The sequence below is a fragment of the Kogia breviceps genome, chromosome 6 (genome assembly GCF_026419965.1).
Source record: "Kogia breviceps isolate mKogBre1 chromosome 6, mKogBre1 haplotype 1, whole genome shotgun sequence".
NCBI lineage: Eukaryota > Metazoa > Chordata > Mammalia > Artiodactyla > Physeteridae > Kogia > Kogia breviceps.
Genome location: NC_081315.1, coordinates 94,257,808 through 94,546,165, shown reverse-complemented (window position 1 = coordinate 94,546,165; position 288,358 = coordinate 94,257,808). Strand labels below are relative to the sequence as shown.

At 36.3% G+C, this 288,358-nt stretch overlaps 1 pseudogene; it reads right to left on the bottom strand.

Moving 5' to 3' along the window:
* Positions 1 to 37,230: 37,230 nt before the first annotated feature.
* On the bottom strand, positions 37,231 to 38,001 carry LOC131758187 (nucleolar protein 56 pseudogene; annotated as a pseudogene).
* Positions 38,002 to 288,358: the final 250,357 nt, after the last annotated feature.

Here is a 288,358-nt window from a genome sequence, read left to right as displayed (position 1 = left end):
AAAATGAAATAGAAAAGAAGCAAAACATTAAAAAAATCAACCAACCAACAGTCTTCCCCCACCCCCAACAAATTATTAAAATGAAAAGAAAAAGAAAGGAAAAGAAAATATTCCAGTACATCATAGAAGATAATGAAAAATCATTACATGGAAAACTATGTTTCTATTAGGTTGTGATATATAATGTAAATGACTCCATACCTATCACCCTGAACTGTGTCTTTGCCCTGCTCAAAACTCCTTTCCCTGATCAGCCCACATAAAACAACATTCTCCCCAGCCCAACCTGCTGATACTCCGTATTGCACTAAACCTCCTTTAGTACTTTTTATTCTTTTTAAAGTGTGAAATATAACACAGTTAATGAATCATGGATAAAACATAATGCATGATATAATAAATAATTATAAAGCAAAGCATATGGAACCACCCCAGGAAATTTTTCATATAACTCTTATTACCATCTGACTTCTGCATTTTCTTTCTTTCTTTTTTTTTTTGCTGTTGTTCTCTTTCCTCCCTTCTTACTGTGAAATCCATGAAAGCACTTTTACTGTTTCAGGCATTGCTATATGCCCAATACAGAGAATGGAATTAGGTGGGCACTCAATAATTTTTTTGTGTGGAATAAATCAATAAATTTATTATTTTTCAAATGAATACTATTTTGTTAGGAATTAAAATAATACAGATATATCACAGTAGCTTTTGTCTAATGTTGCAATTTCCAGTGTGAGGGGTCTTTATTAGTCAGGTCTCAACCAAAGAAGCATAATCAGGAGATTACTTAGAGAGATGGATAGATAGATAGACAGATAGAGAGATAGATAGATAAATAGAGAGGGAGGAAGATAGAAATATAGAGAGATTTATTATACCATAGTGGGGAAACTGGCTAAGCAAGTCCAAAATTTGTAGGACAAGCAGAAGAGAAGATCATGGCCATGCTAGAACCTACAGGCATGAGCTGAAACTGTAGTCTGTTCACAGGCAGTCAGGTAAGGAAGATGCAGAGAGGGGAGATCAGTTATAAATTCGATAGCTGTTTGAAGTCTCATTCACCAGGAAAAGCCCAGTCCCTTTTAAGGACTTGCCTGATTAGGTCAGCGCCCCCCCCCCCCCGCCGCAAACATGATCATTTTAGCTTAAAGTCAACTGATTTGGAGACATTAGCTACATCTACAAAATCCCTTCATAGCAGTCACTAGTGCTTGATTGAATAACTGGGAGAGGGTGTGCATAGGCTGCAAAATGCCCACTGGCTCTCCATTCCATCCTGGTAGTTTAGTTAACCTGGCCAAGTCAAGGCATCACGAGCCCATCACAGGGTCTGAAAGTTTTAATAAATGAAAACATTAGTAATAACTATTTTATATCAATATGATAATGTCTCATTGAGGGTCTCCTGTTTATGAGAGCTGAGTCTACCCTGACAATATTTGCCCAGAGTACAGAAGAATCTCTCAGCCTGGCTTCCTATGAAGCAATTGCAAAGATGCATTGCTACTTTGGTCTAATCGTTAAAGAGTGGAAATGAATGAAGAGTAGATTTTCAGGTCTCAAGCTATATTTCAAGGTGCCAAGACTACAGGGTTCAAAGAGAGACAACTGACCATTCTAAACAAGATTGATACTTTTTATTGGTAACCGGAGCACTTCAAAATCATTCATAGTATCAAATGTTTTCACAGTTTGGTGACAAAGTATCTTGAACTTGACATCGGTGGAACCCATTTAAAACAAATAGAGTTTAAGTCACATCTCATGAACATTTTATTCTTGGTCTTTCTTCTGATATTGCTATCACAGTGACAACTAATGTCAATTAAAATCTGACAGGACATTTAAATGCCAAGTATATCCTTTTCAGGTTAAATTTCCATAATGTCTTGGTTGCTGAATTATGTAGTGTACTTGAACTAATTTTCTGAAAGCTAAGCAATGCTAACCTACCCAAGATAACTTGCAGGCAGTTGTTCAATTGAAGAGAAACCCAAAGATTGCATGTAATGATGGTTTCTTTTAAAATATGATGGCTTAAGGAAGTTAGAACAGAATGAAATTTCCTTCCTTGCTCAGTAACTTAAGAGTATTCTCTTCCCTCAGTGACACAAATCAGGAGAAATTTGGTCATAAGAATCACCTAAGTGAGAGAAAAGTTGAAAATCAGCGAGTACGTGTAAAACTAGTCGGATTTTGTGGCTACCCCTACAGGGTAGAAAGAAGCAAGAAAGACTCTAAAGTGTGGTTATTTAGAGTATGACTTTCAGAGGAATTCTTTTATTACCGAACTCCTATTCACCTAGCTTTCAGCTGAAAATGTCATTATTTTCAAAGGAGAACATAATATTGCTTGCTTATTCTTTATCAGCAGAGATCTTGAGGGCTACTATGCATTCTATTACATAGCCAGGGATCCATGCCTAGAAGGCACTTAGAATGCTTAGAGTTAATTGATTACAAGCTTTCAAGCACATATATTTTCTTTGCAGAAAGGTGATTTTTTTTTGCACTGCTTGGGAAATATAAGCTAGGTTTTCAGGTTCAGAATGCGAAATTTAAAGCTAAGTTAGTAGTTTTTTATTTTTATTTTTGAATGAGAATAGAGTAAAACATGTCAGGAGTATTGGAAATGATTGATCTTGAAATCTGAATAATGTGAGATCGAGAATAGATATATTCTTTTCTTTTTAACATGGGTTTAATTATAAGTAACTTTATAATTTTTTTTTTTTTTTTTTTTTTTTTTTTTTTGCGCTACGCGGGCCTCTCACTGTTGTGGCCTCTCCCATTGCAGAGCACAGGCTCCCGACGCACAGGCTTAGCGGCCATGGCTCACGGGCCCAGCCGCTCCGCGGCATGTGGGATCTCCCCGGACCGGGGCACGAACTCGTGTCCCCTGCATCGGCAGGAGGACTCGCAACCACTGCGCCACCGGGGAAGCCTGTAACTTTATAATTTTATTTGTGCAAAAAGATGTATGAAACAGCCATTGACTTAACCTAAATATCCACTCTTTTAAAAAGTCCTATTTACTTGAGAAATAGCAGTGGTATACAAACATAAAAGTAGTGAAAGAATATAATGCACTAATATTAAAAATACTGGGACTTCTCTGGTGGCGCAGTGATTAAGAATCCGCCTGCCAATTCAGGGGACACGAGTTTGATCTCTACTCCGGGAAGATCCCACATGCCACGGAGCCACTAAGCCCGTGTGCCACAGCTACTGAGCCTGCGCTCTAGAAGCCTGCGAGCCACAACTACTGAAGCCAATGCACCTAGAGCCCGTGCTCCGCAACAAGAGAAGCCACCACAAGGACAAGCCTGCGCAACTCAACAAAGAGTAGCCCCCGCTCGCCACAACTACAGAAAGCCTGCACGCAGTAACGAAGACCCAATGCAGTCAAATAAATAAATGCTTTCATTGAAAAAAAAATACTGAAAATAACCACTCTGACTCATAACATACTGCCTTTCCCCATCAGCAGCTCTTTTTTTAAAAAAAAATTTTATTTATTTAGGCTGTGTTGGGTCTTCATTTCTGTGCAAGGGCTTTCTCTAGTTGCGGCGAGCGAGGGCCACTCTTCATCACTATGCGCGGGCCTCTCACTGTCACAGCCTCTTCTGTTGTGGAGCACAAGCTCCAGAAGCGTAGGCTCAGTAGTTGTGGCTCCTGGGCCTAGTTGCTCCGTGGCATGTGGGATCTTCCCAGACCAGGGCTCGAACCAGTGTGCCCTGTATTGGCAGGCAGATTCTCAATCACTGTGCCACCAGGGAAACCCCCAGTAGCTCTTTAATATTTTAAATTTATGCTTATAAAAATGAAAAGTAATATTGAAAACTGTGATTATCACTAAGTTTTTGGATTCTTTTTAATTAAAGCAGTTTCACAATTTTCCTTGAGGGAAAAAAAATAGCAGAGGTGCAGAAAATAACAAAGTCTGTGTAATAGCTTCCTAATAGCTGAATTATTCTTAAATATCTTCTATGAATATCTTTTCATCTCCCCCTCCCCCTACCTTTTTTTCTGGAAAAGTAGGCCTATGGGATCTAGGAAACCGATAAGACAATCAATGATTGATAACAATGAAGTAGACTCTCAGTTATCTCCTAGACCATTTATTTTCTTCCTTGCTAGTTTATCTCTTTTGTGTTTGAGTAGTTCAAGAGTGGATTAAGATTTTGTACTTCATAAAGGTCTCTGTCTTTTAAAATTCTTTTTGCTTACAGCTTTAGAGCATTGAGTCATTTTTTTTTTTTTTTTTTTTAAAGCAAGCTTTGGGCTAGTAATGTAAAGAGGACCATTTTATGGCATTTTATTTTGTCCCTTTGAAGAGTTCCTGCAAATGAAAACAACTCCAGTAAGTCATCGTAACAAAATCAAGAGTTTGTTTACCAAGGAAAAGTCCAGCAGTTTGGTGGAAGAGTCTTCATAGGGTGGCAGTGATTACCCTATGAATTTTCCACAGTCCAATGTCTGGTACTCCCACACTGCAGTCTTGAAAACTTGAGTTGTCAGTTCCCCAATGGTGGATTTATCTGTAGGTACAGATTTACATTAACTATGTCCAAGGACTGATACACAATGACAGAATCCTGTGAAACTCTATACTGAACATATTTTCTTCCTGAAGGTTGGCCCACAGGGGAAGCCAAGTTAAAAAAAGAAGTTTGCTGTTGAATACAGACTCAAGATTAAGCATATATTGTGACTGAAGTGTCGTCATCAGGCACAGATTACCAGAACATTCAGAGTCAATTGACCACAACTGCTTACATCCATGGTCACAATGGGAATTTTCTTGCCCAGGGAGAGGGAGAGTCAATTTCCAGCATCCTTTTGTAGTTGGATGGGAACTGCCAAACTTGCTCTTTGACATTGCTTTTTCTAGGGATCAACAATGATCAATAGCCATCCTCATTGACCACTGCCTTTAAATGTCTGTGTATTTAGTCAGATTATTATAAGGCATGGCTGGCTTAGAAGCCATACCATCTCTTGAAGATAACTTGCCTCTCTGCTCTACTCCACTTGTATATGCCTTTTCAATTTTACAAGAAAACTTTTGCAACAAAAAAGACAAATTTTCCACAAATGTGGGAGGCCCACCTCTCTCATGGTATACTTGATTTCCTCACTAGTTTTCCACTTTGAATTACTGAGATATAGTGATACAGATTGGAGGCTTTTGGATTTGTGCTTCCCTTCATTCATGAGTTTAGTTATTACATCAATTATTTCCATGCTTTTTTCTCTCTTGGTAGTCAACCGTTTAGGTGAGTGCCTTGAAGTTCCTACAATTTTTTGCTGATTATTTGTGTCTCAGAAACTTGTATAAAGAGCTTCAAAAAAATATAGAAAATATCAGAAAGATCTGCTGCCTTAGAACTTCCAATGTTAATGTAAAGATATTTCTAACCCCCACTAAGAAAATGAATTTGTTAACTATTTCTTCTTTTTAAAACATATTAAAACATACTAGATTTCATCATTATGCAAGTAAATCAGTTTAAAATTATCATGGTATTCTTTTAAAAATATATCTTTTTATATATATTCTTTATATATTGAATGTAATTGTGAGCGTGAAGTTGGGGAGATAATTTAAACAAAGTATTTTTATCTGAATTGTGGGATAACCTCTCATCTTTTGGTTAATGATTACTTCTAGGAAGGCTCTCATAGCTATTTGAACAGCAATGAGAGTGATGTTTTTCACGGAAGACAGTTGGCCAGAGACATTATACATTGTGAGATATGGAAGTTATTTTCATTCATTTATTTACTCATTTATTGAATATATATTGAGTGTCTCATCTGTACCAGGTACTATGCTAGATTCTAGAGCTACACTTTCTGATATGGGAGCTGCTATCTACATGTGACTATCCAGCACTTGAAATGTGGTAGTGTGATGAAGAAAATAAAGTTTAAATTTTATTTAATTTTAATTAATAAAAATAAAAATACTTGAAGCAGTATAAAATTTTTAATTGATTGTATGTTGAAATCACAATGTTTTGGATATATTAGTTTAACTATATTACTGAAATAATTTTATCTGACTTATTTTACATTTTTCATGTGGCTACAGGAATATTGAAAACCCATGACTCATTATATTTCTATTGAACAGTGCTGTGGTGGAGTTTCCGTGGTGAATAAAATAGATATGGTCATCACTATCATGAAACTTTATGTTTTATTATAAACATTAAATATGGAAGATTCCTTTTGATTACAATTTTAGCAATGAAAATTGCACCAAAAATGAGTAGCTGATGAAATAAATTGAGTTAACAGTAAATACAGAATGTTTGAATGCTGTTCTAAAAAAAATCCTATAACAACCTAAGAGATCTTAAATGTGTAGATGAATGAGGTTTTACTATTTCATGTAGTTCTATTGTAACCCATTTTATGATGGCATATTAGCCAGATTTTTGATTCTGGACAGATAGTCCATTACTTTATAGAAATGTTCATTTACTTATTATAATAATTCTGTGAGGTGAGTATTAATTCTATTTTACAAAAGAAAAAAGATATCCTTTGAGTGACTTTTCAACTTTTAAAAACTTATGCAAAAATGATGAAACGATTAAGGATGCAAACTCATATTTCTCATTTCAAACTTCAAATCTGTCTTTTCTACCAAGGATCAGGTTCCTTGAAATTGAAGAAGAGGCCTTTGCAGTGTTATTTTCAGAAAAAAATACTCTGCTTGCAGCTCTGGTTCGGGGCATTCACACAGCAAAGGAAAAAATTTTGGCTTTTCCCAGTAAAAGAGTTCAACTTCCTCCATTCTGGGATTGTTGGTTATCATAACCAGTTAGCCACAGTCAGTCCTCTCCTAATAGGAGTTTTCTCATTTTCCTTTCTCTTGCTCAAAAGCCCCTGCTACAAGCTGCATTAAGTACAGTACTAGGTACTCTTAGGTTTAGATACTAGAAGAAATAAATTAATGGAAGCATTTTTCCCAGTATGATCTGACATTGTCTCTTGGAAAAGCATGTAAACCAAGGAACTGAGTCATAATTTCCAGCATGCTGATAGTGCAGATGCAGATGGCCTCATGAAAGCAGACTCCTTCAATCCAGATCAGCAAAACAAAATTCAATAACCTGATACTAAAATAAGTGATGGTGAAGGTGGTCAAAAGGCACAAACTTCCAGTTATAAGATAAATGTATCCTTAAAAAAATAAATAAAAGCATAAACTAAGTGATTCTACTTAATTCTTAGACGACTTTCTTAAAAGCATTTTCTAATCCTAATTTTAAATTTCTAATATCGATTCCTCAATTTAAAGCCTGTACTTGTATAAACTAAAATTAAATCCTTGAGAATTCAGAAAAAACATTTTAAGAAAGATCTTAATATAAACTTTAATATAAACTAAAAGCAAATCATCAGAATGATGTAAAATAATGTTCTGGAAAAGAAAATAATGTCATATATTTATTAGTCTAACAAACTCTTTAAAACAATAGTTAATTATTATGAAAATTCCCCATATTAGGCACCTTTATCTTTCATAGCTGTATTGTTATTTTTGTAGATTCAACAAGAAGCTATCCTCCTTTTCACCAGGACATACTTGAATAAATCAGTGTTGTAAACTAGACCTTGCCACAAATCGTATTTATTTATTTATTTGTTTGTTTATTTATTTATAAGAAGTCCTTTACTGAGGAACAGGTACTATTCTTCCCACGTGGTCAAACAGAGCAAAACATCAAATTAATGATATAGAATTGGACAAATCAATTAACAAAGTTATATGTGCATTAGGGAAGACGAACACAATTATAGGTCACAATTATAGCTAAAAAGGCAGAAACAAAACCTCTTCCACCCTAAGATACACTAACAATGAATGGTGTCACCCTGCCTCATTTCCTCACTAAAGTAGAGGAACCAATGAACATTTCCTGTAATTGGCTAATCCCCTAACAAAATCATTATTCCTGATTTTGCAGTATTAATGTTGGATTTTATGGTGCAAATTTTGTAAAACCATTTTCTTTTTCAAATACTTTTATTTCTGAGGCTTCTTTTTACAAAGAAAGAAAAAAGCAAGGCTTATCAAAGTCCACGAGTTGAGATAAATCATAAAAACAAATTTCTGTTCTAGTTTGGGTTTGTGGATTAGTCTCACTGGAGGAAAAAGTGGATATTTTCACAACCATGTTAAAAGAAGATAGGCATTTCACATATGACAAAGATAAGGAAAAGGACCTTTTTTACCTTCCTAAAGAAAGGCTTTTCAATCCAACACCGGATTAACATCAGACAGGTAAATACAGTTGCATTTTTAAATTGCATCCATCTTTCATTAATGAAAAAACTACTTTATATGTAAAACTGAATCACTTTGTTGTACAATTGAAACAGAACATTGTTAATCAACTGTACTCCAATATCAAATAAAAATTTTAAAACTTAAGAAAATTAAAAAAAAAATTTTTAAAAGCAAAACAAACAAAAAAAAAGAAAAAAAAACCTGTTTCTCATTGGTCTTAATATGGGGACACTACAGATAACCATCAGAAAACAGCCATGTGACATAAACGTGTCCAACATCATCACTATCTCTGAGCATAGATCTTTTTTTTTTTTTTTTTTTTTTTTTTTTTTTGCGGTACGCGGGCCTCTCACTGTTGTGGCCTCTCCCGTTGCGGAGCACAGGCTCCAGACGCGCAGGCTCAGTGGCCATGGCTCACGGGCCCAGCTGCTCCACGGCATGTGGGATCTTCCCAGACCGGGGAACGAACCTGTGTCCCCTGCCTCGGCAGGCGGACTCTCAACCACTGCGCCACCAGGGAAGCCCTGAGCATAGATCTTAATGTGTCTTTCTGATCTATTGTTGCACTCAAACCCTTTTATTAAACATAGTGAGTTGCAACTAATTCAATAAGTTAAAATCCTTTTCATGTAGTAGAGATGAATGAAAGATACAATGTTTTTCAGGCTATTTTATGATTGTATATAGCAAATACAGAAACATATCAAAGTTTGCCTGGTTTTCAGCTGGAATGTTTTGTTTTTTTTTTTTAGAATGCAACGTAAGGAATCTCAGATAACCACTTTCATGTGGTTCCCCAAGGTGAAACATTTTTAGTGTTTTGCCCCTTTAGAGGTGTGATTGGAAGTTTCTTACCTAGTTAAGACTCTTTATTATTAACGGTAAGAGATAGCGATTGTTCTGCCCAATTGCGGATATTTGTGGTGAGTTAGAAAAGATATGTGGAGGACATCAAATCTCTGTGTTGCTTTTTTACAGTGTAAATAGCAATGCAATGTAGTTTCTTTTCAATGATAGAGATGGTTTTCTTTTTATATTATCGTATTAATCAAATTTAAAAATACACATATGTGAATCAATAAAAGCTTCAAGTGAATGTCACATTTCTGAAAGGCTTTAAAGGACATGGAGGGAGACTACATAGCAGTGGGACCAGAATGCCTAAGGGGTAGAACAAGAAGAAAACAAAAAGGAGCACTTTCTAGAAATTTACATTTATAAACAACCATGACTCAGAAACCCAAATAAAAATAATGATTAATAAACTTTCCAATTTTAAAAATGCAAATTGTTCTCAAATTTTAGTGAAATATAAATATAGAAAATACTTTCATTCCAGTTCAATGTTACTACTGCCAAATATCCAATTAACTATCCAAATTAACTTGAAAGCTAATTAAGAAGAATAGTAATATTGCTTATATATTTTCAGGAAATATTCCAGATTTTCCTCTCCAGTCTGGGACTCCACGTTTCTTTACAGTCATTCATTCTTTTTCTCTTTCTCACAATCATTCCAAAATATTTTTAGGGTGGCTACTACCTGCTAGTCACTGTTTTGGGTGCTAAAGTAGAGTCGGACAGGAGAGAAGAGGTCAATGTTTTCTTGGAGTTTGCCTTCCAGTGAAGGAATGAGAAAATAGCAATGATGGCTTCAGTTATTGATAAATATTATACAAAATAACAAAGTACCAGAAACTGAGTGGCTTAAACAACAGAAACGTGCTGTCACAGTTCTGGAGGATAGAAGTCCCAGATCAAGGTATTGGCAGCTTTGCAGGGGACGTGGGTTCTATCCCTGGTCAGGGAAATAAGATCTCGCATGCTGCGGGGCAACTAAGCCCGGGCGCTGCAACTACTGAGCGTGCATGCTCTGGAGCCCGCATCGCAACTAGAGAGAACGCTGCGCACTGCAACTACTGAGCTCGCGCGCCTCAGTTAGAGCCCGCATGCCACAAGCTACAGACCCCACATGCCCTGGAGCCCATGCACCACAACTAGAGAAGAGAAAACCCGCACGCCACAAGTAGAAAGAAGCCTGTGCACTGCAATGAAGAGTCTGTGAGCTGCAACGAAAAGATCCCGCATGCCTCAACAAAGATCCCACGTGCTGCAAGTAAGGCCCAACGCAGCCAAAAATAAAAAAATAAAATAAATAAATCTTTAAAATAAAGAAAAAGGTGTTGTCAGCTTTGATTCCATCTCTTTTCCATGATTCTTCCCTAGCTTCTGATAGTTTGCTGGCAATCTTTGGTATCCCTTGGCCTGTAGAAGCATCACCCCAATTTTGATCTTCACATATTGTTCTCCCATGTGTGCAGTTTCTCCATCCAAATTTCCCCTTTTTCGACACCATTCATACTGTATTAGGACCCTCTTTAATTACCTCTTTTTTTTTTTTTTTTTTTTTTTTTTTGCGGTATGCGGGCCTCTCACTGTTGTGGCCTCTCCCGTTGCGGAGCACAGGCTCCGGACGCACAGGCTCAGCGGCCATGGCTCACGGGCTTAGTTGCTCCGCGGCATGTGGGATCTTCCCGGACCGGGGCACGAACCCGTGTCTCCTGCATCGGCAGGCGGATTCTCAACCACTGCGCCACCAGGGAAGCCCTACCTCTTTTTAACTTGATTGCCACTGTAAATGCCCTATCTCCAAATACAGACATGCATCTTATTTGAAGGCCACAATTTAAGCCATAATAATCATTTATTAGACATGTTGTAGACAATTTGGGCAGGATCACATTGGCCATGTCTTGAGAAATGACAAGGGGCAATAAGAGATATGAAGGAGTCAGAGCTTTCCTTGAAGAGCATATATCAAGTGCAAAGGCCCTCAGACCAGAACAGACTAGTAGTGTGAGAAGTGGGGTGCTCTGCCTGGAGTATCAGAGCAAAGGTGAGTAGTGTATAAAAAGATCAGAGTAGGCAGGGCCCAGATTATAGGGCTCTCTGGAGGTAATTGGGAAGAGTTTGGAGTTATCCTGATTTCAAGAGTCACAGCTAGACAGTTTTAAAGAGGGATCTGAAATATATTTTAAAAGACCACTCTGGCTGACATTTTTCTTTCCGTGAAGGCCATCTAATCATTTCAACTCTTTGTGATTTCTCTTTTTCTCAACACCTAGATCAATAATTTCCTTTCACTCCATGGATGTGTTAGCAGAAGTAGAGGGATCAAACACTGTTGGGTGCAGTATTTACTCAGCTGTCGTCTTTATAAAGGATCCTTCTTTCAAAGCATGAGGCTAATTGATTGCTACACTTAGTATTATTTCATTCGATATTCAGTCCTCCCTTGGTATCACTGGGGATTGGTTCCAGGACCCCCATGAATACCAAAATCTGTGGACTCTCAGGTCCTTTATTTTAAAAGGCATAGAGGGTCAACCCTCCCTATCTCTGGGTTATGTATCCACAGTACAGCTTCAAGCCACCACAGTACAGTTTCAATCTGCAATTTGTTGAATCTGCAGATGCAGACCCCATGGATATGGATGGCCAGTTGTACATTCAAAAAGCTTAGAGGTTATAGTCTTCATGGATTTCTTTTTCTTTTTTTGTCAAACCCAGAAGTGAAAGCTCATCCTTCTAGGTCCAGGCTAAACCTTACCTCCTCTTCAATGCTTCCCTCAAGAGCTCCATGTCAGCTCTATTGCTTCCTCCATTGTTCAAACCTGAATTTTCACACTTTTCATATTTTATTGTAACTATTTGTTATTTCCTGTACCAGACAGTCTGTGAGGTCCTTTAGTTCAAGAAATTTTTTGCTCTTAAAAGTTTTCATCTTTTTATAAGCAGCATGTTGCATAATCCCTTCCAACAGGGAGAAACTAAAGGCATTTTGATGAATACAACACATTCCTTAGTACTATTCTCTAAAAGAACTTTCCCACCAACCAAAAAAGTTAAAGATACTCCAAAACAATGAGATTTTAATAAACTTGTAGTGCTTTCATCATATCCACTTTAGACTTTTATGGTTGAATTGTTCTCATTCCAAAAGTGACTTGCTTTTGTTGAATCTGGGCCTTGTAGTTAGTACTAACTGGAAACAATTCTGCAGTGAGCGTATCTCTGATTTTATGCCTGTAACAGCTTTCACTAGAGAATTTCCTTCCCTTCATCTCCCAATGGCCAAGTGAGACAATATTCATTATTAAATTATTCGTTAATGACTTTTTCAGATCTTCTCTTTATTTACTTTTTATTTTATTTTATTTTTTATTTTTTTGCGGTACGCGGGCCTCTCTCTGTTGTGGCCTTTCCCGTTGCGGAGCACAGGCTCTGGACGTGCAGGCTCAGCGGCCATGGCTCATGGGCCCAGCCGCTCCACAGCATGTGGGATCTTCCCGGACCGGGGCACAAACCAGCGTCCCCTGCATCGGCAGGCAGACTCTCAACCACTGCGCCACCAGGGAAGCCCAGATCTTCTGTTTATTATGTGTGTTGAATTTCAAGTTTGTGATTGTAAACACGTAAACCTGTAAAACTTGGAAATTGCAGCGCATGCACTAAGACAAAAAGGATGCAATTGTGTTTTAAGTGCCCTTTCTGTTACTATGTTGCTCTTTGGGGTATGTTGACATGTATAAGGGTGACTCTCTGGTGACAGATGATTCCAGCGGTGATAATTTTGCCTATGAATCACATGGACTTTGCATGCTTTGCAGATCATATATCCCAGTCTTTCATAACTCTTTTTATATCCATAGAGCTGTATTTAATGTAAAAAAAATACAGTGACTTGTTAGTGATGACTTAAATGAAGATGAAGATTAATTTATCCCAAATTCATTTAGTTTCTATAGTGTACTAAGCACAAGAAGGGCAGCAATAAATACTCTGGTGGCCAGATCATCCAGGTTTGCTGGGACAGTCCCAGTTTTAGCACAGAAAGTCCTGTACCCTGCGGACATCCTCAGTACGAGTCAAATTAATTATCCTGCATCTGACAGACTTGTATTTAATTATAAAGATTAAATTTTAATCCTATTTTGTGTCTTTTTTCATTTTTTTCCCCAAAACAGATAGTATTTAGAAGAAAATCAAACAAAATATTTCTAAAATATGTAGGAAGAAAATAAGGATGAGGGTTATTTAGACGAAATTCGCTTAGTGAAATGAATGCTGTGATGTCTCATACCTTTCCTTGAAGAGGGTAGTAAGTCTGTCACTGTTATCAGACGATTGACTCATTGCACCTTGTGTACTACTGTATATAAAATAGATAACCAACAAGGACCTACTGTATAGCACAGGGAACTCTACTCAGTATTTTGTAATAATCTATAAGGGAAAAGAATCTGAAAAAAATATATAACTGAATCATTTTGCTGTACACCTGAAACTAACACAACATTGTAAATCCACAGTTCTTCAATTAAAAAGAAAAAAAGAGGACAAAAAATACAGGGCAGTCCTGGGCACTCTGTAATGGTGGCTTTAGAACACCTCTACCCTCAATGCTCCTTTTCCCAATTTTTTGAGGAACATCAGCTCTTCTTTCAAGAGGACACTATAAGTCTAAATCCCAGTTCTGTCTCCCACATCTCTGTGACCTTCACCAAGGTTCTGTTTTTCTTTCTAAAACTTGTTTTCTGAACTATTAAAAGTGGGGAGAGGGGCTTCCCTGGTGGCGCAGTGGTTGAGAATCCGCCTGCCGATGCAGGGGACACGGGTTCGTGCCCCGGTCCGGGAAGATCCCACATGCCGCGGAGCGGCTGGGCCCGTGAGCCATGGCCGCCGAGCCTGGGCGTCCGGAGCCTGTGCTCCGCAATGGGAGAGGCCACAACAGTGAGAGGCCCGCAAAAAAAAAAAAAAAAAGAAAAAGTGGGGAGATAGGTGCTTACAGTATTTAAAGATTTACTGTGAGCTTTAAATGGCATAACATTTCCAAGAGCATCTGTATCTAGACAAAAGTAGGTATTCAATAAATGTAAATATTATCATAGGGCCCAACCCAAGTGCTGCCTTGTTTTTGTGGCCTTTCCTAAAACCTTGGTAAATTCCCTTCACTTCCTCTCTCCCCTGTCCATGAGCTATTATGTCAATTCAGTACTTTATTATGCTGACTTATTTACTACACTTATTGATTTTTATTTCTGCTGCTTCTAAAGTATGCAAGCTTCTTGCCAATAGCGACTGATATTTCTGATGCTTAAAGCAATGTCAGGTATGTAGTACAGATTCAACACATTTTTGGCAACTTCTAATGGATGAAGAAGTGGTGAGAATGCAGATGGCAGAGAGTCACCCAGGAAGTGAGGAATTGAATATCTGAGAAAATAATTTTAAATTGAGTAATTAATCACTTTTTACCCAAACTTGCTTCTCTTTATGCATGATGCACATCAATTCATGCTGCCTTTTTACTTCAGTGCTCACTCACTGGCTACAAGAAAAAGTCCATAATCTTCACCATTTGAGACATTCCTCAAAGATTCCATGCCATGCTATCCGTGTCACAATGTCCCTTCACTTGGTGATTCCTCCATATGAAACATTTCGTTTTCTCCGTTTCCACACTGCCAGCCTCTATTCCTTCTTCATCTAACTAAAGCTTAGCAATTCTTCAAAACTCACTTTCAGTAGGCTTTTCCAACCTACTCCAACCTTACCTCCCAAAGCCTGAATATATTTCTTATGTATTCCATTGTATATCATGTAACATTCTTCCATTCCCTCTATCTCTCTATCTTATATTTGTCAGTTTTCCCTTGAGAGTGAAAGCGTATTCATGGAAGGGACTGTGACTCTCTCTATATTATTCCTTAGCCAGTGCCTGGTATATAACAGGTACAGAAATGATTTTTGAATGAAGGCCTTTGAATCTGAAATTGATAGCAATAATGTGCCTTATACTCTATTTCAAAGGAACTATATCCCTCCCAGGTTGTGCAGATTGAATTGTTACACTATAGCTATTGCTTTCTAGGGAGCTAGAGCAAGGTTGTACAACAGAGTTTATTGACTACACATTTAAAGTTTGTTTTCTAGCAGTACACTAGGGTTATACTGATTATGCCCATCCTTTCGATTAGATGTCAACTACTGTCATCTTATGATTCAAAGTTCCACAGGATAGCTCTCACCTGAGGCCAAGTACACTGTCTGATTAACAGAAATGTCCCCTTCCAAGGCACTAATTCAGTGATGGGAAGATGCTTAAAAACCAGGTGAGAGTTCTCTACTTCCCTCTCACTTAAGTTTAAGTTATACTTTCTTCAATTAAGGTCAAACCTTCAACCTGTGAATTATGGGTATTCCTCTTTTATACAGAATTATTGCCTATAGACCTAAGTAAAGAGAGCACTAGACTTAGAGAAAGGTAACTGTGGTTGAGCTGTGCTCTGTCTGGGATGAGTATTTGATCAGGGGAATGCTGATTAACCTCTTTATCCATTTCCTTTTCTGGAAAGGAGAGGTAAGAATTCCCATCTCAGAGTATTGCTGAAGGAATGAAATAATAATAATACATATAAAACAGAATATGTATTTTCTCCATTTCTGGGATATAAGTTATTCCTGAGGAGATTTTTTTTTTCCAGTTTACCACCAAAACCTTCTTTTGGATAGAAAATATAAACTCTTGAGCACATTTTTGTGCTTATTTCTTGAAGAAACTGAGCTTGTTTCTTGTGGTTTTAACTTTCTGGCTATTTTGTTTGTCATTTGCCGTTTTATGTTTATAACTAAATACTAACACTTTCTGATCTGGTCACACATAAAGGTAAAGGGCTTCATTCTCTAGTATCTCAAAGCCAATGGTGACTCAGACAATAAAACATGCTCACACCATTGTGATAGTCAAGCAACAGGTGACTGGCTACGTGAGAAACAAAACCTGAGGTTGTATGGTTCAAAGACACCTCTTCCACTGTTAGAACAAAGTTGAAGGAAATAAAAATCTTGAAAGATAACTGAAATAGTGCCAGACTATATGAAAAAATTGACCAGCACACATAGGAGTTGCATTGTTAGAACTACACAGCAACTATGGGATGTAGAGAAAAATAAGACAGACTTTCTAAATTCAGAAAGATATATTGAGACAATAAACAGCAATTTCAAGTATTATTAATATTCTCTGACCATAATGAAACCAAAGATACAAACGATGTGGGTAATAATAATAATGATAACAGAAATCAGTATATAATTAGCTACCATGAATGAACATTATGGAAAATGTAAGAAGAGGAAGAAGAAATTGCTTTCCTCTGGTGTGAGTAAATGGTTATCACCTGGCTTGGGCCTAGCACAATCCTAGACTTCTCTAGGAAGATGATCTCAGATTACCTGTCACAACACTATTTCCATGGACGTCATAGAGTTAAGATGAATGAGGAATGATGTATTCTAGAGGCTGTCATTTTTGTTTACTTGATATGGTACTGGATTTGGCCCAGGGGTAGCTTTGAGTTGTAATGGGAATAACAAAAAAGACAGGTGGGAAACCAAGGCACTGACCTCTCTAGGTCAAGGTGAATCCTACACACTGAGATTCATCCCTTACAAGCACTCACTTCCTTTGGGTGAGCTGGGTGTAGTGGGGTGAGGTAATAAGCTGTGTATGTGTAGCTGCTGAATCTCCCAAGGAGATAAAAAGTGCTCAATTGCTTGTCCTGTATTCTTCTTGAAAGCTCAGTAAATATGCTTGTGAATTAAAAGCCCATTGTGTCTCATGAGTGCTATTGCTGGCATGAAGCTGGTGGTGTTATGGTGAGGTTTTATGACCAACGTGGATCTGCAGATCTTCAGAAGAAGATGGCAGAATATCCCGTAGGTACAGTAGTATGAATTTTATACCATAAGATTGTGAGGGTAGAGATGCATAAGCATGCTGGAGAAAGAGCTTGGCTGGAGTGGAATGGTCATGAAATTGTATCGCAGCTATCCAAATGGGAAAATGTCAGGTACAGGAGAGGGAGGAGGTTGAAGGAGTGGGTGGAGGACGGGATGTGTGTGGGAGAGTATAGAAAGAGGGCCAAGCATGACAGAGCCTTGAAGGTGTATGATGAGTTTGATGAATGATATAAGAAAATTGATTGTGTTTAAATGGCAAAGCCTTTTGGTTGGAAGATTTGGGTTTCTATTCTGAGATCATTAAGTGGGATTTTTTTTCTGGTTATCTTTTGATATCGTGTGTAAATAAAAATGTCTTTTTTCCTCTATGATCTCTAGATTTCAACTTGAGTGACTCTTCAGTTTCTCAGGTATGGATAAATCAAGAGAAATTAGCGAGGATTTTTATCTTCGTTCTTTAATCCAGAAATGGCAATTTTATGCAATACTAGGATTTCACTCAAAATATCCTCTTTCACTTGAATGTCTATAACTCCTAACTTTTTAATTATTTATGAAGTATTGAAGGTTAAAGAAAGGTTCTAAGATTCTAACAAATGATTGAAAGTAAGGGAAACTCTGGGTTATGAGTGGAGTTTATCCCAGTGACTACCAAACACATGCTTATAAATCATTAGAAACTGCTTCTCTGAGTTTTCTTCTTTGATGATAAATAGATGTGTTATTCATCTTGCTATAGCTACTCTAACATTTGGACTAGTTCCCACAAATATTTTGGTCCATGGGGACATGAAGCAGAAGCAAGATTTTGGCCCATCATCCATAATTAATTAGCTGTCTTTTGGAGGAAGTTCTTTCAACTCTCTGGGATTCTTTTTGTGGTAGAATAAACCCTTATAGTGAGATAATGGATGAAAAAGCCCAGATTGCCTCGGCAAGGATAATATATAAATACAATGCCTTTAGAACAATAGTTATATCACATTCCATCTTAAAATAAGATAAATTCCACACTTTTTTTTTTTTTTTTTTTTTTTGTGGTACGCGGGACTTTCACTGTTGTGGCCTCTCCCGTTGCAGGGCGCAGGCTCCGGACGTGCAGGCTCAGCCACCGTGGCTCACGGGCCCAGCCGCTCCGCGGCACGTGGGATCCTCCCGGACCGGGGCGCGAACCCGCATCCCCCGCATCGGCAGGCGGACTCTCACCCGCTGTGCCACCGCGGAAGCCCCAATTACACAATTTTATCCAGTGATCTACACACATGCAAACACACACGTATATTATTTTGACTAATTCAGTTTGATTTTTTTAATATTAAATATACTAATTGGTTGATTTTTAAATTTTTTTACATTGTATCTTTAAAAAAATATAAACTTTTTTCTTCTTTCCTGTATATGAATTAGAGGCTTTTCTCCAGGGAAACTGACAAATAGTTTAGCTGTAGATATTCAAGGCAATCGTTTTCAACTTGAGACATGAGGTTGGTTTAGTAATCTGCATATAGATTTTGAGCTGGTATTTGTTACATGTGTATGTCTTTTGTTGTAACAACCTAATAAAAATTGTAATAGGGCATTATGTGATGGCATGACTTTAAGAAATTATGAAATTTATGATCAATCTGAATTTTAATTTTTATACTAACATCTTATTTTTATACCAATATTTTAAATTATAATTTGTTTATATCTTTATTATAATCAGGAGAAGATGCTTTCTCTCAAGGCTTGTCAGTTTAAGCAAATGCTTACTTGGCTTGTGTCTAGAATAAGGGTCCTGAGGTCCCTTTCCAATCTCTGCATGTGGGGTGTTCTAGCCCATTCTCAGCTTTTCTAACTATCACTGAATGTAAAGATTTCTGGCAGCTTGTTGGGGATTATGTAACTAGAAAGTGAATACTGTGGACCTAGGCATGATTCAGGGTAAATCAGTTGTGTACATTTGTTTAATTGCTTCAAAGACAGGACAAACTGTGAATTGGATGGATTTTTGTAAGAACCAGGCTATGTAACAGGAGGCTAGTATTTCTTGCTCAGGACAAATAAATTACAATATTAAAATAATTATTTTAATATCTGTGAAAGGACAGGGACAAGGTACTGCTTGACTGTAAGAAAATAAGCTTATGAAAGGATTATTTTAAAAATATGAATAGAAGTCATAAATAAAGACTTAAAGCAACTATTGATTGTCCAGAGGTCCAGCATAACCTCATTTAGGGTCAGGATTTTTAAACAAGAAAATAGGAAAAAATCAAATCAACTTATATTCAGGTTTTAACTATCTAATGTGTGCCTAGGTAGCATAATTCCAGATTTTTATATCCTTGTATTTGGGGAGATGAAGGGAGAATACATTATTTGGTTTTGATATTCCTCAGCTGACAATTCTGCAGGTAGTTTACCACTTTTCATTTCAACATTTGCGCTGTTTGGGGTGAACAGAATTAAAAATATTTCTTGAAGACATATGGAGAGTAGGTGTGAAATAATTCTCACTCTTTTAGCATATTTCTTGACAGATTCTCAGATTGGTCAAGAAATGGTAACAATTTTGAGGGAACTGAGAAGTATGTAACGTGGAGGTGACGCATGCCCTAGAGATGGTTCAGGAAAGCCCAAGAATTGTATGAGCTTCTCTTTAAATAACTCGAATTGCTGTCAAAAGAGTTTGACTGAAGAGAATGATTAGAAGTAGATGGTTTTAGGCCAATTTACATTCAGCTAAAAAAAAGTTTCCCATCATGAATTAATGCAAATATTAAGAAGCTGAAAGTAGAGGATGAGTTTTTCAAAAACAGAATTTGGTAAAAACGTTTGCCTCTGATGTGATGAGCATCTCTAATGTAACACAGTGCAATACAATATCTTACTCAGAAAAATAGATTGTTTTGGCCTCTGCTTCTCCTACTGTCACCTTTGTTGTGCATCTGAGACTGTGGCTTAAAAAGACAGAAGGCAGAAAAAAGCATTTCCACCCAACAGAATGTTCTGCTGTTAGATATTTTTAAAAATCTGCCTTTCTTTTTCATGAACTCTCAAATATTTATCTGGAGCTAAATTATATGGAAGTAACAGGAGGCAGTTTTTACAAGTATATGGGATATATTTTCTCATCAAATCTATAAATATTTTGAAATGAGAGCTTTCTCTGAAGAGTTTTATAACACTTTTTTCTTTGGGACCATCTTTGGTAAAATATAAGACAGCTGTAGATTGGTAATTTTGCAGATAAAATGGCTGCAGATTGGTAAAAATAAAAAGTGGAAAAAGTGAACCATTTTCAAAAGGACTTTTTTGTTGTTTTCCTTCTTGCTGCTGGGTGGGTATTGTCACTGATTTGGTGGGAAAACCTTTGCACTCTTAGGTGATACATCCCTCCTTCTGGTGATCCATGTCTGTGAGACTAAATTTTTTGCCCACCAGTTCCTGTAACCAACCCAGTTTCAAAAATAAAAAATTGTGTTCTTCCTAGTAGCTTTGTATTAGTAGCTTGGAGTAAACTGTATCGTAGACTCATAGGATTAAACACAGCTGGACAATCTAGATTATTTTACTTATTTTTAGTGAAGAGGAGAGAGGGTGGGCAAGTGCCAGGCACATGTACTTTTCAGGTTCAGGGATATGGAAGGGGTTAGCAAAGGACACATTGATAGAGTGTGTATAAGGTTGACTAACAGTAAAGGAAAACAGAATCTGCTTTTACATGAGCTTAATAAATTGTTAGAGAAATAGATCAAGTGTGTACACAAAATAAAAGAAGCTCCTAAATTGTAGCTTTCTTTGTGACTTTTACCAGAAAAAGTGACCTGTTATGTAAGATGTCATAGGAACTCATTAAGCTGGAATTTACCTTGGATTTCAAATTAATTTTTTTTCCTTTGCCTTGGTTTTCCCATTGAGATAATGGGTGAAATTTTTGTTTAAACTCCCTTTGTATCTTAATAATTGGTACTGAATGTGTTTGGACTCCTAACCTGTCCCAGAATTATGGCTCTGGGATGAGAAAGATGAGTAGTAAAGAAAGGAAGGCTAGTGATTAGAAAGAACTTCTTTTTCACTCCTAAAAAATTTCCCCTTTATCTCTAATAGCTTATTCTTGAGTAGTATTCTACCTGATACATGTAGGTTAACAATAACAACTGTGTACCTTATGATAAATAGTCTTATTCCAATCTTCAAATCCTAATCCATTGCTTTGATTTTTTTTTTTTTTTTTTGTGGTACGCGGGCCTCTCACTGTTGTGACCTCTCCCGTTGTGGAGCACAGGCTCCGGACGCGCAGGCCCAGTGGCCACAGCTCACGGGCCCAGCCGCTCCGTGGCATGCGGGACCCTCCCGGACCGGGGCACGAACCCGTGACCCCTGCATCGGCAGGCGGACTCTCAACCACTGCGCCACCAGGGAAGCCCCATTCCTTTGATTTTTTTTGATTGAAACTTATTTTTTTCAAATAATGACAATTTAAAATTATTTTAATTCAAATAAAAAGTGTCAATCATTCAATAATTTGCTATCCAGAAATAAACATAATTTACATTAAAGTGAATATCTTTCTTCTTGGCTTTAATTTAGACAATTTTTTTTTTCAAACTGTGGCTTCTAACTTATTAAGGATGATACTAAATTAAATTTGTGGGCAACCCTATTAAAACAATGAAATAGGGCTTCCCTGGTGGCGCAGTGGTTGAGGATCCGCCTGCCGATGCAGGAGACACGGGTTCGTGCCCCGGTCCGGGAAGATCCCGCATGCCGCGGAGCAACTAAGTCCGTGAGCCATGGCCGCTAGGCCTGCGCGTCCGGAGCCTGTGCTCCGCAAAGGGAGAGGCCACAACAGTGAGAGGCCCGCATACCGCAAAAAAAAAAAAAAAAAAAAAAAAAAAACAATGAAATAGAACAGAAAATTCATTGCATATAACATGGGTACATGTATTAATGACAATTTTGTTTTCATTGCTTGTGTGTGTGTTTGTATATACATATTTGTGTGTGTACTGCTTGATGTACATTTTATTTCTTCCTGTAGTGAATAAATAGTCAAATAGATTTGTAAGCTAATGACTTAGACAATGATTGGAAGTCAATCTGAATCTGAAAGAGCAGAACTGGAGACTATTGTAAATAATTAGAGTTGAACATTTCTCATGCTAGATAGCCTCTTCAGATAAGCATTTGAAACTTGAGATGGGTAATGAAAATGGGATGTACTACAAGAGAAGAGACTGCCTTTAAAACAGGTGAGATGGGGCATGATCTGAAATGTATGATTTTAGCATGCTCTTCCCTGCCAAGAATCCTCTCCTGGAGGATGGCACAATGAAATTCACTCTAAGTTTTATTCCCTTTTTAAAACCTTATGAAATGCACAAACTTCCTGGCTAGGCCACATTTAAAGTTTGTAGCAGTCATCTATGTCCCTGCTTGAGCCATTTCACCTGCCTGGGACTCAGGTTTTCCTTAATGAAACCAAGGTGTTGGGTGAGATAATCTCAAAATTCCCTTCCGATCTTAATATTATACCATTTATATGTGGGGTGACCAAGGGAACAGAAAAAGAGATTTTGATAGGCATAAAGTGGTAGAAAGTTGGAAGTGAAAACACACGTGTAGCTGGGAAGATATTGGAGCTCAGAGTTCAAAATGGGTTTACAAATTCAAAAATTTTCTAAGGACTGATTGAAGAGAAGGGAATTACAAACTAACACTACTTATTATTTGCTAGTTGCGAGATGCCATACTTCGCTCTTCGATATATTTTTCATCCAATCCCCACAATAATTTCTATAGTGTAGATCCTATTAGCCTTGTATCTGGGATACAAGGTAACTCAGTGATTAATTAATAGAATCAGAAACCAAATCTAGTTTTGTCTGTTATAAATCCCTTACTTTTCACTGGTATACTCTGCCAAGTAGGTTTTTGAAACCTAATTAGGATTAAATTTTATATTGTTGAAAATCTGTGCTGATAGTGTCAATATTCAGATTTTTAAAGCTTGTGCTGTACAATGGGAATATGCAATGACTAGTATAATATGAAGCACAGAGCGTACGGAGACGAAAAATATGGGGTTGAACATCAATTGCCTCTTCTACCAGGGAGAGCTGTTTCAAGCTGTATAAACCCCTGAAGTATAGTTTCTTTATCTTTGAAAGACATTAAAAACATTTCTAATAATCTGTTCTGTGTGCCTCAGGATTGTAAGTAGGATAAAACAAATGAGTCTACTTGAAAACATTTTGTAAATTATAAAGCAGTGAATAAATGAATAACATATTACCTAATTTATCCTTGGATTTACTCATTGCCTGAACAGGAGAGGGACTTTGTAAAATGATGCTGTATAAACTATTAAGTTTTTTAATTATAAATTTTGCATCTACATAAAGAAATAATGAACACAATATTAATTATTAAAATTGAAAAACCACTACATCACAAACATCCAAGTGAGAAACATGGGTCTGAGAAGAGTTGCCTAATCGGAGGTACTCCGAAGTTAAAAGTACAGACACAATAAGAAACAGTACCCCCTGAAATGGGAAGACTGAGGTCAGATGACTTGGATGGCTGATGGCAGAGGAAATTTCATAAAAGACAAGAAAGATAAAAGATCACCGAACCAAAGCAAGAGCTGTTTATTCTCAAAGATGAAGTGTGATGGCATTTTGAGTACGAAAGATGTGGTTGTTGTTATATGAAAAAAAAAAATCCATAAAGGCATTTAAGCCAACAGTGATGTTGTAGGACAAGAGTGAAACAAGTTCGCGAGTTTTACTGTAAGAAGTTGGGAAAAGAAAATCAATGTTTTCTTTATCAAGTGCTGGTTCCCCCTCCTTTGAATTCTGTGTGAAGTTCTGGTCATATGTATAAACTCTTCCCAGGGTTGTAAGAAAGAGATCAGGCTTCAAGCACCTGTGCTTGGGAAAAGTTGGGCAAGTTTCAGCTTTTTCACACTCAAAATGAACCTCGCCTTGACTAGACTGAATTTTAAAAATCAAATTTCCAGGGCTAAATTAGGCCACATTCAGTAACTTTGAAAATAAGATTTACAATGTGAAAAACCATGAAGTGTTTAAGAAGTTTTGATGTAAAATGCTTCGGAAATTAAAAACTGGTGTTCCTAAGCAAGTGGAAAGATGACTTTATTTATATTTTAATAGTTAAGGAAAAAATATTCATTGATAAGTACTTGATTTACTTAGGAGCATGGCACTGGCCATAATTCAGCTAAAGCCTTACTGAAATGCCATGGCATTTTATCAAAGGCACAGTAGCAGACCAGAAGAAAAGATTTCAAAAAGGCATTGATTTCAAAGAATAGTTTTAATAACTACTATAATCCTCCTCAATTATTAGTATAATTGTAATAATATTTTAAAGTAGCTCATTTATTGAATATATTCTGTATATATAATTTTCCAAAAAATGCTTTCTATATACTAATTCTCTATCAAAACAACACTGATAATTTGATATTACAATTGTTTTACAAATAAGAGACTTGAGCCTGGATCCAGGAGGAGTGTTGTGGTTTGCTCAGTTACACAACTGGATTCTGGAAATGTCCAATCAAAACTTCTTTATGTCTAAAGATTACTTTTTCCTTCCTCTTCACCACCTCCTCTTCCTGGTCCCCTTCCTTTCCCTCCCCCTTAACCCTCTCCTCACCCCCTCCTACTCTCCCTTCCCCTCCTCCTTCGCCTTCTTCTTCTTCTTCTTCTTAATCTGCTTTCAGAGGCAGAAACCCATGGCCTCATAAAGAAAGGAGCAATCAGACAGTATGTGGAAAAGGCCAAGGGTTGAGAGACAGGAACCCCAAACATTAGCTTGGCTTCTTTTCTTCAGCTAACATTTAACTTGGGCAAGTTATGTAGTTGTTCTTTAAGAGTGACAATTTAACATGATAGCCTCTGCCTCTGAGCAGTGCAAGTGCATAGTTCTGAGGAAAGCTCATCTGAATCATCACATGAAAAAACTTACATTTTTGAAATAGGTCTTAGGGATGAAAATAATGGTCCTGATTTTCAAGCCTTAAAGTTAAAACAGTACAGAACTTCTGGTTCCAGGTTGATGACAGATAATAAAAACTGACAACTGTCCAGAATTAAATACAATGCTTAGAAATTATGCATAAAATGAACGTAACTTTTTAAAAAGTGTACATCAAACATTTATTACCAACAATCCTCTCAACTCCAAAATGGGCACATGAATTAAAAATAAAAATTCAATGCGCTACTCAGTAAGGCATTCTAGTAATTTCCATAAAAATGGACAAACTTTGTTAAAAATTGATCAAGCTTTCAAAAGATTTGGCTACAGATATTTATAATACATATATTTAAAACTATATGATAATTGATACAGTTGAATAGGATTTGAGGAAATGACAAATGATTCCAGAAAACACTCCTGTAAGCTTTCACAATCGGAAGCAAGTGACAAAAATGAGCTAACCACGTGTACTAACAGGGGAACTAGCTTTCTAATGAAGGTCTAAAAATATCTGTGAAAAATATGCTTATAAGAGAGTTGGTAGGTTTCATTCAAAATTTATAAGAGGCTCAAGTTTAAGAAGCTTAACAAATCAATTAAATATTACCTGAGCTAGATAGAAGGGAAGAAAGAAGCAAAGGAGGGAAAGAAGGAAAATAAAAAGAAGGAAGGAAGGGTAGAGAGAAAGAGAGAGATGAAAAAAAAGAAGAAAAACTCTTCAAGTGCCAAAAACCAAGAGAGAAATGAAAACCAGAGCACCTAGGACTTGAGCTCAAACCACAGATGCTTCTGGGGTGGAGATAGGTGTGTGGGGCTATTTGCCTCTTTCTCCAATAGTCTCGCTTTTAATGTCCACTTGGAGAATCAGGAAACTAAGTCAAAGACTTGAACCAGGAAAGGGGATGAAACCAAAATCTTTAAATGTCTGCACTTTCAGTAAAATGTAGGCTAAAAATCTACACTCCAGCTGATGAAAAACAACAGCTAAAACCAATACAAGTTTTAAAAAATTCTATGTTTCTCTGCTTTGTCAGTCAAATTTTAAAAAGTCTAATTTGAGAATTGGAAAGGCAAAGTTTATATCTCTTTTAAATTTGTGGTTTGATTTGGTATTACTTGCATGTTTTAAAAATTCTCATAACAAGGAGAGAAAACAGAGAAAGAGAAAGAGAGAGAGAGAGAGAGAAGCCAGCTAGCCTTCTCAAAGCAGTGAAACTTGAAACTTGTGGGAAGCCATCAGAAGTAAATAAATGTACAATTTCTCTTGTCAGGCATTCCCACACTTGAACAACAAGGGATTCTCAGTCTCAAGAGCTTAATACAATAGAAATACATCCAGAAAGAGAATATAGTAATATAATAAGCATGCTCACAATTATAAAAGGAGGCGTTGAAACCCCAACATAAAAAGGATACAATGAATAAAACATAGGATCTGAAAAATACTGAACTAGACCTTACACAAATAAAAAATAATCACAATTTAAAATTTTTTAAAATGACATAGTTGAAGAGGATTAGTGAAACTGAAGTAGATATGAGGTAGTTATATAAAATGAAAAATATAAAAAGATGGAAAATGTAGAAGACTAAAAGCCAAGGAGTGAAGACTTAGAGAATGTAACATATTTCTAATAGGTCTGGAGGGAGATATTATACTTAGAATATATTTTAGTCGGAAATGGTAAAGAACATCATGGTTGAGAATTTTCCAGAGCTAACAAAACACAGGTATTCTTCATTTTGACAATGAGTCCTGAGCAGAACTGATTAAAATAGTCCATTCCTAGACACAAAAATTTGATCCTGCAAACCACCAAAGTCAGTGAAAACATTTTAAAAGCAACCATAAAGAAAATGCAGTCTAAAGGCAGAAATTTCCTGACCATAACATAACAAATGCTTTTAACTAGAAATAAATAACAAAATAAACCACTTAGTTTAAGCATATGATATAGTATGAGGTAGGTTAAAAAAAAAAAAGATGTACATAACTGCATATAAATGCAATGAAAGATGTGGGAATTGGTGGGGGTATCATGAAAAAAGTATGTACAAACTATAACAGACTCTTGAAATCTTACAATTGTAAAGTTAATTTCAAAGAGCAGGAAGGTAGTACAAGTTTAAGAAAAAGTATATAATATTAACTTCCTCATTTGGTTACCTGGTAGGCAAGTTGCACAAATGGAACTATGATTTATACTGAATTTCCCCTTTTCTTTCAACATGGAGAGAGAGAGAGAGAGAGAGAGATCAATCCAAAAGAGGTTAGAGGACAGAAATATAGAAATTTGGGCTTGTGTCATGCCTTAGAGAACTGTCTTCTTCCTCTCTTATAGGAGGCCAAATGGAGTGAATATATGGCTGATTTTCTCCTGGGAGCAAATCTATTTCACAGATCACCTATGAAGGTCTGGCTCTGCGAATGACTATAGATGCCATCTCACTATTTCTCTAGCCTAATGAGATATCAGGCCAATACCTGAATCCTAGTAGGGTAAATATTCTTATGCCCCGATTTGATATAGCCAGGCAATTTGATTGTGGTTGAAATGTATTCATTTATTTGGGTGATCTAGACTAGTGTTTCTCAACCATGAGTGATTTTTTCCCCCAGGAGAAATTTCTGGTTGCTAAGATTATAGCGAGTTGCTTCTGGAATCTAGTGGGTTGAGGCCAGGGATACTGCTAATCATCCTACAATACACAGGACAGTTCCTCACAATGAAGAATTATTTGGTCCCAAATGTACATATGCCAAGGTTGAAAAAACTGTGACATAACTATAGTCTTTTATATATATAATATATGAAAAAATCTCTATTTCATGTAAGGAAGATCAAAAATCAGAGTATCAATTTATCAGCTCCTATTTTTTTTTAACATCTTTATTGGAGTATAATTGCTTTACAATGGTGTGTTAGTTTCTACTTTACAACAAAGTGAATCAGCTATACATATACATATGTTCCCATATCTCTTCCCTCTTGTGTCTCCCTCTCTCCCACCCTCCCAATCCCACCCCTCTAGGTAGTCACACAGCACCGAGCTGATCTCCCTGTGCTGTGCGGCTGCTTCCCACTAGCTATCTATTTTATGTTTGGTAGTATGTCTGTGTCCATGCCACTCTCTCACTTTGTCCCAGCTTACCCTTCCCCCTCCCCATATCCTCAAGTCCATTCTCTAGTAGGTCTGTGTCTTTATTCCCGTCTTACCCCTAGGTTCTTCATGACCTTTTTTTTTTTTTTTTTCCCTTGGATTCCATATATATGTGTTAGCATACGGTATTTGTTTTTTTTCTTTCTGACTTACTTCACTCTGTATGACAGACTCTAGGTCCATCCACCTCACTATAAATAACTCAATTTCATTTCTTTTTATGGCTAATATTCCATTGTATATATGTGCCACATCTTCTTTATCCATTCATCTGTTTATGGACACTTAGGTTGCTTCCACGTCCGGGCTATTATAAATAGTATCAGCTCCTATTTTGTTGTAAAATAGTTAAGTGATTATACACTGGAACTGAACCTTTTTCCTCCCCTGCTCTAATCCCTACCACAGAGAACACATGATCTATCATTTATTTTTCCTTTGTTTTGCTCTGTTTATTTTGAACTGTCAATTTTTACATACTCCCTATGCTTGACTCCTGGCAGCACTCCCTCTCACAGGTGTGCTGGTCCCATATATTACTAATTGAATCATCAAAGGCAGGACAGACATTAATCAGTGGAGTGAAGGCTCTGCATGGTGAATGTGAACTTTCATTTCTTCAGGTTTCCTCCCGAAAGTTCTCCCATCTTATTTCACTCATTCAAGCAGCCACAGTCATGGGAGAATGGGAGAGACATCAAACAGGCCATGCCTGCTCCTCTGGTTTTCACTTCCTACTCTTTTACTTACTGCTTCATCAAGTGGCTTGACATGTCTCACTGGGGGTTCTGATTTGGTTGGCAGTGTAACCCTTCAGTTCATTTATGAATGGTGAACTTGTTATTCAGTATTAATGTTTCTTATGATCAACCTTGACTTGTAAAGTTGGGTGGATTATTAAGCCAGAAGTCTGGTTTGAAATGAAATGGCAGTGTTCTACTTTGAAATTCTTGACTTCCTTTGTGTTACTGAGAACCTGGAAAGTATTGATTTGGAAATTATCTTCTTTGTTTTAATGTTGTAAAAATGTATATAGTTCAAGTAGTTGATTCAACTAGTTGAAGTCAACATCTATGAAACATTCTGGAAGTTATATCTGAAAAGTAGGGAAGACTTGGATAATCATATTCATGTCCAAATAATTACATAAACACAGCTCATGCTTCTATCATATAGAAAGTCACAGCCAAAAAATAACCAGACTTGAGAATTGGATTTTCATCTTTGGAGGAGGGAATATATTGAAAGAGGAACAAGATATGGGCTTTGGAGTCAGACGATGTTGACTTCAAATCATATCTCTGCCACTACCTCTATCTCTAGAATCTAAGGAAGGCTATTTAACTTCTCTGAGCTTCAGGTTCTGCATCTGTAAATCAGAGAGGGTAACTCCAAACTCATAGTGTTGCAAGGACTACAGTGTTACAAGGATTACAGTATACTTATCTACTGCTATAATATTCATATATACACACATGCATGTATATGTGTGTATATGTATAAATATGTACATAATATAAACACATTTGTATACACATGTATGTATATGTAAGTAATAAGCCATATCTCAGACTTGGACCTATTTACAGATAAGGATTTGTTAATATTGGGTTGATCAAAAAGATCGATCGGGGGCTTCCCTGGTGGTGCAGTGGTTGAGAGTCCACCTGCCGATGCAGGGGATACGGGTTCGTGCCCCGGTCCAGGAGGATCCCACATGCTGTGGAGCGGCTGGGCCCGTGAGCCATGGCCGCTGAGCCTGTGCGTCCGGAGCCTGTGCTCCGCAACGGGAGAGGCCATGACAGTGAGAGGCCCGCGTACCGCAAAAAAAAAAAAAAAAAAAAAAAAAAAAAAAAAAAAAAGATCGATCGGGTTTTTTCATAAGATGCTATGGAGAAACCAGAACGAAATTTGTGGCCAACCCAATATTATCATTCTTACTTGACCCCCGAGTTGTATATGTTACTCCAAGAACTGCAACATACCTAAATGCTGGGAAAGACCTCAATTTTAGACGTTCAGGGACAATATTTCTGGTATAATTCAAGCCAATTACTATCTATTAAAATCATACAGGATCATACACATAGAATTCCTTTGAAAAGTCAAATTCCCTGTGCTTATGTATGCATATGCATTTGTTTTTGTTATTCCTCACTCCCTCTGTCCCTATATTTACCTATCGTTAGTAAAATGCTTCTGCTTAATTGCAGCAAAACAAAACAAAACACATTGGGTTTTGTTATGGCCCGAACTATTTTTGTAACTCCATCAAACTAGAGAATAATCTTAATGAAGGGAGGAAATGTGTCATTTGTTCAATACTTTCATCAGCAACAGTCAGGAGACCACCTGGAGTAAAATAAGAGGACAATAAAAAACTGTTGAATTATCAGATGAAATCATAGAGCTTAGGGTAGTAGGGATGACATGATTTACTTCTTCAGCACAAAGCAGCTAACTATCAAAACAAGCAAAACACAACCACCAGAAGTCATCAATTATTTATGATGGTGGATATTCAACTATGATATTTGGCTTTATACGGACTACGAAAGATTTTGAAGGGTTAACCAATGGCTGAAATACGCTTTGATATTCTTTTAAAATGCAATGTGTTTACCACACATTTGTGAAGTGTGATTCAAGGCCATTGCCTGAAAACCCAAAAGCACTTTAGAGCTTTTATACTGAGTTTGTCTGAGTTTGTGTAAACACTTTCCTGCAGTCTCTAGAGACATTATTTAACTTTAAGTTCTAAGTGACCTTTAAACCCAACAAACATCCCTTGCAAAGTGTATTTTAGTTTATTTGAAGTGGGAAGTAAATGAGTGATACATTTTGTTTATTTTTCAGCTATAAAAGAGATTCAAATTCCTAGCATGATGCTGTTAATTGGCTGGTAAAAATTTAGACTGGGTGTTCAAAGAATGAATGTTTCAGCAAGTGTTTAATATGTCAAAATGAGACTATTTTTGAGAAGCTGAGTTTAAAACACTCCAAGTACATAAATTACTGGTAAAAGCAATTGTGAACTTCTGCTTTTGTCTTTGTAAAACAAATGAATTTTTGTGACAAATTTTGAAAAATAATTTGTAAACTTCACAAATCTAATTGTATTTACAAGTGTACATTGTATTCTGTTGTATTGCATAGTTAGCATTTATAGATTAATTATTTTTATTGTATTCCTCTTTCTCATTAAATTTCCTGCATAATATTTAAAAGCATGGTCCCAAATTTAGGCAAACCACAGCTGGAATCCCAGCTCCGCCATGTGCCAATTGTATGACCTTTCTAATACTCAGTTTTCTTATTGGTACCTATTATTGGTAATAGTTCATATACTTAATAGGTACCCTGAGAAATAAATTATATAATGTATCTAACAATCTTGGATGATATTGCCTGATATATATTATGTATTCAATAAATTTTAACTATTTTTATTTTTATAGGGATTTTATTTCTGTGTATGTGTGTGTGTATGAGATGCTTAAAGGCTTAGACTAGACTTCTGGGTAACTCCAGTTCTAGCACTAGTAGATGCTAAATTAATGTGTACATTTGCTTTAAATCCAAGAATTTGATAATTTATTCCTTATGAAACTAACACATTATTTTAGGTAATATTTTACAAGTTATTTTATTTATAAAAGAGTACATGGTCTTTTTAATGTCTACTAAGAGAATAGCTCATCTGTGTCTATAGGCAAGTACCACAACAAAGATATTAGCTAATTATTTTTAAATAAAGGAATTCTTACTTTATTTTAAATTATAAGGCTCTTTTTTGAATCCATGATCACAATCCATGCCATAAACAAATCCATCACCTCCAAATGTTTCTTCATGCCCTCCTTTTTTATTATCATTATTACTTTTTTTGTATTAAGAAAACATAAGATCTCTTTTTAAAATTTAATTTTATTTATTTATTTTTATTTATTTTTTAATTTTTTTAACATCTTTATTGGAGTATAACTGTTTTACAGTAGTGTGTTAGTTTCTCCTTTACAACAAAGTGAATCAGTTATACATATACATATGTTCCCATATCTCTTCCCTCTTGCGTCACCCTCCCTCGCTAAGTGAACAGTTTGCTTTTATCTGAAAGGAAACTATACAGTTTCATATAATCTGCTGTAGCAGACTGAGTTTTCCAGCAGGGAGATAATGAAATAGAACTTTACCTGTAGCAATGATATTCAATGTTACTCTTGGGGTCAGCAATGGTGAAAAAGGAGTGAATAAAGCAAGACTGGGCAGAGGGAGAAGTTGGACTGTGATGAGTAACAATAGAGGTTTCAACCAACCCATGGGTCTTTATAGTCCTACACTGACTGGTCACTGAATGGAGGCTGCCCCGAGAAAGGGGTATGACCTTGAACAATGTGACTCTATTCAGATGAGGGCAACCACTGGGAAGATGGCAGTTTTAAAGTGGTACAGCATAGGATAGGAACCTGGATTTCATGTCAATATGCCCATATCAGAAACACTGTGTTGTAAAGTGGCTTTAATGCAAAGTTATTTAGCATCCTGTGTCAGTAAACCAAACATTCCGTTAGTCTTTGAATAGTGGTGCTAGATTAGGTCCTTCTGGGAGGAAAGGCAAAACCATACCCAGTACATGTATCAATGTCAATCAAAAAGAGTTGCTGCTCCTTTCAGAGTAGAAGGTGTCTAATGGAGTTAATCTACCACCAAGTGGCTATTTGCACTCCTGCAGGGATGGTGCCATACTGAGGAACTAGCATCAGTCTTGGTTGCCAGCAGTTGGACATTTTAACAGCAGCAGTGATGAGAGGGGACCCATGTTCTTAGACCCAAACATCCTTGGTAACCATGATTATCCAGCTCATGGGTCTACTGTGCCAGTAGTGAGTTGGCTGCTGGACAAATTCTGAATGATACGAACTGACCTAGTCAATCTATTTAGTTGTTTAGCGCCTTTTCAAGGGTGGATGTTTTCTAATGGGTGTCAACATATGATGCAAAGATCCTCACAGTTCATGCCTATTTTTCAGTATGCCTATTCCACAGACTTCATTGTCCTCCCATCTGAATCTTTCCAGGCTCCTAATACCCCAGCCAAGCCATTCACCGATGTTTATAAGTCTATATACATTCTTTAGAATGTACCCTTCTCTTCCTACACAAACTGGATGGCCAGGTTAACCATCAAATATCTATCCATTGAGAGAATTTCCCTTCGTTGTTGTTTCTTAGGGCCACCTCTGAATGGGACGGAGTGGCCAAGTCCACTTAAAGGCGAGTCACTGATAAAATAGTGGTGGATGACATAGAGGTCCTGGCCATCTGCACATGCTTTCCCACCCTACTCATGTGTAATCCTGAATGAATCCCTTCTATACTACAATAGACTGCTGCTAGACACACTTGACCTGATAAGGGAGTGGGCCTGGAAAAAGCCAGGTGTGATGGTCAATTTATTTCCTTTGGACTAAGCCACAGTCCCAAGTTATTTAATCACATATTAGTCCAGGTGTTGCTTTGGAAGTATTTTGTAAACGTAATTAGCATCTCCAATCAGCTGACTTTAAGTAGAAGACATTATCCTAGACAATCTGGGTGGGCTGGATCTAACCAATCCAAGGCTTTAAGAGCAGAACTGAGATTTCCCTGAGGAAGAAACTCCCCCTGTGGACCAAAGCCTCAGGTCCTGCCTGAAAGTTTTGAACTACTCTTCCTGATGGGCTGGCCTATGGATTTCTGGCTCTCCTAGCCAGCCCTGAAAACCATATAAGCTAGGTTCTTGCAAGAAACATCTCCCTTCCTCCCCCCACCTCTGCTTTTCAAAAGGTATATAATTCGCTGCTACAGAGAGCATGACCTTTACCTAGAATTTTAGTAGTCTATGCCAGTGATTCTCTTTTTAGGACTTGTCATTAACTGCACACCATCTTGTTTCCTTAACACAGATACCTCAATACTACTGTACTGGGTCATATGGTCATACTGGCATGCACCACAGTCTTCAAGCACATTCCTCCTAGGTGTTACTCAAAGTTGGGAGCATTTTGTCCTCTGATACATGGATCAAAACAGTATTCCCAGAGATGGAACATCCTACCTCTAAAACTCAAGAGACTAAACAGGTATTACACTTAATTCTTAGTGGTGGGAGGTGCAAAATGTAAAAATTTATCTTTTACATTGGAGAGGTTGCCCTGGCATGCACCAGATCTCCAGACTTGCTTCAAACCTCACTGATATAGTCAGCCTCCAAATATTTGTAGGGATCATCGCATATCCTCTGCAGTGTATTTGTCTTCCCGGGATTCCAACTTCCTTGCTACTTCTTGTTCACCTGGTCTCATTAAGATGAAGTCATCTATCTGTGGGATTTCCACTCAGTCCACTTTCCCTTGCACTATTTGTTATAGGACAGTAATGCTATCACAGGCTTCTGGCAGTAAAGGTATACTATAATCTGTTTTAAATGAATTCCTAGAAATACTATTTCTAATCTTCTTTCTTGATAGGAAGGGAAAAGAATATATTTGCAAGATCACTGATTGAATACTATATCCTGAAGCTGCATTAAGATGATCTAGCAAAGATTCCTCATTCCACACAACTGCAATTGGGATTGCTATGTGGTTGACATGGCAGGGGTCAATGCCATCCTCCAGGATCCATCTGGCATTTTTAGAGACATGAATAAAGTGGAGATATAATGGGCATCACCACCCCAGGAATAACGTTAACCTCTTACATTCCCTCCAACATAAGATATTGTTTTTAATTTCTCTATTTTGGCTGGGGGAGGGATGCTTTAGAAAGCTACCACTCGACCTTCTCACTATGACAGTTCTTACTTCACAGGATAAGGAGTCAATGTGGGACCTGCCAACTACCAAGTATATCCATTAGATTTTATATTTGGGGACATATTATATTATTTTGGGGTAGGAAAATTACTATTAAGTGTGTTCATGAATGAAGTGGACCCACCATGAACCAGACTTGGCCAAGATTCCATTTATTGCCTGGCCTCCATAAACCCCACTCTAACAAAAGGGTTTGATAATTATTTGAGTCATTTGTTGTCAATGCCAGTTTGGACCTTGTGTCTCCAATATCTTGTGGGCATTCTGCTTTCCGTACTGTATGTTCCTGAAGTCAATGGCTATGGGTTCCTTTGAATGAGAAACAGGGAATAATGGCTGCATAACCTTGCCATAGTGTTGCAAGATTCTTCCTTTTGAAAACTTGACAGCTTCAGTATGTGGGTCTGGGTCTGAAAATTGGCTTGAATTCAAAAATTAGGCAAGGTGTTACAACTTTTTATTGGCGTGACCACTCTTAGATTCCTGATCATCAGTCCTTATTTTATTCTGTTTGCATAGATTAAGAAACACTCTCAATACCTCTGTTTTGCTCATAGGGACAATATGTTTTTTACCCAAATCCATAGCTCTCCATATTTTATATGGAATCCCTACTGGTACAGCAAATTTGTTGAGGATAAATATTCAACTTTCTTAACCTTCTTTGGGTTTCTGCTATTTTTATGATTGAATTTGATTTGCCTGTGCCCTGGCGGTATAAGATCAGAGTCTCTTTATATATTGTTAAGGAGGACCTCTTTGAATTTATTTGTTCAGTCTTTCAATTTTTTTCTCCACATCATCAATTTCTGTCAAAATAGTAATCCATTTCCTTTGCCTTTATAAATACTATTTTGATGTGCTTTTTAATTGCCTGATACATTACTTCCATCAGTGCCTCCCCTTCCAGCACATACCGGTTCCTAACAGTAAAAGTTTTAACAAATTTCACTGTTGTTGCATGCCAAGAGATATCAGTACTCTGACTGCTGCCAATAGGTGATCCAGTCTGTTTCCTTGGACCACTTCTAGCATTATTGTGTTTTCCAGCTTCTGAGACAGAGATCTCTGTATGGGGTAGTACCCTTGGGATCAATATCTGTGACAAAGCGAAGAGTACAGGAAAGGTAGAGGGAGACCTTAGGTTATGTTGGAGTAACAGCTATGATGAACTCAAGCTGAGAGGGCCCTGCAGAGTTGTCTCCTCATTGGACATGGGGTGCCTCTGAAAAGGGGGTGTTACCTAAAAGAAGTTGGCTGTCTTAACAGACTGGTGGTTGCCAAGGGGGAGGGGTTTGGAGAGGGGTGGAGTGGGAGATTGGGGTTAGTAGATGTAAGCTTTTATATATATGGAATGGGTAAATAACAAGGTCCTACCGTATAGCACAGAGACCTATGTTCAATATCCTATGATAAACCATAATGGAAAAGAATATTTTAAAAAGAATATGTATATGTATAACTGAATCACTTCGCTGTACGGCAGTAATTTACATAACATTGTAAATCAACTATACTTCAAAAAAAAAGTTTGCTCTCTTTACCCTAGGGCACTTGTTGGGAGACAGGAATCACCTAACAAGTTAAAATCTCTAGCAGTGAGGAACAGGGCTACTTAGTCTCAAAGCCCAGGCACACGCACGTTTGTGTATCTGAGTCCCTGCGTGCGTGCGTGCGTGCGTAGTGCGTGCTTGTGTACGTAAGGAAGGTGAGGTCGACGTTGAGCGTCCGCTACACAGGCTTCTCCTTCGGTAAGTAGCGTCCGTAATGATAAAGCCCTTTGTTAGTTTTCACTCTGACTTGCTTTCTTTTCTAAAAACTAACCCTCCTACTTACGTTGAGACAAACTAGGTAAGTGTAGAAATAATTTTAGAGAATTAAAGAAGGCTAGTTCGGTTTACCTGAGGTTTTGCACAGCTTTTTGAGGTAGTGGTGTCCGTTCTCATTTGAGTACATGTCAGAATGTAGACAAGAACAAGGATAAGGAAGATGAATTTCTCTCGATATTTTGTAAGGTGTCTTTTTTTTTTCCTCGTGAATTTGCTTTTGTTTTTATTGGACTACAGGGGATGGGTTGGGAAATATCTCTGCAAGTTACGCTCCACCAGGAAAATGTCCATTCTCATTTTCCTGGGATAGCTTTCGGAGCATTTTCTTTTTCTGGGAGGCGCTGCTCTTGCTGGCAGCAACCTCTTCAGGTCCACTGCTGAGTGGCTCCTCCTTGGAAGAGAATTTCCTCTTTTTCTTGGGGCACTCTTGTTTCCTGACTCTTCCGGGTCACTAACTGGTTCCTCTTTTTTTTTTGCGGTACGCGGGCCTCTCACTCTCTCACTGTTGTGGCCTCTCCCGTTGTGGAGCACAGGCTCCGGACGCGCAGGCTCAGCGGCCATGGTTCACGGTCCTAGCCCATGTGGGATCTTCCCGGACCGGGGCACGAACCCGCGTCCCCTGCATCGGCAGGCGGACTCTCAACCACTGCGCCCCCAGGGAAGCCCGAACTGGTTCCTCTTTGGGGAAATATTTCTTCCTCTTGGGAAGACTTCCACTTCCAGCTGTCTCTTCAAGATCACTACTAACCAGCTCCTCCTTGGAAAAAGATTTCTTTTTCTTGGGTTTGGAGGAGACAGATGGGTCTTCCATTCCATTCTCCTAAGGAGCCTCCTGGGGCTTTTGCTTTTTCTTGTTTTTGGGGTCTTGCACTTGTCTCCCCACTGTCCTCCAGAGTACTCCTGGTGTCTTCTGAAGATGGCAGGACAATTGCAGCCAGCCATTTCTTTTCCTTCTTCAAACGTTTCTTCTCCATTTCTCCAGCTTCCTAGTAATCTCAGCAGCCACTTCCTCTGCCTGAACCATTGCCTCCTTCATGACACCCATATTCTTTTGTGGAATCTCTCCAGCTTCTCCCCAGATACACTGGTGGGTATCTCAGAGAAGCAATCAGTTTGTGAGTCAATACTGCATTTGTTTGCCAGGTATTGGGAGATGCGACCTTTGTTCTTTTTTTTTTTTTTTTTTTTTTTTGCGGTATGCGGGCCTCTCACTGCTGTGGCCTCTCCCGTTGCGGAGCACAGGCTCCGGACGCGCAGGCCTAGCGGCCATGGCTCACGGGCTTAGTTGCTCCGCGGCATGTGGGATCTTCCCGGACCAGGGCACGAACCCGTGTCCCCTGCATCGGCAGGCGGATTCTCAACCACTGCGCCACCAGGGAAGCCCGCGACCTTTGTTCTTGGCAGCTGCTGGGCCAATGAAGGTAGCATGGAAAATGGGTCCATATTTTGGGGTGTTAGCCCTTGTCTCCAGGGCTCCAGAAACTTCATTGCTTTGCTGGGCCTAGGGAATCACTCAGACACCAGGTCTGACCATCACTAGGGTTACTTTTAAAATATAACTCCGTAAAATATTTTATTTGAAACTTTGTGAATCTCTCGAAGTTGAAAAATACTCATATTTAAATGTAAGTACAGATGCTCATTGCAAATTAATCTAGAAACACTCTTAGCTGTTGTGTCTCAGGTCCTTTCATTTCATAGGGACTCCTAAGCTCTGACTGAATATAGACTAAGGTACTGGCAGTGAGGTGGGGAGGAGGTTTAAAAATCATTAATACTATCTTCTGTTACCTTTATTCTGTGAACAACATGAGATTTTAAGATGGCTTATTTTAAAGGTATTTGCTGAAATAACAGCAGGACATGATACCTACACCCTCTGAGTACTTTTCTGTTGCTTGGAGTTTGTGGATATAGGACAGCATATATGGCATTATCCTTAGAAATAATGTAGATAACAGAGGTGAAAGTGGCTCTAGCCCTTATTTGAGCTAGGCTTGTGTTAAAAGAGGTAAAAGGAAGAGTTTATTCTTTTTTTCTCTTAATGTAGTTAACTTCCAAACTAGTCAAATTCAGTGTGAAGATTCACTTGCATTCATTCTCCATGGAAAATGACACTGACTGCTTCCCAACTTCCATATGTGGGATTTGAGTAGGTGAACACTTTCATCTTAAGTGCTGTCATATGTATTTGCCCCTGTGAACATCTTTTGGGTTCTGCCATCAAATCAGCAAGTTGCCTTCAATGCCAATGGTGGTATTTTATCATGTTGCTTCCCCACAGTAAATTCCAAACCTCCCTTGGCTTGGCTGTGACCACCTGTTCTCCCACACCTGTTTCAATTTATAAACCATATGCTGTAGTCACAGCTGAGAACTGCTGTAGACATGATGTGATTTCTCATAAATATTTCATAAATTCAAAGTTTCCTGCACTTCAAAATAATTTGAAGGCACTGATTTTACTGAAAATCTCACAGAGACTGACATACACTGTTTATTATCATCATTATTTAAGAAAAGAAAGATGAAGTTTACAGCCTTATAAAATAACCTGCATCAATACTAGAATAGCACTACCTTGGTATTTATGCTTTTAAACAAACACAACTACAGCCTATGGTAAAATAATTCAAGTGCAGTAATTGGTCTGAAATGTACATATGCTCAGGAAATCCAGGGAAACATGTTTTCACATTGCATTTCCTACATGGACTAAGAGACACACTTCACAAAACAATCAAATATGCACCAAAAATCCATTTATACTAATTGGCACAATGTTGTCATTAGTATTTTGAGAATGTAAACTTAGTGAATTTTTGCAAATTATACTTTGTAAGTAACGAAAACCTAAAATTAAGCTTGCTTAAATAATAAAGAAAATTGTCTGGCTTATTAACTGAACAGATAAGAGATCTGTTGAATTTCAGGCTTGGATTGATTCAAGAATAAAAGAACTGTGGCCAGGACTCTCTCTGCTTTCCTATCTCTTCTTCTCAGCTTTGTTTTTACAGGACAGTCCTACCTTTATTTTTCGAGAACGTATGCTATTGTTTCCTCAGCCTTCATTCTTTCCTGTGTAAGTCAAGTGCAAAAGCGTTTCATATGGTAGCACTATAAGACAAACAAAAAACAGTAAAAACCAAGACAATGACGAAGAAAAAAACTCCTTTCTCTCCAGAAGTCTCAATAAACATTTTCTCTCATCTCATTTATTATAATCTAAATGACCATTTATGAAAGAAATATTTTGAACTAAGGAATGAAGCCAATCAGGATCTAGCACTAGGAATTCATCCCTCTGAGACCACATTCTTGATAATAGGGAAGAGGTGAATTTCCCAGTTGAGGATCAAGGTACTTTTTAGGGAGAGGGAGGATGCATGTGAAAGAAGTCAATTTGTATTTGCATCTGTCTGTATGTATACCTATAGATGTATACATACACAAATTTGGGATGATGCTGTATTTTTCTGTCTTGTTATTTAGACTTGGAATTTTATCACAAGTGTTTTTTCCATCTCAATACATAGTCTACAAAAATGTTAGACTTTCAAAGGAAGTGAAGAGCAGGGATTGTTGCTTAAATTGATCACTCTTGCATCAATGGATAAATAATATAGAACATTTTGATCCCATTTGCCTAGAAATTTTTGAAGAGACTTGATGGTAAACAGTTCAGCCAAACAGTCTGGTTGTGTAGACATATTTCTTAATGGGAAAATACTTGACCAGAATAAATGTAATAACAATATAGCGCTTACATTTTTCCTTCATTGTGGTACATCTTTAGGGGATAAATTTCTCTTTTTATGGCAGAAATGCAGTTCATATTATTCCTTTCTGATTTAATTCTTTACTTGCTTTATTTACTTGACCACAATTCTTTTATTCTTGAACTATCCTGTCCTGAAGTTAGACAGATCTACCTCTTGTCTGTTCAGTCATGTACTTTATTATTTAAGCCAGTTTTATTTCAGGTTTCTGTTACTTGCAAAGCATGATGTGTAAATGATTTCAGTTCATTTAAATTCTTATAAATAAAAAACTGTCCTCTGAGTAATGTTTATCACCATGGCAATGATGGGCCAAACAGAGGCCCATTATGCAAGTTTTGTGTCTTTTAGCAGGTAGACATAATCATGGAATATTGGTTTTGGAAAGTTTCCTCAGAGATCATCTGGGAATGGGGAACCATATCTAGCTCCTTGCCAGCCATATCTGGTCTTGCTAATTCCTTCATATGTCTCATTCACATATTACCTATGGCTGCTTTCATACTGCAGAGGCAGACATGACTAGTTCTCACTGCAAATTCAAAAATATTTACTAACTGGCTCTTTTCAGAAAATGTTTGCCGACACCTGCTCAAGTTTATGGGTGGCAAACAGATTTTCTGTTATTTGATATCTTGGGTAAACTGACAGTAATTTCCTTTAGGGATATTCGGAGGATTGGGGAGGAGCATGAACAAGGACTGCTGACATCTGCTTTGGGTTGCTGAGGGGCCAGTGTTTATACATATGTTAGTACTTAGCAAACATCCTCAGTATAAAACTAAAGGACAGGGCTTCCCTGGTGGCGCAGTGGTTGAGAATCCGCCTGCCAATGCAGGGGACACGGGTTCGTGCCCTGGTCTAGGAAGATCCCACATGCCGCGGAGCAGCTGGGCCCGTGAGCCATGGCTGCTGAGCCTGTGCGTCCGGAGCCTGTGCTCTGCAACGGGAGAGGCCACAACAGTGAGAGGCCCGCGTACCACAAAAAACAAACAAACAAACAAAAAAAAACGAAAGGAGAAAATGGTTGTATTCAAGGAATGCTGTTCTAAGAGATGGGGAATTAGTTTCTACCTATTACTAACTGTGTCTTTGGATAAACTCTGTGTCTTAGTCAGTATCTGCCCTCTCCAAAAGTACATAACAATGCCTAGCCTAATTATGTCTTAGAGAGGTTGGCACATGTGAAAATACATGTGGGAATGCTTTTTATATTATTGGACTAAGAGAAAGAAATACTAATAATTACTTTATCATAATGCTTTGTTGGAAATGGCCATAAATAATGTCTGCATACCAGGGTACTTTTGACTATATGTTATTTATAGGATTTATAATCTTTGTTGTAGAATTATTGTATCTGTCTATATATAATCTTTGTTGTAGAATTATTATACAATATACACGTGTGTGTGTGTATGTGTATGTACATATATGCACATTCAGTATCATTATACTATATATATTCTCATTTGGTGTATTTAAACCCAAGTAATCTGGTACTGAAGTCTCAGTTCTCCTTTGTGCAATACCACCTTTTGAAGTGTGGTACCATAGCCTGGGTACCTTAGGATAAGACACATGTGCATAAGACAAATAGGCGTGGGAATATCAAACTCTGGGCTTGAGACAGACCCGGGCCCAAGTGCTTTAACTGGCACAGTCATGAAGCTTGCTTCCATATTGCCATGAAGAGTGTCAACTTACATTGAAGTGATGAGTTGGGAATGGTGGCAGTGAGCCTAGTGAGCTACTCTTCACCTGATAATGTATGAAGTGGTGAGGGACAGAATTTGGACGGCCCATTATCAGCAGGATTGTGAGAAAAGGTGGCAAAAATTTTAGAAAATATATAATATCACAGTTGCAGTTTCAGATATTTCTTATCTTTTCTATTTGGGACATTACCATTCCACAGTTGGTCACCATGTTGTACCAAAAATATTTCGTTTATCTCAACTTCCCCTTGTAGTCCATACTATTATATTACCTCAAGAGTCTGCTCATTTGTCTTAAGCACTGCTTACCTTGACTTTAATAATACTTTTTCCCATAACTTTAAAAAGTATATATACATGTTATGGAAAACTGAGAAGCACAAGAAGCCAAGGACACAAAATCATCCATGATTACAAGCAGTCTATATTTCGACGTATTTGTCTAGTTGCTAATGGTATCTCTATATTTTCATGTGGTCCTTTGGTGTGTATACACAGTACACAGTGAAGCATACATTTTTTAAATGATAGTGCAGTATATATCATGATTTTTTTTCACATCATGAATATTTACCAATTCAAAGTCCCAAAGTCATGAGTAGTTTATCAAGAATACACTACATGGGGCTTCCCTGGTGGTGCAATGGTTAAGAATCTGCCTGCCAAAGCAGGGGACACGGGTTCAAGCCCTGGTCCGAGAAGATCCCACATGCCGCGGAGCCACTAAGCCCGTGCTCCACAACTACTGAGCCTGCGCTCTGGAGCCCGCGAGTCACTGAAGCCCGTGCGTCTGGAGCCCGTGATCTGCAACAAGAGAAGCCACTGCAATGAGAAACCCGCGCACCGCAACGAAGAGTAGCCCCTGCTTGCTGCAACTAGAGAAAGCCCATGCGCAGCAACGAACACCCAACACAGCCAAAAATAAATAAAATAAAATAAAAAATAAATTAATTAAAGATAAATAAAAAAAAGAATACACTACACTATAACAATCAGAAAAGAAATATAATCCAGCCTTTTTGGGAGAAAATTTGCTTAAAAGACAAAATGATAACAGACCTCTGGATAGATTTTGGCTAAGTTACAATTAAAATACTGTATTCTCTTAATGTGCAATTTAAAATGAGACCCAGAGCAATAAAGTCCAATAAGTATAATGCTTCTAGATGTTTCTGAAATTCATTCTATTCAAATACTAGTGAGAGATATGTTGCCATTTAATTATTTAAAAATCTATTCATATGGTATGGCCAAAAGAAATTCACACATACACCAATTGTTATAATCAAAATGTAAACATGAACACAGCTGCATACATCCTTTCTTTTACAGTTCCTTCTGCCACAATCACAATGAAAAAAATCTTGATTCATATTGCTTCAGAGATGATTTAACAATTCCATGTTTAAGATTCATCTTTTCTATTATATATAACAAAAAGATATTCATAAGTTGGTTAGTTCACTAGTTCTACTTTTTGTTATACACTGCCTCTTCAAGGCATTTAAAAAAGCTTAGGTATTGTAAAATAAAGACAGAAATTTGTCCACAATAACTCAGGCATTTCCTAAAAAATGAACATATAGAACTGAAGTTATAATCTGAAACTGTCTTCTAGATACAGAGATACTATCCAAGCATCCTCCTTTTCATCCTTTCTCTCCTCTTTGCCCCTCAGGTCTAAGGATGGTAAATGATCTCTGTTATTACTATCCCTGTGGTATTGTGGTATTTCTTGATCACTATTCTAAAACCTGCTTTAAAACTTTTTAAATAGTTCCTTTATTAAACTTCCCTCGTATTACTCAATTGGATGGTCCAATTTACCATTTTCTTTTTTTTTTTTTTTTTTTTGCGGTACGCGGGCCTCTCACTGTTATGGCCTCTCCCGTTGCGGTGCACAGGCTCCGGACGCACAGGCCCAGCGGCCATGGCTCACGGGCCCAGCCCATTTTCTAATGCAAACTTGATTGATACCAGCTAAAGATTTCAGGTGATAGCAGATGTCCTGAAGAAAAATAACACTTTCACTCAAATAGATTGTCAACCTCCTGAGAGCAGACACCATCTTATCTTGCTAATTACTGTGTCTCCATTACTTAGCATAATATATGTAATATAGAAACATACAACAATATGTTTTTAAAATAAAAGAACAAGTATTTGAATGGAAGAATGAGGGTTGAAAAGGTACATAAGAGGATCACCCAAATCTTTTAACTCTGCCAGGATTTTTAATAATGATAAGACATAGCATCCAGGTTATATAGCATCCACATTATATTCTGAATTATTCTGATACGAATTGAAAATTTTTAATCTTTATGATTTGATACAATTGTAGTTGCACTGAGTTAAATTATGTCCCATCTCTCCCACCAAATTCATATTCACTCAGAACCTCAGAATTTGGGTCTTATTTAGAAATATAATTTTTGCAGATGTAATTAAATTGAGATCATACAGGATCATATAAGTACACATTGGTGTACTTATAAGAGGAAAATTGGTCAAAGCAACATGCATAGGGGAAGACAATGTGAAAAACACAGAGAATACCATATGAAGATGGAGGGAGAGATTGGAGAGATAGGTCTATAGGACACGGAACATCAAGGATTGGCTGGCAACCACCAGAAGCCAGGAGAAAGGCATGAGACAGATGAATCCCTAAGAAGGAACCAACCCTGCTGACACCATTATTTCAAACTTCTGGCTTCCTGAGTAATGAGAGAATAAATTTCTGTTATCTCAAGCCAGTAAGTTTATGGTAATTTTTATTAGTCCTAAGAAACTGATACAATAGTTCATTTATTCCACAAATATTTATAAACACCTAACGTGTCAAGCATTAACCTATGTTGTGGTGATACAATGGTGTACAGGACAAAGAAAGTGCCTTTCTTCATGGAGTACATATTGTGTTGGACTGCCAGTAAACAAATAAATAGAGGATACCATGTCAGGGAGTGATAACAACTACAAAGGAGTAAAGCAGAGTATGATAAAGAGTTACAGAAGTGTACTATTTTATGTGAAGTAAACTCACACCTTGCTAAGGTAGTGATATTTGATGAGAGACTTAATTGAAATGAAGAATCAAAATGTGTGAAGATCTGGAATAAAAGAACAAGAAAACACAAGTACAAAAGCCCTAAGGTGTGACCAAGCTTGGTGTATTTGAAAACAACAAGTAGACTAGTGTGTCCATACTATAATGAATAGGGCAAAGGAAATGATTTAGGTGAAATAGCATAGTAATGCCCTCTTAATATTTAGTAAGGAATTTTTATTTTATTCTAAGTATAATTGAAAGCCATTGTAGTTTGTGTACATAAGGGAGAGTATAAATTTTTTAATCCATATTTAAAAAAACACTCTTCTGTGAATAATAAGCATAATAGGCAAGTGTGGAAGTAGGGAGATCAGTTAGTAAGCTATTGCATTAATTTAGGCAGGATATCATGATAGCTAGGTCTAGAATGTTGGCAGTAAAGGTCATGAAAGAATTCAGTCAAGACAAATATTGATGGAAGAGAAAATAGAATTTGCTGCAAGGTATGAAGATATAGCATAAGGTATGAAAGAAAGACCAGAATCAAAGATGAATCTTAATTTATGGCCAAAGTAATTAGTAAATGATGGTGCAATTTACTGAAATATGAAACAAGAAAAACCAAGAGTTTAGTGGCCAAGTTGAGTTTGGAATGCCTATAGCATATTAATGGGAAAGACGAGTAGCTAGTTGGATATTGGAGTCTGAAACTTGGGAGTGGTTTTTCTATTAACACAAGCAAGAGAAATGGGACAGTAATTGCAGGACAAAGTGGTATTTCAGTAAGTTTATCATGTTTCTATTCTTAATCTAGGAGATATCACAGCATATTTGTCTAGTGATGGAAATAGTCCAGAACATAGGACTAAATTTATGATTTAGGAGGGATGGGGAAATTGCAGGGGCATTGTCACTGAGGCAAGTGGAAAGGATTCATTGTGTACATGGAAGGGTTGGACTTAGCTAGAAGCATCAGTTAGACTCACTTTAGCAGAAGTAAAGGGCAGAATACAAGGATATAGATCTAGGCTGTCTGCTACACGTGAAGTTACTATCTTACCTAGTTTTCTTGTAATTGCTTCTATTTTTCTTAGAGACAAGGAAGTTTAGAATGAGCAGTGGAGAAGAGGGATTAAAGTCTTGAGAAGAAAAAAGTTATTAAAAAACCATGTCAGAGAATAGAGTAAATTGTGAAATTAACACAAGATGATTTCGTAGCTGGGCAATGCTGAGGGCCCACTTAAGATCTCTTGTTATAAATTTAAAGTGAGACCAGCCAGCAGGGTTCTCTGATTTTCTCTAGCTGTAAACAACTGCCTAGGCACAGGAGAGAAGGAGTTAGAGTTGGGTTTAGCTGGGTTCAGATTTTGTGAAATCAATATAATACAGAGGCAAAGAATTATGTATGTGTGCAAAGTGTGATGGGCTTTGGAATTTAAACTAGTAAAGAGGGGAATGAGGACATACAGGTAATGAAGGACACTTAAAATATGGTATTAGAAATGGTATGGTTAATTATTGGAGGTCCCAGTGGAGAAAAAGTGTGTTAGACTCATAGATGCTGAAGTGAATAAGCTAGATTAATATAATGCATTTAAAATGGGCAAAATAAATATCAAACAAGTGAACTAAACTGAACTCAAGAACAGGTAGATTTTGATCAACTGATAAATTAGGGAAAATTCAGATACTATTAAAATTTCTCCTTCAAAATTTGTAAAATAGAAGTGGGTTTAAAATGAATATTGTTTTCCTGAGGTTTGATTCATTACATTTTGTTGTTCCTTCTTAATTTAAAATTGTAGAGTATTGGAGCAAAACTGTTCAACAGCATGAAATATTGTTTATATAATACTCGTAAGAAATATTCAAATCTTCCCATAAAAGTGGGCTGTGCTTTTTCTAGAATTAGGAGTCTATATAGTTTTTGATAAATCCCTTAATTTATTTTTTGTTTACTTGTTACAAGGCAGCAGGTGGATTTGTTTTTTATGCAACAGTGCTGTTTACGTTATGAATCAAAGTAGGTAAGAAATAACTCTTCTATTCCCAGAAATAAGCCTTGATCTTATTTTGGTTCAGATCTTTTGGAAATTTTTTCTTTTATATTTTCAAGGTGTCTTAAGAAGAAATTTTAGTCTGAAGCCCTAGGACTTAGTATATATTATAATAAGTATTTCTCAATGGGGAGAGAATTTTGTTTCTATTGTTTGATACATATGTTATCACAAAATGCTAAGAGAAATCACATTGTTATGTTTTACCTGTGTCCCATAAATTTTTGTCAGAGTTAAAGATCAATTCATTATCAAGGACAGTAGATTAGTAGGTTGTTTTATCCTTTCTCTTAAACTAATGGTTTATTTATTTCATTAATAGTTGTTTTCTTGGCAGTTGGAATAGCAATATGAGTTTTTAAAATTCTCTTCTTCACAGTAATATTTTACTTTATTCTACTGTTATTTAATTTTTAATTTGAAAATTAAAATGTTAATAATTTATTTTTTTCAACACTCTAGCTAATTTTTAAAAGGTTGTTGTTGAAAGTTCCACTCCTGCTTAGGATGTAGAAAATTGCAAAAACAAAAGAGAAAACAACCCCACCCCAAAGAAAAGGAAAAAAAAAACATTGCTCCCACAACGAGGAAAACATGGAAAATCTACAAAATCTAATGTTTTCTTGAGTCCATCAGAGAACTCAAATTGCAAGGAAATCAAAGGACAAAGAGGGTCTAGCCCGTCCGTGAGAGATGGGAGCAAATTCTCACCTTTGGCAGATCACAGAGAAAGATGCATCCACCATACAAGGGGGTAACAAGAAATCAACTGAAATTTTTAATGAATTCTTAAAGGCCAAGTGTGGGTTAGTATTAATTTTGAATAGCAGAGGGGAAACTCGTAATCACTTTCAAGCTTTTCTTCACAGACCTCCCCTGGGAAACTGTTACCTATCAGGATTCTTGGACTTCTTAATCAATAGAAATTGATAAGATGCCAGACAAGAAATTCAGGGAAGGTATTATTGGGACTCCTGCTGCAGCATGAGGGAGTGAAAACAAGTAACAGGTTCCCTTGGTCGCTCCCTGACGGGGAGCAAACTGGTGCCTTAAATGGGGTGAGGGTAGGAGTGGGTCCAGTGGTCATGCCGTAGGAGTGGGTTAAGTGGTCTGCCCACTCCCTTGGGGCTGCTGTATGCAGGGATCATGGGCAGTACGCTGCTTTTTCTCCTGACACCTCAGAAGTGGCAGTTGAGTGTTTGGTCTTTTTATACCTTGTTGTTCATAATTTGCCCCAACTGTGCATGTTTGCTGTTAAATTTAGTCCCTTATAGTTTCTTTGTATTCTGTTACTTCAGGAGATGAGACGTTTGTCCAGGTGTAAGCACTGTAGCAAAGGGTACCAGGTCCTGGGTACCAGCCTGTCTCAAAATCACATTAAAGATTAGAGACAGAGCAGAGAGAGTGCTTCTCCATGGGTGGGCATGAAAGAAGTGACTGGTGCCTGAGAGAGGAGGGGAACAGAAAAAGAGGCCTACTTACTCTGCATTCCTTACTTTCTCGTATAAAATAAAAACTGTAAGCCACTGGGGAAGGAATAGAAATCCATTTTCCTCTGTCTACCTGCTTCTGGGGGAGAGATAGAAAACCCTATCCCAAGACACCAAAATCCATTGCCATTGGGGAAAAGATGAAGCCAAAAATACAAAACAAAACAAAAAATCTAACCCTGAGGGAGAGTCAGGAAACTGTGTGGCTAATTTCTACAATGATACTATGTAGAAATCTGTAGACACAGAGAGAGACTCTCAATAGGTACATAAAAAGAATTGGATAAGGTCCAACATCTATATGCAATAAAAACTGCTAGCAAACTAGTAATAGAAGAAAATGTCTTCGACTTGATAGAAGAAAGCTGTAGTTTATATACTTAATAATGAGAGAATGACTGACTGTTTCCCCCACTTAGAGGGGAAACAATGTAGGAATCTTTGCCCTTGTAACTCCAGGAATGAACTGGAGGTCTTTAAGGATGAATGGTGCAAGATAAAGAAGTAAGAGGCATACAAATTATAAAAGAAGTGAAATGATTTTTATTCACTGATGGCATGATTTCTACATAGGAAACCCCAAAGAATTTATAAATAAAGCTACAGAACCTGTAAGTGATTTTTATCATGGTCTCAGTATATGAGGTCAACAGAAATCCATTGTGTTTCTATATACTACTAGAAATGAAGAAGTGGACATTGAAATTAAAAAATCAATGTTGATTACAATAGCATCAAAACCATGAGATACATAGGGATACATCAAACACAATACATACAATAATCGCATGCTAAAAACTAGAAAATACAGTGATAGAAAACAAAGGAGACACAAAAAATTGAATAACTACAACATGCTCATGTTTCAAAAGACTCAATATTGTTATGATACTGAGCCTTCTAGAATGGATCTACCTATTAAATGCAATGCCAATCAAAATTCCAGGAGGCTTTTTTCTTATAGAAATTGACAAGCTGATTCTACAATTTTTATATTAATGCAAAACACCTAAAACAATCAAGCAATTTTGAAAAATAGGAACACAGTTGGAAGACTTACCACTTGATTTTCAAAGCTTAATGTAAAGCTACAGTAATTAAGACAATGTGTTATTGGAAAAGGGACAGATGTGTAGATCAGTGTAACATAGGAAGTACAGACATAGACTCACAAATATATGGTCAGTTAATTGATTTTGACCAAGTTGTCAAAATAATTCAGTAGAAGAAAGATAGTCTTTAACAAGTGAACAATTGGACATCAGTTGTTTGAGTATGAACTTCAACCCATGAAAAATAAACTCAAAATGAACCATAGATGTACCTGTAAAATATAAAACTATAAAAACTATAAAACTTTTCAAAGAAGGTGTAAAAGAAAAAATTTTGTGACTAAACAAATGTTTACACATAAAATCATAAGCTATAAAAACATTAGCTATAAAAGAAAAAATGATAAATAGAACTTCATGAAAATTAAGAGCTTCTGTTCATTGGACAATAATGTAAAGATTCTGAATAAACAAGCCACTGATACAGGTAAAGTTTTTGCAAAATAAACACATCTGATCAAGTACTTTTATCAAGAATACATAAAGAACTCTCACAGATCAATAATAAGAAAACCAAAATATCAATACAACTTTTATTAAAGATCTGAATACCCATTTCACTAAAATATAGCTGTGGGTAGCAATGCAGGTACTTGAAAAGATGCTTAATGACAGTATCCATCAGGAAACCACAATATGATATTTGTATCTGTTATAAGCTGAACTGTGCTCTCTTAAATTCGTGTTGAAGCTCTAACCCCTAATACTAAAAATTTGACTGTATTTGGAGGTAGGGCCTTTAAAGAGATGATTAAGTTAAAATGAGGCCGTTAGGGTTGCCCCTAATCTAATGCAACTGGTGTCCTTGTAAGAAGAGGACATTTAGACATACAAAGAGACACTTGTGGTGTGCACGCACAGAGGAAAGACCTTGTGAGGTCACAACAAGAAGGTAGCTACCTGCGAGCCAAGGAGAGAGGCCTCACAAGAAAATACACCTGATAATTCTTCCATCTTGTACTTCCAGCCTCCAAAACCATGAGAAAATACATTTCTGTTGTTTAATTCAGCCGACTGGTATTTTGTTATGGCAGCCCTAGCAAACTAATACAACTATGCATCTATTAGAATGGTTAACATTTTTTCAAAATAACAAAGCCAAGCTTTTATGAGGAGGTAGAGTAACTGGGACTCAAATACATTGCTAGCAGGAAAGCAAAATAGTACAACCAACTTGGAAACCAGTTTGTCAGCTTCTTATAACATTAAGTGTACACTTTTTGAATCAAGAATCCCATTTTTAGGTATTTATTTAATGGAAATTAAAAGGTATGACTACACAAAGACTTGTACCTGAATTTTTGTTGCAGTTTTATTTGTAATGGTCCAAAATCAGAAATAATTTAGATGTCTATTGACTGGTGAACAGATAAAATTGTGGTGCATCCACACAATGGAGTATGTGAGCAATCAAAAGATGTTAACTTCTGATACATATAGAAGAACAAATCTTAAAGGTGTTATTTCAAGTAAAAGAATCCTGACAAAGACTACATACTGCATTATTTTGCTTGTATGACATACTTGCAGTGCAACACTAGAGGTAGAAATAGAATAGATGTTTCCAGTTGCTTGGGTTGGGCTGAGAATATTGATTACAAGGGGGTACAAGGGCAATTTTGCCTGTGTGGTGGTGATTAAGATTGTACATATAAAAAAGTAATTTTTGCTATATATGTTATACATCAATAAACCTGATATTTTTAAAAAAGAAACAAAATATAGAGAATAAATGAGCTAAAGGCCAACCATGAACACTGAAACATTGAGTAAAACAACAGTTTAACAGGAACTAATGTAATGATAGCATTGAAAGAATGGTTGTGTACTTACTAAAATTCAAGTAATATGTATTACATAAATAATTTGACCTAAGACTTCGATTAATAACCTCATAGACTATAGAAAAAATATAAATTAATTAGAGCCCTTGGCTTTTAACCATTTATTGAGGGAAGCATTCATGACTACAAATAGTTACACCAACAGATGCCATGTTTGAATTATTCTCTAAGTGCTATAAATCACCATGGATAGAGCAATTAGTTTTTTTTTTTTTTTAATCTTTTTGGAGTATAATTGCTTTACAATGGTGTGTTAGTTTCTGCTTTATAACAAAGTGAATCAGCTACACATATACATATATCCCCATATCTCCTCCCTCCCACCCTCCCTAACCCACCCTTCTAGGTGGTCATGAAGCACCGAGCTGATCTCCCTGTGCTATGTGGCTGCTTCCCACTAGCTATCAATTTTACATTTGGTACTATATCTAAGTCCATGCCACTCTCTCACTTTGTCCCAGCTTACCCTTCCCCCTCTGTGTGTCCTCAAGTCCATTCTGTACGTCTGCGTCTTTATTCCTGTCCTGCCACAAGGTTCTTCATAACCATTTTTTTTTTTTAGATTCCATATATATGTGTTAGCATACGGTATTCATTTTTCTCTTTTTGACTTACTTCACTCTGTATGACAGATTCTAGGTCCATCCATCTCACTACAAATAACTCAATTTCATTTCATTTATGACTGAGTAATATTCCATTGCATATATGTGCCACATCTTCTTTATCCATTCATCTGTGGATGGACACTTAGGTTGTTTCCATGTCCTGGCTACTGTAAATAGAGCTGCTATAAATATTGTGGTACATGACTCTTTATGAATTATGGTTTTCTCAGGGTATATGCCCAGTAGTGGGATTGCTGTGTCACACGGTAGTTCTATTTTTAGTTTTTTAAGGAACCTCCATACTGTTCTCCATAGTGGCTGTATCAATTTACATTCCCACCAACAGTGCAAGAGGGTTCCCTTTTCTCCACACCCACTCCAGCATTTACTGCTTGTAGATTTTTTGATGATAGCCATTCTGACCGGTGTGAGCAATTAGTTCTGACTGAAGATACTGGGGTCAGTGAGGAGGTGACATTTGAATTAAACTCTGCAGTTTTCTGTTGTTTACCAACCTTTTGATAGTTGTAAATATGTATTTGCATGATGCAAAATCCCAAAATATCTCCATATGATCTTATACACATATAAGGTGTTTATAGAGATGTTGAGTACATTTGCAGCTCGCAGTGTACTTGTGGGTACCATTAAACCCTTTCTTTTCCAAAGGCCATATTGTTTATGTAGTAACAAATGCATTTCAAAGTGAATATCAACACTGGGATCACTCAACTAGTGCTCTAAAGACTCTGGATTGACACCTTAGCAGTAATAGATTCTGCTAAGAAAAATGTTAATCTGTATTTCTTTTCTAAGTCTCTGTCTATTCTTTTATGTAAGAACATGTTCAAGAGAAGTTACCTAATCTATGTTGTTACACAGATTAATGAGCAATAAAACATACTTGTTTCCTCATGTGTTAGGCAGGCACAGTGGTTCTTCATCTACGTCATCTGCACTCCATTGTTTCATTTATTAATTAATTTAATTCAGTTAGTGAGAGCCTACCAAGTACTATCTACCTATCTATCTATCTATCTGTCTAACTATAGTTACCATTGCCTTTGAGGTTGGTATTATGAATTGTATTTTGTAGATGAAGAAACAGACTCAGGTAGCTTACATCATTACTGTGATTCCATAAACAGAGAAGTTCTTTTGATCAAAAATGCAGTATATATTTCTCTCATATTGGCAGTTGTTCCACTGGAGTATGGTTTCTGACACCTGAAGATTTGTCTTTTGTTTTTAGGTAGATGCCAATCTATTTTGGCTAGGGTCTCAAGGTTCAATATGAATTCCTGCTATAAATACAGCTATCATGAAATTGGGAGAAGCATTTAGCCATTCAGTTGCAACCAGCCTTTAAACATGAGAAAAGGTTTAGGGAAAAATGTTGTCTTTGACTTGCTAGTTATTAAGAGTGGTATTCTCCCGAGATCAATGCTAGGGCTCTGCAGACTTATTTAACTACCTTTTAATATAAAAGCTCTGGAAGAAAGAGCACTTAATGAAATGATCAAGTTTACAGATGAAAGTATGGCCTCCTGGATTGAGAAGTGCTAAGCTAATGGGAATAAACTTCAGCAATTGCTCACGAGGCTATGAATTCTCAGAGCTGGGGTAGATGAACTTGTGAACCAGCAAGCATAAAGTTTTACTTTTAGTCAAAAATGATTCAGACCAAACAGATGAAATTAAGACCTCTAAGTAGTGGATATGAGCCAGGAAAATATCTTTTTATTCACTATTGGCCCAGGATGTTTTCTCTGAATAAAAGAATAACCCTGTCTTGAGTATCCTTAGGGAAAAAAGAAAGAAAATGAAAAGAAAATGAATTTACTCCTTTGCTCTTGACTTCTGAGTGCAGTTTTGGGTTTTGCGCTGCAAGAAAGGGAGGCCTTGCTGAAGGCAACTGAAACAATCAAGGAGTTAGATGATTTTTTTTACTAGGCTATAGGGACATCCTTTTGGTCTAAGGCAAGAATAAAAAAGTGGGAAAGTATCATCATGCTAGTAGAATTTAGATTCTTAATTTTGAATGGAGCCCATATTTTTAGACTTATGAATTTTATGTTTAAGAAAAATTTGAGAGAAAAACAGATGATTGGGTCCATGCATCTTCTATCAGCAGAAGAGCCCATGCAGAACAAGGGCATCCATCCAACCTAGACCTTTCACCATGTTCTCACTTGATTTTTTTCAAAACTCTGAAGGGATGCAGGGATTCTTAGTCCTTTTTGACAGTTTAGGATGTTAATTTCCAAAGAGGTTAGTTGAATTTCTTCTCACCACATAGGTAGTCTGGGATATAGCAGAGATTTAGACTCCTTTCTTCTGTTTCCAAATACAGCATTTGTTCTTCTGCACCATGGCTATTGCTTTGAAAACTCCCCATTTTCTCTGTAATTAATTGATTATTCATTCAGCAATCACACCTGGACTTGAGAGGAAAACTATGGGTTGTTTAGATAATAGAAATGGACAGAGTCTCACATAGATTTTATCCATATTTTCATCACTGTATTGATGAGAAAAGCTTTCTTATTCAAATATGAATATACTTTAAATATTATTAGTATTATTAAACTATGCATATACCTAATTAAATAATACTAATAGTAATATTTATTAATCTTCTACAGAATGGTTCAAATAGATGCTTTTCTTTAATCTTCCCAGTAATCCTATGGAGAATATATTAACCAAAAATTTGGGAGAATTCTTGATCGTCATTGCTTCCTCTCTGATATCTCTCAGATCTTTATTGTTTTTGCACCCTTTCCTGACTGGGAAGGGAAAGATAGTGATTTAACATTAGATTGATGGGGACGTAGGACTAATAAAACACATTTTTGTATTTCCTGTTATGGATTCAGGGTTAAGAATCAATGGAAAGAAAAAAAGAGGATGAAAATAATTGGAGGAATGAAGTCTTAGAGGATCTATATGAAGGATGGAAGTTCTAATGTCAATGGATATGTGTAGATGCAGGTAAATTTAGATAAGATTGAGTGTGCGTGTTTGTGTGTGCATGAGCTTGCACAGGCTCACATGTGATTTGGAGTGGAGGAAGGACTGAAAGTTTCTGCCTGATGAAAAGACTATGTAAAATATACATATAGAAGACGATTAGACATTTCATTTCAGCAATCCCTTGGTAAGTATGATCTTCACAAACAGTAGTTCAAATTGAAAAAAAAAAAAGTTTCCTCAAATGTTTGAATAGTTTCACTATTTGTTTTCAGTGTTCTATTGTTGATCCACAGTTTTATTAGTTAATTCGTATGCACATATGTGTGAGTATATGTAAGAGAAAAACCAAAATTTTATTTTGAATATTTGTATTTATGTCCTTAATCAACAAATTGTTTTGGTTTAGCCAGTGATGGTGAAACCTCTGGAATTATTTTTAGTCATAACTCTTCCTGAATATGTAATATATATCCAAATCATTTTGTCAATTATATTTTTCTTTTTATTCGTTTAAAATATATATAATTCTCTTTTTCAAATTTGTATGTACTTTAAAAAGTCAAATACTTTTAGAAAGTCACTAATGAAATAAAATTAGTATCATGTTTTACTTATTCTCAAGCTTAATTCCTATTCCTCAGAGGCAATCCTACTTCTGGTTTTCATTTCTATTATTTACCTCCGTATCTCTAATATTTCTTCATATTTATTATATTTATCTCAAAATGTGTACATATGATTTATTACTCTCTTAATGAAAAAGCTTTATCACTTATAATACATCTCATACCTGTGTGTTTGAGTGAGCTCATAAACACATCTCACATGCAAATCCAAACATACTCCTAATTTTATTTCATCATAATTTTTGTTAGATCAATATTCAGAATCTACATCACTATGGATATCTTAATATTATTCATTGCTGAGGTATGTAATTTTGTGTCTCTTCAGTTAATCATTTTTATTTGTTTAATATAAAATATTTTTTTAATTTTGAAATCATAACCAAACTTTATAAATATAATTTTACTCTCAGTTTGTTCAACTACATTAAGGGATCTATCAATGTTATCTTACTTACCATGGTCCTCTTTTATCTTGTTTAACATGGACTTGTTTTACCTTAGGTTTAATTTGTAATTTTCATGTCCTTACATTTACTATGATTGTGGGGATTTTCTTGGCCTATTCTCTGTGATAGATCATTTACTTCCTGGAGCCAGGTTCTTCCACTTTTTGATAAAATTACTTGTTTAGGTGGAGCACATTTTTGGGCAAGTTTCTGAGGAAAGAAGTTATGAATATTAACTTTTAAGACCATGTGTTTTGGGGGTAGGGGAGGATACCACCCGTGCTTTTCGGTGATTCAGTAAAAGGGCACATAAGATTCAGAGGCAACTGTACTCACAGTTATGGTTTATTACACTGAAAGGGTACACAGCAAGCTCAGCAGAGGACAGGAAAAAGAGGCAACAGGTAATCCCTGAAAAGGTCCAGGAGCAGACTTCCAAAGTTCTCCCTCACAGAGTGACAGGGGAAGGGAGGTCTTGCAATGAACATGCTTCTTCCTTCAGCACAGGAAATGTGCAACACACAGCTAGTGTTTCTGCCTAAGGAAACTTGCCTAACACTCAGAGTCTGGAGATTTTACTGAAGGCTAGTCACATAGTCTTTGCTTGAGCAACTAGGCACTATTACCAAAATTCCAGACTCCGAAAAGTAAAGTGGTTGTTCACCATAAATCACATTGTTGGCACAAACAATATAGAAGACTAATATAATAGGATTCAGTGACCCAGTCACACAAAACAACCAGTCAATACAGAGTCAGGAACATTGCATGGGCCAAGTTGCCAGGAGCCTTCCCAAGAGTCAGTATCAAGAAGAGCTTCTGGAGATAACAGTATCATCCTGGCTGTATTAACTCTTTACTGAACAACATGAATACCTAACAACATCCTTTTTCTACTTACACACTTTACAGACATATTATCTAGGCATTTAAAGTACTAGATATTTATTCATTTCCTTATGGAACTTGGAAGGCATGTGTCTATTCTAGCTTCTAGCGTTGCAATTGCGAAAACTTGTGCCACCCTTATTCCTGATGCTTTGTGTGTTACCTGCTTTATTTGTTTATCCTTTCTGGAAGCTTTAAGTTTTTCTCTGTAAACTCCATATTCTAAAATTCCACATGATATGGCTCTGTTTGAGAATTGTAAAGATTATTTTTACAGGACAACTAGTAGCTTCTATCTGAAAGTCACGTCCTTTAATTATGGGAAATAGTTTGTGTTGATTTAAAATTTTTTCTCCCCTCTGCTTTTTCTCTTTCCTCATTCTGGAATCCCATTTTTCAGATCTCATACTTTTAGAATTGGTCATCTTATTTTTTTGAGGTTTGTCTCATATTTTCCATGTGGTATATATGGTATAAAAAATATAGAAAATTCAAATAATATAAATAAAAACTTGATCTTAGGTGTATTTTTCTTGCTAATGTAGAAAAATAATAACATTAAACTGAGACAATATAGAAGGGAGAAAATTGTATTTTAGCATTGAATATAAAAAGTAGCAAGGATATAATAAAGAAGATCAAAAACAAAATTATTTTTAAGGATAGCTTAAATAGACAAACCTTTATCAAGAATGATCAAAAAATTATATGACACAAGTAACATTAGAAATATAAAGTTATGATAACTGCTGACACAGTAGGGATTTCAAATATGGTAAGAATTTAATACAAACTATTATACATATGGTTCTTAGAGAAGTTAAGCAGTGTAAATTCAACCCCCAAATCCATGAAAGGTACATAACTATAGCTATAAACTCAGAGGACAGTTTTTTTTACTCAGACCCCATACCTAAAGAGATATGCTTATTCCTTCCTTTATGGCACATAACCTATTCAAAATTCTTTATTATGTCCCTGCTGCCAGAGAATAAGTTTCTCTGTAGTCCTCCAGTCTTTCACCAAGGATGTAGCCCTTCAAGCGTGCCAGTTTCTGCATGTAGTTCTAGTCTATTTTTGCATTGCACACAGGCACAAGACTATTCTTTGACTATAATCTGTAAAATTTTGTCCGTTAGATGGCAAAAACCAACACCTGTTCTCCTCCCCTCCTAGGCCAGGGTGACTGTAACATCAGCTAAAATCATACCTGGTTTTAGTTTGCTTTTTGTTTCTGACCCCAGGAAATCTCCCCATCCTTTCTAAGGTTAGTTAGACTTAGCACTTAAAAAGATATTTGTTATATTTCATCCTAAATTTTGATGTGTTTGAACAAGAAGATTTTCAGGTAATTTAGTCTGTCATATTGACAGAACTCAATATTTCTTATTGTCCACTAGGATTTTCAGTATATGTATGAGCAATACATATGAAAACTATTAGGGTGGCCAAAAAGTTCCTTTGGTTGTTAAGTAAAAATAAAAGACACATTTTTCATATTCACCAAGAACTTTAATGAACAACGTATTCACTCTTTTGTTCCACTACCTTCTGCCATTTTTCATGTAACTTCATAATTCCATCTTCCCAAAACTTTTTATCTTTTTGAACAAAGAACTTTTCCAGGTACCTTTTACAGTCTTCCAGGGAATTGAAATTTTTCCATTAAGATAATTTTGTAAAGACTGAAATAAATGGAAATCTGAAGTTGCAGTGTCTGGTGAATACGGCAGATGAATCAGAACTTCCCAGCCAAGCTGTAACAGTTTTTGCCTGGTCATCAAAGAAACATGTGGCCTTGTGTTATCCTGATGGAAGATTATGCATTTTCTGTTGACTAATTCTGGACGCTTTTCGATGAGTGCCACTTTCAGTTGGTCTAATTGGGAGCAGTACTTGTTGGAATTAATTGTTTGTTTGGTTTTCTGGAAGAGGCTCATAATAGAGAACTCCCTTCCAATCCCACCATATACACAACATCACCTTTGGATTAAGACTGGCCTTTGGTGTGGTTGGTGGTGGTTCATTTCACTTGCCCCATGATCTCTTCCATTCTACATTATTGTACAGTATCCAATTTTCATCGCCTGTCACAATTTGTTTTAAAAGCAAAGCGTTTTTGTTACATTTGAGTAGAGAATCACATGCAGAAATATGGTCAAGAAGGTTTTTTTCTCTTAACTTATGTGGAACCCAAACATCAAAGCAATGAACATAACCAAGCTGGTGCAAATGATTTTCAGCACTTGATTTGTATATTTTGAGTATGTCGGCTATCTCCTGCATGGTATAACGTTGATTGTTCTCAATTATTGTTTCAATTTGATCACTACGAACTTCAACTGGTCTACCCAACTGTGGAGCATCATCCAGTGAGAAATCTCCAGCACAAAACTTCTCGAAACTCTTTTGACACATTCAATCAGTCACAGTGTCTTCTCCATACACTGCACAAATCTTTTTGTGCGTTTCAGTTGTGTTTTTACCTTTCTTAAAGTAATAAAGCATAATATGCTGAAAATGTTGCTTTTTTTCTTCCTTCTTCAATATTAAAATGGCTACACAAAAATTCACCAATTTTGATGTCTTTTTAAAAAATGCACGCTGATATGACAGCTGTCACATACAATCTAACAAACTTGTTTTGGATGAAGTTAAAGACAACTAAGTGCTACTAGAGCCATCTTACGGAATAAAATGAACCTTTTGGCCAACCAAATATAAGCATAGATTGCAAGGTTTCTACATCTTATATGAGGTGGTATAATATAAAATATAAGTGTACCTGGAAAGGTTAGATTTGTGTTTTGTAATCCCTTGAGTAGTGTCTCTCTCTCTTTCTTTCTCTATATAATAATATAACCAAATAATCAGTAAGCCGATACATTAAAATAGGATACTCAATAAATTCAAATAATTTAAAAGAAAACTGGAAATGTGGAAGAGAAGAAAAATTCAAAGGGGAGAAAAAAAATTAAATGGTAAACTTAAATTCAGCTAGCTAATCATATTAGTATTAATCATCTAAACACTCCAAAGGGCAGAGATTATCAGAATACATTAATGAAAAAAGATAACCAACTATATGCTACCTATAAAAGACATACTTAACAGATACAAACACAGATAGGTTGTTAGTAAATAGCTGGAAAAAGAAATACCAGGCAAATAGTAAGTACAGAAAGGCTAGATTGACTATAATAATCTGATAAACTTTAAGCAAAGAGTATTAGAAGAGACAAAGATGTCTATTACATAATGGTAAAGGGAGGAATTCATCAGGAAAATATAAACATTATAATTATTTCTACATCTGATAATAAAGGCTCAAAATAGATAAAGCAAAATTTGAAAGAATTGAAAATAAAATTAGACAATGCCACAGTTATAATAGGATAGGTTAACACTTTTTCTGAGCATTTAATAGTAAATTAGACAGAAAATAAATTTTTAAAAAATAGTCGAATCTAAACACCACCTACCAACTTGATCTCTGACATTATTAGAACATTACATACATTAAATGCAGAATACACATTATGTGGGGTTGCACATGGTCTATATGCTGTACTATTAGACATGTCTCAATAATTTGAAAGAATCAAAATTGTATGAAGTGTGTTCTCTGAGCACAATGGAATTAAATTAGATAGCAATAGCAATGTGATACCTAGGAAACCCCAGATATCTGAGATAAAACAATATACTTCTGAATAGATGATGGCCCAGAGAAAATAAGGAAATATTTTGAACTGAATGACGATAAAACATATCAAAAACTGTGGCATTTAGCTTAAGTTGTGCATAAAGGGAAATATGTAGATTTAAATGGTTATGTCACAGAAGAAGAAAGTTCTAAAATCACTGGCCTAATGTTCTGCCTTTAAAAAATAGACTAAGAAAAAGAATTAAACTTAATATAAGTAGAAGAATAAAAATAATATAAGAGCAGGAATGAACAGCACATTTTAAAGTTAGGGGAAAACAAGCTAATAATGTTAAAAAATCAACAAAATTGCCATACCCCTATCTCGAGTAATCAAGAAAATAAAAGATGAAACAAATTAGTAATTTTAAGAAGGTGTGAGTGGTGCTTATTACAGATCCTACAAACATTAAAGGGGTAAAAAGAGAATATTATGAACGACTTGAGGCAACTGAATATGGAATTTAGATGAAATGGCTAATTCTGCCTGTAAAATAACTTAGCACACTTTTCAATAGAAGAAACAGAAAACTTAAAATAGCCTTATATCCATTAAACAAATTGGACTCATCAAAAACTTCTCACAAATAAAAACTCCAAGCCCAGACAGTCTCACACACGTGCTTACTCAAACATAAAGGGATAAATTAATGCAAAATTTATACAAACTTTTTCAGAAAACAGAGGAGAAACGCTGTACCTAATCATTCATGAGGCCAGCATAACCCTAAGTTCTTACAAAATTACAAAAATAGAAAATTAGAAACCATTATCCCTCATGAACATAGATTCAAAGTCCTTAACAAAACATTAGCAAATAAAAATCAACAATGTGTGAAAAGGATAGATATCATGTAAAAGTAAGGATTATCTCAGTAATGCCAGGTTGAAAATCAGTGTATTTAAATATACTATGATCATAAAAATATAAGAACTTATGATATCTTTAATAAATGCAGATATAAAGCTCCTGTCAACATCAATTTTAATTAAAAACTCTCAGCAAACCAAGCAGGGAACCTCATTAATTTTATGGTGAGCATCTTTGTAAAACCTATAGCTAACATCATATTTAATACTAAAAGACAACTCTTTCCCTTGAAGACTGGGAACAAGGCAAGAATGCTTGCTATTTCCTTTTCTATTTAAAATTGTACTAGATGTCATTAACACTACAATAAGGCAAATAAATAAAATCCATAATATAGGCAAGGAAGAAGTAAAAACTCTCCCCCTTGGCATATGATATATTAGTTATCATTGAAAATCCCAGTGAATTTAGCAACCAGCTAGTGGAATTACTAAGAAAATATCACAAGGCCACAAAGTACAAGATTAACAGATAGAAATCCTTTGTATTGTTATATACTAGCAGCACACATCTGGGAAATGAAATTTTTAAAATTCCATTTTAAATAGTTCCAAAAATTATAAAAAATTTAAGAAAAAAATCTAAGAAAATATGTACAACTACACTGAAAACATAAAAACATTGCTGCAAAAAAATAAAGACAAAATAAGTATACAGACATATCATGTTCTTGGGTTGGAGGAATACAACAGAAAAAAAAAAAACCAAAACAACCTTTGCCATGCTTCCAGAGATAATGAGCATATTAATTTCAGAGGAAAAGAGTATTTCAGGAGTGAACTTCTCAATTGTAACACAGCAAGGTGGGAAACACTGGTATGATATCTACAGACTAGTTAGGTAAAAGGAATACAGCCCTACATTCCATAGACAGGCAAAACGTTACTGACCTGTCACGGGGGAAAAATGTGTTTCTGTAAGAATTCAGAGGTTATATCACTCTAACACATAATCTAAATATTACCAAAGGTAGAACATTAACACTAATTGTATAACAGACTAAAATGGAGACTTCAAATAGGGTTAAAGAGTAGGGAAAACACTTGTGAGAAATGAGCTGTGGCATATATGAATTTGATGCTTATCCATTATTAGAATCTGTCTTCTTGAAATAAAAGTACCAGCAAATAAGAGTAGATGGGCAAGAATATTCACAGTGTGGTAGTAAGAACTGACCACAGTGAATTCCTGTTAATAAGACAATGCTTGTAAAGATTGTGGCATATTCAGATCATGAACTTTTATGCAACCATTACTTAAAGAAAGAATTAGATCTATAAGACACAGTTGGGAAGGATGTCTACAATATATACACTTATCTGGTAACATCACAAGAAAGATGTAGTTTAAAATGTATAAGACAGTATTGCATTTTTACAAAACACCACAAAAATAAATAACCCAATATTATGTATACACGATTACAAGAGCATTGAGAAGAGTACAGAATGGTACATACCACTTTGTTAACACAAGTTAAGTTTGAGAGAATGTGGGTGATTCAGTGGTTTAAAGCAACAATCATTTATTATCTCACCATTCTGTGGGCTGGTAATTTGAGCAGTGCTCAGCTAGGTAGCTGAAAGATGATCAAAAAAACTAGTAGTCAGGGAAATACAAATTAACACAACTAAGAGATACCATATTTAGCCATCTTATTGGGAAAAAAATAAAAGGCCATATGATACCAAATTTGGCTAACACATGGTAAAGTTGACTTCTCATTCACTTTAGGTAAAAGGGTAAATTGATAATTCAGTTTAACAGCAATTGGGAAATATCTAGTAAATCTGAAAATGTGTAGTCATCCATTCATGGGTGCCTAACAACCATCAGGTAAATAGAGGAAAAATTAAGCACTCCTAGGTGCTTATGACATTGCCTAAATATATTCAACACTCCAGAACCTTTCTGAGTCTTACTGCTGCAATAGCTAACTTGGTATAGTGTGCATATATTGTTTGGTCTGGTCAGAATCCATCCTCCCTTCTAGTACAGGAGGCTCCATTTCTGATGGGGTTGCTGAACTGGTAGAATGTAAGTCGAGAAGCTTGCAGCCTTTTGGCTCCCACATGAGGAGCGTCTGCATGAGAATGAAACCATCACAAAGAAAAGTATTTGTCCACATTTAAACTTGTGTCCAAACCAAAATTAGATCCAATTAAAATATTTTACTTATTCTCGTAGCTTACATCGGTTTAAAGAATATACTTTTTTTCACATTTTATTTATAACTTCAAAGAAAACCACAGGACTAGGAAGCATGCAGTTCCAAATAATTTCTAATGTAATATAAATTAAAATGTATATTTTTATATTTATACTCTCCCTTTGGAGTGCACTGCAGTAGTTCTTCTATCTTATAGCACTACTGTTGTTTTATTCAGGATGGGATAGATTATGCTATGGTGAAGAACAACCTCAAAAATCTTGGTGTTAGGGCTTCCCTGGTGGCGCAGTGGTCGAGAATCCGCCTGCCGATGCAGGGGACATGGGTTCGTGCCCCGGTCTGGGAAGATCCCACATGCCGTGGAGAGGCTGGGCCTGTGAGCCATGGCCGCTGAGCCTGCGTATCTGGAGCCTGTGCTCCACAACGGGAGAGGAATCTTGGTGTTACATAGCAAAGGTTCATCTCTCATGTTAGGTTCACTGTAACTGAGCAACTCTTCAAGGTAAGTTATCTCTATGTGGTCCAGGATGAAGTTTCCACCATCCTGTAGATATACCATCTCATTGGTTCTTCTTGGTCGTTGCAGCAGAAGAAAGTGAAACACTGGCAATTAAATTCTTCAGTCTATGAATAAATAACAAGCATGACTTCTACTTAAAACTCATTGGCCAAAACTGGAAAAAGGGGGGTTTTGGAAATAGAGTCTTTAATGTGTCTAGAGAAGTAGAAACTAGATATGGGGAACACTAGCAATATCTTCCACAACCATCATCAATACAGCATTTCCAAAGTCACTCTGCATGTCTGTTTTCAAGCTGGCAGAGAGTGAAGAAAAAGGAAGGATCATACATGGGAAACTGATTTGTCCCAGGCTTAGAATTCAGCCAGAATTCAATCATACCAAACTTCAAGAGCAGCCCAGAAATATAATCTAGATGTGCAGCTGGGGCAAAAAGGAAATGGGTTTGGAAATAGGCTAGTGTTCTCTGTTGTATGGCTTGGCCAGTACTGTTCCCTCATTTGGGATCACTCTTCAGATCTTTTTCTTTTTTAAATTTGAGGTATAATGGACATATAACATTATGCTATTTTCAGATGTACAACATAATGATTTGATATATGTATATATTGCAAAGTGATCACCACAGTAAGTCTAGTTAACATCTGGCACCACAGAGTTCCAAACATTTTTTCCTTGTGATGAGAACTTTTAATATCTACTGTCTTAGCAACTTTCAAATATGCAATACAGTATAATTAACTATAATCACTATGCTGTACATTATATCCCGATCCATGACTTAAGTATTACTTTATAACTGGAAGTTTGTACCCAAATCTTAATTTTAGTGCTTTTTTTCTCTCCAACTCAGTGTATATGTATACCCCAGATATCTCCCCCAAATTCCAATTCATATATCAAATTGAATATTTCAGAATCATGTCTAAAACTGAATACTTGATTTCTTTTCCCACACTAACCTATTCCACTCACAGCTCAGGTCATATCCAATCAGCTATTCTCTTAGATATACCTTCAAATTATATACAGAATTGAGGTAATTCTCATTACTTTCAGTGCTGGAGCCTAATCCAAACCACCATCTCTTACTGAGATGATTGCAAAAACGTCTTAATTGGTTAACTTGTTTCTACCCTTTCCCCTACATTCAATTCTCATCACTGAGCAAAAATAATCTATGTAAAGCATGAGTTGGATTTTGCCCCACTGCTTAGGCTGATGACATCCCTTTTCATGAATTGTTCCCTGTCCCTCAGGTAATAAAGACATCTGCTGTTTTGGAAGGGAATAATTAAAATGTGCTCAACCACAGTCAAAATTTGTAGACCTAACTTGATCACTTCTTTTCTCCTGTGACATTCTATGTTTCCCACTTTTACTCCCCACATAATTGACAGTGATTATATAGAATAAGGACTATTTCTTTTTCCTTTGTGTCATTGGGAAATAGCTGTCTTCTATTCTCTAATAGGAATATTATAAATTATATGATATAATTTTTAAGACTTTGGATAAGTCATAAAGATTGAGAAACACCTCACACTTTTGTTCCTATGTTTATTGTAATTTATATAAGCCAAAGATTGAGAATGCAACAACTCAAGCCTTACAGCACTGCTTTCCTAATGGCACCCTATAAGGTGAAAGTAGATGTCACAGGGAAAGTGGCTATGTGTCTGTTTTATGTCTTCTCCCATTGCACTTAGGCACACACACAAACATACACATATACACATATGTAAAAGCTTCCTCTTTTCATTTGCATTATATGTATGTGCATCTCTAATAATATTTATTATATGATTGCTGACTTTTAATATTTCCTGTGATATACATTATATTATTTTAATATCTTCAGATATTATTTCACCATTTTCCTTAAAAATGATTTTAATCATGTAGTAAGATATTCTTATTTTATATGTGTGTATTTTGCTGTATTTTTGCCTTTTCAGTTTATTTTTTCCCTTTTTTACATTTATCAAAGTGAAGTTTCAAAGACTGTAAGCCTCCACTACAATGGTGGAGAAATCAAATACTATTCTTTGCAAATATCAAATATTGTTTCCATTTATTATTTCAACTTTTAAAGTTGCCAATACATTTTTTTTTTTTTTTTTTTTTTTTTTTTTTTTTTTTTTTGCGGTATGCGGGCCTCTCACTGTTGTGGCCTCTCCCATTGCGGAGCACAGGCTCCGGACGCGCGGGCTCAGCGGCCATGGCTCACAGGCCCAGCCGCTCCGCGGCACGTGGGATCTTCCCGGACCGGGGCACGAACCCGTGTCCCCTGCATCGGCAGGCGGATTCTCAACCACTGCGCCACCAGGGAAGCCCGCCAATACATTTTTATATTTGCCATTTTTATTTGATATTTGCTACTTCTTATAAAGTAGGACTTATTTTTCCACTTATTTTCTACTGTTGTTTTCTTTAAAAGTCAAAGTAAGACTTGTGCATGATTTAAAAAGCCACAGTGTATGAGGGGTTATAACACTCTTATTTAACTTTCCCCAGTCTGGAAGATAGCTATAGATAGGTTAGGCAAGTGTCAATTTAGTCATCATTGAGAAGCCGGTAAGGAATGCTTTTTCTAATTATGGGACAACTTTCTTTTTATACACGTAGAACTGTGTTGAAGAGTATGTAATATATGTAGGAAGATTGTGCTTCTAGCGAAGTTAATTGTAGTTACATGCAAATCATAGTTACTTTCCAGGTTATGCAGTTATTTAGCAGATATCTAGAGTGTCTAGCATGAGTAAAACTTTGTATAGAGATTTACTGAAGGATAAAATTAAAATTCTGGCTTGCAGTTTGTCCTCAATGGGTTGTAGTCTAGAAGAAAAACAATAAAGGAAGTAAAATCCATATGTGAAATCTTGCCCAGTCTACCTCTTCCCATCAGCTGATCTCTTTCATTTGTTTGCTTCCCATTTTGTCTCTTCCTCTTGAAAAACAAAGTTCTTTATCACATTATCATTTACATAACGTAACACCTGAAGCTAGTTAAGGGTTATATTTGATTATATTCGATAATATCTGCCACTCATTGAATATTCAATAAACATTCATGGAGTCAATGGTGCATGTTCAAAAGATTTGTATATATTTATTTACAAAGATTTTGATAATGTGCAATGGTACTCTGAATAATAGAGAAATATGACTAACATTATTGGTATCTTGATAAGAAGAGAGAAGGTAAAACAGTATTTATTTTTTTTCATTTGATAAAAAGTATTTTTCATTCATTAAGTAGTGGTAAGCAATGCTAATCCACCTTCTCTATGGAAATTTTTCTCTGAGGATCCTGTTTTTCTTTCTTCCTCTCTCCCCTTGCTTGATGGTAGCCTCCTTTGAGATGGTTTAATGGCCAGCTGGAACCACCTGTACATTCAAACTTTTCTACTAGGCAACCATTATGGATAATATATCGCTGTGTAAAAGAGTATAAATACAGTTTCCTCATTTATTATGGTCTTTATGAGTCAAATTTATGGGCATGAAGATCTCTTAATCCAGTTTAAATAATTTTGTATGTTTACTAAGGATCATATACATTAATTGACAAATAGATCAATTTGTTTCCAAGTTTTCCTTCTGGTATTGACAAGAATTTTTGATGAATAGGTATGTTTGTGACTAGACTCCATGGAAAAGTCTCTAGGTCTAACAGTATGTTTTCTTACGTAAATGATCTTCAGATGGATGCTCAATGTGAAGAGGGGGCCAAATGACCTTCCTTCATGACAGTAGTCATTTGAACTAGTTTAGACTTTGTGGCAGGTGTTATACTACTTAAAAAAATAAGATGGGATCTGTGAATTTAACTGAAAACCTGGAATTTTTTACCATTGTTAATTACTCTCTTGAACAACATATTGGCCTCTTATGATGAGGTCTTGTAGCATGATAATCAACACCATAAATGTTGGATCTAGACATTCTAGTCTGTACTTCAATTTCTTGTTACTTTAATAGGAATAACAATACCTCATGGGATTATGTGATGATTAATGACTATATTTTTGAAAAACATGTAAAACAGAATCTGGCCCATGCTAATTGTTCAAACTTGTAATAATCGTCATGGTTCTCATTGTTATTATTATTACATACTTACAGTTGGGCTATTTACTTTCTCTAAATCTCAGTTTTCTTATCAGGATAATTAGGACTATGCTATTTACACTAAAGTATATTTTTGTAAGTGTAGATTAGTTATGGCTAGCTCATAGAAAGCATTATACAAATTATAGCCAACATTTTATTATTATTATAACTACTGTTATTTTACCATACTTATATTTATTTACTTACCAGCAATGTGAAACTTTGGCAAGATTATTTAATTCTTCTATGCTTTAATCTCTTCATCTGGAAAATTGGGATGACATTATTATGCCATAAGGATTTTTTTATAAAGACAAATAGGGTTCATAGTAAGCACTCAATAAATTAGGGCTACAATTATTTTCATATTGTTTTTGTTGCTGTTTTTGCAGGTTATTTTGATAATTTAGTGTGGAATAACCATCCATAATATAAAACAATCTGATTTCCATTCAACTCAATGAAATTCTATCCATCAAACAGTTAAAGGGATTCAATGATTGAAGGGATTGGATATGCTGTCTTCCATAAGCAGACAGTTTTAATGTTAGGCTATGAAGTATATTTTATAAATCTACAAATATTTGCTCATGGATGAGGAGGAAATATTTTCCTGTTATTTGCTATAGCAATTATATGGTACTTGGCACTACTGTTAAAATGTCATCTCCCATGGGCTGATGAAAACTAAAACTTCAGATGTCATAATTGTTAGGAGAGTCATAACACATTAAAGATTAATAGATGTGCTGGAAGATAAGGGAAATATGACCTTAATTATCCCACGAGGAATTCAATTTACTAGCATATAATGCATGTCTGTTAGACAAATGCCTGGCTCAGTCTCCTTTATGTCACCTGACAAGCATAGTTTCCTTTAGCTAAGGACACTGAAGAGCTATTTTGAAGTTTTCAATAGAACTTAACTTTAGATGAGGTTATTCTTTATGATCAGATATCTAATATCAAGGATTGATAATGAAGAACCAATTCAGAAGAAGATTTTCCATCTTGCCTTTTAGTTTTCAATGATTTTTACTGATAATGTGAGCACTTTTCCTTTTACATAGGACTTAACACAGTTCTTGTTTAACATTTTCTAAGTTTTGAAGAACGTACAAGCAAATTGAATGTAAGCTATGTTTTTTTCTCTACAAATGAAAAGCTATAGTTTTGTAAAAAATTTTAAAAATACTCACAGATTGAGCACATCTGTATAGAACTAGAAAAAAATAATGGGCAATTAAAAATATGCTAACTTGTGAAGTTTCATTCATTGAGAAGAATATTGCAGCAGAATTAAGGTAAGTTACTCTTCTTACCTGTAATCTATAGTGCTGAGAAGGAAAACAGACAATGGTGCCCTCACTTTCCAGTTAGCCTGGGACAGTCCTGGTTAAAATATATAATGATTATATTATTATATAATCATTTACAACACATCCTCCCTGCTTCAAATTGTCTTACTTTGAATGATATATGAGCACTCAAAGGAGACAAAATCTGAGCTGCTTTCTGAAGGATGAGTAAAAGTTAGATGAAGGTTGAAAAACTAGAGGGAATCACATGTTCTAAGACCTACCTGAATAGCATTTTTGAGGAACTACAAGTTCAGTATCAGTGGAGTGTGGCATTTGAAGGGTGTGTAGTGTAAGTGTAAATGTGAAGTCAAGAGGCATTCCAATTCCCTCTTCTTGTGGAAGACTTTAGTTGTTCTATTTTACTTTATTTTAAAAATTATTTTATTTTATTTGAAATTTAGACTAGCTCCAGATCTTCTAGCATTATAGTTCTGATCACTCAGTTGTTTGCCAGCAAGAGACATATTATAAAAACACTGATCTTGTCATAAAGCAGGTTTCCTGCCTGGTTCTCCATTCTTTGTCCATGACCTCTATATAACCATGAAGATACACCTTTCTATAGACTGAATGTTTATATCCCCCTCAAATTCATATGTTGAAATCCTAAACCCCAATGTGATGGTATTTGGAGGTGGGAGCCTATGGTAGGTGATCAGGTCATGAGAGTGAAGCCTTTGTGAGTGGGATTACTCCCTTTATAAAAGAGATCTCAGTGAGCTCCCTCACCCCCTCCATCAGATACCAAATCTGCAGGTACGTTGATCTTGGACTTCCCTGCCTCCAGAACTCTGAGAAATAAATATTTGTAGTAGCAGCCAGAATGGACTAAGACACACCTGAAGTGCAGTTTTTGAGTGTTTTTCCTTCAACACCTATTATTATTACTAATAAATGTATTCCTTCAGCAGACCTTACAAGAAGTACAGATGTCCCATGGTCCACTGGCATATTCTTAGTATTTGAAATCCACTTTTAGCAAGGGTGTATTTATGTTAGTTGCTAGGTGTCCTAGAAAGCATTTTGGAAATGGAAGAGAATGAGTCAGACGTTAAATAAAGTTTATGATTCTTTTGTTATTTTATGGATTCCCTCCCTAGAAACTATGCTCATATGTCCCACCCATCTCCATAAAAATAACCTTCTTCTTTAAATGTGGCTGTAGTGCAAGGGATTTTGAAAAAGAGAGTCAGGAATTAAGGTTCTACTCAGACTTCTTCCATGTGACCTTGAGCTAATACCAACCCTTTCTTAGCTGCAAGTTTCTCTTTTCCATAAGTGAATTGAATATATAATGACTTATGACCTTTGGGCTCTAAATTTCTACAAGATTCAAAAATCTCTTAAAATGTCCTTGTGCCCTGGGAGGAGCTTCAGGCACACAGACTGTGTTTGGCCTGCTGAACCAAGCACAGATCATTGCCTAAGGCTTTTGGGCCTGGACATAGTGTGAGTCTCTGACAGCATTCAGATGAATCATGTGGCAGTCTCAAAGCTCAGGAGACAGTGCTGACTTGTAGTATAGACAAGGAATTTGTCCTGTTTAACCTCACAAGGTGACGACCACTGCTCCTGTGTTAAATTCATAGTCTGAGGCCAAATTCATACAGGGCAATCGGCACAAATGAATTAGGATTTGAGATTCTTACATGGAAAAATACCAGCAACAAATAGGTAATAACCTTATCAATATTAAGAGTCATGTTCTTCAAAAATCTATGATAGACAGAAATTGAAAAAAGCTTAGGAAATTATTTTTGTTCCTGAGAATAAAATTAGTAAGAACGTTCTGAAATTTCCATGAGACTTTAATAATTCCTTTTTTGGTGTATTTTGTGAATCGTTACTGATGTAACCAATGTGTAAACTTGTTGGTGAGCATACTTTCCACATAACTCTTGTTAATTCCTAGTATAATATAGATATTTTAAAGAAGGAAAAATCAAGAGCAGACCTTTTGTTTCCTGACTCAAAATGTTTAGCAAATGGAATAGAAAGAAAATATTCTGTATAGTATTGAACACCATTCTTTACTTTTTTTTTTAGCATCTTTATTGGAGTATAATTGCTTCACATTGTTGTGTTAGTTTCAGCTGTATAACAAACTGAATCAGCTATACATAAACATACATCCCCATATCTCCTCCATGTTGCGTCTCCCTCACACCCTCCCTATCCCACCTCTCTAGGTGGTCACAAAGCACTGAGCTGATCTCCCTGTGCTATGCAGCTGCTTCCCACTAGCTGTCTATTTTACATTTGGTAGTGAATATATGTCAATGCCACTCTCTCACTTCATCCCAGCTTACCCTTCCCCCTCCCCGTGTCCTCAAGTCCATTCTCTACATCTGTGTCTTTATTACTGTCCTGCTCCTAGGTTCTTCAGAGCCATTATTATTATTATTATTTAGATTCCATATATAGCATACCATATTGGTTTTTCTCTTTCAGACTTACTTCACTCTGTATGACAGACTCTAGGTCCATCCACCTCACTACAAATAACTCAATTCGTTTCCTTTTATGGCTGAGTAATATTCCATTGTATATATGTGCCACATCTTCTTTATCCATTCATCTGTTGATGGACACTTAGGTTGCTTCCATGTCCTGGCTATTGTAAATAGTGCTGCAATGAACATTTTGGTACATGACTCTTTTTGAATTATGGTTTTCTTAGGGTATATGCCCAGTAGTGGGATTCCTGAATCATATGGTAGTTCTATTTTTAGATTTTTAAGGAACCTCCATACTGTTCTCCATAGTGGCTGTATCAATTTACATTCCCACCAAGAGTGCAAAAGGGTTCCCTTTTCTCCACACCCTTCCAGCATTTATTGTTTGTAGATTTTTTGATGATGGCCATTCTGACTGGTGTGAGGTGATACCTCACTGTAGTTTTGATTTGCACTTCTCTAATGATTAGTGAGATTGAGCATCCTTTCATGTGTTTGTTGGCAATCTGTATGTCTTCTTTGGAGAAACGTTTATTTAGGTCTTCTGCCCATTTTTCGATTGGGTTGTTTTTTTGATATTGAGCTGCATGAGCTGCTTGTATATTTTCGAGTTCATCCTTTGTCAGTTGCTTAGTTTGTAAATATTTTCTCCCATTCTGAGGGTTGTCTTTTCATATTGTTTATGGTTTCCTTTGCTGTGCAAAAGCTTTTAAGTTTCATTAGGTTCCATTTGTTTATTTTTGTTTTTATTTCCATTTCTCTGTAAGGTGGGTCAAAAAGGATCTTTCTGTGATTTATGTCATAGAGTGTTCTCCCTATGTTTTCCTTTAAGAGTTTGATAGTGTCTGGCCTTACATTTAGGTCTTTAATCCACTTTGAGTTTATTTTTGTGTATGGTGTTAGGGAATGTTTTAATTTCATTCTTTTACATGTAGCTGTCCAGTTTTCCCAGCACCAAGTATTGAAGAGTCTGTCTTTTCTCCATTTTATATTCTTGCCTCTGTTATCAAAGATAAGATGACCATATGTGCATAGGTTTATCTCTGGGCTTTCTATCCTGTTCCATTGATCTATATTTCTGTTTTTGTGCCAGTACCATACTGTCTTGATTACTGCAGCTTTGTAGTATAGTGTGAAGTCAGGGAGCCTGATTCCTCCAGCTCCCTGGAGGATTCCTCCAATGGAATCCCTCTGTTTTTCTTTCTCAAGATTGCTTTGGCTATTCGGGGTCTTTTGTGTTTCCATACAAATTTTGAAAATTTTTGTTCTAGTTCTGTGAAAAATGCCATTGGTAGTTTGATAGGGATTGCATTGAATCTGTAGATTGCTTTGGGTAATAAAATCATTTTCACAATGTTGATTCTTCCAATCCAAGAACATGATATATCTATCCATCTGTTTGTATCATCTTTAATTTCTTTCATCAGTGTCTTATAGTTTTCTGCCTACAGATCTTTTGCCTCCTTAGGTTTATTCCTAGGTATTTTATTCTTTTTGTTGCAATGGTAAATGGGAGTGTTTCCTTAATTTCTCTTTGAGATTTTTCATCATTACGGTATAGGAATGCAAGAGATTTCTGTGCATTAATTTTGTATTCTACTTTACCAAATTCATTGATTAGTTCTAGTAGTTTTTTGGTAGCATCTTTAAGTTTCTCTTTTTATAGTATCATGTCATCTGCAAACACTGACAGTTTTACTTCTTCTTTTCCGAGTTGGATTCCTTTTATTTCTTTATCTTCTCTGATTGTTGTGGCTAATAATTCCAAAACTATGTTGAATAATAGTGGTGAGAGTGGACAACCTTGTCTTGTTCCTGATCTTAGAGGAAATGGTTTCAGTTTTTCAGCACTGAGAATGATGCTGGCTGTGGGTTTGTCATATTTGGCCTTTATTATGTTGAGTTAAATTCCCTCTATGACTATTTTCTGAGAGTTTTTATCATAAATTGGTGCTGAATTTTGGCAATAGTTTTTTCTGCATCTATTGAGATAATCATATTATTTTTATTTCAGTTTGTTAATATGGTGTATCACATTGATTGATTTGCGTATATTGAAGAATCCTTGCATTCCTGGTATAAACCCCACCTGATCATGGTGTATGATCCTTTTAATGTGCTGCTGGATTCTGTCTGCTAGTATTTTGTTGAGAATTTTTGTCTATGTTCATCAGAGATATTGGTCTGTAGTTTTCTTTTTTGTGACATCTCAGTCTGGTTTTAGTATCAGGGTGATGGTGGCCTCATAGAATGAGTTTGGGAGCGCTCCTCTCTCTGCTATATTTTGGAAGAGTTTGGAAAGGATAGGTATTAGTTCTTCTGTAAATGTTTGATAGAATTCACCTGTGGAACCATTGGGTCCTGGACTTTCGTTTGTTGGAAGATTTTTAATCACAGTTTCAATTTCAGTGCTTGTGATTGGTTTTGTTTGTTTGTTTGTTTGTTTTGGGGGGGGATCAGAAGGGAACAAGCAACTGATGGTTGCAAGGCAAGTTTAATAACAAAGCATAGCCATATATATATACCCCTAAAGCAGGGAATTTGCTTAGTCACCATCTTATTGGCATCAGCTGGTTAATTGGCTTCTCGGCTTAGTCACGCCTTATCGGCATCAGCTGGTTGATTGGCTTCTCGGCTTCTCCCTCAAAGGCACCAATTTCCCCTCCAGGGTTGCTTTTCCTAGCTTTAGGGAACAACCAGGGACTCCCAGTAACTGAGCAGGTCCCTGGAGCGATTTGGCCAAAGGCCATCTCCTTTTTTACGTTCATACCTTAAAGTCCAGGATGCATACCAAGGAGAGTACAACCGGGCCCTGAGGCTTATGAGGGTCTTAATGGCGCCTTCCTCAGAGGGCAATGCTCGCCGCATTTCCCCCTTTTATTTTTTAAAGCTTGATAATGCAGTTTCAACCCATACACCTCCTGACGAAGAGCAGCGAGACGGCCAACAACAAAGCATAATAAACAAGGTAAGGCAATTAACATCAACAATACACATGACCCCACGGTAATCAATCCTGTGAGTCCATTTTGAAACCAATGCATTGGGTTTAACCATTGAAGCTGATCCAAGAGTCCTTGAATTAATTGTTGGGGCCCATCTTCTTGCAGATGAGCTTCTTGAATTGCTTGTATTTCCGCATTAAGTTTTTGTATGTCCAAACTAATGTGTCCATCAGTCCATACACTTAAAAAGTGCATTTTTACTTTGTTCCAATCCCAGTCAGTTTCATTATAAGCGTGCTGAGTCACACAAATCCAAGTATACTTAGCATGGCAAATCAATGCATTTTCAATTTTAAAGCCATAATTTGGTCTCCTAAACCTATGAGAGCATTTTTTAACTCATCAACCTCAGTTTTTAGTTGAGTATCAATATGACTTTGTAATGCTAATGCAATACTGGTATTTTTAGACAATTGATTAACATAATGTGCTTGTTGTACAGTTTTACTTAATGCTAAACTGGCAGTAGTGGCTGTGGCTGTTAAAGCGGCTAAGGCCAATATGCTACATATTAATATTCCAATGAATCGTTTAGGTCTTTTTAAAGCTTCAGATAATTCTAGCCAAGCTTGCATGCTAGTACTATGATACCATGGTTCAGAAATATTTACAGGCAGCATTACATAGGAAGGTTGTTTTAACATCATAACAGAAAAAGTTCCTTTCATAGGCAGAATGCAAGTACTAAAAATACAATTCTGACAAGTTATATTATATCCTAAGGAACCAGAAGTAAACTCAATCTGTAAATCTCCTATTAGCAAGGCATATGGGGGTGCGACACAAGTAATAACCGGTTGATAAGAATAAGACAATGCAAACTTCCCAAAATCCCAATGCTTATAAAAAACCAAACTATTATTAGTTACAGGAACTGAAGAAACTAAAATGGTACCATTATTATAATTTAAGGTGCACCAGATTTGAGAATTACTCCATGTATCATTACATACTGCAAAATCAGATTGGGGAAGATCAGAAGGAAAAAAGGAGGAAACTTAAAACTTGTAACAGCTTTAACTACCTTTAAACTATGGCCGGCCAGTAAAGTCCCTTGTCCTCCTACATATATTTCAACACAAAAATAGTATCTTTACCAGTCTCATTCTTTCCATTTTTGTTATTGTTGCCCTGTGAAATCATTTTTTCTAGAACAGCAAGAAGATGTAAAGCTTTCTCAGCTTGGTAGGTTAATATATACAGGTCTACGATCAAAAAACACACTGCTTGGGCAAATTTTTCTTCAAAAGGTTCTATGAACTGATAAAGTTTTTCACCAACGGATATGGCTTCTGTATACTGTCGGACATGATACAGGATGACTGCTTGATTGTAATACAACATACTGTTTTCAAGATCATCTAGTCCATCCATTTCTTCAACAGCCGAGTGCACCTGATTCTTCAATTGGTTAAGTGTCTGTCTTAAACTATCTGTTGTTGTCTGGTTACTTTTGAAAAACTCAGCTACTGCCGTATTCAAAATTATTTTATAATCGTCTTTGTTTATATCTTGTAGGCAGGCAAGATGTTGCAGACAGACATCATAATATCCAGCTATGAAAGCCTGGAAAGCACTGGTGGACAACTCCTTCTCTTGATCAGTGATCTCAGGTCGCTTCTTGGATACTTTTTGTCCCATATTTTTTTACTTCTGACTATTGCCCCGAGTTACTATCAACTTTACTATGTGGCCACACTTTCACTCTTCACTCCGGGGATTCACCTACCGAGATTCAGATGTGCCTCTTGTCAGGTCCCTGTTCGGGCGCCACTTGCCGCCAGCCGCGGCGGGTCCTCAAAGTGCAGCAACAATCGATGAGAGGGGGTAGGGAACTGAACGCACCAAGGTATGAGATCAGAAGGGCACAAGCAACTGATGGTTGCAAGGCCTGTGATTGGTTTTTTTAATGTTTTCTATTTCTTCCTGGTTCAGTCTCAGAAGGTTGTGCATTTCTAAGAATTTGTCCATTTCTTCCAGGTTGTCCATTTTATTGGCATATAGTTGCTTGTAGTAATCTCTCATGATCCTTTGTATTTCTGCAGTGTCAGTTGTTACTTCTCCATTTTCATTTCTAATTCTGTTGATTTGAGTCTTTTCCCTCTTTTTCTTGATGAGTCTGGCTAATGGCTTATCAATTTTGTTTACTTTCTCAAAGAACCAGCTTTTAGTTTTATTGATCTTTGCTATTGTCTGCTTCATTTATTTTTCATTTATTTCTGGTCTTATCTTTATGATTTCTTTCCTTCTGCTAACTTTGGGGTTTTTTTGTTCTTCTTTCTCTAATTGCTTTATGTATAAGATTAGGTTGTTTATTTGAGATTTTTCTTTTTTCTTGAGGTAGGATTGTACTGCTGTAAAATTCCCTCTCAGAATTGCTTTTGCTGCATCACATAGGTTTTGGGTCTTTGTGTTTTCATTGTCATTTGTTTCTAGGTATTTTTTAAATTTCCTTTTTTATTTCTTCAGTGGTCTCTTGGTTATTTAGTTGCATATTGTTTAGCCTCCATGTTTTTGTATTTTTTACTTTTTTTTTTTTTTTTTTTTTACTGTAATTGATATCTAGTCTCATAGCATTGTGGTCAGGAAAGATACTTGATACAATTTCAATTTTCTTAAATTCACCAAGGCTTGTTTTGTGACCAAACATGTGGTCTACCCTGGAGAATGTTCCATGAGCACTTGAGAAGAAAGTGTATTATGTTGTTTTTGGGTGGAATGTCCTATAAATATCAAGTAAGTCCATCTTGTTTAATGTGTCATTTAAAGCTTGTGTTTCCTTACTTATTTTCATTTTGCTTGATCTGTCCATTGGTGAAAGTGGGGTGTTAAATTCCCATACTATGATAGTGTTACTGTAGATTTCCCCTTTTATGGCTGTTAGCATTTGCCTTATGTATTGAGGTGCTCCTATGTTGGGTGCATAAATAGTTACAATTGTTATATCTTCTTGGATTGATCCCTTGATCATTATGTAGTATCCTTCTTTGTCTCTTGTAATAGTCTTTATTTTAAAGTCTATTTTGTCTGATATGAGAATTGCTACTCCACCTTTCTTTTGATTTCCATTTGCATGGAATATCTTTTTCCATCCCCTCACTTTCAGTCTGTATGTGTCCCTAGGTCTGATGTGGGTCTGTTGTAGATAGCATATATATGGGTCTTGTTTCTGTATCCACCCAGCCAGTGTATGTCTTTTGGTTGGAGCATTTAATCCTTATTTATATTTATGGTAATGATCGATATGTATGTTCCTATTACCATTTTCTTAATTGTTTGGGGTTTGTTTTTGTAGGTCTTTTCTTTTTCTTGTGTTTCTTGCTTAGAGAAGTTCCTTTAGCATTTGTTGTAAAGCTGGTTTGGTGGTGCTGAATTCTCTTAGCTTTTGCTTGTCTGTAAAGGTTTTAATTTCTCCATCAAATCTGAATGAGGTTCTTGCTGGGTAGAATAATCTTGTTTGTAGATTTTTCCCTTTCATCAGTTTAAATATGTCCTGCCACTCCTTTCTGGCTTGCACAGTTTCTTCTGAAAGATCAGCTGTTAACCTTATGGGGATTCCCTTGTATATTATTTGTTGCTTTTCCCTTGCTGCCTTTAGTATTTTTTCTTTGTATTTAATTTTTGATAGTTTGATTAATATGTGTCTTGGCATGTTTCTCCTTGGAATTATCCTGTATGGGACTCTCTGTGCTTCCTTTCCCATATTAGGAAAGTTTTCAACTATGATCTCTTCAAATATTTTCTCAGTCTCTTTCTTTTTCTTTTCTTCTTCTGGGACCCCTATAATTAGAATATTGTTGCATTTAATGTTTTCCCAGAGGTCTCTGAGACTGTCTTCAATTCTTTTCATTCTTTTTCGTTTATTCTGCTCTGCAGTAGTTATTTCCACTATTTTATTTTCCAGGTTACTTATCAATTCTTCTGCCTCAGTTATTCTGCTATTGATTCCTTCTAGAGAATTTTAAATTTCATTTATTGTGTTGTTCATCATTGTTTGTTTGCTCTTTAGTTCTTCTAGGTCCTTGTTAAACGTTTGTATTTTCTTCATTCTATTTCCAAGATTTTGGACCATCTTTACTATCATTACTCTGAATTCTTTTTCAGTTAGACCGCCTATTTCCTTTTCATGTGTTTGGTCTGGTGGGTTTTTAACTTGCTCCTTCATCAAGTGCGTATTTCTCTGTCTTCTCATGTTATTTAACTTACTGTGTTTGGGGTCTCCTTTTCTCAGGCTGCAGGTTCATAGTTCCCATTATTTTTGGTGTCTTCCCCCTGTGGGTAAGGTTTTTTCAGTGGCCTCTGTAGGCTTCCTAGTGGAGGGCACTGGTGCCTGTGTTCTGGTGTATGAGGCTGGACCTTGTCTTTCTGGTGGGCAGGACTGTGTCTGATGGTGTGTTTTGGGGTGTCTGTGAACTTAGTATGATTTTAGGCAGCCTCTCTGCTAATGGGTGGGTTTGTGTTCCTGTCTTGCTAGTTTTTGGCATGGGGTGTACAGCACTGGAACTTGCTGGTCAGTGAGTGGAGCTGGGTCTTAGCAGTGGGACAGAGCTATCTGGAAGAGCTCTCACCGACAGATATTACATGGGGCTGGAAGGTCTCTGGTGGTCCAGTGTCCTGAACTTGGCTCTCCCACCTCAAAGGCTCAGGCCTGACACCCGGCTGGATGGCCAAGACCCTGTCAGACACATGACAGCGATCAGCTCCACAGACCATGGGGGCCTTCAGGGACACCCAGGTGCTGGGGAGGACCCTCCCCCCACTGCAGCCTCCTGGGCATGGCCTGTGTCAGACCATGAGGACAGAACTTTCAGAGTGGAAGATTCTCCCCGTTGTATTCACTGTATTGAAGGGAGGACCCGATTTTGAGAGTGGGGTTGCATCTGGGTCAGGAATAAACACCTGTGCTCTTCATGGGACCCTACTTCTTTTTAAAAACTCTAATCTTGAAGGTTTTGTTTTTAATAGTTTTTGAGAAATTGTTGTAAGCCAGGACTTTTATGAATGATTTCATTATGAATATTTTCCATGATTTAAATCCAAGTCTCAAAAAGCTTATAAAAATATCTCCTCTATTCCACAGTTCCTCATTGATATGTAATAGATAGTGGAGAAACAGAAATATTCTTTGTAGAAAATTTAAATTTAATGTTAAAGAGTATCATAATGTCCATGATTAAGGTATTGGCACATTTAACAAGTGATTTAAATTTTTTTTTCCTAAAAAATAAGGACTATATGTGTTTATACAACATAAGGAATCATTAGGCTACTGATACTGATCTTAAAAGGCATGGGGTGTGGCTGAAAATTTAGAAGCATAGCTAAAAGTTTCTGTCATAAAAAGTCTCTGCTATATACTCATAAAAACTTCCCTCTCATTCCTAACAACAGCCTCTGTTTCCAAAGAGATTTCAACTGTTGGAAAATAGGCTTTTTTTACTTTGCAGTTATCCTGAAAAGTCAGGTCCAAAGTTCTGGTCCATACATTGCTTCACCTCTAATAGTTTCTCTTAAAGCTGCTTTATTTGGCAACTTATGGAATTTTTCAGTCATGTCAAAACGTTAGATATAGACATAATAAACGATATCCATTCATTTGTTCATTCTTCCAAAAAATATTAATTCCTCACGAGCCAAATGACACTAGAGATGCTATGCAGGGACCATGGAATGCCTAGTTCCATCTAGCCAAGCACAGATACCCACAGCGCTTGCAATGTAGTTTATAATTTTTCTGTCACCCATTCTACATGTTTGCATCCCCAGATTTCAGGATAATGCTTGGCACATAGTATGCATCCAATACTCACCTATTAAAGTTGAATCATGCTGACTGTCCTCTGATACCCAGCTTCATCAAAATAACGAAATGCTGAAGTTAAAAAGGACTTCACTGTTCATTTACCTAGATGCCCTAATTCTATAGAAGAGAAAGCTATCTGTGGAATGAATAACACAGAGAAATGTGTTATATCCAAGGTCATGCAGATTTAGAGCAGAGTTGGGACAGATATATTTATTTGTCCAGTGCCTATTACCTTAGCTTCCTTAAAATATGGTCTGCTTTCTAAACTAAAGATTAAGTGCAGCATAAAATTAGTAATGGTAAATATTTACAACTCAAAGTACCTTATGAATTCTATTTACTAAAAAAGCTAATGTAATCTAATGCTAGGCTTTCATATCATAAGGTTTCATTTGATGCATATAACAGGTATTATATAGGCAGAACCTCAGTTATAATTCAGTAGATGTCAACTAACATCTGTCACCATGTCTCAGCAAAATGACTGTCACTGGGTATTGATACAAAAATGAGTTTCACAATGAATCTCTTTATCAGCAGTAGGATAAATGACTCCCTTTTATGCCTGCTTTGAAACTGTAGCTTGGGGATATATACACATCTTGGATCAAAATGAAGCATTTAGGGAAAAGAGGAGTATTATTTTCTTGAGGCAAGAGCAGAACACTCATGTTCTGAGTGAAATATATTAGAATTAAAGAGAGTGAAAAATAATAATAACTGTGTTCTTAGAAGTTTACTGTTATGGCTACATAACTGTTTTGTCTTGTTTTGGTTTTGGTTGTTTTTTGGTTTTAAGTGGTCTTGTCTATCTTGTATAGCATTTCCCTGTCCCTGTGGGTTAAGGTGGTGTGTTTTTCAGTGAAGATTCCCTGTGACATTTCTGTGTCAGAATCTGACCCTGGGCATAGTTTGTTCTCACATAGCAAAAGCCATCTGTGGGCTATTTCTGAGTACAAATGGCTGTAGAAAGCTCTTTTCAATCTGTATGACAATGAAAAATAGAGTACACGGAATTTTCACAATGATATTAATAAAAATAAAATTTATTAAGGATTTACTGTTCCAAATTTTATGCTGAAAACTTAATGTCAATTTATATATTTAATCCTCATAACTCTGTAAGATAGGTTACATTATCATCTGCATTGCATGAGCAAGGAAACTTATATTTTATAAAAAATTAGAACTAAAATACCTTATTCACTTGGACAGCCAGCAGTTTGAAATAATAACTAACCTTTGTTGTATGAACTGTTTTACACATTCAACCAAAATGAGTCTATAGATTAGGCTCTATTATTATCTCAATCATGTTAAATTGAGAAATAATGCAACTTGCCTAAAATCTAACTGCTAGTAAGTAGGGAAGCTGGAGTGTTGAGATTTTGACCCATGCCATCTACTGTTTCATATTATTTCACTTGACATAATGCAGATATTGGCTAAATATGACATCATTCCAAATACTGTGTGAAGTGCTACATAAATTACCTACAATATAGTAAGTAAAATATAAATAGATATAATATATCACTGAAGCTTTATCATAAAGTATTAGTCTAGTTTTTAAATTTAAAAGCTGGATTATAGACATAAAAAGAAGTTAGTTGCAATTGTTACTCAAATTCTAAGTTAATTTTCTTCAATCACTAGTGGAGATTAGTATATACTTCTATAAGATTATTTACAATCATTTCATTATCATGTTAGAGTATAAAATATATGATTTGACAATTTTAAACTTAAATTTGCTTTCAAATAAATTTTGAAAATTTTAATAGTCATTTGATACAAATATTCCATAAATGATACATGACTTAGTAATAATCTCTATGTTTACAAAACAGACAGTAATAATCTCTGTGTTTACATAACAGACATTTCTAGATCTTGACAGTCATCTATTCTTGGATCAGATATTCTGGGTTAATACTAACAGGAAGCCCATTTCCCTTTATTTCAAGTGGGAAAAAAATATAATACATTTAAACGTCAACTCAAGCCTCCAGTCAACATCCTAAAATGTAGCTAAAACACAAGAAACCAGTGCTTATATATAAGTAGCAAATTGTTATATGAACGTACAAAGGTCTTAAAATATAGCTTTCTGAGCACCAATTAATCGTTTGTTAATTTTTTTCTTCTTTTGCTTCCTTCTTACAATTTCATTTAGCATGTTCTCAACATTTTCGGGATCCATGAAACACTAGGCTAAACAGGGTTATGTAAGAAAGGCCCTGCAGAAATACACTCAAGATGCGCACATGATGCCTGAGAATTGTTTTCACTGAGTATGAAACTGTGATGCCTCAGACTCTCTAATATTCAGGAGATGCATACTCTTTTTTTTTTTTTTTTTTTTTTTTTTGTGGTACGCGGGCCTCTCACTGTCGTGGCCTCTCCCGTTGCGGAGCACAGGCTCCGGACACTCAGGCTCAGCGGCCATGGCTCACGGGCCCAGCCGCTCCGCGGCATGTGGAATCTTCCCGGATCGGGGCACGAACACGTGACCCCTGCATCGGCAGGCAGATTCTCAACCACTGCGCCACCAGGGAAGCCCCCATACTCTTTTTAGACACTCAGTGACCTTTTAAAATGTCTAGATATAATTGTGTCTTTTGACCAATAGTGTTTGGAATTTAACTTGAGGTTTTACAACAATAATTTTGTGATAAATATTTTGCTGAATTTGGGGAATAAAAATACAAAATGTTCTTATATAAACAATAGCTGGATAAAGTTTTGTTAAGATGTAGGAATGTTCTGGAAGACTGGGTATTAAATACTAAAAGGCCTTCTACTAAGAAGATGTTTACTTGGAAGAAGTTCTCCAGAGCATGCCTGTATTTCATTTTGAAAATTAGTTGGCAAATATTAACGTATGTTTTCGCAGAGTATTTGTATTTCTATCTATCTAGCTTTTTGGCAGTAAAATAGAACCAGAGAATGTGGCAGTTGTACATTTGCTGTGTTGTTCTTTTAGCTTTTTTCCTATAGAGAACTGTTTTCTCCGTGCACACTACATCCTGGAATTGCTTTGAGAGTTTTTCAGTTACTCCACCACAGTTTTGAGTAAAACTGTCTTTGCCCTTGTGTGAGTTCAGATGTGGAAAATAATCTGAAAGGGCAGTGTTTACTTCTGAGCATAAAAATAAGTATGACACATTTCCTCATGCTTAATGAGGTCACAGGTTCCACATTTTGAGGATTACGGATATTTAGAATTGAGGAATGATGTGTGGTAAAATGTGGAATAAACTAGATTTTCAAGGTGATTTCACATTTGTTTATATAATCTTTGCCTTGTGCAGTCTTACAGCAAGGAACTCATATACCCTTTAACATCAGCAAAGAAACAAGTCTCATAGTAAAAGTAGTATAATAATTATAATTGACCTTGCTTTCAAGGAGTCCAAGAAATATTATTGTACCATAGGTGGAAAATATTATCATCACATGTATGCAAATTTTACTTACAGATTTGTCTGATCCTCAAATCGAAGCAAATTAACAATGAGCATGTGCTTAATGATAGCATGAATAGATGTGTGTCCATTTTCCGCTTTCTACTATGGAGCCTACTATGGATCATGGGATCTTGTCATCCCATGACTGGCAATATGGATTGATCGCTTTAGAGCTATTCCTCCTTTTGATCATTTCTAGCTGTAAGTCTGCACGTTGAGAAAGTTCTGATTCCTTTTTCTTAATCTCAAAAGATGGTATTAGTGAGCAATGATCACTGTGAAATGGGATTGAAACAGGATATTGACTTGTTATTTATATATTTCTTTATATACTTTGGGCTCACTAAGTATAATTATATAGATAACCAGTTATTAAATTTAAATTTAGAAATGCTTCTGGGCATTTTCTTGTCATTCCTAGAAATATTTTTCTGAATATTTTCAAGCTGTTGCTCTTATAATTATTAGAAAATAATGTGCTTTTATCCTAATTACAACTTATACTTTAAATCTCAGGTTTACAACTTTTGTGGAATAAAGCAGGTTATTATCAATAGCTCTGTTCATAACTCATTGTTTTCTAAGGCTAAAGATAATAGCCTCTAAAGCTGTGACCACTAAATTTAAACATAAGGAAATGTTGCAGACTCATACATTCCTTATTACTGAATGAACTGTTCTCCTTAAGGAAGTTACCAGAGTAGATGATTGGGGATTTAAGGTTTTAAAAATAACACGAGGAAACAAAGAGTAATAGGTTATGTTAATGAAGTCTTTTTGATGACCGTGTATTATTCCAATTTCATAAAAGCCAAATTCTTAGGCACCTAGCATTGAGTTAGTTCATCATTTTGGTAGCATTAAGTAGTAAGAGTTCTAAAATACGATTTTAAGTTGCAAAGTTGGGTTGAGAAGGAAATGAGTTAGAATTACTGTTAGGTTCCTGGGAATTTTATATAACATGATGATTATCTTATGAATGTAGCACCCCACAGTGAAAATTAGTGAGCATAGGTCACACAGGTGAGTGTGTTCTCTGAGGTATATCACATGAGGGAAAACAAGTTTGAGAACCGCTTGTGTAGCAGAGAGATCCCTTCTCTAAAGGGTCTTTTTTTTTTAATCCACTCTTCCATCATAAATATTTATTACAGAGTAGCAATACAGCAAAAATGAACACAACATTGTAAATAAACTATACTTCAATAAAAAATAAATAAACTTTATGCCGTATTACAGTTGAAGTTCATATTATAGTTCTAATTCTGCATTAAGCTAACTATGAGATCCTTAATGCCTCATAACCTCTCTGATCCTTTTTCCACATCTGTGTAATAAGAGAGTGCACTCAGGTGATCAAGATTCTCTGGTTAGAAGGACCTTCACTTTCTACATGGCCCAAATCCACTGCTTCAACATTTTGAAAGCCTCCTTTATTTTCCTGTTCTTGCTATTACATAGCATTTGTTGCCCTGAAAATAAACTGGGTTGACAGTTTTCACTGAAAAATTAACTCTTGCACTTTACTGCCCAATAGCATTTCTCATCTTAGTAAATGTGTGTTCTGTGAGCTTAAAAGAAAGTCATCCTTGGACACAGAGGCAGCAAGGTTGGAGAGGCAGGAGAAGTTCCCATGTAACACATTCCTATGTTGATGCTAATAAATGAGCAGGATATATAAAAAGTGGTAAACAACCAGAAGAGTAGGCACTGGCCCATCAGGATGGAAACCTAACCAATTCAAGCACTCATAGGCCAGTGTGCTGTTTGGCTGCCTAATGACCAAGGACCAGCCCGAATTTTTAAAAATCTAATACTAATCTTTTAAAAAATGCAAAGGATGTGGATGATTATGTTTACAATGTAGCTTTTATATACTGCTAAACATTTACATATTGCTTGTTCTCAGTTTGTATTAGGCAGAAACTCTGTGGCAATCAGGTTATCTGCAGGCATAGCCTTTATTGTTTCACCCAGCAATTTTTTGGTTGTGAGCATGGCTTCACTCATGGGTGCCTTCGTCTGGGGCAAGGTGCTAAACAGAAAACTAAACAGAAAGACTGCCCTGAACTTCACAAACATCATCAATGGCAATTTGATGAGTTTTTGAAAGAGAACATACTACATGATGAATTGTGTGTTCCCAGAATATTCATTTTATAAATAGGATGACAGCCTATGTTAGAGAAATGACTAAAACTTTTAAGGACTTTGAACTTCACTGTTAGTAAGTTAATAACTATTTGAAACATTTAAATAATATAGGATAGCTACTGTTCTTAGGCTCCAGAGAAAATGGGCACTAATTAATTTTACTGTAAAGTGCTATGTTTTTAAATTTTATTTGATTACTTTTCACTTTTTGTTTTAAGTTTTATGCCCTTTATAATGGTATCCATCAGATACGTAGCCTTATTTTATGTTGCATAAAAATCAATACACAGGGCTTCCCTGGTGGTGCAGTGGTTGAGAGTCCGCCTGCCAATGCAGGCGACACGGGTTCGTGCCCCGGTCTGGGAAGATCCCACATGCCGCGGAGAAGCTGTGTCTGTGAGCCATGGCCGCTGAGCCTGCGTGTCCGGAGCCTGTGCTCCGCAACGGGAGAGGCCACAACAGTGAGAGGCTCGCGTACCGAAAAAAAAAAAAAAAAAAAAAAAAAATCAATACACAATTTAGAAAGTGTCTTTTAATTTATTAATCAAGCTCTCAAGCATAATGAAAGCATATTACCACACATTGAGGGGAAGGGAAAAAGGATTTTTCCCTCTTCATTGATTCATATTTTCTCATTTCATAATGATATTCAGCCTCTTAAGAAACAAATTCAGACGTGGGGATATAAAGTTCATCATCACAGTAGCCAAGGCATAAGAGAAAAATGCTAATGAAGCTTGAATCAGAAGGTGTTTGAGGGTGAATGCTTAAAATGATTTAAAGTTTTCAAATATAAACTTCAATTGATGCTGCAATTTTCAAACATGCTAGGTTTTACAGATTTTTCACAACTTGAGCAGTTTGAGCAAATGACCTATTCAGAGACTTAAAGTATTGAATTCTTATTATGAGCAATGAAGCCAAACCGTGTGCAGAGCAGGTCTCTGTACTTTTCAGGGGTTATTTACTGGGTCATCTAGACCACTTGTTTTCAAAAGCCAGCCTTCAAGCTGGAGGCATAAGAATCATTTGGGTTATTTATCAAAGATGTGGATTCCTGGACCCCACTCAAAATTGACTGGCTCAAAATCATCCAGGGTAGATTCTAGATATTAAAATTTTTAAGAAGCTTTCCAGGTAATGCCCTTCTAGATACCCTGCAGCATGATTTTTACAAAGCCTCCCATTATGTAATTCAGCCTTGTTTGGATATTTGACAAGTGAAAAAGGGAAAGGCAGAGAGTGACAAATTTGCTTTCTCTTAATTGATATACAATGCATAGATATAATGCACAAAGCTTCCTGCCAAATGCACTTCCCTCAGAGCTCTGCACCATTTGTTCCTGTGCCGTTACTCTTTCTACCAATCATTTGTTACCTTCTGGTGAACTCATTCTGTGATTTGAGGGAACACAGATGCCCCAAACTTGTGTGAATAACAGCTTTAGAAGATTTTAGCTGTTTTTCTATTTGTTGGAGCAGCAGAATTTCTCAGACCCCTTGACTACTCTTTGCTTGACAAAATGACACAATAAAGAAGATTGATATCAATGTCTTTTAGATAATTGTGCAGGGAGAAGCTTCAGGAGCTATACATTAGCTCAACTATACTTGTCAACAGTTGAGTTAAGTGATCCACAAGAAGTCGTTTAAAGCAAATGACACTAAAATTTACTTTAACACCAATGTTGATAATAGCATTAAGTACTAGCTTAGGTTAGCACCATGAATAGACTAAATCTTACATGTACATGACTGTTAATCAACAGCAAGGAAATTTGGAAAAGAGCTAAAGAGTAAAAGATTCAATTTATTTTGACTCTAATATATGTATACCCAGAGTCAGAGAATAGAATAATTTGTTATAAAAGAAAAACACAATCAAAAGCCTTCAATCCTGCTCTACTGAACTCCTCACAAACTACAAATCCATTTGTTTCTGGAGATTCGATCTAGAATATTTGTCATTTTCTTTCTTGTATGCCTCAGGTTTGCAAGCTTATACCTTACATGGGGAATAGGTGGAATTAAAGCAAGCTGTTACACTTGTGACTGTTGCTTTACTTTTTACCATCCTGGAATATTATTAGTTAGGAAAAAAGCAAAATGGTTTCATGCTCAAATTAATTTTTTTTTTTGTCTCTTAAGTCTGTGGAATAGAATTAGACTTCAAACTTACTTATATTTTTAGGGCTACAACTGTAAATTGTACATATCTGAAAATGTACATATCACCAAGAGTACAGTGAGAAAGTTCAAAAAGATGATTTGATTATTACCTTTCCCCCGAGTGGATTACTTGTTTTGACATAACATATAAAATATTACTCTTTTAAAGTGCAAGCATCAGTTTGACTACTGTAAGGAAACCTAGGCTGGAAAATACAATGAAATAATTACCTTTCAAGAATGTATATACAGGGCTTCCCTGGTGGCGCAGTGGTTGAGAATCCGCCTGCCGATGCAGGGGATACGGGTTCGTGCCCCGGTCCGGGAAGATCCCACATGCCGTGGAGCGGCTGGGCCCGTGAGCCATGGCTGCTGCCTGTGCTCCGCAACGGGAGAGGCCACAACAGTGAGAGGCCCGCGTACCACAAAAAAAAAAAAAAAAAAAAAAGAATGTATATACTATAGTAATGTTATTTGAGCAATTCAACATATATTTTTAGATGTCTTATGGTTCAGGCTCTCTGTTAATTCCTAGGATTATAAAATACTAATGAGTGACTATAGCTTAAAAAGACCTCATGATATAATACCACTTTATCTTTTGCATTCATTGTTTACAGGTTCCCAAAGACTGCATGATCAGGCTTGCCCTTAATATTTGAGAAGTAGGAGTAGGGCAAATATAAATAAAATAAAATATTTTAAATTATGTCATGTTTAAAAAGTGTTTGGACATATTTATTTCTTTCCTCTTATCCTAAAAACAATTTTTATAATAACCTACAGTTTAAGTGTGAATTTAGACTTCTCTGACTTTATGGAGTTTTGTGTTAAGAAATATGGCCTAGAGAGAGCTGGCCCTTGGGTTCTGGGGCATACTCACCAACTTCCCATCTCTGAATTCAATCTCTACTATAAGAGTGGGTGCCCAAGACCTTATGTCCAACTTAATAACAGCTGCCCCTCAGCTACTCTAGGTCCTACAACTTCAGACATTGACAAAAGAGCTACCCATGAGCCTTGGGAAATAGTGTGTGTGTGTGTGTGTGTGTGTGTGTGTGTGTGTGTGTGATGTTAAATTAACATAAAAAATATAAAGAAGAACAGAAACCAAGTTCTTAATTTTGGTTTACTATCCAATAATAAAGTTGAGGTAATAAAGAATGTCAGTACAAAATGAGTGATTAAAATAAGGTGCCTGTGACAGAAAATCAAAAAGCATGATATAATTGATTTAATTAAAACTATTTAGAGGAAATTCCCAAGATGGTGGAGTAGAAAGACCCTGAGCTCACCTCCTCTCATGGGCACACCAAAATTACAACTATTTACAGAACAGCTATCAGTGAAAAAGACAGGCGCCTACCAGAAAAGATCTTCTACAACTAAAGGTATAAATAAGGAACCACTACAAGATGTGTAGGAGGGGAAGACTAGCAGTATAGTCAAGACCCATATCCTCAAGCGGTGATCAACAAATGGGAGAATAATTATAATTGCAGAGATTCTCCCCAAGGAGCAAGGGGTCGGGGTCCCATATCAAGCTCTCCAACCCGGGCATACTGCACCAGGAAGACAAGCCTCCAGAATGTTTGGCTTTGAGGACCAGTGGGTATTACTCTGGGGAGACACAGAAGGCTGTGGGAAATGCACTCTTCAAGGATGCACAAAAAATTTCACACATTTCAGGATCCAGGTCAGAAGCAGTAATTTGCATGGAGCCTGGGTGAGACCTACCTGCTGATCTTGGAATCTCCCAGAGAGGCAGAAGGCAACTAGAGCTCACCCAGGGGATATACACAGTGGCAGCAGCCATTTTGGGGAGCTCACTCTACCACCTGGACATTGGTGCTGACAAGTGCCATTTTTGAATCTTCCATCTAGCTTATGAGCCTCAGAACCCAGCCCCACCCCTGCCTACCAGCCTGTAGGCAAAAGTACCAGGACACCTCAAACCAAGCAACCAACTGAGGAGAAACACAGCCCCATCCATGAACAGACAGGCTGTCTCATGACTCCCTGAACCCACAGCCACTTCTGGATACAGCCCTGTCCCCCAGAGGGCCTAAGATCCATCCCATACACTGGGCACAGGCGTTAGGCCCAGCACCCCCAGAGTCCTGCAGCCTGAGACCCTGGGCCCAATTCCACCCACCAGTGTGCAGGCACCAGCCCCAGAATCACCTGGGCCCAGGATCTGCCCACCAACAGCCTGATCTAGCCTTGAGACCACCAAAAGGCAGACACCACCCCCAGGACAAACACATCCCTGAAGTCTGCTGTGGCAGGACCCAGGCCACCCACCAGTAGGCCAGCACCAGTGCTAGGACCAGCTGGGTCTTAGCCCCTTCCACCAGCAGGCCAATGAACTTTGGGACACCCTGAACCCCACAGCCAGCTGTGTCAGGAATAGGCTCCACCCACCAGTGGTCTGACAGCAGTTCTAGGACTTCTGGGCCCCATAGCCAGACCCCAAAATCTGGCTTTGCCCACCAGTGAGCCAGCACTAGCCCTAGGACCTGGCTTTACCCACCATGAAGTTGCAGGATACAAAATTCATATACAGAGACCTGTTGTATTTCTATACACTAACAATGAACTAGCAGAAAGAGAAATTAAGGAAACCCATCTACAACTGCATCAAAAAGAATAAAATACCTGGGAATAAACCTTTCTAAGGAGGTAAAAGACCTGTACTCTGAAAACTATAAGACACTGATGAAAGAAATTGAAGACTACACAAACAGATAGAAAGATATACCATGTTTACTGTGCTTGTGGACTAGAAGAATTAATATTTTTAAAATTATCATAGTATCCAAGGCAATCTATAGAATCAGTGAAATCCCTATCAAAATACCAATGGCATTTTTCACAGAACTAGAACAAATAATTTTAAAATTTGTATGGAAACACAAAAGACCCTGAATAGCCAAAGCAATTTTGTTCCCTGACTTCAGACTATACTACAAAGCTACAGTATTCAAACAAGTATGGTACCAGCTCAAAACCACACATAGATCAATGGAACGGAATGGGGAGCCTAGAAATAAACCCATGCACTTATGGTCAATTAATCTATGATGAAGGAGGCAAGAATATAAAATGGAGAAAAAATAGTGTCTTAATTAAGTGGTTCTGGGAAAACTGGACAGCTACATGTGAAATAATGAAACTAGAACATTTTTTAACACCACATACAAAAATAAACTCAAGGGCTTCCCTGGTGGCGCAGTGGTTGAGAATCCGCCTGCCGATGTAGGGGACACGGGTTCGTGCCCCGGTCCGGGAGGATCCCACATGCCGCAGAGCGGCTGGGCCCGTGAGCCATGGCCGCTGAGCCTGCGCGTCCGGAGCCTGTGCTCCGAAACGGGCGAGGCCACAACAGTGTGAGGCCCGCATACCAAAAAAAAATAAATAAATAAATAAAATTTAAAAAAAATAAAAAAAATAAACTCAAGATGGATGAAAGAAATAAATGTAAGATTGGATACCATAAAACTCCTAGAAGAAAATAGAATGTTCTTCTACATAAATTATAACAATACATTTTTTTGGATCTCTCTCCTAAGACAAAAGAAATAGAAGCAAAAATACACAAATGAGACCTAATTAAACTTAAAAGCTTTGGCACAGCAAAGGAAATCTTTGACAAAATGAAAAGACAACCTACTGAATGGGAGAAAATATTTGCAAATGATGTGACTGATAAGGGTTTAATATCCAAAATATATAAACAGCTCATACAATTCAGTATAAAAAAACCCCAGCTGATTAAAAACTGGGCAGAAGACCTGAGAATACATTTTTCCAATGAAGATATACAGATGGTCAACAGGCACATGACAAGATTCTCAACATTGATGGGCTTCCCTGGTGGCACAGTGGTTGAGAGTCCACCTGCTGATGCAGGGGATGGGGGTTCATGCCCCAGTCCGGGAAGATCCCACATGCCACGGAGCGGCTAGACCTGTGAGCCATGGCCGCAGAGCCTGCGCATCTGGAGCCTGTGCTCCACAGCAGGAGAGGCCACAACAATGAGAGGCCCAAGTACCACAAAAAAAAAAAAAAAAAAAAAAAAAAAGATTCTCAACATTGCTAATCATTAGAAAAATGCAAATCAAAATTACAATGAGATATCACTTCACACCTCTCAGAACTGCTATCATCAAAAAGACCACAAATAACAAATATTGGTGAGGATGTGAAGCAAAGGGAAACCTTGTACACTGTTGGTGAGAATGTAAATTGGTACAGCCACTGTGGAAAACATTATGGAGTTTTATCATAAAACTAAAAATAGAACTACAAATTATCCAGCAATTCCACTCCTGGGTATATATCTGAGGAAAAAGAAAACATTAATTCGAAAAAATACATGAACCCCAATGTTCATAGCAGCATTATTTACAATAGCCAAGATATGGAAGCAACATGAGTGTTTATCAATAGATTAATGGGTAAAGAAGATGTGGTGTGTATATATATATATATATATATATATATATATATATATATATATATATACACACAATGTAATATTACTCAGCCATAAAAAAAAAATGTAATGCTGCCATTTGTAACAATGTGGATAGACCTGGAGGGTATTATACTTTGTGAAATAAGTCAGACAGAGAAAGACAAATACTGTATGATATCACTTATATGTGGAACCTAAAAAATAAACCAAATGAATGAATATAACAAAACAGAAACAGGCTCTCAGACATAGAAAATGAACTAGTGATTACCAGTGGGGAGTGGGAAGGAGGGAAGGGAATGATAAGGGTAGGGGATTAAGAGATAAATCTACTATGTATAAAATAAGCTACAAGTATATATTGTACAGCATAGGGAATATAGCCAATATTTTATAATAACTACAAATGGAGTATAATCTATACAAACTTTGAATCATTATGTTTACACCTGAAAATAATATAATTGTAAATCAACTATACTTCAATAAAATAATAATCTAAAAAACTATTAAAATTCATTTAAATACATAAGGAAAAGCATAAAAGGAAGCTATCAAAATATTTTGGGGGACTATTTAGGGTTGAGATTTTTAGTTGATTTTTCTTAACTTCCTTCCATATACAAATATATTTTTGATTTTTTAATGTAATGGGCATAAATAATAAAGTATTTTCATTTTTGGAAAACAGAGTATATTCTTTAGAATATATATGGGTCCTATGCTTACTAATGCTAGACTTAGGTCAATTATTAAACCTCTCTTAGCCTTTCTTTTCTCTTGTGTAGCATGGATTTACTATTTCTATCTTTCTCACAGAATTGTTGTGTAAGTTACCTAAGCAAGCACATATCATAGAATCTGGCATATGATAACCAAAAATTAAAAGTGTGCTGTTATCATCATCAATATCATTGTCATCATCATCATCATCATATTAATTAAATGATGATAATTTTAATTCTACCTCTTATGTCAATATATCTTAGAAATATTAGTGATTGCAGACCAGCCAGTTTTCCTGTTTGAATCTATTTTCCTGAAGTTAAGCCTGAACTGGCAACCTGCTGAGCAGAGCCATAGTTCTGCCATGAACTTGCGTTGTGATCTTGGCCATGACGTCCCCTCTCTAGGCTTCCATTTCCACATAGATAAAATGCAAGAATTTGAATATTAATCCCAGGCCTTTATCAATTACAATGCCAATTTAAGTTGTTCTATATATGTTCTAAATGTGACATCTATAGCCACACCCTGATCAACACATCCAGGTCAGTATCATTCCTTCCCTGAAGTCTTACAGAAGCTTCCTGCCTCATGTCCCTGCTTCTCTCTTGGTCTCTTATTAAACTACAATCTATACAGCAGCCCAACTGGTAATTTGAAAATGGGAATCTTAATATGCTATTCTACTGCTTACACCCACCCATGCAGTTGTAATAAAATTTAAATGTCTTATCACTTCCTACATATTCTAACAAACCTAACCTCTAAATTTCACTACCATCTTGTCCAGAATCACTGTCTCATTGTTATCCATGGTCCAATTACATGGATGTTCTCCCCCTTACCTAAATAGTCCAGGTTATTTTCCAGCTTAAGATCTTTGAATAACCAAATTCTTTTAACAAAAATGCACTTTTACTGATTCATGTTTGACAGGTTCTTTTTCACTCATCCAGATCTCATCTTAAATGCTATCTCCTTAAAGGGGCATCTCCAACTACTTTATCTAAAGAACTGCCCTCTGCTGTTGCTGGATGCACAGTTTGAATTTTAGTCCCCTAATAGGTAGAGTAAAACTAATTTTAAAACTTGGGGAAAAAAACTTTAACCAATTTTAGATATTTTATTTTTTTGTTTGTTGATTTTAATTTCTCTGAACCCAGAATTTTAGTATCAAGAGAGGAGGGATCATTTTATTCCAGATATCTTTTCCGTTCCCAGTATCTAGAATGGTGACTGGTGATAGATGTTGAGTAAATACTTGCTGATTATGTGACTGCAAATAAAATATTGATGAATGCATGGGTAAACAAGTGAGCAGTGAATAAATTAGTGCATGTGTGCATATGCATGCATACTTTGAAATTTAATAATGCCCATCACTATCATTTAATTTGGTTCTGGCAGGCTTTTTCCTTCAACATAAACACAAATTTCTAAGGTACCCAAAGGCTGGGGATAGGAAAGGGGCTACAACTGCACTACATTTTCCAGAGAGTGGATGTCAATAGTGTCATAATTGTTTATTACTCACACGGGAATTTTCAAATAAATACCACCATCATGGGGGAAGAAAAGACTGGTGACCTTACCAGTTTGGGGATTCATCAAACATATCAAACAATCTCAGAAGTCTGGGATTTGATGTAACACCAGATGTATTTTGCCAGCTATTGTCAACTTTCATTTAAAAATCCATCTCAGGTCAGAAACTTTATTGTGTCCTTTCCTTTCGGGTCAACTGGACACACAGGCCCAATTTTATGTGTGTAATTGTAGTTGGCATTCCCTGCCTGCCCTGTTGCCCACTGCTGCCTCTGTTGTTTATAGTTTTACTGTTAGAGTTAAATCTTTACTTAATTGTGTAGATGAGACAGAAGTTCCAAACTATGATTGATCTTATGTACCTTTTGCTCATGAAGAGAGCATTATTTTTGCTCTTCAAAAAAAATGTCCTGTCAGGTGGTAAAGGACTATTGGCTGTATTAAGACTTCATAATGTCCTGTTGCCTAACAATGTCTTCCATGTTACCAAAGAGAAGAATGTATATCCATTCATTCCTCTTAAATTTTAAAACTGAAAATGAAAGCATGCCTTAATTACTGAATCACTTGTTTACTGTGAAATCACCTACCAGTTTTGTTTAAAAGAAACAGTATTTGGAGCAAATGGTGACTAATATCTCATCTGGCCTCTGTCTCTGTCTCTCTCTCTCCCTCATATATATTTATGCATATATAGATATATTATCTATATATGCATAAATATGCAAAATATGTAAAGTTTTTTCTCCTTGCCAGTTGGAGCTGTGTTACACTATTTTTATTCTGAGGGATAGAAACTTTGCTTTTTAAAAATTGTCACCATACAAATTTCAGTAAGAATTAAATTAATTATACAGATGCTGGGAACTAAAATATTTTAAATTTTTGGATTAATTACATTAAGAAGATTCTCTGTAAACATGTTAGACATTAAAAAAAGAAAAGAAAAAGAGAATTGGGAGTTCCATGAGGATAAAGACACTATATAATTTAGTTCTATACTTGTAAAGAACAGTATGTCTGACACATCCCAAGGGCTAATAACTAATCAGTGAATTATTGACATATAAGAAACAAGATTGTGATATCTCTTCATAAAATTATCAGCTGTAGATATTACTCAGGATGGTTTTACAGGCTACCTAATGCCTAGTCAGCAGTGATTTTTATTTTATATTCCATAAATATTCTCAAACAAAAAGGTCTTCCAGGTTTTGCCATCAGGTTACATAATGAAAGAAGAGTGAACTTCTGATTCAACCAGACCCACATTCCAGGATCTTGACCTTGAGCACATTATTAAACTTGTAAAACTCAGTTTTCCCATCAGTAAAATGACATTAACACATCCACACTCCATAATTTTGTCAAACACCTTATCAGGTACTAGAAATATATTTCATTCATAGATATATGGGACTCAAAGTCTAACAAGATTTAATATTACCATTTAGTAGACAGATGGCCCACATAGTACTTCTTTGTCCTTAGCCCAAAGCATATATAAGTCTTACTTGTTTTACAGCCCTATTACATCACTTACTAGCTATGTCATCTTGGGTTGTTCAGTCAACATCTCTGAGCATACATTTCTCGTGTGTTCTGATTATTATCTGCCGTAATAACCTCAGAGGGTTATTTTGAGAACTGAAGGAGATTATTCTTGTACAAGTGTTTTATAAGTGCTAACATTACATATAAATAAGAGACTATTGATTTGCCTGTAACTCTGAGAAGAAAGCATGATGTACTATGAAGATCACAAGTCTAGGAGGCTTCTTATTTACTATGAAACCATCAACAAGTTATTAAGCTCTTGATCTTTACTTCCCACGCTCTGGGTACTTCAGTCATAGCCTGTGCCATTCTACCTCATGGAGATTTAGCTTCTCTGTCCTTGGTTCAGTTCTTCCAAGATACTGAGCTACTACTTGCCTTTGCACATACTTTTCATTGACCCAAAAGGCTCTTTTCCTACTATTCCCATCTTTGGGTTTTAGCTTAAATTTCATTTCAACAGAGTGATGTTCATTGGCCATCCAATCCAAAGTGGATTCCCCCAGTTGCTCACGGCTGTTTACTCTTCCTACCTTGCTCTAGGGCTTATCATTCCAAAGTACCTACATCTTCAAAATAATGAAAAAAAAGTTTAAACATAATAACAACTGCCAATTATTTAGCTCTTATTATGTGACAGGCACTGGAATAATCTCTTTTGAGCAATATCTTGCCTGACCCTCAAGACATTCCAAAGAAGCAACAATGATTATCTCCATTTCATAGTTGAGAAACCTGAAACTTGGGGATGATTTGTAATTGATCAAGGTCTTACAGTTTGTGTATGATAGAGCTAGAGGTCAAATCCAGTGTGTTTTACTCTTATAGCAAAACAATTAGTTCCCGAAATAACCCAGAGTTTCCCTACATTTCCCAATCTTCTTTATTCTCATGACTAAGTTCTGGCAAATTAGAATATGAGAGAGTGTTATCACTTCCAACCAGGCACATTTATTAGGTAAAGGAGAGCTCCCCCTAGACTGTGTGGGATTTTCATGATTGAGAAATAAAATTGTATGTGTCAATCCACTGAGATCTTTTCTGTTGTGGTCACTAGTACTTACTCACTCTGACTAATACAACTACTGAAGTCATGTTTATAACTACTCAGTTATACTGCCTCCTCCAAGAAATAAGATGGTGGGAAGTGGTCTTCAGTTCATTGGAGGTACTTTCTACTGTAGAAATATTGGGCTGGCCAAAAAGTTTGTTTGGGTTTTTTCCATAAGATGTGACGAAAAAACCTGAATCAACTTTGGCCAACCCAATATTTGTGATGCTATCTTATTTTTGAACATTTTATTAGGTCTCAAAAAATATTTTCTTTTGTGAACAGGCAAATTTTGTTTGGGTATAATGATACACTATAATTCCAGGTTTTTCCACAGTGCTTAAAAGCCTTATGACATTAGGTTTGTCCCTTTATTCAAGAAGATTGGAGGAAAAAACATGTACAAATTACACTTTAGTAATCTAGATGAAAGTAATGAAAGAAAAAGACATCTTTACATGTTACATATTTTTCTTCTGCTTCTGCCTTGATCAATGGTAGGCTATGTATACATGGACCATATTCCATTTCCATTCTTCTCCTTTTTTCGAATAAGGAGGGAGATCACTGCCTAAAGAAAAAAGATTCTAACTCACACATTTGCTGTTTCACAGTGCATCTTTGTGTCTTAAGAGACCAGATCAAATTCCTTCTGCAAATATATCGCTGCTTATAAAGGGACAGGACAATAGGAAACACAAATTCATGCTTAGGTTTTTGTTATACATTAAGTAAAATCAGAAGGGTATCTAACTTATTCAGAATTAACTCCATGCCATATACTACTTTTAATTCTACAATTCTTGTAGAATATAATTTGTATCATTTTTATCCAAAAGTAAGACCAGAGAGTTTGACTCACTTTCTAAGGAGAGAAGAGCCAGTTAGTGACAGAAGTGTGATGTAAGCTCAAGGAAATGAGAAATGTTGCTGGAAAATTCCAAGACTTCTGCTCTCTTATAGACTGACCCCCAAGTGATCCATGTTCCTGTAAAGTAAAACATGCTGTTCAGAATTTTGTTGGTGCTATACTTCAATAAATGTTCATTTCTTCCGTTTCTTCTTTTTTGAAATATGTGGGAATTAAATAAGATAACACACACTGTCTAGCACAATGTCTGGCTCTATGAGATAGACAAACAATGATAGTCCTTCCTCATCATACTCCCTCACCTTTTTAATTTCTTTTTTAGAAAGAACTGTAATTCTCTTCTATCTTGATTTTCCAGTAACAACAAGCCCAATTTCTTCTATACTTCAGGTATTCAGGACTACTTAATCATTTATACAGAGCAGTTAGAATATATATTTTCCCCTTTCACCTACATTGTTTTATTTTCTCCTCACAACCAACTTATGACTAGATATTCTGCCAATCCATTTAGAGGAAAGGAAAAAGATCTCAAGATGTAAAATTACTTGTTCCAGGTCATAAAATAAGTGGTTAATCTGGGAATAGAATCAGATATTAAGATTTTAATTCTTCTGAATTCTAATGAACTAACTATATTAAAAAGTTCCTCAGCTTACATCGTCCCCCGAAAACACACAAACGTACCTTCTACACTCAAACACACAAGTACACAAGTGGAGTCTTGAAATGTGCTTGTGTGATTAGTCTTGCTCTCTTTTAGTTCTTCACTGCAAGACTTTGTTTTGGGAAACTATTGCCCCTTTAGCTCGGGACCTAGAAAGATGTGCATGGAACAGACCTGAGCCCCACCCTTAGGGAGAAACCAAGCCCAGCTCAAGTATCCCCATCTTGAAGAAGACCTGCCCAGCTGAGCACAGGCCAGGTCACCCAACCTGCTGAGTCATATGTGGCTGAACAAGAATACATGATTGTTGTTTTAAGCCACTGAGTTTTGGGTCATTTATAACCAAACTCTTGAACACACACAAACACACACACACACACACACACACACACACACACACACACACACACACACACACACCAGTCTCTGTCTTGGCAAGTCTTAACCGTGACTAAGCTTTGACTAATTAGAGAGAAAGGCTGCAATGCTATTGGACCAGAAATGCTAGATTCAGGACCTTCAATGTGATCTAAAATACAAAAGATTTTAAGGGCCACTTTATTTCAAGATTATTTCAGTTTTAAGATATGGAAAGCCTAAAACTGTCTGGTTTAGCATACAGTGGTACACAGGACAGAACAGCTCAAAGGGGTCTCTAGTTCTTAAGAGAACATGATCAATTCTCAAAGATGCCAACCAATATCACTTTACATTTATCATTCCTCTGATAACACCTAATCCTCAGGCTGCACATAATGATCCCTTGGAATTTCCAAGCTCTTGCTACTGGAATGCAGCAGTCTTAAGTCTCACAAACTTGAATCATCAACTCCAGTGGAGTTCTGACAGTCTTATCCCAGTGTTCCCAGTAAAAATTCAAAGATTCAGTCTGATTACATAGACCTGCATCACATGCTCACATCTCTAAAACTTTAAACTGTGCTAATTGGCTTTATCCTGAAGCTTCCTATTAATCCTGTTAATCCTATTCATATCACTTGGGCAGAAAACAGGAGGTGACCACAATGTGCTTGTTATCCCTATTACTTAAATTCTCCATAACATGAAGAGAAAACCGATCCATCAAAACAGGAGATATGGGGATATATGTATATGTATATGTATAGCTGATTCACTTTGTTATAGCAGAAACTAAAACACCATTGTAAAGCAATTATACTCCAATAAAGATGTTAAAAACCAAACAAACAAACAGAAACTATGACTGTCTTCTGCGAGGAGTGGCTTGGAGAGAAATCGATTGAGATCACTATTGGCTTGCACAGCATTGAGTGTTTCCCACTTTGGATAAGTTCCACAGCACTCTGCAAACACTCAGATATAGTTGAAGACCATAAGGCAGATTTTCAGGGGGTCCAGAATATTGTTTTATCCATCATTCTCATTTGAAAAGATAAAATATCTATGACACCCCAGAGGCCTCCAAGCTAAAGCTCAATTGTTTTCTGGGATGATTTACACAGGGAAAAAAAAAAATCCATCAGCCTAACACTATGATATACTATTCACTGAAGCATGCCAAAAACTGTGGCTCTTCCTATGGGTGCTGTGGGAGGTAAAGAAACATGAAAATCAAGAATAAATCACATAAGATAAACTGAATTGGGAATAATTATTTTTAAAAAGAAAAGCAGGCCCAGATTTATATATTATTCATCAAAGATGATATATATATATAAAAATTTTAAAAACACTAGTATTCATTATAAAACTGAAACTTAGTGACCCCATGCTGTAGTCTAGACTATGTTCTTAGGTTTCTACACACTGAATCCTCATAGCAATGTATCATTGTCTTTATTTTCCATGAGCAACTAGTCAATCCATGAGGCTAGTAGTGGTAGGACCAAGATTGAACCCCTATTGTCACAAATCAGTCCAAATGTCCTCATGATACTATATTGTCAAGGAAACACAGAATGTTACCACAGAATAAAGTAGTAAACAATATGGAGCAAATTTAATTTCTAAAAGCTTGTAAATAATATATTTTGATCTGAGTTCTGAAAACAGAGATTGATACAGGTTTAGGTGGGGAGGAGAGGGGACATCTTAATTATCTGAAGGTATTGATTTCTCTAAATTCTCTAATATCTTTATTAAAAAAACATCCACTTGGGTGTATGTTTACCACAGTAAGACCTTATGCACTAGTGCTTAATACATATTTATTGAATAATAGTAATATTTTAAATGGGACTAGCCATTCACTAGAAATTCATTTTTATTGTAGTTCACCTGGTATGGGATTAGCTAAACTTTTAGAATTAATTTAAAGTAACTCTCTGGATTCTTTGGTAAACTTTAAAGTTTGATGAGTTCATAAGTTACTTGAAATAATTAGGAAACTAAAAATAACTTCACAAACTTTTGTTAAACAAATCTATTTTGGGCTTCCCTGGTGGCGCAGTGGTTGAGAGTCCGCCTGCCGATGCAGGGGACACGGGTTCGTGCCCCGGTCCGGGAAGATCCCACATGCCTCGGAGCGGCTGGGCCCGTGAGCCATGGCCGCTGAGCCTGCGCATCCGGAGCCTGTGCTCCGCAACGGGAGAGGCCACAACAGTGAGAGGCCCGCGTACAGCAAAAAAAAAAAAAAAAAAAAAAAAAAAACCCAAAAAACAAATCTATTTTATTGTTGAAATCCCAAAACCATTATTTATAATTTTTCATACAAAAATGACCTTTATTAATGATAGGATTACAATATAAATATAATTTTAGTTGGAAAATAATTTTAAAATAATCATTTTACATACTTGTACATTTAACCTAGAAAAAAATTTAATATTGTTTTTCAACAATATTGTATTGTATTTTCTCTTTCTACTGATCAAAACGTCCAAAGCACATTAAGACCACTCTATGGAAATCAGTGGGTATGTGTATTGTTATTGGTCATTTTTGCTATTGTAGGCTTTTTGCTGTTGCTGTTATTTTGTATTTTAAATATTATTAATTAACAGACAAATCTATTGTGTGTTTGTAGCATCTGACTTTAGTAAAGATAATTTCTTAATGTTTTGCCACCTTCTCTTTCTCTCTTTTACTTCTCTCAGAATAATTTGAGAACCCTAATTTTCCACTGGCTTCAAGTTCAATCTTTTTTTTGTTGTTCTTAATCCCAGCATTTTATACATCACTTCCAGAGGAAGATCTCTGATACCAATGCATGACAGGTTTCTTAAAGTAATTCTGATGGACAGACTTAATGCTATATTTTTTCTCACAAACTCAGTTCTTGTCTTACCCATGAAATTGCTTTGCTATGCATTTTATTAGGCTCAAAGTCTTAATACTCTTTCTCCTACTAAGAAATGAAGAGGATATAGGTGCCTGGATAAACTTATCTGCTGGGAAAGGAACATAGAAATGTAATCTCCTAACTGACCTCATATCTTTTGGCCATGCTCTGCACAAATACATCTGAAAACATTTATCTGACTCTAAAGCTGAGACCTTCATGAAAGCAGGTTAGCTCTCCTAGATTCAAATAACGGTTTATATCCTGTGACCTAAGGGTGACTTTTGAGTATTAAACCAGACCTGTGGGTGAAAAGAGAAGTGGCCTAAAAATAATTTAGATTTACTGTGAATGGCAAAGAGGTGAGCAGTGCAGACGAAGAGAAATGGCTATACAACATTTCCTGCTGTAAAAGAGCCTACCTTGAACTTGCTGATTGAGAAGAAATAATACAGTGCCTTGCAAATAAACCATGCTGATGGATGTCTTCTGCTAGAACGGAGCTCACAGTATTTACTCTCTTTCTGTTTGATGTCAGCAGCTTAGCACTCAGCTTGAACTCTACTACAGCTAACTGGTGGAATAAGTTATTTCTAGTCGATAATGAATGCTTCCCTAACGTGTTATTATTGAAAATAACAGGTTCCAAATGTGTGACCGTATGGTATACAATTCATTTTCTTCCTCTGAAAGAATTGGATTTTCTTGTCATTAGAACTGAATCATGTGTCGATACTATCCTAAGTTAGAACATCCAGAATCCAGACCAAAGGCAAAAATGTATGATGAAAGATTATAATAACAATTGCACTTGAACAGTGGCTTACAGTCTGCAAAGAGCTTTGAGAGTATTTTCTTTGGAATGTCTTGTCACTCTCTAAGGAAGATAATACATGTAATTTTACTCCCATTTAATAAAATGTAGATTTAAGCATGGGGAAAGTGACTTACCCAACATCATTGCAAAACTAGTAATTGAGAGCACTGAGGCTGTAACCCTGAGTATCTGCTTCCAAATCTAATGTTCTTTCTCTTTCCTTCCTCTAAAAGTAAATACAATTATCTGAATATACTTGGCTATATTTAACAATAGAAAAAGAGAAGCACAGAGGCCCACGATGTGAGAGTAACTGAAAGCAGCTGAGAGAATGTTGTCTATTATTGGGTGGGCCAAAAGGTTTGTTCAGTTTTTTTTTGTAAGATGGCTCTAGTAGCACTTAGTTGTCTTTACCTTCATTTGAAACAATTTTGTTAGATTTTATGTGACAGCTGTCACATCAGCATGCATTTTAAAAAAGACATCAATGTTGGTGAATTTTTTTGTAGCCATTTTAATATTGAAGATGGAAGAAAAAAGCAACATTTTTGTCATATTATGCTTTATTATTTCAAGAAAGGTAACAATGCAACTGAAATGCACAGAAATATTTGTGCAGTGTATGGAGAAGTTGCTGTGACTGATCAAACGTGTCAAAGAGGTTTGAGAAGTTTCATGCTGGGGATTTCTTGCTGGACGATGCTCCACGGTTGGGTAGACCAGTTGAAGTTCGTAGTGATCAAATTGAAAAAACAATTGAGAACAATCAACATTATATCACACGGGAGATAGCCGACATCTCAAAATATCCAAATCAAGCATTGAAAATCCTTTGCACCAGCTAGGTTATGTTCATTGCTTTGATATTTGGGTTCCACATAAGTTAAGCAAAGAAAACCTTCCTGACCATATTTTTTGCATGCGATTCTCTACTGAAACGTAATGAAAACATTCTGGTTTTAAAACAAATTGTGACAGACAATGAAAAGTGGATACTGTACAAAAATGTGGAATGGAAGAGATTGTGGGGCAAGCGAAATGAACCACCACCAACCACACCAAAGGCTGGTCTTCACCCAAAGAAGGTGATGTTGTGTATATGGTGGTATTGGAAGGGAGTCCTCTATTATGAGCTCCTTCCAGAAAACCAAATGATTAATTCCAACAAGTACTGTTCCCAATTAGATCAACTGAAGGCAGCACTCAACGAAAAGCATCCAGAATTAGTTAACAGAAAATGCATAATCTTCCATCAAGATATTGCAAGACTGCATGTTTCTCGGATGACCAGGCAAAAACTGTTAAAGCTTGTCTGGGAAGTTCTGATTCATCCACCATATTCACCTGATATTACACCTTCGGATTTCCATTAATTTTGGTCTTTACAAAATTCTCTAAATGGAAAAAATGTCAATTCCCTATAAGACTGTAAAAGGCACCTGGAATAGTTCTTTGCTCAAAAAGATTTAAAAGTTTTGGGAAGATGGAATTATGAAGTTGCCTGAAAAATGGCAGAAGGTGGTGGAACAAAAAGGTAAATACATTGTTCAATAAAGTTCTTGGTTAAAATGAAAAATGTAGCTTTTATTTTTACTTAAAAATCCGAAGGAACTTTTTAGCCCACCCAATACATGCTGGTTGTTACATTAGGTCACACAGATAGTTATGGAGTGACAGAGATAGGGTTTAAACAAATTTCTGACATGTTCAAAATCACATTTCAAGGTATATACATTTAAGAATCAAATGATTTTTGAAGACCTCTTTTTCATCTTTCCTAGGCACACACACAAGTTTTATTGTTTTGGTAACTCAGATGCATATTAAGAAATGTATAATTCTTCCCTCCCTCCTTCCCTCTTTTCCTTCTTTCCTTCCTTCTTTCCTTCCATCATTATTTATTGAGTACCTGATATGCACCTAGGTATGATAAACAGTAGTCACTGTTTTGACTCTTAGTTGCCTATTTGAGATTATTCCACCATATCACCTAAGGAATTCCTTCCCCTGCTTCAGTTTAATAAGATATTGAAGAAACTGTTTTTCCTGAACTGTTGTTATGCCTGCAATCCAGCTAGGAATGAGTGATAGCAATAACCACTCATTCTTACATACAGCAGACTCACCTTCTATGAGTGTCTGAATTTGGCATAACCCTGGGTTTCAGTTAGACTGAATACCAAAATAGCATCACACGATGGGTAAAGTATGGTGATGAAAAATGACAGGATCATTACAGTGAATCTGCAGTTCCATCCCACTAACTGGTTGCACTCAATTTAGCAAGGAAATTATAGGTTAACTTTTGCAGAATAGATGCTCTTGGAATAGAAAGATGTTTGTAAATAGAATACTCTTATCTCCAAAGTAAGGGAGTTTGCCCTTTTAGGCAATGCTTTGCTCCAAAAAAATCTAGAAAGTGTAGAACTATCTCTAATAATTAATATTTTATAAAAATATCTTTATTTTAAACACCTTGATATTTTATGGAAGAAAGTAAGTTACATTTATCCAGTATCATCTCATTTAATCTTCACCATGAAGCAGGAATCGGGTCTATTATTATTACCATGTAGTCATGGTGCCCTTTTAGGATATTCTCATCCCTAAAGAATTCTATACCTTCTGGCTTTGGCGATTCCATCACTGGCACTTAGTGTTAAACTAGATCATTGTTCACTAGTCTTCCCTCTCTATTACAGAAAAAATGCATCTATTCACTTTACTATGTGACTCAACTGTGCCTCCCTATGTGGTAAGCTGAGTACCTTTTCCTGCCCCAGTGATATTGGGTTTGGCCAGTGATGTGATTTGGACACTAAATGTTAGCATATATAATTCCAGCAGAAGCTTTAAATACGTTTGAGTGTTTCAACTTGGCTTCTCATCCTTCTGGCATCCACAGAGAGAAGAGCATGCTCCACATTGCTATTTGTCTCAGGATGGAAAGGCACGTGGGAAGACTTGAATTAAATCTGTGACCAAAAGCAAAGCCTAGCTGAGGCCAGTCAAGCCCAGCAGAGCCAACATTTAACTTACAGAATTGAGAGTGAGGGGGAAAAAAATGATATTTACTCCTTTAAGCCATTAAGGCATCGTGGTATCTTGTTATGCAGCATTACTATAGCAAATCTAATTAATAAATTCTCTGACGAGTTTCCTTCCATGTTCTATTAGAAATATCATTTTATTTTATTTCCATAGGTCTTTCTATGCCATTTAAAATTAAAACAGCTCCACACACCATGTGTTCATTACCAAGGACAGTCTACCCAGCCTCTATCTAAGTTAGACTCCCCTACAGGTATTTCCAGCCATTGTTGTACTGGTGAGTATTCAGAAGCCATATAACTATTTGGAAAGTAGACATAAAAATAAATGTTTATTTTGAAGAAAAAGATGAGCAGTGACTAGGTTGAAGCTGGCTATAGGGATCTTCCACAGATCATTGATCAATGCTTGGGCAGAAGTGCTGGAATTGAAGATTTATCTGTAGAAATATTTATAAAGAAATAAATCTCATATATTCTTTTTCCCAATACCAGTAAATGTTAGTTTAGCCTCTGAGAGTATTCACATCTTTTCTACCTACTTACTCTCAAATATATGACACAGTATCTTATTCATTTTACTTTCTAGTAAAACAGTTTTATCTTCTGAATAAAATATATTGAATATCAGTTATTTCCCTGTAATGATCCCACATGTCTTAAAAATGCAAGGAACTTTGCTTTCTGTCTGTCAGCACCAATGCCTTGTAGGCTATTTTCTGGATGCTCTGGAATTCTCTGCCTTTTTGGTTTACTGGCCATCCTATTGAATGTAGGGTTAGCATATTTACTTTTACAGAAGAATTAATATTCATGTAATCAATTCTGGTGAATTTTGTTTTCTTAGTTTCTATCTCTTACGAAATGTTTTAAAACCACTTAAGTTAATAATAACACTTTAAACATTCTTGTTTTTTACAAATTCCTTTGATCTCCAAGTAAGATAGTTAGTAAATTGGTTTTACTTCTTTTTTACTAAAATGTGTAAATAGTACTCAAACAGTTTTCAGTTGTGTATCCAAGAGAGAAGGAAAATAGAAATGGAACAGAGACACCTTATATTTTATGACTGTACTACTCTATGGCCAACACAATTTGCCATTTAAGTACATGAAGAAAATGTCAAAGAAATAAATCTGATTACTCCTTCATGTGTATATTCCTTTTAAAAATCTCTGGAAGTCTGCAGACTTCTGAAGTAAGTTGCATATCACACAAATAATAAATGGATATCATAAAGGCATAATGTGCCAACATTTTGGAGATTTGACTCTGTATGATATTGTTGTAGGAAAATGACTGAACAATACTGGAGTTAAAAGCTGCTGGAGAGGTTTACCCATTTAAGTACAAATTCAGAATACTATTTGGTTTGGCCTTTTTAGCTCCAAATGAAAACCTTAAGGGTGTATGTTGAAATCACAAGTCTTTGCTGCTTTTTCCTGAGAAACAGATCCACTTGAAAGATTTATCCAGCTAAAGTTTAATTACAGGGGAAGCCTTTTATACATGATGGTGATGACACAGACATTAACCCCAAATAGGCTCTATTATGATTACAAATAGAGAGATAATGAATAGTTTGGGGAGCTATGATTTTAGTTGCATCAATTGTATTACTTTTTACTGGGCTTTTAAAGACTAGTGTCACATAAGAATAGTAATAAAGTATTCACATCTAAGTATTTAAACTTCTCTATAGTTGTCAATCATTTTCATAGCAAACTTATTGTTGAATAGATTGGAACCAAAAAGGCAGAATTCGCTTTTAATGAGACATCTAGATTTTCCTTTTTGCCATTGTTTTATATTTATTTCAGAAGATAGAAATCATTATTTGAATTTGTAGTTATTTGTTGATTACTACTATTTTTTTCAAATATATTACATCAGTCTTGTTTACAAAATAGGTTATTCCAAATAAAAACAAAACTAGAATCATCAATGCAGCATTTTTTGAGAATCATTTTTTAGGTTAATTCATCATAGCAATGTTTTTCAGATCCCTTCCTGAGTAGAATAAGGTTTTCTTACACCTTTCCTCTTCCAGTCTCATACGGTAGGTTTGGCACTCTGATGACACTATTAACGTGTCAGTTATAATTAGGTTGAAAATTCTTTGAGGACAAATGGCTTCCACAAAGCAGGTGGGGAGCCCTTATTGTAATATTTCTTGAGGCAGACTTCATGGTAGTCCCTATTTAGGTGCATTGGAAAATTCTATTATCTTTGCCTAGGCAAACAGGCAGATCCTTTAATACCCTCTGGGGTAGTTCTGTTTTTAATTGGCAAAAATAAAAAATGTGCAGTAAATTTCTTCCTTTTAGAGTTATATATGTGTATGTGACAATGTGCATTCTCCTTTGTATATGTGACATATGTCAAACAGGAAGAATATATTTACCATATGTGTACCACTTGAAAATAATAATATAAATACCCAAGCCAGTTTAACAAATGGATGAGTACAAATATCACAGCAACCCTCTCTTAATCGCTTCATTCTATAGACTCCTGGAGAACACAATAGGGGTAGCATTTGAATCCAGATTTTAAGGAACAAAACTGCCACTATAACCCAACCGATTTTTGTAGCTTCTACTTAGAAAAAAAGAGACATAAGATATGTACTGAAAAGACAAGAGGCAGCCACACAATGAGATTGATAGTCAAGTATCAAAGCTTATAATAAAAAACATTTTTTTTTCAAATCGGTGTGTATGAGAGAGTAAAAAAAATATTTGAGACATTCTTTTGCTCTAAATGTTAGAATTTTCTCCAAATTTTCATCACTATTAATTCCAAACACTGGCTTATTAAGTTTTTCTTCTGTTATGCAGTTGTCCCTTTTCTTAACCTTCTAAGTGTATACTGATCAATGAAAGAGATAGTATTTTACCATAGCATATTGTTAACCTCCCTACATGCCTTTATTTATTGTGTTGTACCACGTTATTTATTTCTTTTATTGCACTAATGTGCTTTGATGATAAAAGCAAAGAAATACCCTCAAAGATAATGAGCTTCTGGCCAAAGGTGAAAAATACACATTGTGTTTTTCTGCCTACCCGACATAGTGATTGTCAGCATTGTAGTAATTAGATCTTATTATAAGATCAGGCTGCATTGTTTACATCAAAACAAGATTAAGACATCTAAAAATTTGACACATTTTTGCACTTATTCTGTGCCATAGGACAATTTTGCTTTAGAAATCCAATTCCTAACACAGTCTGCAAATGCACAGTTTACTGATTTCAAGGGAGCCTGCAGGTAACTACAGTTAACTGCAGTTAACTTAAAAGATGACCATTCACTTGGATAGGTTCAAAGATATTTTCTTCCTATGCCATGGAGCTTTTAGCTCCAACATTTTATCAATGTGTTTTCAATGGGAAACTTATTTCACACTTTCTCATAACAACACCTCGATAGCCCACACATCTCCAACTTGGTAGGTCAGAATGTGCTGCCTGTGTGCTACTATAAGGGGAAAATTCCAAAATGCCAGTTTGGATTTTTTCATTCTGGTGTACTGAAGATAGCATTTTTCCCTATCATTTATTGGATATTATAAGTTGAATTGTAGAATAAATGTTAGGAAGGGGATATTTATGTCAATCAGATGCTCAGAGCTATCCTACCCTGGCCATAGCAGAGTTTAATTAACTAAATAATAAAAATTATCAAATCCTACAGCAAAAGGCCTTTGGTTTTCAGAAAATATTGAGATTAAAATAAATATGGTTCATTGCTGCGGGGTTAGTGATAAGGAAGCTTGGGCTCTGGTCCAGGGTGCTGCTACTCATTAGCTGTTTGATTTTCATCAAGTCGTTTAACTTCCCTAAGCTTCATTTCCTTCATGCAAAATAGTGCTAGTAACCCCTGCTTTAGGTAATTCTAGACTTTGTGATTCAAAGAGGTGATATTTACTTGAAAGTCAGGTAGCATGTATTGTTTAACTTCACCACATCCAAAAATCAGTTAAGTCATGTGTTTTATCTCATTTAATCCTTAAACTGGAGCCATAGCTGGTAAATGACAAAGTAAAGATTCAAGTTTGACTGTCTATACTCTTTCCTGTCTTTGTGACTGGAGCTAGAATTTAATGCCAAACACTGAAATGAAGAAAAAGCATCTCTAAGATCATCAGGAAGAAGAGAATTCTGGGAAAATGTCAACTAACTCTCTTTCATTCTCAATTCCAATTCATCTTTGTCTTCTGAGCCAAAGGGCTAAACAGACATCTAAATCAATCAATCAATCTATCTATCTATCTATTTATCTATCTATCTACAAATGCATATATTTTATAAATAATATATGTATATATAAGTTATATATGCATATTTATTATAAAACAAATCCAAAAGTTTATATTGATGCCTACAATTCCAACTCAAAACCTCAGGTTTCTTTCTAGTCTTCTCCCTTTTCATGCTTCTATAATGCTTCTCTAACATTGAAAAACCTGACTCACATTATAATCAATACTTTTACTTATTATTTGATCATTTTACTTATTTGTTCCATGTTCCCAGTCTCCCAGTGAAGCCAGCCACCTCGTTCCATGACCTCTGCACTCATTGTAAGCTGCTTCCTAGGCTGTCAGAGACCTCCTTCATGGGTACCTCTCTGTATTCACCTCCCTCTTGCCTCCTTTGTCACTGGCCACACTGACGAATCCTCATGGCCCACTCTCACTGTTCCAGTCCTTTGCTGCTAGGCACATTGTTGCCTCTTCACCAATTCCTGCCCTTACCACCCTGCTTTCTTGGTCACTGAGGACACTGATGCCTCAGGATGACATCTCCTTCCCCATCTCCTCTTCCTCACCTGTCTGCCACCCTGATCTCCTGCCCTGCCACTCTGCTTTGTAGTCTCTGGCACACAGATCCCTCCAGGAAGGGGAGGACAGCAAAGGATGAAGGAAAGGAAGAGAGAGAGCATGGAAGTAAAGAGAGAAGAATAAAGAGAGAAGGAGAGGGAAGGGAAGAAGAGTGGAAGAGAAAAGCAGAAAGGAAAGAATTCAAAAGTGGGGAAAACTGTAGGGAAGAGAAGGGAATGGAGAAGAGAAGAAGAAAAGGAAGGTAACAGAATCTTAAAAAACAACAAATAAAGCCAGAAGAGAAAATTCTAGTTGAGGAACATAAATATTCAACCAAAGGCCCTGCTATAAATGTAGAAATATCTGTTTATTCATGTAAACTTTCCCATGGCTTCTTATCACATTTAGACTGTGAACTAAAGCCCTTATTTGGGCTTATGACAAACTCCAGAGAACTTATAAACTCTAATATCACTTTAAAGTAATACTTCAATAGCACTTTAAAACTCTAATATCATTTGATTCAACTTACAAAGAAGAAAATACTTCCAGTGATTACACTTGGAATTGCTTTAAATACACACACCACTCTTTGGAAAATGGGCATTTTTCTAAGTATTTAATTTTAAAAGAGAATAACTATTGATTTTGAATACTTATTATAATTCCAGTCATTTAATAATTAATTTTAGCAGTAGTATTTTAGGACTGTTACCTTTTACTCATCTAATTACACAAACATATCTTCATTAAATTTTTTAAAATTATAAACAACATATTTTAAATTGTATTTAATTAGTATTAGTTAAAGACTGGTTGGATTCATCTAGCTTAAATTTTTATGTAAAATTATATAGACTAGAAAAAGGAAAACATAGTAAATTCTGGTTATATAGTATATCATATATTATAAAACATGGTATATTATAGTATAGTATAGTATAGTATAGTATAGTATAGTATAGTATAGTATATAGTATATGTTAAAATATCTTTTACATGCTACCTGAGACTTTATATTACAGAAACTAATTTAGAATCATAAAGGGGATAAGAAAGGCATGAAAGGCTTTTTATGACAATTATGTCATAATGGAGGCCTAGAAAATTTTATCAGGGACTAAGATGGCCTAGAGTACAAGTCTCCTAATTTGAATTTCCATTCTTAGTTCACTGTGACAGCTCATTCTAACGTGTAGTGAGATCACTATTTGACCATTTGAAAGATTAAAGTGGAATATATGTACATAATTTACATTTATCTACAGAAATATGACCACTGGGGTCACTCTCACCAGCACCACTGTGATGCAGATGTATAACCATGGCAGTTAAAGCTGAAAAAAATGTAAGAGACACAAGATGCCTGAGAGTCAAATGATTCATTGCCTGACTATAGAGTTTTACAGTCTACAGCCAATCCGTGAGTACCTTTGCTATGCCTAAAGTTTATCACTGTTTGTGTGGGTGCTGAGGAAGCAAGACGAATATGACTTGTCTTCTCTTATTAGTATTTCGATGTATCTGGAAGACTACCACAAATAATAGAGAAGCAGTTGGTGTATGACTAGATGCTTGGACTTTGTTTCTAAAGACTGCTTTCTGGTTTTGCTTCTGTCACTTCAGGCCAAGTACTAATGGTAAAATCATTTATGTTCTCCAAGTCCCAACTTTGTCATCTTCAAAATGAGAACAATAATATTCATACTGATGACTCACAATAAATTAATGAGAATAAAACAATGTGGATAATTATGAGAGAAAAGTAAGATCATTTTACAAGGTGATTTCAGACAGTTTTGAGTTTTAAACTTCGTTTTCAGAAGGTGACCCGTTAGCTTACATAGCACTTTGATTTTGCAGACAGCTTCAGCATGGGTCATCTTATTTAATATTCCAAAAACTTTTGTAGTAAAATAGGTCTCATTTTCTGAAACGCTTGGATTTGAACACCCAAAGATTAAATATGTAGTCAACAAAAAAACTGGGCAAGACCTAGGATTTCTTAACACCAAACCAACTGCTCTTTTCTGTGCTTCTCTTCAGAGAATCATTGTTTTATAGTGTAGACCTTAATACCACTGGAAATAAAAAGTCACTTAACCTAACTATAGTGATTTTCTTTATTCCTCCAGGAAAAACTGATTACTCTGTAAGTACACAATTATATAATGTTAATAACCCCAAAGTACTTCTAGCAATTTCCAAAGAGTTAATTCATTGGCATTTTCACAATTCAAATACAAAAATGTAATAGCTTAATAATTCAGAATAATATATCCTACACTGCTCTATTTCTAATAACCCTCTGAATGTGCTTTCTATTTGCAAATTCATGTTCCATTTCATCTCTCTCCAGCTCCCTTCTAAAGCTTTGATTTGAGTGTTTATCTGTCTGATTCTGCAATGTTTCTTATTCTTTGAAGACAGAATACATGTCTTATTCATTAACTGGAGTTAAAGGCAGTGAGGCCTCCCTGATCTCTTATTTGTAAACACTCTTTTAGTTTTGCACCTAGGATAATGTTTGCACATAATGAAAAAAAAAAAAGCTACTATTCATTGAGCAATCATACGTGTAAAGATGTGTTTCATAAATGAGCTCAATCCTGATGACAACACTATGAGGGAGATACTGTTGTTATTATTCCTATTGTATAGATAAGAAAACTGAGGCTCAGAAAGTTTAAGTACTGTCCCCATGTTCAGAGTGCTTGTAAGCTTAAAACAAGATTTTAGCCCAGGCCATCTAACTCCAAAATCTTTGCTTTTAGCTTCCATGATACATTACTTCCTGTGGTAGGCAATTATTACTTATTTATCAGATGTAAGAAATATTGTTTAAAACTGAAACTGCTCAAATCAAAACCATGCCTGGTTGCTTGGTTTCTGCATTTGTTTGATCTAAAAATTTGATTAAAGAAAAACTGAGAGCTAAAATGAATAGGGGAATTTGGATACTTTGTGTCAGATTCAATAGAAAGTATACACATTGCATCTTAGGAGCTGATAAAACACATTTCTAACCTAATGTAATAAGAAAATTGCCTGAATCACAGTATCACATTTTGAAGTTCACCATACTTCTGTAGATATTATTTATTACCTTAAATAAAGACTACAACATCAGCACCCCACACCCACATTCCTTGAAAGGAGATTATTATCATTTGCATTTATTTTGCTCTTTTTGTAACGTGCTTACCCATCCTTCTGAGAAACAGATGTGCAAAAATGATTTTGAGTACCCTTCTTCCAATGATAATACTGTTGTTCCCCTGAGTTTCCTTTGCCACAGTTCACACCTTGGCCTCAGAAGTCACATGAATTTATTTTATTTCTGGCTGTGGGATTCTGAGAAAGTGCTCAGGTAACTAAATGGGAAGTAATGCTCTACCTGAGCATTCAATGGAAGAAGTAAAGAAATCTGCCTGTTTCTGCATGGTGTTTCTCACCTTGCATTTTGGGGCCTTTTGGTTTGCTCGGGGTTGTTCTCAACTCTCTTTTTCTTCAGTACAGTTGGGTTTGAATAATGACTTGGAGCCTTTCCCCTCCTCCAAATCGGGTACACTTCACACACAAATTCTGATAACGGTTGGAATAAGGGAAGAAAAGGAAGAACACATTTGATGCTCTCCCTCTTTGTATAGTTAGAAAGACCTGGTACTAATGCTACCTGGCTCTCCTTTTCTTCTTGTGCTTGTGGGAAGGTCAAGATTCAGAAAAATCATAGTTCAGTCCCAGCTCTAGTACTTGCTATTCTAACACCATGGGAAAGTTACTCTTAAAAAGTTGTTCTAAAATCCAAATTCATTGAAATTTGAAAGGTAGTCAACTGCTGGGAATGGTCCATTCTTGGCAACACACAGTTGATTATAATAGCCTATGAGGATACCTTGCAAGTTTCCAAGTTTGTGATAGGCAGAATTCTGTTGTTAATTTTCTGTCTAAGAATAGATTCACCCACCAGTGACTCTACGTAGCAAAAAATTACTCTTTCTATAAAAAAATTACACATGTATAAAATATGCTGTAGTGAAAGAGCTTGGTGGAACATAGATTAAATGTCAACTTACTGGCCATGTAACTTTGGGGCAAGTGATACCATCTACCTCCTCCTCTTTTTACAAAAATAAAATCACACAATTTTTGAGTTCTCTAGCAATGCTCCTGCTCTTTTTCTAAATTAGGAATTACTTACACTTGCACATTATAGGAAAATGGTGCAATCTGTTTCACACCTGTAATTTATGTCAGTGCATTTCCATAAAATGCCTTTATGTGCCGATTTAACAATCATAATTTAAGTTTAGAGCTTGCCTTTTAATGCTTTTTGTTATGGTTTCATACAAAATTTAACTCCATGTTTTTTAGCATTTTGAATTAGTTCTGCAGTTTGCTCACATGTCACTCCCTCTAGCAGGATTGTTTCCATTATCAATGAGACTTTATGGGCAGCCCACAAATAATTATGTGGTTTGGCACAAACTCTTAGGTTAATGAGATAAATTTGATTTCCCTTGGTCTTTTTATATCTAAAATGTCTTTTCTCAGAGTCATATTTGTGAAAATGATTTGGCTCAGAAAATCTGTTTAAAAACATGAAGGTAACGTGCCCCTTAGGTGAGGATGATTAGGAATATAGGGATCATGCAATTAAGTTTAATTGGATTAAGTGGAACAGACTGACTTTCATAATTAATTTAGTCTCATGACTGGTCTTTGGGGGGACTATCCCAGATGAAAAAGATGATTGTGGCAAAAGAGCATGAATTACTGCAAGATATAAACCAAACCACAGAAGATCCAGCTATCAGAAAGAGTAAGCGATTATAGCAAGGGTATAGGATATAAGATCAATATACAAACGTGGGTAGTTTTCTTATATACCAGCAATGAACAATTAGAATTTGAAATTTAAAAATCTAGTAACATTTACATTAGCACCAGAAAATGAAATACTTAGGCATAAATCTAAAAAAAATTTTGCAGTAAATCTATGTAGAAAATTATAAAACTCTGATGAAAGAAATCAAAGAATAAAACTGAGATATTTTGTATTCATGGATTGCAAGACTCGATATTCCTAATGTTCAATTTTTCCCAAGTTGATCTATAGATTCAATGCAATCTCAAAATCAAAATCAATTTGTGGATATCAACAAATTGTTTTTAAAGTTATATAGAGAAGCAAAAAGGACCCAGAATAGCCAACACAATATTGAAGAAGAAGAACCAAGATGGAGGACTGACACTATCGCACTTCAAGACTTAATATAAAGCTACAGTAACCAGGGCAGCATAGTGTTGGCAAAAGATTAATGACATATAGATCATTGGAACAGAATATACATCCCAGAAATAGACCCGCACAAATATACTTAACTGAGTTTTGGGAAAAGAGTAAGGGAAATTCAGTGGAGAAAGGATTTGGTACCCAAACAACTCGATACTGACATCCTCCCTAAAAAAAGAATCTAGACAAAGATGTTAAAGTTGTCAAAAGTTAACTCAAAATGAATCATAGATCTAAATGTAAAATGCAACACTATAAGACTCTGAGAAAAATAGCATGGTAGAAAATATCAGCGCCCTTGGGTTTAGCAATAACTTTTCAGGTACAACACCAAAACCACCATCTGTAAAAGAAAAAAAGTAATAAGTTGGATATAATTAAAATTAAAATCTTCTGCTCTACTGAAGACACTGTAGAGAAAATGAAAAGTTAAGCTACAGACTAGAGAAAATATTTGCAAGACACATATCTGATAAAGGACTTGTATCCAAAATATACCAACGACTCTTCAAACTAAACAATAAGAAAACAAACAGCCCACTTGAAAAATGGGCAAAGCTCTGAACAGACACCTCCCCAAAGAAGATATATAGATGATAAATAAGCATATAAAAGGATGCTCAACACTATTTGTTATTATCGACTTATAGGTTAACATAACAATGAGATACCATTACACAGCTATTGTAATGGCAGAAATCGAGAAAACTGATAATACCAAACGCTGATGAGGATGTGGAGAAACAAGAGCATCCATTCATTGCTGTGGGGATGCAAAATGGTACAGCCACTTTGGAAAATAGTTTGGAAGTTTTATACAAAATGAAATGCAGTCTTTTCAGCAATCACCTTTAAGTATTTGGCTAATTGAATTGTAATGTTTTATCCACACAAAAAGTGTAGAGTACATCAATGTTTATAGTGGCTTATTGGTATTTCCCCAAAATGAAAGCAACCAAGTTGTCTTTCAATAGGTGAATGGATAAACAAACTGTGATATATCCAGGCAATAGACTATTATTCAGCAATTTTTAAAAAAAGAGAGAGCTATCAAGCCAAGAAAAATCACAGATAAAAACTTAAAGGCATGATGGTAAGTGAAGGAAGTCCAGCCTGTCTAAAAAGTCTACATAACTGTATTATTCCAATTATATGACATTCTGGTAAAAGCAAAATTATAGATAGTGAGACTATCATGGTTGCTAATTGTTCCAGGGGAAGTGGAAGGGATGAATATGCGAAGCACAGGAAATTTTTAGGACAATCTATTGTGTGTGAAACTGTAATAAGAGATTCATGACATTATGAATTTGTCAAATCCCATAGAACTTTACATCACAAAATCAAGCTTTAATTTATGCAAATTAAAAAGAAATCATTTAGGAAGTTGGGCATCCCAGGAAAGAATGAGACTATTACAAGAGAATCTAAAAATATTAAAAACATACCAAAAAAACCTCATTGAAGGGAGTAGGGAATAAAGTGTGACACAAGTAACTTGAGAAATGAAAGGAGTCTGTAAAATAAGAGGAAGAAGAGACTGCACATAACCACTCTAGTCTGGTTGATATATTTGTTTCCCAGGGAGTATGGGTTAACAATTCTGAAACTGCTATATACATATACTGGAAATAAACAATTAAGTAAATGAATGGCAGAAGCCAGGTTTTCTACTTTTGGTGTGAAAGGTTACAGATCAAGGAGAGGTAGGCTAGAATAATCTATGTGGTAATAGAAAATAATTGGAGACTTCAGTAAGAACCCATGTTTAGTATAAATACAAACACAGTAATATTTATAGATATGAGTATATGCAGAGGTTAGTATACAAACATATATTTCTTTGCTCTGACATCTGAGGGGGACTAAAAAGTGACACCTCAGTAGCAAACAAGATACCTAGCACTCAGAACTTGGTTTCTAATACCATTCTCCAATAAAAAGAAACAAGAATTCTTCAAGAAATGGCTGATTCTAGAATTGGGGCAGAAAATATACAAGATAAGCCTGGAGCATCTTGTAGAGTCTGGAGCATCTAATAGTGCCAGAAATAAAGAATTTCTAAACAAATAGGCAAACAAATCATGAGCCAACTGAAAGAGTTCTGTTATGGGTTAAATTGTATCTCCCCCAAATTCATACGTTGAATTCCTAACACCCAGTACCTCAAAAAATGTGATCTTACTCAGAAATAGGGCTGTTGCAAATGTAATTAGTTAAGACGAAATGGGCCCATACTTCAATATGACTGTTGTCCTTATAAAAATGAGATATTTGGATAGTTATAAGGGAACAAACACATGCTACCTTAAAGAGCAGGGAATTTTGTTCAGTTTTAGTGGCCTAATGGCAAGACCAAAGAAGATACATATCTTTTTTTCACCAACAATTCATACTTCCTCAAAAGAGGATTTAATTTGCTCAAAAAGAGCACTCTTATTGTGTAGAGTTTCAGCCAAGCCAGGTCAACGTGGATGTCGTTTCTTATTTCAAATCCATCCTTATTTGCTCTCATCACCTGCATGAATCTTCAGTTGAATAAGCTGTGGCCAAGAATACATGTTTTATTTTGGATAATTAGCAACCTAAAGCCTGGCAGTTTTTGCAGGGAAAAACCACTTTCTTGAGGTTTCTTGAGGATTCAGAGACTCTTCCTGGAGTCCAGTCAGCAGTATTCAAGCCAAGGAAACACCAATACCGTCATTTTCATTCCTATTAAACTCTTATGAATAAAATATTATTGCTCAGTTTGATCACTATCTTTGTCAGTTCAATTCAATAAGCATGTTTTATGGACTCCTGTATGTTAATTAATGCTTTGTGTCCTGTGGAAAGTCAGAATCTTGCTTGGGAGGTATAAAGTTTGTAAAAACTACCTATTACACAAGCAACATATGAAAATTCTCTACAGAGAAGTATAGTCTTACTGAAAATAGGGTGTAAGCTCTCAGGATCATGGAGATATGAGGTCCTTGTGTAAAATTACTGGAATTTCTTGGAGTATAATTATCTAATTGAGTATAAAACCTGAACTCATTTTATTGTGACAAGCTTACCAGAAATTAATATTAAATAATTGTCTTTTGAGGATGAGTTTATGCTTCCAAGGGAATCTAGAGCAGCATTTCTTCTCAGGGAAATGCAAGAATGTCCTTTTTTCCTGTTGCTTAGACAGAAGCTCTTTCTAGCAAGCAATGTCTACTTATTCCTGATGCTGTCTTCTATTTTTCTACAATTAACCTTACCTTTGTTTTTCTTATGTGTCTCAGAAAATTCTGGGTAAAACATCTCTCTCCCCCCTCTCTTCTTAACCCTTTTTTAACAGGTGCACTAAAGAGTTATGAAAATAATGTCAGAAAAGTTTCATATAATTGAATTTACCTGCTGGGCATTGAGAAACTATATGAATATCATGTGGTGAAATCCAATATCATGTGGCAGTTTAGCTATAAATAGGTATGCTTCACATATATTTGAGAGTGATTATAGGTATACATAGAGAGATTATAGCTACACATAGTGATACAGGATATATTAGTTTACTCATTCACTAATCTATTTATTCATTTACCAAACCTTTATTAAGCTACTTAGAATGTGTAAGTAACAAGTTAAGTCTAACAAAGATGAATAACAAGATATTGTTCTTATTCAGGATATTCAGTCTAGTTAGAAAAACAAAAAATATCAACCAGTGATTAACATGTGATAAATGTTTGACAGAACTTTCTTCATAGGTGGTACTATAGACTGAATGTTTGTTTCCCCTCCAAAATTCATACATTAAATCCTAACACTCAATAAGATGGTATTTGGAGGTGGGGCCTTTGGAGGTAATTTAGGTCATCAAGTTGAGCCCTCAGGAGTGGGATCAATAACCTTATAAAAGAGACCCCAGAGAGTCTTTGCGCATTCATGTGAGCAAAGGCAGCTATCTAACCAGACACCAAATCTACCAGGTGCCTTGATCTTGGACTTCCCAGCCTCTGGAACTCAATGAGAAATAAACGTTTGTTGCTTATAAGGCACACAGTATATGGTATTTTGTTATAGCAGTCTGAATGGACTAAGACAGGTGGCTTTAGAAGATATAGAAGGAGGCTGAGTTGGCAGTTAGAGATTCTTCAGAAAGAAATAATACTTTAGATTGAGTCTTGAAAGAAAAATGTGAGTTGTCCAGGCTGGAGATGGGATGTGCGTGGTGAGGCTTTTGTGGGGCAAAGGATTAGTGCTGTAAAACAGCCTGATGGAGAAAACCTGCTAGCAATATGGACTGGCACTTTGTCAGAGCACTTTTCATAATAAGTTGACATGATTTACATCACTATCCTGCCAGATACCTGTTTCACCTGACAGGTACTGATTCAAGGGTAGTATAGCAGATGCTGCTGGGGGTGTCTTATTCTATTCCCCTGAAGACCCTTCTACCACTATGATTGATGTGGTCAGTATACAACCTCTCCTCCTTGGTTAAAGGCTTACACCTGCAGTCTTCTTCAGATACTTTTTCATGGGCAACTGAATATTCTAACTGCCTTATAAGGCAAGATACAAGGTCCTAGCACTTTTACCTTAAGGCAGGACCTACTGTGTTGCAATCCATACCTCAGAGATCCCCCTAGGGGTGAGCCTACAGCTAGGCTTTCTCTAACAGTTCTTTTTGCATAGCTTCTTCCCTTTCCTGGCTTATGCCCCTTCTACTCATACAATTTTTTCCCCAAAAGCATTCTTTAATAAATCACTTTCTTAAATCTCCATCTCTGGCTCTGCTTCTATGGGACACAGCCAACACGAGTGGAGTCTGTGTTTCATTCATCTTTATGTCAAAGTACCAAAAAGTAGAGACATGTTCTAAACACTGAAAAATGAATTGTAAAGTAAATGGATCTGAAAATTCTATTTGGTAGGGTGCAAGCATAAATAATAATTTGAAATCAGATAATAGTTAACATTTATTAAATATTTACTATGCTCTAGGCATCTTGTTAACTTGTTACATGTACACCCTCATTTAAGCCTCAAAAGACCCCATGAGGCAGATTGAATATTATCTACATTTTACTGATGAAGAAACCAGGGATTAGAAAAATTGATTCTTTTGCCTAAGACCACCCAGGAAGAATGACCTATACAATTCCATTTAAGGTTTTTAGTATGTGTGTGCTGGTATAAATCTGATAATCTGAACTTCGTTAATTGAAATTTAACTGATTTTAGAAGTGATCAAAAGCCCTGGATGCCAAGTATGTGACATATTTTTTAAGACACTGACAAAGGAGCTGGATGTACTATTTGAGTTATTAAAAAGACACTTTATTAACATGGAAATAGTTAACATTTGCTCTAAGATTCATACTAAAAAATTGTCCTCTCCCTACCTCCTCTCCCAAACATGGGGTAACAGCACATTGTTCACAGGCAGAACCCTTGAGTGTCAGTTTGGCATCTGGATTATGTAAGGCATAATTGGATTTACTCTATGCAATTAGAATTGGGATTTTTTTGCTGCCGAAGCACTACCTTGCAGTTTTCGCCTGGAAACGAATGTTAAGCATTTTGTTTGGTACTTGGAAAATCTGCCTTGACAGTGCTTCATAATAGAACCAATTATCAGGTGTGCTGTTACACATAGCCTTCCAGACCCCAATTTAAATAGAAAGTAGTAACAATTTATTTTGTAAAATCGTCTCCATAACACTTAAAATCAACCATAATGTGAAGACCTACATGCTTATCAAGGCGACAACAAGGGACCAAGAATACTTGTTATATAAACATGTATTTTGAGGTTGAGATGATTGAATTACCAACTAAAGAGAATGACAGATATTAACATCCTCTTCCAAAGCCAGTTCATGCTGAATTTATTTACCACAGTTAAACTTATATTCTGCCTGTATTATTTCTCTAAATGAGAAAAATAATTTTATGGACAGAAGGCTATTACACTTTTACATTCTGAAAAAAACATATTTTGATCTTCTTTTGTAGATTGACTTATGTAAGCATTTAAAGAAAAACTGCCCATTTATTACAGAAGCAAGTAGAAATGCATCATAGGTACATGAAATTAAACACAATAATGAAATGTATTATTAATTTCTCTATATCATATGCAAGCGACATTCCCCTGAAAATTACTGGATAATTTGTGCATATGATTACTTACGTATCACAAGGGACTATAGCACTGAGGAATATTTCTCAAATGCATATAAGCAAGCAAGTAAGTGCTTAAAGAATTATCTGGCCTCACTTTCTGAGATTTTGATCCAGTGGATTTGAAGTGAGAGCCAGAAACATGTATTTTTGTTTTTATTTCTAAACTCTCTAGGTGATTCACATGAATAGCCATATTAAAAACCAATAGCTTAGTGCTTAATATATGAATTTATAAATATTTTCAGATATGTTAATAAATATACTACATACTCTGAATACTAAAATATGCAATTATCAACATACCTAAAAGTAATTATGAATAAATTCATAGAATATACTGTTCAACTTTGAATTGAGGGAAGGCTTTCTTGTTTTTATTTATATATTGAACAGGTTTTGAGTATTGATCTTAGGCATTTTTTTTTTTTTAAAGAAGATGTTGGGAGTAGGAGTTTATTAATTTATTTTTGCTGTGTTGGGTCTTCCTTTCTGTGCGAGGGCTTTCTCTAGTTGTGGCAAGCGGGGACCACTCTTCATCGCGGTGCACGGGCCTCTCACTATCGCGGCCTCTCTTGTTGCGGAGCACAGGCTCCAAACGCGCAGGCTCAGTAGTTGTGGCTCACGGGCCTAGTTGTTCCACGGCATGTGGCATCCTCCCAGACCAGGGCTCGAACCCGTGTCCCCTGCATTAGCAGGCAGATTCTCAACCACTGCACCACCAGGGAAGCCCCGATCTTAGGCATTTTAAAAATAGTATCTTATGGCTGGAAAAGATTCCAAAATCTTGACATGCCAATTCTGATTCTATCACCTCAAGACAAAACTATTTTCAGGTTTCAGATGGATCCAGTAAATCCCATGCTGACTATAAGATCCTGATTATTTTAATGAGCTGAAGTGAGGTAGCTAAGGAAAGCAGGAGAAAATGCAATTTATCTTAGTGCAATGGGTATAAAACTAGCATATGCTTACACCTGGGAGGACATGAAAACATTCCAAGAGTTTCAGGGATATGAATAGTAGTGAGGGATTCAATGCCCAGATTCTCATCTTCTATAAATACTTTTGCCTACAACTTATCTGTCTGTGCCTACATCGTTATTCAGATTCACATTTTCCATCTCCTCTTTAAAAATCACCATTCTCACACTTCACACAACAATGGAAAACCTCTAATCTACTTCTAATTTATTATAGTAGATTGTGCTGGGATGTAAAAATCTCAGAGGCACCAAAGGAACAATTCACAATATTGATGTAGGTGTTGAGAAAATGAATGATTTGAATAACTGTGTAACAAATCCTTTTGCAAATCAGTTGTTTTTCAATTTTTTATTTGAACAATATTAATGGAAGATCAAATCGATTTGTCAGTTCAGAGTTCATTAATAATAATTTTTGATGATAGGTGACCATGTAATTTGGGGATATAACAGGTGTAGTTCAAACAACTGAACAACAAATTTTTTCCTATCCATCTACTTGTTAATGTGAACAAGGGATATCATCATTTACATCTATTAAAATCTCTTGAGATTTCTTCTTGATCCATGTGTTATTAAAAGTGTGTTGTTTAATCTCCATGTATTTGGGGATTTTCCAGTTATTTTTTATTACTGATTTCATTCCATTGTGGTCTGAGAGCATACATTGCATGATTTCTATTGCTTTAAATTTGATAAAGTATGCTTTATGGCTAGAATGTGGCCTATCTTGGTGAATGTCCCAAGTGATTTTTAGAAGACTATGTATTCTGCTGTTGTTTCATGAAGTGGTCTTTAAAAGAATTATCATTTTAAAAATTTCAATTAGTGTTGCTGGTATGTAGACATATTTTTAAGTTGATTTTGTAGGAGTAATATTTTGAAATTCACTAATTAATGCTAATAGGCTTTTTATGTTCCATATGTACAATTGTGTCATCTATAAATGATGACAATTTTATTTTACTTTTCAAAACATTATAAATTTATTTCCTATTCTGCCTTATTTTACTTCCCATACATTTCAATAATATGTGGAATGAATGCTTCCAATAAATGGTCAGGGAAAAGGCTTGGAATATTTTACTATGTTAGGGATTTATTTTTGCTGTAAGATTTTTGTAGATATTTTAATCCAGATTAAAGATTTTATCTCATTCCTGATTTTTCCAATAGTTGTTCCAGTAGTTCTAAGAGTTGTTGTTCATTGTGATATCTTTAATCATACATGGATTCTGCATATTGTCTAATTTTGTCCTGCATCTATCTAATGATCGCACGATTCTTCTTTTTTTATCTTAATGTGGTAAAATACATTGACTGATACTTTTAACTATAGACAAAACTTCCAGGCAATGAATGAAACTATTTAGTCTTGATGGATTATTCTATTCAATTACATTACTTTTTAATAATTTTGTTATATTTCATGTACATCTTCTGGAATATTTGTATTATTTCTTTTTTAAAAGTTTGAAAGAATTCATTGTAGAAGCCATCAGTGTCTGAATATGTGATTCCATTTATATGACATTCTGGAAAAGGAAAAACTAGGAGAAAATAAATTATATCACTGGTTGACAAAGACCAGAGAGTAGGGAATGGAATTAACTATTAAAAAGGATCTTGTTGGAATGATGGGAATATTCTATATTTTGACTGATGTGGTGGTAATATGGCTGTATAGGTTTAGTCAGAACTGTACAAGCTATACTATATACTTAAAAATGAACTTTACTCTGTAAATTATCACTACATGTGATTTATAAAAAATGTTCTATGCAATTATACTTCAATATCATACTTTAGTTAATTTAAATTTTAAAAAGTACATTCAACTTGAAGAGAAGTCATTTAGAAAGGAATGTTTGGGAAATGTTGAATTTGAATTAAAAAATGAGTTTAATCTCAGCTTTGCTTATCAGCCATGTGAACTTGGGTGAGTCATTTAACCTACCAGAGCAATATAATTTGTTAGAAGAAACTTATATCTATATCGTCTAACTCTCTTAAGAACTACATTAAATACTATTTTAAAATATCAAGGACAAAGTAGGAATGCAACAAATGTCCATCAGGCTTAAATGTGGCATGTTGCTAATTATCTTCATTATCTTTTCATTTTATCTTGAATAAAAATGTTAAAAAATTCTTCACTGTGATTACCTTTTCAATTTATAATACACGCCTGTATAAAAGAAGAAACTCTTTTTTTTTCTGTTTGTTTCAATTAGCTGGATTTAAGTAATAAGATGGAATATAGCTTCTTAATTTAAAAACAAATTCTGAAGAGTAATGAAATAGGACCTTATATTCTTTCATTATTTTTTTATTCAGTACATATAAGCTGTCTACCCAGCACCCAACTTAATTCTATTATGTTAGTAACCTGATCTATGTAAAGTTTGAGTAGGAGGATATTCTTAGCACATTTTGCCCTGAATATTCCTACTTCAGAAGCCAGTCTAGCCAGATCCTTGCTTTTCTGTTTCTCCTACAACCACAATGATGTTATTTAGACAACCCTGGATATGGACCTACAATCTAGCCTTCAGATTTCCCTTGATTTCTGCTAATTATCCAATCCTTTTATTGATTCTAGTTGTCACAAATATTTTTTTACTAAATTTTCTCTTTTTATTTTATACTGGCAAGTTAGTTTATGTTGCCTACAATAATAACCTTGATATATACCACAGTGAACAAGAAACATCATTGTCCTCAAAGAGATTACTGTTTGAGCTGGTTAGAAAATAAGACAACCTGCTTCACAAAGTGTAATTGATGATTATCTGTCAAGTAAGCAAATATATTGTAAGAAAGATGAATAAAAAAGACTTCCACTTGATCATGATGATGTTTCAAAAACCACGTTTACCCTCAAGACTTAAAAACAAAATGACAACTTATATGAAATAATAGTTTTCAGACACTGGACAATGGGCAGTGGAAGACAGTGATCCCAGCAAAAGAGAAACAAATGAGGTGGGCTCTACATGTGCCCAATGCTGACATGCAGGAAAGGCATAACTAAGTAGAACCCAGCAGTCTCCCCACATGAGGTGTCAGAATTTGTGGAAGTCAAGTTGTCTAGACCTAATGGAGCAGAGTGCCAGAGAGAGAGAGAGAGCTGCAGACAGAGAGAGCACCATAGAACCAAAGAGAATTACTCTCAAGCCTTAACCTGTATATTGATACGTGAATGTGTATGAGGAAACATGAATCCAGGGAAAGACACATAGGAAGAATAAGCAGAACAATCCCTGGTGTTTATATGGCACCAGGAATAATTCGTGTTCCATCTAAAGTGGAAAGACCTCCTAAAACAAGGAACATTGCTAAGAGTTCTCAGAAGGAAATTTCATCAGTAGTGGGGCATAATTTGCTCTTAATTAAATTCTTTTTTGGAACTACCTTAAGAAAGCTTAAAAACAAGCTTGGAAATAATGAATCAAATTTTCCCTGAGAAAACCATAATTCAGAAAGAGTCATGTACTGCAATGTTCATTGCAGCTCTATTTACAATAGCCAGGACATGGAAGCAACCTAAGTGTCCATCAACAGATGAATGGGTAAAGAAGATGTGGCACATATATACAATGGACTATTACTCAGCCATAAAAAGAAATGAATTATTTCTCGGTGCTTTGTGACCACCTAGAGGGGTGGGATAGGGAGGGTGGGAGGGAGACACAAGAGATATGGGGATATATGTATATGTACAGCTGATTAACTTTGCTATAAAGCAGAAACTAACACACCATTCTAAAGCAATTATACTCCAACAAAGATGTTAAAAAAAAATTGTTCCCAAGTAACTTAACTGCACAACAAAATGAAGCCTCAAAATATTTAGAGGAATAAACACACACACACACACACACACACACACACACACACACACACACACACACACCACAGCTCCAACACTCAAAACAGAATTCTTGGTTTCATTCAATAAAGTTAACAAGCATGAAAAATAAGAAAATATGACCCATGATGGGAAGAAAATTCAGTTAATAGAAGTAGAACTAGATTTGACAGATAATAGAATTAGAAAATAGGAATGATAAAAAGGCTATATATATTCCATATGTTCAAGTAAATAGTGGAAAAGCATGTGCATGCTAAGGGGAGAAATGAAAGATATAAAAATATCCAGATCAAATCATTAGAGATGAAAAATAAAATACCTGAGATGAAAAATATACAGGATCAAGAGACTAGACACTACACAACATTAGTGAATTTAAAGACATGGAAACAAAATATATCCAGAATGACAAACAGAAAAAAAGCTTGAAGAATAAAATAAACAGAGAATCAGTGATCTGTGACAAAATATTAAACAACCTAAAGTACATGTACTTATAATCTCACATAATTGTGAAGTCAGCTCCATGGTAAGCTGAAGGTTGGCTGATGTAGAATTATTTCAGATGAGATGACCCATCTCTGGCCTACATGGACTTTCATTCTCCAGCAATATAGCCCAGGCTTGCTCAAATGATGGCTCCAAGAAAGTGAACAGGAATGTGCAATACCTTTTCATGCCTACATTTAGACCAAGTCGCTGTCACTTAGGCCTCACTATTTTGGCCAATACAAGTCCAAGGCCATCCTGAACTGAATGAGGTGGGGAAGTGGACTCCAGCTTTTGATGACATTATATTCCAGGAGTTGTTGTTGGTACAACAGCAGATTTGGGACATTTTAAAATAATCTATCATATATATTTTAATAATAATAACCACTAATCCATGTTATGATGAGTGGCACTTTGTGGTCTCAATGATATTCTTCTGTTTGAAACAATAAATAGGTGGTTCAGACATAGAGAAAAGTCCTGGTCTCAGTGATACTTTCATTTTCTGAGAGTTTATCCTGTGGATACATTTCCACTTTGACTGGGAACTGCGCTCTCCACATTTTCCCTAATATTTCATATCCCTCTCTACTTAGAGTGTTGTTGTACCCTGAGATACTTTCTAATTTTCATATTATCTAGCTATTTTGTAAACTGAAATTCTGTATTGCTCAAACATGAAGCCAATATTTGATTTGGGAATAATTAGATGGCATTTTAGTTTCTTTCCTAAGCAAAACCACTTTGAGTATAAAATACTATAGAAATGAATTGTCTGAACAATATATAACATTCCAATGGAATGCTGCAGTGAGCTGATAGCTTGTGACTCAGATCTCTGAATGCCAAAACCCTCTAGGCTTACCTTGAAAAGCTCCGTATATACTATAATTCATGCACTGTAGAAAGATAAAATAGAAGAGCCCAAGAGTTTCCTATAATTATAAAATGTATTCTCTTTTTCTAAAAATAAAACCATTTAGAAAAGGAGTTTGAACATTTGGGAGAAATAACACACTTAAAGACTTAATTGTTTCTTTATCAGGATGTTATTTTCAGAGAGCTCTTATAATATTTCTTCATTGAGTGTTCTAAAATGGAGAGAACTGACAATCCACAAATGCTGAATAATTTGTCAATGTGGGAGAAGTAGCAAAGAGATAATTTACTTATTATTTGAATATATATTACTTATTGTTTAACTTTAAAATATTTGAGCTACAAATATTTCACTGTGATTAAATCTAATGTATCTAATGCACTAATGGATCTAAACTCATATTTCCAACACTCAGCTGCAGAGTGTCATGGAATTCGTTTAGCTACCCATTGCCTTTGAATATCCTATTTTCCTTAATTGCCCAGTTTGTGAATCGTGTCTTTGCAAGAGAGAAAACAGAAAGCTCAAGTAGACAGGCTCCTATCAAAGTGGGTTTCACTCACGTGACTTAGGTTTTACCATCAGATGAACTGACAAAACAGATTTAACATGAGAGAATAAATGATGAATTGACAAAATAAATTTAAATATGAGAGAATAAATCTTCTAACAAATGTATTGTAAAATCCACCGGATTCTTTAAGGGAGATAAGTCTATTGTCTATCTGAAATGCAGTTTTAGTTGGTGTCCTATATTTTTATTTACTAATCTGGCAACCCTATTGCTTGGGCATTTCTGACCATTTAGTCTCAGAGTGGTTTATATTCTGACTCTGTGAGCTACCTAAAATAACTTTACAAAATTGCTTTTGGTTAAACTAGCTAGAGTTAATTTCATTACTTACTAAATAAAGTTGCGATAACAAAGTCTCTTTGATATAGTATAGAAAGAACCTAAAGAGTTATAGAAATAGGAATACTTGAGTAAACTTTGCAAATGCAACCCACTTATCCTCTCTTCATCAAGGCAACAGGAATTACACTGTTCAGCGATGGCTAGCATCATTGAGAAGGGCTGTAGTTTCTCTCCTTTTGTAAGCTAAGAATACAGTCAGAAGGTGGTGCCTTGAAATTGACTTTATGATTTTAATGGATCATGGACCTTGAGGCAGCAGAGGCCTCTTTGTCACTGTGGCTCTGAAATCTACTTGAGTAATTATACGAACCTCGCCACTAGCTACTAGCGTTAAGTGCTACAAACTGGGTGTAATTATGCACGGAGGTTTCAGAGCCAGGGTGGCAAACAGAGTAACACAGGCCACAGTGATCTCTGGCTGTGGCTAATTTATCATTGGTCCCTAGCACCAAAGGAAGTGGGATATAAGAAAAATAAATTTCTAAAAAATTTATTTCTGCAAAAAGATCTAACTGGACTCATTATTAAAGAGTCAGAGAATCTTGATAATTTCTAAAAGGCAGTTTGGAAAAGGGCAGTTTGAATAACCTTAGGGACGAGTCTAGAATAATATTGCACAAACATTTTATAAACCTTCCAGCTAGCTTTGTCCAAGAGGACCTATGCCTATTTCCTAGGGTAAATGTGCTTAGAGTCAAGTCCACAGAATACTCAGTGATTGACACTGATTCTGAACTAACACTTTTTTTCAGGTTTAACTGGGTAAAACTGTGGCTTAACAGGTTTCTGGGGGTCAGGTGGTAAATGGAGTTTGGCCCAAGTCTCCCTCAAAGTGGCTCAATTCATCTATAAATAAATTCTGTGTTTATATCTCTATTTCTAATATATGATTAGAAGAAATATAATCATCAACTGATGGTATCTACACTGGCTCTTTGACTTATGGGATGGTATAACTAACCAATGGAAACTTCTGGACTATATCTTTTCATATCAAAATAGTAAGCCAAAATCAAGACTGCATCTCTAATAAAATGTAAAAATTGGTGCCAGAATCAAAAACTTGAAAGGTTCAGGGTTCATGATTTTGTTTATTTTCAAGCCTCCATAACTCTGGGATCTGCTAGTTTATAGTACCCAAGGATACAGCACAGTTCCAGTTAATTGGCAGCTAAAACTTCTGCATGGTTATTTCAGACTTCCTGGCACTGGAATAAAAAGGGATAAAAAGATTATTGTGTTGGATGGGTAATTGATTTTGATTATCAAAGGGATATAGGCTTTTTGTTAACCCAATCTGGGAAGAAAGACTACAAGTAAACCTAGAGACTCCTCTAAGGTACCTTCAAGTACTGTCATGTCTTTTGGAAAAGTTAATGGATAGTAAGAGCTTCATAATAATTGTAAAATAGCTAAGGACTTCCATAGGAAATTCAATTTTCTGTCACATTTCCAGGTAAATAACATTGACCAGCTGAACCATTAGCTGACAGCAAAATGAACATGAAATACATATTGGAAAAAGTAGTCTCAGTACCAACTATGGTCTTTAAAAAAAAATTATTCAAGTATTGGGCTGGCCAAAAAGTTCATTCGGGTATTTTGTAAGATGTTATGAAAACCCGAACGAAATTGTTGGCCAACCCAGTGTAAATATTACATTATTATATTAGTTTCAGGTGTACAGCATAGTGATTTGATATTTTTATAGTTACACACCAAAGTTATAATTATATATATATATAATTATAATTTAGAATATTGAATATATTTCTTGTCCTCTACATTACATCCCTCCATCCAACTGTTTATTTAAATGTTTCAATTTTCACTTTTTCTTCCCTTTCTATTTATATAGTATCAGTTGGGTAGAGGTTAAATTTATTTTACCTGTAAGTTAAAATATGTCAGGACTCAGTTATGACTGCTCTGTAGTAGGAAAGGATATTACTCAAAAATCTTGGACTTGGGGCTTCCCTGGTGGCGCAGTGGTCGAGAGTCCGCCTGCCGATGCAGGGGACACGGGTTCGTGCCCCGGTCTGGGAGGATCCCACATGCTGCGGAGCGGCTGGGCCCGTGAGCCATGGCCACTGAGCCTGTGCATCCAGAGCCTGCGCTCCACAAAGGGAGAGGCCACAACAGTGAGAGGCCCGTGTACCACAAAAAAAAAAAAAAAAATCTTGGACTTGTACATTCAGTAACTGAATTGACTTTATAAAGGGTGATCACTTTTATCTGTATAAAGAATAGTTATGTTTGTTTGGGTGCATGCTATTGTTTGGAAGCTTAAATAGGGAAGAAGTGTATGTATTGTGCATATTAATAATGTGTGGCCAATATTATGATCTGTGCTCTAATGGACATTCATGATTTACAGTGATATAACATTTTTATTTGATGTTATATCTGTCTGTATTTGAAAATAATCCTCATTTTGAACCTTGCCTTGCTAAGTCACAGGTCAGAAGATTTTTTTTCCAAGAATCCCTTGCAGCTGAGGTGCAGGGTGATGATGCATGTTCTGCTAGTCAGATGTACTTAAATAAGATTTGGAGGTGAGCGAAAGGAAATGATGGTCACATGAGAGGTAATAATTGATCTTTGAAAGACGTGCTGATGGATACCTGGTTCTTTGTAAAAGGCAGGGACTGTACTTCTGTGTACATTCTTAAGCATTATGGTTACCAAAGGAGAATGGTTAAGAGGTGTGTATAAAGAAACCCAACAGTGACCTTGGCTATGGAGCCTACCTCTGTAGGCCTTCAGAATCTGGAATTTCCAATAATGCAGGTTCTATGAACAAGTTAGTTTCTTCTAATAAATTTCTTGTGTACTACTGTGGATTCTGTTGTTTTAAATTAAGCCAATTGGTAATATGGATATCATCTGTTAATACTCAAATTCAGTTTACCCTAAGATGACTACACTCTAGTATCTTTGAAACTAACTCCTGCTCATGAATTTGCCAGATATAATAATGCCAGCAAAAGTTTAGAGAAAGAGGGTTTTAACTTTCAAATTCAACATCAACTTTGTCTCCTTTTCTGTCCCTTCGTACCAATTGATACAACTTGAAGGTTTCACATGTTTTTCCCTAAAAATAAGAGAACCATGTCACCATGGTCAACCATGTAAGGAAGTGTTCCAAATTATATACACACAGTGATATTTAAAATTCTTCCCATATTTGTAAATTAGCACTGAGGTGGGTAAGCATAAAAGTAACATACAGCATAGCTTAAAAATGTATTAGATTAAATAATACCATGGTTATAAGTTTTGGATTCCAATTCTAGAATTTGTTTCTAATAGCAATTTTGCCACTTATGTGTATGATTAAACAAATTCCTTAAAATCTTTCTCAATATCCTTATGTTCAATTATACTAATAATATCAACCTCATATAGTTGTCTTAAGAATAATCAAATTTATAATTGTATTAGCCATCTAATGTGTAAAACCTAGAAGGAATTTGATAGACTCCTCTTCCCTTTCTCTCCCTTTGCTTTCCCTCTCCTATTGCCAACATTCTTCTTCAAAATCTTGTTAGCTTTTTCCTAGACTGTTGCAACAGGCTCTTGATTTTTTTTTCAGTTTTGGTTTCTTTTCATTACTCAAACTATTGTGTCTACTTTTGAAAAAAATAAGCAGCTTAAAGTACAGTTGTAATCACATTTCTCCTATTCATTGTTTCCCCATTTTCTCATAAATAATAGTCAAACTTTTCTCCTTATAATTTAATGATTTTCAAAATATGGTCTCATTTCAAATTTCCAGATAAATTTATTTCTACTCCTTATGATTTGTCAAATAGGTCTCCAAATTTCTAAATTTTGTACCCTTCCTTACCTTCTTCCTTTCCTGGTGCCCTTCAGCTTTGTCTGTGATATATTCCACCCACTGTCAAAGGTAGACCTTCAGTAAGCTTTTCTTAAATATCCCAACTCAATGACCTCTTATTCTTTCTTAGTCTAGTATTATGAGTATCTCTGTTTTTGGTTGTCATATCCATTATCTTGCTATTCTACCTTTGCTTTTTACATACAATTTGATGTTAAATTCTTAAAATTCTTAGACTTTCAGAATTAGAGAAGATTTTGAAATCATCCAGCCCTATTCAAAAGTAAATTCTGATCATTTCAAATACTGCACCTAGATACAAGTGCAGAGCTACTATGTGATTTGAGTATGAAGCCTACCTTTGTAATTATTCCAAAAATCATGCCTTTATAAATTCAACTGAAAATCAACACTCACTTTAACATGTATAACATTAACATCACATTTAAGTCCTGTATTAATTGTACAATTAAAGCTAAAACATTTTTAAAAAATACAAAATTCATCACTTTACTATACACTTGAGCAGTGGTATTGGGCCCAGGTGCAGAAATGCACATTTTTTTCTGTTAAATGTTCTCTTTATAAAGGCATAAGAGGTTCTTTAAACTATAAAACATTTGTCAAATTACTTAGAAGATAATAAATAAAACACATAAACAGATTAATACCAAAATAAATATAATTTTAGATGAAAGATTAAATTAATTGTATATACTTAGAAAATTCATTAAACTGCTTTGAAATAAGATTAAATTAAAATCAAATAAATATAATTTTTAAATGTATTTGACTTACTACTCTCAAAAGGTTAGTTTTGAAATGCTCTACTACCAATGTCAATGTATTGAACAGTATAATGTACATAGATCCCAGGTATTCCTAAAAGTGGTTGTGTTTGTAAATTTTCCCTCATGCTGTTACAGTGATTCTTCAGTATACTATAGTTACATAACTATTTGAGAAGTTGAGAAGAAATACAATGGTGTGTTGGCCAGTTAGTATTTTAAATTTAATTCTAAAATTTAAGTTTATGGCTATCTGAGATGCTTTGATTTCAAACGTTTACTGCATTTTTAGGACTCTCAGCCATCCTCTATTTGCAGGATTGATTCACTCTGCGTGGTCAGAAACAATGAACCCCAGAAAGTGCTATTATTTTTGAGGAAGACAATAAAACAAATGCTTGCATTTGAGTTGGCATCATTTCTGTCCCTGATAAATTCCAAAGGCTCCTGGTTATTAGACTGTTTAGAACTTCCCAGGATCCCATTTCCCAGGCCAAATTGCAAAGAAAACTCATAAAAATGGAAATTCATAGAAGAATAACATTGTGCTGCCAATGTTCAGTGGGAAAGAATTGCTTGGCCAGCAGTCCAAACACAGGAATGAGCATTTTACAATATTGTATCTGTACTGTCCCCATCAATTTGTATTGAGGACAGCTGGAGGAAAAAAAATCCCAGCCACTACAGCAGAGATGCAGGAATCTAGACATTCAGAACACGTTTAAAGGGCTGAGTTGACTCTAAAAATGTATTTGAAAGACTTTAAATAGTGACTTATTTAGTTAGCTAATATTTTAGAATTTTAATTAAATCATTGTGGCTCAGGGTTGAAATCTTCCCCAAGGATCCAAATTGGACACAGATAGCTCATCAACTTGACACTCTCTGATTCTTTTTCATTAATGAAAGCCTGTATATATGCTTTAACTGTCATCTGATATTCCTTTTGGGAAAGAGCAATTAGGAGGGCAAAGTAACATATTTAGTGCTTAAAGGTCTGCCATGTAAAAGAGTGTCTTAATATTTCCTGCATGACTCTAGAGAACAGATCTAGGACCAATGAGTTACACTGAGAGGGCAATCATGTTTGGCTTAATATAGAAGATACCCTTGTAATTGCTTATTACCTGGAATAATATGTCTTTCAAGGTTATAAGCTCCCTGTCAAAGAGTTGCTTAATATGTGTAAGATTTTTATATTTTTGAATTATTTGGGGACACTATAAAATTATAAGTCAAAATTTCAAAGATCTACTTTATTTTTAGCATGATTAAGCTAAATATGTACAATTTTGATGAATGCCACATAACATTCTGATTTCATAAGCATGAAATACTCTTTTATTTGTAATATTAAACAGATCAGTTTTAATGCAATGCCCTTGAATTTATACTGAATGGGGATAAAACTTTGGATAACATTAAGTTATTTTCATGTATTGACCCAATTTATAATTAGGGCAAGATGGAAACCAATATGTTAAACAAATTTGTTTTTATATGCTTAATTAGTTGTGGTATTATATGTATTCCCAGTTGTCTTATGATACAGTCACACTTACACACGTATAGAGCTTTCACATTAGTAAAATAATTTGTCATGAAGACCTTTAAGAAGAGAGGCTGGGGTAAGCTAAAAAGAATAAATTGAATGATAACAAGGCAATTATTAAAGGTTATTTTTTTCCCTTGGACTTCAGATTTTTTTTCAATAGGAAGTTATTCCCTTAGAGCTCAATTTCTCCTTTAACTTGGTGATCCTTTGATATCTTAGAACTGGATTCCATTATTATGTGGCTTTTCATAGAGTTGCATGAGATGAGAGAAAGATGCATTTGATTTGTCCGTGAACTGGTTTTCTTCAAAGGAGAGTGACCGATGCATTTACTAAAAAAGTCAGAACAAACTTTGATCAGAAGACCAAAGAAATAGGAAAGATTACATGTAGACAGATTTGTCTCTAGAGGCAAAATTCTGATGGAAACAGCAGAATCCTCACACTGTTGTACATACTTTGCTCTGATAAAGTTATTCATTTTGTGTGTTAAAATCAGTAAAAATGGAAAAATAAAATACTTGATATGGTTAGATGTCTTTTTGGTGAATCAAAGTGAAGTCAAAGGCAATGATATTGGCCTTTTCATCAGGGAATACAATTTAAGAATGAGAGGAATTCTGTCTCTTTGTGACTTCTCCATATTTCCATCATTTGCAATCATTACTAACTTCAAAACAAATGATCAGTGATTCTCTAAAATGTAAAATTTGATTTTGTAATTTCATAGTGACACACGTTTCACAATAACAAATGTGATATTGGCTCATTTGCACAAGATAAAACTCGAGGAAAGACAGAAAGAATTCCTTTTGGGGGTGATATAATTGTTGCAGATAATATTTATTTGTCCATGTATTTGTTTACTCATTTAACAAACACTTCTACAGAATATACTCTGTGTCATACATTTTCAGCATGCTTCACAAAGATAGTGCATCTAATATTCCTAACATCCTTATGAGGTAAGTATGATTTTTTGTTCGGTTTTATAATTGTGGAAACAAAGGTATTAAATGGTCAATAAGTTGCTCAAATTCACAGGCTAGTGAATGGCAAAGCTGGGGTTCAAATGCAAGCAGCCTGATTCTAGTTTTACATCTTGACCACTACACTATGTTCTTTTATGGTATTTGAGCATGTGTTGAATTTTATTGAAGCCCATTAAAAATCTAAAATAATGTTTACTCACCACCATTAGTTTCAGAAATTTCAGACTAATTCACTAATTAAATCTACCTCCTCTTGATGCCCTAATGTGTTGCAGTGAAGAGTAAAAATCAATCATTTATTTCAAAGATTATCGTTGGACAAAACACAGACAAAATGCCAAATTGTGAGGTGGAAACAGAGATCAGAGTTTGATAAAAAAAAAATGATATCCTTAGAGACTCACTTCCAGTAAGCTACCAGGATTATTCATTCTTTCCACAGACTCTAGAGTACTTATAGTGTATATATTTCTGATTTTGCTACAGATAATACAAGAAGTAATTCTTGAAGATACAGAATTTAAATGTTTGGACAGTTAAAAATAATATGAGCAATGGAAACATACAGAATGATTTACAAATTTATGTCTGATTGAATTTTCCTGAATTTCTTATTGATCTATAGAATTAAGACCTTATATGCCATATCCTGTGATATGATATTTAGATGTATTTGAGTCATGCCTTATGTTTGCATTAAATTCATCATGTACATAAAGAAGAAAGTCAAATGATTGAAATCACTTTTCGGGGAAAATTCATTAATTTTAGAATGCTACTGGGAACGATACTGCAGTGCACAGATGCTAAAGCTATAACTGAGATTAAATTAGCAATACAGATAACTACTTTTAGTTATCAACTCAGTTTGAGACACCATTTATAACGTACTCAGTTTCTGAACTTGCAGTAAATTAAAGAGGAAATATAGGAATTCAGGGAAGTTTAAAATAAGAAAAGCTGAATATGAACATGTAAATTTTATTATTTCACTTTATTTATTAAAAGTTTCACATTAGATTTTTATCAAACAATATGCATTAATTCCTGTATTTTTTGCACATTTTTCTAATTTACTAGGGCTGCAATAACAATATATTACAGACTGGATGAGTTATACAACAAAACGTATGTTTTCATAGTTCTGGAGGTTGGAATTCCAAGATCAAGGTATTGGAAGCTGGGGTTTCTTCTGAGGTTGTTCTCCTTACCTTGCAGATAACCGCCTTCAGGTTGTGTCCTCACATGGTCTTTCCTCTGTGTTCAAGCATCTCTGGTATTTCTTTCAGTAACCAAATGTCCTCTTGTCATTGAGACATCAGTCAGTTTTGATTAGGACCCCTCCACCCTGAAAAAAACCTCATTTTAACTTAATCACACCTTTAAAGGCCCTATCTGCAAATACAGTCACATTCTGAGGTGTTGGGGGTTAGGGCTTCAACATGTGAATTTAGCAGATAACACAGCTTACTTATACTCAAGTCTGTATTAGACTCTGCTTGTCAATAACACAAATGAGAAAGAGACATGAATCACGGTTTTTAAGATGCATATAACGTAAAATAAACACATATTAAGCATGAATCACATATCGGTAATGATTGAAAGGATTTGTAGGACATGTTAGTGCATTGTGGATTTGGGCCATCATTTCAGCCATGGAGTATAGTTGCATGTGGGTTTATGGGAAGTTATTTGCCATTTTGTCGCATGGCCATAGAAACCTAAAGAAAAGAAAGGAATCTTAATTACAGCAGGAGAGGTTTTAGCTATGTATAAAGAGAATGACGTAGGTGACAAAATACTGAAAGAATTACTAGGGAAGTTGTGGAATTTTCATCTAGATTTTCAAGATCACAGCAAAATATCTATCAGGGAGGCTTCCTATGTTTATGAAGTCTACAGATTATCGCTATTACACACTCTTTTGGACACTCTGAACATTTGATTATATGAATATTAATGTCCACTGGAAGCACTGTAGATTTGGGCATTATCAAGTCAAAGTTTTGATTAATGCAAAAATATGCCAACTAATATGTTATTTGAATTTCTTCTGATCCATTCTGTTCTCCATATTGTCACTAAAATAAATGTTCGCTAAACTGCCTGGGAAATTACAAAGACTCTCACATGTTCCGTGACTGGGACTAAGCTTTACCAAGCACTCAGTTGTCTCTGTAACATGTTTCTACTTTATCTACCATTAACCCCAAAATCTAATGCCAGCTTCTATCAAACCAGCAACTTCACTGTTCCTGAAGCAAATCACATTTAGTTTGTCTTTTGTGTTTCTTTTCTGGCTGCTCCTTCACATTTTAATGTACTCTTTATTGCCTAAACTGATTCTACTGCATTTTATGATACAGTGCAAACCGTATCTCTTTTATAACATTTTTCCTGAATTGTATTGCTGTAAGGGTATATTTTCCTCATTTTATAATATATTATTTTGCTGCACAAATTAGCACTTATACTATTTTGTATTACTTAATAGTTCATTAAGTATTATTAAAAGAGTTTGAAAGCTTAAAAGACATAATTTAAAATCATACAGACATAATTTTAATACTATCCCTGTCAATGATGAGTAATTTCAGGATATTCATTTAGTATCTCCAAAGCACAGTGTCCTCATAGCTAAAATTTAGAGAATGATACCTGCTTCATATTGTTGATTGGCTATATATGATCACACAATGCCTGACATCATGTAGTAGTGTTCATCCCTGTTCTGTTTCTCCATCTCTATAACTTCCTTCCCATTCCTAATATTTTTTTTTAACTCACATGTAGCAGACACTCTAAAATTATTTTCTTTGATGTCCTGTTTGCATCAGTCAGCTCCAATCTGGAAAATAGTGTAAATGTTTTAATCCAAAAGGGATTTAATACAGGAAATTTGTTATAGAAGTGTTAGAAATTAAAATGACTGGAGGAACAAAAATAAATAAGCAGAAAGTGATGTTACCCAGAGTATACTAAGAGAAAGAGTTGTTACTATCTCCTAGGCATGCAAGAAAAAATGAGAAAAAGGCAGTGCTATCTGTAGATCACTAACTGTAGGAACAATGGTGCTAAAGGTATAGATGAGAGAAAGTGGTATTCCTGGGAAACTTAGAACCCACATTTCTTATGACAATGAAGGAATCTAGGAGCCACAACTGCCGATGCTGTTTCCAGATACAGTAGAAAACTGTATTTTTGTCTTCTTTATATTTTCTAATTTCATGCAAGCACCTCAACTGGCAGTAATTAATCAGAACCCATCTGAAGGATATTAGGTGAAATGTAATTGTTAGAATCTCAGTCTTACAGGCATAGAACTATGTTTGTCATTTTTTAAGGTTATACTATAGTAACAAATACCCCCAGGATATCAGTGGTTTACAACAGCTATGGTATATTCCTATCTCTGTTACATAGTGGCAGCTTTGGGGTGGTTGAAGTGTCTTCCACGTGTTGTCTTTTCAGGTTGCAGGAGTAGCATATCTTTGTGGTATGCCATTCTCAGTACAGGGTGGAAGGGCAAGATTGCTGGTGGGACCACACAACGGCTTTAAAAATGTCTGCTTTGAACTTGCCGCTGTCATTTAAACTCACTGGTCAACCATGTCATATGGTCAAGTTTCACAACATGTTTGGTAGTTTATCCTCTCCAAAGTAAGACACTGAAATTTACATGGTATGGGAAAGAATGTATGCTCCTTTCATAAGTAAACAGAAGAGAGCATATTTGGAAATAATAAGTCCATGTCCCACTGTCAACATTCATGGTCACTAATATTCACTTTCATTCTTTCTCCCTCTTCATGTAAAGTGAATGCAAAACTATTCTACAGGAGACAGTGTAAAAGCCTCATTCAACTGCAGCAATGGGCTAAAGATCGAAGGTGTTGTAATGGTCTCCACATCAGCTACATCTTGATTAAGAAAGCTAAAATTTTTAAAGGAAAAAGAAAATTCTGTCCCAAAACATCTGGGATACTTTGATAAAGCAGAGGTAAAATGGCAATAATGATTTCATTCAGCAACAGGAAGAACTAGAGTTCATAGCATTTATATTGTCTATAGAAATTACTAAATCTTGCTCTTGAAAAGCCCACAATCTTGGGAATAGGGAATGTTTCTCGATTAGGTCTTAGTCCATGAGAACCACTTCCCCCTTGGTTCTTAGTACTTGACTTCATTCTCAGAGAAGTGCTTTCTTTAAGACTAAAGGTTACTTAATACTAAACTGTAGGTTATTATTTAGGACCTGAGAGATTTTCTTCAGCTTTCATTCTGCCATGGAAACTTGGCAGCCCAAAGGTTATTTCCCATCTTGAACAGGATCTTTGTTCAGGTTGGTAGCTTTTTTGGAAGTACAACTCACTCAAAAACTTTATCAACTACAAATGTATCTGATTCCTATCAGGCTAATTGTCCTAATACCTTGACCTACAATTCTTTTTGAGACATACTTCTCTCTAAACTTAAGATCTGGGTAATTGGAATTTATCAATCTTCAGGGGGAGCACCACACTCTGTCTCTTTTCCTTGAGGCATTTTGCTATCTAAAAGGATTTTAAAGGTGAATTAAGGATGCCATGTTTCTTCCTTCCTCCCTCCCTCCCTTCCTTCCTTTTCTTTCTTTCTCTTTCTTTCTTTCTTTTTCTTTCTTTCTTTCTTTCTCTTTCTTTCTTTCTTTCTCTCTCCCTCTTTCTTTTTTTTCTTTCTTTCCTTCCTTCCTTCCACCTTTCCTTTCTTTTCTTTTCATTCTTTTATTTCTAAACAAAGACCTAGATTTGGTTTTTGCCCTGTGACTGAAACTTAATTTATCTTTTACCTATTTCATCTCTCACTTTGCAAGCCCTGAAATTTCTGGATCCTCCATGTTGCCCCTTCTTATATACCAGTCATCTTTCTTCTAAGCCAATCTGTTTCTTGTCAAACCTAACTAATAACAACAAAGTTTCATCTGTAACATTACTTATACCAAGCTCTTTAACAAAAACTCATTCAGAACATTATCTGCCTTAATTGTCACAGGTGAGAGTTTCACATATTATTTTACAATCTTTGTAACAAGGTAGGACTGTTTCTTAAACATTAGATAACAGTTTTGGCCTTATCTTCCCCCTAATAATACAAGCCAGTGCCACACGGTTTAGGCTTATCTTATGAAAGCATCCCATTTCTAGTACCAGCTTTATTAGGTTATGATTCATTGACAAATTCCCATGGCTTACAAATATACTGGTATATTTCTCATTCACATTGCATGTTATTAGGTGTGAGTTTCATGTGTTTTGGTTTCATATATCTTTCCTTACTCTGGAACTTCATATGAAAGAACAGGCCCTATATGAGACATGTTGTCCCTGTAGCAGAGGGATAGAGCAAGAGGGTTAGCAGAAATACAAGATGGTTAGTTGAACTTCTGCTTGGAATGGATTTGCTCACTTCTGCCTGCATTTTATTTACCAAAGAAGGTCAAAGGACCATACCTGACAGTGGAGTCATAAATGACGTTCTTCCACAGGAAGACCTCATAAGTCACATGGCCAAGAGATGGATGCATATTTCTCTTACAAAGGAGGAGACACAAAATTTTATGAGAGCACTCTGTAGGAGGGGGCTTGAGGGCCTGAGAACCTACAAGCAATAACCAGCATTTGATTTTTTTAATTTTCTGTCAAAATTAAAAGTCTTACCAATACTGATTGTTTTGCAGAATGTTTCCTCAAAACTCCATGTGATTTTTGTAATTGGAAAACATTTGGGAAATCAATTTTTCAGTGAGTAGTTTAACGTGTAAGTTAATTTGAGTAAGGTCTTGGTCAAGTGGCAGTCAGTTGAATGAACTGGAAAAGATCACAGAATAGTGTTTGGCTAAAGCCAATTTATTTTATTTTACTGCTTCCATCTCTGGGTTCATAAATATTCATGACATCTGAACATGGAAAGGAAATAGGTTCTGCAGAGCTAGTGTTATAAAGTAAGTACTTCCTGCCATATTTATTCAAATAAAAACAGACAAAAGACATGATTGTGTTTAGATTCAATTCAGTTATTCTAACAGAAAAGAAAAGTGAAAGGTAAAATTATGCTGCCCTTAAGGGTAAAAAATAAAGGAAAAATTACTTCTCTGTGGTGCCAATTCCAAGTTACTTTCACTAAAATTTCAATATCAAAATTGGGTTAAGCTTCTCCACTGGTTTAGTGGAGTTGTGGCAGATTCTATTTGATGGTGAGGTGTATTTCAAGGTTCAAGGATGAGGGGCTTGTTCTTCATAATGTAGTTAGAGCTACATAATATTTTTTTCCAATAAATACATCTACAGTACTACATGATCCATGGTTGGCTGAATCTGCAAATGTGGAGCTGCAGATACAGAGGGAGGGCTGATTGTAAAGTTATATGTGGATTTTCCACTAGCAGAGTTGATGCCCCTAACCTTCAAGTTGTTCAAGAGTCAACTGAATATCAATTTTAGTTAGTACAGATTCAATGAAATGCAAAGTACATGTATGCAAATGACATACTGAGGTGGTAAATACACCTAACCTTTCAGCCTTAAATAACATAAGCAGCTACTAAAATGCTATTCACATTTGGGGTCTATCTTAGCATAGCAGGACACATATTTAGCCTATTTCCATCCATATAGGGTATGGATGGTTTTTAAAGTATGAAAATGTTTTTAAAGTATCAAAATATTGTTATACTAGTTGGTAGTCATTATCCTGAGTTCCTTGAGTATCCCTTTTCTGGACTGAATTATTGTGTCCCCTCAAAATTTGCATGTTGAAGCCCTAACTCATAATGTGATGGTATTTGATGGTGGGGTCTTTGGGAGGTAATTAAGTTTAGGTGAGGTCATGAGGGTGGGGTCCTTATGGTAGGATCAGGGCTCTTATAAAAAGAGCTTAAAGAGCTTGCACTCATTCTCTTTCCACCATGTGAGGATACATCCCAGAGGGCAGCCATCTGCAAATCAGGAAGAGAATCTTTACCAAGAACTGAACCTGCCAGTGCCTTGATGTTGGACTTCTTAGCCTCCAGAATGTTGAAAAATAAATGTTTGTTGTTTAAGCCACCACTCTATGGTATTTTGTTACAGCAGCCCAAGCTGACTAAAACAATTTCTTATTTTCAGACTTCTGAACCCATTCCCTTAGGTTTCGTAGTCATTAGCATGATAAAGTATGTAAAGAATGAATGCTTATCCTGGGGCAGGAGGTGGTGGCATCCAAGCTTCAGCTACAGAGCTATGACTAATTGTTATTATTATATTATCAACCTCTTCTGTTGATGTCTGTGATGTACTACGTTGATACTAAGTGAAGTCCCTTCAAATCATGAGTCAGATTATTCTATCTGTCATGCTCAAAAATCACATTTATTAAAAATGTATTTAAAGCACTGTTAGAGTTTCCCTCATATTTATATACATTTTACAAATGTCTCGCCCTTCTAAGACTGTCAGTTTGTTGAGGGCAGGGTCCATTATTTAGTTGCCTTTTAGTTCACTCATGGTTAATACAGTATTTTCACTTACTTGCTTACTACATCTTTTCTTTGAGAAAATCCCCAATATTGATAATCAATGACATTGTTGCTTTGGCTGCTGAGCTGAAAGGTTGCTCACAATATAGTGAATGTAAGTGGGGCAATTGCAAATCATCCAAAAAAATGAGAGAATCATCACAAATATGAAAAACAAACAAAACCCATTGTTTCTACTTGTATCTTTCTCTAATTAGACCAGGAAGTTCTGTGATAAGTTGGTTACAGTTCTTTGGAGAATACAAGTGGCAGTGACTTGGTTAAAAAAGGAAAATTGTGTATGTGGAGAATGGCTGAATCAAATATTCTATTATTTGAAAAATATAGAGGAGCTTCAAGATGGCGGAAGAGTAAGACATGGAGATCACCTTCCTCCCCACAAATACATCAGAAATACATCTACATGTGGAACAACTCCTACAGAACACCAACTGAATGCTGGCAGAAGACCTCAGACCTCCCAAAAGGCAAGAAACCCCCCACGTACCTGGGTAGGGCAAAAGAAAAAAGAAAAAACAGAGACAAAAGTATAGAGATGGGACCTGCACCAGTGGGAGGGAGCCATGAAGGAGGAAAGGTTTCCACACACTAGGAAGATCCTTTCCGGGCAGAGACTGCGGGTGGTGGAGGGGGTAAGCTTGGGAGCCACAGAGGAGAGCGCAGCAAAAGGGGTGCAGAGGGCAAAGCAGAGAGATTCCTGCACAGAGGATTGGTGCCGACGGGTACTCACCAGCCTGAGAGGCTTGCCTTCTCACCCACCGGGGCGGGTGGGGGCTGAGAGCTGAGGCTCGGGCTTCGGTCGGATCCCAGGGAGAGGACTGGGGTTGGCGGCGTGAACACAGCCTGAAGGGGTTAGTGCACTATGGCTAGCCGGGAGGGCGTCCGGGAAAAAGTCTGGAGCTGCCGAAGAGGCAAGAGACTTTTTCTTGCCTCTGTGTTTCCTGGTGCAGCAAGGAGAGGGTATTCAGAACACCACCTAAATGAGTTCCAGAGAGGGCATGAGCGGCGGCTATCAGCGCGGACACCAGAGAAGGGCATGAGTCACTAAGGCTGCTGCTGCCTGTGTGAAAGCACAGGTCACTATCCACACCTCCCCTTCCAGGAGACTGTGCAGCCCGCCACTGCCAGGGTCCCATGATCCAGGGACAACTTCCCTGGGAGAACGCACGGCGCACCTCAGGCTGGTGCAATGTCACCTTCGTCTCTGCTGCTGCAGGCTCGCCCCACACTTCGTACCCCCCCCTCCCCGGCCTGAGTGAGCCAGAGCCCCCAAATCAGCTGCTCCTTTAACCCTGTCCTGTCTGAACGAAGAACAGACGCCCTCAGGCGACCTACAAGCAGAGGCGGGTCCAAATCCAAAGCCAAACTCCAGGAGCTGTGGGAACAAAGAGAAAGGAGAATCTCTCCCACCAGCCTCAGGAACAGCAGGTTAAACCTCCACAATCAACCTGATGTACCGTGCATCTCTGGAATACCTGAATAGAAAACGAATCATCCCAAACTGAGGAGGTGGACTTTGGGAGCAATGAGATATATATATATATATATATATATATATATATATATATATATATATATATATATATATATATTTTTTTTTTTTTTTTCCTTTTTCTTTTTTAAAAAATTTTAATTTAATTTAATTTATTTATTTATGGCTGAGTTGGGTCTGTATCTGGGTGCAGGCTTTCTCTAGTTGCTCTGAGCAGGGGCTCCTCTTTGTAGCAGTGCACGGGCTTCTCATTGCAGTGACTTCTCTTGTTGCAGAGCACAGGCTCTAGGCATGCAGGTTTCAGTAGCTGTGGCTCACAGACTCTAGAGCACAGGCTCAGTAGTTGTGCCACATGGGCTTAGTTGCTCTGTGTCATGTGGGATCTTCCCAGACCAAGGATCAAACCCGTGTCTCTTGCAGTGGCAGGCGGATTCTTAACCACTGCACCACCAGGGAAACCCTCCTTTTTCTCTTTTTGTGAGTGTGTATGTGTATGCTTCTGTGTGTGATTTTTTTTTTTTTTTTCCAGTATGCGGGCCTCACACTGTTGTGGCCTCTCCCATTGTGGAGCGCAGGCTCCGGACGCACAGGCTCAGTGGCCATGGCTCACGGGCCCAGCCACTCCGTGGCATGTGGGATCTTCCCGGACTGGGGCACGAACCCGTGTCCCCTGCATTGGCAGGCGGATTCTCAACCACTGAGCCACCAGGGAAGCCCCCTGTGTGTGATTTTGTCTGAATAGATTTGCTTTTACCATTTGTCCTAGGGTTCTATGTGTTTTTTGTTTCTGTTTTCTTTTTTTTTTTTTTAGTATAGTTTTTAGCGCTTGTTATCATTGGTGGATATGTTTTTTGGTTTCATTGTTCTCTTCTTTGTTTCTTTTTTATTATTTGTAAATTTTTTTAATATTTATTTTTTATTTAAAAACTTTTAAATTATACTATTTTATTTCATCTTTTTCTTCTTTCCTCCTTCCTTCCTTCCTTCCTTCTTTCCTTCCTTACTTTCTTTCTTTCTTTCTTTTTTTCTCCCTTTTATTCTAAGCCATGTAGATGACAGGCTCTTGGTGCTCTGGCCAGGCATCAGGGCTGTGCCTCTGAGGTGGGAGAGCAAAGCTCAGGACATTGATCAACGAGAGACCTCGCAGCTCCACATAATATCAAATGGCGAAAATCTCCCAGAGATCTCCATCTCTACGCCAAAACCCAGCACCACTCAATGACCAGCAAGCTACAGTGCTGGACACCCTAAGCCAAACAACTAGCAAGACAGGAACACAACCCCACCCATTAGGAGGGAGGCTGCCTAAAATCATAATAAGGTCACAGACACCCCAAAACACACCACCAAACGTGGACCTGCCCACCAGAAAGAAAAAAATCCATCCTCATCCACCAGAACACAGGCACATGTCCCCTCCACCAGAAAGCGTACACAACCCACTGAACCATCCTTAGCCACTGGGGGCAGACACCAAAGACAACGGGAACTACGAACCCACAGCCTGTGAAAAGGAGACCCCAAACACAGTAAGTTAAGCAAAATGAGAAGACAGAGAAACACACAGCAGATGAAGGAGCAAGGCAAAAACCCACCAGACCAAACAAATGAAGAGGAAATAGGCAGTCTACCTGAAAAAGAATTCAGAATAATGATAGTAAAGACTATCCAAAATCTTGGAAATAGAATGGAGAAAATACAAGAAATGTTTAATGAGGACTAGAAGAACTAAAGAGCAAACAAACAATGATGAACAACACAATAAATGAAATTAAAATTCTCTAGAAGGGATCAATAGCATAATAACTGAGGCAGAAGAATGGATAAGTGACCTGGAAGATAAAATAATGAAAATAACTACTGCAGAGCAGAGTTAAGAAAAAAGAATGAAAAGAACTGAGGACAGTCTCAGAGACTTCTGGGACAACATTAAATGCACCAACATTCGAATTATAGGGGTCCCAGAAGAAGAGAAAAAGAAAGGGACTGAGAAAATATTTGAAGAGATTATAGTTGAAAACTTCCCTAATATGGGAAAGGAAATAGTTAATCAAGTCCAGGAAACACAGAGAGTCCCATACAGGATAATTCAAAGGAGAAACACGCCAAGACACATACTACTCAAACTATCAAAAGTTAAATGCAAAGAAAACATATTAAAAGCAGCAAGGGAAAAACAACAAACAACACACAAGGAAATCCCCATAAGGTTAACAGCTGATCTTTCAGCAGAAACTCTGCAAGCTAGAAGGGAGTGGCAGGACATAGTTAAAGTGAGGAAAGGGAAAAAAGTACGACCAAGATAACTCTACCCAGCAAGGATCTCATGCAGATTTGACAGAGAAATTGAAACCTTTACAGAGAAGCAAAAGCCAGGAGAATTCAGCACCACAAAACCAGCTTTACAACAAATGCTAAAGGAACTTCTCTAGGCAGAAAACACAAGAGAAGGAAACAACCTACAATAACAAACCCAAAACAATTTAAAAAATGGTAACAGGAACATTCATATTGATAATTACCTTAAATGTAAATGGATTAAATGCTCCAACCAAAAGACATAGACTGGCTGAATGGATACAAAAACAGGACCCATATATATGCTGTCTACAAGAGACCCACGTCAGACCTAGGGACACATACAGACTGAAAGTGAGGGGATGGAAAAAGATACTCCATGCAAATAGAAATCAAAAGAAAGCTGGAGTAGCAATTCTCATATCTGACAAAATAGACTTTAAAACAAACACTATTACAAGTGACAAAGAAGGACACTACATAATGATCAAGGGATCAATCCAAGAAGCAGATATAACAATTATAAATATTTATGCATCCAACACATGAGCACCTCAATACATAAGGCAAATACTAACAGCCATAAAAGGGGAAATCGACAGTAACACAATCATAGTAGGGGACTTTAACACCCCATTTTCACCAAAGGACAGATCATCTAACATGAAAATAAATAAGGAAACACAAGCTTTAAATGACGCATTAAACAAGATGGACTTACTTGATATTTATAGCACATTCCATCCAAAAACAATAGAATACACTTTTCTTCTCAAGTGCTCATGGAACATTCTCCAGGATCTTATCTTGGGTCACAAATCAAGCCTTGGTAAATTTAAGAAAATTGAAATCATATCAAGTATCTTTTCTGATCACAACACTATGAGACTAGATATCAATTACAGGAAAAAAATCTGTAAAAAATACAAACACATGGCGGCTAAACAATACAATACTAAATAACCAAGAAATCACTGAAGAAATCAAAGAGGAAATCAAAAAATACATAGAAACAAATGACAATGAAAACACAGTGACCCAAAACCCATGGGATGCAACAAAAACAGTTCTAAGAGGGAAGTTTATAGCAATACAGTCCTACCTCAAGAAACAATAAACATCTCAAATAAACAACCTAATGTTGCACCTAAAGCAATTAGAGAAAGAAGAAGAAGAACAACAAAAAAACCCCAAAGTTAGCAGAAGGAAAGAAGTCATAAAGATCAGATCAGAAATAAATGAAGGAAATGATAGAAAAGATCAATAAAACTAAAAGCTGCTTCTTTGACAAAATAAACAAAATTGATAATTCACTAGGCAGACTCATCAAGAAAAAAAGGGAGAAGACTCAAATCAATAGAATTAGAAATGAAAAAGGAGAAGTAACAACTGACACTGCAGAAATACAAAGGATCATGAGAGATTACTACAAGCAACTATATGCCAATAAAATGGACAACCTGGAAGAAATGGACAAATTCTTAGAAATGCACAACCTTCTGAGACTGAACAAGGAAGAAATAGAAAATATGAACAGACCACTCACAAGCACTGAAATTGAAACTGTGATTAAAAATCTTCCAACAAACAAAAGCCCAGGACAAGATGGCTTCACAGGCGAATTCTATCAAACATTTAGAGAAAAGCTAACACCTATCCTTCACAAACTCTTCCTAAATATAGCAGAGGGAGGAATACTCCCAAACTCAATCTACGAGGCCACCACCACAATGATACAAAAACCAGACAAAGATGTCACAAAGAAAGAAAACTATAGGCCAATATTACTGATGAACATAGATGCAAAAATCCTCAACAAAATACTAGCAAACAGAATCCAACAGCACATTGAAAGGATCATACACCATGATCAAGTGGGATTTATCCCCGGAATGCAAGGATTCTTCAATATTTATGAATCAATGAATGTAATAAACCATATTTGAAAACTGAAGGATAAAAACCTATCATCTCAATAGATGCAGAGAAACCTTTCGACAAAATTCAACACCCATTGAGTGTTGCCCACTCTCACCACTATTATTCAACATAGTTTTGGAAGTTTTAGCGACAGCAATCAGAGGAAAAAAAAGAGGGCTTCCCTGGTGGTGCAGTGGTTGAGAGTCTGTCTGCCAATGCAGGGGACATGGGTTCGTGCCCCAGTCTTGGAAGATCCCACATGCTGTGGAGCAGCTAGGCCCATGGGCCATGGCTGCTGAGCCTGCGCATCTGGAGCCTGTGCTCCGCAACACAAGAGGCCACAACAGTGAGAGGCCCACGTACTGCAAAAATAAATTAATAAATAAAAAAATAATAAGAATCCAAATTTGAAAAGAAGTAAAGCTGTCACTGTTTGCAGATGACGTGATACTATACATAGAGAATCCTAAAGATGCTACCAGAAAGCTACTAGAGCTAATCAATGAATTTGGTAAAGTACCAGGATACAAAATTAATGCACAGAAATCTCTTGCATTCCTATACACCAGTGATGAAAATTCTGAAAGTGAAATTAAGAAAACACTCCCATTTACCATTGCAACAAAAAGAATAAAATACCTAGGAATAAACCTACCTAAGAGGACAAAAGACCTGTATGCAGAAAATTATGACACTGATGAAAGAAATTATAGATGATACAAATAGATGGAGAGAAATACCATGTTCTTGGATTGGAAAAATCAACATTGTGAACATGACTATACTCTCTAAAGCAATCTACAGATTCCATTGCAATCCCTATCAAACTGCCAATGGCATTTTTCACAGAACTAGAACAAAAAATTTCACAACTTTTTTGGAAACACAAAAAACCCTGAATAGCCAAAGCAATCTTGAGAAAGAAAAATGGAGCTGGAAGAATCAGGCTCCCTGACTTCAGACTATACTACAAAGCTACAGTAATCAAGACAGTATGGTACTGGAACAAAACCAGAAATATAGATCAATGGAATAGGATGGAAAGCCCAGAGATAAATCCATGCACTTATGGCCACCTTATATTTGATAAAGGAGGCAAGAATATACAATGGAGAAAAGACAGACTCTTCAATACATGGTGCTGGGAAAACTGGACAGCTACATGTAAAAGAATGAAATTAGAACACTCCCTAACACCATACACAAAAATAAACTCAAAGTGGATTAAACACCTAAATGTATGGCCAGACACTATAAAACTCTTAGAAGAAAACATAGGCAGAACACTCTATGACATAAATCACAGCAAGATCCTTTTTGACCCACCTCCTAGAGAAATGGAAATAAAAACAAAAATAAACGAATGGGACCTAATGAAACTTAAAAGCCTTTGCACAGGAAAGGATACCATAAACAAGACCAAACGACAACCCTCAGAATGGGAGAAAATATTTACAAATGAAGCAACTGATGAAGGATTAATCTTCAAAATTTACAAGCAGCTCATACAGCTCAATATCAAAAAAACAAACAACCCAATCCGAAAATGGGCAGAAGACCTAAATAGACATTTCTCCAAAGAAGATATACAGATTGTTAACAAACACATGAAAGAATGCTCAACATCATCAATCATTAGAGAAACGCAAATCAAAACTATAATGAGATATCATCTCACACTGGTCAGAATGGCCATCATCAAAAAATTCTACAAACAGTAAATGCTGGAGAGGGTGTGGAGAAAAGGGAACACTTTTGCACTCTTGGTGGGAATGTTAATTGATACAGCCACTGTGAAGAACAATATGGAGGTTCCTTAAAAAACTAAAAATAGAACTACCATGTAACCCAGCCATCTCACTACTGGGCATATACCCTGAGAAAACCATAATTCAAAAAGAGTCATGTACCACAGTGTTCATTGCAGCTCTATTTACAATAGCCAGGACATGGAAACAACGTAAATGTCCATCAGCAGATGAATAGATAAGGAAGATGTGGCACATATATACAATGGAACATTACTCAGCCATAAAAAGAAATGAAACTAAGTTATTTGAAGTGAGGTCGATGGACCTATAGTCTGTCATACAGAGTGAAGTAAGTCAGAAAGAGAAAAAACAAATACTATAAATACTATATGCTAACACATATATAGAGAATCTAAAAAAAAAAAAAAAAAAAAGAAATGGTCATAACAAACCTAGGGTCAAGACAGGAATAAAGACATAGACCTACTAGAGAATGGACTTGAGGACACAGGGAGGGGGAAAGGTAAGCTGGGACAAAGTGAGAGAGTGGCAACACTAAAATTATAAAAGAAACATTTTTCTAAAGCTTACGAAACACATAGCACTGTTCTTAGGGTGGATAAATATTGATACATTTTATTCTCACAATAATCCCATCACAGAGTGAGCTATAATCATTCCTAGTTTACAGATGAGAACACTAAAGGAGAAATTTTGAATAATTTGCCCAAGTTCACAAGGCTGATAAGTGGCAGAGCTGTGATTTGAACCCAGGCATTTTTGCTCTAGGGTTCAGGTTCTTAGCAGCTGTAATATACTGTTTTTGTTTTGTTTTGTTTTGTTTCTTTTTGTCATGAATGAGCTATGTGTATTCTGGACTCCTAATGTCCTGCTTGCCCAGAAAGCTCTCTTCATGTTACCTTGGTATCTGAGCAGTAGCCAGAGTTGAGCTCTGGTTCTCCCTGCCTTCTTCAGTCTCATTTGCTCTATGTCTGCTGCTACCAGCTGAAACTGAACTCTGTACTGTCAGAGACAGACAGCACTGCACAATTTCTTATGCCATATTATAATATGATTGTTGATTGGTGAGAATCGGTCTTTTCTTCCCTCCACTTAATTGCTAACTCTTTGAAGCAAAGAAAAAAAATCCCTTCTTTTCTCACCATGACTTCTGTTAAAGTGCTAACAGTATGTTTAATACTGAATGTATACTTATTTACTACAAGATTGGGGAAGCATGGATTCCTACACATAATTATAGAATCCAGGCCACAAAGCCTAAAATATTTACTATCTGATCCTTTACAGAAAAAAATGCTGACCTGATGCTGAAATGTAGGCTGAGTCCTGTGCATTAGTTGAATTTTGTCAAATTATCAGCTAACACATGCTCTCCTTCTCTTCGTTCAAGACTAAATCTAGACGTCTGCCTTTCTATTTACTGCCTTTTCTCCCATTATCCACTTGTTTGTTTTATCCTGAGGTACCATTAGCTCAAAAAATAAGCCTATCTAATAAAATTCAGTTTTACTTGGGGAAGAGGATGGATGCATTAGAACCATTAGAGAAGGGCTGGAACATGTGGGAAATACTAAGTGAAAGATTCAGGCTGTGTTTTCTGGGAAAAAGAGTTTCAGGGTCTATGCTTGCGTTTTAAGGAGAAAAGTAGATATATTGTAAAATGTGCAAAACTGAAATATATGTTTCTGTTGTCTGGTAGTGAATCCAGAAAGTACTAAAAGAAGAGAAATGTCTATTTTCCTATTAAATTTCAGTGTACTCTACTAAAAAGCAAATAGGCTATCAAATGATTATTTCAAGGATTTCAATAATCCTGAATAAACTTGTATTGACTGAATATCAAAAGAACTTTGAGCTTTGACATGTATCTAATACTTTATCTAATACTTTAGATGGAACTTAACACTGATCTTTAATTGAACATTTTCCCTAAATATAACTGTAGAAGATGACATTTAGTAATTGGGATTTAGAGGCAATTATTATTGTAAAAGTACATTGTGACCTAAAAAAGAAACTCTGGACAAAGGAAATAATGTCACATTTAAAGAGTTTGCATTCAAACCTTCACAATATATATTGGGGACTCAATTTAATGTCAAAATTATACCCTTATTTATATCAGTGTGAACTGTTATCATATAAGTTCTAAATAAAATAGGTAGGTAAAACTAGAACCTTCCAAAATCTTGCTCATCTTTAGATACATACAGAGTTTGAAAATCTACTTTTTAAATCATATTAAATGTTTGTAGATTTAAAATGGTTTAATCAGAGAGCCATGGCCTTTTTGTTTTGATTCTTTTCTTTCAATATGTTGTCAAAATGTATAAATATATATATTTTTTTCAAAATTCTTTAACATGTAACATTATTATACATTATTTTTATTATTGTGTTTTTCATTGGTAGGATGGCCAGTTCTTCTATTTTTCTGGGACGAAGTTCATTTTTCAAATTAATATCTCATGACTTCTTTTTCATAACACTTGGCTCATTTGCTTTTGTCCTTTCATTTCTATGCCTACATATGAGATAACTCAGGACAGAGGAAAAAAGAATAATGAATCTCTAAATGGCACACTTGATCTAAATGTTAATGTCCAAATGTTAATGATAGAAACAAAAAATATATACTCTCTGTCTTCCACCAGTGGTACACAAAGTTTTATATCAAGTATGTTATAAACTATTTTGCTATATAATAAACTTACATGAATATATTATTCCATGAAAATTACTCTCATCCCCTCAAAATAAATTTGCATATAATTCTTATTCATTAGAATGTAAAATGTGTTATACTTGTTCAAGGGCATTATACTTTTCTCTTCCTTAGAATTGGTAATAATTTGAGTAACTTATCTGCTATTGATCAAGTTGCTAATTATTATGTTACCCTTATAGATATACATTTTACCTACAGCACTCGTATATTTTGTAATATTTGGCCAAGGGAAAATAAAGGCAGAAAGGGTTTATCATTCTGAAAGATGACCATATAATAAAAGGATTCATATATTATTATTTTAATGAATATTTTAATTAAATCATGAAATTGCAGAAACATTGTCTGCTCTAAGTCCTCTATGAGTTCTATATGTGGAATCCTGCATTCACCATTTTGATTATTGTATAAAACAAATTGGAAAAATTATAACTATTAAAAGATTATCTAGCTTACTTTGTTGCCAGGATACTCCATGAGCCATGGGTTCATTAATGATAATGCATTATCGTCAGCAATGGTTTGGGATGGCTTCTAGGAATTTCATCTGCTGATCCATGCTCAAAAAGACCAAAAATTTGTCCCTGTATTAGGAAGGCATAGGATATTGATGAAAACATTAAAAGTTATTTAACTTCATGTCTCTCATTTTAAAATTCATTTTAACAAGTTGTCACTAGAGTTTTAACTGTAATTTATACAAATCGATTTATGATTTGTATGAAAATGAAAAAAATTTATTAAACACCTAAAAATTGAAAATAAAAATTTTATTAAACACTAAACATTGGGCAAGAAACTGATTATGTTAATACAAGTTGAACCATGTAGGTCCCAAACTTTGGGTTCCTCATGATCTGGTCTCCACCTACATGGGCATTTTCAGTGCCCTCATCCACTGCTCCCCACCAGATACACATATAGTAACACTAGAAGCTCCATGAGTTTCTTGAAATCACATGCTGTTTGTTACATGATTCCATCTATGCATGATTTGATGCATTTTTTCTTCCTCTTTGGGTGAAATTGTTTCCATGTACAGCCACCATCAGCTTTCCTATTCTGCCTTACATGTCAGCACCTTCACAAACTTTCAGATTTGCCCCATCCCTGTTCTAGAAAGCCATCACTAGATGTCATCACTCCCCTTCCTGAACCACTCGATTCTGCCTTCTCACTAATTTTATGTGTGTAATCTGTTTGAATGTGTTTACCCTAGTAGATTTGGAACTCCTTAGTGCATCATTGAGTCACATTCTTCCAGCCAGCTAGACCACACAAAGAGTGGGATAATTTGTTTTCATTGAATTTCATAAAGAGCTGAGGTAAAAGTTATTTAAAAAATAATGAGTGAGAAAAAAATAAGTGAAAGCAACAGGTTGATATTGATATGAAATTTTATTCTAAGGAATAGAAAATAAACTAAAATTTCTAAAGCAACATCTAAGTCATTGTTGCGACAACACTGCATAGTAAACCCTACCTCATATGCTTTTCCTTCTATTTCTAACACGTAATACTTAATGTTGGAAACATATAGTGTCAAATATTAAATTAGTCAATCTTACAATTATATATGAACACTTACAGTGTTGTTAATCCCATGGAATTATGTGCCCTGGATGTGAAAATATGTAAATCTTGAAGGAAATTAATGTATAGTGGGAAGAGATGAATGTGTTGCACAAGTGTAATGAGAGACATATGGACACAGTCATTAGGTAGGAGTAACAAGTTCCTCAGGCAAGGCACAGAGAGGAGGAATGACTCATGTCCCACTAAGAGACCGGGGAAAGGCTCTGCAGTGGGGTAGTTATTACTAAATCTCTGTGCCTCAGTTCCTCATCTGTAAATTGAGAATAGTAATAGTACCTTCCTCAAACAGTGTTGTGAGTGTTAAATGAACTGATAAATGCGGAGCTTTCAGAAGAGTGCTTGGTACATAGTATGTCCTCAACCAAAGTTAACTGACATGATCATTATTACCGCTAAAACTATTATTCAAGAGGGAACTTGACAGGTACAGTCCAGATTTAGAGAGAAACTGGAAAATTTTTTAAATGCAAAAAATCAACTGCATTTCAAGAAATGGTGAAGAGTATAGTTGATAGAAACATAAATTGGGGGAATGGAAAAAAAATGTCTGAATTGGGAAATCTGGTTTGACAAGAAAGCACGTTTTTTAAAAAATGTATTTATTTTAGGTAACAGAGACCTATGAATGTTTATAAACTTTGGTTGAGGCCCTTAATTTCCTCTATTATAGTACTTCTGAAGGTTCTATGTGCACACACATCACTGGGGGATCTGATCAGATTCTGATTCAGGAAATCTATGGTAGGGCCAGAGATTCTGCATTTCTAGCATCCTCCATGCTGATGTCAGCGCTGCCATCCCAAACCCCACACTTTGAACCTGCTTATTTACTTGGTTGTAGACTGCCTCCACCTGCTAGAATGTAAAGTTGGTATATGCAGAGACTGCATCTGTCCTGGTCATCATTGTATCTCTAGTGTCTGACACTGTGCTCAGCATGTAGTAAGTGGTCAGAAAGTATGCAAGGAATGGGTGAATAAATGGCTGGAAAAATAAATATAAAAATATGAAGACATGGAAATTTTAGATATAAGTGAGAGAGGATTGATAAATGGAATATCTTTCCAGGGGATGAGGAAGTGGAGCAGAATTAAGAATACAGAAGGTACAGACTTAGTTTTGGTCAGAAAAAGAAAATTCTAACTTTTGTATAGAAAAAAGGAGAAAAAAAATAGAAGGGAACTCTTTTGAAGTAGAAAGGAGGAAAGAGAGTGGAAGTCTCATTGAACATTAGTGTAGAAAATAAGATTCAAGATTCTCACCACCTAAGCCCACTCACAATGCACAAAGGGCAAAATCGTGCTGTGTTTTGGGGTGTGAGTCCGGGAAGCTGATTTCAGTCCAGTCAATAACTAGAGTTGGGTTTCTTTGGTGTTTAAGTTCATATTCTCAAGCCCACTTCGAATCTATGGAATCAACTGACAGCTTTAGATGGAAGCCTCTGGAATATTTATTTACATAACTTTACAGTGATAATATTAGCTAGTTTCTAGCTGAGCAGAAACTCAAAGTTATTTAAATGAATATTTTAATTCTTTTACATTTGCCTCATTGCCTTAGGAAGTGTTTATAATTTAACTAGTACTACTGCTAATACTCTATTGATATTGCTCCAAAAATTCAGTGTTCAAACCTAATAACATTAATCCAAGGAAAAAATTTAATGAGGGAGCAAAGTTGCATTTTACAAAAAATGCATTTTACAAAATCCACTCTAAAGCAGAGATGCGTTCTGTTTGTTTATAAATATTATAAAGTTTTAAGGACACTGTAAGCCATTTGATAGGGGAAAGGATGCCACATTGAAACAAATAATTTGTCTTGATAGAATAATATCTAGACAATAGATATTATAGAATAATATCTCTATTGCATAAAATTAGCCTGGTATTTGAGCTTAAATTCTTTTAAATTTAGAAAAAATAACCTAATCAGTGGAAATTTAAATATCTAAGAATGACTGTGATGTAATATTGAGTGCTGAAGTGACATATTCCTATTTCTGAAGGTATTTTATGGCATTCATCTAGTATTGCTTGAAATAAATTTGGAGGAAAATAAAGAAGTTGAAAGATTGGTATATTTCTTGTTGTTTTAGCTGAATTAACAAATTCCTGTTCTCAAGGAAATGCCAGGATAATATGTAGATATTGTTTCAATTAAAATGCTTTAAAGAAAAGGAATCGAGGACTAACGCAAGCAGTGAAATTAAAAGTTGTGATGTTTGAAATAATTGATTATGTTTTATCTTTTTAGCTTTGTTCTAAAAAGAAAAGGTTATTCATAAAACGCAGGTGCTATATTAGATTACATGTGTTTTACTGACTTTCCTGGGAGAATTAAATTCATACTAAAATTTAGGATCCTTGCTCCATTTGTAACATAAGGACATTGAATTAAGAAAATCTAATTAATAAAAATGCTGGCCTTGCCAATGGAGTCATCAGTGTAGATAACTTTCTTTTCCACAGTTTTCTATCCTTTTTTCATATCTAAAATATACCAGTTTTTCACTAATAATTACTCAATGAGAAAATTTTGAACAGTGAATAATGCTATTTCTGATACTTCATTGATTAAGTTCTCACGTACTGCATCAGTAAAAATAAAATTTTGTGTTAGAAACCTTTTCCAAATGTCCTTTGTTTAGAGAGAGTGCTTTATCAAATTTAACTCCAGAGCGTTAAATTCAGAAAACAAATTTAAAATTTCCTTAATCACTACGAGTATGAGGAATATTTTTAAAAATCATTAGATTAAATTGATGTTGAATTATTTATATACATCCAACAACTTATTCACTTTTATCCTTGTTTTTTATCATTAAATGTTTCATAAAACTACATGATTCCAGTAGTTTACACTGTTAATTTTATTCAGGCAAATTTTTTCTCGCCAAAATTCCTATTCACATTATTTACATATGTTGTTTAAATTTGTTGAGCTATTTTGGATTTAATATTTTTCCAATGAGAATTACTTGAACAATTAGTGAAGTGATTCATGTTGACAATGCATCTTAAAATATATTTCATGTTTTAAAGAACATTTTGCATTTAATTAATATTTAGTATTTACTTCTCACTATTTCCTCTGTGCATTTAGTAGCTTTGATTGCTGATGCACAAAACCAGGTTTTAAGTCATTGTCCATGTTTTCCTAATACAGATGGTACCCAACTTAGTGATGGTTTGACTTAAGATTATTCAGCTTTACGATGGTGCAAAAGCGATAAGCATTCAGTAGAAACCATACAAGTACACTAAATTTTAAATATTTCTGGGCTAGTGACATGCAGTACCATACTCTCTTCTAATGCTGGGTAGTGGCAGCAAGCCTGAGCTCCCAGTCAACTGTGTCATCATGAGGGTAAACCACTGATACACCTACAACCATTCTGTTTTTCACTTTCAGTACAGTATTCAATAAATTACATGAGATATTCAACACTTTATTCTAAAATAGGCTTTGTGTTAGGTGATTTTCCTCTACTGTAGGCTAATGTAAGTGTTCTGAGCACATTTAAGGTAAGCTAGACTAAGCTATGATGTTCAGTAGGATAGGTGTAGTAAATGCATATTTGACTTAAGATGTTTTCAACTTATGATGGGTTTATTGGGATGTAACCCCATTGTAAGCTGAGGAAATCTATATAAAGGGACTAGTAACTTGACTGATATTTTTTCTTTATCGTTTGCTAAAAATTTTTAAATCATTGTATTGGTTTGCTAGGGCTACCACGACAAAATACTGTAGCCTGTGTGGCTTAAAAAACAGAAATGTATTTTCTCACAGTTCTAGAGGCTAAAAGTTCAAGATCGTGAAGATCGTGATGTTGAAAAGCTTGTTTTTTCCTAAGGCCTCTCTCCTTGGCTTGCAGATGGCCTCCTTGCCACTGTGTCCTCAAATGTCTTCCTCTCTCTACGCATGTTTGGGTCCTACTCTCTTCTTATAAGAACACTAGTCATATTGCCTCAGGGCCCACTCACTTGACCTCATTTTACCTTTCTTACCTCTTTAAACACCCTGTCTCCAAATACAGTCACATCCGAAGCACAGGGGGTTAGGACATTAACATATGAATTTTGGGGGACACAATTCGGTCCATGATGATCATCTATAAGAGAATCTAGTCTTCTATTTGTTTTTAATATTCACAAAATCAGATTACCTTTATATGCCCAAGTAATATTGATTTAGTGATTTTGACAGTGCCAGTAGATGATTCTGCAGGAACAATCTGAATGTTATATGAAGCTTCACATTGACTGTTATCTGGTATTAATGGCTGTGTTCCTTCAATGACAGTAAAATTAATGGGTGCATAGTGAATCTCTAAGAGAAAGGAACATTGAGACTACAGCTAAATGAGTTTTATTGTTGTTAAGTAGAATAACATGATGTAAAAGCAAAGCATTTAAAATGTAATTAAAAATTAGCATCACTTCCCCAGTTATAAGTAATTGTTTCTCCTCTGGAAGAACTGTTCAGAGCTGTTTCATTTTTAGAGCAAATTGTGTTCCACAACTCCCCTTTTTCTGTCTTTTAACACTCTGTACTTCCAGAAAAGGAGCCATTCTTTTGAAAATAGTACATTTTAGATCTAACACTAATGTCTATTTTGATACCCACATAAATCTTATTTTTTCCTGTTGTTTTGTTTTCTAGGAGAAAACTAGTTTTTTTGAGTGAATTGAAGAATACTGCTTGAAAATAAAACTGACGTTTCATTAGTAAAAAAATTGTAATTGATCCAATAATCTTTAAAGTTTGTTCTTAAAGAAGTAGTATAATTTCCAGTATGCTTTATTTGCAATACCACTCAAATGTTAGTATGAAGCTTGTTCTATCCCTGAAATTTGTACAGATCAGCAACAAAAGAAGTACAGAAATTGTGAGTAAAGAGTAGACATTGAGAAACCTTTATAGCCTTTGGACAGCTTAGCATTGTCGTTTCCACTAATAAAAATGGGGGATGCATATTGAATTCTTTTATTTTTATTTTATTTTGCTATCAATTATTATTGTTATGGGTTTTTGTGGGTTTTTTGTATTTTTTTTTTGATTTCACAAGAGTATAATTTTGTGAAGGTCTGAAAATTACAAGCAAAGCAAAAGAAAACACAGAACGTAACTTTAACAATGGGAGAATGAGCAGCTCTGTTCTATGCAGTAAAAGTAAGAGCTCTTGATATGATTCTGGCAGATCTGAATTTGACCTTGCCTCTGCCACTTAAAAGCTATTGGGATTTTGGGCAAATTACTTACCATCTCTGAATATAAGGTCTATACGGAGGTATTTCAAACTCAGCACTATTGATATTTTGGGCCAGATAATTCTTTGTTTTTATCACCACCTGTTAACAGGGGCATGTCCAGGGCGTTGCAGGATATTCAGCAATGTCCCTGACCTCTACTGCACCAACTCCAGTAAGCACACCTCAAATTTGATAATTGAAAATGTCTCCAGACATTGCCAAATGTCTTGGGTTGGGGGAGGGGTGAATTGAGAACAACGTGTCTAACCTCAGCACAAAAGGAAAAATTGCATATGGTTAGCCTAAGTCTTATAAATATCTTAAGAAATGTAGACATCTTGTTGAAGACCAACACACTTAACTCCAACACAGCTATTTTTTTCTTTCAGCATTAATTAGATTTCATGTTTTCTTTCCTTAAAAAAAAAAATTAACTGCTGCATGTTTTTAGATTGAGTAGTAGATGAAAATTGATTAGTATTTATGATCTAGTTATGTATATATATATGCATATACACATGTATATCTGTATATACATATTTATATGTACATACACACCTAAAACACCCCCATGTATACTACTGTTTAATATGCCTTATAATATAATTACATATAACCACATATTTTATGATGTGATATAATATGATTTGCAAAGGGTACAACAAATACAATTTTCTAAGCACTTCTTTCTCTAGAGTTGTGGTATCCAATACAGTAGTTACTAGCCACACTTTGGCCACTTGAAATGTGTCTACTTTGAATTAAGATATGTTGTTCATGTAAAATAAATACCAGTTTTGGAGACGTAGTATGAAAATATAATGTAAATTACCTCAGTCATTTTTATATTAATTACATATTGACATGATGACATCTTGGTAATTTTAGTAAATAAGATATATAATTATACACATGAAACTAATATAATATTGTAAGTCAACTATACTTCAATTTGAAAAAAAAGATATATAATTGATTTGAACTCCTTCACTTTTGTTAATGTGACTATTTGAAAATTTAAACTTATATATAGGACTTGCAATGGTGTCTTAATATTTCTCTTGACAGCACTACTATATAATATATACTCTTTGATTAGAATGTTGGAATTTATCATCTTTTGCCCTTATATTAATGTTTTTTTTCTCTTTTTTCTTTTTAATTCTGTATGGTGATGTGTTATGAGTTAAAGAAAGTTAAAGGCATATATGACAAGAATTTCAGGGAGAGATTTACTTAAACCAATATAGACATGATGCAGAGAAAATAATAAGATCTGTAGATATTAATTGCTATTATTATTACTATTGTTATTATATAGTAAGGATTGTAGTTCTTCAATAAATAAAACAGTGGAAAGAAAGAGGAGGAAAACTTTTCTGAGTTCAAATTAGTTTTATGATACATGTTGATAAGCCAGCTGGGTATATCTTTCATTTCTAAACAAGATGAGAATTGAAAACCTGAATACAGAATCCTTGAGTTTATGGCGAGGTCTGTGCATTTGTGTGCCTCTTACTCTTGTCTCCCTAGCCCCACAGAATGCATAGGAGGAGCTCCATATATTTCTGTTACTTTACTGAAGAAAGAAATGTAAAGTTAGAAAACGGATGACCTCTTCTGAATTTTTAAAATTAATTTGTTCAAACATTTTGTATTAATGGTTACAATATTTGTGAAAAAAAATCAGTAGAAAGGATTTTTCAACCCAACTGTGTGTATAGAAAAAAATAGATGAGGACATTTCTTTGTGTGTTAAGCACATTGACTGAAATGATTATGAGGGATATATGCAGACAGGATAAAAATGGTTTTATTGCTTTTCTGCATTTCTTTTTTAAAAAGAGGTTAAAAAGATGTACTAATAAAAAGAAAAAATGTAATCTTTTTCAACCAGTATTCTTTGTGAGAAAATTAAATGGAGGCAAATGCCCTAACCACTCATCATATGTAATTAATTAGCTTCTTTCCTATGTATTTAGAATAGTACAGGTTATGTAACCACTTTGGGGAATAGAAAAAATAGTAACTCCATCATTTTCTGTGTTATCATTCATTGCTCGGTGAGGAACTTTACGTATGTCTCTATAGGAATTCTCTACTTTTTCTGTATTTGAATATTTGTCTTTCTTTATATAATCAATCTTGAAGACATAAGCCTCTTAAAATTACCAAGAACCAAAGACAATGTGATTGATTGGTTTATTAATCAGAAGAAGTGAACACTCCATTTTAATTGTGATTACTATAAAATCAATCCCCAAAGACAGAAACAGAAGCCAAACATTCAAGAAAAAGGTATAAACAATACAGGCAGCAGACATCCGAAGTATTTAGGAGTCAAACTGAGGTTGCAAAGAAGAAATAGAATAGGAGAAAACAGCAAAAATCCAAAAATAAAGAAACAGTAGAAAGCAGAGATAATCTCTGGAGGATACTTTAAATGCCACATTAACATTTAAGGTAACTCCATGTATGAATAAAAGTAATGTAGCCTTTGGGGACAATTAGTGTAAGGGCAATCTGACTTTGACTCTTCTCAGCTCTGTAAAGGTATTATTTTGCTATCAGTAGTGTCACATGAAAAGGAATACCAAACAATAACTTGTATCCACTTGAGAAAAGTTGTTTTGTAATTTTAGTACATGGCAAGTTAGGCTGTGATAGTGTGAATTTCCACTACATGAACATTGATCCATACAGAAGTAGACCCAAAACTAGCCACTGTGGAAGGCACATATTTAAATATGAATCCTAAGAAAAAGAGTATGAGCAAGATAAGAACATTAAAGAGGAAAGCAGAGACTTATAGATAATCTTAAAAATAAATTTCAGGACAATAAAGCTTAGAAAGAACAGCTAAACATATTGTGTTTATTTTTAAACAAAATTGGAATTACTGAATTCTATGTAATGTTGGTATATATGATTAAATCATAGCATACTGTATTTGTTTATGTTAATGGGAAAGATATGAAGGTATTCACAATACATTAGTTCATACATTCATTCAAAAATATTTATTGAGCTTCTGTTATATTCCAGGCATCTGAGTAGGCATTTGAGCGGTGGTCAAAATAGAAAATGTCCCTGCCTTCGTGGAACTTATAATCAAGTGTGTTGTGGATGATGAACAAATAAAAGAATAAACATTTACTCTCATTCAGGTAGTTAAAAGACTAAAGAGAATAAGGACACAGTATAAAGGGACAGAAAATAATGCAGATGTATTTCGATGATTAGATTAAGGAAAACTTCAAGGAAGTAATGAATGAACAGGGATCTGAGTGAAATATCTAAAAAGATATCTGAGAAATATTTGAGAAACATATTAATATAAAGCATAAGAAAGCCTGGGGTAAGATTGTTTTAAGAAGAAGACACTATAAATGCAAAGCCTTTGTGAAGGAAATAAAGTTGTGGCATTTTATGAATCACAAAATGATCAGAGTGGCTGGGCTCATCTGAGCAAGGGATATGAGGTTGGAGATTATTTAAACTATCTGGGTAACCAACGCATGATCCATGAAAAATGTTGCAAAGCTAGCCTTCATTAAAGTTAAAAATTTTACCCTAAGAAAGACATTGTCAAAGGATGAATAAACAAGCCACAGACTAGGGGAAAATATTTGCAAAAGGCATATCTAATAGAGGACAATGATCCAAAATATACAAAGAACTCTTAAAAATCAGCTCTATGAAAACAAACAACTGGATGAAAAATTGGGCCAAAGACCTTAGCAGACACCTTACTGAAGAAAACAGACAGATAGCAAAGAAGCATATGAAAAGGTACTCTACATCATATGCCATTAGGCAAATGCAAATTAAAACAATGGGTTGTCATTACATGCATATTAGAATGGCCAAACTTCACAACACTGACATCACCAAATTCTGGGAAGGATGTAGAGCAACAGGAACACTTATTCATTAATGGTGGGAATGCAAAATGGTACAGCCGCTTTGGAACACAATTTGGCAGCTTCTTACAAAATTAAACATACTCTTGCCATACAATCCAGCAAACATACTCTTTGGTATTTACCCAAAAGAGTTGAAAACTTATGTCTTCGTAAAAATCTGCACACAAATGTTTGTAGCAGCTCTATTTATAACTGCCAAAACTTGGAAGCAATGCCCTTCAATAGGTGAATGGATAAATAATCGGTGGCACACCCAGACAGTGGAATATTATTCAGCAACTAAAAAAATGAGCTATGAAACCATGAAAAGATATGGAGTAACATTAAATGCACATTACTAAGTGAAACAAGCCAATCTGAAAAGACTGATTCCAAGTATGCAACATTCTGGAAAAGGCAAAACTATGGAGATAGTAAAAAGATCAGTGGTTGCCAGGGATTGGGAGGGGAGAGGGATGAATAGGTTGATCAGAGAGGTTTTTAGGGCAATAAAATTATTCTATGTGATACCATGATGGTGTATACATGGCATTGGAGATTTGTCAAAATCCATGGAATGTACAACACCAAGAGTGAAGCCTGGTATAAAATATGGACTTTGAGTGATTATGATGTGTGAACATCGGTTCATCAGTTATAACAAATGGACCACTGTGGGGGGCATGTTGATAATGGGGGAGGCTATGTGCATGTGAGGGCAGGGGACAAAAGGCTATGTGTATGTGAGGGCAGGGGACTTTTCTCTCAGTTTTGCTGGAAACCTAAAGCTGCTCCCCAAATAAACTCTTTAAAAAAGCAGAAGTCAGATCTTCTAGGATCTTATAAGCCAGGACAAGGATCTTCATTATTTTTCTAAATGTGAAAGAAAGTCTCTGGAGGGCTATGAACACAAAAGTAGTATAATCAGTATTGGGAACAGAAAGGGAAAGACTGGAAGGGAGAGGGACTAATTAAAAAGCTGTGGCATATACCCAACTAATTGATGATGGTTATTTGGTTAAGGCTGGTTTTGGTGGAAACAGTAAGAAGTGGTTGGTGGTGACATGATTTCCTCATGGACTGGATAAAGGGATGAAGAAAGGAATCAAGGATGCCTTATAAATTATTGGTTTGTAATGGCTATATGAATGTCATTTACATTATTGAGACGAGGGAGATTTTAGAAGAGTCAGGGAATCAAAGGTCGTTTAGGACACATTAAGTTAGATCTTCCTAATGGAGTTGTTGAAGAGAGAGTTGTATATATGTTTTTTTTTGTTTGTTTGTTTGTGTTTTTTTTTTTGCGGTACGCGGCCCTGTCACTGTTGTGGTCTCTCCCATTGCGGAGCACAGGCTCCGGACGTGCAGGCTCAGCGGCCATGGCTCACGGGCCCAGCCGCTCCGCGGCATGTGGGATCTTCCCGGATGGGGGCACGAACCTGCGTCCCCTGCATCGGCAGGCGGACTCTCAACCACTGCGCCACCAGGGAAGCCCGAGAGTTGTATATATGAATCAATCTCAGGAGAAATGTCTGGGTTTGAGATAAAAATTGGGAATCTTCAGCATAGAGATATATTGAATACCATTGGGCTGGATGAGGTCATCTAGAGATATAATGCAGTTAGGGAGGAGAAGAACAGAAAAGTTAAACTATAGGATACTCCAATATTTAAAGATCAGGGAAGGAAGGCAAAGCCAGTGGAGGTTATTTTACTACAGTGAAGTAGAATGAAAGTTAGGAAAATGTGGCATCCTCAAACCTGGTAAATTTAGTGATTCAAAAAGGAAGAGGAATCTGCTGAGTCAAACTCTGCTGAGAAAGTTTAAGGCCTGATAAGTGACCATTGGATTTGTCAAGTCAGAAGTCGCTTCAGATCTTGACAAGAACATTTTTAGAGGTGTGAGGGGATAAAAGTCTAAATAAAGTGGTTCAAGACACAATACAAAGGAGGAAGTAGAGAGTTCAATAGTGGATAACTTTGGGTAACTGAAAGAGTTGAAAGGGATCAAGGGAAATTGCATTCTAGTAACTAAAGAATGGAGCAAACCTGTATTATGAGAGGAGGGGAAATTGATGGTATAGGAGAGGGAGTATATGACTACATTTGAAAAATCTTAATATTGCAAAACAGGGAAGAAATGTTGAACACCACTGGTGAGTTTTAACTTAGATAGTAATAGGGACAATTCATCAATTGAAAAGTCAGAAGCCAGAGTGTGTAAGAACAGATGGAAGCGGCCTTGTGTTTTCTCAGTGGAGAGTCAGAGATGGAGGGTGATGTTGATAGTTTCAGAAAAAAGTAGAAAATTTGAAGTTTTTCTTTCTGAGAATGAGAGAGCAAACTGTTTAGGGAACAGTATAAGAACCTTAGGGGATTCTGAGGGCCCAGCTGGTATTTGGACTTACAAACATATGTTAAGTGTTATTTGAAATGTTAACTTATTTTCATGGATCTGTGAAGTTGAACGAGATGTTTGTACTTTCAAATGCCTGACTTTGGCTTTGTTTAAAACTTAGATAAAATATTCATCATTTATTCCAAAAAATGGTTTGACCTGAGGAGAACTATTTATCTTCTCCATGACTCATCTGTATATTGGGGGTAAGGTTACCTGTCTTACAGGGCAATTGTGAGAATTAAATGATGTAAAACATTTAGCACAGGACCTGGCAATAGTAAGCATATATCCATTGTAAGTTATTGTCATTGGTATTGTTTCTGTTATAAAAACATCAATAACCAGCTAACTTCTGTGGACTAAGTACTTGAGATTCAATGAGGATATAGTTGTTAGGGATACAACTTACATTAATAAACAGAAAACTTGCTTATGATATTTCAACCAGATAGGGGTTTATTTTTCAATCAACATGATGAGAGTCAAAGGCTGGATTAACTGCTCAAGGTTGCAATCTTTTTTATTGTCATCTTCACATATGGCTATTGCCCCAGGTTACAAGATGGCTACTATCTATATAGGCTCTATGTCAAAGTTCCAAGTAAGTGGGTGAGAGAAACATAAAGTATGAATGGCCAATGTGGTGGCAGTTGAGAGACTGTGTGTGTGTGTGTGTGTGTGTGTGTGTGTTTTAATTAGGTAAAGCAATAGTTTTCCTGAAAGAGCCATGCTGTTGACTTTCTTTTCCTTCTCATTGGCTTGAACTTCACAAGACACAAGGTAGCCTACAGAGGTATTTTATCAGGATAGACTGAATAAAGTTGGAGATCTCTTTTTAAAGGCACATAGAATGTATGTTTGTTAGGCAGCCTATCACAGAAGGTAAAGACAAGTTATTTTCCCTGGAAGATCTCATTGTTTAGGGCAGAGACAAACATATACACCTGTATTCACACATAGAAATGTGTACAGAGCCAGGCAGAGAACAAAAATGAGTGCCGTGTAGTGGACAGCAAAACATAGAGCACATGTCACAACCAAAAATAGCAAGAATTACCTGGCTCTGATAGATTAACGTAAGAACTGTGGACTCAATGCACTTAGCTCTTTCAACAGCAACCCGAATCTCAATTTTATGTTAATTCTTCCTTTTCTAAAAATTATAAACTAGATCATTTTTTAAATACATGACAAAACAAAACATCTATGGCCTGGATTCAATACAATTCACTTGTACATTTTGATGTCTTAAATTATGATAAAGTCTTCAACAGGGGTACCTGTGAAATGCAATTGGAACCTCATAGACAAAGGAACTCAAAGTGAAGGACTTTTTGCTTTCCTTTAACATTGCAGGAGATGCGGTGTACCACAGCATGAAAAATCTTTACAGTGGAAGGGATGTAAATACACCCAGAGAAATAAAGTTACTTTCAAGGCTACAGAACGAAGCTGTAGAATCCAGGTCTCCCGTTTCCTAGACTGGGGCTCTTTCTACCTTAGCAGGCATCTTCATACAAGTCAGACAGAGGAGTGAGTTAAAACTGACAAGGCGATTGACCTAGTCCACCAGGCTTGTGATACAGAAATAATAGATAATGTTTTAAACACTCTTGTCAATTCAGGGATAATGCCAGGGAAGAAGAAGAGTTTCTAGAGATTGTGAAAATAATTCAGTTGAAGGCCATTTCACAGCCTTTGAGTCAATAATTAATTCTGTCAACAGGTAGATGTGTTATCCTTCTCTGAAGGTCATGCAATTGCTCATCTTTTATTAAGATTTTTCAAGAAAGAAACAAATGAGACCAAGTAAGCTCACATCAAGGACTTTTTAAATATAATTGAGCATTTGCATTGGGTTATTTCCAAATGATCCCGTCTCTGAGTGAAACTGTATCTGAATCTGTAGAAAAATACAATATTAGAGGTCTTCATGTCATTGACAAATTTTTTTTAAATCTCCATTTTCCCAGGATCTACTATTAGCATAGGATAAATTAAGCTTATCTTACTGAGTTTGCTCAAGCAGGGAAGGCTGCAATATGTTTTAGAAATATTTTCATCACAGTGTCCTACATTTAGAAAATAATTGATTAACTGCTTTCAGGAGTTCATTGCTTTAAAAAATGTATCAATTCAGAATACCACATTTTTAGAATATTCTAGGTTACTATTATTCGTACTTTTCTCTGATTAACCAACCCATTAAGCTTCAATAATTCTCATTGTACTTCCATGCCATTTCCCGCCCCCCACTTTGGTGATTTTGTTTTAAATTTTATTGGAGTATAGTTGATTTACAATGCTGTGTTAGTTTCAACAAGACAGAAACAGACTTACAGGTATTGAAAACAAACTTATGGTTACCAAAGGGGAAACTTGGGGGAGAAGGGATAAATCAGAATCTTGGGATGAATACCCATGCACTACTATATATAAGCTAGATAACAAATAAGGACCTACTATATAGCACAGGGAACTCTACTCAATATTCTGTGATAACCTATATGAGAAAAGAATCTAAAAAAGAATGAATATATGTCCATGCCTTTTTTTAACACACAAGTTTTGTCCTTAAACATATTCAAGATGTTTCAGAACAAAACAGATGGAGGATACCTGGCAATTAAATAGATATTCTTCTGTTTAACCTGAATAGTTCTTCATGTCCCAATTCCTAACTCAGTTGGAGCTTATGATCTTTCTGTTTTTCAATTTGTTTATTTAGTTCATTTCTTTTCAACCTTGTTCTTTACATGACACTAACACTGGTATAATTTGATAGTTCATTTGGTTTTTCCCTCCATAACTCTCCCAATTTGTGCTAGACTCAGCACCACCTAAACGGTCATAAGCAGATGTATATCTAGCTGCTGTGCGTGGGGTATTTTTTAAGCTCTTCCAGGAAGAAAACTCCATAAACTCCCTTGGTAACCAATTCTAGTGTTTAATGGAACATGTCCATTCATCTATAATAATATTTGTAATTATACAGCACATTTCTTCTGAGTAGCTCTTAGCACTTTAAAATAGTATTTCACTCCCCAAGACATTCCTAGAAGTAGGTGGTAAGCTTCATTATGCTCCTAGAGGGCACAAACAATGTCTTATACATGTTATATTCAGTGCTCAGGACATTGGGAAGACTTTAGAAATATTTAATAATAAGAATAGCAATTTTACAGATGGATGAATTAAAAGTGAATTTAACTCCTCTCCCAGTTCCCACAATGGAGGAAAACCTGAAAATTTCTGACTTACACACACTGAGGGCTGCGATATTCTCCTACAAGCTTCTGCTGCTTTTTCTGATGTTTGATTAGAAATTAGATACTTTTATGGATCTTAAGAAACCAAATACTCCTGTCCAGGCAACTTCTACGCAAGTCTGTTATCATCCACTGAGTTATTATGAGTTTAAACATGCTGGAGACCAATAAACTGTGAATGAGATACATTTTATCATTATAAATTATCATTTTGGTGTCCCTTTTCTCAAGGGAATTACCAACTACATCTGGTTCCTCATTACATATTCCATATTGCAAACTGGGCAAGCTCGCTCTAAATAGAATGGTGAAACTTTTAAACTTTTGCAAATTAAAATATTCCTGATTTGTCTCATGTCATTTGTGTCCTGGTGAGTCTCCATAATGCTATTAAATAAATGCATTAGAAATTCCCAGTATGTCTTGGATCATGAAATATATTTGCATTTTAACAGGGACCTTTTGAGAGCATAGTGGTTTAGCCCAAAGAGTAAAAGAAGAAATTTCAGGAAATTATCATGGGTCAGTGGGAAGAAATATTTGGGGGCAGATAATTTCCTTAGGGAAATTATATTGTGTAATGGCTGTCTATTCAACCTTTAAGTGGAAACAGTCATGGGCAGCTGTATTCATTTATTTGGAAGACTTTGTTCTCATTAGAGATGAAATTTTACTGCATTACAAAGATCAGTAAAACAGAAACCTTGTTGTGCTTAAAGGAATTAGTGGGTCTAAATTTTATATTCTGTGGGACTTGGATGACTCAAATCATGTGACCAGTAAGCCAGCTTATTGGCTAATTTTTTTACACTTGGATATCATGTTTTCAAAAGCAAATGTTCTAAGCAGATTCTGAAAATCGGTCTGAATCTGGGATGGTCTTAGTTAACCGTTTTTCCTCAGCTGTTTGAAAATTTAAGATTAAATCTGTCTGGCTTGTTGGTTAGTGAATGTATTTCGATGAAATAAAAATAGAGGGGGCAGAAAGAGAGAGAGAGAGAGAGAGAGAGAGAATGTTTGTGTGTCTGTATATATGGATGGGAGAGAAAGAGAAAGCAACAGAGACAGCGAGAAGAACAGAACGATATAGAAACAGAGAGAGAGAGAGAGAACACGTGTGAGTGCTCAATCCAACAGGTTGAATTGTTAGACCATTGTGGACAAGGATGTAAATGGAACTACTTTTACCATCTCTCTTGGGAGCATGTGTTATAAAACTCTTAAGTATCCTTTTGAAGGATATTTTGCTACTGAATGGAAAATATTATTTCTCTCAGACATATAGCCCCATACATACGATGAAGTATCAGAGATTCTTATAGAGAAACAGGGGAGGGAAAAGTTTCATAGAGATAATCTTGAAAGAAAACATTCATAATCTTCATCCAACTGCAGCTGTATGAAGCAGGTCACCCTTGGGAGAGTTTGCTTTAGTGCCTGATGCATCGGGAGTCTGCTGGTGGTATAAACACTGTAAAATGTAGGGAATCACACTGAAGAAAGAATGGAGAAAATAACAATTCAATGAATTATTTTTCAAAAACAGAATTAATTACTTTTAAAATATAAAATTGTGATTGTGGACATGTCCCACATTTAAGGTCACTGCTAGCATGTATATATCAGTGAATTTATAAGTGAAATAATAGAGAGCCTTTATTGTCCTGTCACTGAGCAATAGTACTAAGCCTGACATATAAACAAAGTTTGCCATCCAGATTTCTCATATGTAATCAGTAGGTTGTCAGGGGAAAAAAGCATATTGTTTGGCATGTCAAAATTCATGCTGTAACAAATTCTTTATTTTTTAAAACCTACTCTTAAGTTGGTCACTGAATATTCATTTCTCATAAAATATACTGTATATGAGCAAAACATAATTTAAAATACAAGATAGAGCACCTATAGGTTTCAGAAATAAATGATATTCTATTTTCCTAATTATATTTCCCTTGAAATATCTGAACCACCTACACACATCAGTGACATGGTACTAGCTTCTATAAACTGAAATGGCAGGAGTTGAACTTGCATAGATATTATTCAAACAATGGGATGCAGGTGTGAATGGAAGCATGCCATCTGATTGACAATCTTGGCGCTGTGAGGAGAAAGCTGAGCTGTCAGCTATGACACTAATGAACTATTTGGCTGAGTAAATAGGTTTTCTATGTGCAATGTAAAGCATGTTGTTTTTAAGCTAGTCATAATTAGATGCTGCTAATAATACAGGGAAATTTTGTATACATTGCCTAAGGCACATCAAATAAAATGAGTTCAGAGAAATAAGTTTCAAGTATCAGATTATGACTTTCATCACAAATATTGGTCTATTACTTTCAATCTGTTGATGTTGGCTAGATAATTTAACCCAGTTAAACTTCAGTTTATTATCTGAAAAATGGGAATAAAAATTCTTTTGTTATAGGTTTGTTGTAAGATGATTCAAATAGTGTTAAAGATGTACATAGCTTGTGTCTGTAGTGTGGTAAGCGTTCTGTAAATGGTAATTATTTATTAATAAAACTCAGAAAAAATATCTATAATACAACGCAGCAAAATTTTTCCCTAAACTGTAAACACTGTGTACTAATAGTAAGTTTTGTAAAGTAAAACTTTTTCCACTGAAGAAGTGACAAGTCAAAATTTGTATATTTGTAATTATTTTATATAATATCTTAGAATAATAATAGTGAGGATTGCAGATAAAAATCCGATGGCTCCAAATTCTCATTAAAATTCCTACGAAGACTGAAATCTTGAAAATTTGGGACAGGTCTAAAGAATTCCTATTAAAGATGACAATGATAAAATGAGTTATGCCTTCATATGAATAGTTTTATATTTTTGAAGGCCTTTTAAGTACCCTAAAGTTATGTTTGTTTAATGTACATAGGTGAGAATACTCACAAGGAAAGATTTTCTTTTTTTTTTTTTTTTTTTTTTTTTTTTTGCGGTACGCGGGCCTCTCACTGTTGTGGCCTCTCCCGTTGCGGAGCACAGGCTCCGGATGCGCAGGCCCAGTGGCCATGGCTCACGGGCCCAGCCGCTCCACGGCATGTGGGATCTTCCCAGACCGGGGCACGAACCCGTGTTGCCTGCATTGGCAGGCAGACTCTCAACCACTGCGCCACCAGGGAAGCCCACAAGGAAAGATTTTAAGGAAGGTGGTTAATATAACAAAGCAGCCAATATAACAGCAATGACCAGAGGCCTTGTGTCATGTAGAACTTAGTGAAATTAATAAGTTTATTGATATACTGATTTTTTTAAATTTAGTTGATTTATTGGCTAATTCAGTAATTCAACAAACATATTTTGGATGATTCCTTTGTTCAAGGTATTATGATCTAGGTAAATGAGGAAAGAGATGGGTGTAAGTGAAACAGTAAAGGAAAGAATAACGTCACTGTAGGAGCACGTACTGAAGCATATGGAGAAGGGACATTCTTTTCTTTTGTTGAGAGTATGCTTCAGGTACAATGTGAGTATTAAAATTTGGAACCACTATCTCATGTTACTAAGTTCTGGCTTTATTCCACAATCTTTCATTCTGACTCAAGATGCTGAGTGTTTTCCTTAGGTTTATGTTTAATTTTTACATTTCAGTCTATCCTAGTCACTCCATGGAGGAAGTCTGAAATGCTTGGTTATCCTAATCATCCTATTCCCTGAACCATTTGAGGTTCAGGCCTCCTCCTCCACGTTTTCTGTAGCATATGTAGTAGCAGTGCCCCTACTGCAGCACTGTGGTGCCTCCCCTAGAATGTAAACATACTTTGAATGATTTCTGTATGTAGACATTTTCTAAGGGCTCAAGACACATTCTCTTGTTCAATTCTCATAACCTTGTGAGTTAGGAACCAACACTATCCTTTTTTACCTCTGAGAAAACTGGGGCCTAGAGAGGTTACATAACTTGCAAAGGGTCTTACGGCTACTAGAGTTTAGAGCTATTTTCAAACCCAGATCTACCTTAATTCAACTGACCTTTTGTCCCTGCTCAAATATATAGACAAATATAGGCTTGCACATAGTAGATGATTAATAAAAACCCTTTGCATAAAGCTATGAGTGAGTTATTGGCTTCTTAATGAGCAAATTAAATCAGAGGTTTTCCAGAGAACCAAGCAAAGTGCATTTTACCTAGTTTCTGTAATATTTCCTCTTTGCATTGAGTGGGCCAGGGCACACATTCACATCACAAAAAATGTAATTATGTAACATCCTAGAATAGCCTTCCTGTCTCTTTATTCAGCATATTCGAGTGTTATGACCCACCTGTTACGCTTTGTAAGGTAAACCCCTTTTGACAGCACTCCTATACACAGAATTGGGGGAAGATATATCTTTGCTTGCACAAATAGACATTGTATTCTTAGGGTATAGAGCTGCCATCTGAAGGCGAAACCCACAAAAACAATCACATAAACAAGGTAGAAGTTCATTTTGCACTTACATGAAAGTTGAGCTGGTGTAATGGCTCAGCATTATGGAGTCATCAAAGACCTTGGGATCTTTCTATCTTGTTACTCTGCTATTTCTAAGGGGTTGTGCTTATCTGCATAACTCAAGATGATTCACTATCACTTATTCATAGCAGCCAGTAATGGGTTGTGAAGGCAGGACTACATATTTTATCTAAAAGGGCACAATCTGGAATGTTCACCTGCCACTTCGCTTATACCCCATTGCCCAGAACTTAGTCATGTGGCTATTCCTTGCTACCAGGGATGCCAGGAAATGTAGTCTTTAATCTAAGTGCACATATACTGAGGTAAACATTCTATTACAATGAAAAGAGAGGCAGGGGATGTATATTTGAGGAAAAATAACAGTATTTCCCACAGATTTGATCATATTATACTTGCTTTTATATACTGAAGATACTTGCTGGAATCTCTCCCATTTATTTTTCCTTTAATATGTACAAGAGCAAATGTCTGGTGTAGCAGAGAATATAAAGTCAATTGAAAATGTATATTATTCATTCCTAAGTACATCTTAGGTATTTATAAGTTGGATTTGTAATTGGTGCCTGATGTTGGATCGAAAAAAAGTGATATGTTACCTAAGAAATGTTTCCATGCCAGTGAGTCCTGCCTCCAACTGCCCCTATTTTGAGGAGCCATTTCAGTTCATATGCATAAACTTTAATTATATTAATGGAGATTAAAAATGCCAAAAACCATCAAGAATGGCATGTGGTATTTTGGGCATAGGATAAAATTTTGTCAGCACTGTAAAATGTGCTGTATGAATAAAATAACTTGGACATGTACAATAAAAGATTTTGTTAAAGCTATTAAACTCTCTTTTCTCTATTTCAATAAGAAGGATCAAATGAGCAGCCTCCTTTCGTCTAGGAGAAAAGAAAAAAAAATAAAATTTGTGCTGTGATCTGTGGAATCAAGGTTTGATGGACACGTAGAAGAGAGTTCAGAAATAAGAAGGAAAAGTGGATGTATTATCTAGGGATAGTAAAAAAGATTGTGAAGGGCAAAGTGATATTTCTAGAATTGTGTGTGACTTTACCAAAAGTAATGGATAATTTGATGAAATTAGAACTATCTACTTATAATGAATTGCCTCATACCTGTTTGTTATGAAAGTTTATTTCTGCACATGCCAACTTTCCTATTTCTAAATGATTTTATTCAATCAGTGCACCTCTTGTGAGTCATTCCATCTATATATATTTGGTAAATGAATTAATGAAAGATCATCATCAGTCTTGTTCAGTACATGACTGTGGAAATATTCAGTTAATGTATGATTATAGAAGTGAGATAATATTACTCCTCCACTCCCATTCATTTTTTTGTCTCAACATTTGATTTGAAAGTTCAAATATAAATGTATTTTACCAAGGATAATCAAACTTGGAAACTTTAATCATATTCTTTGTGTGTGTGTGTGTGGTACGCGGGCCTCTCACTGTTGTGGCCTCTCCCGTTGTGTAGCACAGGCTCCGGACGCGCAGGCTCAGCAGCCATGGCTCACGGGCCCAGCTGCTCTGCGGCATGTGGGATCTTCCCGGACCGGGGCACGAACCCGTGTTGCCTGCATCGGCAGGCGGATTCCCAACCACTGTGCCACCAGGGAAGCCCTAATCATATTCTTAATGGTGTTCTTAAAGAATTTCTTTTGGAATTTTTATTTTCATTTCTGCTGCCTAACTCTTCTTCCTACAAGTCTGGTTACTTGGCAACAACATTCTTTTTCCTAAATCTTAGCAAATACTTTTAAAAATAACATGATTGCGAACACTGTAATCTGGAAAATAAATATGCTAAGTTTTAATAAGTTGGCTTAGTTACAAAGAAATACATGGTCTATTTTAGCTATGCACTGTCACAGAATCAGAAGGTCGAAGCAGGGGGTCTTAGAGATTTGAGGTCAAGTTCCCTCATTGCACAGATGAGGAAAGAGTCAATCATGTTAGTTTTCATTTCCATTTCAATTTTTCATATCAGAATCAGAGCATGCAAAGCATAGAAAGAATTCAGAGATGGCAGAGGGGTTTGTTTCTCACATCATTGCTTTCATATGAATTCTAGCACTGGGGGAAGAGTTTACATAGTTTTCCTGAACTTCCCATAAAAGAAACTGATGGTTTCACTTTTTAAATTTAGTTTTATGCTTCAGACATAGCATATTTGTCTACAGATCAAATCATATATAAGATAAAGGTAGAACAATTTAATTCATAGTCCTACCTGAACTGCACGTGGTAAGAAAGGGTAATTTCCCAAAAGGAAATCAGCATGATGAATAGGCACTGTCATGGGTCAGCTCTATATCAGTGTCAAGTAGGAATCTCAAATTCTTTTAAAGTGTTTAAAACAGAACTCCTGGTTTCCTCTTTAAATTGGTTGCTCAGGACACAAATCAAGATGTCATCTTTGAGTCTTCTTTCTCTCTTACGTCAAATCTGATTTACCAGCAATGTTTATTACCCCTACCTTCAAAATACATCCCAGACCCTGCCACTTCTGACCACCTCTATCACCACTGCACTAGTCGAAATCACAGTTATCATTCATCTGAATTCCCATAACAGCCTCCTAACTTCCCTGCCTCCTTACACACTTCCCCTATGCTCTTTTTTCTAGTGAGAGGCCAAAGTGATCTTTTCTAGAAATGTATCATTTCTTAACATCCTCTCGGTTAAAGGGGAGAAATTCAGACACAGTTAAATGATAGATGCTGGGAACAGCGGGGAGGAAGTGGGAGAACAAACAGCAAATGTCCACTACAGGGTGGAGGGAATAAAGCCAATATCACTTATAATTTTCATAATGTCTCACTATGGAGTCTAGAAATGCTGAATTCATTTGTGGGGAAAATATTAAAAGCCTCAGAATGTTTGATGAGCTGGTGGACTTTCATAAAGAAAGTTATGTATAAAGGCAGCAAAAGAGAAATAAATACATTGTTATTTAATTATTTTTGAAAACAAAGAACTGCTTTGAGTTCAGGATGGGATTATACCCAGTGTTTAGATTCTGTGGGGTGATAAACAAGCTGTCATCTATCAGTATGTTGGCCCAGAGTAGTTCTAAGTTATTTGTAACGAAAGTAACTGAAAGAAGGATGAGCGCTCACCTTTGAAAAGCCAAAGACTTTTAAAACAAATACCTGTTTGGTAATGGGAAAGAACAGACAAGCTTGGGATACAAGCTTTGAGGGAGGCTGCCATTCTTCCCAATGACAGTAGATGGCGGTGGTGTGCCAGAAGAGAGCCTGGCAGGCTGTGACTGAGGCTTGCGTGAGGTAGTTTACGCAGGTGCAGGCTAAAAAAGACAGTATTTTGTCTGAGGAACTGTAAATTGTATTCATGATTCATATATCATTATTAATTCATTTTGTATTCATTATCGTATGGCAGCTTCGTTTGACATTTAGGCAGATGTCAGAGCGTAGGCACTTCCGGGAGTTCTCTGCCTGGGCAGGTTCGGACCAGGCTGGCTGTGCACAGGTTTTCAAGGATGCATAAGTGGGGAGAAGAAATGGTTTTTTAAAACCACGACATAATTTAGCTGTAGACTGTACCAGGTATTGCCCAGCTAATGACTTTCAGTATCTAATTCTGTGACTACTGTGTGTCATTACTTCCCTCTGCATATTTTTGGCAGATTAAGTACGGCAGATGAGAATCTCCCAGGTTGGAGAGCTCTGAATGAGATAAAAATTTAATAATCTTATTGCTGACCCAGCCACTAAGGGTAGAACAGATAATCCTTTAATAATGCACTTCAGAAGATTGGTTTGCATAGCCGGAAACTGGAGACAGCCTGGCATAGTGGAAAGAGAGCCTTTGAGACAGAAAAAAAGATGGGCTCTGGTGTTGGCTTGCCACTAACTAGCTCTGGGACTTTGGGAAAATCAATTAACCTTCCCAGGTCTTGGTTCTTAATCTATAAAATTAAGGGATTGCATGAGATCATCCCAAAAGTCTCCTCCCATGCTAAAAATAGCAAAATTTCCTGATGGAAGAAAAAAGCACATACCAGATGGAGTTTTGAAACTCTAACACTTCTTTGTGACCTACTTCACTCACATGAGTTGTAAAGCTAGCCATGAACTGTAAAATGTATATCATCTGTGAGTATATGCACCTCAAGCTGTTACAAGTGTGATTTATCTCCAGGGCCTGGGTCAGTATCACACAGAAGTGACAGTACTTGGTCTTGAAACCTTTCTTAAATCTTAGAAATGACAGAAGAAAAACTTCGTATATGAGGGTCTACACGAGCAGTCTATGAGCGGGTATATGAGCAGTCTTAACTTCAGGACTGCTTTCTTACCGATGAACACAATTTGACAAATTGTACAACATCCCATGGCATACACTTCCCAAATGTGCAAAGAGATGATTTACCTTGCAACATCTCCAAACTCGAAACCAGATTTTTCTCAGTGCTTAAGTCACTCTAGAAATGAAGCCGATGCTCAGAGTAGCTAATTAACTCTTTGAGGACAGCAGGCACTTCTCTCCACTGTAACGTGGAAATTGAGTTCTCTGCTAGGGTTTATACATTCTCATATGCTCTCTGAGTGACACAGGAAATAGTGGGTCAATCGGTGAATTCCCAAATAAAGCGCACTGACATTGAGCAGTTTAACAGATCTAGTAGGTAAAGATAAGCAGGTTTGTTAGGGGAAAACCGTGTTTGACTAATCTGTTTTTCAAAGGAGATGGCCAATAAACATGGTAAGTGCACATATTTATAATTTCAAAACCTTGGACAGGGCTTCAAAGGAGAGTATTTCCTTTAAGAGCAACCGTCAGAAAGGGAAAGATGTTTTGTCACAGATCTCACACTTCCATCTCTTTGGTAATGAATGGATGAGTGAAGCATGAAAAGAGCAATCCCTCAGGCATCAAAGTTGAGACTTATTGTTTAGTCTGATTATCCAAGATCAGGTAGAGGGAGTCCCAGTGTTCCCTCATGTCTGCAGGTGATTCTAAACTCTTCAATGCTTTTAAATGCTGGATCAATAGCAATAAGCTGCATGAGTATTTCATTAGATTAAAGGAGCTGAAAAAATGAGAAGGCATTTCATTTTACAAACACTAAGTGATTACTACATGCTCAGAACTCTGTTAATTCAGGAAGTGCGGAGATGTTCAGATACAGTTCAGAGAGAAGGTACACATATAATCAGAAACTTACCACGTGCCACCGCGATAAGTGATATCCTAAGAGATCTTGGAAGTAATAAGGGAGGGAGGTCATCTGGAGGAATTGCAGAGGACATCTAGAATAAAACAAGCCCAGAGTTGGTGACTAGCTGAAGGATGGGTAGGAGTAGTGCAAGTTAAAAGGCGAGAAAGAGGGTGTGGGAAGGCACGGGGAACTAAGAGAACATATGGTATTTATTGAATATTAATTAGCATGGTATGACAGAGAGAAAAAATATTCATGAGGTTAAGTTGTGGGAGATGTGGTTAGGGAGGAGACAAGGGCCAGTTCTTGACGTATGATATACGTGGGAGCTGCAGATGCTTTTCAGTGAGACAGATCCAGTTTTGAATTCTTTCTTGTCATTTACTGTGAGTCTCTGGGAAAGTTGCTTAATTCTGAGTCACAGTTTCCTAATCTTTAATGTGAGGGTAGTGATGTCAACCTCAGAGGCTCACAGGACAGTTTTGAACTGGGTCCCTGCCAGTTATCTGTCTAATGGAGATCAACATCTCAGCTTTCAGGCTAGATCATGAGCTTGGGGAAACAGTATTGGATCTCTGTTAGCAATCCTCATGGCTATGGATTTAGTTGCCTGCTCTCTCACCACCCTTTGAATGAGTAAAGGAGGTTGATAGCATCACTAGATTCGTGACTTTAGAGGAAACATGCCTAAGGAACATGGCAGAGGAAATCCCTCCTCAGTTTCCCAGGTGGTGTCCGCTTAGCTCTGTAGTTTCAAAATAAAGGTTCTGGTTCCCTAAAGCTGTGGCTGTCCTCTCTAGAAATACCAACAGTCTATGAAAACATCTCTGATCCTATTTCATGAGAACATTCCCACAGCCACCACTCTATTCATCTTCTTGGACCTCCGGCCTACAGTTAGCTCCGGCCCCAGAAAGCTAAGAAATTAAGAGTTTGCAAATTAAGATAACTTCTAACCCAAAATGCAGCCTTTTAACTTTACTTCTTATTCTACTTTATATCTCAAATATGAACAGTCAGATTATCCAATACACTGTGCAGGAAACATAGCAAAGTGTGTGAATGCTAGCACATGATTATTCCAAGGAATATAATTGTTTAAAATGTTACCGATTAAAAATTGGAATACTATCTGCCATTGTCAAATTCATAAGAAAAAAATCAAAGCCCCAAATTGGAACCCTCATTCCATTTTTTTTTTAATTGGAGTATAATTGCTTTGCAATGTTGTGTTAGTTTCTGCTGTATACTGAAGTGAATCAGCTCTATGTACACCTATATTCCCTTCCTTTTGGACCGCCCTCCCACCCCACCCCCATCCCACCCATCAAGGTCATCACAGAGCACTGAGCTGAGCTTCCTGTGCTTTATAGCTTGTTCCCACTAGCTACCTATTTTACGCATGGTAGTGTATATATGTCCATCATAATCTCTCAATTCATCCCACCCTCCTCTTCTTCCCCCTGTGTCCACATGTCCGTTCTCTACGTCTAGTCTCTATTCCTGCCCTGAAAATAGGTTCATCTGTAGCATTTTTCTAGATTCCACATATATGCGTTAATATACGATATTTGTTTTTGTCTTTCTGGCTTACTTCACTCTGTATGACAGACTCTAGGTCGATCCACACCTCTACAAATGACCTCATTTTGTTCCTTTTTATGGCTGAGTAATATTGCATTGTATATATGTACCACACCTTCTTTATCCATTCATCTGTCATTGGACATTAAGATTGTTTCCATGTCCTGGGTATTGTAAATAGTGCCTCAATGAACATTGGGGTACATGTGCCCTTTTGAATTATGATTTTCTCAAGGTATATGTTCAGTAGTGGGATTGCTGGGTCATGTGACAGTACTAGTCTTAGTGTTTTCAGGAACTTCCATACTGTTCTCCACAGTGGTTGTATCAATTTACATTCCCACCAACGGTGCAAAAGGATTCCCTTTTCTCCACACACTCTCCAACATTTATTGTTTGTAGATTTTTTTCATAATGGCCATTCTGACCAATGTGATGTGATACCTTATTGTAGTTTTGATTTGCATTTCTCTAATAATTACTGATCTTGAGCATCTTTTCATGTGCCTCTTGGCCATCTGTATGTCTTCTTCGGTGAAATGTCTATTTAGGTCTTCCACCCATTTTTTAATTAGGCTGTTTGTTTTTTAATATTGAGCTCCATGAGCTGTTTGTATATCTTGGAGATTAATCCTTTGTCCATTGCTTCATTTGCAAATATTTTCTCCCATTCTGAGAGTTGTCTTTTCATCTTGTTTATGGTTTTCTTTGTTGTGATAAAGCTTCTAAGTTTTATTAGTTCCCATTTGTTTTAGTTTTTATTTTCATTACCCTAGGAGGTGGGTCAAAAAATGTCTTGCTGTGGTTTATGTCAAAGGTGTTTTTCCTATGTTTTCCTCTATGAGTTTTATAGTGTCCGGTCTTACATTAAGTTAAAATTGAATTAAAAGATGTAAGTTAAACTCCAAAGAAATTAGAGTCCAAATGTGTTTTGTTTTTTTTTTTCTCTTCAATCTCTTTCTCTACTCAATCTAGTCAGATAGGTCTTGGTCAAGTGCTTGTGGGAATAGAGGCTCCCTTAGTGGCTATAGCTTGGACCCATTTACTGGAAAGACTAAGGTTCATTCAGGACCTCTAAGATTCAAATACTTTTACTGAAAGTTTCTTACATGCCCTGGTTTTTGAAAGTTCTAAAATTAATAGACCACATAAGATTTTCACAGCATTGGTTCCAAACCCTCAACATTTAGAGAACATGAAACCCCAGCATCTACAAGACTTATCACATGTAAATAGTATTCTTATAACCCAGTGCCCTTGAACAATGTAGGAGTTAGGGGTGCAAACCCTCTAAGAAGTCAAAAATCCAAGTATAATTTATAATTGGCCCCCAATATACTCAGTTTGCTGATTCAACCAACTACGGATCATGCAGTACCAGAGTATTTACTGTTGAAAATAAACTAGTGTAAGTGGACCCACACAGTTCAAACCTGTGTTGCTCAGGGTCAGTTGTACTTGGTTCATTTCAGACCCAAATTACTGTTAAAGTCCAAAAACTGAGAAGAGTAAATCTCCTCAACCATGTCCTTACCAAAATCTCAATCAGCCTAGTCTAGTTGTTCACAGTCTAAGACCTGTGAGCTTAAAGTCTGCTCTCCAGCATGCTGGTGTTAATTATAGCACTATGCTATCAGATAGGGTGGGGAGGACCCACCTAAGCAAAGTGACTCCCATCTCTCAGAATGATACTTGAGACATTTGAGCCTTCTTGAAGGGTTTGCAAATTTGTACCATTGGTTCTTCAGCTGGTTCCTTTTCACTCTATCGTCCTTAATTTGAAATCTATTAAATTCCCCCTTGGACCCCAAGCAATGCTCTCTCCCCCATTTGTTTCATCTGCAGAGTCAGCAATAGCAGATCTCTGCCCTCAGCTGCTGCTGAGACTTCAGAAGGTGTTGCCCCAGGAGACCCAGTGAATGCTAAGACCTTGTTACATGTGCTCACCCTAAAAGTTGCCTTTCCTTTGCTTTGCTTCTGGATTTTTCAAAATTGAGTTAACTTGTTCTTTTGTATTGGCAAAACACATCTGTTTTACTCTTTCATCTTTTTATACTATAGTGGGCTAGTCCTCAGATACTTTGATCCTCTCCTGTTTCTCCTTTCCAGAAGGCCCTGCTGAGTTTATTATTAGTGTCATTATTATTGCTTCTTTGTCCTTAATAATATATCCGCAATTGTTGCAAATTTTTGATTAAGTTCTTCCCTGCTCTTTTGTTTTCCTTATCACTTGCCACTCTCAGGCTACATATTCCCTATTTATCTTATTTATTTTCCATCTCTCCCTGTAAGATCTATGCTCCATGGGTATAGGAATATGTGGTCTCTGCTCCCTTTATATCCCCAGAGGCAAAAGCATTGCCTAGCAAATAGTAAATGCTCAAAAATTATACTGAATCAACTTTGGGGGGGGGGGCAACATCTGTATTTTTAACTACTACAGTGATCTTGAAGCAGACCTGAAAAGGCTAACTATATTTTATGATCTATAAAATTGTCCCCTCTTAAATGTTCAAATAGTCTGTAACTACTTTGTGTGGCTGTCCCAGTCTTCATGAAATGGTTTCCTAACTGCTGCTGCTATAGGCTTCCCATCTCCTTCCAGGGAAGTCACTCAAGCTCACTGCTGAGAAATTTTGCCATTTTCAGAGGAAGAGCATTTAGTGTAAATGTGGCTCAATTTCTCCTTCATCCAGTTCTAATTTGATGGTAAAGACCTCAAAGTACCTCTTAGGTAGGTCCCTTTCTTTCTTCATCCCTTGAATATCTGGCTTCTGCTCTTTCCAAAGGTAAAACCATTGCCTGAGCCCTTGTCATTTAAAACATACAAATTTCTTTATATTTTTATGCAAATTATCTGTAAACCTTATTTCTATTGGGTTGGTCAAAGAGTTCGTTTGGGTTTTTCCATAAGATCTTAGGGAAAAACTCATTTTTGGCCAACCCAATAAGATAAATGTGGGTATAACATTTCTTTGCTGAATTTTGAGTTTTAACTTTGTGATGATCTCTTCCAATCTCCCTTAAACTTAGGTTCAAATAAAAGTCATTTCCAACATAACATGCTTCTCTCCCTTGTTCTTCATTATCTGTTGGTTAATAAAATCCACCATTCTTTTGTGGATCAATGCAGTCTCAACCTTGGTCGTCTTATGCCTTCGTCGCAGTACATTCAGTGACCAAATCAGAGTCAATTTGAAACTATATGGTAGGAGGTGGCTCTCAGAGACCGTGAATGTGTCACAGAGTCCAAGAGATTAGTTACTTGGCATGTCTCATCTTTACTTTTTTTGGAACTGGATGCCCTTTCAAGTGTGGCAAGAGAAAGGAATCTGAAATAGCCAAACTAATAGCCTCTATTAACGTCAAACACCTACAATACAACGACTAAAACCTCACCCAGTCATATTATAGCCCACATGGATATTAACTGTTTTTGCAGATTGACACCTCAGCCAGTTAACAATGAGAAACACCACAAGGCACAAAAATCATTTCATCCTTCAGTGCCTGAGAAGCCTGTATGAGGTGAGCCTTAGCTGGAACTAAAAGGCTCACGTGCCCTTGATAATCTAACCCTTATCTCATTCATGCCTGCTTGGGTCAAAGCTGCATCTGCATCAGTCAAGGTCAGCTACAAAAGTCAGTGTGAGTCAGTAAGCCCTAGGCTACTTATAAAATAGCTGCTAAATGCCTTAGAAATCTGCTGCAATAAGCTGCTGTGACAAGGGCTGCGGTCCTGGAAGGTCAAGGACCCCAGCCACACAGGGAGCATTGATTTACCCACGTGGTATTGTGTTTCACGTAACACCAACACATTGCTGGCTCTTTCAGGATTCCCGACCAGTGTACCAGTATGCTGGAATTTTGGGTTCCTAATAAATAACAAATAGGTCTTTCCTTCCTCCTGTGCTCCACACAAATTTGAAAAAGTAGACACATATGTTGCCATGTGAATATTAAAATAGCAGGTTTATTATTGAAAGAGCAAGATTGGAGGAGAGACTTCAGTTGTCTGTTCATTGTAGCACTTTAAAATTCTATCCAATGTTAATTGAATTTATCTACCTCAAAACGATAGGCTGCCTTGCAAAAAAACAGAGATTGTCTAAATGCACCACAGGAAGGAGCAGAGAATATGTACAGGAGACAGAGACGCCCCCACCCTAGAAAAAATGTGGGAGGCTAAGGCACTTAACAAACAATCAAACAAAGGAGTGTGTAAGAAAGCTCAGTGTGTCACCATACTCTCCTCCCTCAAGGCTTGGCAGTGGGGCTATATTGGTGAGCAAAACTAAGATAATACATATCCCCATGGAGCTGAAAGTCTAGCAGGAGAAATTGATACCAATAATTTAAACAAAAAAATTCCAGATAGTAATGATGTAAACGGAGGTAAGAACAGTCGTGTTTGAGACAATGATACTTAAGATGCTATTTTAAGTATGGCTAGAAAGAGATGTTCTATTTAACATAGAGATCAGAGCAGAGAAAATATTAGTGTCAGATTGTAGATGGAAACAATATGCTAGCAAGTATACTGAGATAAAATTTTTTAAAAAACTGACTTAAAAACACTGCATAAAAATTGAATTTACAAAGTTAATTTGGTGGTATCACCAACCCTTCTTAAGACGGTTCAAGAAGGACATCATCACTAAGAAGAATCCATGCATTCACTGGTCTTACAAAGATAAAGGAATGATGTAACCATTTGAGCCTGGGAAAATGACAGTGAATAAAGTTAATACACATGATCTATGTATTTTTCATTCAGAAAGAATAGATTACTGTTTTTCATGTCTATGGACATGGCTGCTTGTAATTTGGTTCTTTATTGAGGGCAAAACTTTTCCAAGTTCTGCTGGCTGGACAGATGTGGCATTGTGGATGTAACACTATTCCAAGAAACAAGTGTGCAAGGTTCAGATTCTGGCTGACCACCTATCACATGTGTTACAGTGATCAGATATTCAAGCATTCTGAGCTGTCTTTTTAAAATTTAATATGAGGATAGTAATGCCCACTTTGCTTCATTTATTCATTCAGTACTCAGATGTTGTCTCTGACCTCAAAAAGATTTTATCCCAGTGAATGATAAGAAAGAGAGTCAATGCACAGCATAAGCCCAATGACTGCTCAAGTAGGTTCCAAGACTTCTGGCCTTGACTAACGTCAAGGCCTTGTTTAACGTCTGGCCTTGTTTAACGTCTATATTTATTTCATGTCATTAAGATGATTTTTCAATCATTTTACCATGAAGGAAATTGAAACTTAAATAATAATTTTGTTGATAAATTAATGGGCAACAGAACAGGGAAGAAAGATATTTGTAGGCACAAGAATAAAACTCATGAAATTAAACTAAAGACATAAGAGTATTTAGGGCTATATAGAGCAGGAAAGATAAAATAACATTAGCATTACATTAACCATTTTTGTGAACAAATTGTGTAGTCATTACTTATTATTTGTGTTTACATCAAAGTTTGACAAATACTACAGTGTGGCATAATAACGGAGGCAAAGACTTTTGAGTCAGACTTCAAGGCTCAAATCCAAACTCTGTGACCTTGGGTAAGATACAGATCTCTGTGCCCCTGTTTCCTCATCTATAAAATGGGGATGGAAGCAATACTAATCTCACAGGATTTTGTGAGAGTTAAAAGATTTAACATTATGAAACACCCCAAGCATTAGAACATTGTAAACACCATGTGTTTACTTAATTGGTATTATTGTTATGATGTCTGGGTTTATACTTAAAATCAGGATATGATCATAAACTTGACAAATATAAATAATCTCAGGTAATAACTAAGGAATATTTTACCTTTAACATCTTAAGATATTGAAACATTTTGAGGTCGTGTTTATTTTTCAAGGATCTAAAAGCTTATGGAATGTCATATGGGATTAGAACAGGGGTCTTTCCATTCCCAGCTCAGTGCTTTACCCATTTCACTTGTGCTCTTCATTATGTAAATAGTAAACTCTGCTTCTCATCAGTGCATTGAATGTATCTCTTGAACAGTGCTTTAAGGGACAAAAGTGAGAATAGAATGACCTAGAATGTTTTACATCTTAAGAGCACACTGATACCTTTCCTTAGAGTGATGTTGATAGAAATGTGCTGAAATAAATTAATGTTTTCAACTCTACTGACTCATTAGGCAGAATCAAGTTTGCCTGTCATTTGAAACAGAGATAGGAGGAGAATGGCTTTGTCAAGTTGACACATACAATTAACCATCACAGGTGGTGAGGGGAAAAAAGCATCTTCAAATGTGCCAAACTCAGAGTTGGTTAAGATAAACAAAGACTAAATGTGGCAAATATTCTTTCCATTGGTAGCAGGTCTTCACGTTTTTGTTTCCTCATCTCATGCTTAACTTAGTCTCCTTAATATTTTACTTGTGGAGTTTTTTGCAATTTAAGAAAGAAATATTTCTTTTTTCATGTCTATTAAATTTTTATCTAGTTTTCTGACATAAAGTATGATTAGGCAATTTGAAAGCTTCAGCTTCTAAAACATTAGTAAATATTTATTGAATGAAAGTTGACTAATTCAAAATAACTCATGGGGCTTTAAAAAAATGCAAATTCTAGGACACCCTGTGCCCCATCTCAGATGTGTCATACCAAAATCCCCAAATTTCCTAAGATTTGGCCAATTTCAGTTAAACAAATAGAGGAATAAATAAAACTGACAAGCAAAACCTCTCTAGTTAGGTGATTGTGAATAGAACAACTTCTATAGTGAATTCACAGATTTGTGAATTTCTAAAAATCTCTGAATGTAAAGGATTTTCCATCATGTTAATATATATATAGTAGACTGAGTAAAGCCCCCAAAGATGTCAATATTTGAATTCCTATAACCTGTGAATATGTTATCTTATCTGATACAAGGGACTTGCAAACATGATTAAGTTAAGGATCTTGAGATAGAGATATTATCCATTGTTATCTGGGTGGGCCCCACAAGGTTCCTTAGAAGAGCCTGGCAAGAAGATGGAGGTGATATGATAATGGAAGTGGAGATTAGAGGGATGCAGGTAGAAGCCATGGAATGCAACAGCCTCCAGAAGAAGCTGTAAAATGTTAAGGAATAGATTCTCTTCCCTGGAGTCTCCAGAAGGAAGAAGCCTTGCAGATAACTTAATTCATCCCTTTCTTAATTCATCCCTTTAAGACTTGTTTTGAATTTCTGACCTTCAGAACGGTAAGATAGGTTTAAAATATTTATGTTATTTTAAGCCACTAAGTTTGAAGTGCTTTGTTATCACAGCAGTAGCAAACTAATGCAGTGGAGCAATATCAGTGAGAGTTAACATGTGATGAGGGCTCACTTCTGACGTCAGGCCCTCTGTTAAGCCCTTTACACAGAGAAAATAAAATTTAATTTTGAAAATGATATGAGACAGATCTTATTATTATCTTTATTTGTATAGAGGATAAACTGTAGCTTATAGAGGTTAAGTCACCCATTGACTCACTGTTAGTAAAATATGACCCAGAATTCAACCTGGGCAATCTGGTTCCCATAACACCTTCCACCTTTATTCCTTCCCTCTTCATCTGTGTGTGTTTCTGAAATTCCTGGTCAAAAGCTGTGGGTGGAGTCTGCGGCCACAGGAGGTAACTGGTTCACATAAAGTTATAAACAACAATTAATTTGAAAATAATTGGGCAAATACTTAATAAGCACCCAATATATAGCAGGCATTTTACTAGACAGTAGACCATGCAGGTAACTAAGATAAACATGGCTTAAACCCTTGAAAAGCTTATAGTCATAGGAAAAATGTGACCCTCTTTAATGGGACTTATGATATTTCCAATCTGCATTCTGCACTTATTTTTGGCCTGCTTTTTAGCTGTTTTAAAAATCTTACTAAACGCATTACCAATGCTGGATCACCACAAATGCAGTTTTTAGAATATTGCTATTTGAAGCAGATGAGGAGAGGTGTTTTAGAAAGATGAACAGAAAACATGTAAATACAATTCTTCTTGTAATTTTGCCATCGAAATCTCTGCGTAGAAACATCCTTTACCGGTGGTGAAGCCACTTTTAATTTTCATTTCCTTTACACCCTGGAAAGCAAAATGAATTAAGCAGCATCCCCATTTGTTTTTAAATACAAAGGGAAGTTTCAAGTAAGGCATCTGGGAACATAGAAAAAATATTAAATGAGACAACAGTGAGTTTAGGGGACTGATTCACAACCAGGGAGAAAAACATAAGAATTCTTTTACAAAACAACAGGTTTCTTTTCACTCCCTCTCATTTCCTCACTTTAATGCTTTTATGAGCCAAATATTTTACAACCTATGTTAAATGGAAACAAAAGGCTTCATTGCATATTACTAAATATAGAATTATAAGAATAAGTAAATAAAAATATATTGCATTTGGATTTCCCCCATTTTTTCCAGTGCATTTGAGCTCATTATATTCAGCTAGCTCTACTGATTCTATTTCTACAGATTGTAAGTGATTTCTTGCAGTTTATCCATTGTTTCCCTTTTAATGAACAGCAGATATGTAATACGGCAGTTGGCAGTATTTATTCTATAATATTAATTCTGCACCTGCACAGAGGCATAGAGTTTTATGCTAAACAAACATACAAGCTAAGCTGTATGCCCTACAAGTAAAGTTCTGAAGGGTGCACTGTGGTGTGATTTCCCCAGAGGGAAACATGGGTTCTGCTTCTCTCTGAATTAACTGAGTCACTTTAACTATGTAGACCTCAAACCCTGCATCTGTAAAATAAAAATCTCTAGGGTCCCTTTCAGCACGTGTGCATTGGATTTCTGTGGATGCCTTCTGGCTCCTGTTGAATTTTCCAGGGCACTCTGGAAAGAGCCAGCTTTGGGCTCTTTGAGATGCTTAGGAAAATCTGCTTTCCATATGGGAGGGACACTGAAACTTTGGCCTCAGGAGTCTTCCAAGTGCCTCTTGGGCGTGACACGTTTGCACACAAGCCCAGTCTTGTCCTTTATCTTGCTTTCTTTTGCTTTGTTGGATAACAAGTATCTCGGGCCACCAGGTGGCAGAGTGGCTTTGGGTAATCCCCAAGGAAATTTACACACATCATCAATTCCCATTTTCTTCATTCCATTTTAGAGCTTTGAGTTTTAGAACCCTATTCAGTGTTTTCACAAAGTCATCAGCACTATGACTTCTAGATAGAGGAAGCAGTCTTCCTCTTAAATGTGTCTCTAAAATCATATATCCTATTGCAGAGCTTTCTTCATTGGTAGGGAGAGAAGAATGTAGGGCATTCTACAGGTAGTTTTAGGACTGGATGGAAATAGGCAGCAAAAGACTGATTTATATTGACTTGAGGAGCAAAGGAAATAAAGATTCTAGATTCCATGTAGTTAAGAATGCAACCTTTGGTGTGAAAGACATTAAAACAGTTTTGTACTGTCTGAATGCCAGCTTTCCCTTAGAGCTGTAACCAGGTGAGAGGAAACAAATAATAATAACAATAGTGGCAATAATCATTTTAAACATTGGTACATTTTCAAATCCCCTTCAAACTCCTCAGTCTTAATGCCTAGTACTTCTGTCTTTCAAATTGTAGTGGTGAGTGCTCCCTCAGACCTAATCTGGTACTATTGACAGTGGTTGAGGTCAAGAAACCTGCTGACTTGGAGATGCTTCTTGAAAAACAGAGAACATTCTCTCTCCCTGTCCCAACACAAGTTATCTTTTCTGATGTGAGGACCATGAATGATTATTTCCACTTATAAGTATTAAGGAAAAAATACAGATAATTATACCTTTCTTTCAGTATTGTTTTGGGTATCCCAAAAGAGAAGAAACATAAATGCTTAGCCTGGCATGTGGCAAGTACTCACAGAATAGCAGCTGTTATTTTCCTCTTTTAAAATGAACTAAAATGATTAAGTTTGCTCCCAAGCAAAGTTTTTTTCTAAACTAGCTCCTCTAGCCTCAAAGAGAAAAGTAGAAAGAACTGCAGATTGACCCCTTTCCACTCGGAGAGCAATGCCATGAGATGAGGGATCATACTGCTGTACTTCCAGAAAATAGTTATGAGACAAAAGACAGAATTTTTAAAAAAAAATCATTACGTTTAACTACGCTAAATGTAGCCTTTTAAAATTAGAACAGAGATGTTTTCCTTATTGTACTTTTGGGTTAGAGGTGAAAGGGATCCTCTTTCATGTCAAGCATGAAAGATGGATTTATATTCTAAAATATAAATACCACATTGTATAAATTCCTATATGTAGCCTATCATATATACTTTAACTGATTAAAGAGATGCATCTTGAAAAAAATTCTATAACCTAAATTTCGTAAGTGAAAAATGATCAAATAATAAAATATTAATAAAGAAAAAATTTGCCAGAAGAAAATTATCCTTAACTTGGGGACTATTTCAATGACTTATTAATACTGGAATCCAATATCCATTTAATAGTATCAATTTCATAAAAGAAACAAAAATAATTTTATTTGTCAATATCAGTAATGAACTACAGAACATACTTTATAAGGGAATATATTTTCAGACTAAACATCATATCTGCCGTGATGTTTTTCAATTCTCAGATGCAGATTAACCATGAAGCTAAAAGAGTTTAGCTTTAGGGTCTGTCAGTTCCTGTACACTGTAAATGCTGGAAGTTGTTGGGAGTTGTAGGGAATTGCAAGTGAGGAGAAAGTTCAGGTTTAATCAGAAATATTTCTACAGAAACATCACTTATAAATTGCTGAAAAGACAAAATCACAGAAAAAGGACTTGAATCTTAAAACACTCAGGTTACGATGTGATTTTTTTTCTCATTGTAAATATTCAATTTATACTGCTCCAGGCAGAATAATAGCCTCCAAAAGAGGCCCACATCCTAATACCTGGAGTCTGAGTACGTTGCATAGGAAGTGGGATTTAAGGTTGCAGATGGAATTAAGTTGCTAATCAACTGAACTTAAAATAGGTTATCTGGGTGGGCTCCACAGAATCCCAAAGTCTTTAGTGAAAATGTGAGTCAGAAGAGTCAGTGTCAGACTTATAAGATGTTAGATGGACTCACCCAGCCATTGCTGGCTTTGAAGATGGGGAAACAGGCTTCACGCCAAGGACTATGGACAGCCTTCTAGAAGCTGGAAAAGGCAGGAAAATGGCTTCTCTCCAAAGCCTCCAGAAAGGAAAACAGCTCTGCTGACATCTTGATTTTATCCTATTTTGGGCTCTGACCTCCAGAATTAAGATAATAATTAAGTGCTGTGTTAAGCCACTAAGTTGGTGGTAATGTGTTATGGTAGCAATAGGAAACTAACACAAATACCTACTTTTGGACTGGCAATTTAGTCATTTGTTTTCATAGAGAAGATCCTGAATTGGATAGGTTTATGAATTCATGGACCCTGGCTCCATCTATATCAATAATATACACGAATGTTGATTTTATTAGCATGTACATGGTTTTTCCACAACTTATATCTATTCTTCTCCCAGGGATATAGATATATTTTATGATGTCATTGGCCTTTCCCCTGGGGACACTGGACTCTCTTAATGTTATTGAAATTCCTTCTCCTTCCCTAACCCAACCATCACAGGTAGATAAAAGAATATTAAGTTATTTTGCAACACTGTCTTTTTGTAATCTTTAACCCAAATTGACCTGATGGAGATATGTGCTCTCTGCTCCAGCCTAATGCTTTTCTTGAATTTGTCACTAAAATAAAACCCCTCAATTTAATTACTGAAATTCTAATATACTTGCACTGTCTGTGAAACTTGTTAGGGCTATTGTTTTTCCCGCCAATAAGAGCTAGTGACATATTCCAATTTATAGGTGTATTTGTCTGTTATCTACCCCCCTGTTGGGCACAGAATGGGTTCAGTATGCATATCTTTAAAATACTTGTGATATTAGAAATATTGAAAAGAGAAGAAAACGGGAAGATTACATTGTTTGAGGGCTTACTATGTATATCAACCACTCTATTAAATGCTTTATATAACTTTTTGTTATTTCATTCTTCCAACATTGCTGTAGGTTAGATAGTCTCATGTTCCTTTTACAAATGAAGATATTGAGGCTTTAAAAAATTACTTGTTTTGATCCAGATCAAATAACTGATAGATAGCCAAATTGGTATGTGATTCCAGTTTTGGTTTGTGCGACTTGAAAACTCAAAAAATTTGAAAACCCATATCACCGAATCCTACCTGTGTCTAAATCTGACTTTGGGATTCCAAGCTAGTGTGCCCTTGTATATATAGTTTGTTAACTTATCTGAATGATCACAGTCTCTCTTTGGGTACAACATGGTCTCTTCCTAACTCCTGTTCCTCTCCTCAGTTTCCTTTCCACTTAACCTATTCTTGATTCACTTCTTCTTCTAGTTCAGGAACATCTCCTCTTGAAACTTGCCTGACACTTTCCCCTAATTAGGCTAGGTGCTCTCCTAAAATACCCCAGGATCCCCATGCCTACATTTCTCATAGTAACCATGCCAAAGGATAGGTGCCCATTCACTCCTTTGTCTTCCTCACTAGACTCCTTGAGAAGAAGAGTCGTGTGGAATAAGCCGTTAAAGTCCTATGAGCATCTATGGTCTAGTCTAGGCTCAGTCAGTATTTGTTGAATTAATAAATACGTTTCCTGACTTTGATGTTTCTATAAAATACTTTTCTAGAAACAGAAGACATGAGGATTGTCCTTTGTTAGGATTAAGAAAATTTAAGGACATTAGCAGCTTTTTATGCATATTATCTGTGTATCTTTTGTTCATGTTATCACATTACTCCCCAGAATAACTGTGTAAATTGGGATAGTTTTATCGTCATTTCACAGACGAGAAAACTAAGACTAAGAGCTTAATTATCTGGACTCAGGTTGTACTGGTTTAGGTGATATTGCAACAGAGAATTAGCCATTATTATTATTATTATTATTGGTTGAAGGCATTCTTCAGGATGACATACAGTGGAGCAGGCTGATTTCCTCTGAGCATATGGACAGAGGCAGACACTTCAGAATACTTAGGTGTCCACATCTTGCTCCATGTGAGAGTGACTCCTGCCCTCCTTAAATCTAACTTTTGAAATATTCTATCAGAGCTTGGCAAAGGTTGTGAAACCAGGTTAGAGTTATGTATTTCTAGCTCCCTAAACCATCACCCACTAATGCCTTCCCTGGCCAGTTCAGACACTGGTCACCATGAAGGCAGGTCACAGATAGGGAATCTTCAAACACATTAAGTGATAGCACTTTTTAAAATGCACAGAGGGCTTCCCTGGTGGCGCAGTGGTTGAGAGTCCGCCTGCCGATGCAGGGGACACGAGTTCGTGCCCCGGTCCGGGAAGATCCCACATGCCGCGGAGCGTCTGGGCCTGTGAGCCATGGCTGGTGAGCCTGCGCGTCCAGAGCCTGTGCTCCGCAACGGGAGAGGCCATGTACTGCAAAAAAAAAAAAAAAAAATGCACAGAATTATGACCCAATAATTATAGTCTACAACTGGAAACAGTCCAGTTGTCCACCAATAGGAACTTGGATAAAATGGAATGAAAAGAGACAAGAATACATAAAATTACATGGATGAACCTCAAAAACCTTATATTGAGTAAAAAAAAGTGTATTGGTTTCAGATTGCCGCTGTAACAAATTACCACAAACTTAGTGGCACAAAGCAAGGCAAATGTGTTATCTTACAATTCTGGGGCTAGGAAGGCCAAAATGGATCTCACTCGGCTAAAATCAATGGTGTTGACAGCTGTATTCCTGCCTAGATGCTCTAGGGAATAATTCATTTTCCTACCTTTTTCAGCTTTTAGAGACTTCCTACATTCCTTGGCTCATGGTCCCCTTCAAAGCCAGCAGTGTTCAGTCAACCCTTTCTTACGATGTAATTTCTCTGGTTTTGACTCTTCTGCCTCCCTCTTCCATATTTAAGGACCCTTGTGATTACATTCTGCTCACCCAGATAATCCAGGATAATTTCCCTATGTCAAGGTAAGCTGATTAGCAGCCATGACCCCATATACTACTTTAATTAGGGTTTATGAGGTGGGCATTTTGGGAAACCATTATCCTGTCTATCATTAGCAGTCCTACACAAAGGAACACATATTTATGATGACTTCTTTTCAGTGAAATTCTAGAACAGGAAAAACTAATCTGTGGAAAAACAAAATAAAACAGAACAGTGGTTGCTCTTGGGCTTAGGGGCAAAGATTGATTGGGAAGAGCCATGAGACAACATTCTGGAACGATGTTAATGTTCTTTATTTTGATAGAGATTTTTGTCACATAGGTATATAAATTTGCCAAAACTCATTGTCATACATATAAACACACACACATAATTGTTATTATATGTAAATTTTACCTGAAAAAGAAAATAAACGACCCAAAGCAAATATCAAACTCTTGTAAATGGTGTCCATGCATAATTATTTAGGGGAAAGGACACTGATGTCTGCAGCTTGCTACGAGATACATTGACAATTGGATTAATGGGCAAGTAAGGGATGAATCTATACATAGGTATGTGGTAAATCAAGTATAGTAAAATGTTAGTTGTAGGTGGTAGTAGGTTAGTTTTAGGTCTGTATGTTTACTATAAAATCATTTCAATTTTCTGTATGTTTAAAAATTATCCTAATAAAATATAGGGGGGAAGTGTATAAGATTGGGGTGGCGAGGATGTGTAACAGTTCTGGACCGTATTCCTGCTTGTTCTCTCTGCTTTCCTTCTGGTCACTGAGGTTGGATGGCATTGCAACACTTAGATTAAAGGATAGATTGCTCCTTACCAAGTTTAGGAGCTCACTCTGACCTGAAAGCTTTCTCTTGCTATTTTCCAAACTTAGATTTTGAGAGATTTTGGGAAAAGATTTAATCCTACTTCACATAGGTACCTCATTCAAACCTTTCTGGGCAAAATTAATCCTTTTGACTCTCAGCCCTGGTGAGATGGCAGGTGTGCATGAGGGTGGAGATGGGTGCTAGAGTTGTGTGGGTGGGTGTCGGGTGCATATGGATAGTCACGAATTTATTCTAGAGAACCCAACACACATCCCTAACACAGAAGAATCTCAAAACTGATGCTGCAGCTGTGCTCTGATTAAAGGAAGTGACAGTAAAGCTGATTCCTATTACTCTCCAACAGAGATTGTATCCAGGAGGAGAAAACAGAGGCCCATTGTCTCTCCCGTGATAGAAATCTGTCACTTTAGTCCATCCGGTCTCTCTGAGGCCTGCGTGCAAAACCATCCATTTGTCACATTAGGCTCCAGTGGAGCGTGTAATGGTGCAGCCCATTACGCTCTCATGAAGGATACAAACCTTTTACCCTATCGCAGCCAGCCATGCATTTGGACATGCCCTTTGGAAAATTCTAAAATGTGCCCTCAGCTTCAGAGCATCTCAAGTGATTTCTCCGAAGGCCAAGCATTTCCCTCCTCTTGTGGATGTACCCAGGCTTCTATACACATGCAGCTTCTCATCATATGTTTATGGGCGTTCCTCTATATATGCTGTCACTGGGACTACATTCCGATCTGATTTTTTTAAAAAGGAACAGAGTTGTACCATTCATATATATTTTTTTGTTTTAAAACACATTTACTTTCGTTTGTGAGATTTCAAGATGTGATCTCTGTGCCCTCAAAAATCTCTGGTCTAAATTAGGCCCTCTATGTCAAAACTACAAGGTCAGTAACATGGGCATCCTTAAAACCACATTCTCATTTGTCTGCAACAGCAGCGACATGCATCTCCCTCCTTCTCCAGATGATGACCGACTACAATAACTAAGATAACATCACTACTAATAAGATGGGCCTTTTCCCTTGACACTGAGCTTAGCAATTCTCCATAGTCCAGATAAATTCAATATTTTTATGTGAAAACCCAGGCCCGGTAAAAACACAGCCTCAGCATATCCCTGGTGATGCTCTGGTTGGCAGTTGTTCATGGATGATAAATTGTTTTGATTCCAGAGAATGGCAAAGGCTGCTACTTAAGTTGAAACTTATGAAAATACCAGAACCTACTTTGCTCACATGCAGTTAATGTCTATTCTTTGCTGGCTTCTTTTTCCCTTGTCTGTCCCTATTTCAAGCAACAGGTTAGTTTTTCTATTGTTAAATTGCAAATCCAGCAATGGTGATATTTTTGTCAACTTCAACTTACCTTTCTTAAATGACTGATTACATTGTTTACATTTCTCCTCAAATTCCTTATTTCCCTTTGTTATTTCTATGATTGGAGATTTATTGCTAATGAAACGCATTTTTTTTTTTTTTTTTTTTTTGCAGTTTACTTCATTTGTAAGAAGCTGAGAATAATCTAGTGCTTGGATTCAAGCAGACATACCTGGCTTTTCCTTGATACAAAAATGTGTACTCAATTTAAGTCACTGACTCATTTATTCTTTTATTAATTCAACATTCACTGTAACCTTCATACATGCACTTGCTGAGTATTTTCAGATACTTACAATTCCTTTCAATCACATTAACAATAAACCTAAACTTAAATAATTGTAATTCTTAATAGAATATATTAGGTCATAAGAGAAAGAGTTTGTGTATATAAGAAAGATAGGGCATAAAGGAAAAGGATAAGAGGAGACCCTATATATATATAGGTTGCAGTGATTATGGAGGCTGAGAAGTCCCAAGACCTAAGGTAGGCAAGGTGGAGACTCAGGGGAATCCATGATCTAGTTGCAGCCCAAAAGTTGGCAGAACTGAGATCCAAGATCTAATGTTTCAATTTGCATTTGAAAGCAGAAAAAGACATGTCTGAGCTCACGCCATCAGGTAGGAGGAATTCCCTCATGTTTGCAGGAGGTAGTCTTTTTGTTCTATTCAGGTCTTCAACTAATTGGATGGTGATCACCCACATTAGGGAGCTTCATCTGCTTTACTCAGTCCCCCAACTCAAACGTTCATCTCATGCAAAAACATCCTCATAGACACACCCAGAATAATGTTTCACCAAATATCTAGGCACCTTGTGGCCCTTTCAAATTAACACATAAATTTAACCATCACACTATCTTTGACATTCTTCTACCTAAATAACCTTTTCCAAGAGAAATCTCCTTACTCACTTTATATTCTGTAGATCTAAAACTGATTTATTATATTCACTCTTTTAAATGTACTCTTCTCTCCATGTTCCTTATCTAGACTAGTAGTTCTACCATTCCACTAGTCACAATCCATCATTCATTCCAAATCCTCCTCATCTCCTATATAACCACTCCTAAAAGTTCTGCTCCTTTGCATGCTTACTACTTATCCATTAAGTCAGCACATCATTACTTTTTACCACAGTTATCATTGAAATAGCTTCTTAATTATTGTCCTTGACTCCTTAATGCTCCCATTGTTTCCAGAATTATCTTATAAAAATAGTTTAAGACTACCTTGATGCTACTCAAGGTTCCAGAGAAAACAAAGCAAGAATCATATATCTGAGGAATTATGCTGAACAGAGTTGCCTGGGGCCTTGGTAAAGCATAGATACCCTTTTCATGGTGGCACAGAATAATCAAATGCAAAAGAACTCCATATCATGTTTCAGGAAACAATACCTAGAAGTGGTTATGGGCCATTGGTCAGAAGTGTGTAAAGAAGTTTTAACTGAGAAAGCAAATCATGCATTCAAATGCTGGGGTGATGATATGTCCATGATGAATTAATACACATGTATTAGAGTTAGTGCTGTGAACAGTGTGGGGTACAAGATACTTGTCGATAAAAGGGAAGGTACAGCAAGGTGGAACATATAAGTCTCAGAGGAGCTGACAGGATCATGTCTCATTTGCCATACCAGCCATGCTAATTCATTGCTAAAAGATATATCCCACGCTTGTATCATGATAAACACATACATTTGCATTTTTATGCAATTATCTTCAAATCTCATCCTACATATACCATTTCATAACTAAGACACTTGGAAAAGTTGCTTTAGGTCTCTAGGTCTATTACTTTATCTATAATATTGGAATAATAATGTCATCCTGGCAATGTTGTTCTGAAAAAGTTCACTAAAATAGCCCACATGAATACCTCTTCACACCCATTCGAATGTCTATTATACAACAAAGAGAAACTGACACATGCTGGTGAGAATGTGGAGAACTTGTGCACTGCTGCTGGGAATGTAAAATAGTGCTGCCAGTATGGAAAAGAGTATGATGTTTTCTCAAAAATATTAAAAATAGAGTTACCATGTGATCCAGCAGTTTCACTTCTTGGTACTTAACCAAATAAGTGAATACAAGGACTGGAACAGGTATTTGTAAACTCATGCTTATAGCAGCGTTATTTACAATAGCCAAAGTAGAAGCAACATGAATCCATCAACAGATGAATGGATAAACAAAACATAGTATATACATTCAATAAAATATTATTTAGTCTTAAAAAAGAATGGAATTCTGACGCAGACTACAACATGAATGAGACTTGAAGATATTATGCTAAGTGAAATAAGCTAGCCACATAAAGACAAATACTGTATGATTCCATTTATATGAGGTACCTAGATTAGTCAGTCATAGAGACAGAAGGTAGAATGAGAGTTTCAAGGACTGGAGAAATGGGAGATTAAGAAGTTTTTGTTTAATGATATGGAGTTTCACTCAGGTCAAATGAAACATTCTGGAGGGATGGTGGTGATAGTAGTCAAACAAGGTATATACATTTAATGCCACTGAACTATATACTTAAAAATGGTTAAATAGGTAAATTTTGATATATATATATATATATATTCCTAAAATAAAAAGTATAGGCTGTTTGTAATACATATAAGTCTCTCTGAATTAAGACCTTACACACCCTACTCCTATCCTAGGCTTCTTTCATTCTGCTCTATACCCCATTCCCTTAATGGGCCATGTATGTTCATGGCTGTGTACGTTCCCTCATGCTTTTTTTTTCTTTTCCTGCTATATTTGTGATCTCGTTTCTCATGCCAAAATCTTAGTTTACTTTAAGGTCCCATGTCCTCAGTGAATCATTTCCAGACATTCCCATTAAAATCAATCAAGTACTCCTTCATTTGTACCCTGTGCCATGCTTACTTATACCTTGATTTATATTACATTTATTTTCCTCTTGTTATAGATGATTGTTGGCACTTGGTGTCCTCCCTCAGATGATCAGCTCCAGGAATGCAGGGTGTCTAATTTTTCTAAACTTCTCTTCCTGTGCTTAGAATGCAATAAATGTTCCACTCGAAATGGGAGTCTCACTGAATAACTCTTGAGATTAGCTCTTGCTTCCCCTTGCTTTGTAAGAGACAGATTAAACTCAACAGTAACTAAAGGGAATTTTCTCTGCTTGAATATAGTTTTGAAAAGGTTTTGCATTTTAATTTATGTGAAGAGTTTTGTTGTTCCCTACTTTCTCCTTTCTTTATCCCTTAGACTTTAATACTATTTACATTAGTGCCACTTAAAGGACTAAAGGATGATCTTGTATTTTCAATTTGGAAAACCCTGGAGACAATATTTTAGTTTTTGTATTTGTAGGAATTCACAGAGAGAACAATTTCTCTCAAATGTATTAGCCAATGTTGATGGAGTAAGTGGCAGTTAAAGAACAGACAGGCTATTAAAGCATCAAATATTTAAGGTGAACAACACTGCTTAACTGGTCTCATGGTTACATAAATTGGAAATCTTATATAGACAATGATGCATGGCAGAGACCCAGGCTTTCTCTCATATCGCTCTACACACTCTTAATTATCCTCTCCAAGTTAACTGTACCCTGAAGGAGTAACTACACTACCTTTAACAACACTGGGTCTTGAATCTCACACCTGGTAGCATTTTGGTTCTAGACATACAGAACCACTGGGTTATTTCAATAGGAAATGCTTTGAAGAAGTTGTATCAACTAAAGGAAAGATTGCTGTGTACATTCGGATATTTCTTTACCCCTTTCTGAACTCAAAGGTCTGGAGAACTCTAACTCAGCCATGGGTAGCTTCCTCTTAAAGAACAAAAGAACCAATCAGAATACTGGGATCTGCCAATTCCATCATGTCCTCCTTATGAAACAGGCATAAATGCAGAATCTTTTTTTTTTCCTCTCTTGATTTCATTGCTGTAATAACCACTCATGCTCTAAAATCCTCTCTGTCACATTCTCTTTTCTCAGCTCCGTTTCTGGTGTATTCTCATCCTCTGGAAGAGGTCCACATATTGGAAGAAGTGTCCCCTCTATCTACCTAGTAGTGGGTCAGCAGTTCTATACAGCATTAGTGATGGGGTATGGCAGAGCCTCTAAGTCTCATACCCCAGACTGGCACAGACTATTAAAGACTCTTCACAATGCACTTGAGCCACTAAGGAAAAAGAATGACTCTTTTTCAGGCAATCCATGGTTCAATATTGACAGGAGCATTAGAAGAAATTTCAGATCGCCTATTTCTGCTGGCTAGAAAGTCCTGTAATTGTGGCAGGCAGGGGGCAGAACGCCTTTGGTGGCTGACAGTGAAAATACTTGATCGGAGCTCTCAAAGCTTTTGTAGATATTTCTATCCAGAGAAGAGCACCAGGCCTGCATTAGCTGAGTCCTTGAAATGCAATTGAAGAGGCAATGCTATTTTCCTTCTGGCTGAGAGTAATGGCAGAACCTCTTTGCAACAAATGATCATAAATTGCCTGAGTGTCTCCAAGGCAATGAAAGGGCTTGCATGTTAGAGCTAATGCAAGCTGCTCTCATACTTTTGAGTAGTGCTTGCTCTTGGGAAGAAATAAGGGCCTGAGGATACAGGTACCAGGACATGTCTGTATGCCTCAAGTAAATGCAATTGAGAATAAAAATTTTTCAGCTCTTAAGTTACTTTAAAAACAGATTCTCAAAGCTCAGGAATCAAATCAAGAGGTGACCAAAGTCAGAAGCTAAGGTCAAGTGAAATCTGGAAATAAGAAAGTGAGAGAATAAACAAGATCCCCAGCCAATGTTAAGTCTGTCAACCCTGTCTTATATCCATTTTTAATTTTTTTGCTTTTTAAAAAAATTCTGTATAAGGACATGTGAATAATATTATAGAAAATTGTATTCAAAAAGCTTGCATATATTTCAAGTTTAAATTTAGAGAAAAGTTCTTGTAATGATTGTGGTACACAATCTAGGTCATCTTTAAACTTCCTGAGCTACAGTATTCCCTAGTTCTTTGCAAATCATTTTATGATTAAACTTCATATGTACAGACAACTTACAGTAAGTGACTTTTGATGGACTTAGATTATGTTCATACCTGTGGTTAAAAATTTTCCTTAGAAACCCTGGAGTATATCATATGTGTTTCTAGAATGCATCTATAAGAATTGGGTCAGCACAACACAGACAGGATTTTGCTACCTGGTCATCCTATGCTTTTTTTTTTTTTTTTTTTTTTTTTTTTGAAAGCCTATTTGTGTTTATTTATTGAAATGATTCACACGTAGAAATATAATAACCCCAATTTTTTTTAAAACATCTTTATTGGAGAATAACTGTTTTACAATAGTGTGTTAGTTTTTCCTTTCAGCAAAGTGAATCAGTTATACATATACATATGTTCCCATATCTCTTCCCTCTTGCATCACCCTCTCTCCCACCCTCCCTATCCCACCCCTCTAGGTGGTCACAAAGCACAGAGTTGATCTCCCTGTGCTATGCGGCAGCTTCCCACTAGCTATCTAATTTACATTTGATAGTTTATATATGTCCCTGCCACTCTCTCACTTCGTCACAGCTTAACCCTCCCCCTCCCCATATCCTCAAGTCCATGCTCTAGTAAGTCTGTGTTTTATTCCTGCCCTACCACTAATCTCTTCTTGACATTTGTTTTCCTTAGAGTCCATATATATGTGTTAGCATACGGTATTTGTTTTTCTCCTTCTGACTTACTTCACTCTGTATGACAGACTCCAGATCCATCCACCTCATTATAAATAACTCAGTTTCATTTCTTTTTATGGCTGAGTAATATTCCATTGTATATATGTGCCACATCTTCTTTATCCATTCATCTGTTGATGGACACTTAGGTTGCTTCCATGTCCTGGCTATCGTAAATAGAGCTGCAATGAACATTTTGGTACATGACTCTTTTTGAATTATGGAATAACCCAAATTTTAAAGTAAAAGTATTCAGTCAAAGGGTACTGTTTGAAAAAAATGCATTTATAAATCATTTTATTAAGCTAGTTTTTGACATACTGATAATGATGCTGATGTTGATGGTGGTACATGTCACCCGGGAGGTGTTTACTAGTTGCAAGATACTCTACTAGTTACTTACCATAGGTTATCTTATTTAATTTTCTCAACAGCCCTATCATGATGATTACTCATAGTCTTTGAAGAAACTGAGTCTCAGAGAGGATGATTAAGGTCATACAAAGAGTACATGGAGGTTAATGGCCTTTAATTCATATTATCCTAATTCTATGTGCAAAACATCAACAAGGAAAGAGAAATGGTATGACAGAAAGAGCACTAGTAGTTTTGTTAAGAGATTTAGAGTAAAGTTTGCAAATCTTGTTTCCCAGCTTCATTTGCTTTAGAGATCCAGCATATGGCCTTCCTTATTCTAGAAGAAATACCCTAATCTCGTGTAGCTAAAACACCACTTTTAATCATCAGCCATGTAGACTGAACGCTGTTGACTCAACTCCCAGCTGCAAGTGTTAGTCCCCAATTGGCTTAAGTAACCATTTTCCTGGCTCTGAAGTTGGGTCAGATATTTGCCAGACCGTCATGCTAAGTAGTCAATCTCTCTCTTCCTTCTTCTGCAAGAACTACCAAAATATACTTTGCTATTCATTGGATGGTATGGTGGTGTGTGAAAATCTAAGGAAAATAAAGCAACTATTTGGACATTGCAGAAGAATGAATTAAAAGTCCCTGTGGCCATATTCCCTTATGGTGTGCTTTTTCCACACGTCTCATCAATAGATGGACATTTTCCCCCAACCTACTAAAGCTAGGCTGGTTTTCTAACTTACTTTGACATTGTGCAGCTCTGAGACTAAGCCTTTGCAGCTTCCATTTTCCCTTTTTTGGAACTGTGCCTAAGACTACCATGTGAGCAAGCCAGTTTAGTCCTTGGAGGGTGATTAAACAAGGAGGAGATCCATGGTGATCGAATTTCAACTGTCAGACCTGTGAGTCAGGCCATCTTAGACCTTCCAACTCAGCTGACCCTCACCTTAGTGAAGGTACATGAATGAGTGCAGTAGAGGAACCATAGCCATCCAACATTATTGTGAGAAATAAGAGATCATTGTCTTTTAAACCACTTAGTTTTGTGGTGGTATTAAACAACAAATGATTCAGTCACCACGGCTAGGGATTTAGATAGCCCAAGGAGAGTGATTACAAGGAAAAAAAATGAAGTCTTGGTGTTCTCACACGAGGTAAGGCTAGTCTTACATGACTGCCCTACATCTACACTTAGCATTCATGAGTGCTTATTCCTCTCTTAGGATCCCCTCCCTACCAATTGTTTTTTTGCGGGAGTTGAAATGGGGGATGGTTTAAGCCAATTATACTTCATTAAGCTGCAATATAGAGTAATACATTATCCTGATAAACATACTCTCTTGTTGTCTAACTCTTGTCATCTCTGGGTCTATTCACCATCTAAATAGAAAGACCATTATGAAAAGTAAAATTCTGAAGCCAAGATTATTCAGAGTTTGAGTAGGATAAAACTCTACTAGCCTTAGTAAAATTTTTCCTTTGTTCATTTCTGAAATGAATAAGCCCTTAATTGACTCAGCTAAAATTGGCCAGGTAGCAGAGACCTAAGTTATTTTTTAAAATAACCTGGTTAACAAAATTTTCTGCTTATGAAGCTGGAATTTTGAGATAGGTGATTACATTTGCTCTTTGTCTGTGTGAGGAGGGACATAGTTTTCAACCTCAAGTCAGAGTTAAGCACTTCACCCACATAATGGGGCAGATCCAATATCAGGTAAAAGGAGAGGACAGAAAGAAAACTTGCACTTTTTAAAAGAACCAAGTGTATTACACTTTAGATGTATATATTTCCTGCAATATGATTAAAATGAGTTTTGGAAATCTCTAAGCCTCTAGGCTTCATTATTTAGATTCTCGTTGACACCGAATTCTGGCTTTCAACTGGTCCTTGTTTCTAGACATTGGCTTCTAAAATACCCTATTTGCAAAAATATCTCCTTAACTGCAACATTGATTACAAGGATAACATAACCTGGGTATTAAAAATAATGATTAACTATCTATAGAAATGTTTGATTCCATAACTAAACTGAATAAAGTGATGTTATAAAGACCTAAAGTTTAGTTGTGTTTGTAAGAGATAATCAAAATTGAGTGTGGTATAAATCCTGTTCAGCCCTCTGATTAAAAGGTTCTGAGAACCATTCATTTACTTATTAAATTTATTGAGTACCTACAATATGTCAGGCCCTGTGCTGAAAGGAATGAGAAATGGTAAATTTTCTCAGGGAGCTCATAATCTCAGGGATGAGCCAGGCAATTTTTCAGACTGTACCATAAAGTGACTCAGGATAATGAGAAGTGGTCGACAGTGCTGGACAAAGAGACAGAGTTAATTGGGCATTCTCCTCAAAAGAAAATGTCAGCCAGGTTGCCCAGACTTGCCACCTTAGTAGGGGAGCACTTCATTCATAGTATCTATATTTCTGCACTGCTGCAAAGACCTATGCATGGGCTAGAAGTAATTATGAGAGGGAGTCATCAGTGCTAAATACTCAGATCTGGATCTTTTCTCCTTCCAGTCACTTGGTAGGATTGTATTTGCTGACCTTCTTTTGCGTGGGTGTGATAGAGTGATGGCTTCTAGGCCATAAATTATGAATGGTAATATCTGATGTCACTCTGGTGTGGGGCTTTTAACTGAGAGAACAAATCTCTACAGAGCTTTCTCCCTTGGCTCTGGCACTGCAACTAGCAATATTCAAGATGGTGGCCACTCTGACTCATAGTGATAAGATGTGCAGAGCTCCCCTGCTGATATGTAATGGACATATAGAAGGAGTAAGGTAGCTACCTTTCTTGCTGTCACTGAGCTTTTGGTGTTTTTTATTACTAGAATGACTGAATGAAATGGGTTTTTTTGCATACTTTTATAATAGTTTACTTATGTGAATTGACTAACCGAGCAAAATAAAAGAAGTAGTTATGGAGTGCTTACTCTGAATATCTGTCCCTCTTTTTTCAGACTTACCTGAGCATCCATCCCTGCATTGTGAATTCCTTCTGAATAGGCCTCCATAGTGATAGACTGCACATACATGCATGACTTGCATGTACATACATACGTATATACATGAACACATACATATAATTTACTTTCTTCTTTTTCTTTATATACGATTGTTCAAATGATGGACTCTGAGGTATTTATGAGGTGTTTGCTGGTTGGATGACACTTGGTGTGATGACTATTTTAAAAATAAATAGTAAACAAAGTTTATTTATTTTAGGACTTCAGGAAATTCATTTTACCTCACTTAAGGCCTATATACTAACAGAAGTGAATACCTGTAGATCTTATAAAGAAGATGAAAGAACTGGAGAACTGATGCATAAGAGACTCATTGAATGAAAAAAGTTGAGAATGGGTATGTCAGCTTCCTTCCAAACATGTTGAATGGTTTTCCAGAAGGTGCCTGACTTTGTACCTCCCAAAATTTTTTCTAGAGAATTTTTCTATGGAGGAAGATTTTATTCCTAATGTAAGCTCCACTAGGAGAGCTTCTCTTTTTATTTCTGAAAGTTTGTGGCATTCTGTTTACATAAAGATGTTTTAGTGATGTTAGAAAATGCTATAGCTTCTCATTATACTTATCTGTGATTAATCCTTCTTGGACTGGAGGTGGGATGAGATTCTTTCCCTGAGAGTGCAACTTGAAGTTTCTGCAGTGGTCATGTAAGATAAGATTTGACAAGAAATGTAGCTTAGAGAATAAAAAATGATGACTGTTGGGCTTCCCTGGTGGCGCGGTGGTTGAGAGTCCGCCTGCCGATGCAGGGAACACGGGTTCGTGCCCCGGTCCGGGAGGATCCCACATGCCGCGGAGTGGCTGGGCCCGTGAGCCATGACCGCTGAGCCAGCGCGTCCGGAGCCTGTGCTCCTCAATGGGAGAGGCCACAACAGTGAGAGGCCCGTGTACCGCAAAAAAAAAAAAAAAAAAAAAAAAAAAAAGATGACTGTTCTAAAGGTCTCAGGAAAAGAAACTAAAATAAGCATTCCATGTGTAGAGAAATTAAGTCTTAAGAAGCTAAACTCCCACAACATAAGCTACTTCTTGAGAATATATAAGGCACTTCAGGAGTTATATTAATTCTTTCTAGATAAATTATTATCTCAGCATTAAATAGTTTCCTAAGAGGCCACATTTTTTCCTAGTTATTCAAAACTAAATAGATGGTTAGTTCGAATAGTTGGGAGCACAGATCCAAAGGAAACCTAGAATGTGGTTTTTCTACCATTTATTTTCCTTTTGAATGTAGAAGTATTTGTGGTTGTAATTTCCCTAAATATCTGTGTAATTCACTTATAGCACTTAATGTAGTTCAATGACATGTAGCAAACTTAACCTTTCAGTAGTGTTTGGCTCACATATATTAAACACCTGCCTTAAGGTGACCCTTCACTTGAGGTATTCAGTCTAAATGTGCACAGTTACGTGAACAGGGGGTTTTAGTGCAATGCAGAAAAGCAGTGGTTGTGTCACATTGATTTTCCATATATTTTTCTGAAAAGGCATTATTTCCTCTTCGTTTCGAGGTTGAGGTATGTGCATATTTTTTGGTACTCTTGCACAGAATGAATTGGACTTTCACATGCTACAGAGACCAAAGGAAAAAGAAACAAACAAAAACACAGAGAACTCAGCTGTAGCACAGAGTAAGTACATTAGAATTTATGCCTAAATACATCTCTCTTTTTAGATGCATTTAAGCTTATTGGCACCTGACCTTTTCTGAAAATTTTATTAACCAAACAGTACATGATGAAATAGTAACACCTTATGTTCATTCTTATATACAAAACATTAATCTTTATGGCCGACATGACATAAATATCATTAAATGAATGATTCTGAAATGCCGAAATATAAAGTTTTGGAGTTCCTGTGCTTGTCTCAATTTTTTAAATCCTTGATTTGAACAAATTGTCATTTATATCTTCCAAAGAACACACTAACTCTGCTATGTGAAAACCCATATGATCTGCACTGTCAGATTTTATTATTATTGTGACAGATACTTTAGCATATAAATCTTAAACTAATGAAAAAATGTCATCTTCTTTTTGGAGCTAAGTGTTCAAAGTGCATCAACTATTCAATCTGATAGACATTTCTTCAGAAAGCTTGGGAGGAATTACGTATTAAAAATACGTTGTATGTGAAACTCTTATCATTTATATCCACCTCCATAGTGGATAAACTAATTGCAAACCACTTTTGGGAACTAGACTTTCTACAAAAAAAAAAAAAAAAAAAAAGAAAACCAACTTTTACCTGTAGAAATGAAACTCTAGAAATGCCAAATGATACTTCTGTGACTTTCATAGTATACTGATGAATTTCTTTTTATGTATTGGTTTAATATCAAAAACAGAAGAGTCATGTGCGATCTTTCAAAGCTGAGGCAATACCTTATAAATCTTTGAAGTCATCATAATGAAAGCACATAGTATGTTATCAGCTAGACTAATAAATAATTATGTTTTTGCTTGGTTTGTCCTTTGGACTTTTTAAAATGATAGTGACAATAATGCATCCTTAGGACAAGGAAATCCTAGTGTAGTGTTTCTCAGAACACTGTGTGCATAAGATCACCTGGGCATTTACTAAAAGGTCGGATTCTCAGGCCACATCTTTAGATATTCTGATTCGAAGGTCTCTGGTGGAGTCTCCATAAATAATTCTGATGTCCAGGTAGTTCAAGGAACACACTGGATAAAGAGTGATGCTGATCATTCAGATTTATCATTACATGATTAGAAAGTCTCAGGGTTGGCCTGAACTTCTGAAGTTATCTGAAATTGAGTTTGCAATTGATTAAGATGACAAAGAGTAAGAGAATGCATATTTATTTAACGAATACCTTCTCCTCTAAAAGCTTATTGTTCTTATTATTACTATTATTATCATTACAATTGTTTCTAAAGGGAAGAGTTGATCAAAGTTAAATGTCCAGAGATCAACAGCATTCTTCAAAGTCATTTTCTTAGAACTGTTCTGCCAAATAATATAGCGAGATATTAGGGGACTGCAGCTCTGCACTATTCCTGCTCAATGTTCTCTACGTGCCTAAACATATATTATATTCTGAATTTTTATTTCCGTGGCCTTAGTGTCAGTGTAGTTAGCACTTTTCTCTGTTAAGGTACAGGCCAAATAATCCTTTGATAATACAGTAAGTAGTATAATTTTCTCCTTTGGAGAACTCATGACAAGTGTGTAGTTCCATTAGGAAGCAAAAGTCACAAACCCATTCTCCTGACCTTCACTCAGCATATGCTCAGAAGGATGAGCATTTGGACAATTATCCTAAAAGAAGATGAGAGCCCTTTGCACTGCTTTAATCATTCCTAGTCATTTTAATATGGTGCAATGTGTATTTTCTGATTCTAGTTGAATTACCTCAACCTAAAGTGAAATATATTAAATGATATTCTCCATGGAGAGAGCATTTTTATCTTAAGAAAACTCTACATTTAACAGAATTTCACATTTCCTTTCAAACAGTATTAGTCCATACACCTTTCCCTCTAAAATGTGGTTTCATGATTATCTGGGAGATTACATAACATATGGCTGCTTTTAAAGATTCACACAAAACATTAATCTATTGAAGATCTGCAGTTGTCTTGGAAATAAAGTTCTCTAAAATTGCTTACATCATTATTTTCCAAATTAATTTGTCTATATATCCCCCTTTACATTTAATGTCTATGGCTTGCACACAATCCATTGTGTAGTATTGCTTTCTCTTCTGTCCAACTATGACATATGCTTTTTTCTATTGGAATGTGAAGTCACAGCCCATACGCTTAGCCTTCACTCAGTGAGCCCTCAAAAAGATAAGCATTTGGACCACAACAATGAAAGAAGACAGACATTTTCATTTTTAAAAATCACTCTGTGCCATGTTAGTACAGTATAAATATGAGAATGCTATTTTTGGAGAGTTAATTGTTCCCATTCACTCGTTCCATCTCTCCATTCCTCTTACATAAATTTAGACACCAAATCCAGGTGAATCAATTTTGCACTAGAATCCTCCTTCTCGAGTCTTAATGCCACATCTCTAAACCATCACTTCTCATCTGAAACCAGGTGGTCCCTGTGTCTTTAATTTGCTTCCATATGATTCTACTTATAGGTGCTACTTGTAGTGTCATATCCCTATTTAAATATATTTGATGTCTCCTCCTTGCATGAAGAATTAATTTCTTGGAATTTTATTAAAAGTCCTTATGATGTCATCTCAACTAACTTTCCTAGTTTTTTTACCTTTTATACTTCTACATTCATACTTTATTACATCTAAAATGTCAGATGTTCAAATATTCACCACCTAGGTTGGCACTTTTAGGGAGGTTATTCCAGATGTCTCCTTTTTAATAGGAACTGGAGCTTTTTATCTTACCCTGTTCACTTGGCTGCACCCATGGAACCCATGGAGGGGCAACCATGGAGGTCCTCTTTCTTCAATGTTTCTTTAAAGCTTTAGAAAAATTGCTTGAATTATGGATGAGACCTTAAGCAAAATGGACCAATGAATATTTTCCGTTGGGAATTTGGAATTGAGGCTAAGAGATTCTAGCCCTAGTTTTGTCAATCTTAATGAAAGAGAAATAAATCCAAGAGCTCTGGAAATCCATGAAGACAGGAAAACAAGGGATGCTAGTCTTCAGCAAAACATACAATGAAGCAGACATACAGAAAGAAAGAGAAATATGAGGCAGAACAATAAACCTTGCAGTATTTGGACATCTGATTCTAGTTTGTTCCTGAAATTTTCCATACTGTATCTACAACATGTAATGTTTGTCCTTTAAGCAAGCTTATATCAGCCTCAATGCGTTTGCAACCAAAAGATCAAGGACCACTATAATGTGAAAACCCCCACACATCCACACATCCACACACCCCACATTATTTTCCTGTGCTGGGAAAGTTTACCTCTCTGTACTCCTGCTTGTCAAAATCGTACCCATCATTTTAAACCTACCTCTTGCTTAAAGCCCATCCTAACCTGCCACGTATAGATACTCACTCTATGTCTGTGGTATTCAAAATAATTTTACAACACATATCTTTGCATTATATATATTTGAGTGTAAGACCATGTCAGAGTTACCTTGTAAAACCTAATGCTTATACCTAAAAACTTGTTTTAAATGTGGGAGGCATTAATAATAATATTTTTGAATTGAACTGAAGAAGAAATAAGACTCTGTATATCTACCTATTTTCTCTACAGATATAAACCTCTTGATGGAAATTCTAGCTCCAAATAAACTTCATATCAGCCATCATGATCATTTCCTGGACAGTACACTTGTTTTCCTATTGTTATTGCAGTGAATGACTCAGTCACAAAGATGATGAAACTTTGTCTCTTTGTAACTCCCTAGGAAGGGTGAGAAATCACATCCAGATTGTTGGTATAAATATGAGAAATATCAAAGGCAGTTTTTTGCAAAATCCCAGAGAACAGTGAGGGAGGGTATCTCATGGCTGAATAGAGTTCCTAGCTGTGTTTGAAATACACTTCCAATGCATAAGGGATAAATTGCTTTTATATAACACCTTTAAAACGTATGCATAATGCAAAAGGGTGAAATTCAGTAGTCATTGGCAAGCTGATAGACGAATAATTGTTAAACATGCTTTCAAAACCTAAAGGTCATCTGAAATTATCATAAATGGTATTTAACATCTGAAGTGATTTTTGACAGTTAAAGCAATACATGCACCAAAAATGTGGCTCATTTGAAGAAATAAAATTGTTTACACAGAACCTAACATAGAGACACAGCTTCTTACCTCTGCCCCTGTGCAATAGCACTTGCTGAGTTAGGGACAAAAGTCCACTCCAAGGGGTTAAGTCTTGACAAGAGGGAAAAAGACCTGAGCTGGAAGGATAGACAAAACTTGTTTCTTGCAGTGGACTTTACCAAGAATCCAATTAGCCAATATTTGTGTTTTGTAGCAGGCATTATTCTAAGGAAGTGGAAGGAAGGGAAAGGCAGGATAGGGAATGGGAAAGACAAACCATTTTTTACTATTAGGTGCCAAGCAATGCATTAATTGTTTTACTAGTGTCTCATTTAATATTTTCAATGTAATCCTTCTGAAGTATATATGAAATTGAATTTACAATTGGAACCTATATGGGGTTTCATTATATTTGGGATGCTGATGTTGACCATCTAATAAATCAAACAGTTTTCCTCAGTTTTGCCCCACTGTTAGCAATGGCTCCAAGATTTATACTGAAGTCTATATTTTTTAAATTATGAAACTTGTACAAAAATCCTGTTTTCCTGACATTTATTTTATCTATCTATATCCAAGACCTTGGATGCTCCTATTACACACTGTGTGACGGTTAGTTTTGGGCTTGAGTACTATTTTTACCTAACTAAAAAGGACACAGGGTTTTCTCCTACCTATACACAAGATATGAAGCAAACAACAGTATGGAATCAATTCCTATTTATATAGTTCCAGTTTGTATGTTCTTTGACAAATAACAGCATTGACAATGTTCCTCACATGGTGATTATGATTATTCCATAATAGAATTTAAGATTATGGTATTAAAGTGCCTAAGAAGAATAAAGAACCTGGAAATGCTCTAAACACAGGAGGTCAGACTACTGTAATTTATGCTCCCTAAGTTCCTGAGATACTGTGAAATGATAGACTATAGATCTCTTTATTTTTATTTTTTTAACATCTTTACTAGAGTATAATAGCTTTACAATGGTGTGTTACTTTCTGCTTTATAACAAAGTGAATCAGCTATACATATACATATATCCCCATATCCCCATATCCCCTCCCTCTTATATCTCCCTCCCTCCCTCCTTCCCTCCCTATCCCACCCCTATAGGTGGTCACAAAGCACCAAGCTGATCTCCTTGTGCTATGTGGCTGCTTCTCACTAGCTATCTATTTGACATTTGGTAGTATTTATAAGTCCATACCACTCTCTCACTTCTTCCCAGCTTACCCTTCCCCCTCCCCATGTCCTCAAGTCCATTCTCTACCTCTGTGTCTTTATTCCTGTCCTGCCCCTAGGTTCTTCAGAACCTTTTTTTTTAGATTCCATATATATATATATATATATATATATATATATATATATGTGTGTGTGTGTGTGTGTGTGTGTGTGTGTGTTAGCATACAGTATTTGTTTTTCTCTTTCTGACTTACTTCACTTTGTATAACAGACTCTAGGTCCATCCACCTCACTACAAATAACTCAATTTCATTTCTTTTTATAGCTGAGTAACATTCCATTGTATATATGTGCCACATCTTCTTTATCCACTCATCTGTCAAGAGACACTTACGTTGCTTCCATGTCCTGGCTATTGTAAATAGAGCTACAATGAACATTGTGGTTCATCACTCTTTTTTGAATTATGGTTTTCTCAGGGTATATGCCCAGTAGTGGGATTGCTGGGTTGTATGGTAGTTCTATTCTTAGTTTTTTAAGGAACCTCCATACTGTTCTCCATAGTGGCTGTATCAATTTACATTCCCACCAACAGTGCAAGAGGTTTCCCTTTTCTCCACACCCTCTCCAGCATTTATTGTTTGTAGATTTTTTGATGATGGCCATTCTGACTGGTGTGAGATGATACCTCACTGTAGTTTTGATTTGCATTCTCTAATGATTAATGATGTTGAGCATTCTTTCATGTGTTTGTTGGAAATCTGTATATCTTCTTTGGAGAAATGTCTATTTAGGTCTTCTGCGCATTTTTGGATTGAGTTTTTGCTTTTTTGATATTGAGCTGCATGAGCTGCCTGTATATTTTGGAGATTAATCTTTTCTCAGTTGCTTCATTTGCAAATATTTTCTCCCATTCTGAGGGTTGTCTTTTTCTCTTGTTTATGGTTTCCTTTACTGCACAAAAACTTTTAAGTTTTATTAGGATTCATGTGCTTATTTTTGTTTTTATTTCCATTTCTCTAGGAGGTGGGTCAAAAGGATCTTGCTGTGATTTATGTCATAGAGTGTTCTGCCTATGTTTTCCCCTAAGAGTTTTATAGTGTCTGGCCTTACATTTAGGTCTTTAATCCATTTTGAGTTTACTTTTGTGTATGGTGTTTAGGAGTGTTTTAATTTCATTCTTTTACATGTAGCTGCCCAGTTTTCCCAGCACCACTTATTGAAAAGGCTGTCTTTTCTCCATTGTATATTCTTACCTCCTTTATAAAAAATAAGGTGACCATATGTGTGTAGGTTTATCTCTGTGCTTTCTAGCCTTAGAGACCTCTTTAAAATTAGCAGATCTACAGCAATAAAAGTATAGGAGGTGGGTCTTTAAAAGAAAAAGATGTTTTAATAAATTTCTGAAAATAGGAAGTGAGTAGAGGAATAATGAATCAGATTAAGAAAAATTTAGGTATACCATAAAAGCAGAGCAGACTACATTTGTGCTCTAGGGAGCTGATGTTCACAGATACATCTCAGAAAGGCCCAGAGCCTAAGATTTTAGGTAAGAGAGAACACAATAGTGAAACATGGGACTGAAAGTGGGGTGTTAATTGAAACTATACACACAAATGTTGATACACACACATAATCACAATCACATCCTTCCCATTACATCACTTTTCAATACACAGCAGCCCAGCATTTGCCAAATTAAAAATAATAATAAATAAAATAGTGGGGATTCCCTTTTTGGCAACATGTTTATCTAAACATACATAATTCTTCAAAAGAACACACCTAAAAATATTAGACAAAACATGTTTACAAAAGGCTTTTTATATGAAGAGCTGAGATGGAAAAAACAGTAAGGATAATTTTCTGTGCCAAGTAGAGGAGAGTAACAATGTTCTTAGATAAACAGGTTCTGAATCTGGCCTCTGTCCTGAGAGTTTCTGCTGGCCCATGTTATTCTGAAGGCCCATGCTTGGTGTGCTAGAAACAAAGCAGAGGGCCTGAGTCCTGCGGGAAACGGTCCTAGAGATCCCACACACTACCAAGAACCACAAGAGGATAAGCTATCCATGAGTGAATTAGGAATGGAAAAAAATCCACTTACTGAGGAAGACTGAGGAATTGTTCTTACTCCAAATCTCCTTGGATGAGGTAAAACAGTACATCTCAAAAACTCGTAATAACAAGCCAGTACTCTCAAAAATGTGACACTCTCTATGTAGCCTGAAACTCTTAAGGAAGGAATGTTGTTGAAAGCGATTAGCAATTCCTGTGTCCCCAGATGTCTGGCAGAAACAATAAAAGTAAATGACCTACAGCTCTATGTAACACATTAAAAAGTATGTTCTATGAAAAATAATTGTCACAAAAGAATGCATACAATATGTCTCCACTTACAGGAAGCTAACAAACATGTAAAACCTGAGAGAGAGAGAGACTCTTGTAACATCTGGAGAGCGGCATGGGTTGTGATGCTATTATCAAAGTCACTAGGAGCATCAAAAATATTTAAACATTCTAGTTTTTTAATCAGGTTGGTGCTGACAGAGGTGTTCTTTTTATTATGATATTCTGTATACAGGATATGCTGTAAGTAATTAAAAATTAATTGCCCAAGAGTTAAGGATATTTTTTTTTTAAACTGCTGCCTCCATAGCTACCTGCCATAAAATTGGGCCTGCCAGTCAAATACCCTCCCCCACATACACAGAGCCCTGCACTCAGCATGCCTTTTGCTTTATTTGTAATCATGATCAAATTACAAAGGTTGTCCAGATATAATTATAAAATTCTGCAACCTGAAAAAATTTGGCCTAGAAAAGTAAAGAGAAAAAATGACCCTGGGGGCATGAGAAAGAGGTAATTAAATTTAATCAGAATAAAACATTTAAAGACTAGACTGTATTAACATCTTCAAAAATTAATAATAAAAATAATCTATAAAGTGAGATTGTCCTGAAAAATTAGGCCACATTACAAATTAACACTGTAATTGTTGAAATTAAATAAATGTGCTATATTAATGGTTGTGGCACAAATCTGATAGAATCTCCTAGAAATTAAAGCATACCAACAAGAAAAAATATAAAAGTTAAAAGGCCAAAAAGACCAAGCCAGATCCATCATTTTATTACTATTAATTATCCAGAAAAAAATAGGTAAGAAGGATCAAAGGGAATTATCACAAAAACAATAAAAGAGAAGTTCTCAGAACTGAAGAAGGATATAATCTTCAAGCAGGAAAGACCCATCCAGGATTCAGAAAAAAAAATCAAAACAAAAGGATGATCAACAAGAACCACACTTAGATGTAGCATTTTGAAATTTCATATGACATAGATAAAGAAATTACCAGAAATCCTTGAACAAAAAACCATAAACTCACCAAAAAAACGAAAAGAGAGAAAATCAGACTGGAATCAAAATTTATTGAAACAAACTAAAAGTAGGGAAACAATGTCTCTAATGTTCTCAGGTGAAAGGGTTTTTAACTTAGAATTCTGTACCAGTTCAATTGGATACTACTTAGACAGTTAACCGCTTTCATATTCTTTTTTAGGGAATTATATGAGGGTGTGCTCTAGAAAAAACAGGGAGGAAATCACAAAACAAAAAGACAGGGCATCTAAACAACAATGAAGTACACTCAGGATATTAGTGATGTGAAGTCTTTGGAAAACAGGTGTGAATCTGACCCAAAGAGTGATCAGTGTAAAATAAGGATAAAAGCTGAGAGACATGAATTTTTTGAGGCAAGTGTATGACTAGCAAAGGAGAATCAACAGTTTTGATAATGTCTGTAAATATATGATGATGGTAGAGAGTTCAAGGGAATTTAACAATGGAAGAAAAATAGAGCCATACAGGCAAATAAATGTAATCATAGTATGACACTTGTTTCTATAGTAAAGGTCTTAGTAAAATCCTAATAATGTAAACATTATTCACAAGTTTTCCAATACAAACCACAGAACAGAAGATAAGTATTACCAACTTGGTGCTGTAAAAGTAAAAGGGCATGTAATGGGGAACACTTTTCCATGAATATTAATTTCATGGATTTCACCTCACATCATTGATTCTTGTTACCTTCCGTCTCTGCATGAGGTTTAAACTCAAAGGTAGGGAGTTTTCAACTAGGACGGCAGGCTTGACTAGAATGAACACTTCCTCTGTAAAGTATAGAAAATATCAGTGGCAATAATGTGTCAATGAAGCCAGCATTAGAAGGAAAGCATGTATGAGTAGAGAAAGTCAAAGGAAAGTTTCTACCTAATTTTGGACATGGAGAGTTAATGTATTAGAAGAAGCAAAAATAAAGACTGAGACAGGAAGGAAGGAAAATCAAATATTCATAATTATTCATCATTCATTTAACACATATTGATTGAATGCATATTATGTTTTAGACAGGGTTCCAGGTGCTGAGGTATAAGCACCAAATAAATTGGACAGAAATCTCTCCTCTCAAGGAGTTCAATTCTAAAGAGAGACTAGTAAGAGTTAACACTACTTTTTACCATGCATGAGACATTACTCACAGTACTTTACATATGCCAACTTGTTTGATACTGACTTTCTGCTCTCTAGGACAGAACCAGGATGTAGTGATGTGAGTATAAGATACATTGGAGGTAATACTGAAGGCAGGATCCCTCCCCACTCCCTATCCAGGAGGAGAGGGATGTGTGAACATTCCCCAAATAATCCCTCACACCTTTACCAATCCAATGCATGGCCATACTGGCATGGCCGGCAAAAGAAGGCAACTTAGTTCTCCCAGTCCAATCTCATTTTCCTTGTGACATTGTATGTTAATCCGGACAGACTAAGCTACACTCAGAAGCAGTCACCATGTCTCAGTGTTCAGCAGAGCAAAAATGTATTTCTCATTGTTGTTTCACTTGCTGCATTAAGGTCTCTAAGGCCTCACCCAGAGACTACGGATGGAGCTTTAACTCACGCACAATCCTGCCTCCCATCAACTCCCCTCCTCACAGGTCCTCAGTAGCCCACTCTCCTCTGCCTCCCAGATGCTATTGCCCTTGGCTCCTGGTGGGGATCTGGTACCAATGTCTGGGCTGGATGCAGGAAGTGTAGAGGGTGAGAGTCTGCTCTCACCTGACAAATATCCTTTGCCCAAGGGAAGGCACATTATATAGCAAGTAAAATGCATCATGACACACTGAAAGATTGCTAGAGAAAGGCAAAAGCTATTTTTCTTGCATTTTGAATAAATGGCCTTACATTTTCACGTTGTACTTGGCTCCACAAATTATGAAGTCTCTGCGTTCAGATATTTATGCAGATAAGTGTGCATTAGGAAAACAGGAATGCCCAAACATTTTGAGGACTATTGGATACAGTGTCTGAGTTGCCATTTAGGTCATGAAGTGTCATCATGGTATCATTGTTAGTTTGGGGACATATAAGGATCAGGAAATAAATGGAATTCTGGACTAGAGGCAACATATACTTGGTTTACTGAGTCTGCAGCCCCACTTGGTGGTCATTTCCCAGCTCCCTGAAATGTATAATTGGAATTACCATTCTTAACAGTAACCTCCACAATTGCATCCTTGTCTGTGAGGTAAGCAATATGGTGAGGGGGCCAAGTGGAAGCTACAGAAATGCCTCTTCCTTCTGGCCAAGAGTGTTAATCAGAAAAAATATCTCATGAGTAGGGGCATGTCTGTATGGGGGCTAGGGACCGAGACCAGCACCATCACAAAGGGTCCGAAGGATGCAAACATATGGTTCCTTAACCTATCTCCTTTACTTCACCAGACTGGTCTCTGACTCACTACTATAAATCATATAGTACTACAGGATGACATACCACTACTGTAAAACAACTAAAGGAAGTCCCAACTGCAGCTTCTGTGCCTGAAAATTAACATGGCATCAAGGCAAGTAATTTAGCAGCACTGCTGTAAATGTATGCTTTTCTATTCTCAGGAGAAAAGAAGATAAGAAACAGTTAGTATTCATACAGAATAGACAACAATGATTATTTCCAGTTTTGCCGTAAGGATATGTTAACTCTCCTATCCTCTGTCTAGTATGGACCAAGTTGGACCTCCAACAGAGAGCATCATAATGATCCACAACATCAGGCTGAATCAAGAAAGAGTAGTTACTAAGTTGCAAGCCTAGATAACATACACATACTCTTGAGTGTGGGAGGTAAACCTTACAAAAATTCAGGGGCTTGACAATCATTAAACATTTCAGGGTTCTGTTAACAAGAGGTGTAACAGGACATGGTCTCCAAAGTAAAAGATGAAATATTGCATCTTTCAGGTCTGACCAATTAATGTTTAAGGATTTTCTGGAAGTGGTATTTTCCAGCTGGGAAATCGATCTGACCCATATACTGGGCGACATGAAAATCTGCCATGTTTGAATGAGGCACAGAGCAGGACAAGGCTCTGAAGCACATCCAAGCCCTGATTCTTGGGCCATACAATCTGGAATACTCTATGGCTTTAGAACTACCAGTGGATGAAAAAATGTCATGAAGAGCTTAGAGTAAGCCTCAGTGGGAGAATCACAATGGTTAAGCTCTGGAGCAAGGCCATGGCCCCTGCAGCAGAAAATGATATAGGCCCTGGGAGGGGCAGAATGCTTGATCATGTAAAACCAAATGACCACAGATCTGGAACTTCCCATTGTGATTTGGGTTCTGTCAGATCCAGGAAGATCAGGTGGGCCTAGGAGCAATCCATCATATGATGGAATTGGTGTATCAGAACTGATCAAACAACACACTCAAGCTGCGTCAGTAAGTGGCTGAGATTCTTACTGCCAAAGCACAAGTATACCTCCCTCAGCTTATACCTATATATGAGGGTTCCCTTAGAATCTGCTGTAGGAGGAGAAAAATGATGCCAGAGCATGGTTTGCACATGGATCAGTTTGGTATGTTTTGGTGGCAGCCAAAAACAGATGGTGGCTGCATTGCAGGCTCTCATACTTGGGAATCAGTAAAAAAGGAAAACCCTCTCAACCTGACCAGCCACTTTGTGTGGAAGGAGAAGGGGCCCTCCAACTCTGGACTAGAAAATTGATATCAAGATAATTATGAAGATATGCATGTAATTGAGAAAAACTAAAAAATAAATAAATATGATTGCTACTTGAGGTTACAAACTGGTTTGTATCAAGAGGCAATGATAAATCATTATCTCTGCAAATCATTATTATTTAAATATTTTACTACTTGCCTGAATTAGACTGGTTTATACACATACACATGCACATGCACACACACGGGCACAACACTTGCCAGTTACTCTTGATATTTACCTTACCTTCCTCATGCCTTTCCTATTCCCCCAATGTGTCACAAATTCTCCTTTGATTCTTACTCCATAATATATGATATCACTCTTGTCCACTATTGAAACAGCTTTCTAACTAGTTCTCCTGTATAAAGTGCTGTCTCCATTTTATAAATGCTCTGAACATCCAGTCTCCTCATTGTAGCTAGAGTCATTTTCCAAAACTACTTTTGATCACAGTGCTTCCTTGTTTAATACCTGCAGAGCTTTCTCTTACAAATAAAGTCCAAACCAAAATATATGGCCCACGTTCTGCTTCTTTTTCGATATCCAGCCTTAGCTCTCAATCTTTGGACTGATCTCTCCTCTCCAGTCATATTGAACTGCTTTTAATTTTTGGAATGTGTCATTTAACTTGCACCTCTGTGTCCTTGAATATGCCATTTCTTCAGCATGGAATATGTTCCTCATTCCCTCTGATTCCATTTAATTAGGTCCTCAATTAAAAGTGATCTTGATCCAGGACCATCTTTCCTCTGCAAGACTGGGTTGAAGTGCCCTGCCAGTGGTCCCTGAGCATCCTGTACATTCCAATGAGTGATATGTCATGCGCTGTAATTACTTGTTAAATACATATCTCACTTCTTAACAGTAAGCTTCCTGAGGACAGAAGCAACTGTGTCCATATATGTGTATTATATATTCTTATACATATTGTATATATTTACATATCTGTACACATATGTTCATACATATTTATTTTGCATGTGTTTGGGTGCTTAGAATCAATAATTCAGACTAGGTTTCGATTTAAATAGTTACATAGGACCACTTGAATCCTTAAAAGAAGACTTGACATAAGAAGCAGAGCTGCAATAAATATAAAAGGATTTCATTTTAGAAGAATTATCATGCTTTCCAAATCTGCTTAATAAGTTCTAGAATAAAATATATTAATCATTAAAAAATGGTGTGCTTTGGGCTTCCCTGGTGGCTCAGTGGTTGAGAGTCCGCCTGCCGATGCAGGGGACACGGGTTCGTGCCCTGGTCTGGGAGGATCCCACATGCCGCGGAGTGGCTGGGCCCGTGGGCCATGGCTGCTGAGCCTGCGCGTCCGGAGCACAGAGAGGCCACAACAGTGAGAGGCCAGTGTACCGCAAAAAAAAAAAAAAAAAAAAAAAAAAAAAAAGGTGTGCTTAGTAAGTTTTTGATATTTAAGAACTCCATAGTTTAATAGTTAAATTGTCCTGGTGGAAAAGTAGCCATATGGAGAAACCCATTTTCTAAGTAAAGCAAAAACTTTTTAGTAATATTATGCTATATATAAATTACCCATAATGCCTTAAGCGATGAGTAAAGAAAGTATTTTTATAATGTTCTTCAAAATAAAAACAGTTTTATCTTCCTGGAGGATGCGACCGGTAGGTATAATCACATTTAATTTTCTTGCTTCACTAAAAATGGAAAAACACACACACCCCTGGGGCCCACAGCCAAAAAAAAAAGAAAAGAAAGAAAAATCAGCAAAATTGGCCTTAGTTTCCTCACACCAGGAGTCCTCAATTATTTAAATAGATGTTTTCAGTATGCAATACTTTCTCTCCACCAGAATCCCTCCACCTCACAGGCAACAAGCAACAGCAGAGCTTTTATTTACTTTGATCCTATTACGTGACTCATCTCAATCTGTATAAAAAAGCCTTAGAGAAATGCGTGGGCATCATCACTAACGCTCATTATTACAGCCTTCACTTCTCTTTAGTTTGGTAAAACAGCTCATATTTATTTTCCTCTTTATGTTGCATACATAGATATTATTAGACATATCACATGGCAAGATTTATATTTTGTCATTTCTTCAAGTTTGTTTTTAATATCTTGCATCAATTTGAGTTCTGCAGTCTTACCTTGTCTTTCTGCGCCTGTACTGACTCCTACAAAGTGGACTACACAAAGATATGTCAGAAGAGTCTTCAGTGAAGTTCCCCTTCAATGGAAATTTTAGCTGGGTCTTGCTTTGTTTTTGCTCTTTTATATAACATGTTTGCAAGATTTTTAATTGAAGTTTATGTTTTTATGGAGTTACAACATCCTTAGTGATTATACTGAGCTCTGATCCAGCCTCATGAGTCTGAGGGAAGATGTGTAAAGCAAAACAATTTCTAATACATTTCTTTAAAAGTGTATTTTTCACAGCTAAGGCAAAATTAAAATCTGAGCAGCCAATTCAATTTCAGGGAGGACTGAGACAAATGAAACTCTGGCCATTTATGATTTTCTTGAGTGCTTATTATGTTTCCAGTACTTTGCTAACAATAACTTCTGATAGGATTTAAGCAAGGCCGCTGGTCATTCTGCAAATATCAAGACCCCAAAGTGAATATGCTGATTTGAATTTTTGGAATAGGCTGCTGAAATATTTCTAGAACAGAAGGTATTTGGTGTCTCCACTTCAATGTGTGTTTCATAGAGATGGCTTTGGGAACATTTAACATGAAAAAAATCCAGCTCTTTAAAAAAAAATCACACAAATTAAAATAGTTACTATGAAAGAACTCTATGGGAATACATTTTGGGGTCTTAAGATATCCTATCTACTCTGAGAATCAGTAAACTTTATGATGTCAGAGTCATGATACTATATGGGCATTTCATGAAATACAATGAAAGAATATGATTATGAAAGGAAAACTGACGAAGTAGAATCAATAAAATGTCACTGTGAAGTCTGGCTCATTCACTTAAAAGGGTCATGTGACAGTTAAAGGTCATTGAGCCTTAGTGTCTCCTTATATTAAATGGGGATATTATCACCTAACTCCTAGAGCACTTGTGAGCATAACTTAAATGACATAATTGTGTCAAGCTCCTGCTTAATGATAAGTTGTTCAATAAACATTAATCCTCCTCACCAAATTCATTGGTTGCACTCTTCTGGCAGTCATACAAAGGAATTCTAGTGATTTGGTGATTTTCTTTGAAACTGATTTTTGCTTTCATGTAGCTCCTTAGTGACTTCCTAATGATGCTTCCTGCTGGAATAATGTATTGCTCTATGCATTCTCACGTGCTTTATCCAAGCACTGATAAATTAGGTGTAAAATAACTTTAAACTCTTTCCAGGTCCAGCTGGGTTGGGATCAAAATCCCCTAGGAGCTCAGCTTGTAGTAATCTGTAACTCATTACAGGTATCAGACCAAAACTGACTCCAGAATTTATAAAATGGCTTTCTACATGTAAGCATCAATTTTATTTAACTATTATTTATTTTATTTATCATGCGTTTCAGAAAGTACTTCATAAGAATATTAGAGTTATATTTTAAATATTACTCAGAGGTGCCATGGATTCACCTGTCTCCTTCTTATCTCAGTTTCTTACAGGAATGGAGGAAGGCTGCAAGAGTGAAAATACCTGGACAAAAGTTAATATGTAAGTCTACTGATGTCTTTATGTTCCTGTGAGGAGGCTGTAATAGTAAACTCATCATTTAATTAAACTCCACTTTCCATTAAAGCATTTTTTCATTATACAAATACTTTAAAAAATGTGATTAATAAGTATCAAATATTTAGAAAGTGAGTTCAAATGGCACCAGAAGGATTAGCAATGACAAATGGTAAGTATGTGACTAAGGTTAGGACAAACATTCTCCTAGGATTATGTACATATAATGTATGTATGTGTATTTATATGTAGTGTGTGCCCGTGTTTTTTTAAAAAAATATTTATTTATTTACTTGGTTGCGCTGGGTATTAGTTGCAGTAGGCAGGCTCTTCAGTTGCAGCTTGCCAGCTCCTTAGTTGTACCATGCAAACTCTTAGTTGTGGCACGCACGTGGGATCTAGTTACTTGACCAGGGATCGAACCTGGGCCCCCTGCATTGGGAGCACACAGTCCCATCCACTGTGCCACCAGGGAAGTCCCGTGTGTCTGTGTTTTGAAGGTTTTTTAAAATTTTTACTGATATAATCTGTATAATTATTTTCTTATTTAAATCTTACAAAATATTTGAGTCATCTAAAATTTTCAAATTTTATCATTGTTAGATTTTCTTGTGGATATTACTTTTACAAAATTCAAAATTTCCAGGTCAAAACTTTTAAATCTATCCCTTGTAAAGATACTATATTGAAAAAAAAAGAATACTATATTGTCCTTGAAAAATGTAGGCAATAATAATTTTATTTTGTACTTTATATTAAATATAATCAGTATCATTCTATGTTGATTACTTTTATGTAGTCTAATTTTTCTGGGATCATTTTTGTAAATTTTAATTGCAATGAATGGATATAGATATATTTATTTTTACTTTGATAGTATATTTTATGCATTTTAGCTATTGTGATTTTTTTGCTATTTATTTATTTATAACATCTTTATTGGAGTATCATTGCTTTACAATGGTGGGTAAGTTTCTGCTGTATAACAAAGTGAATCAGCTATACATGTATATATATTCCCATTTCTCCTCCCTCTACGTCTCCCTCCCACCCTCCCTATCCCACCCCTCTAGGTGGTCACAAAGCACTGAGCTGATCTCCCAGTGCCATGTGGCTGCTTTCCACTAGCTACCTATTTTACCTTTGGTAGTGTATATATGTCCATGCCACTCTCTCACTTCGTCCCAGCTTACCCTTCCCCTGCCTCCCATGTACTCAAGTCCATTCTCTACATCTGCGTCTTTATTCCTGTCCTGCCCCTAGGTTTTTCAAACCATATTTTTCTTTTCTTGTTTTTTAGATTCCATATATATGTTAGCATATGGTATTTGTTTTTCTCTTTATGAATTACGTCACTCTGTATGACAGTCTCTAGGTCCATCCACCTCACTACAAATAACTCAATTTCATTTCTTTTTATGGCTGAGTAATATTCCATTTTATATATGTGCCACTTCCTCTTTATCCATTCATCTGTCAAGGAACACTTAGGTTGTTTCTGTGTCCTGACTATTGTAAATAAAGCTGCATGAAAATTGTAGTTCATGACTCTTTTTCTGTTTGTTTTTGTTTGTTTGTTTTTTACATCTTTACTGGAGTATAATTGCTTTACAATGGTGTGTTAGTTTCTGCTTTATAACAAAGTGAATCAGTTATACATATACATATATCCCCATATCTCTTCTCTCTTGTGTCTCCCTCCCTCCCACCCTGCCTATCCCACCCCTCGAGGTGGTCACAAAGCATCAAGCTGATCTTCCTGTGCTATGTAGTTGCTTCTCACTAGCTATCTATTTTACATTTGGTAGTGTATATATGTCCATGCCACTCTCTCACTTTGTCCCAGCTTACCCTTCCCCCTCCCCATATCCTCAAGTCCATTCTCTAGTAGGTCTGCATCTTTATTCCCATCTTGCCCCTAGGTTCTTCATGACAATTTTTTTTATGTTTTAGATTCCATATATATGTGTTAGCATATGGTATTTGTTTTCCTCTTTCTGCCTTACTTCACTCTGTATGACAGACTCTAGCTCCATCCACCTCACTACAAATAAATCAGTTTCGTTGCTTTTAATGGCTGAGGAATATTCCATTGTATATATGTGCCACATCTTCTTTATCCATTCATCTGTTGATGGACAATTAGGTTCCTTCCATGTCCTGCCTACTATAAATAGAGCTGCAATGAACATTGTGGTACATGTCTCTTTTTGAATTATGGTTTTCTCAGGGTATATGCCCAGTAGTGCAATTGCTGGGTCATATAGTAGTTCTATTTTTAGTTTTTTAAGGAACCTCCATATCGTTTTCCATAGTGGCTGTATCAATTTACATTCTCACCAACAGTGCAAGAGGGTTCCCTTTTCTTCACACCCTCTCCAGCATTTATTGTTTGTAGATTTTTTGATGATGGCCAATCTGACCGGTGTGAGGTGATATCTCATTGTAGTTTTGATTTGCATTTCTCTGATGATTAGTGATGTTGAGCATCCATGCATGTGTTTGTTGGAAATCTGTATATATCTTTGGAGAAATGTCTATTCAGGTCTTCTGCCCATTTTTGGACTGGGTTGTTTGTTTTTTGATATTGAGCTACATGAGTTGCTTGTATAATTTGGAGATTCATCCTTCGTCACTTGCTTCACTTGCAAGTATTTTCTCCCATTCTGAGGGTTGTCTTATAATTTTGTTTACGGTTTCCTTTGCTGTGCAGAAGCTTTTAAGTTTCATTAGGTCCTATTTGTTTACTCTTGTTTTTATTTCCATTTCTCTAGGACGTGAGTCAAAAAGGATCTTGCTGTGATTTATGTCAAAAGTGTTCTGCCTATGTTTGCCTCTAAAGTTTTATAATGTCTGGCCTTACATTTAGGTCTTTAATCCATTTTGAATTTATTTTTGTGTATGGTGTTAGGTAGTGTTCAAATTTCCTTCTTTTACATGTGGCTGTCCAGTTTTCCCAGCACCACTTATTGAAGAGGTTGTCTTTTCTCCATTGTATATTCTTGCCTCCTTTATCAAAGATAAGGTGACCATATGTGCGTGGGTTTATCTCTGGGCTTTCTATCCTGTTCCATTGATCTATATTTCTGTTTTTGTGCCAGTACCATACTCTCTTGATTACTGTAGCTTTGTAGTATAGTCTCAAGTCAGGGACCCTGATTCCTCCAGCTCCGTTTTTCTTTCTCAAGATTGCTTTAGCTATTTGGGGTCTTTTGTGTTTCCATACAAATTGTCCAATTTATTCTTCTAGTTCTGTGAAAAATGCCATTGGTAGTTTGATACGGATTGCATTGAATCTGTAGATTGCTTTGGGGACTATAGTTATTTTCACAATGTTGATTCTACCAATCCAAGAACATGGTATATCTTTCCATCTGTTTGTATCATCTTTAATTTCTTTCATCAGTGTCATAGTTTTCTGCATACAGGTCTTATGTCTCCTTGGGTAGGTTTATTCATAGATATTTTATTCTTTTTGTTGCAATGGTAAATGGGAGTGTTTTCTTAATTTCACTTTCATATTTTTCATCATTAGTGTATAGAAATGCAAAAGATTTCTGTGCATTAATTTTGTATCCTGGTACTTTACCAAATTCATTGATTAGCTCTAGTAGTTTTCTGGTAGCATCTTTAGGATTCTGTATGTATAGTATCATGTCATCTGCAAACAGTGACAGCTTCACTTCTTCTTTTCTGATTTGGATTCCATTTATTTCTTTTTTTTCCCTGATTGCTATGGCTAAGACTTCCAAAACTATGTTTATGTTGAATAATAGTGGTGAGAGTGCGCAACCTTGTCTTGTTCCTGATCTTAGTGAAAAAGGTTTCAGTTTTTCACCATTGAGAATGATGCTGGCTATCAGTTTGTCATATGTGGCCTTTATTATGTTGAGGTGAGTTCCCTCTATGCCAACTTCCTAGAGGTTTTTTATCACAAATAGGTGTTGAATTTTGTTGTAAGCTTCTTCTGCATATATTAAGATGATCATATGGTTTTTATCCTTCAGTTTTTTAACATGGTGTATTACACTGATTGGTTTGCAAATATTGAAGAATCCTTGCATTCTTGGGATGAACACCACTTGATCATGGTGTATGATCCCTTCACTGTTTTGTTGGATTCTGCTTGCTAGTATTTTGTTGAGGCATTTTGCATCTGTGTTCATCAGAGATATTGGCCTGTAGTTTTCTTTTTTTGTGACATTTTTGTCCGGTTTTGGCATCAGGGTGATCATGGTCTCGTAGAATGAGTTTGGGAGTGTTCCTCTCTCTGGTATATTTTGGAAGAGTTTGAGAAGTATAGGTGTTCACTCTTCTCTAAACGTTTCATAGAATTCGCCTGTGAAGCCATCTGGTCCTGGGCTTTTGTTTGTTGGAAGATTTTTAACCACAGTTTCAATTTCAGTGCTTGTGATTGGTCGGTGTATATTTTCTATTTCTTCCTGGTTCAGTCTTGGAGGGTTGTCCTTTTCTAAGCATTTGTCTATTTTTTCCAGGTTGCCCATTTTTTTGGCATATAGTTGCTTGTAGTAATCTCTCATGATCCTTTGTATTTCTGCAGTGTCAGTTGCTACTTCTCCTTTTTCATTTTTAATTCTATTGATTTGAGTCTTCTCCCTTTGTTTTCTTGATGAGTCTGGCTAATGGTTTATCAATTTTTTTTTTTTCTTCTCAAAGAACAAGCTTTTACTTTTATTGATCTTTGCTTTCATTTCCTTCATTTCTTTTTCATTTATTTCTTTTCTGATGTTTATGATTTCTTTCTTTCTGCTAACTTTGGGGGTTTTTTATTCTTCTTTCTCTAACTTCTTTAGGTGTAAGGTTAGGTTGTTTATTTGAGATGTTTCTTTTTTCTTGAGGTAGGATTATATTGCTATAAAATTCCCTCTTAGAACTCCTTTTGCTGCATCCCATAGGTTTTGGGTCACTGTGTTTTCATTGCCATTTGTTTCTAGGTGTATTTTTTTTGGTTTTGTTTTGGTTTTTTGCAGTACATGGGCGTCTCACTGTTGTGGCCTCTCCCCTTGCAGAGCACAGGCTCTGGATACGCAGGCTCAGTGGCCATGGCTCGTGGGCCTAGCCGCTCTGCAGCACGTGGGATCTTCCCGTACCAGGGCACGAACCATGTCCCCTGCATCAGCAGGCAGACTCTCAACCACTGTGCTACCAGGGAAGCCCTCTAGGGGTTTTTTGATATCCTCTTTGATGTATTCAGTGATCTCTTGGTTATTTAGTAGTGTATTATTTAGCCTCCATGTGTTTGTATTTTTTACAGATTTTTTTCCTGTAACTCATAGCTAGTCTCATAGCATTGTGGTCAGAAAAGATACTTGATATGATTTCAATTTTCTTAAATTTATCAAGGCTTGATTTATGACCCAAGTAATGATCTATCCTGGGGAATGTTCCATGAGCACTTGAGCAGAAAGTGTAATCTGCTGTTTTTGGAAGGAATGTCCTATAAATATCAATTAAGTCCATCTTGTTTAATGTGTCATTTAAAGTTTGTGTTTCCTTACTTATTTTCATTTTGGTTGATCTGTCCACTGGTGAATGTGGTGTGTTGTAGTACCCTACTATGATTGTGTTACTGTCAATTTCCCCTTTCATCACTGTTAGCGTTTGCCATATGTATTGAGGTGCTCCTATGTTGGGTGCATAAATATTTACAATTGTTATATCTTCTTCTTGGATTGATCCCTTGATCATTAGGTAGTGTCCTTCTTTGTCTCTTGTAGTAGTCTTTGTTTTAAAGTCTTTTTTGTCTGATATGAGAATGCTACTCCAGCTTTCTTTTGATTTCCATTTGCATGGAATATCTTTTTCCATCCCCTCACTTTCAGTCTGTATGTGTCCCTAGGTCTGAAGTGGGTCTCTTGTAGACAGCATATATATGGGTCTTGTTTTTGTATCCATTCAGCCAGTCTATGTCTTTTGGTTGGAGCATTTAATCCATTTACATTTAAGTTAATTATCAATATGTATGTTTCTATTACCATTTTCTTAATTGTTTTAGGTTTGTTATTGTAGGTGGTTTCCTTCTCTTTTGTTTCCTGCCTAGAGACATTCCTTTAGCATTTGTTGTAAAGCAGGTTTTGTGGTGCTGAATTCCCTTAGCTTTTTTTTTCGGTACGTGGGCCTCTCACTGTTGTGGCCTCTCCCGTTGCGGAGCACAGGCTCTGGACGTGCAGGCTCAGTGGCCATGGACGTGCGGGCCCAGCTGCTCCGTGGCATGTGGGATCTTCCCAGACCAGGACATGAACCCGTGTCCCCTGTATCGGCAGGCAGACTCTCAACCACTGCACCACCAGGGAAGCCCTTCCCTTAGCTTTTGCTTGTCTGTAAATGTTTTAATTTGTCTCTCAAATCTGAGTGAGTTTCTTGCTGTGTAGATTAATCTTGGTTGTACGTTTTTCCCTTTCATCACTTTAAATATGTCCTGCCAGTCCTTTCTGGCTTGCAGAGTTTCTGCTGAAAGATCAGCTGTTAACCTCATGGAGATTCCCTTTTATTTATTTGTTGCTTTTCCCTTGCTGCTTTTAATATTTTTTCTTTGTATTTAATTTTTTATAGTTTGATTAATATGTGTCTTGGTATGTTTCTCCTTGGATTTATCCTGTATGGGACTCTCCGTGCTTCCTAGACTTGACTATTTCCTTTCCCATATTAGGGAAGTTGTCAACTATAATCCATTCAAATATTTTGTCAGTCCCTTTTTTTCTCTTTTTCTTCGTGGACCCCTATAATTCAAATGTTTGTTCATTTAATGTTGTCCCAGAGGTCTCTGAGACTGTCCTCAATTCTTTTCATTCTTTTTTCTTTATTCTGCTCTGTGGTAGTTATTTCCACTATTTTATCTTCCAGGTCATTTATCTGTTCTTCTGCCTCCATTATTTAGCAATTGATTCCTTCTAGAGGCTTTTAAATTTCATTTACTGTGTTGTTCAATCTTTAGTTCTTCTAGGTCCTTGTTAAATGTTTCTTGTATTTGCTACATTCTATTTCCAAGATTTTGGATCATTTTTACCATCATTACCCTGAATTCTTTTTCAGGTAGGCTGCCTATTTCCTCTTCATTTGTTTGGTCTGGTGGGTTTTTACCTTGTTCCTTCATCTGGTGTGTCTTTCTCTGTCTTCTAATTTTGCTTAACTTACTGTGTTTGGGGTCTCCTTTTCACAGGGTGCAAGTTCATAGTTCACTTTATTTTTGGTGTGTGCCTCCAGTGGGTAAGGTTGTTTCTGTGACTTGTGTAGGCTTCCTGTTGGATGGGACTGGTGCCTGTGTTCTGTTGGATGAGGCCGGATCTTGTCTTTCTGCTGGGCAGGACTGCATTCGGTGGTGTGTTGTGGGGTGTCTGTGAACTTATTATGATTTAGCAGCCTCTCGACTAATGGGTGGGTTGTGTTCCTGTCTTGCTAGTTGTTTGGCCTAGAGTGTCCAGTACTGTACCTTGCTGGTTGTTTAGTGGAACTGGGTCTTAGCATTGAAATGGAGGCCTCTGGGAGAGCTTTCGCCGTTTGATATTATGTGGAGCCAGGATTTCTCTGGTGGACCAATGTCCTGAACTCATCTCTCTCACTTTAGAGGCTCAGGCCTGACACCTGGCCAGAGCACCCGGACCCTGTCAGCCACTTGGCTCAGAAGAAAAGGGAGAAAAATAGAATGAAAAACAAAATAAAATAAAAGAAAGTTATAAAAATAAAAAAAAATTGTTAAAAATAAAAGAAATTTAAAAATAATTTTAAAAAAGAAAGAGAGCAACCAAACCAAAAAACAAATCCACCAGTGATAACAAGAACTAAAATCTATTTTAAAAAAAGGTCAGACAGAATGATAAGAAAAATGGTAAAAGCTAAGTTATACAGACAAAATCACAGAAAGAAGCATACACATACACACAAAAAAGAGAAAAATGAAAATATATAAATATATGTATTTAAAAAAGGAAGAGAGCAAGCAAATCAATAAACAAATCTACCAATGATAATATGCTCTAAATACTAAACTAAAATAAACATAAAACCAGAAACAAATTAGATGTAGAAAGCAAACCCCAAATCTCCAGTTGCTCCCAAAGTTCACTGCCTTAGTTTTGGGATGATTCGTTGTCTATTCAGGTGTTTCACAGATGCAGGGTACATCAAGTTGATTGTGGATATTTAATCCATGACTCCCAAGGCTGCCCAGAGAAATTTCCCTTTTTCTTCTATGTTCGCACAGCTCCTGGGATTCAGCTTTGGATTTGGCCCTATCTCTGTGTGTAGGTCACCTGAGGGCATCGGTTCTTCGCTCAGACAGGACGGGGTTAAAGGAGAAGCTGATTAGGGGGCTCTGGCTCACTCAAGCCGGGGAAGGGAGGGGTACAGAAGGCGAGGCAAGCCTGCATTGGTAGAGGCCAACATGACCTTGCACCAGCCTGAGGTGTGTCATGTGTTCTCCTGGGGAAGTTGTCCCTAGATCATGGGACCCTGGCAGTCGTGGGTTGCACAGGCTCCTGGGAGGGCAGGTGTGGAGAGTGACCTGTGCTTGCACACAGGCTTCTTGGTGGCTGCAGCAGCAGCCTTAGGGTTTCATGCCTGTCTCTGGTGTCCACGCTGATAGCTGCAGCTCGCGCCCATCTATGGAGCTCATTTAGGCACTGCTCTGAATCCCCTCTCCTCATTCAACCCAAAACAATGGTCTCTTGCCTCTTAGACAGATCCAGATTTTTTCCTGAACTCCTCCTGGCTAGCTGTGGCGCACAAGCCCCCTGCAGCCTGTGTTCATGCAGCCAACCCCACTCCTCTCCCTGGGATCCGACCTCCGAAGCCCGAGCCTCAGCTCTCAGCCCCACTCCACCCCGGTGGGTGAGCTGACAAGCCTCTCAAGCTGGTGAGTGCTGGTTGGCACCGATCCTCTGTGCAGGAATCTCTCTGCTTTGCCCTCTGCACCCCTTGCTGCTGCACTCTCCTCCATGGCTCCGAAGCTTCCCCTCCCCACCTACCCCCCTTCTTCACCAGTGAAGGGGCTTCTAGTGTGTGGAAACCTTTCCTCCTTCACAGCTCCCTCCCAGTGCTGCAGGTCCCATCTCTATTTTTTTTGTCTCTGTTTTTCCTTTTTTCTTTTTCCCTACCCAGGTATGTGGGGACTTTCTTGGCTTTTGAGAAGTCTGAGATCTTCTGCCAGTGTTCAGTAGGTGTTCTGTAGGAGCTGATCTACATGTATTTTTGATGTATTTATTTGTAGGGAGGAAGTTGATCTCCACATCTTACTGCTCCACCATCTTGAAGATCCCTGCTATTTATTTTTACAGTGATATTTGCTAGGCATTGGACAGAAGCTTATATTTTAATTGTTGGAACAAATAGCAACAAACATAAACAGGACAAAGGCAGTCACTATGGACATATGGTAGGGTCAAAATATATTGCTATAGGAAAGATATGTAGAGACATCATTTCAGATTATAGAAAGGGCATGATGAAGTCTAATAAAGGGCAAGAATCATCAAACCAATGACAAGAGAATGGGTGAGTCAGTAAAGAGACCAACACAAAAAAATAATGAGGTTGTACCAGAAAAACAGGAGACAAGCTCTGTTGGAGATAGATTATTAAACATTTCAAGGTGGCTCATAGAGTTTGTTAATAATTATAGCAAAATAGGCCACATGAGGAACAGCCTGTGCTGGTAACTCCAAAAACACTTCCTTCCTTCATAGAAATCTGAGGAGAGGTTTATAAGCAGTATTTTTGGAGTACAAAATTTCCTTGGAAATACAGTCCTTCTATAAATATGAATCAGTAAAACAAAGTGTTTGCTGTGCATCTTGTGTGGGAACTACATATTTCTGCCTGATTCTTGATTTATTAGGAGTGCTATGTCCACATAGACTAAATAAATCATATGCAATCTTTAAACATGATTTGGAAAGGTTTGTAGAATTTATACATAGAAAAAAAGTAAATCTATTATTCACATGTGAAATTTAACAAAGGTGAAAGCAAGCATTTAAAAATTTCACATTTTTCGAATGTAATTAGTTGTGTGTGTATATGTGTGTATGTGTGTGCACGTGCAAGCATATTGGTAACGAGAATTGCTGAGCAGCGATTCAGTCAGATAATAAAATGTACTGCTTGCTCTTAAATTCTTGATTTCTTCAATGAACTTTTACATGCTCAGCAAACATTACAGTTATGTGTAGTTTGATTATATTCTAAATACCCAAATCACTCCTCATGCTCTCTAGCATCAAAAGAATAGGCTCAGCCCTAGCTTAAGCTGGACTCAGAGAAAGGTATTTCCCAAAGATTTGCAGCTCAGTTTCACTCATTATTGAGTTTTTTCCATAATCACTTGTAAATTTTTATTCCTTTTCATTACGCTACTATTGTTAAAAAATTTCAAGAAAGAACAGTTTAACCTATTACAAAAATAAGTAGAAGGAAAATAATCTGATGTTCATTTGGCATGTAGGAGTTTAATGTTCTTCATAAATTCATTTCATCCATTCATTCCTTTATTTGAAAATATTTCTTATACACAAAAAACTATTATAGGCATTGAGGAGATGGCAGTGAATAAAACTGACTAAATCCCTGGCTTCATGAATGTGAAATCCTACTTGGATGAGACAGAATATAAACAAAGAAAGTAAATATATTAGTTGATGATAAATGCATTGGTGTGAAAAAAAGGAAAGGAGGAGAGGGAGTAAGTTTTAGGAGGGGCCATTTTATTTCTCACTGAAGGATTAATTGAGAAGGTAGAATTTTAACAATATCCTAATGGAGATCTGGGAGCAAACCACACATATTTCAAGAAAGAATATAAAGACAGTGGAGAAAACAAAAAATAATTTTGGTTCAGAAGCATGCCTGATCTGTTTGATAAAACAGCTGTTGTAAGAATCCTGGAATTTACTCTGAGATAGGAAGGTGTTAAGAGTCTGCACAAAGGGATAAAGTGATGTGACTATTTCAGTGGGCTTGCTCTGGTAGCTTTATGGAACATAGTCTGTTGGCAAACAAGAGCAAAAGCAGATAATTTAGCCAGGTAATGAGTTATGGACATGGCCTGTTTCAGTTTGCTTGTATGGGGGCAGTGAGAAGTGGTCAGAATCTAAATATATTATGAAGATAGAGGCAGCTGATTATCTTGATTGGGAGAATGAGAGAAAAAGCAAAGACGATTTAAAGTTTTTTCCCCTGAGCAACTGGAAGGATAGAATTCCCATTAACAAGGGGGAAAAGCCTAAGTATTAGCAGGTTTGGAGAGAGAGACCAATATTTCAATTCTGGACAAATTAATTCTGAATGTTCAAGATGAGAAAAATTGAGGGAATAAGTAAAGATATCATATAGGCAGTTGAATATACAAGTCTGAAATTTCAAGGGAAATCCAGGCTGAAGGTATAAAGTTTGGGGTCATTATTATCATCATCAGATATTTAGAATCAAAGTCATTATATTAGATAAAGTCTTCAAGTTAGTGAGAATGAACTTTCAAGTGAGCAGAAATAATCTAAAGAGTTACAAGGATTCATTTGAGAATCAGAAGACAAAGAATAAACATTAAAAATAATGAGGAGAAAGAATGCTACTCCACTCATAGTCATTGGTTACTTTTAAATTGCCAAGCATTTAAATTCATGATTTCATTTATATTTTAAGTAGTAGATATTGTATTTGGATTCTGGTGTTCGGATTTCAAGTCAAGTAAACTTTGGACTATTCAGCTAACTCACAGTCCCTTCAACATTTGTGTCTTTGGGTTCACTAGATGAAAATATCAGTGGCTTAAGGGATAAGGCAAAAGGGATACAGTTAACGTCTGCCACAAGAATTTAGTAAACATCATTTCAACCTAATCTGAGGTGATAATATACAAAACCAATAAGTTTGGAAAGAGTTTGAGGTGTGTAAGGAGGATGGGAGAATTTCAAACAAGGAAAGGTCATTAGGCAAGAAAAATCGAAAAACTGAGGCTCTGTGTATTAAAAATAGGCTTGGGCTTCCCTGGTGGCGCAGTGGTTGAGAGTCCGCCTGCTGATGCAGGAGACACGGGTTCGTGCCCTGGTCCGGGAAGATCCCACATGCCGCGGAGCGACTGAGCCCGTGAGCCATGGCCGCTGGGCCTGTGCGTCCGGAGCCTGTGCTCCGCAACGGGAGAGGCCACAACAGTGAGAGGCCCGCATACCGCAAAAAAAAAAAAAAAAAAAAAAAAAAAAAATAGGCTTGAATGAGTTGCTCAGTAGAATTCCTGGGCTGTCAAAGATCAGGATGAAGCACTAAGTTCCTGACATATACAATATGAACAAATGTAATCCTATGATGTGGACACATCTCTTGTTTTTATTTTTATTTATTTATATATATTTTTTAAATGACTTATTTTTGGCCAAGCCACAACATGTGGGATCTTAGCTCCCTGACCAGGGATCGAACCCGTGCTGTCTACATTGGAAGAGCACAGCGTTCACCGCTGGACCGCCAGGGAAGTCCCATCTCTTGTTTTTATGTTTCCTATTAATCCTCAAGTACCACATATCTCTCCTTGAAGGAATTTCAGAATCCCCATTTTATACATTTTAGAGCTTCCTCATCACTGTATTTCATGTCAATTTTTATAGATATAGCAGTGAACTAAGAAGAAAAAAAAGAAGGAAAACAACCTTTCATTTAACCTTTTTCTATTCATTGCTAAGGATGTCTTCTAGTCAGAATAACTTTGAATGCTAATAATTTCCATCATGGATATATTTTTTTGAATAGAATTATTATACATCTTATAAATAGACATGTGTGTAGAACTTAGACACAAATGGATGCCTGTATGAAAAAGACGAGTTGGCAAAGTTATAAAATATCTTATTTTCCCTCTCTCATTTGATTAATACTTATGTATAATATTACCACATTTTATAATAGCACTTTCAGATATATGTGTGGCACAACGATGTCTGGTAAGCTCCGTTTATCAATATTTATGAAGAGATTCTATAGATCATAAAACTTGCTGAAAGCTCACAGGTACTAAATACAGTAAAAACATTTCAGGACAAAAGTGAAATCACATAGGCAAGCTATGCTACTGAAAAGTTCCAGTGCTGACTGAGAAGTAAATATGATTCCGGATTTCTTAAAATCCTAGTGAAAGTATCTGTGAGTCATGATGGACCCACAACATAGCCGATCCCAGGCAAGTGGGAGCACCATGAGAAAAATGCTTGCCTACTGTGATTCTGCTTTACAGTAGCCTCCACTTGAAATTATATTATCCCTGATTTGGCCCTACTTATTTGTATCAGTACAAAATCCTGGGAACATCATTTGACTTCCAGGATCGAGAAGGGAGACTCTAGAATCCTATCTGTCTGCTGTTACCCTTGCTATTCATGAGTACTTTTTTGTTTTAAGCCAATAGTTCATAGTTCGTAAGTGTAGTTCATGAATACCTGGGGGGTCCCTGAGATAATTTCAGGTGATTTGAAGATCAAAATTTTTTGTCTATAATTTATGAAAACATTGTTTGCCCTTTTATTATGTTGACATTTTGATGGTACAAAAGCAATGGTGGGTAAAAATCTGTTGTATTTTACTTTCTGTAACTTGAAAAAAAGCCTGAAAAACTCTGGTTACTCTAACTTGGGATTTTGATGCACATTTTCTCCAAATGAATGAAGTGAGCTTCTCAACCTGCAGTAGTTGTTGATACAATTTGAGCTTTCCAGTGAAAATTAGAAGTTTGGAAAACTTGACTCAACCACTGTGAACTTGACAGGTTTTCAGCACATGTACCAGTTTTTTATGTTGCAACAAATTACCACAAACTTAGTGGCTTAAAATAATAATCATTTATTAACTCTCAGGTCTGTGGAGCAGAAGTCTGGGTATGGCACAGCTGAGAGCTGTCTTACAAGGCTGAAATTAAGATGTCAGCCAGGCTGCATTCGTCTCCGGAAACTCTTGTGTGTGTTTGTAGAATTTTCCCTAGCTTATGTGCTTGTTTGTAGAATTTTTCCTAGCTCATGTGCTTGTTTGTAGAATTTACTCTAGTTCATGTACTTGTTTGTAGAACTCAGTGGTTACAGGACAGACTCTACTTTCTTACTGGTTCTTGTCCAGAGGCCATTGTCAATTAATAGAGGCCACTCTCAAGTCCTTTCCATGTTCCCTTCCCCTCCAACTTCTAGTCCAGTAATGGAGAATCTTCCTTCGTCAAATCTCAGTCTTTAGAAAGGGACTAGTCTTTTCTAAGGGTTGACCTGATTAGGTCAGTCTCACCAGACCAAATCTCCTTTTCTTAAGGCCAAGTGTGCCATATAGCATAACATAATCATGGTAGTGAATCTCATCCTATTCATAGGCTCAGCCCATACTCAAGGAGAAGGAAATGTACAGGGTGTATACTGATGATTAGGTATCCACAATCTCACAAGCTCAGAACCACATCATTCCTGAGCATAGAGTGAATTTACATCTTTAGGTCTGGATCACAATTTCCTTTCAACCTTCAAAATACAAATGACCTTACTGTATCACTTCTTCTCACACAATTGGGTTATTTTCCAATCTTTTTGAAAAAAATTACTCTGTGCCTCAAGGAAGCTCATTTCCACCCTTCTGTGGAGATTACCTACCTAATGATGAGGCTAAAGTCCACAATGCTCAATCTTACCCTGCCTTTGAGATAGGGTTCTTTTCAGTAAGTTCATGATAATTTTCTGCTGTGTTGCTATGAAAAAGGAAAGGACACGATAGATAAGTGCTCTTGCTGTTAGAATTCTTAAACACAAAAACGTATCTGAAGCAGTCCCTGCTTACCCCCAAGAATCTTACAGTATGGTAGAGGGCAGAACTCTAAACCTAACTCTATTGCTAAATTATCCCTGTTCTAGTTGCCATACTGGTTCCCAGAGTTCCTATATTATATGGAAATGATCTGTCCATGCACTGCTAATACCATTTATTGAGTACTCCCACTTTGCTGGGTGCTTAATAATGACAATGAGGATGTGATAATATGAACCACATATATATCACTTACTTTCCTCAGCATTATATCCTAGTGCAATATTACTGTGGTACTAGTATTATTCCAATTTTATAAACAGGGAAACTGAGGCACAGAGAAGTTGCATACCGTGTACAACATCCTATGGTCTCACAGATAGTAAGGGGCAAAGCCAAGTTTACAAGTAAGATAGTCTAGATCCTGAGACTGAACTCTTAGTCTTTACACCTTGTCACCTCTCTTAAATTTCTGAAAATTATTCAAAAATATAAACTTCAATAAGATAAACACTATATACGACTGTTATTTACATCAAATGTCCAGTAAAGAACATAAAGAGTTTTCCTATAACAATTCTGAGGTATCCTTGTGAATTCCACTTTAATGGGAAGAAAAATGACACGATAAACATATTTAGCTATAACCATTTCTTGTGCATCTAGCTGGGCATTTCTATATGCAATTTCTAGAACAGCTAATAATCATTCATTCATGAACAACATTATCTGTTAATGTCCTTGAAAGTAATGGAAGGCTAAGGGTCCAGATTTATTTTCTCTCTCTCCATCCCAGAAGTGAATCAGATAATCTCTTCCCAGGACTTCAAGGATAGATCATTTCCTATACAAATCATTCCTCTTTATATCACCCGAAGCAGAAGCAGCATTTTTCACTACTAGTCTCTTTTCGCCTGTAAGTCTCTATTATTGTAAAATTAAGGTCCTGGATATTAACATGTTAACTGGCCATCTTCAGAAAATGAGAACACCTCCCCCCTCCTTTCTTTCAGCATGAAAGAATAATTTTGTTTTGATTATTCAGCATAATTAACTGTCATGAGAGGCTCTGAAAGCCATGTGATCAGCATGACTTAATACACAAAGACACTGAGTCTGAGAGAGTTTAGATGAGTTGTTAAAGTTCACACAGCTAATTAATTGCATAACGTGGATTAGAATGCAGAGTCCCTGATTCAAAGTCTAGTGGTCTTCATCAGGATTATGTGATAACCAACAAAGCCAGTATGTATTAACATAATCATATTTCATGACCAATCTCCACTCTGGTATCTGATAATAGGGACTAGATTTTAAAAATTTATTCTCTTTTCCCTTTAAGTTTCTTAACAAAAAGTGGGAGTGAAAGAAAATCATATTCTTTTTTTTAATATGAAGTTTTGTTGACTTGAATAGCAGTTATAAAGCAGTGAAAACAGAAGCTCTTCTTAAACTTAATTATAGATACACTAGTAGTTCTTTGTAGTCAACTCTTCATTTGCATGTCTAATGTCTTGCATTATCTTTTCACATTTACATTTATTAAGCAAAGAAAAAATGATTGTTAAACAGTCTACATACATTAAGCAAAGCTTTTCTTCCCCTCTGCTTGGAAAAATATCCTACTCCGTACTGGGGTTTAAATAAATGGCAATATTTATTAATTCACAAAGACATATAGCTTTGTGATTATGAACAATGGAAAATATGAGAAAAGGTAAAGCTGGCATAAAAAAAACTTTACAGAAAAATTTCATGTCAGTCAAAAACATTAAAGCTTGATGCTTTGAAGCTCCAATCGCTAAGCCTTGGGCATAAAACAAGAAAGCGACAAGGTTGATTGAATAAACCACACATTCACCAACAGTTGGCAGGTTTTGAAAGTGCTAAGATATGAATGTTGGGCTTTATATATTCATAAATATGTATTAATGCTTGTCTATAGGTATTTAAAATTATTTAGAGGTACGATTCTTCAGGAAAATAGGAAAATAAAAAATATTCATAGATTGAAAATGCAATAAAAGAAACACAAAATGCAAAATTTGGGAAAATTATTGACACATGATGGCCACTAAATATCTAAAAGATGTTAAAAAGTACGTTCTTAACATTGAACATTTAGGTGGAGTTTGAAATTTAATTTTTGCTTTTACATTAAACGCAGAAAGGCATTTTCTTTTTCTTAATCAAATGAGGTGTTTTGCCTACCAAGCAATGCTCAGACAAGGCAGAGCTGTCACCGGAAAGCTGATTCAAGATGGGGAAGGATGAATTTCTACTTACAAAGAGAGGACAAAGGCAGGATCTTACAGACAGGGTTTTAGAGTTGGACCTTGAGTGAAAAGGGTCATTAGAGCCATTATCAATTCAATGTCACTTTGGAAGATGTCAATTAGGACTGCAGTTCTGAAGGGAACTTTATTTATCTATGTATGCCATTTATTAAACTAAAAAAAATCAACTAGACCTAATGTGATAGTTTGCAATATATAAAAATATTGAATCATTATGTTATACACCTGAAACTAATATAAATCATTTGTCAATTATACCTCAATTAAAAAATATCAAGACAGCTCTAGAAAAGTATGATTTTAATTGCTTTCCCTCCAAAGGCAAATGTTTTTTTGGACCAAATCAAGAAAGCTATAAAAGGCTTTATTATGTGAGAGTCTCAACGTGCATTGGACTAAGCCCTCTTGATTCCACTGTTCTTAATTCTATCTGGTTCACTCTTATATTCCTTCTTAAATGTACCCCTATTCCACTATAATATTTTATCCACTATAACCATATAGCTTCTGAGATAGTCTCCTGTTTGAACTAATCCTCTCCTTTCACTGTCCTTAAACAATGCTATTAGGACTATATTCCCAAATATTCAATGGAGTGAAATAGTGTAAGTTAAAAACAAACAAACAAACAAAAAAACATATCATAGATGTCCCCTAAATGCTAAAAGTTTGCAAGTAGACTCAGATGAATGTGCGCTATGTCAACGGCCTTTAGTATTTTTACACGTTTTACTTCATATAATTTCCTATTCAGCACTGGTGTTTAATAATTTACAGATTAATTAAAAGGAGGATTTCTAGATTTAAACAACAACAACAACAACAACAAAATACCTCTGTCTCTGAATCATATCTTCACATAGGTGTAAAAGACATAACTCATCTAACCTGTTCTCTCTCCGAAGTAGAAATACTTAATTACCTCCTGAAGTATCACCAGCCTTTTCTTGAAGGGTAAAAATTATGGAGAGTTTAGTACTTCTCAAGACAACCCATTCTGTTTTTGGCGCAATATCTTTGTTACAGCATTCTCCCTTTTATTTGTTTAGTTCTAGAATTTCCGTTTATGATTATGCTTCCATCAAATAAAACAAGATGCAACTGGAACACTATTACACTGATTATAGGTAGAATGTCTCTATTTACTTCTTGAATTTTTCCCTAAATTAACCTTACCTTATGCCTCTATTGTTTTTGGTATAATGATGCAGTGATAGTTCTACTATAATTATTTTAACAACTGGCACAGTGCCTCTCAATTAGGAAACTTTCTTTACTTGAAAAAAAAAAAGTACCTTGAGCTAGGAAGGACCTCAAAAGCTATGTTGACTGGGGGCCAGTTGAAAGAGAAATGTATGCGGCCGATTTGCACGCAAGAGAGAAATGTGTTTTACCCAAAGAATGAAGTTTTTGTTGGGTGGAAGAGGAAGCAAGACTGAGGAAAGCTGAAAAAACTTTCCTCTTCTTCCCACTCAATGCATTGAATGCAAAAGCCAAGAGACATTTTATGAATCATGATGACTTTGTTGCCAGAGAGTAACAAAGAGGAGAAGGGATTTTTGTCCTTATTTAGCTTTGATGGTTAGTGTCCTGCCGTAGGGTGGTGCGTGATGGGAACTTCTTATCTGCAAGGTGAATTTTATTGTAATGAGGGCACAACGAGCAAAAGGTTGCATTTGGATGCCAGAGATTCCTGCCTTTTTCCAACTTTCTTTGCCTCTAGGACCCTTGTCACCCCAAAATGTTTGGTTTCCTGTCAGTCTGGAGGTTCCTGCTTTTTTTTCTGCTGAAGGATCTCCGTTGTTCACAGGTGTATGGTTTCCTGCCATTTGGCCTATCCCCCCTTCTCTGCTCATATCTAGCTAGCTGTCTACTCTAACAACTTCAGTTCACATTTCAAGACATTTGCAGATACCACATAAACCTGCCTCCCATTGCCACTTGATATCTTCTTTTAATTCTGCCATTCGTTCCTATGTAGTGAAGGCATTGATATTTTGTGAAATATGAAGGTGTTGAATGTCACATCTGGGTATATTCTATGCAACAGGCAGAACACACTCATCAAGAAGCTTGAGAAAAACCATATGATTATGAGTGCACTGGGAAATTGCAGAAATGTTATGAGTATGCTAAATTTTCATATTCCATGCAATTACACCTAGATTTTTTTTAAATGTAAGGATTATACCTGAGTACTATTTTTTAAAATCCCTATTTTCCTTTTCTGCATGTAGCGTAAAATGTACTCCCCAGAAAATAATGCAAAAGTGAAAAAAATAAGCCAACTGTTTCAGAGTTCTCATTTACTCTGTGGTTAATTTATCTCATTTATGTTTCCAGATATCAAACTCTAAAAAACTGAAATATACTCCCCCCCAAAAAAGTCTAACAAGTTCACATAAATGCCCTCTTTCTGTTTTGAAAAGTTCTAATTTACCATTTTCAGCTTCAGAATAAGTTAGCATCTCTCACAACATAATTTAAATGATCAGTGGGTGAGTTATGCTTTGAGAAATTTAAATTACCCATTTACTCGTTCAACAAATATTTACTGATTGCCTACTATATGCCAAACACTGTTGTAAGAGTTAATTTTACAAAAATGGAAAAGACATATTCTTCATCCTGCATACACTCAGTAACTAGTGGAATGACAAGTAAACAAATTTATTTTTTATTTTTAAGCAAATTAAACCAAGTTTCAAAACAATATGTATAGTACAAACTAATTAAAAATTTAAAAAGACTTAGACATAAATCCTTGTATGAAAATGCTGGAGATACACAAAACACTATAAATAGTGAGAATAGGAGCAGGACGGGAAGGGATGAAATCTATTACTTTTTATACACCTTATATATTTTCGTACTGTTTGGATTTATTCTATTTACTTATTTTTGTTGTAATTTCATAATTTTAATATGCATTATCTGCAATAATACTGTGATAGCTCCATACCGTGGATTGGCACACGATACTTAGAACAGATTTATTAAATTTGTCTTTAGGTAAATAACACATTTTAAAATTGCCTAAATATACCACTCTGAGTCATTTCATTCCACCAGGAAAATAAAGAGCTTTTCCTCTCTTTAAAAAAATTAAATACCAAAGCAACTACCTTTAAATAAATAATGTTATAATGATTACATTTAAAAATCACAATAAGGCCAAAGTTCTCTTTCTATTAGCATGGCTGCTCAGTCATGATTCCCGGAACACTCTGCAAAAGTGCGTGGTTTTCCGGAGGAGCATGGGCTGAGGCCAGGTGGCACCTCCTACTTTTCAACCTCACCTTTGTTTCCTTCCTCTGCTTTTTATTTTTTGTAGAAGAGAAGGCAGCCTTAGTACTGGATTCAGTTCTGAAAGGTTGAGGGGAATTTCCTATTACAAGTCAGGAAACGACCTAGGTGTTTCCAGAGCTTACCAGAAGGGTGCTTCCTTCCATGATCCTTGTAGGAACAGGCATGTGCTCCACCCCAGCAGCTGCTCCTGCCGCGAGTGGGACAAACTGCAACGTCATCCGGCAGCATCATCCCAAGCCAGCTGCTCGGAGGATGCCTAGGGCTGGTGACAGCTGGCACCTAAAACACGAACGTGCCAAGGAGAGATCTGTGACAGTTGTCTGGTGTGTGATAACAGATTGACTCTTTTCCCCCCAAATGAAGTAGTATTAGTTTTGTCCTTGTAAACATACACAATACGTAGGAGACTTGTTTTACTTAGAGCGGAAAATTATGCAGTTAAGTGCAGCACCAGGCATCCGGAAGCAAGCTCTTTCCGTCAGGGTTACACGCAGCCCACAGGTGTCTGTTCGTCCGACTGTCCTACACCCGGAAGTGGAGGTGGATTAAATTAATCAGGCAACTGCTCTAACTGGAAAATTTGCCGATGTCACCAAGTAGCTCCATCTGACTTATCTGGACAGACAGACAGAAGTAAATCATTCCACCGGCTGAAAACAACCAACCCAAACAAAGAAAACTACATTGTTCCTTCTCCCCAACTGAAATCCACACAAAAGGATCCTTATGATTCCGAAATTTCCAGAGCAGAAATGGAGTGACCTGAAATGTTAAAGACCCCATTGTTTTGTAAAGAAAGTACACCTCAAAATAGTCTCATTCCACATGGGAGCAACAAAGTACTGTTTCAGCCTCAGCGCCGGGTGGCTGTGGCTCCACTGGGGCCCAGCGGCAGGTCCGCGGGCACCAGGCACATCCTCCCCGGAAGGACCAGGAGGCTTCACTCTGACGGGAACCCGAGTGCTGGACTGGGAGACCCTATCGTAGCCCGAGCCTGCCTTTGTCGTGGGTAGTTTTGCTCAAGAGTGACTTCTGTCTTTCAGGAGTTTTAAGGCCGCCTGGATTTGTGTTTTCTGTGCTGAGGTGCGTGAAGCGCAAGCGCAGGACCGCCTACCCACTGAGAAGATGTGCTCCAAGCCTCGCGAGAGGCAGTGTCTCCCGTGGGCGCCATGTTGTTGATTTCAAGTAAGAAGAGCTCTCCTGGTTGTCGGTTCTGTACGCCCTCTGCCCGCACGGCGGCCAGCCTGTGTCCACACTCAGGGCAATGACCACGCTCTCTCCATCTGCGGTCTTGACCCGCTTCAGCTCCTAGAGCTGCTCCAATGGGTCGTAGTTCTGGCGCTTGGCGGGTAGGGAGGCGGCCGTAAGGCGTGTGTCGCCAGCACATGCAGAGGACTCGCCATTGCAGTGTTCACTTGGAGGAGACTGGCGCCACGTGAGTCCTGCTTTGCGTTACAGTTTTTATTGCAAGTTGGTGCTGACCTAGAGGTGCCTGTTGCACTGTGGTGATACGGTCATGGCAGGAATAGGTTCTTCTTTCACTCTTTGACGTCTGTGTGGTCTCCGTTCTCTGGAGGCTCTGCTGTAGGAGGGACCAGCACTGTCCGCCTGTGCCTCGACAGGCTGCCCGGCAACGTTCCTTTGGATTTATTTTTGATGTGTGTGTATGTGTGTAAGTGCACACATTTATATATTTATTACCTATAGTATAAGTTATATATATAAAGAATAATATGTATAATAATATATATTTAAAAATACAGAGAATCTTGAGCAAGTATCAAGCAAGCAACTTTTAAAAAATGAATTAAAGTCTATATTTTACTCTTATTTCCTTAATTTTTTTCCAATGTTCTTTTTTTCGATTCCATAATATCATTCAGGATATAAAAATGCATTTAGTCCTTGTGTCTTCTTAGGCTCCTCTTGGCTGTGATATTTTCTCAGACTTTCCTCTTTTTCGGTGATTTCGACAGCTTTGAGGATTACTGACCAGAAATTTCATAGAATGTCCCTCAATTGGCATTTGTCTCTTTTTCTTTTATTTATTTATTTATTTTTTCATGATTAGACTCAGGTCATGGATTTTTGGGAGAAAGCCACACAGGTAAATTGCCATTCTCACCACTATGTGTCAAAGGTATATACTCTTAGCGTGGCATCACTGTTGATGTTAATTATCTTGCTGAGATGGTTTTGTCAAGTTTCTCTACTGTAAAGTGACCCATTTTTGCCCCTTTCTACAGTGTACTCTTTGGAAGGAAGCCAGTATGCACAGCCCACACTTGAAAACCTGGGCAGTTTCTGACTGTGAAGCCCAGGAAAGTGTGTGTTTGGGGAAATAAGTGTGTGTGTGTGGCAAGAGGGCGAAGACTGTGGCTCCCGAGAGTTTCTCGTTGTCACTGTAAGCCACACTAAGCCTTAGGCAATTTGGCAAAATTGCCGTTTCAGTATTTCTGCTAGTTTAGGGCTCTAACAGTTTTTGCTCTATGTAAGCAGATCTCAGCTCAGACTCTGGAGTCCTCTAGCTTTCTAGATTTCAGGTTGCAGTTTTCCCTACAATCTCAATTTTTTTGATAGGTCCGAGAAGAGTCGTTGAGTTTCAGTTTGTCCAGCTTTCTCTTACTGTAAGGATGGTGTATTGATTTTCTAGGGCAGCCATAACAAAGCAACACAGACTGGGTGGCTTAAGCAACAGAAATTGATTTTCTCACAGTTCTGGAGGCTAGATCAAGGTGTCAGCAGGGTTGGTTTCTTCTGAGGCCTCCCTTCTCAGATCATAGATGGCCATCTCTGTCTTATCCCTGTGTCTTCACATGGTCTTCCCTCTGTGTTTATCTGTAATCTCCACTTCTTATAAGGATGCTAGCCAGTCATATTGGATTAGGGCCCAGTGATCTCATTTTAACCTGGTTACTGTATCTCCAAGTACAGTCACATTTTGAGGTACTGGGAGTTAGAATTTCAACATATGAATCTTGAGGGGATACACTTCAGCTCATAACAGATGGCAATAACAATTTTCAGCTTTTTACCTATTGGAGCTGAAACAGGGAACTGCCGATAGGCAAACTTTTAATGTCAATGTTTAATGTGCACTGGTTGGGTGTACTAAATATCATTAGCAACAGGTCTATGGTGAATTATCACTAAAGGGTCTATAATAGTCAGGGTTTTCTAGAGAAACAGAACCAATAGGAGATCTTTATCTATCTATCATCTATCTATCTGAGGAGATTTATTATATGGCATTGGCTCACTTGATTGTGAAGGCTGAGAAGTCCCACCATCTGCCCACTGCTAGCTGGAGATTCAGAAAATCCTATGATGTAGCTTAAAGGCCAGAGAGCCAGAGAGCCAATGGTGCAGATTCCAGTCAGTGTTTGAAGGCCTGAGAACCAGGAGTACCCAGGGCAGGAGAAAATCAGTGTCCTAGAATTAGAGCCAAATAATTGGTGCTTATTATTAACAAAGCCAAAGAGGATGATCTCTTAAAAAAAGGAATATAAGGGCTTCCCTTGTGGCACAGTGGTTGAGAGTCCTCCTGCCGATGCAGGGGACACGGGTTTGTGCCCCGGTCCGGGAAGATCCCACATGCCGCGGAGCGGCTGGGCCCGTGAGCCATGGCCTCTGAGCCTGCGCGTCCGGAGCCTGTGCTCCGCAACGGGAGAGGCCACAACAGTGAGAGGCCCGCGTACCGGAAAAAAAAAAAAAAGGAGGAAATATGACTCTGTACTGTCAGGAGCTCAGCTGATCAGAGAAAGAACTGAGCTTCCAGGTGTCAGAGTTGCCAATTAAAGCACCAAGCCATAAATGAAAGGATTAAGCCTTTCATTACTTACTATGATTGTAGAAGCAAGAATTATAAAAAACTGAAGAAACGCCGATTCCATTGTCCCCTACTGAATGGCACACCCATCAAGGGTCAGGTAGATTAGAGCAGACGTGGTGGGTTGTGGTCATCTTACTTTTGAGGGAACCCTGAACAAAAGGTCCCAGCAGTTTTATGGACTATAGGGAGTTGTAACGGGGAAGAGGTAGGAGTGGAAAAGTCCTGGGTGCTGAGTCAGAGTGGGGGCAAGTTTAAGGTTTCTGCCTTCTCCCCAATAAGGAGGCCTCGGGAGGTGCCAAGATGACCTTTGCCTATGGCTTCAGATGTAGAGACCTGGGAATGAATGCGTGGGCTAGAAATGGAAATATGTGAAAGCCTGACAGGCTAGGGGGCCTGTTTCCTTAATTGCAACTACCTTCAGAGACTGCTGTGCACCAAGCCTGGCATGGGAAGGTCAACTTTCCCCCATGTAGCCTGACAGATAATTGCCTATGATTAGGCCTGAAAAAATCACAGGTAGGTTTTTAACCATGAGTCAGATTCCTCATATACTGAGTTATCTCTAAAGAAATTGTAACTTCAGAATAAAAGCAATTATAATCTTCAATATTATGATGGTTAAAAATAAGAAAGCACAGATTTGAAAACAGTTTTTACATTGTTTGAAAATCTTGGTTATACTGCATAGGATGCCTTAATCAATGGCATGTAATATGCATTCAACTATGGCAAATTTACTAAGAATTTCAGAATATTTATCTTCAATTCAATGAATATACAAGCTGATTTTCATTTGAAATGGTGAAAGGAAATTTGGGATAATTGTAGAATCACTGAGGAAATGAAGTGAACTCAAACAGGGGTCTTTTTAATGCAGTACTATGAGTAAACAATTAAATGATTTATATTTCAAAAGACAGTAGTTCTTAAACTTTACCTACAAAATGCTTACACACATGCTTACTATGGTAACAGTTTCACACTTTCTGATTTAGTATGCTACAGGTAAAGCCTAAGACTGTTTTTAACAAGCTGGTTGAGGTAATTCTTATATACATGGCTTTGAGATTAGACTTTGAGAGACATTTCTATATGATTACTTTGAAGGGAAAATTTTTACTGTAAAATGAAGGGAAATACTCTAATATGGTGAAAGAAAAAGGCAGGTTTTTTTTTGGCTTCTGTATGAAATTAATGGGTTTTTTTTTTTTTAATATCTTTATTGGAGTATAATTGCGTTACAATGGTGTGTTAGTTTCTGCTTTATAACAAAGTGAGTCAGTTATACATATACATATGTTCCCATATCTCTCGTCTCTTTCATCTCCCTCCCTCCCACCCTTCCTATCCCACCCATCAGGAAGTTTGTAGTAGTGTCTGATCTTAGGTCTGCCAGTGAGTCTTGCTAAAAATTACATAGGTAATCCCCCTAGCTCTTAGTTTCCTCATTGTAAGAATATGTGCATTTAATTGCACAACTTCAATGTATTAATCAAGTTCCAAAATTCCATGTGGATAACTAATTTATATGATGTTGTGGAAAAGTTCTTTTACAGCTTTTGGAATCACTCAGCCTCTCACAAATATGTGAATTCTTTCGAATTTTGAATTGGTGCAGCTTTATTTAAACTGTGTTTTTCTGATTTGAGTAACATTCACAACCTAATGTACACAAGGGATGCATTTCAGGAAATGGAAGTGCTCACCACTCTGTGGAAGTTCCCTCTGTTTATGTCAGGGTGGCCTTTGCGCTTCATTTTTGTAGCTAAAAGGGATGACAGATTTTCCATGAAAGAGCTTGACATTGAGAGATTTATTAATTGATTATAGCATTTGGAGTGAGGTCTATCTTAGTTTTTAATTTTATTTTCACTTCTCTTACTAACAAGTGAATTACAACTAATTGTTAACTTATATATAATGAATCTTGAACTCCCATAAGAAAAAAAAATGAGCATCTTATACAGTAACATTTTAATTTTGATTTTTATCCAATTGACTCTTTTTTTTTTAGAAACAGCATAGAGATATGGTTTGGTGTAAAGTGTTCAGATGTCATACTGCCTTATTAAGGGCCAAACTCTACAACATACCTGCTAGGAAATCTTAGGCAAGCACTTAACTGTCTATAACTTAGTTTTTCAGAATCTGTAAAATAGGGATGTTAATAATAGTGGCTATCTTGCTTTCTCATAATTTGATCATAGTGCTTTCCATTTGGAGCTCACCTTCAGCTTATATGGCATATACTGAACCATATTTTGAGGAAATCTTGATTAAATTCATACATCAACAAGCAAGTGTAGAGAGCATCATGCTCAAGTACACTAATTTTCTAAAATGGTACACTTGAACCCAGATAAGCTGACAGTCTTATTCAAGGTCACACAGGTGTATTGGGATACAGGAAACCAACTTTACTCTGTTTTTAAATATTGACTGCTGTAGACTAAATAGTGTCATTTCCAATAAAAGTAGAGCACTGAAAGACACCTGACATTTTTATGAGAATTGACCATGGTACTAAGGGTCAGTTTAATTTTTTAAGCTGCATTATTAACTATTGCTTGTGGAAAAACCTGCCTCAGAGAGCTCAGTTATCACCCACAGTTTTCTTCATGCACAGAGACCACAGTGAAAAAAGAACAAGTGTACATATAACAAAATTGTGATTATAATGGCATACCACTGTAACCCAGTGTCTCACAGAGTCTCAATAAACAGAAGGAATGATTTGTCAATATGTGTTTTTGCCCAGGTAACCTGTGGTTCCCCAATATTACCTTCCTTGATCCCTAAGACTATGAATGTGATGGGCTACCACTTTTGTGATTATGTCACTTTAAGTGGCAAAGGGATCTTGCAGATGTAATTAAGGTTATTAGTTGACTGTGTGTTTAATCAAAAGGGAGAGTATCAGGGTACAACTAATCACGTGAGCCCTTTAGAAGATGAGTTTTCTCTGGCTGATGGCCAAAGAGAAATTTAGAGAGATTCAAAGAAGGAGAAGGACCTGAAGTACCATTGATGACTTGAAGGTGACAGTCACATGTGAAAGAATGTAATAATCTCTAGAAGCTAAGAATAACTCCCAGCTGACAACCATCAAGGAAATAGAGGCATTAGACCTACAGCTTTAAGAACTAGATTCTGCCAACACCTGGGATGAGCTTGGAAACATTCTTCCCAAGATCCTTCAGAAAAGAGCCCTGCCCAGCAGATACCTTGATTTGGCCTTGTGAGACCCGAAAGCAAAGAACCCTGTTGAGCCTGCCCAGACTTCTGACTTACAGATCTGTGAGCTAATGTCTGGGTGTGTTTTAAGCTGCTAATATGTAATGATTTGTTACTCAGCAATAGGAAACCAATACAGAATGCTTGAACACTCAGGCTTGTTGGAGGAGGTCATCTAGAAGATGCGGCCGCTGGTTGACCCCGGAGCTGGACCTGGGTAATCAGAGAGTTCTCACCTCCTCCCCAGTCTTTGGAATGCGTGTTCTGTCCACCATTCCTGTAGCTGGAGCTTTTTCAAGATTGCAGCCTTGAGAGAGTTATGTGTTGTTGAGACCATCTGGATCATGTACATAACTGAACCCTGTTAAGGCCTCTCTATAACCTTTTAATATTCTGGCGGGTGGGTGCAAAGACCTAGTTACCTTGCGGCTAAGAAAAGCCTTGTATGTGAATCCCCTTGCTTATTAACCCTGTCACCTACCAATCTGGAGTGACCTGCCTCCTTCTACTGTCTCCCCTTTTCCTCTCTGTATGGAGACCAGTTTGGAATTTCACCTGGGGAACTCCAGAAGTTGCAAACAGCAATGCTTTCTGTGTGTTTGCTGTTACACTTTATGCAGAATTGGTGCTGTGATCATTAGATGGTGCCCATGCAGTGGGTATCATGAGTTCCACTTTGTGATGCCCATATATATTGGGCAGAGCCTTCTCTTATGCACAGTTTGGACAGAATTCTTGGGTACCTGGTGTCCTAGCAAGAAAACCTGAGGATTCCTTCTTTTTGTGGTAGGCACATATACATTGGCCCACAAGTTCCTCAGGCCAAATAAACAACTCTCATCTGCTTTTTTGTTTCTTTTAAAGTTAACTTGGAGAAATTGGTTAACCTCTTTGAGACACTTTACTCTTTTATAAAATGTGGCAAATAATATCTATGTCATAGTATTTTCTTAAGAATACATTGAAATATGTCATGTGTAAAGCAAATCGAGCAAAATCTTAAACGTGGAAACTAGGAGATGGGTATTAACCTATTCAATGCATAATTAGTTGTCTTTCTGTATGTTAGAAAATGTTCATCATTAAATTGTTTAAAATAAAGCTATTGCAAAGTGTAGGCAAGAGATGATAGGTGCTTGGGCCTAGATGGCATTGGTAGAGATGGAGCACTTGAGCTGAACTGAAAGATATTGTGAAAGTCAGTTTGCCTGGATTTAGTTATAATCTGTGTACTGGAGTCAGGAAGATGGCAAGGATTGTTCATACATTCTGGACTTGTGCAATTGCTGTCTTAAAAGTATTATTCATTTGTCTTCCTCACAGAAGGAGGACTTCTTTGGAGTATGTTTTGGTTTTGGTTCCAGAAATTTTAAATGTGATTTCAGAATCTAAGAGTTAAAATCGTCAAACAGAAAATCCACTATTATTAACAAGTTTCACTTAAATATTTAGGTCTCTGGTGATTCAGATGGGCCAGAAAACCATACATACCAAATGTTGATAAACCATATAACTGGTCACTAAAAAATATGACTTGCTTTATATAATAGTTTTAAACAAAGCTACACAAAACAGTGATAGGCTTTCTTCTTCTAAATAAAATTGGTTGGTATACACTTAGCACTCCAGATAATGTCAGAGAATAAAACAACAAATAGTAGATGAGGGCCCAGAATAGGAATAGGGTAGGAAGTATTTGAAAGTTATAAGAGTTTTAGGCAATTATGAACTTGGAGCCATGGTCCACATAAGATAGCTCTGACTTATGATACAAACTTCAGGCTCAGGGAGGTTTCCCTAAACTACCCTCAGTATCAATAATTTGCTAGAAAGATTTGTAGAACTCACTGAAAGCTGTTATATTTATTAGTATGGTGTGTAAACGATACAGAAGAAAATTAGCCAAGGGAAGAAATGCATAGAGCAGACACCAAACGTGGAGCTGCCTTATTCTCCCTCCTTGGAGGCATGAATGCTTTACTTACAAGGCATCAATGTGTGACGATCTGCACGGAGTGTTGCCAACCTAGGGAAGCTCAACTTAGCCTTGACTGTAGAGTTTTTACTGGGGCTCCATCAAGTGTGCATGATTAATTGATTTATCACCCACTTGGTTGATCTTAGTCTCCAGGTCAACTGATACTGTGTGATCCAAAGCCCCCACCCTAAATCCTATTGTTGGTTTTTCTAGCATAACCAGCCTCAACCCTGAACAAAGACACTACTGGCAGACATGACATTCTAAGAGTTTAGAGATTACCTCCTAGTATCTGAGGGCAAAGGCGAGATCCCTTTTTTGGACAAAATTAAGTTTTTTCTTACACAAAGTTTTTTTTTTCAAGAAAAAAGTATGGGCACCTCATTATTTTACAAAATTTGCTGACATCTTTGTCTAGTATGCTATGGTATAAGTGTGACAGAGTTGTTTAAAAATCTCAAGTCAATGCTTTTGCAATTTCTGGCCAACATAAGGCAGTCATTACCTCACAAGCTCAAAAGAAGTAAGTGCATACATTATAGACAAGGTGGTGATAATTTAAATTATATATCAAGTTAAGTGATCTCACTTTGTAATTCATCTCCACTGAATTCAAGCTGCCTTAATCAGTTGTCTGGTAGTATGAAATATTTTGCAATTACTAAGTTGTTTTAGATGTATTTCGATGTTGTTAATCAGGCAATACTCACAGTTAAATGAGAAGTAAACAAGAAACTTCTGTTAAAATATTAGAGAACTTCCCTTGCATGCCTCCGTCCCCATTTTTAACTCCGGTTGAGCAAGATTAAGGTCCAGTACAGATACGTTACTTAGGAATAGAGAATTTCATCTGAATTGGTATTGATGTATCCTTCTCTGACATCTCTTATATTATTCAGATTCACACTTCCTTCAGTTTTCTCAAACACTTTAATCTGATAAACCAGATAGATCTCCCAGATAGATCTCCCTAGTTTTCATCAATCTCTACTTCACAGTAAATTCATTCATTCCTTCTTTTATTTAACAAACATTTATTAAATGCCAACTCTATGTGATATGCTAAGGTTACAAAGATGCATAAGTCACAGCTACTGTTAGAATCCAGTAAAAGAAAAACTGGGTGAATGCATAATATAGTCAGATAAGTGCTGTGAGATTCAAATGCAAAGTTTTAGGAATCCTAAAGGAAAGAAGGACCAAATATTTGGGATTGACACTGGAAATGTGTACAGTTGTCTTTGGCCCAGGATGATAAGAGATTTATATTTACCAATACAAGTTTTGGGGGAGTTTGGGACTGAAGCCTGGAGGTAAGAGGAAATAGGAATTAAGGTTGAGGTGACGGGACATTCTACTAAAGAAATCACATGGTCCTAGTGATGGATCTGCAAACAGGTATTCTGTTTGTGGAATTTCAAATTGTCTAGATTGAATGTCTAAATCAAAAGTGGTAGGAGATAATGAATGAATAAAAAAATTAAATTGTTGCTGTAAATGATGGGGAATCATTGAAGATTTTAAAAAGAAGACTGTCATGATCAGAATTGTGTTAGAAAGATCAACTGCAAAGATTTCCATTTTCACCAGATAAAAAAGGGGTGCTGTTGCTTCCTGGTGTAAAATCCTTTGGTATCTGACATTTTTACTCAGGGTAAAATTCGTAATCTTTATAATTGCTTCACGTTCTTGTACTTGTCTGCTGATATAGCCTCATCTTTCACAATCTTTTGGCTCATAGGTTGTGTTCAAGCATACTGAATTTTAGCTCAGTTGTATCTTTTACCATTTGGTTCTAAAACTAGAACTGGTGTTAGATTGTTGTTTTTTTTCATCAGTCAAAAATAACATTGAGTCAACAAATAAGAACAAGCCCATTACCTGGAATTTTGCTTGTGTTTTATGTTTAGAAGAACAGTAAATCCCTTTTATGGGGGAAAGGAGTAACAATCAAACTTTTTGTTTGCATTCCTGGAATCAGTAAAATTTCAGCCTGATTCCTCTACTTAAGGACCTGTGTCATGGTAATTCATGTTTATTGATACCTTCATTACCTACAAGATCCTTATTCATAAAAAAATAGCAAACTTGGATTGTTTTCATTTCATTATATTTGATAAGGAAAGAAGTAGATAATGATAGTAAAAGTAAGACATTGTGGCCAATTCCTACATAGTAAATACTATATTCAATATACATATTTACTATATCTACTACCTACTGTATCTACTATATACCATACATAGTATGTACTATATATGTTATATATACATACTATATACATATATGTATATTATATACACATACTATATATGTAGTATGCATTATATATATGTGGCATATATATACATGTAAACATTCATATACTCATATTTATACATAATGCCATAAGACTGCATTATAGATTATTCTGGTTAATGGAGGTATGAATTTAATTTTGATTATGGTTAGTTGGTAAGAAACTGTCAATATTCTTAGAAGGGTTCAACCAATGGGCTAGTACAAGCAATAACATGTTATAATGAAAACAGTATCAGCCTGGTATACAGGAGACCCAAATTCTGATCACAACCTTAGACACTAAAGTCTGTGTGACTTGCCTCAGACACATCACTTCTCTGTGGTTCAGTTTTCTTATTCAGAAAATAAGGATCTTGGAAATGTGTGATTCAAAATAGATTTTTTTTCTTAGGTCTTTTTCAGCTCATATTATCTCACATGTACTTCTATAATTTTAAGAGTTTCAAAGCAGGCTGTAAAATCAAAGTTTATTAAAGTTTTTTTCAGGTAAGATGTAAAACAATGCTTAGGGTGTGGGAGTTATAAAGAAGTCTAAGGTTGACTTGAATATTTTATAACAAAGAGCAGGAGTTTAGAAAAGCAGCAGAAATTTCAATGGATGACATTAACATGGGAGAAAGAGTAAATAATAAAGAAAAATACAACAAGCTACATAGGACTTAGATCATTTAAGTGCTAAAAGATGAAAGCTAGTTCAAAATAGCTCTAACTGAGAACAGTGACACATCTCTGCAAAAAGGAATATCAAAATTGCATATCATTAAGTCTAAGGTATCAAAAAGTAAAAGGTACTTTTGTATATATTATTAAATATGGGTGATTGGTAATAATAAGTAATAAGATTTTTTAAAAGCCAAACATTAAAAAGAAAGAGCAACTGTAATTAAAAAGGGCATGCAGGGCTTGCCTGGTGGCTCAGTGGTTGAGAGTCCACCTGCCGATGCAGGGGATGCGGGTTCGTGCCCGGTCCGGGAAGATCCCACATGCCGCGGAGCGGCTAGGCCAGTGAGCTATGGCCGCTGAGCCTGCGCGTCCGGAGCCTGTGCTCCGCAACGAGAGAGGCCACAACAGTGAGAGGCTTGCGTACTGCAAAAAACACAACAAAAACAAAACAAACAAACAAAAAAGAAGGGTATGCAGAGTCTAAAGACTCTCAACAATGAGAATCTCAATTATAGGAAAAAATATGAAGAAACTAGGAGAAAGAATGTCAGAAGTGCTACTACTAATAAAATAATAAATGGTTTCTATTAGGTATACTTGCTATTTCAAAAAGTAAAAGAAAACTTTGTCTGTTTGCCAAAATTTAGGAACCTTTTTAGAAACTATTTTCCATGTTCTTGCTTAATCTCAGACCAATTGAGAAGGTGAATATAGGAAGAAAGTCTTGGCTCTCCTATGGTTCTGAAACTAGATTTGTATATTTGTTCATCTTTCACTAGTATAGATTATCAAAGACTAATTGCTGGCATTTAATCAGTTGGAGGCTGTGCCTTGACCAAGTCTTAACATTCATTCATGCAGTTCGTACCTCACATCCTCCCTAGGATGTCAAGAGGGTGCAGGCAACAGACCCTACCAGAGTTGATATGAACTTGCTCAGGCTGCCCTACAATTTATTTTCTTTCCTATAAATGTGGCTCTTGATAGTAATTTAATCTTATTTCATTTATAAAGGAGCAGGCATGTTTTACTGTGTGCATGAGCGTATTTTTGTGGAACTGAAATAAAAATTAAAAATAGGTGCAATTTCCCTGAGAACTTTCACACCTACTTATTATGTGCAGGTTGGAGATTAATCATTTGTCTCCCTCTTAAATCACTCTAGAGCTTTGAACCGATTGACAAATTAGTCATGAGGAGCAGATAGATAGAGATCAATGTATGGATATCATTAAGAATAAAACTAATTAGAGACTGAGACTTGGACCAGTGGACAGTGTGCTTCTGAATCACTGCTTTCCCCCACCTTCACCCTCACTATCTTTGGCAGAACTGCTTCCTGCAGGGTCACTGGAAAAGTCAGAGACTGAGCAATGTGAGTTCTTTCCTTTGCCCAACCAGATAAATGAAGACCAGTTGTAGTTTATAAGAGGCAGAGTGCTCTCCTGGACAGTGGAATAGAAGTTCTTTCCCATCCACGAGGAACGTAAGTTCTTACCCCTACTTCCCCCAATTTAGAACTAGTTCATCTCAGGACCCCAAGACAACACAGTAACGACATTGTCATTTGAGTGGATCTGATTCCACTTCTTTGACGTTTCTTACTTCCTTTTTGATTATTTAGTCATTTTACTTTAACCTTTCTGTCTCACCTGTCAAGTGTGACTCTTGTAAGGAACATTTTTTTTTAATCATGTCTGACAATATTTTCACTTAATTGTGATAGTCTGTTTACTATCAGTGAAGTCACTGATATACTGGGTTTTGATCTACCATCTTTCTTTCCATTTTTTATTTGTTTCACATGTATTATGTCCCTTATTCTCATCTTCCTCGTCTTGTTTGGATTAATTAATTGAGGTTATATTTGTCATTATTATTTCATTATTCCTCTCAATTAGTGTGTAAGGCTTACATTATTTAACTGTTGTTTTTAAGGGTGAGCCTAAACATTGCAACTTGTATCCTTGGCATATTTTGTCCTAATATAAAATAGTACTTTTACCACTTTGTAGATAATTCTAGGAAATTGTAATACTTAACTCCATTTGTACCTCTCCTGTATTTTGTTTATTGTAATCATGATTTTAATCTCACATATACTTTATTTCATTTTTAGAGACATTATTATCATTTTTGTAGTCAGTGTTCAGTTATATTCATACACATGTTAACCTTTTATTTTTCTTTATATTTTTTCCTACATTTTCATGTTAAGTGTTAAAACATTTAGACAAATAATAGGAACACTTTCTTTTCTTACCTGTAAAATAGTGATAGTAATCCTCGCCTTTTTGTAGCTCACAGAGACATTACAAAGATCTTAGAAGTCATGCAAAGTAAATGGGATAAACATAATTTTTGATATAAACTATCACAAGATAATAACTATATTACTAAAATGAATAAAGACATCATAAACTTCCTTTTTTTCCCCCTATAGCTATCTTACCTATAAACTAAAAGTGAACTCTTTGGCAAAATCAGGAAAGCTTTCATGAAAACTGGAGTAATAGGTTTAAGCAACCATAAGTTGATTTTTAAATATTTTCAATACATGCAAAAACCATAATGTATGGTTAAACTGAACATTATTTGTAGCCGAACGAGGTCCATATTTTTAGTTTCATTAGAAGCCCAGTGTCCAAAATCATTTTCATTATTAAGGAGGCAGTATATCTGGATTTCACTTTTCTCTATCAGTTACTACTAAGACATTTTAGTTTCTAGGCCAACATTCTTAAATCCTCAGTATGTCGTCCATTATAAATATGTCCATATGACCAATTACACAGCAGAGTAGATCTCTGTGGCAATGGAATATATATGAGACTCTTCATCCTGTAGACAATCACAGCAAAGAAGTCAATAAGAAATTGAGTATTAGACTGAAGTCTTTTTTTCTCCATCAGGTGTTCGTTCTCTGTCAAGATTAAGACTCATCAGCATTGTTATGAAATAAAATTGCAGTACCGTTACTATAAGTTGCTTGAGATTTTCAGATTCTTTGATAGAAACCTATCTAAACAAAACATTCACATATGTAAACACTAACACACATAGTTCTCTTCTGGGTCAAAGTTTTCCTCTGTATTTAATCAACCTATTATGACCATTGAAATGATAATATATCTATCTCCTAAAAATATATTAGTATAATAAAATAGCAGGTGATGTTAGGATGAATATTTATTTTAAATCAGTGACTCCCAAAGTAACAGTTTAATTTATAAATTCTGCAAGAAAAGTTGTACTACATTCCAAGATGTTAATTTGGATATTGTGATAGTTAATTTTATGTTTCAAGTTTACTGGATCACAGGATGCCCAGATATTGGTTTGAACATTCTTTCTGTGTGTATCTGTGAGGATGTTTCTAGAAGAGATTAGCATTTGAATCAACAGACTGAGCAAAGTGGATTGCCCTCTCCAATGTGGGAAAGCATCAATCCACTGAGAGCCTGAATAGAAGAAAAGGATGGAGGAAGGGAGAATTTGCCCTTTCTCTGTCCGACTACTTGAGCTTGGACATTGATCTTCCTTCAGCATTCCTGGTTCTCAGGCCTTCAGATTTTATCTGGAATCTACACCATCCGCCCTCTGGCTCTCAGACCTTCCTTCAGACTATACTACTGGCCTCAGCTTGTAGACATGTGACTTCTCAGGTTCCATAATTATATGAGCCTGTCCTTTATACTAAATATCTTTGTATGGATCCTTATATCCTATTGCTTATGTTTCTCTGTAGCCTATAGCTGTAGTAGGAAGTCATAAATGATAAACAGAACAAGTGGCTAAATTTTCTCCTTTTAATCATATCTTCTAATATTATGTTACAGAAAATAGAAATAATTTAATGATAATTTACTGACTTTCATAGGCAATGAAAGTTTAGAAAGTTTTTCTGTGAAAATAATTTCAAGAACAAACTGAAAGCTGTCACCTCAAAATTATCCTAAAATGATAAACAAATAGTGGCTTTTCTCTTTACATAATGAGTCATTAAAGCGACAGTGATATAATAAAATCCATATATTAATAATTCTTGTTTAATATTTGACATTATGCCAGCAGACTAATATATTTATGTTTACTAAAATATCTTAAAAATTTCTACTGCATTTCCTGAACAACATGTATAAAATCATTGATATATTTTGTTATCAAAATTTGACAAAAAAATCAAAATTTGATTTTATTTAAAAAATCAATATAAAACTGGATTATTGGAAAACCTGGTTGAAAATGAAAGCATGTTTTTGGAAGTGTGGAGGTTGCTTCATTTTAATGTTTGGTGGTAATATAATGACACATCTGGTATATAGTGTATATGCCAGAATACATAGCATAAAATGTAGATCCAGAGTTTAGCGGTTAGAAATATATTCACAAAACAACAAAAACCAAAGATATAAACTGAAGGCATTATTACAATTAATGTCCTGATTAAGCACACATAAGCAAAGCATTTGTCTTCTAAGCCTTATTGCATCAAATTGACCAGGTCCTACACTTGTCTGGTCATTTGAAGCTACACTTACACTTTTTAAGTATGCAAAACCAGTTCGAGGAAGACAATTGTAAAAATTATGCAAAATTCAAAGGTTTAGATTATTTAGGTAGATGGGTAATTCAAGAATCCTTATCTGAAAATGCTAACTTTGTATTCAAGACTGAATGGAATTTACACTCTTCATGAAAAGAGCTAACTGAACTTTAAGATGAAAAGCCACAGAAGTCTGAAATATATCCATGATACTATACATAGAATGCCAAGAAAACCTCTTCTTCCATCATATATTAAGTGACTTTATGAATAAACATAATTGAGAATTTTTTAGAGAGCTTTGGACTGAAAATGGTCACTCTATATCACTGAGTCAGTTCAGGCAATATTAGAAAGTATTTTTGGCCACACCTGTCTAACTGCAGATCATAACCTCCTCAGCGAGAGAGCCTATCTTAGTCGCTGCGTTTAATCCTTACTTTTGTGCATAGTGCAGTATTTGGGGGTTATGTTCTAAGCCTTCTCTGAAACATCATACATTTATGAGATAAGGAGGCTTTAATATGGTCTCATGAAATTTTCCTGGTCAAGGTTTCTATGTCTAAAATGGGTAATAAGGTTGCGCTGAGTTTTCCTGGGGGCACTAATTGTGCAAATTGTTGCCTAGGATTACATTCTGGGTTTCAGTGATCCTCAGAAAAGGGAGAATTATGAAAGTAACTTGCCTGGAGATCAAGCAGTACATGTGCAGGATTTAGTGAATCATGGTTGATCGGTAGAGAATCTGCCTTACATGTTAAGGGCTTTCCTATCTTTATAATTTTTAACTTAATAGCTGGTGAAAAATTGGAATTTCCAAACCCTTCAGAAAAACAAAGATGACATTTTTTTTGTTGTTCTGGTGTCTGATTTTTGTATGTAGGGAATGTTCATGGGTAGGTGAGAAAAGAATATAATTCTGAAGTTATTCTTGTGGTAGGGATATAACTAATAATCTGGGAACTGTGAATTTTGAAGATACTCATTAGAGATGGTGTGATTCACAGCATTGGAAATAAATATTCAAAGTGCATCTTTTTTTGGGGGGGGGTGTAAGGCACAAATTTGAAATTTTCCTATCATGTTTTTATTTGAGGTATGGGAATGCATAATCACAAATACAAGAAGTGTAATCATTGCATCACTTGGCTATAACAGAATTAGCAACATATGTATGTTTTAAAACATCAGTTTCTCAACTTACATATTTATTATACCAAAATTCTGAGAAAAGAAACTTGAATATAATTGATGAGCAGTTGGGGTCAGACTCTTCCAAGCTGTAGTCTGGCATGGGTCAAGAACCTGAGATTCAGAGATTAAGTTAAATTTCTAGCCCTGCTATTTATTAGCTTTGTTTTGGAGAAACCCCTTAGCCAATGTGAACTTTGGTTTTGTCTTCTGTCCAGGGGAGATAACTTTCTACCTCTTGGGGCTAATAAAATATCATGGAAGTTGACATACATAAGAACATCATATAATTTTTAATTACACAACCATGAAAAATGAACCTTGAATACACCATAGTTATATGGGTATCAGCACTGTTGAGCTGTCTTGATTCAATCATCAGTAGAATTAAAATTTACTTAAAATCCATTGTTAACCTCCTGAAATCTTCTGATTACCAGCACTGGTGATTTTGGTTTTTTGAGTCTTGGGAATGTTCTTATTCAGTTCAATTAAACACATTTATTGAGCACTTTTTAAGTATAAAGACTGAACTAAATATGGGAAGAGAAGGAGAGGGAAAGAGAGAGTGAGAGGACGAGGAGAGAGAAAGGCTTCCTGGAATAAAGATATCTGAAGATACACAACCCAAACTGATAATTTCAATAAAATAATAAGGATAATATGATAATAGTACCAGTTTGTATTTATCGTGTACTTTGGGCAAGGAAAAGACCTAACTACTTTATTTTGACTACAGCACTGTTTCCTCACAGTAAATCTATGCTGAAGATGCAAATATCTTCACATTCTTTAAGAAGAAAACTAAAGCACAGGTATGATTAGATTATTAAATATTGCACAGCTAGACTGATTAATTAAGTTGTGATGGGTTGCACAGCTAGTAAGCATAAAATCTTGATGCAATCTCCAGTGTAACGGGCTCTTTCAGTAATTTTGGTTTGAAAGTTCAAAAGTCAGGGTTTCATATTTGTTTTTCTCTTTCTGAGTTACTTAACTCTGTATGACCAGTCTCTAGATCCATCCACGTCTCTAAAACAAATATCGTATATTGACGCATGTATGTGGAACCTAGAAAAATGGTACAGATGAACTGGTTTGCAGGGCAGAAATTGAGACACAGATGTAGAGAACAAACATATGGACACCAAGGGGAGAAAGTGGCCGCAGTGTGGGGTGGGGGGATGTGATGAATTGGGCGATTGAGATTGACATGTATACACTGTTGTGCATAAAATTGATGACTAATAAGAACCTGCTGTATAAAAAAATAAATAAAATTAAATTTTAAAAAAAGTCAGGGTTTAAAAACCAAGTCAGAGAAGATTTGTGAAGGAGTTGATACTCAAATTTGACTTTTAAAGAAAAGAAACACAAAGTAGGCAAATGTGTACAAGTGGGGTTTTAAGTTTGAAAAGTATGTGAGCTGAGGCACTGACTAAAAGACAAATAACTTTATGTATGCAAAAAACTCAAGATGCTTGGTGCTGATGCGGATAAAGTGGTAAGGCGTGAGGGGTAAAAAGGATTGTGAATGCCAGTTTATAAAGGCAGGGCATGCCCTATTTGGAAACTCTGGGTTTAGCTCAAGGACAATGATAAGTTTAAAGGAATTTTATGTGAGAAAAGAGACAGTTGAATTTGAATATTTATTGTTCTCTGACTATTTTAGGGAGGATGAATTCAAAGATGATGAGATTAGTGTTAGGGGGACCAATTAGATGGATTTTGAAGTTACCCAGTGGATTGTAGCTAAAACAAGAGAGTAGAAATGGAAAGAAGGAAATGAATTTGAGAAATAGAAAGTCAAATCAGTAGGATTGGGTGATTGTGTTGGGGAGCAGGGTGCAGCCTGGGAGGGGAAAGTTTTGTGATAACTCCCGCTTTCATACTTACATTATTGAGAGTAGTGCCCTCAAAAAAGGCAGGAAGTACAGTGAAGATAATGAGCTTATGGGGCCCATAAACCACTAAAGAGACTTGTTTCACAGGTGTTTAGATGTAACAATCTGAAGCTAGAGAAGTCATCTAAACAGAGATTTGAGAGTCATTGGCATACACATAGTCATTAAAACCATGATAGTGGATGAAGGCACTCACGGGCAATTTGGGATAATGAAACTGAGAAACCCCTTCTTTCCAAGGATGGTGGCATCAAAGTAACGTGAATACCTAAGAATTCAGTACACTTGAACCTTTCCTCCTTCCTGCACCCAAGACTAATGAAGCCTTAAACCTGGTTCACTGTCAAAGGGGACCCTGGCCAACAGCTACCACTTGTTGAAAATGGTAACTTCTTTGCCCTGCCGAGACATAAAGTCCTCTGAAGGTAGAACCCAGAAACACACATTTTCAAACAGTTCTCCAGGTGATTCGGTTCATTTCAAACCTAAGAAAGAGCAACTTTAGTCAGTGCTTCCAAAATAAGATTGAGCATACAAATCACCCGGGCATTATGTTAAAAAGTAGATTCAAATTCTGTCTGGGATGAAGCCTGATGGGCTTTATTTTTAGTAAGATTCTCAGTGAGGACGCTGCTGTTCCTCCAGACTCACACTGAGAAGAAAGGCTTTGGAGCACATAAGGCCCTCTCAAATGAGAGCTTATCAGGTGTAAATAATCACTATATTTTGGTTAGCTTTATTATTATTATTTTATTATTGGTACTGTTATTACCTAAAAGTAGATGATAGTTTCTGCTCCACTGATTTATTTCGGAATGCCATTCTTATTCTTTTGAGTCTATTTCCAATTTGGAGCCACAATTTAAAAGAAAAATCTCATTAATAGTACTGGCTTGAGAAATGGAATCACTTTTACGTAATGCTTTTTAAAAAGAACTCTTCAAAACTCAAAATATGAAATATGAGTACCCAAGGAGGGAAGGCAATAGGCCATTTTACAAGCATATTTGATGATGAGACCTTTCTGTCCAGAATGCTTATTAAGATCTCAAGGGAACACAGTTTGGGAACATTGCCCAAAGCCACACAGGAGTTGACTTGAGAATTATTTTTGCATGTCATTTTCAGTTTGCTGTAATATATCTATACTTAGGCTATCGAAAAGCAAACTCTTCCCAGTGTTGTGCATCTACCTATGAGCAAGGCTGCCTGGTTTCAAATCCTGACTTCACGTCTAGTTTGGATGTGCTTCAACGAGTTGCCTAGCTCTTCTGAATTTCACTTTACTCATCTGTGAAAATGGCATAATAATAGTTCGTATCTCAGAACAAAGTAATAAAACACTCAGCATGTTGCCTAGTATATGGTAAGCATTCAATAACTTCTACCTTATAGCTATTGTGAATTTAGTCTTTCTTAATTAACTATTTTTTTACACATGGAGTTCAAAGTTTATGTTTTCAGTTTTTTATATATATATATATATATATATATATATATATATATATATATATATATGGTATAGTTATTACCTAAGTATTATATTGGGGCTTCTTATAATTAGAAAAGAAATATAAAAAAAACAAGTGAAAAAATAAGTGACACCTCTTCCAGAACCCTTCGTGAGTATCTCTTCTGGAGTATAAAATACTAGGATTTGACCCAACTGCCTCTTCCTTCCATTTCACATGGTATTTTGAGCTCTAAGCACTTATATAGGTTCTCAACTCTACTAATTTTGTTTTTACCTCCCTACATTCATTTGTTCTTGCTTGGTTATTGCTTATAACCAAGATGCTTTTAAAAATTTAACTTAAGGTATATTTAAAATTTAACTTAAATTGTATATCCTTTCAATTAACTTATAAACACCATGAATCTGAGAATAATGCCGCTTCAGTATTTACTCATAATTTAGAAGGTGATTAACAAAGGTAAATGATTAAGTACTTTTCCACATAACAAAATAAACATCTAAACTTTGTAAAGGAAATTTTCATATTGAATTTATCTGAGAAGATGTTTTGCATAGCTCTACATTTTCTGCTTTTTAGTATATCAGATACAAAATGTACATGAATTATTGATTAAATTTGAGTCTGCTCTTAACCCTTGTACTATAATAGGGAGAACCATGAGAATAAAATTACAGTGAGATATAATATGGCTTAATAAAATTACAGTGAGATATAATATGGCTTAGTTTAGGATTTCAGAAGTGAAGATGGATACAATTTGGATTTTTAAGTCCTTACAGGTTTTTTTTTTTTTTTTCTGATAAATTTAATATGAGATAAGGAAAAGAAGAAATCCAGGATTTATTTATTTATTTATTTATTTATTGCGGTATGCGGGCCTCTCACTGTTGTGGCCTCTCCTGTCGTGGAGCATAGGCTCCGGACGTGCAGGCTCAGCGGCCATGGCTCACGGGCCCAGCTGCTCCGCGGCGTGTGGGATCTTCCCGGACTGGGGCATAAATCCACGTCCCCAGCATCGGCAGGCAGACTCTCAACTACTGCGTCCCAAGGGAAGCCCAATCCAGGATTTTTTTAGGTATTATACTTGACTAACTCAGTGGGCTTTTGTACCCCTTACTGAGATGGGAATGACAAGAGAAGAAGCGTTTTGGGATACAAGTGAATCACGAATTGTTTCTGGTATTGTTAATTTTGAGTTGCCTGTTGACATAAAGAAAAATGCACAGCATGAGAGATGTGAGTTTAAGTTTTATTCAGGGTCTTACTGAGGACTATAGCCTGGGAGACAGTCACTTAGTATATCTGAGTAAATTGCTCCACAGAGGTAGGGGAGAAGCCAGTGTATATATGATTTTTGGGGGCTAGGAAATCCACGTAGTCAAGCACACATCTTGGTAAAAGTTTACTGCTAATCACAAAGAACATATCTCAAGTTAATGCTTTTAGTGCTTTTCTATGTATTGGAAAATGCAGGAATCTGAGGTCATTGAAATTCTTCCTGATATATGCATGCAAAGCACAAAAATGCCTCTTCCTGTTTTTTATACTGAATTCTTCTCAGGGTGTACTGTCAGTGGGCCACTTTAGTGAATTTCAACTTAACCCTTGTAGAATTGGTTGATGAACTAAACTCTTTGTTCTTTTCTTGTTCACATGCGGAATAAACACCCATATGGGTATGTGAAGTAAAATGACTGTGCTGGGGTCTGGAATTCTAGGCAAAGTTAGTGCTTGAAATTCAGCTTTTGGACTCATTGGCATCTACTGACATTAAATGCCACATTTTGAACAGTCTCTTAAAGAGACCTGATTCACTGAAGATATAAGGGGTCCAATAACAAAGTCCTATGTGAATATTCTCCGAAAATAGAGGCTGAACAGCAGAAAGGAAACTGCAATGAATTGGGAAAAATCACAGTCAATAAAATGGGTAAAACAAATGAAAAACTGGAGAGTATGTTGCCACAAAGCTTAAACAAAATGTGTCATGGAGGAGAATGTGGCATCGTATATTGAATGCTGCACAAACTAAATAAGGTGTGAACAGAAAGGCGACAACTGGATTTGACCGTGTTCATATAATTAGTGATCTTGAGAAAAGTTGTTTCATTGGAATGTTTGAGAATAAGGTCTGTTCGGAGAGAGAAAATGTGAGGTGAAGGAGTGGGGATAACAGTAAAATACCTTTTTTTTTCCAGAAGGTTTACCTGTGTTGTGTGCCAGACTCAAGCTATTGATAAGCAGTGTTGTGTCTGGATCGGCCCTTGTGGTTCTTATTATGATGGCAAGACACCCTTCAGCAATAACTATCAGGAAGCTGTGGAAAAACAAGGTTTATTACTTACAGATCCTGGAAATTACATGGGACACTTGGGGCCACACAGTGAGATGGGGGAGAGAGAGTTGGGGAGGGAGATTGGGGGAAGGGGGAGATAACACAAACAAGAGTGTTGGCCTGGAGTTCTGCATTTATTGGGGTTGAGGGTTCCCAGGCTCACTGTTCTTTGGTGAATTTAAAACATAAGAGGGGAATTTAAAGCATGGGAAGAGAAAAACAACAACAACAACAAGTGGACCAAAGGGTCCGTTATGGAAACCAACCAAGATCTCTAAAATAAGGGAGGTTGGTGGGGTAGGCAGCTTGGCTCTTTGTCTGGCAATGTATTTATTGGAGATTGCCATCTTTGAAGTGGATGCCTCAACCATGAAAATCAGGCACTTGCATTACAAAAATGAAAAACCAACTGCACTAAGCTTGCACTAAACACTGTGAATGGCAGTTAGTATGGTTACCAGGTAAAGTACAGGATAACAAGTTTAAATTTGAATTTCAAATAAACAACTTTTTAAGAATAATTATGGGGCATACTGACTCAAGCATTTATTGTCTGTTACTTATTTATATATTGAGTATGTCCCATACTTATTGCTCTATTTCTGTTTGCTAAATCTGTCAACCTTAAGTTAAAGATGACGTTGTTTTTTCAAGTTAGGAAATAATAAAATGTGTATTGTAATTAGAAGATCCTATAGAAAGAGAGAATGATGAAAAAGCAGATATAATTATAGAAGTTGGGTCTTCTAGATATGCAGTTAGATTGAATGAGGCCCAGAACATAAGAGGTGAGTTGGTTTAGAGAAGAAATGGGGCATTTCCCACATAGTAACCCAAAGTAAAACCAAATATGGGGCCAGGTGCAGAAAGACAAGTAGTTTGGGTGGTGAGAAGTTAAAGAGCCTATCTAAATACATTATTTTTAATTGAAATATTATGTCCAAGTTCATAATAACATTGTCTCAGAAAAAACATCCGTGAAGTCAACAGTGTGTTATGTTAGTTTATATAAATGAAACATTAAAATAAATGTATATGTGATTTAATTGGTATTATAAGATAATGGTTATTATCTTATTATTATAAGATAATGGTTAATTGGTTATTTGGCTGGGTACAGCCTGCCAGTACAATGGGACTGAAAGACACTATACCTTGTAAGTCAGACTCTTTTAAGTCTTGCCAATGTTTAAGTGATTCGTTTCACTGATGTTTTTCATATTGTTTCATTAGTCAGATTTAAATTGTACATAAATACTTAAAATTTATTTTAATGCATTTTAATCATGTATATCAGCATAACATTGGTTACTTCATGAATAATAAACATATTATTCATATATATTCTAATGGCCATGATTATTCATGTATGTAATAATGAGGTGTTCATAGGCATCAATAAAATCACCAGCTAGAGTTTTTTTATCATATTATATATTTATAGGTAAAACAATATGGTAACCATCACAGGTTAAACAGGTCCACTTAAGTGTTCAGAGGCTAATGAAGAGAGGTTCTAGCAGACTGTATTCATTGAGTGGAAGCAAATATGTTTGCTTTGGCTAAATATGGAGTTTACCTTGTTTTCCCACATGCCTAGTACCTTCTTTTTAGATGAAATGAATTCTATTATAACTTGTATGATGTTAAACAGACCTGAGTTTGAAGGCTGACTCCAATTTTTTTTTGTATAACTTTAGTGAAGTGATTTCTCTGAACTTCAGTTTTCCAGTCTGTAAAACAGGCATAAAAACATGTATATAGGCTCAGTTTGAGGATTAAAGAGATAGCAAAGAGCCAAGCAGAGTGGTACCTAAATTGACTTTCAGTATAATAACTTAAGTAATTACTAGTGAGAGCCTGTTGGGGGCAGCTATTACATTAATAAGTAGTGTGTGTATATATAAATTCAATCCTTGTACTAAGTTACTAGATTAGTTCTATATGGACAGAGACTGACCATTGGCACATAATAAATAAATAATTTGTGGAATGAGTGATTGAAATGAACAAAACTGTGGAGGAGGCATTGTAATTATACAAAACAGACAAGGAAACCAGGCACAGTGAGGGTAAGTTTAATCAGCCATAGAGTGATGAAGCAAAAATGTGACAACAGGGTTAGTTCACTCTAAAGTCCCCGGAATTCACCACCATGCTAATAGCTCCACAATTAATAGATTAATAGAAGTTATAGTTTTTTTAAAGAAAAAATACTTGAAGGTATCTATTAGGAACATACAGTAATTTACCTTTACTGAAACAGTGAAAATGAGATAAACATAGTTCTATGGAAATGCAAGCTTTCATGTTCCATGCCTGTACAGTGTCCTCATTTAAACCAGTGATGTTCTCAAAAAGGATCATCACAGTCTGGAAATACTTTTTGTGGGGTGTTCAGGTGGGAGGTGAAAGGCTGGGAAAGATTGGTGTTGATGAGCTGGAAGATCCTGTCCCCAATTTAGACAGTTATGAGGGAAAATTGAGGCTTTTTGTTCTTTATTCTTTGTGACATTTTTGAATTATACTAAAAATTGTACACTGTCCAGGAACAGTCAGAAAGTACATTTAGAGGTGCAGAAAGGGATGTTCAGTTAGTTTAGTTCTGAGTAACAAGAATAGAAGGAGCTTACTCTGGGAACCTTGTCTGTATTTCAGTTACCTTATTATCAAACTGCTTATAAATTTCATGCAGATAGAGCTTGAAGTCCCAGGGCCATATTTCCACTTACACAGTGACCCCAAGTTATTTTTGTTTGGTCCCAACTTTCCATGAGAACACGAGAGGCAGTGTGGTATAGGAACAAGCATATAAACTGAGGGGTTATAGAGATGGAGATGCAACAGTTATGATTTTTTTAATTGATAATAGGAAGAAAATTTTGAAGTATGTGAGAGTTTCTTATTTTCAATACACATCCAACCACGAGGTAGAAGACTGGAGTTCATTTGTTTGGCTATCTACCTATTGATCTCTTTACTTGGGCATTAGAAGAGATAGACTTAGAGTATACTAGAATTTGGCATTTATTTCAAAATATGTTTCATAAGCTCTTAAGAGAAATTGCAAGGGCAAAGTCATAGAGAAAAGACACTGTGATTACGTATAATTAGTTGGTCATTGATCAACAATGCCATTCCCCAGATACGTCAGGTAGAATTATTTCTGTTAGTTTTATAAGACATTATATGTCCTATAGATGCAACCCAATCGAGGAGATAGAAGGCATCCACTTCTGCACACATACACATATTCACATACAACCATTGTATATACACACAACAAATTAAGAGGAGAAAATGAGTTTGTTTAACCAATGGATTATTTAGAAATCAGTTGGTTTCTAATAGACAGTTCAGTCATTTGGTTGAGTTTAACTAGTTGTCTTCAAAGTAAATACTTAAAGGTCCATCTCCTTTTTTTACCATGTTGATTTGTGTGTCGAGACAAAATTAAAGTGCAAAATTCGTCATCAAACTTGACTGAATCGGCTACTTGATTATTGTGCTCTGTGACTTTGGGTCATCTTTAATCTTCCTCACAATTAATGTACTTGAATATTGTAACCAAGTGATTAGTTAACATGGTCATTTTGTCAGGGTGAATGGGTCAACAAATCAATCAAGTAATGAATATTTATTGCTTGATTGACTTAAGCTTAACCCTGTGCATGAAATAACATTGTTTTATTTAAATTTTTCATACAGATCACCAGAGAAGAAAACAGGGGCCCTGAGATTTTGGTGTAGCTTTTCTATCAACTAACTGTGTGATCTTGTTCTAGTCATTTATCTTTGCATGTTCTCAGTTTTATGAATAAATATCGTCTGTGACAAGATAATCATAGTGTTTTTAATGTTCTAATATTCTAAGGGATTCTATACATGATAATCATAATTATGGAAAGGTGATAATAGCAAGTAATACATACTGAATGTTTATTATGTTCCAGTAGTATATGTCTTTTACATGTATTATAATATTTAATCTGCACAAAAATCTCAGGATGTAAGAATAGTTAGTTTTCTCATTTTATAGATAAGGAAACTGAATTTGAAAACCATTAATAGTTTAACAAATGTTCCCGTAAGTTCTAGAATGGAGCAAAATCAATTTCTGCTCACACAAATTCTGTGATCCTCTCTCTCTATTCTACAGCCACTCCTCACACGTACCATCCACTAATTTTCTCTTGTTCTAGGAATGAATAAAACGTAGGTCACTGTCTCAAACCTCAGCAAGGAAAATAAGTCTGCCGTGACTCCGACCATGGGGATGGTGACTTTACAATCAGAATTAGAGAAGTGGAGAAACGCTCACATGTGAGGTAGGAATTGCATCTGTGCCCAGCTTTTACTACATGGGCATTATTCAGAAAAGACAACTGCCTAGACAGTTGGTACAGGCTTGGAAAACTTTAGAAACCCAGACACAACCGCAGACATGAAATTCATTAAACCTAACTACTTTAACCAAGTGGTTTGACAGCAGCTCCTTCTTGAAACTCAGAATAATTAGGCAGAAGATGAGACTTCTTTATAAAGAAGGCTATCTCTGCTGTTCACTGCCGACCTAGAATTTGAAAGCTGCTTCAACATGTATTGGCTTTTCAGAGCAAACTTGATTCCACTGATATATTTCTCCCCCTCTGCACAGGGGAGATCAGCATAAAACCCAGCACTTTTGCTAATTCCCAATGGAGCACAGACACCTGGAAGAAAGAAATAGTTTTACCACCTGCAGGTTTCCACTGGTGAGCAGGGAAGAGAAAGAGAACCATTGAGACCAGGAGGAGGAAAAGATTAATAAGTGCTGCCATCAATGCAGGAAAGATTTTTTAAAACAACAACAATAAAAAGTGCCTCTAGGACAGCTGTGCAATATTCTTTTTTTCTACTAAAAAGGAAAAACATGCCAAAACAGAGAAACAAAAGAGAACTGGAAAGAGATAAATGAAGTAAAAGGTCAAGCTCCTGGAGTTGTTAAAAAAATATATAAAAGCAAAAAAAGGAGAAAGTGAGAGGAGAAGCAAATTTAATTTATTTTTTCATGTATTATATATATGCAAGTATTTGTGACTGGGGCCATGTGGGTATCAAGTATCTGTGTAGAAAACAGCTCTGGTTATAAAAATAGTTTATGCACATAGGAATTTATGTACTCCTGGCATTTATATGCTACAGACTGTCAAGTACAGGCTCTCTAAATGACAGATTCCAAAGCAAGACTTTGAAAAGAAAACAGTAACAAGTAATTGATTTAGAAAAAAGAAACAAAGTTTGATCCTTTCTAACTACTCCATACTATTGATCTATTATTTACATGTTCTTCCTTGGCAGGTGTTAGTTTTTCAAAATATGGTTGTTTGCTCTCTCTCTCTCCCTCTCTCTGTCTCTGTTGCAGATTTAAAATTGAGGATCCCTAATTCTATATATTTTTTCTGGAGGATTCTACCATGTTAAAATGTCAGTCTAATTGTTACATTCATTGTAATATAAACACTGGAATGTGTTTTCCTTCTACACGTATTTTTTTCCATTTTTAAAGGATATTCTATAATAATTATTAGAGATTTTGTGAATACCTACCAGAATCTAGTTTTTAAAAAACACATACTTATATCAGTATATTTAAAATGAAATAAGGATTCCATATTTAACCTAATATCGCCAACTTCTTTTTCTGTATCTCTGTTGATGAAAATTAGGATGCCCCTCTCTGATGCCATTTTAAAAATTAGAGAACTATGCTGCTTCAGGTTGTATACCCTCTAATTTACATATTTTAGTTACTTGATAATATATTTCATTTATTAAGAAAAATATGAAATGCCTTAAATCATAGTCCCAGATGCTGCAAATCATGGTCTTGGAAGGAAAATAAAAATAAGCTGCCTGGAGCCTCAGAACAGGCTCTTCTTGCTAGTTTGCCCACAGAAGCAATGCTACAGAGAGAAAAGTGACACTCCAGTGATTTAATTATTGTTCTACTCCTCATTACATATGTGTCTTAATATAGCATACAGAACAGCAGAGATGACAGTATAGGTAGTCATCTGCCTCCTGTTGAAACCTATAGCATACTCACACTCATAAATAAAGCTCTCAATTTATTGTTGTTGCTGCAGAAATGCCCACATTTTCCCTGGAAGGAGAAAGCGCTACTCAGATGCTATATTGCCAGTTTTACTAGCATGCAGTACACTGAGGGAATGCCCACACATTTCAGAGCTACTTTAAGTATTAGCATAATGGGTCATGTTATGTACGTCCTTACGAATTATCAGGTAGCTCTAGAGTTGTATATTTGCAAAGGACATGAGATATTATCAAATCTCTTCTATTTCTGCATTATTAAATAAAGGGGCTTGTGAATATACCTCAGGAATGGATACTGGTTGCTAAGCACCCCTTGTTTATAACCGGACTTTTCACATTGCTGCTTACAACTTATTTCTTGACTTCTGATATTTGCAAATGATTTGCCAGTCTCTCCCGTCTTCCTCTGCTATATTCATCTTCCTAACAAAAAGTTTTTATACGACTACTACATTGTATAAAAAAAGAAACTGTATTCTTTTTCTTTTTTTTTTTTGCGGTACGCGGGCCTCTCACTGTTGTGGCCTCTCCCGTTGCGGAGCACAGGCTCCGGACGCGCAGGCTCAGCGGCCATGGCTCACGGGCCCAGCTGCTCCGCGGCATGTGGGATCCTCCCGGACCGGGGCACGAACCCGCGTCCCCTGCATCGGCAGGTGGACTCTCAACCACTGCGCCACCAGGCAAGCCCTGTATTCTTTTTCAATGCCTGTTAAATGAAGGATGAACTCTTTTGGGTCTGCTTGCCAACCATAGGTGACTCTTTCTAGACCCCCTTTCACTGTCCTTGCACCATGACATGTATCACATTGCCCTTTATTCTCCTTTGTGAGCTCCATACATACATACTTCCCTCTGGTTTATGATGATTTTGCTGTTTCACTAGCATAGAATTTTCAACTGCTGTCTGCTTCCATCACTCTTTAAGTAAGCAAACCCAGCCTTTCAAGATTCTTCCAAAATACAACAGTATTTGTTTATTCTGTCTATTGATTTAGCCATCATTCATAGGCATCTATCGTGTAACAGGTACAGCATTTATAGTGGTGAATCAGATGGATTCAGTGGTTGTTTCCATGTACTTACATACTAGGAATATTTCCTCTCCCAATAGCAATTTCTTCTTTTTTGTATTTTCTTTAGCACTGCAGTTATACTCCTATGACCCTTTCTTTCTAAAGTCCACTTTGCTTTTTACCTCATATTAGCGTGTATAACACACTTATTTATTTTAAACATATTTATATTAAATTTGTATTTATACTGTAATGCATCTTTTCCACTTATCTATTGCTATCTAAAAGACTATTCCAAAGCTAAGTGTCTTACAATTTCATTTTCTGTCTCATAATTCTGTGAAACAGGAATTTGGTTTAAACATGGCAGTGATAGCTTATCTCTTTTCTGTGATGCCTGATGACTCAGATGGCTCAAATGCCAAGGAGCTGGAAAATCCAGGAACTAGCCAAACATCTTTCTCTATCTTTTTCCACAGTCTCTCCATGAGGAAGCTAGAGCTTCCTCATAGCATGATGGACTCAGGGAAGTTGGAGTTCTTATATAGCTGTTCAGGACCCCAAAGATGAAACTTCCAAAAAGCCCAAGTAGAAACAGCAGCTTTCTAGAGACTGGGCATCAGAAGGCAGTCATTCCATATTTTATTTTTGAGGCAAGTCAAGAAAGCTAGCCCAGATTTAGGATGAGTTTAACATCCTGAAACATTAGTCAAGGGTTCTGGTTGCCCATGTAAGGAGTTTGGAAGTTGCCACTCTGTCCTAAAAAGTAAACAGCTGTACAGAAACATATTTTCAAACTATAAAAAAAAATCAAAGATACAGAAAAAATTCCTAAAAGAAGCCAGAAAAAAAATCGCCTTATTTATAGGGGAACAAAGATTAGAATTCTACTTCTTAGAAGTCATGCAAACAAGTAGACAGTACAGTGAAATATTTAGAGTGTTGAGGGGAAAAGTCACCAACCTAGAATTCCTGCTAAATTACCCTTCAAAAGTGAAGAAGTAGACTTCCTCAGACAAACAAAAATTCAGAAAATTTGTTTCCAGTAGACCTGCCTTGAAAGAAATGTTAAATGTTCTTTGGAGAGAAGGAAAATAAGGTAGGTCAGAAACTCAAATTTACATAAATTAAGGAAGAGAAACAAAGAAAGGATAAGTGAAAGTAACATAAAAACTTATTCTCTTATTCTTAATTTATCTAATAGATGTTTGTTCAAAATAATGATAGCCACAATATATTTGAGTATGCATGCTTAATAATATGCAGGGAAATACAAATTAAAGCAGTGGAGAAATCACTACACATCTTTTAGAATGGCCAAAAACCAGAACACTGACAACACCAAATGCTGGTGAGGATGTGGAGCAACAGGAACTCTGATTCAGTGCTGGTAGAAATGTAAAGGGTACAGCCACTTTGGAAGACAGTTTTATGTTGTGCCAATGTAGATTCCTCAGTTGTAACAAATGAGCCACTCTAGTGGGAGATGTTAATAATGGGCAGCGCTACGTATGTGCAGGGACAGGGCGTGTATGGGAAATCTCTGTAACCCCACCCCCCCAACTGTGCTGTATGCCTTTACTTGCTCTAAAAAAAAATGAAGTGTTAACAAAATCAATCCTCATTATCAAAAAAATCTACAAACAATAAATGCTGGAGAGGGTGTGAAGAAAAGGGAACCCTCTTGCACTGTTGGTGGGAATGTAAATTGATACAGCCACTATGGAGAACAGTATGGAGGTTCCTTAAAAAACTAAAAATAGAACTACCATATGACCCAGCAATCCCACTACTGGGCATATACCCTGAGAAAACCATAATTCAAAAAGAGTCATGTACCAAAATGTTCATTGCAGCTCTATTTACAATAGCCAGGACATGGAAGCAACCTAAGTGTCCATCAACAGATGAATGGATAAAGAAGATGTAGCACATATATACAATGGAATATTACTCAGCCATAAAAAGAAATGAAATTGAGTTATTTGTAGTGAGGTGGTTGGACCTAGAGTCTGTCATACAGAGTGAAGTAAATCAGAAAGAGAAAAACAAATACCATATGCTCACACATGTATATGGAATCTAAAAAAAAAATATATGGTCATGAAGAACCTAGGGGCAATACGGGAATAAAGACACAGACTTACTAGAGGATGGACTTGAGGATACGGGAAGGGGGAAGGGTAAGCTGGGACAAAGTGAGAGTGGCATGGACATATATACACTATGAAACGTAAAATAGATAGCTAGTGGGAAGCAGCCGCATAGCACAGGGAGATCAGCTTGGTGCTTTGTGACCACCTAGAGGGATGGGATGGGGGGGTGGGAGGGAGGTAGATGCAAGTGGGAGGAGATATGGGGATATATATATATGTATAACTGACTCACTTTGTTATAAAGCAGAAACTAACACACCATTGTAAAGCAATTATACTCCAATAAAGATGTTAAAAAAATCAATTCTTTTATGTCTCATGATTTTATGAAATAGGAATTTGGTCAAGGCATATCAGTGATGATTTATCTCTCAAGGATAAGAGTACTAAAGCACTGTTAGCCATCCTTAAACTACCATAGCATATATTTTGTGTTTTCCAGTAGAAAAAAATATCTTTATGAGTGCAGGGTCTGTCTGAACTATCTTTGTTTCACCTCAAGATGAATATTAAGAGGGTAACTAATGTTAACTTCCACAGCAGAGTCCACAGTCCCAGTGGCTTAATATTACCAAGTTAAGTTTTCATTTACATTAAATTCCAGTGCTTGTTATGAGCTCTCATTATATATATCATATATTGCTGCTCTCCTCTAAGTAGTGTCTCAAATGTGGACTGCTTCAGTCTTGTAGTTAGGCCACTGAGAGCAAGCACATGGCCTACGTGTAACCACAATAGGGAAGCAGAGAGATAGCGGATTGTGTGGGGTTTTATGGGGTACATCTGGAGGTAGCTTATCTCGCTTTTACCTGCATCCCATTGGCCAAATTTTGGTACATGTCTCCATCTCAGTGAATAGGAGACTAGAAGACATCAAGGAGCACTCAAATATTTGAACTAGCGGTTTTTGTCATAGATCTTTGCTTTGGTATATATACACATAACTTTGTTCCTTTTTCCTATATAGGTATTGTGTCTAATCTGATATCAAGAATGTCTGGGTGATTTATAATCCTTTCCATTAGCATAATCTGCTTGTGAAAATTTGTGGGCATTATCCCACTCCTACCCCCCAGGGTAATCACTGTGCTGACTTATAATACCATAGATTAGTATTGCTCAATTTTAAAATTTATTTAAATGGAATCCAACTGTATATATCCTCTTGTGTCTGGCTTCTTTGATTCAATGTTATGTTTGTGGAGTTCAGCTATACTTTTTATGTATTATGCTGAATAATATTCCATTTTGTGAATATTCCACAATGTATTTATCCAATCTAATGCTGATGGACTTTTGGGCGGTTACTAGATTTTGAGTACTCTGAAGGGGGCTGCTATGAACATTCATGGAATTTGGTGAACATATATACATACTTCCTTTTGTGTATACTTGAGAGTGGAAATGCTGAGTCATAAATGTATGGATATTCGGTTTTATAAAATTATCAGTTCCCCAAGGTGGTTGTACTAAATTATATGCTTTCTAGCCAGGTATGGGAGTTCTCTTTTCTTCTAGGCCCTAAATCTCTGTCTTCAGTTTTCTCTTTATTTCCTTCTATTTTCTGCTTGTACTCAAGACAGCATTTTCTGATTTTATGTGTTTTCTTCAGGGTCTTGCCAGATGCAGCCAAAACACCGTACAACATTCTGTTATTTGATACCCTTCCTCTGTATCTCCTGTCCCAGAAAGCCCATGGCTTGTCTCCTCATTTAGAACAGTGGGTTTTCCAAATATCTGTCCACAGCTCCACACAGACAACCGTTTTCTATCTGCCAATATCTGTTGCCCCACTGTAGCCTGAGCACTCATTCACTGCTACATGTTTTAGTTTTTAAAGCAGTGCTGATCTTCAAGGGCTGATTACAGTACTCAGAGCAAACTGTCATTTGGTGCTGTAATAAAGGAAACCTGAAATCTTAATTGATTAACATAATAAAGGTTTACTTCTTGCACATATCTGATTGTAAAACAGTTGGCTCTCTATCTTGGAGCCATGTGTCCTCTATGGTCACCACAACAAGGAAAGAGAAAACCCGAGGTTCATATGAGATTTTGGATTTTTTATAAAAGTGGCTTTCATTACTTTCATCTAAACCTGATTTTTGAGTACTCAGTCCCATTAATTTCAACCTAAGTGCATAACTGAGAAGTTAAAGAAAACATGGATACTTGGTAGCAATAACAATCTCTGCACAAGGGAGCTTGTCAAAACTTCGTAAGCATAAGTTGAATGAATGAATGGCATAAATGTATCCTCTGTGCTATACCTCGTTACATTTGTGAGGTATTAAAAAGAAGTAATTTCTTAAACTACTTGCAAACTATTTGCTAATTACTTTCCACTTCTAATAGAGATTTTATCTACGTGTGTGTGTGTGTGTGTATATATATACACACACACACATACAGAGCTACCTGTAGATATATTTGTTGATTATATTTATTATATAAATTACATATATATATAAATAATAGAGCACACATCTCAGCATCAAGTAGTCAACAGCATGATAGAAGTATCTAAACTTTAGATGATGACATCAATTTGACTTGTTTTTCCACAGAAGCACCCATTAATGTTCATAATTCTAAGAACTAAGTAAGTGAAATCAAGGAATCTTCTGGACACTTATTACTCCTAAATTTCACTAAGGGGAAGTCAGTGTGAGCTGATCCCAAATTAACAAGATTGTTCCTTCTGAATACTTGTCTTCATGTGCTATCTATAGGAATTAATCCTTACTCTCCAACTCTCTACTTGATCAGAGCTAGCCACAGTTGTTGGCTTTCATGAGAGCACCTTTATAATTTATTAAACATGTTTTAATTTCTATTTGTCAGTACTCACACAAATTTGTTTAAAATAAAGTGTTTAAAATATCTGCTCTCTATGATTTCTACCAGTTTTACTGGTGAGGTTTTTATTATCATTGCCATTCTTCAGTACTGCTGTATTTTAATTAACCACTAGTTATTTTCACCTTCTAAGATTTATTCCTTTCTCTAATGAGCTAATGCTTTTCTCTACTTCCTATAGTGTTGACAGCAGCAGTGCTTACCCAGTGGTTCTTCAGTGAATGTTTAGTGAATTGAAATGGATGCAAACATTGATTTTCATGTATTACCAGTTTGTAATATTAAGTATTGTATGATTTAAATTAAGTTCAGTTGCATATAGTCAAAAGAAAAAAAAATAAAAGTGAATGCACATCTTTGTTCTCTTTTCTAAAAGATGGCAGGGGAAGGCAGTCCAGGGTTGCTTTGGGAGTATGACAAATGTTTCCAGGTCTTAGGCCATTTTCTTCTTTCTATTCCATTGTTCCTAATGTGTGGCTCTTGTTCCTGTGTTTTCTTCTTTTTTCTTTTTTTTTTTTGGCAGTAAATTCTTTTACTTATTTATTTTTTAATAGAAGCATAGTTGATTTATAATGTGCTAATTTCTGCTGTACAGCAAAGTGAATCAGTTATGCACATACATGCATTCTTTTTTTTTTTTTTTTTTTTTTTTTTGTGATACGCGGGCCTCTCACTGTTGTGGCCTCTCCCGTTGCGGAGCACAGGCTCCGGACGCGCAGGCTCAGCGGCCATGGCTCACGGGCCCAGCCGCTCCGCGGCATGTGGGATCCTCCCGGACCGGGGCACGAACCCGTGTCTCCTGCATCGGCAGGCAGACTCTCAACCACTGCGCCACCAGGGAAGCCCCCATGCATTCTTTTTTTATATTCTTTTCCATTACGGTTTTTCCCAGGAGATTGGATATAGTTCCCTGTGCTATACAGTAGGACCTTGTTGTTTATCTATTCTAAATGTAATAGTTTGCATCTACTAAGCTCAAACTCCCAGACCATCCCTCTCCCTCCCCACACCCTCTTTGGCAACAACAAGTCTTCTCTACATGTGTGAGTCTGCTTCTGTTTTGTAGATAGGTTCATTTGTGCCGTATTTCATATTCCACATGTAAGTGATATGTGGTATTTGTCTTTCTCTTTCTGACTTGTTGCAGTGTTTTAAGATGGTTGGTGGAATGTCAGCCATCACATCTGCATTCCAGGTACCAACGTGGAGGAAGATACAAAGGAAAAATAGGTAAAGGACTCACACAAACTCTTTTGAGGTTGTCCAAAAAAGGCCACACACATTCTACTTACATCTTCCTGGAATAAGCATATTTACGAAGTAACACCTAATTCCAAGGGAGTTTGAAATATGTAGTGTTATTTTGGAAGGTCAATGCTGGGCAAAAATGTGGGGTTTTATAGCTGTGGAAGGAAGTTTTGAACAGATATAGATATAGATATAGATCTAGGGAACCTTCAATCTCCACCAGAATCAGAAGTGGAAAAGCCAGAATCCTGGAGTAAAGCATGAGGTTAGGGTAGTTGTTTATGATCACTGGCTTGGAAGTCAGGATGATGACCAGTCAGGCTTGACTGGTTTTTAGCTGTGTGGACTTGAATAATTAACTCTTGCTTAAGCTTCAGTTTTCATATATGTATAATGAGCATACTATTTCTCCTTTAATTTTTTGTGCGTTTGTGAGGTTTTAATGAGATTATTTAAGGTGTAATGGGTTCAACTAAATTTTCTTCTCAGTATCTTTGTTATTTTCTTATTTTTTCCAGCAATTGCTTTATTTAGTAGGAAAAAAATGGATTTGTAGTTAGAAGACATGGTGAGATTCCAGCATATACCAATCATATAACCTTCCTGAGGATCAGTGTTCTTATCTGTATAATAGGTCTACCAACCCTGTTATGGCTGTGTTGAGAATTAAATAGAATATTGTATATGAGGTTTTCCCCTACAGGATATGATACAGAATACAGGCTTAGAAAATGTTGATTCAGTATTTTTCCCGTATTTGAAATAATGTATTTTACCCTTTTATGTAAATATCAATAGATTTAAATAGATTTATTGAATTCTCAAAAACTAGAAATAGATTTATTGACTCCCCAAAACCCAGAATATGCTGAGACATTGGTGATGGCTGCTGATCTGAGTGGCATGCAAATATTTAGAGTATAGATTAGGTCTATCAAAAATATACTGTTCTATTGGGGTTTTCCTATGAAATTCAATAGCATGAGTTTTAGAATAGAGTATGAATCACTTCTTATCTTTACTGTGTAATAATTGCTGATGAGAGATCAAGAAATGACCTTTATTGTACTAAATTAATATAAATGTACAAACATATGCAAAGAAAAATGCCTGGTGTGGCACGTAGTAGGGACTCGATAAATATTTGATGAGTGAATTAATTAATGCTAGGGTTGGATGAATGCATATTTTTATGTCCTCTTCATAACTTCATTCCATGGATCTTTTCTACCAAGAAATTTTCAAGAACTGATGAGTTGGCCTCTGCATGGCTGCAGTTATGTTTCTTGTGTTTATTAGATTCTTAGTCATACTGGCAGCTCTCCTCTTTACTGTTAGGTTTGGTGAATGTTACAGATTCGACTAAATGAACCATAGCAAATGTAAAATAAATCTTTGCCAAGGGGATGGTATGAATTGAGACAATTATTTCTTAGCTGCATCAGTTTCTCAGTAAAAACCACATAGCATTGGCGAACAGCATCGCAATAAAAAGGCTTGTTTTCCTGAAGACTGTCAAAGTAACTTGACAATCATTAAATTGTGGGTTAAATTGACTTCAGAAATCTGAATCATTTTTTTTCAGTTCAATGAGTTATTAATGATTTTTCTAATTAAATTCTGCTTCATGATATTAAGTAGACAGACTAACTTCTGTATTCTAGTTTCTCATCTTTAAATGAGAGGAACATGAGTGTATTATCCAAGGTTTCTTTCATCTCTAACATTTTCTCATTCTGTGATTCTAAAAATTTGCTTGGGTAACCCCACAGGAGCCCCCAAATCCAATCTTCCTCTTCTACAGAGTAGCGCCCCCCTTTTTAAAGTCTTTGCCAGAGGGCCACGCAGTTTTAGTTTGAAAAATCTCCTGCATTATAGAATGCCTTTTGGGTAAGACAACTCCACTGTCAGATTCTTCTAATTATGAGACAGTCCCTCATTTTGAGACACAGTTTCTTTCTAGGTAATTTCTACCCATTTGTTACTTTTCCTCAAGGAAGCAAAACTTATAATAACTCTTTCCTCTTTCTATCAAATGTCCACAGCTGTCATGTCTACCCTAGGCTTCTTTGAGCCAAGCTCATTCCATTTCTGTAGTCATAACCCAGTGTGACAAGATTTCCAGTCCTCTGTAACAATCTCTTCTAAATCCAGAATTAATGAGCTTCAATAGATATACCACAAATCTGTGTCCCCTCAAACAAACAAAATCACTAAAACATGGCTCCATGGAATGGACAATAAAAATAGATTATTTATATATTTAGTCCTTTTATTTTGCCAAGAAAATATGTTGTGATTTTGAAGTTAAAAAACTAGCTCTTAATTTCACTTTATAAAATATTGTAAACTTTTCCAAGTCACTTAAACTTTCTAAGAATGCTTTCTCAACTGTAAGATCATTGTCATCATCATTATCATTGTCATGTGCATCATATCTGTTATTCTGCTATAATGTAAAATGCTCTGAAATTTAAAGGGTTATACATCTGCAACTGTATAGCTTTAACAACCATTTTCGTATTTGTGCATAATATCATTGCCACATAATTTTCTTTTAAAAACACATTTAAAGATAATAGAAATAGAAAGTATCAGATCAAGGAATGTTCCTAAGAAGAGAGAGAATTTAAGCTATATATATATATATATATATATATATATATATATATATATATATATATATACACAAACATAACACATACATATACTTCAAAGTTTTAATAGATATAATTATTTCATTTAGATGTAATTGCTAATCATTTAAAATTACAAACATGAAAATTAAGTGGTCATAAGAACAGCAGTGTTTATATTTACTTTTGAAAATTATAATGATGACTACCTTTAAGCCATTTAACTAAACTCTAGAATATGTGATAAATGATTTTTTTTTTTTTGCAAATTGAAAAGTTCAGGAAATTAGGCAGGTGACATTTTAAATACACTGAAGGAGGGCTTCCCTGGTGGCGCAGTGGTTGAGAATCTGCCTGCCAATGCAGGGGACATGGGTTCGAGCCCTGGTCTGGGAAGATCCCACATGCTGTGGAGCAGCTAGGCCTGTGAGCCACAACTACTGAGCCTGTGCGTCTGGAGCCTGTGCTCCGCAACAAGAGAGGCCGCGATAGTGAGAGGCCCGCGCACCGCAATGAAGAGTAGCCCCCGCTTGCTGCAACTAGAGAAAGCCCTCAAACAGAAACGAAGACCCAAAACAGCCAAAAATAAAAATAAATAAATTAATTAAATACACTGAAGGAAAAGTTTACGAATCCTATGTGTGAATTCTTGTGGAATGCTAGACTATAGCCTGTATTCTGTGCATAAGCACCATTAAAAGGATTGCACACTACTACTCCTCTCAAGTTTAATTAGCATCTGACTGTTCTTTATATGACTCAGCAGCTCATAGGTCAGGGAGGGAATAAAAAAACAACAACTCTTATTCCAAATTTATCCCTTTTTTCTCTAATAAAATTACATATATAGCTTTTAAAGGAGAGAAATTTAGTCCCTTTAATACCAAATCATCATAGAAAATAACAGATAATGATAAGAATATTGCAATGCATGCAGTAAACACATTTACTGAGATTTCAGCTTTGACTGCAAAATTCTAATGGAATATATTTCATAATAATTATTCTTTGTGCAAATTTGTTTTTGTTTTTTGATGTATAAGAAATCATTTAGATAAAAAGAAAAGTCATGTCCTGTGTGTGTGTGTATGTATGTATGTATGTGTGTATATGTGTATATATATAATTGTACTGAAGCCATCACCTGGGCTTTAAATGAGCTGACCAGGTTGCTTTAATGCTCCAAATAAACTCCACTACGCATAGTTTTAGAGTAGTTTTGCTGTTTTGCAGTCTGGTCAGTATAAGAGTTCGCTCTACTAAGAGCAACAAAAGAATCCCTCTCTTCCAGGCAAAATGAATCAGTTCTGTGAGAAGAGTTGAAAAGAAAGTTGGGACAGCAACTGATTCATGAGTTCAAATAGTTAAGTGTTCCTTCAGAAAATGGGAACTCCATTATCATTTTAAGGCAATCAGCCTTTTTTAAGATCTTAGCAACTGACATTTAGTACATTGTAAATCCATACTCTTGTCCATCTTTTATCAAATGACATCATCAAGCAATCATCTTCCAGCAAACTTTGGTACCTAACACCATTTCATCTCAGCTTCTGGCCACAAAAAGTGTTTTTTCTTTCCTTCTTCCAGGAGTCCACAAGCTGTAGTATGTCTGGTTTGGAGATATTGTCTGACTATTTTACAGAAGCTTAACAATCCCAGTGCTGTATGGTTTTTCTCTTGGGATAACTGGAGAAAGTTTATGCTGCTGATCACTGACATTGATGTGTATAGCATCTTGCCAGGTGTGAAGGAGGTATGAAAGTGGGTGCATATATTAGGATCCACTGGTCGTATTGCATAATGCACCGTCTAACAGGTGCCAGTCTGATACGGTTTTAGAATGGCCTCTTAAAGCCACTGTAGCAGATCAGAAGAAATATTCTGCGAATAGGATGCAGTATACACACTGAACAGAGACCTTTAAATGGTTGTGTTCCCCAAACAGATGACATAGGTCCAGAAGCCAAGAAATGGACCTAGCAGTAGCCTCCCTCACCATTACTCCAGTGACATGCTTGAGGTCTTCGTGCTTCTTGTCCACAGGTCTGGGCTCTGTAGCGGAACACTCTAGCCAGTTTCC